At 39.2% G+C, this 288,358-nt stretch overlaps 1 protein-coding gene across 1 annotated transcript; it reads right to left on the bottom strand.

The window, feature by feature from the left end:
- Positions 1 to 111,081: 111,081 nt before the first annotated feature.
- On the bottom strand, positions 111,082 to 229,041 carry LOC149144268 (aminopeptidase M1-like). The gene is given in 19 exon segments (XM_089448166.1): positions 111,082 to 112,195; positions 112,197 to 112,321; positions 112,821 to 112,888; positions 112,978 to 113,092; positions 113,197 to 113,374; positions 138,999 to 139,096; positions 139,184 to 139,305; positions 139,415 to 139,703; positions 157,088 to 157,270; positions 168,784 to 168,897; positions 188,018 to 188,134; positions 188,335 to 188,439; positions 189,627 to 189,780; positions 212,847 to 212,940; positions 213,080 to 213,266; positions 226,739 to 226,841; positions 227,086 to 227,231; positions 228,199 to 228,475; positions 228,608 to 229,041. Coding segments are annotated over 18 exon segments (2,454 nt in total). The 5' UTR covers positions 228,409 to 228,475; positions 228,608 to 229,041; the 3' UTR covers positions 111,082 to 112,149.
- Positions 229,042 to 288,358: the final 59,317 nt, after the last annotated feature.

Below are 288,358 nucleotides of genomic sequence, written 5' to 3'. Positions count from 1 at the left end.
GATTGTTAATTCATTAACCATCCAGTATGCATTAGAGAACAGATAAATCACAACACATAAACAATAAATACAGAACACCAAGATTTTAGGTGGAAACTCGATGTGGGAGAAAACCATCGTTGTCATTGTATCTTTTCTTATTATTTAAATAAAATATTTATTACTTTTGGTACTAGTGCAGACTCTTACCAGAATGTAGGCACCCACCTAAGAGAGGCTACAACCTCTACTTTTTCTCCATCACCCTCTGGAAGGGAGCTACAACCCCTTGATCTCACTTACCAGCTCCTATCAAAATTGAGCTCCCACCCCCTCACTAAAGGTTGCAATCCTCATCACCTTGTGGACCTCATTTCAGAATTTGTTACACTAGATCCACCTATCAACCAATCATCAAAACATGTATGCCACCTTTCATCAAATTTTCACACTGGACCCATACCAACAATAAGCCCAAAAAAAATATGCCAAACTAAAATACTAAGTCACAAAAATTGAACCACTGAATCACTGTAAACGAATTGAATCTCTGAAGCTACTAAATAAAAAATCCAACCAGAACAAATGAACTTCATAATATATACATGATTTTTCTTAAGAGAACTTGTGTATATACATGCTTACTCTGCACAAAAACCTGATTACAGTTCCCAGATTACTTAATCATTTAGCTAACTGAATCATTGTTGTTGATTTTTGGTAGCATCATATGTGCTCTTAGCCTCAAAGTTTACTGGAAGGCTAAGACACATGTATTCCACAATACCCAAAAATTGTTTTGGGAAATTCCTCTCGAAGGCAATTTTATTAAAATAATTAATTATTTTTAATGGGTGTCTAAGTCTAAACTTAGAAAGTTAAAATAATTAAAGGGTATTAATCTAAATGTGGGTGAAACTTCTATAAGAAGATGGAGATCGATTCCAAATGATCTAAGCCATTGATTAGAATATAATATGGGTTGTTGGTTCTCAATTGGACGATTATAAAAGCTTCAATGGGAATTTCAAAGGCACATCGAGTGGGAGATTAGAGATCGAATTTTTGAAAAGAGCAACGTCGCAATTTCCAAAGAGAGATTTGAATCGATTTCTTATAGTGAGGGGTGGGGATAGTTATAGTTGGAGATTTCTCTTGATCCAGGAATACTAAGTAGAGGAGGCAGAGAGAGATCTGGGAGAGGCAGAATAGAGGCTACGTTGGGTAGCATAGGTTGACGCAGAGGCAGTGTAGAGCCTTGAGGAGATCTGTATTTTTGTTGGAGAGGTTGATTTCTAAAGCTGGAAGTCAGGGTGTGAGATCAGGAGGATAGAAGCGAAGTCTCAAATTAAAATCAATCAGCAGAAGGGGTGACATTGTCCCTAGAAGTTGTGACACTAAGCCTACGTAGAGGCAGTGCAGAGGCAGCAAGGGACTAGCCATTATGTGGCTGGATCATTTAGGATCGCCAGTGATAGTGTGAGGTATTTCTCACTAATATTATGTCAGTCATATTCTTTGTACTGGATAGCCAGCAAGGCATCCAGAGATTGTATTCAGAAAACTACTTCTTAATAATACAAATCCTCAGTTGTTACACTAGCTTTTCCCCACTGAGTTTTTCCGGGGACACTTGTCCAAAAATAACGGTGTAATGTGTTGTGTATTTCTTTCTTACTCAGTTTCTTATTTCTGCATATAATTTTAAGTAGTGAAGTTTGCAATTGTATTTACTTCGATATTTACAGTAGAACATATTAAATAACTTGCATGGATTAACAAGTAGAAGAAGTAATATCAGTTTTTGTAGTAGCGATTCGGGGGTTCTTGAATTTTCACATGGTATCAGAGCTATAGATGAAATAGGAAGAGAAGAACTAGAAGAGCCCAGTGTTGAAGAGAAGGAGGGTCAAAGTGCTACATAGGCAGCAAATTTAATCCCTAGAGGGATTGCACAGTCCAGGCCAGGAGCGCAAATATTTTCGAGGAAGGTCTCTCTTTGAGTGAGTCGACAGAGAAGTAAGACTTCCATATCAAAGTTTTCTAGTGTCAAAGGGAGCAATGTAGAAGCTTCAGCGAAGAGGAGGTTTCTGGTGTGGTGCAAATTTCTGCAACAATTGTTGGGGCAGAAAAATGTCAGAAGGAAGAAGAGAGACATTGTTGAGGGAATTCTTCCTCAGAGGACTTCCAGCCAAGAAGTATTATTTCTCTATTGTTGAGAAGCGATGGAGAGGATTTGCTCTACTAACTCCAACACTGAGTGTTTAAGCCAACCTAGTGCTACGCAGAGGAGTGAGGAGGCAGTTCGACTTTTTTTTTTTGGAAGAGATGGCAGCTAGTGGGTTACGAGATTAGGATCGGTTGGATGGTACATCCAACTATGTGATCTGGAAGGCAAGGATCACATGCCTTTTCGATGAGCAAGATATCAAGACCTACGTCGACAATATGGTAGTTATGCCTGTGGATCCATATCTTCTCAAGGAGTACAAGGCTGAGATGGAAAATCCCAAACGATTGATCCCCGATGGAGTGAGAGGTCACATTGAGTGTCATATTTCTGGCAAGGATACTGCCCAGCAGATGTGGGAAGCATTGGCCATGATGTACGAAGGATCTTCTAAGAAGGGAAAGATGTGCTTGGAGCAAAATATGAGATCCACGCAGATGCAGAAGGAAGAGCACATTGATCTATTCCTAAATAGGCTTCAGGAAACTCGAGATTCATTAGCACCCATGTGGTCAACACCTTAGTCTTCCGCGATGGTAAGACTCGCCCTGAATTCAATTTCAAAGCAATGGCATGTATTTTTCTAAAGCATCCTGGGCAGAGAGATATTGCCATACTAGGAAGGGATGTGGGCCACTCTTCAGCAAGAAGAGATGAGGAGAGACTTGGTCAAGTGCAAACTTGATGGCAGCAGCAACAGTGGGACAAAGCCCAAGGAGGAGGAACAAAATGCAGCCCTTGCATCCAAGGGGCAGTAGGAGCAGCAAAGGTGGAAGAAGGACGTCTTGAAGATCAGGTGCTTCCAGTGTTGTGAATTTGGTCACTATGCTACATAGTTACCTCTCAAGAAGAAGGATAAGGACAAGAAGCATGATATGAAAGCTGCATCCGTAAAGATAAAGGAGGAGTTTTCCATGATAGCCCAAATACCTCCATGAGGGAGGTGGGGTGATCTAGAACTGTCGTTCGAAAGGACTACATATGGGTAGGATCCTTGAGGAGTCCACCTCTTGGATCAATAACTTGCTATGGGAGCCCATATCAGAAGTAGTAGGATGGACCAGTGTCAGTTGGTGTAGAGGAGTGTCAAAGACACAGTTGCAGTGACTAGGAGTGCCAAAGACTGAGCAACGTAGAGTAGAGTTGGAAGAAATGCAGTTGGCACAGAGAAGAAGTCAGCATCAGCGTAGAAGCTTCAAAGGGTCAGCACAGAGACTAGCAGCAGTCAAAACTCTAGCAACAAATGCATCATATTGAACACTTGTTCAGTAATTTTGGATGCTTTTCCATTGTTGATGCATTAGCAACAACAGTTGGAGAAGGTTGCTGTGCAGATGCAGTATTGGCTGTGGCATGGCCAGCAACAGCACGGATTCAGAATTTGAGAGGGAGTTGCAGTACGGATGCATTGTTGACAATGGAAGGGTCAACAGCAGTACAAAGGCAACATTTGTGCAGTAGTTAGTGGGCAGTGATCTCAGACATCAGCAATGAAGAGGAAGATGTTACAAAACATGGTGATGCTTCATCAGGGTTCATTGTTGGAGCACATTCCTCGCTAAGAGGGAGTGTTGATTTTTGGTAGCATCGAATGTGATATTAACCTCAAAATTTGTAGGGAGGCTAGGACACATGTATTCCACAATACCTAGAAACCGTTTTGGGAAATTCCACCCAGAGATAGTTTTATTAAAATAATTAATTATTTTTAATGGGTTCCTAAGTCTAAACTTAGGAAAATAAAATAATTAAAGGGTATTAATCTAATTGTGGGTGAAACTTCTAGAAGAAGATGAAGATTGAGTCCAAATGACATAATCCATTGATTAGAATCTAATCTGGGTTGTTGGTTCTCAAATGGAGGATTATAAGAAGGACTTTGATGGACATTTGGAAGACAAATTGAGTACGAGATCAGAAATCAAATTTCTAAATAGAGAAACACAACAGTTGTCGGAGAGAGATTCGAAGAGATTTCTTGTAGTGAGGGATAGGGATAGTTCCGGTTGGAGATATTTCCTAATCTAGGAATACTCGGAAGAGGAGGTAGAGAGAGATCTGGGAGAGGCGATGCAGAGGCTACAATGGGCAGCGTAGGATGACGCAGAGGCAACGCAGAGCCTTGAGGAGATCTATATTTTTGCTGGAGAGGTTGATTTCTGGAACCAGAATCTGGGGTGTGAGACCGGGAGGACAAAATTGAAGTCTGAGACGTGAATTGATCAGCGGAAGGGACGATGTTTTCCTTAGAATTTGTGACATTGGGCCTACGCAGAGGCAGCAAGGGACTAGCTATTCTGTGGTTGGATCAGTTAGGATCACAAGTGATAGTGTGAGATATTTCTCACTAATAGTTTTTCGGTCATATTCTCTCTACCAGATAGCCAGCAAGGCATCTAGATATTGTATTCAGAAAACTATTGCTTAGTAACACAAACCCTTAGTTGTTGCACCGATTCTCCCACACTATGTTTTTCTAAGGACATTTGTCCAAAAATAATGGTGAAATGTGTTGTGTATTTCTTTCTTTCTCGGTTTCTTGTTTCCGCATATTATTTTAAGTAGTGAAGGTTGCAGTTGTATTTACTTTGGTATTTATAGTAGAACATAGTAGATAACTTGTATGGATTAACAAGTGGAAGAAGTGATATTAGTTTGTTGTAGTAGTGATTCGAGGGTTCTCGAATTTTCACAATTGTAACACTGAACCACCATTTCCATCAAGTATTGAACTAATCACATATCATTAAACCATACTCAGACACACTTTTGTAACATTATAATTGATCAATATTTCAATCCATAAATCAACCCACATAACACTTCCAGATATAGATCATTCTTATCACGACATCATTGATAGGCAGTAGAAAATAGAACAGACATTATCAACTGTCATCATTAAGCAGCACTGCAAAGACTGACTAGATCTAACTTGGAATATATACACAATTTTTATTAAGCAAACCAATGTATATACGCACTTATAATGTGAAACACCCACGTACAGATCTCAACATACTGAAAAAACATATCTCATAATTTATACGCGACTCAACAAAAATAGATTCGCATATGTACGTGACTATTCATAAGAAAACTAGTGTACATATCTTAAATCATTGAAACATACCTTTGTTGTAACCACAACTCATATGTCACAACCTTCAATCTCACACATTTGTATCATAGCATCATTTTAACCACAGATCTATCATTGTTAGCTACAAGCATAAACAGATCAAGCAAGTGCATTCATTAGTCTTTCAGATCTATCATATCTGAGCCATATCCTTACTCCCTGGTGCACACCTATTTCAGATCAAATCACATACGAATAACTCATTTATTTTCACACATAACACCTTGATATCCATCTCCTTTTATATTTTTTGCCTGAGCCAATATCTTAGGTAAATCCTTCAGTAAAGTCGTTAGTATTAGTTGACGAGATCAAATAAATGTTGTTGCTCCAATTCCTATGGGATAATATCATGGTAATGACCCCTAGTATCTAGTTTTCCATGGCTTAGATCATGTATGCGACTTTTCCTCACAGTACCTACGTATGTACGCTACCCTTCTTCACAAGAATCATGTATACTTTCTCAACCTTCACTTTTGTCATCCATATGGAACTGAAATGTCATTTCTTTATCCATGTCCTTTGTATTATCTGTACCAATATGCATGAGTTCCACAATCATCATGGACGGATCCGCGATCGATTCCGGAGATGGCCTCGACTGTTCGCGTCTACTGTTCCTTGGGCTCTCTAGAGGGTTTAGCGCATGGAGGATCCAGATCCATAGTCGATCGTCCGCCTCTACAATCCCTGGCTCAAACGAACCCAGATCTAAACGAACCCCCTGTCCGCCAAGATCTGACAGATACGGTTAACACCCAGAAGACGAAGATCGCCGACAATCTTTGGGTTGAAACAAGCGGTTCGAACGGCCATTCAGGATACCACCAGGACTCAGCTGACGAGAACAAGCTCGGTGGAGAAGCGGTCTTCTGCAATAATGGAACTCGCAGGATGGAAAATCGTAGATTTTGTTCAAGGTATGGAAGAAAAACCCCTTTCATTGAATTTCAGAACGCTGCTCTGTCCTTTATTGGCGTAGATCTGGGTTCCCTCCTACCATGGAGCTCGAATTTGGAGCTTTTCCCACCGATCCGTGGCATCCTGTACAGAGCATGCCCTGAACTAACAGATCTAGACCCTATTATGGCATATCGACCCTATTTTGTCCCGATCCAGGGGAATATGCGCAGATCGAGACCTGGGTTCGTCGAACCAGATACCAACATGGCAGATCGGACCCATATGATAAATCGGACTCAAACCATATCAGATCTGGTCGCCCATCCATTGATATGGGACATGAAAAAGCCACAGAACAAAATCTCTGCATCAGATCCATCAATTACAAGAGTTGGAACTCCGGCAAGAGGATTCCAAGTATTTATAAAACTACCTGAAGGAAAATCGAAATTTATCTGGGTACAAAAATCGGATACTGTTAAGCAAGTGCAGGAAATGATCATGAAACAATTAGGATTCCCCATCAGATCACAAAATCTGATATATGAGGGCAGAGCCCTTCAAGATACTAAATATCTCTGGGAATATCAGATTGAACCCCTGTCAACAATCATACTCAATCTGAGATTGAGAGGGGGAGCATCTGTTAATGGCAGAAATAATAATAGAGCTGAAGGGAGTGGCACAGGAGCAGGGAAAAAACCAAGTAACACCTCCTTCAAAGACATCCTGCAAGGGAAAAACAAAGAAGGAACAACGCCAAATCAAACAGGGATGGTCGCCAGGCCATATATTGTGGAACAGCTGGATCATACCCCAGTATATAACATAGACACACCAGAAACAGAGGAGTACTGTAATATATATGAAAGGCAAGCAGTTATATGCAGATTTAACAGCTTTTGGCCCAAACCAGTTGATTTATTCCACTGGATCTTCACGAACTGGACCATGCAATGCGAAATACACCTCTGCTCCAAAGGATTCTTTATAGTAAATTTCTTATCAGCATCTGACAGGGACACAGTAATGCAGGAAGGACCTTGGTTCTGGGGATCCACAGGACTTTTCATCACACCTTGGTTTCCAGAATTTGACGCAAATACAATGGTTGTTACAAAAATGCCAGTTTGGGTGCGTCTACACAACCTCCCAATACATCTCTGGACTGATCAAGTACTAGCTGGAATTGGAAATACCATCGGACGCTACATCAAATGGGACACACAGCGATTGGAGGAAAGAATTTACACATATGCTCGGATATGTGTGGAAGTAGACCTCAGCAAAGGCCTGCCAGACCAGATTCAGCTGAAGCATGGACAGAGGAGCTGGACTCAAGGTTTAGACTTCGAAAATACTGCCTTCAGATGTCGAATATGTAGACAAACAGGACACCTACAAAGCACATGTCCAGCAGCCAAAAAAGACAATCGAAGAAAGAAGAAAACAGAAAAACAAGTGAAGGGATGGCAATTCTCCTCACCTGATTCAGATGACGAGGAGGAAGAAGAGATGGAGACCACAAATCCCAAACAGCCCAGCCAGACGAACGAAGTACCAACAGCGGAAGACAAAAGACCACAGGAACAATCAGAAATAACACAGGCAAATACAATAGATACTATGGACATGAGCAGAAACAAACGACATCACATATCAGATTCTTCAGACTCTGATAAAGAAAATCCACAACCTGTGGCTGAAACTGCACTGGCATTGATAAGTCCAACAGAACCACAGGGGGTTTGGAAAAAAGTTGAGAAGAAAAAGGGGCGAAAACTATGATTTTCCCCCACATGTACATAATCATATATGCATAACATGATATTTTCTTGCACTCGTACACCCTGCGCGGTGTTGACGGATCACTGCTTTCTTTTAAAAAAAGCACCATTTTTGACGGATCACTGTTTACAGCATATGCCGATGGCATCTACAACATGTAATTTTTCAATATTAATGAAAGATTACAATTTTTCCAGTGGAAAAAAAAAGAGTTCCACAATCATCATATTATCACAATTTTAACATCAAGTACATTTTTTTATCAAGCAGGTTGTCACCAAGGACAACACATTAGCCATAATACCAACAATATCCCCCTTTGGACTTGATGGCAACCATGTGGTGTTTGGAAACCATCTGCAAAACACCTACAAACACCAAGTCTTCCCTCCAAATACCAAGTCTCCTCTTCCCCTTTGACATCAAGGGAAAATGGCTAAACCAAGTTGAATGAAGTATCTCCCTTGTAGTGTTGATCATTGTAGGTTTGATATGCTGAATATGAACTGACCATGCTCCCCCTGAGCATATGTTGAACCTTTTGAAGATATTCAATAGAGTACAAGACTTTATGACTCGACCAAATATGACCTTTCCTATCACCAATGACTTATGATTACATCAGTTAACCAAAATATCAGGTTGATATATTAGACTCAAATTTTACATCAATTTCCAAAAATAATGGGTTTACATACATAGCATGACTTGATCAATAGCCCATACATGACTGAATTTTACAATTATTTGCAACATGGGTCTTTTCATGACCTTTACATCAAGAGGCATATATCACACTTATAACCAAAAACAGGAACCTCAAAAATGAGGTAGAAATACCATGATAGTCAGTAACCACCATACACCGTATAGGAGTTTGTAACATAAAAATTTGATAACAGCAACATAGATAGCAGCATGATCATCCTCAACATGTAAGACAAGACAGTGTAGGAATCAGTCTCTCCTCACCAAGTGTATCAGTAATCAATAATATAACTGCATCATAAGCAACCCAAGCCTTCTGACATAATGACAATAGCATATATATAGATCTCATCAAACAGTGAGAAAATCATGAACTCATTATAAACACAATCATGAAAAAATAAGTTCTTAAGAAACCATAATGCCAACACTGGACCATTAGAAGCATAATTGATGCTCGCCCTAAACCTGTGACAATTCTTATCAAATTTGATCATATCCATCTCATCAATAAAAAAATGCACCAAAGAACCATTTCATCAGTATCAAGATATTACCTTATCATGAATCTCATCATTCTAAGCAATATATGGGCATAATTAATAGCCTGCAATAGATCAATATAAAAACCAGAAAGATAACAATAACTGATGGAAGCATATGAGAATCTCTCCTTAAATTTGTGCCACTTATTTTCCACTATTGAGAGGCATGTGTGACTATCTAGATCAAAAATCGCATACATGCTACTTTCTTTCATAAAATCCACGTACATAAAGTAAATTGTTGTTGTTTACAGCTACAACTCCCCATGCCTATTAGAATAATTAGCAAATAGAAGAGGAAGGAGGCATTCCTAATTTCTATCTGATATATTCAAAGGAATCACGTGGAAGAGGCTTGGTAAATAAATATGCAACTTTTTCCTTTGAAATAACATATTCCAACTTGAACTTTTGTTCAAGCACTTGTTCTCTAAGAAAATGGTACTTGATTGGCATGTGCTTAGTTTTGAGTGCATTACAGGATTTTTAGATATTATTATGGCACTAGTGTTGTCACATAGAATAGGTATAGGTTGAGTACAAGTGACTTTAATGTCATGTAATGTTTGGATCATCCATAGAAGTTGAGTACAGCAAGAGCCAGCAACAACGTATTCAGCTTCAGCAGTTTATAAAGAAATAGAAATTTGTTTCTTACTGAGCCAATAAACTAACTGAGGTCCAAAATATAATTCTCCTCCACTAGTACTTTTGTGATCATTAACATTACTTACCCAATCTACATCTTTGTAAGCATGAAGAGTAAAATCTGCATTTTTCAGATACCATAGACCAAAATCTTGAGTGCCTTGTAGATACTTGACTATCCTCTTGAATACTTTGAGATGAGTTTCCTTAGGATTTGCTTGAACTCGTCCAACTATATCAACTGCATCCATAATGTCTGGTCTTGTACCAGTAAGATAGATCAAGTTTTCAATCGTATATTTGTATTCGGTTTGATTAACTATAGGAAATTCATCATTTTGGTTGAGATTGCACCTTGTTATCATTAGCGTGCATACAAGTTTGTAGTCTTACATTCCATATTTCTTCATAATCTGCGTGAGATACTTGGTTTAAGACAAAAAGATACCATCTTTAGTTTGATGAACTTGAAGACCAAGAAAGTATGTTAGCTCACCTAGTAAATACATCTCAAATTCATGTTGCATAACTGAAGCAAATCCTTTACTCATAGATTCAACATTGCTTCCAAATGATATCATCTACATAAACCACTACTATCAAAAGTTTTTCTTTGTCAAATTTTGATATATAAATTGTTATCTACAATTCCCTTTTAGAATCCTTGTTGCTAAATATACCTTTCAAAATGATAATACCATGCACAAGGAACTCATTTTAACCCATATAATGCCTTATTAAGTTTGCAAACAAGATTTTTATTATTGTAAGTATGAATCCTTGAGGTTCTTCAGTACAAACTTCTTCTTCTAGGTCCCCATTTAAAAATTCATATTTAACATCCATTTGATATACCTTAAAGTTATGAAATCTAGAAAATGCAAGAAACATTCTTATGGCTTCAAGTCTAGCTACAGGCACAAATGTCCCTTCAAAGTCTATCCCTTCCTGTTGAGCATAACCTTTGCATACAAGTCTTACATTGTTTTGAATTTCTTCTCCATTTTCATTTAATTGTTCTTAAACACCCACTTTGTCCCAATTACATTTTTATTATGAGGCCTTGGTACAAGTTCCCATGTATGGTTCTTTAATATTTGGTCAATTTCTTCATGCATTTCCTTAACCCAACATTCATCTTTGCTTGCTTGATTCACATTTTGAGGTTCAATTGTGGATAGTAAGGCCAAGTGACTAGATGATCCAGCAAAAGTTCTTCTAGTTTGTATTCTTACTTCCTTATCACCTAGAATTTGAGATTTGGGATGTTTTTTCTAAACATACCTTGATGGAGTATTTTATGTCTTACTTGTATTTTCCTTTCCTTCTTCTGATGCTTCTCTTTCTTCTTCTCCTACAACTTCTTGGATTTTAGTTGGGAGAGGTTCATCATCTACTTGTGCTTCCTTTTGTGTACCTTTGGATGCTTCATCAATCACAACATCTATACTTTCAACAATATTTTGAAGCCTTTTGTTATAACATTAATATCCTTTGCTTTTGGAAGAGTATCCAAGAAGGATTCCTTCATCAACTCTATATTCAAATTTCCGAATCTTATCATCATTTTTCTTTATGAAACATTCACTTCCAAATAGTCTAAAGTGTTTGATAGTTGCAGGTTTACCATACCTGAGTTCATATGGTGTTTTATCATTGTTTACTCAAACATGGGCCTTGTTAAGTATATCCACGGTTGTATGTATTGCTTCTCCCCAAAAAGTGTGAGGTGTTCCTGACTCGTCAAACATGGCACGTGCCATTTGTTGAACGGTTATTTTCATTGTTTCTACCACTCCATTTTGTTGAGGATTCTTAGCTATGGGAAATTGTATTTTTATGCCATGTTGCTCACAAAAATTTAAAAATTCATCTGATATAAAATTTCCTCTTCTATCATATCTAAGACATTTGATTTTTAGATCCAATTCATTTTCCACCAAACCCTTAAATATTTTAAACTTTTCAAATGCCTCAACTTTATACTTTAGTAAACCAACCCAAGACATTCTTGTAAATTCATCAATCAATAGCATGAATTATTGTTCACCTCAAGAATACTTCTTTCCAATAGTTCCACATAAATAAGTGTGAACAAGTTCAAGGGGTTTACTTGAAGTGCATTCTTTAGCTTTAAATTGAACTCTAGATTGCGTACTAAATTAACATTATTTGAAAATGTTATTTTCATGTGGAGAAATGTTGTGAAAGTCACGAATTGCTCCCATCTTGCTTGATTTGTATAGTTGAGAAAAGCTAAGGTGTCCCAATCTCTTGTGCCAAAGACAACTTTCTTCATATTTTCTCAAAAAATAGTGCTCTTTGCCACCTTCTAGGATATAAACATTTCTTGGAGTTATGGTTCCCTCTATTATGATCTTACCTATATCCAATTTTTTACCATGCAATTATTTGATTCGAAAATAACTGCATGCCCTTGATTACACATTTTACTGACACTTAACAAGTTGTGTATTAGCCCATCAACAAATAATACATTATCAGCCTTGACCTTTTCTTTTAAAAACACAGATCATTTTCCTTTAATGGTAGCAGGTGATTTATTGCCAAAATTCACATTCTTTTCTTTCCTAATTTCATTAAAAGAAACGAACTTATCTTTGTCACCTATCATATGCTTCGAATGCCTGTTGTCAATGTACCATAGATTCTCTTGATCTCTTGTATACAATTCTAGACCACGATTTTCAGAGGAAGTAATTTTATTTTTCCATATCATGCATGGTATTGTCTTGTTTTTATATTGATAAGATAAATTCATCCTTCTTTAGCATTCAGTTTCTTCAGGACCAAATTTATCTCAAATAGAACATTCAACTTCATTCTAAAGAGGTGAAAAAACATTATAAGAAGGTGTCTTTATCCTATTGGAATTATGTTGTTTTCTTTCTTCTCTAGTAAAAATTGTTTTATAAGAAACATAATGAACTACTTTGCGACTAAATTTGTGACAAGTGAAGCATTGACCATTGAAGAAAGAATACTTGGGATTATAATACTTTTTTTAAGTAGCTTTCCCTTTGTTCATGGAAAGATTATTTTGCATGAGAAAGGTATGATCCTTCATTATTTAACTGAGCTCTATAATTCTAATGATTTCTTCCTTTTACTGCATTGGCGTAGGTTTTTGGACATGTTTCAGAAGATTTCATGGGTTCTGATGTTTCACCATTTTGATTTGGATACTATCCAAGTCTTGTCTTAATTAGTGGAGAATTTTGCACCTTAATGATTTCTTCTAAGGTTTTACATCCTTTATCAAATCTAAGATTTAGAGCCTTTGTTTTCTCAAGTTCCTTTCTTAGACCCACAATTTCAAGTTCGAAGTTTTCACAGTGCCTTTCCCTTTCTTGGACTTGTTTCTTCAAAGCTTCTTCAACTAATTTAGTTTCTTCTAGATATATCTTTAGCTGAGTTATTTCTTCAACAAGGGTGTTTTCTTTATACATACGGATTTAATTTTCTTGGTTTTTGTTTATGACCCTGAGTTTATCAATTTCTTCTAGAGCATCCATAAAAAAATCATCATATTCATATACACATTGTTCTTCAAATGCCATAAGTAACTGAAAATCTTGGGTTGATTCATCATCCTCATTATTGGAAGAAAATTCACTATCTTCATGAGTATAAAAATTGTATTTGCTATCAAAACTTCTTTAACATTCTTATTTGGAACATTCTTCCATTTTTCATGATTTTATTTATAAGGAAACTTAGAGGCATAGTGACCTACTCTTCCACAGGAAAAACATTTAAAAGGAAGCTTACCTTTGAACCTGTCAGTTCCTACTTTGAGCCTCTTCACAAAATTTGCTTCTTCTTCATCTAAAATATAACTTGTTTCTTTAGGCTCTTCTTTTTCTTTCCCTTTTTTTGTGGCTTTGAATGTTGCTTATCTAGTACCTGATGTAACCCCTTTTCTCATCTCATAAGCTGTCAAAATCCCATGGAGTTGTTCAATAGTAAGATTCTTCAAATCCTGCATTTCTTCAATGGAAAATAATTTGGAATCAAACTTTGAGGTTAGAGATCTTAAAATATTTTCAACAACAGTAGAATCATTTATTTCATCACTAATATTTTTCAGTGAGTTAACAATCTTGTCCACTCTACGAAAAAGTTTGGCAATAGTTTCATCATCATGCATTCTGAGATTCTCATACTGAATTCTATATGTTTGAATTTTAGTATTGTTTACCTTAGTGTCACCTTCATAGCTTTGGAATATATTATCCCATGTTTCCTTTGTGCTATTCAATTGCATGACTTGCACAAACTCAGATTCAGCCAAACTTCCCAATATAGCATTCATAGCCTTTGCATTTATCTCATATTGTTTCTTCCATGCATCATTTGTGGGAATGCAGGTTGGGTATTGATATCCACCTTCAACAATTGTCCATACATTAGCTCCTAGTGCCTGCAAATATGCTCTCATTCTGACTTTCCAAAAGATAAAATTAGTTCCATTAAACAAAGGTGGCTTAATAAAATATGCTCCCTCTTGACTGCTCATATTGATGGATCTCCCTTTAAACGATCAAGCTTCTTATGAGGGACTTGCTTTGATACCAATTCTAAGGAAAAACACTGGGGGGGGTATGAATCAGTGATTTTAATTCACTTTAAACTTTCAATTCCATATTCAGAATTTTGTACGCTATTGTTCTTCATGCAACCTGCATATGTATGTGACTCTAGTGAATGCAAAACACCTATATCTAGATACATAAATTCTATTAGTGAGTTAAATTAATCATTGCATTGCTAATTCATTAACCATCTAATATTCAATAGAGAACAAATAAATCACATCACATAAAAAATACACATAGAACACCAGGATTTTAGGTGGAAACCCAATGTGGGAGAAAACCATTGTTGTCTATGTCTTCTTTCTTATTATTTAAATAAAATATTTATTACATTTTGTACTAGTGCAAACTCTTACCAACACGTAGGCACCCACCTACAGGAGGCTACAAGCTCCACTCATTCTCCAGCACCCATTGGAAGGGAGATACAGCCCCCTGATCTCGTTTACTAGCTCCTACTCGAAGGGAGCTCCTACCCCCTCACTAAAGGTTGCAAACCTTAGCACCTTGTGGACCTCATTCTAGAATGTTTCACACTAGATCCGCCTGTCATCCAATCATCAAAACCTGCAGGCCACCTTTCATCAAATTTTCACATTGGATCCACACCAACAATGAGCCCAAATCAAATATCCCAAACTAAAATACTATGTCACAAAAACAGAACCACTGAATCATTGTAAACCAACTAAATCTCTGAATCTATGAAATATAGAAGTCAACTAGAAAAAATGAACTTCGGAATATATATTTATTTTTTCTTTGTTGGGTTGTGTTATATTCTTTCTGCATAGTTAATAGGGGGTTTGAAGGGCACCCATAACCCCACTTTATGGGGTCCAAGGCAGAGCCCCAAAAAATTTTGGTTTTGGACCCTATGTTAGGTTGTGCGGACCCACCTATGGTTTTGTGCATGACTTTCGCACATGTTTTTTGGACGCGATGGTTTTCGGTCCATGGTATTGGATACTTCGGCATGTATAAATATGTATTGTAACATTGAATGGAACATAATGGAAAAATCAAGCTGGTAGTCCCGGTTTTTGGATCCAGGGGAAAATCTCTGTGTATATGTGTTTTATGTGTTATTCTCTCGCACTCTTTATTTTCTGCATTTTAGAATTCATATGCAGGTAATTTCTATACGGGGTTAAAACCTACATTTGGTATCAGAGCAGTTTTGGCTTCAAGGGGATGCCTTTGTTGCTGAGGGGTTTCGCTCGGACCTGTGTTAAACCCTGTTCAATGGGAGATCTGCAAGATCGATTCTAGTGGTGAAAGAAGATGGTGAGCAGTGGAAAGATAGAGATCGAGAAATTTAATGGTCAGAGTTTTGAGTTGTGGAAACTCAAGATGGAGGATCTGTTGGTGGATAAAGATCAGTGGATCGTGGTAGATCTGGGTAATAAACCTGTTAACACCCAAGTTGTTCCCTTTGACTCCCAAGGGAATACGGCCGGGGTAACCACTAACCAAGCTTTGGATTATAGGTTCTAGCCCACCTATAATCAGAGAGGGCTCTCTCTTTAAGATTTATCTCTGTTTTGTCAAGATTTTAGGCTAGTTATGATGTTCAGTTTTGTTCAAGGTTTTGGTTGAATGATGTCTTTCAGTACCTAAGGTGGAAATCTTCATAGAGTATTAGTCCATTGGGCGATGGAGTCTGGGGCTATAGGTTGTTTGGAGTGTTGAGTGAGATTGTTGAAACAACAGGGCCATTTAAACATTTCATGAAACAAACTTGAAATTGTGATGGTGAAATATGTTTAACCAGTGAAAAGCAATTAAGAATTTTCCACTAAGCTATGAGTGCAAGAAACAGATATACTGGACAGGAGCAGACTTGAATTCCTGAGCAATAACCACTATGAAAGATATAGTGTGGAGGTGTAGCAATTAAGAATTACACCCTTATAACTATAGCTGAAGAAAACATTTATAACAGCATAGATTGAGGCCAGGGTATTCTATGAATAAATCCTGGAACTATTCTTTTTCTCTGCCATTAAACTATGAAACATAGAACATGAATGGGTTATGAAGAAATAATAAAAACACATAACGAAGAGTTCAAAGGAAACTTATTGTGCCATGAAATACGCAGGAATCCTGTAGCATTCAGCAAACACACTACAACGCCTCAGACAACGCAGAACTTTAGAAATTCCATCAGCTTTTGTATTAATACTCTGAAAATTTACAGCATAAGATCTCTAGGAGAGAAAATCAACAACCCCTGCATGCTTATGCGAGGGGGAATATATACAATCGGTTTCACAAAATATCTCAACCGCTGAGTCACTTTGAAAAGTAAATATGTTTACCAACTTTACAGAATAGTAGATAAGGAAGTTATTGCTGCTCTAAATACAAAATGAATGCTCTTTAATGTTGTCAGAAGTCTTTTTGACCTTTGGAGGCCACTGAGTCGGTTGAGCGTTCTGAATAAATGTTGAATGATGTGTCTTTATGCTCTGTCATCCTGTAGCTTTCTCGGCCCTGTCATTTGCCGCTGTCAGTGTTGCCTTAGTGGCCGAATCTTCCTGCTGAGTTGGCTCAGTCCACTCTTCTTCATTCATATTGCATGCATCAAATTTTCCTGTATATGATAACTTATGTTTTTTGATGAAAAAACTTAATGAGAGCCTCTTGTTCACAGTATCATCTGTATCATTTTGGTCCACCATTCCTGTGTGGGCAGTTGATGTCTCAGAATTGCATCTAAGGTCTCATCTGCCTCTGTATATTTATAGAAGTTTGGAGGCACTTCAAACAAATGTTTGATCTCATTCATAATAAAAAATAAATTTTCTACTCTATCATAGAGACTTTGCCCAGATGTCGGCCCTGTTTCTTCTGAGGTACTTGGTCTTACAGTGATCTGATTGGTAGCAAATGTGTTGACCCTCTTTGCATAGTTCTCATGTGAAAGAAGTTTCCCTGCGCTGTTCAGTAAGCCAGGAAGACCTCTGCTTTGTAATGCTGCAAACTTGTCCATAAATCTGTTTACTTCTGTCTGCATGTCCTGGCTTCTTCTTTCCAGTGTTTGTACCAGGCTTCTTAATGTAAGGACCCTCTTTATCAGCAAGATAGTTTCAGTTCTGTTGGGAATTCCCATTGCTGCTAGCTGAGGACCTGCATGGTTATTGAGCACATTAATCATTCTATTGGCTGCCTCAGGCATGTTGCCTAGAGATGCCCTTGATCTCTGGACTTCTCTGTGTGCTTTTCCTATGAGCTCTATTTGCTCATGAATAGTTTCAATGTACTGCCACTGATCCGTAATTGATTGGCCAATGTTGGCCCATAAAACTGTCTTAAGCTCAGCCACCACTTTGTCAAGGGTGAGCTCCTTCTCCAGCTCCTTTATCTTCTCCTTAAGGGCCTTTATTTCCCTCCCTTTTTCTGCTACATTCTGCTTGGATTTGTCATATTTTTCATTGAGCTTGGCCAAATTCTCCCTGGCTTCATTTAGCTCTGCCATTTGGGCTTCTAAGGCCTGAATTTCGTTCTTCAGATTCTGCATGTCAAGGCTTGGAGCCTGGTCTGTTGTTGGTGCTGGTGCTGATGTAGATGGTGTTGTCTGAGCTGTCTGTTCTGTAGGAGGAGCAGTAGTTTGAGGGGGTTCCTCAAGGTTGATTATTTGTGGAGGGGGTTGTGATGTTTGGCCTACTTCCCTCTGTTGTAGGGCTGCCTGTAGGGCTGCCTGCAGTGCTGCCTCTGATTCTCCCAATTTCTCCTGTGTCTGGATCAGCTGTTTGTATAAAGATACCAGCATAGCTGCTGCATCTTGGTCATGTCTCAGCTGAGCAACCTCTTCCGTTTGTGGGTGAATAGTTGCTGGGACCTTAACCATTTTTCTTAGTGCTGCCATATCTGCATCTCTTAGCTTCAGCAGCGCTTGTACAGCCTTGATGTCCTTGGGATCATGCCCAAGTTCTATGATTATATCCTCTAAAGCTTTGATTCGGTTGTCCTTTGCTTGAGAGGATGCTTTCTCCAACTCAAGTTGGGCAGCTGTATTGTTTAGGCTATTTTCCAGCCTAAGATTTACCAAAGTTTTGTCTGCCAGAGTAGCATATACCATCTCACCCGTTTGCTTGTGCAATTCAATATGATCCATAGGGTGGATGTCTTTTGCAAGGACCTCAAGGTTGGTCCTTATGTAGTCTGCAGCTGACTGTGACTGCAACATGGTTGGCATAAAATGACTCATTACCATTTTGCCCTCATGTACATCATATGCAGACATCAACCTCTGTTGGTTTGTAGGGGCCATTTTCAACAAGTGAGTATAGAGCTGTATCTTGAGTGGCTCATTCCTCTTTTTGATATCTATAAACTGTTGTTTGATGCCTGCTTCAGCTCCCCTTTGGTGGCTTGAGGAGATGACTTCTCCTCCAATTGTCCTTTCATGTTCCTGCTGAAAGGAACTTGCAGATGCTTCCATGCTTGTTGGGCCCATGCCCAAAGATTGCCCAATAGGCATTTCTTCCTCAGAGAGGGGATTCATTCTGTGCCTTTTCTCCCCATGACTTATAGATGTGGTGAGGGGAGTCTCCTGCTCTCTATCCCTCTTTTTTCCCTTTTCTTCTTGTTGTGGAGTTTGTAGCACTGAGGCCTCCACTGTCTTTTCTTGCCTAGGAGGCAGAGTTTCTTGTGCCTGCTGCCCAGTGGATATTGGAGCTTCAGATGTTTGCTCTTGCTGCCCTGGTTGCTCTTGTTCTTGCTGTTTTTTCTGCTGTACCTCTTGCTGTTGTACTTCCTGCTGTTGTTCTGTAGGAGCTAGCTGTTCTGGCTCCATCTGTTTCTCTTTGCCTTTGCTGGAAGTTTGATGAGTAGTTCTGGCTGCTTGCTGATGTGTTGTGGAAGATGAGGCAGCTACTCCTAGTTGCCTTTGATATGAAGAGGAAACCTGTCCACAAGTTTCCAAGTCAGCCTCTTTTTCAATATTCTTTGCATTTCTTTGTATCATTTTCTCTCTAGTAGTTGCCTCTTCTAAGGTGCCCTCTTTCCAACTCAACAAGTTGGCATACTTCTCAATGTGAGGCAATCTGACATGAGCATAAACACCCAATTTATGTTTTACCCTCCTGAGAGAAATGAAATGATTAGGGTCATAAGGTACCCAGCGAAAACTGGTTTCCAATCGGAGGGCCTCTAACATGCCATCTGCTTCCTTCCATCCCTCCTCCCTTATGTTGTAAAGAAAAGGGCCTAGCTGGTTTCTGACCTTTAGTTGCACTTTCTTGTTCTTACTATGGAAATGGATCTGGTCTGCATTTCCAAACTGCCTGAAGTATTCCAGGGCAAATAGTCTCATAGGGACATATCTTGGCAGCCTATAAGGGTCCAACTCACAGCCATATATTCTTATCACTGTATGGTGCTGGTAAAAGTACCAATCACCAATGCTGTAAGTCTTAGAGAGATGGAGAATTCTTTGCATTTCATCAGTCAATCTTGGAGGAGGAACACCATATAACAAGGTCAAAGCTGGATGAATGAAAAGGTCTATGAATTCACAGTATGTGTATGGTGAGCAAGAGGTGTGATGAAAAACTGAAGTCCAAAACACAACTGACCTTGGATTTCCCTGGGCATCAAGTTTCTTGAGAGGAATAGGGAAACTGTCAGGCTGATAAAATAAGAATAGATGATATATGTATCTGGTGTATCTAAACACCTTCTCCCTTTCTAGGTTAATCAGTTGCTCATGAATCTTGTTTGCAATATATGTAGCATAATCATAATGCACAGCAGGAGGCTTTCCAGGAGAAAATATGGACAGCATAGCCATAATGGTGTCATCAACATCCTCAGTTCCCTTGTAGCCCAAGACATAGCTGATCAAATCTACAAGCATTTTGCCCAAGTCATTGAGGTATGGATTTCCAATAGGAGGCGTTCTCACAGTTTCAGAGCTTGGCTGTATGAATAACTGATTGATTTTGATGATCTGGGCACTGGACAGGTTGCCCCCCTTCTTTAATAAGTCTAACATGGAGAGAGGAGTCAAGGGTCTTGCAGTGTGAAAGTGCAGCATCTCATTTATGGCCTCAGGGGTAATATGAAACAAGACTGAGCCTGTGGGACTGAGAACAGCTCTCTGACATGGATCATAGCATTCACAGCATCTATGGATCAAGTCTGGTAGGGAATTGACTTGAGGAAGGTTAAAAATGGGCAAATTGGAGTCCCAAATCCCTAATATATCAGCTCCACTGAGGTGTTGGGCCTTTAACTCATTCAATAGATGAATGTTAAATTTGGAATTCATTGAAAATGAGTCTATCATCTGATAATCCTTATCCCCCAGGGCCTTCCATTCTAATTCTCTTTGTGGGGCATTCAGAGGTTGAATATTCATGGCTACTGGTGTTTCCATGGCTAATAAGGCCTCTGATTTGTATGTGAACTGGTTTGAGTGAGCAGAACAACGCAGGGGGGGTACTTTTGCAACAGAGAGGTAAAATGCAAAGGAACAGAGGGTAAATGGCAGTAGCAGCAATTGAAATACTGCGCAGAGGACTGATAAAGCCAATACCATGACTGATAAGAGTGTCTCCACGGTGAATCAGTGCAGCTCGGGTTCTTAGTTCACGAATGCGCGAACTAACTGTGAATTTAGGTAAATTTTGCTAAATGCAGGCTCTGCAGAGGAATTGCGACCCACCAGTTGGAAATAGATACAGGTTACTGGAGGTTTGCTGGTAAATTCAGTGTTTTTCACTCTTTTAAGCTAGCATCTGGACAAATATGGATAAAACCAGGCGCAGGGGAAGTGATTTTGATAAATACCTCTTTAATTGCAGGCAATGGCTGCGAATGCAGGTGGAATGGAAGCGCCCACGGTCTCTGTGTTGATTTCAGCAGGTTGGCGGATGAGGTCGTGATATGCATGCAGAGCAGAACAGTTCTTTGTTTTTTGCAAAAAGTGAGAAAAACCGCGTTTTTCGACAAAAATATGGACTTTTGGGTCATTGGCGCTTTTTTTGGATGACGTCAGCATGACGTCATCAGGTGGGGTCAGGGTCGGATGACGTCAGCATGACGTCATCGAGTGACGTGGCGGCCTGTGGGTGGTCCACGGGGATGGTGAGGTGGCGGACAGGTCGGAGCAGTGGCGGACAGGGGCGCTGACGCGGCGGCGATGTGGCATGACGTAGGCATGACTAGTGGTGACGAGGACGTGACGTGAGCAGCGGAAAACCATAAGCGGTAAGCGGATTTTCTCGGACCGCCTTAGATACGGTCGCGGTTTTGTCAGAGGGCGACCCGAGAGGATATGGGGGTGACGCGTGGCAGAGGCCTGACGTCACCCTCTGACAGTTTCTCGGGCGATAAATTATGGTCATTGGGGCCGACCCGATATGGATGTGGGCCGTCGGATGGGAAAGCCCAGATCCGACGGTCGACGGGTCATCAAGTTGTCCGGACGATACGGTCAGCGGGCGGGAATATTTTAATATTTCCTTTGAAATGCGTGCCCAGCGGGGACTTAGGACTTTGGTGAATTATATGGTTTTTTCAATGTATTTTTTAATGAAAATGCGCATTGCGCCAAACTTTGGATAAAGCGGAATAATGGGTTTTTGGTGCATTTTTGCAAATAAAGCAGGTTAGAAGTAATAGTGGATTTTTTACAAGGTCTTTTTGCAAATGAAGTGGGTAAATGGTTTCAATGATTTCTGAAGGGAAAAAAGGGGGGTAGGGCTTTAGGTTATTAAACTGACCAGAGGTCAATTTAATCCCTGACTTTGGACATATGGCTATAATGCCAGGGGGAAGGGAATATTTATACATTGCTTGGGGTTTATACACCATAGTGTTTATAATAGTAGGGAAAAAGGGGAACATAGGGGATTTAGATAATAAGAAGTTTAGGAGTTAGTATGAGTGGAGGAAGGGGGTGAGGGGGTAAAACATTAAGTTTTATATGAAATCAACTTAGTTTAGGAAGTAGATCAAAATGAAAAGAATTTTAGACAAGAAATGTGGCTTTTAAAGAAATAAGAACCAACATAAAACCTTGAATTCTTTCATGAACACAACTGGTGAAGGGATGTTAGTAATGAATGTGAGGGGGGGGAAAAACAGGAAGTTAGACATGCTCCTTTGTTTTGCTGCACAATGATAGGGAAGAGGAGCTTCTCTTATCCATTGATGCTTCCTTTATGTTAGACCAGCAAAATTCAGTTGAAAGGAATGACATTTCTGCAACCCCATCTACTTGCCTAGCATTTTTTGTTTCTTCATGGAGGGTGCACTTAGACTTGCAGACCCTCATGTGCCTTTTCTTTTCCTTTGGCTTTTTCTTTTGATTTTCTATCTAGAACTACCCTTATTGCTTCCAAGGTCCCAGATTAAGCAGTTGGGAACCTTAATTCTCTACCTAACTACTGGTCTGCCAAGATTAAATAGTTTGGACAAACTTCTTTCTCTATTCTTCAACAGAAAATTGAAACATGGCATGATCCAGATTAGGCTGTTGGACCATCCATCCAAAATTGAGTCAACATCAAGCTATGTACACATATTACCTTCTCTTGAAAATATGGGATCTTTGCATCACCAAAGCAGAGCATATTTGGAACTTCTTTTGCCAATCATGAAATATGAAACCTATTGGTATAGGTAGCTAACAGTGGCTCCACATGGGGATGGTTTTTCCATTTGAAAGACCAAGAACAGCAGGTCAGAATGCCTTGGTCCATGATTCCTCTTACCAAAACTTGGAGTTTTCCTCCTTGAAATCTCAAAATTGTGCTCTGTCATACTTGTGGACCTCGCTGACCTAAAGCCTTTTCCTGATTCTGCAAGACCTTTCAAACTGAGCTATTCACATGCTGAAAGAAAACACTATATACAGCAAATTATGTACAAGGGAACAGTCATGCTATATACATGGAAAGTGGTCAAAATAGTGCTTCAACATCCTGCCATTCACAGGAACTTCATCCAAATCAGTTTCATCAAGACTTTTAAGAAAGTAAGTATTATTTCCTTGCACTGCTTGAACAGCAAATGGTCCTCTCCAAAGGGAATCAAATTTTCCATGTTTTCCTTTATCTTACCTTCTTGAATCCCACTTTAGGACTTTGTCACCAATGTTGAAATCTTCAGCCTTAGTCCTTCTATCAAAAGCTTTCTTTAACTTTTCTTGTAAAACTTGAACTCTGCTATAAACTTGGACTCTAGTTTGCTGCAAACATATTATTTGATTGATCCTTCTTTGCATGTCATTGGGCTCAGCTTGACTTTCTTGCAGTAGTTTCATAACGGGAACCCCTAGTGATGAAGGAAATTTGGCTTCTAATCCATAGACTAACTCATATGGGCTGACCCCAATAGATCTCTTGGTTGTTAGTCTATCTGCCCATAAGGCATTGACCAGCTTCTTGTGCCAATTCTTCTTATTTTCTTCCAACACCTTCTTTATGATGTTTACAAGGCTTTTATTTGATGATTCAGCAAGGCCATTTCCTTGGGGATAGTATGCTGTAGAATGGCCCAAGGTAATGTGGAATTTGTGGCAGAAATTCACCATCTTCTTAGATCTGAAAGCAGCAGCATTGTCTGTTATTATCTTATCAGGACAACCAAATCTAGAAAGGATATTGGTCTCAAGGAACTGAATGATAGTAGTATCATTTGCTTGTCTACATGGAACAGCTTCAATCCATTTAGTAAAGTAGTCTGTAGCTATTAGAATCCATCTATGTTGGCCTGAAGATGAGGGATGAATTTCCCCAATGAAATCCAAGCCCCATTGTTGAAAAGGTCTTTCTGTTGCAATAGGCCTCAAAGGGAGTGGCAGTAACTTTCTCTTTCCCTCAAATATTTGACACTTATGGCATGAGGTAGTGAAATTTTTAACATCAGAGAACAAGGTGGGCCAATAGTAACCAGCCCTCAGTATTTTATCCACAGTGGACTTCCAATACAAGTGTCCACCACAATTACCTGCATGAAATTCTTCCATGATTTTGTTAGTCTCATTCTCAATTAAGCAGTTTAACAATATACCCTCATGGTTTTTCCAAAGCAAATTGCCATCCATGACACAAAACCTTGAAGCTTTCATTTTTAGGAACCTACATTTAGTTCTGGACAATCCTGGGGGAGCACACAGGTTTTGCAATACATAACAGATATCAGAGTACCAAGAGGATTGTTCAAAGGCTACATTGATCTTTGGAGTCGCCAGCTCTGGTTCATTGTCCAGCTGGTTTATGTCTAAGGCTTGGAAGTTTGCCTCTGTCATTAATTTGGCCAAACCTTGCCCTTTTATCAGTTTTGTGGGTTTTATTTCAATGTCAAATTCTAATATGTTGGCAATCCATTTTCCTCTTCTGCCCTCTAAGTTCTCTTGAGTAAGTATGTCTTTTACAATGGGACTTGGCACATAAGCTATAACATGGGAGTATAGGATGTAAATCCTAAAGTCTTTAATGGCCTTGATCAAAGCATAAGCTTGCTTCTCCATGATCTGATATTTCAGGGGTGCATCTCTAAGAGCTCTACTAAAGAAAGCAATGGGTTTTTCATTTCCTTGGTCATCTTTCTGTAATAAGACAGCAGCAATGGTATGCTGGGAGGCAAAGGAGAAAATGATAAATTCTCTGTCAAATTGAGGATTTGTTAGGACTGGTGTTTGGGTAAGGGCCAACTTTATGCCTTCAAAAGCTTGATTTGCTTCTACTGTCCATTTTACTTTTGAATCCTTTTTAAGCATGTTGTTGAGTAATCTGCTCAATTCTGCTAGGTTTGGGATAAACCTCCTTAAGAAGTTAATTTTTCCCAAGAAAGCTTGTAATTCTTTGATGTTTCTTGGGTGGGGCATTTGTAAGATAGCTTGTATCCTGTCTGGGTCAATTCTAATGCCATCCTTTGAAATGATATGACCTAATAGCTTACCTTCTTCTAAACCAAAAAGAGACTTCTTAGGATTCAAGGAAATGCCATATTTCCTACATGTTAAGAATATTTGTCTCAAATGTTTCAAGTGTTCTTGGTCAGATTTTGAGAAAGGTGTGAGGTCATCTAAATAAATGACAAGGAAGTCATGAATCTCTTTGGCAAAAGCAATATCCATTGCTCTTTGAAAGGTAGCTCCTGCATTTTTCAAACCAAAAGGCATTTTGACATATTTGAAGGTTCCCCATGGGGTTGTGAACGTTGTTTTGTCCTGATCATCAGGGTGAACTAAGATCTTATTAAAGCCTGAGAATCCATTGAGTAATGAGATCCTTGAGGCCCCTACCACTCTTTGGAGAATGTGATCCATCTTAGGTAAGGGATAGTTATCCTTGAGGGATACTTGGTTTAAATTCCTTAGATCAACACAAAGTCTGATTTCACCAGTTTTCTTTCTTGTGGGCACCAGGTTTGAAATCCAGTCTGAGAACATGATTGGGGCTATGATACCAGCTTTAAACATTTTTTGTAGCTATTTTTCAATTGAAGGGAGAAGCATAGGATTGATTCTCCTCAATTTCTGTCTAAAGGGTTTTTGATTGGGCTTGAGAGGGATTGTGTGTTGGATAACAGAGGTGTCATAGGATTTTAAATCCTCATAACTCCATGCAAAGACATCTTGAAACTCTTTGAAGAGGTCAATGTATTTAGGCTTCTGATCAGGCGGTAAAGATGCAGACAATTTTATTATCTTGGGCTTTTCAACAGTTCCAATGTTGCATTCTTCAATGGCAGCATTCAGGGGCTGCATTTTTGGTTTTCTAGGGAGATCATTTGAGTCAAAAATGTCCTCCAATGGAGTTAGGCTTGTTGGTAAAAAGTTATCCTTCAGCTCTATGATTTCAACCTCTGTACCAGCTACTTCTTCACAACTGATTTGTTGAATTTCTTGTATGTTATCTATGTTAAAAATTGTTGGATGTAACATTTGGTTAGCTGTTTTGGGTGATATTTCCTTGTGGTTTTGTTCATTCAGTGCTTGTAACTCACTTGCAGCCTCAGTATCAATGTTTAGTCCTGAAAATTCTTGCTGCAAAGTTAAGAAATTATTTATTTGTGTATCATCCTCAAACACTTGCCAATCTTTAACATTATTTGGGACAGAAGGTCTGTGTTTTATCTCGGCTGTAAAGCAATGCTTAGGTTCGAAAGGCAATTTGCAGGTACTTGCAAATGTGGCCAAACTGTGAGCATGGAGATTATGGGTTCTAGAAATTTTGGTAATTTGAAATTCAGTGAAGGAACTTAGTAATTCAACGGCAGCAGACCTATAAGATCTCAGTCTTTTGTCATTAGTAACAAAATTTCCCTTCACTTGTTGGATAATTAGGTCTGAATCCCCCATGACTGAAAGTTTTGTGGCTTGTAAGGATTTTACTAGTTTGAGGCCTAGTAAAAGAGCTTCATATTATGCCATATTGTTGGTGCACCTGAAGTTTAGCCTATAAGCTCGGCCTTCTGCATGACTGTTTTGTTTTTTATGTATCCAAACTCCTGCTCCTGCCCCTAATTTGTTGACTGACCCATCAAATTCAATGAACCATAGGATTTCTTGGTCAAGGGAAGAATTGTCAACCACCATGGGGCTAGGCATCAACAACTTGAGATCTTGGCTTATACTTGGTTTTTCCTCTTGAACACTTTCATTTGTTGACCTTTCAACCATTATTTCCTGAATAGCAGCTTGTTCATTTATATCCTGATCTTGTTTGAATGTCTTAGTTTCATCATCATTTGTAGAACCTGTATTATCATTGAAGAGAATATAGGAGTCAATGTCAGAATGGACAGCATATATGGGGAAGTTTTGAGGTTTTTCTTCACTGCTTACCATGTATTTCATCAGTGTTTCTCTGTATAGTCTTTTTGGTTGCCCAAAGACAGATATGGTGGCATAGGACATGTCTAATTGAAGAGAACCTTGAAGTTTAGCCCCCCATGATCTTGACAACAACATTCCATACTTGGGTGGGATATCAGCCACTACAACATCCATCAAGATTGTCTTATTGGGGTATTGGACAAGTGATACACAGAGATCTTTTATCAAGCCTAAACACTTAACTTGGCTGGAGTCAAATGAGAATAGGTCCTTATACGGTCTTGTAATGTCTAAGTTGAGTCTCTCCATCACTGATTTAGGCATAAGGTTATGAGATGCACCTGAGTCAAACATGGCATTGTGTAATATTTTATCATGAACATGCAAGCTGACATAAAAAGGTAAGATCCCTGTAACTGTTGTCTTTCCATCAACTTCTGGGCCGAAAATTAGTTCAGGAGTATCATCCAACACATTAACATCATCTTTGTTATTAGTAAGTTGAAGGGATCTCTTGATTTGTTGTTTGTAGATGTTATGTTTGGCCAACTCTGAGAGAGGAATGGCTATTTTCAGTTTTCCAATTTCAGCTTCCAAGTCAAAAGGTTTTTCAGATTGGGTTTTGGTGTTTTGGTTAACAGCCTTTTCCTTTTCAATGGAATCCTTAATGCCTTCCTCCTGATTCTCTTTTTGATCTTGAGGCTTGTCCTTTTTACTTGTCTTTTGAGAAATGTCGCTTGGCTTATGTTGGAAGGGTGTTGTATCCACTGGTTGTTGTTTTGAGGGAGATGTTTCAGTTATTTCTTCAACTGTTACCTCATTTGTAATTGGGCCAGTTTTGTCACTTGGCTCTGTGACAATAGTTTTCTTAGGCTGTGGGCTTTCCTTTGTTTTGTCAGGTTGTGTCACATTTATTGTCCTACTCCTCAATCTGTATTGCTTATGAACTTCAAAAACAGCTGTATCATAGCCTTGTTTAAAATCATATGACTCACCTGATTTGGTTTGGAATTGCTTGATGTCATCATCCTCATGATATTCCTGTGTTAAAAAGACTTGATTTTCACCATCCAAACCCATTAGATTAATGTGAGGATCTTCATTGGGTTCACTAGATGCAGAAGCCTCAGCATAATTCTCTTGGAAAGGGGGTCTGACATGTTGGTCAGGATCAGTTCTTCCAACATTGGGATTTTGATTCTTTCTAAAGTTTTGGTTTCTTACATTGCTTGTTTGCCCTTCCCATGATGACTTTCTTTCTATGGTTTCCACTTTGTCCCCAAGTCTATCCATACCTTTGATGATTGCATATAACTTCTGCTCAAATGCTGAGGGTTCTTCCTTAAAGGTAGTTCTTCTTTCAGTTCTTGCCCTATTTCTCTTGGCAATCAAGTTTGCCTCCACACTTACTGCTATGTCTTGCATGTCTGCCAAAGTTGCAGGCGCTCTTTCTCTTAATTGATATGCCATATCAGCATCAAATCCATCAGGGAACTTGATTAATGCTAAATCAGGTGGTGGTCTGAGGTTTTGAGGAATGGCACTATAGACAGAATTGAATCTAGTGCAATAGTCCGAGACAGTCTCTTGCGGACCTCTCTTTATGGTGTCATATTCAGATAAAATGTGTAGAGGGTCCTTTTTCTTTTCCCATCTGTTTAGGAAGGACTGATAAAGGGCACCCGAATTAGCTATAGAATTTGCAGCCAGTGCCCTGAACCATGTTCTTACCTCACCTGTCAGACTTTGTACAAAAATTTTCATTCTCACATCATCATCATCTATCTCATAATTTTCGAAGTAGTCTTGCATTTTCTTAGTATGCTGTAAGGCAGTGTATGTACTGGTTCCATCAAAATAAGTTATTTTTCCTTGGTAATCCTGAGGCATGGCCCCAGGATTGTTAGGCAGCTGGAGGGGAGCATAACGATTTTCCATGTTTGGTGGGACAACTGGAACAACAGGAACAACAATAGCAGTTTGTGTGTTAGGTGTTGACAATATGTTATGTGAAGTGGATGATGAAGAGGGGGAGGAATGAGTTGTATGGAGGTGAATAGTAGGTTTAGAAGGGGTGGGGATAAAACTATGTTGAACTGCCTCAGGGCTAGATTCAGGAGATTGCTCCCATTCCTTTTGGCTTTTATGAGTTTTATGGATCAAATTGGGGTTATTGAAAACAGGAGGAGGATTTGGGTCAGGATTTGACCTGGTGTGCCTAGTTTTCCTTTTAGGAGCCAGCTTCTGAACTTCTTTTTATGAGAATTTCTGAGGAGGTAGTGATCTTTTGACAAGGACTGGTCAGTTATAGCACAACTATATGAAAATTAATACTGAATAAAGATTGACTGAGGCAGCTTTTATATACTCCTGCAAATACAAAGCAGAGGCAGTTTCTAAGGCTATCTGGCTGTCACTCAGGCTTTATCTACAGCATTAAGAATCTCATAGGAGGTTGCAAAGTTTATCCAGCTCCCCAGTGGAGTCGCCAATTATGTTAACACCCAGGTTGTTCCCTTTGACTCCCAAGGGAATACGGCCGGGGTAACCACTAACCAAGCTTTGGATTATAGGTTCTAGCCCACCTATAATCAGAGAGGGCTCTCTCTTTAAGATTTATCTCTGTTTTGTCAAGATTTTAGGCTAGTTATGATGTTCAGTTTTGTTCAAGGTTTTGGTTGAATGATGTCTTTCAGTACCTAAGGTGGAAATCTTCATAGAGTATTAGTCCATTGGGCGATGGAGTCTGGGGCTATAGGTTGTTTGGAGTGTTGAGTGAGATTGTTAAAACAACAGGGCCATTTAAACATTTCATGAAACAAACTTGAAATTGTGATGGTGAAATATGTTTAACCAGTGAAAAGCAATTAAGAATTTTCCACTAAGCTATGAGTGCAAGAAAGAGATATACTGTACAGGAGCAGACTTGAATTCCTGAGCAATAACCACTGTGAAAGATATAGTGTGGAGGTGCAGCAATTAAGAATTACACCCTTATAACTATAGCTGAAGAAAACATTTATAACAGCATAGATTGAGGCCAGGGTATTCTATGAATAAATCCTGGAACTATTCTTTTTCTCTGCCATTAAACTATGAAACATAGAACATGAATGGGTTATGAAGAAATAATAAAAACACATAACGAAGAGTTCAAAGGAAACTTATTGTGCCATGAAATACGCAGGAATCCTGTAGCATTCAGCAAACACACTACAACGCCTCAGACAACGCAGAACTTTAGAAATTCCATCAGCTTTTGTATTAATACTCTGAAAATTTACAGCATAAGATCTCTAGGAGAGAAAATCAACAACCCCTGCATGCTTATGCGAGGGGGAATATATACAATCGGTTTCACAAAATATCTCAACCACTGAGTCACTTTGAAAAGTAAATATGTTTACCAACTTTACAGAATAGTAGATAAGGAAGTTATTTCTGCTCTAAATACAAAATGAATGCTCTTTAATGTTGTCAGAAGTCTTTTTGACCTTTGGAGGCCACTGAGTCGGTTGAGCGTTCTGAATAAATGTTGAATGATGTGTCTTTATGCTCTGTCATCCTGTAGCTTTCTCGGCCCTGTCATTTGCAGCTGTCAGTGTTGCCTTAGTGGCCGAATCTTCCTGCTGAGTTGGCTCAGTCCACTCTTCTTCATTCATATTGCATGCATCAAATTTTCCTGTATATGATAACTTATGTTTTTTGATGAAAAAACTTAATGAGAGCCTCTTGTTCACAGTATCATCTGTATCATTTTGGTCCACCATTCCTGTGTGGGAAGTTGATGTCTCAGAATTGCATCTAAGGTCTCATCTGCCTCTGTATATTTATAGAAGTTTGGAGGCACTTCAAACAAATGTTTGATCTCTTTCATAATAAAAAATAAATTTTCTACTCTATCATAGAGACTTTGCCCAGATGCCGGCCCTGTTTCTTCTGAGGTACTTGGTCTTACAGTGATCTGATTGGTAGCAAATGTGTTGACCCTCTTTGCATAGTTCTCATGTGAAAGAAGTTTCCCTGCGCTGTTCAGTAAGCCAGGAAGACCTCTGCTTTGTAATGCTGCAAACTTGTCCATAAATCTGTTTACTCCTGTCTGCATGTCCTGGCTTCTTCTTTCCAGTGTTTGTACCAGGCTTCTTAATGTAAGGACCCTCTTTATCAGCAGGATAGTTTTAGTTCTGTTGGGAATTCCCATTGCTGCTAGCTGAGGACCTGTACGGTTATTGAGCACATTAATCATTCTATTGGCTACCTCAGGCATGTTGCCTAGAGATGCCCTTGATCTCTGGACTTCTCTGTGTGCTTTTCCTATGAGCTCTATTTGCTCATGAATAGTTTCAATGTACTGCCACTGATCCGTAATTGATTGGCCAATGTTGGCCCATAAAACTGTCTTAAGCTCAACCACCACTTTGTCAAGGGTGAGCTCCTTCTCCAGCTCCTTTATCTTCTCCTTAAGGGCCTTTATTTCCCTCCCTTTTTCTGCTACATTCTGCTTGGATTTGTCATATTTTTCATTGAGCTTGGCCAAATTCTCCCTGGCTTCATTTAGCTCTGCCATTTGGGCTTCTAAGGCCTGAATTTCGTTCTTCAGCTTCTACATGTCAAGGCTTGGAGCCTGGTCTGTTGTTGGTGCTGGTGCTGATGTAGATGGCGCTGTCTAAGCTGTCTGTTCTGTAGGAGGAGCAGTAGTTTGAGGGGGTTCCTCAAGGTTGATTATTTGTGGAGGGGGCTGTGATGTTTGGCCTACTTCCCTCTGTTGTAGGGCTGCCTGCAGTGCTGCCTCTGATTCTCCCAATTTCTCCTGTGTCTGGATCAGCTGTTTGTATAACGATACCAGCATAGCTGCTGCATCTTGGTCATGTCTCAGCTGAGCAACCTCTTCCGTTTGTGGGTGAATAGTTGCTGGGACCTTAACCATTTTTCTTAGTGCTGCCATATCTGCATCTCTTAGCTTCAGCAGCGCTTGTACAGCCTTGATGTCCTTGGGATCATGCCCAAGTTCTATGATTATATCCTCTAAAGCTTTGATTCGGTTGTCCTTTGCTTGAGAGGATGCTTTCTCCAACTCAAGTTGGGCAGCTGTATTGTTTAGGCTATTTTCCAGCCTAAGATTTACCAAAGTTTTGTCTGCCAGAGTAGCATATACCATCTCACCCGTTTTCTTGTGCAATTCAATCTGATCCATAGGGTGGATGTCTTTTGCAAGGACCTCAAGGTTGGTCCTTATGTAGTCTGCAGCTGACTGTGGCTGCAACATGGTTGGTATAAAATGACTCATTACCATTTTGCCCTCATGTACATCATATGCAGACATCAACCTCTGTTGGTTTGTAGGGGCCATTTTCAACAAGTGATTATAGAGCTGTATCTTGAGTGGCTCATTCCTCTTTTTGATATCTATAAACTGTTGTTTGATGCCTGCTTCAGCTCCCCTTTGGTGGCTTGAGGAGCTGACTTCTCCTCCAACTGTCCTTTCATGTTCCTGCTGAAAGGAACTTGCAGATGCTTCCATGCTTGGTGGGCCCATGCCCAAAGATTGCCCAATAGGCATTTCTTCCTCAGAGAGGGGATTCATTCTGTGCCTTTTCTCCCCATGACTTATAGATGTGGTGAGGGGAGTCTCCTGCTCTCTATCCCTCTTTTTTCCCTTTTCTTCTTGTTGTGGAGTTTGTAGCACTGAGGCCTCCACTGTCTTTTCTTGCCTAGGAGGCAGAGTTTCTTGTGCCTGCTGCCCAGTGGATATTGGAGCTTCAGATGTTTGCTCTTGCTGCCCTAGTTGCCCTTGTTCTTGTTGTTTTTTCTGCTGTACCTCTTGCTGTTGTACTTCCTGCTGCTGTTCTGTAGGAGCTAGCTGTTCTGGCTCCATCTGTTTCTCTTTGCCTTTGCTGGAAGTTTGATGAGTAGTTCTGGCTGCTTGCTGATGTGCTGTGGAAGATGAGGCAGCTGCTCCTAGTTGCCTTTGATATGAAGAGGAAACCTGTCCACAAGTTTCCAAGTCAGCCTCTTTTTCAATATTCTTTGCATTTCTTTGTATCATTTTCTCTCTAGTAGTTGCCTCTTCTAAGGTGCCCTCTTTCCAACTCAACAAGTTGGCATACTTCTTAATGTGAGGCAATCTGACATGAGCATAAACACCCAATTTATGTTTTACCCTCCTGAGAGAAATGAAATGATTAGGGTCATAAGGTACCCAGCGAAAACTGGTTTCCAATCGGAGGGCCTCTAACATGCCATCTGCTTCCTTCCATCCCTCCTCCCTTGTGTTGTAAAGAAAAGGGCCTAGCTGGTTTCTGACCTTTAGTTGCACTTTCTTGTTCTTACTATGGAAATGGATCTGGTCTGCATTTCCAAACTGCCTGAAGTATTCCAGGGCAAATAGTCTCATAGGGACATATCTTGGCAGCCTATAAGGGTCCAACTCACAGCCATATATTCTTATCACTGTATGGTGCTGGTAAAAGTACCAATCACCAATGTTGTAAGTCTTAGAGAGATGGAGAATTCTTTGCATTTCATCAGTCAATCTTGGAGGAGGAACACCATATAACAAGGTCAAAGCTTGATGAATGAAAAGGTCTATGAATTCACAGTATGTGTATGGTGAGCAAGAGGTGTGATGAAAAACTGAAGTCCAAAACACAACTGACCTTGGATTTCCCTGGGCATCAAGTTTCTTGAGAGGAATAGGGAAACTGTCAGGCTGATAAAATAAGAACAGATGATATATGTATCTGGTGTATCTAAACACCTTCTCCCTTTCTAGGTTCATCAGTTGCTCATGAATCTTGTTTGCAATATATGTAGCATAATCATAATGCACAGCAGGAGGCTTTCCAGGAGAAAATATGGACAGCATAGCCATAATGGTGTCATCAACATCCTCAGTTCCCTTGTAGCCCAAGACATAGCTGATCAAATCTACAAGCATTTTGCCCAAGTCATTGAGGTATGGATTTCCAATAGGAGGCGTTCTCACAGTTTCAGAGCTTGGCTGTATGAATAACTGATTGATTTTGATGATCTGGGCACTAGACAGGTTGCCCCCCTTCTTTAATAAGTCTAACATGGAGAGAGGAGTCAAGGGTCTTGCAGTGTGAAAGTGCAGCATCTCATTTATGGCCTCAGGGGTAATATGAAACAAGACTGAGCCTGTGGGACTGAGAACAGCTCTCTGACATGGATCATAGCATTCACAGCATCTATGGATCAAGTCTGGTAGGGAATTGACTTGAGGAAGGTTAAAAATGGGCAAATTGGAGTCCCAAATCCCTAATATATCAGCTCCACTGAGGTGCTGGGCCTTTAACTCATTCAGCAGATGAATGTTAAATTTGGAATTCATTGAAAATGAGTCTATCATCTGATAATCCTTATCCCCCAGGGCCTTCCATTCTAATTCTCTTTGTGGGGCATTCAGAGGTTGAATATTTAGGGCTACTGGTGTTTCCATGGCTAATAAGGCCTCTGATTTGTATGTGAACTGGTTTGAGTGAGCAGAACAACGCAGGGGGGGTACTTTTGCAACAGAGAGGTAAAATGCAAAGGAACAGAGGGTAAATGGAAGTAGCAGCAATTGAAATACTGCGCAGAGGACTGATAAAGCCAATACCAGGACTGATAAGAGTGTCTCCACGGTGAATCAGTGCAGCTCAGGTTCTTAGTTCACGAATGCGCGAACTAACTGTGAATTTAGGTAAATTTTGCTAAATGCAGGCTCTGCAGAGGAATTGCGACCCACTAGTTGGAAATAGATACAGGTTACTGGAGGTTTGCTGGTAAATTCAGTGTTTTTCACTCTTTTAAGCTAGCATCTGGACAAATATGGATAAAACCAGGCGCGGGGGAAGTGATTTTGATAAATACCTCTTTAATTGCAGGCAATGGCTGCGAATGCAGGAGGAATGGAAGCTGCCACGGTCTCTGTGTTGATTTCAGCAGGTTGGCGGATGAGGTCGTGATATGCATGCAGAGCAGAACAGTTCTTTGTTTTTTTGCAAAAAGTGAGAAAAACCACGTTTTTCGACAAAAATATGGACTTTTGGGTCATTGGCGCTTTTTTTGGATGACGTCAGCATGACGTCATCAGGTGGGGTCAGGGTTGGATGACGTCAGCATGACGTCATCGAGTGACGTGGCGGCCTGTGGGTGGTCCACGGGGATGGTGAGGTGGCAGACAGGTCGGAGCAGTGGCGGACAGGGGCGCTGACACGACGGCGATGTGGCATGACGTAGGCATGACTAGTGGTGACGAGGACGTGACGTGAGCAGCGGAAAACCATAAGCAGTAAGCGGATTTTCTCGGACCGCCTTAGATATGGTCGCGGTTTTGTCAGAGGGCGACCCGAGAGGATATGGGGGTGACGCGTGGTAGAGGCCTGACGTCACCCTCTGACAGTTTCTCGGGCGATAAATTACGGTCATCGGGGCCGACCCGATATGGATGTGAGCCGTCGGATGGGAAAGCCCAGATCCGACGGTCGACGGGTCATCAAGTTGTCCGGACGATACGGTCAGCGGGCGGGAATATTTTAATATTTCCTTTGAAATGCGTGCCCAGCGGGGACTTAGGACTTTGGTGAATTATATGGGTTTTTCAATGTATTTTTTAATGAAAATGCGCATTGCGCCAAACTTTGGATAGAGCGGAATAATGGGTTTTTGGTGCATTTTTGCAAATAAAGCGGGTTAGAAGTAATAGTGGGTTTTTTACAAGGTCTTTTTGCAAATGAAGTGGGTAAATGGTTTTAATGATTTCTGAAGGGAAAAAAGGGGGGTAGGGCTTTAGGTTATTAAACTGACCAGAGGTCAATTTAATCCCTGACTTTGGACATATGGCTATAATGCCAAGGGGAAGGGAATATTTATACATTGCTTGGGGTTTATACACCATAGTGTTTATAATAGTAGGGAAAAAGGGGAACATAGGGGATTTAGATAATAAGAAGTTTAGGAGTTTGTATGAGTGGAGGAAGGGGGTGAGGGGGTAAAACATTAAGTTTTATATGAAATCAACTTAGTTTAGGAAGTAGATCAAAATGAAAAGAATTTTAGACAAGAAATGTGGCTTTTAAAGAAATAAGAACCAACATAAAACCTTGAATTCTTTCATGAACACAACTGGTGAAGGGATGTTAGTAATGAATGTGAAGGGGGGAAAAAACAGGAAGTTAGACATGCTCCTTTGTTTTGCTGCACAATGATAGGGAAGAGGAGCTTCTCTTATCCATTGATGCTTCCTTTATGTTAGACCAACAAAATTCAGTTGAAAGGAATGACATTTCTGCAACCCCATCTACCTACCCATCTACTTGCCTAGCATTTTTTGTTTCTTCATGGAGGGTGCACTTAGACTTGCAGACCCTCATGTGCCTTTTCTTTTCCTTTGGCTTTTTCTTTTGATTTTCTATCTAGAACTACCCTTATTGCTTCCAAGGTCCCAGATTAAGCAGTTGGGAACCTTAATTCTCTACCTAACTACTGGTCTGCCAAGATTAAACAGTTTGGACAGACTTCTTTCTCTATTCTTCAACAGAAAATTGAAACATGGCATGATCCAGATTAGGTTGTTGGACCATCCATCCAAAATTGAGTCAACATCAAGCTATGTACACATATTACCTTCTCTTGAAAATATGGGATCTTTGCATCACCAAATCAGAGCATATTTGGAACTTCCTTTGCCAATCATGAAATATGAAACCTATTGGTATAGGTAGCTAACAAAACCAACGGGATTGTCTGATGAAGAATGGAAGAATTTGGATCGGAAGGCAAAGAGCACAATACGACTGTGTGTCTCAGAAGCAGTATTTCTGAATGTATCTGGGGAAGCTACAGTGAAGGCTTTATGGGACAAGTTAGGGACTTTGTACCAATCTCAGTCTCTGGTGAATAAACTATTCCTACGAAAAAAAGCTGTATAACCTGAGGATGAAAGATGGAGACTCAGTGACAGAGCATATGAATGCATTTAATATTGTGGTAAGTGTTACACAAAAATATTGTCACCATGATTATTTGCAATCAGTATGGGTCTATCATCACTTGTACTGTCCTCCTAAGCAAGTCCAAGACCTCAGCTCTTCAAATCAAGCTTTAGAAGTGGGAGAAAGACATTAAATATCAATGTAACTCTGGTTCCGCACTTTCTCTCATGGTCACCTATGGTCCCGCACCTTCTGTGTACAAAAGTTGCGTACCTACCCGCTCTGTTCCTAACGGTGTAGGTGCGGACCCCTGTGAAAGTCAAAAGGCGCAAGTTTTATCTTAAAAAACTCACTTTGGGTTAATTCTAGAGTTTTCTAGAAGGAATTTTGACGTGGATTGTTCGCTCTGAGGTGGTTCATGCATCCCAAAAGAGAAGGAGCTAATCCCTTGACTAAAGGAGCTATCCCTTTGAAGGAGGGCTTTATCCCTTTGAAGGAGGACCTAGTAACTTCCCTCCATTGCACTATAAATACAGGCATTGGGGTGAGGTCTAGGGAGGTTAGAAGTTGAACATTTTGAGGGTAAATGCTGGTGAAATTAAGACTCTTTGGTTGAGCTTGAGAGGAGAGATCACATACCTCTTGGTTCCATTGGAGAGTGAGTGAAACTTGTCAAAGTAGAGGAGACATCTTGTTGGACCCTGGGAGGAGCTTGTACATCGTCAAGGCAAAGGTTGTAAAGTTCTTCTTCTTTTGAATTAATACAATCAAACTCATTTTTCTCAACAAGTATCTTATGTTATTTGTTTCATGGACTCCTTGACTTTCATGTTAAATATGTTTTATGCAATTGGTTTTTCAGGTGCTATTTAATTTGTTTGCCTTGTTTGTGTTTGCAGATTCGCGAAAAGGAACTCATTTGGATCAAAGGAGCGAGGGCATCCACAAGCTTGCGTTGGACCAAAGGTAGGCCCTAAAAACACTTGTTTGCTAATTGTTTATTGAAACATATTTAGAGAAAGATAGTGTCTGGTTGGTTTGCTTGTCGTTAGGTCTTCTTTAGATTCTAGGAAGGTCTATCTTGTCCGCAAGATCGGCACATTCCACGCGACAAAATGGCGACTCCGCTGGGGACTTGATTGTTTTCTTTGTCTATACTTTGACCTGAGAAACTGTATTTTATGTTTCTGCTTTTGACTTGATGATTGTGGGATTGGGTGAATTTAGTTAATTTTGAGTTAGTTTTCATTTTTCATACTTTTGGGAGAGGTACGCACCCTCTGAGTTAGGCACAGTGCGTACCTGTATGCACTTTTGCTTTGTGCACAGAGCGTAGACGCACCTGTGTAAACGGGTTGCATGCGTACCCTGTCAAAAATTTTAAATTTTTCTCTTTTTTATCAGTTTAGAATTTGTTTATAGGTTTTAGCCATTGCCCAGACCTGCTTGTTCCCTGTCAAAAACTTTCCTTGGTTTAATTTCATTAGCATTAGGGTTTTAGGTGGAATTCCTAGGAATTTTGCTTGTTGTGTTTGTTTTTCGTTTTTGGTTGTGTAGTGGCTCTGAGCTTAGAAGTCGTAGGGACCTCAGATTACCTTGGTGTCTACCAGTCTTCTTATGAGTCTGACCATTTATGAAATCTCCCCTTGTTGAGGAATCCGCTTTGAGTTTTCTCATTTCAAAATTTCGAAAAACTTGTATTTAAAAGTTTGGATTTTCATTTTTAAAAAGAAAACGAAAGATCTGGTTGTTTTTTGACTAATTGTGATTCTGCATAAATTAGTCCTTAGCTCACATTTAGCTAAGTAAAACATCCTCAAAAAGACTTTTAGTAGGCTTTGACTTCAAGTAGTTTTTTATAGTTTGTAGCTCTCAAAGTTAGTCATTTTCATTAGTTTTGAGTGTTTTATTTACAAAATATAAAAAAAAATATCTCTTTTGGAAAAGTTTGTTTTTGTAGTGATTGAGTGCTTTGAAAAGAAAAGGGAAATTTGTGTGAAATGGCTAGTTGTCTCGTTTTTTAGTGCTTTGGAAAGGAAAAGCTCTTCTTTTAATTTGTTTAATTGAGAAAGATTTGTGTTTACAAAGTATTTGCATTCTCAAACTCTTTCTTAGTTTAGAAGTTCATCGAAGAGAAAAGATTGTTTAAATCATCTTAGGTGCAGCTTTTTAGTGATTTCGAGTCGAGTCTTTACACCAAGAGTTTCATCTCCGCCACCTCTTGACTTAAACAACAACCACTAAAATTAACGCTTAAAGTAAAATTCACCTAGTAACATTTTATTTCTAGGGCTCTGATACACCAACTTAGCTTAGGCTAGTGTCTTGGAGTAGGAGAGTAATTAACTCTCCAAGACAGTAAAAACAAACAAGTAGCTGTATCTTGTGGTAGGAAGAAATCCAATTGTTGCATTTATGCTCTAGGAAAGCTCCTCTTAAAGGAGAAGCACGAGATCGTGTCTGAACCAGTGTGGGAATCAATCCTTCCTCATTGGGAACGACGCTAGATATTCACGTATTAAAAACGGTAAACCTCGGATTAACCATTGTCGAGGAGCCTGGGGTCACTTGTTGGTAAATCTTGGATTATGTCAAGGAGCCTTCAAGGGGATTGAGCTTGCTACTCTGCCCTTGCGTGCGTATCGGATCGTAGACTATTCCCCCAGGTGTATTTGTCTCAGTTGGCAGCCTTAGTGACCATATTCTTTAGGATTCTTCCTAAGGTGACAGTGGTGGGAAGATCCCACTGTACCTGGAGCAGACGTCGGCTAGACTCACTTGGATTTTCTAGGGGGTTCACTTCACTCGAGACGGTTAAGTGGAGAAATTTGGTCCAGTCTATTCATTAAGCAGGTTGCCGAGGTAACTGTTCCAACCGCCATTTCTGTATTGAATTCTGTGACGTTGGATTTCATCACCAACTAGTCTTTTCGGTCTGGAAAGTTACTGTTTGTGTGTGTTTGATCTCTAGATTCTTTAGGCGTGTGATTCAAATTTGTTTGGTTCTTTAGAGGCTTTAGGTGGTTTTCATTGAGATTTTACTTTGTTTGCGTGTGAAGTAGTTAAAAGCTTTTAAATGTGGCTGAATTACCAAGACAGTCCCGTAGACTTCGGGGCTAGTCTCCTGAGTTTGTAACCGTGGCTGATTTACTAAGGAAGTCCCGTAGACTTCGGGGCCAACCTCCTGAAGAAGTCCCGAGCCAGCTTGAAGGCTTGAAAGTCCTCGTAACTCCTAATGGTAGTAAAGTTGGGTCACCTGAAGAAGGAGAGTCTTCGTTAGTTGTACATCCTGATTACCAAACTCTAGTAACAAGCTATAATCCTGAATCGATTTCGGTTTCCGAACTTGCTGGTAGCTTTTCATCTACTAGTGATATAGGTGAAGAACCTGAGATATCTGAACCTGTTACTCCGACATCGGGGTTTGTCTCTCCAACTTCTAGTGCTCCTAATTCACCTAGGGTAGAAAGAGTAATCACCGAAAATCTTCCTTCTGGTTTGATAGCTATTGAAGAACTTGCTCCAGAAGAAGAAGTAGGCATCCCTATCCCTGAAAATCAACCTGTTATTGATCTAAGGGAGCGTGAATCAATTTTTTACAGTCCACCTAGAAGTACTACTTGGTATCTTTCTTTGACTAATTATTTAGAAAACCCAGCGTTAAGTTTTTCACCACCTCGTGCTCCTTATCATCCTAGAGGTTTTTATACTCCTGTAAATATGTCAGGTCAGTCGTCCATGTTTACTCAATCGCCTGAATCTTTTTTGTACGGCGGTCCTTCTGTTCCCTCTGGGTATCAGTCACTTTCTGGTACTTTCTCGAGAGCATCTCCTCAACCCATTGAACAAGGGTTATTCACTGGAAGCAATGGTACAAAGCCGTTGAGCGTAGAAGACATTCTTATGATGTCAGGTTCTATTCCCAATTCTCAACCTCAAGGTGGCCAGTTACCGCCTGGGGGGCAGCCTCAATTAACGCCTGGGGGGCAACCTCAAGGTACACAATTTGCATCCGGGGGGCAACCTCAAGGACAGTACGTACCTACGGTACAATACGTTCCTCAAGGTCAACCCCAAACTCCATATGTACCCCAAGGTCAACCCCAGTATCAATTTATACCTCAAGGTCAACCCCAGTATCAGTACGTGCCTCAGGGGTATCTACCCCAAGGTCAGTACTCGAATCAAGGTTTCCAACCACCCCAAGGTCAATCTTATGTGCAAGGAACGGGAAATGTACCTTTCAATTATCAATCCTACCCCCAACCTAGTTATGGTCCTCAATATTCTCAACCTGTTATGGGTCAGTACCCCGGAATGAACATAGTGTGGGATCCATCGCAAACTCAACAGGTGTTGCAGCCAAATGTACAGTTGTCATCTCAAACTGGACAACCTTAGTTTCTGGTTCACCCCAGCAACCAGTCCAGCCTAATATTCAAACTTCTATACCTTCGGTAGTTTCTCAGTCTGGGCCTACTGCGCCTCGTACTCCATCTCAAACGACTGCTGCAACTGCCGCGACATCTGTTCAATCTACCCCACCTACTTCTGGAGTATCGACAGCTCCAGTTTCTACTGTTCCTGTATCTACTCCTCAGACATCTTTACCACCGTCTGGATCTACGATTCAAACTACGGTTCAGATGCCTGTAGGAAAACCTGGTTTAAGTACGGTTGTCACAAGTCAACCACAATTCACCTATCAACCATACCAGGGACAGTACCAATTCGGTCCTGCTGTCCAGCAGCCAGTTTATCAGTATCAACCGTATCGTGGGTACACTTATCAACAACCTCAACAACCCCAGTACGGTCCGGTTAATCCTGGTTTTCCAGGAGGATACAATATCCCGAACGCGATTCCTATTCCTAGTTATCCTGGATATCCTCCTCCTGGGGCTGGTCTCATGACCCAGAGTTTTAGGGATCCTAATCGGCAGTTATCGTTTATCGCAACTTTGGACTTACCTGATTTGTCACGCCTAACGAACGATCCGATTAATTATCTTCCGTTTTGGCCGCCAATGTCGAATAAGTTGCCCAGTGACATTCCCAAGTTCGAAGGTAAATCTGGAGAGGACCCGTCGAACCATGTGATGACTTACCACCTCTGGTGTGCGTCTAACTCCATCACAGATGATTCGATCCGTCTTAGACTTTTCCAACGCACTCTAATTGGTCTCGCAGCCAAGTGGTACATTGAGTTACCGCGAGGCACTTTTTATAATTTTAGTCAGTTAACTACCTCGTTTTTAACTCATTTCCAGTTGCCAGTCTGATATGACAATGGCACGGAATTGTTAACTTCGCTAAAACAATCGACATCCACGTATATTTCAGATCATATTCATGAGTGGAGACGTCGACGACATTTAGTGAAGGTATTTATTTCGGATCAAATCTTGGCTGAGTGGTTTGTAAAATATTTGTTGCCAAGGATCACTGAAGATGTTGCTAAAGTCGGAGTTGTTACTGAGGAGCAAGTGATTGCTCAAGCACAGTACCTTGACTTGGTCTATACTCCGTCAGGTACGTTACACGAAAAGATCCCCGATCTTCCCAAGTCAAATCAAATCACTGCAGCTCCTTCGGGATCTCATGCCACTGACGGTATGATTGGTACGGTTAACACTAAAAGTAAGAAGAAGTCTTCCAAGAATTCTTCTCCTATCATAACCTTGCCTGATTCCCTGACAGGAGATTCTTCTGCAGAGGTTTCCGCCGATATTCACGTTGTAGAGTCATCTACGGCTAAATCAAAATCCGGTGGGAAGAAGAAAGGAAAGAAGAAGAATAAAACGGACAAAAGTTCAAAGGAGAAACCTGAAAAGGCGAAATCCAATGATGAAAAGCGCAAACCTCGTTATCCTTGTCTCATTTGTGACGAAGAACATTTTACAAGACACTGCCCTCATCGAGCAGAGGTTGCGAAGATCGTCAAAGGTTCCCAAACTCCTGTTGTTTTGAAGGATCCATTTCCAAGTCAAGACAGTAAGATGATAGGTTCTTCCTCGAGTGCCAATGAAGAACCCATATTGATGATGTCCCACGTAAGGATTGCGACTCGGTCGCAAGATTATGGTAGTAAGAGTCTTGTTGATGGTAAAGAAGCAGAATCTTCTCATTCTAACCCATCAACCTCAGCTCCCAGTTCCGATCCACTACAGATCGAGAAACCTAACCCGGACTTAGTAATCAAACCGCCCGCCAAGGGTATACTTCGAAAGCCTGCTTTCAATCCACATGCGAGAGCGGCCCAGAATTATAACATTGTTGAGGATTTAGTTGTTTCACCCTCGGCAATGTCGGCTTTGGAAGTGCTGCAATCATGCCCAGCACAGCGTAAATTACTTTTGTCGGCTATAGGAGCTGTTGATGTCCAGGACCCGAACCTAATAATTTTCGATCTAGAAAATAGTACACCACGGTTGCCTCATCAAATGGCTTTCCAGATCCTAGTGATAGTCAAAAACAGGCCTATTCATCGGACTGTAATTGATGAGGGAGCCTCAACGTGTATTATGTCGATACAGTGTTGGAGATCGCTTGGTTCTCCTTCACTAAATCAATCCCCGACAATTCTTAAGGCCTTTGATGGCCGTGGGTTTCATCCTTTTCGCATTCTACAGGATTTGCCTATAGGGGTTGAAGGAAAAATCGTTAATCTAGATGTGGAGGTGGTTGATGCCCCTCTAGATTACAACCTTCTATTGGGTCGAAGTTGGTCTTACGCTATGTCAGTGGTCGTTTCATCGGTCTTCCGAGTAATAAATTTTCCACATAATGGAAAGATCGTAACAATAGATAAGCTGGCTTACTTTTCATCCGACCCAGCCTCTTCGGAGAGTATTCAGCATGTCGGTAAAACGACTATCCCATATAAGGATGTTGGAGTAGGATTAGTTAAAGATGTCGGTTTACTGGGAACTTTTCCTTTTCCTCCAATCAACGCATCATCTTCATTTGCAACCATTCATATGATTACATCAGATACTATTTTTTATGACGATCCTTGGATCGTTCCTTCTGAATCTCAAATAGACTCATTTGGTAATTCCATGCCTTTGAGTCCATATGAAATTGCCTATGAAGCCGTGCAGTCTTTTGCCGACCCGTGTTCAACCGAAAATGACTTAATGAATGTGGTCCGTGAGGAATCACTTTTCACATCAACCTCGGATTTAACTACGTTTTCTGAACTTGTTCACTCTGATGAGAAAATTCGTGAAATCCTATGTGTAGATGATTTACCATGGGAAGATCTCCATCACAGATCTTCGTTTTTACCTGAGGATGATCGTTTTGAAAATGATTTCTCATCAATCTTTACGACTGAATATGTCAAGGAACCTCAAAATCCAATGAAACATCCCGATTCAGAGTTAAATTTGGGAAACATCTCTCGAACTATTCCCATTGACATTTCGGTTAAGCCCGGAATTGTTGAGAACATTCATATAGGTGCCTCGTGTACAGATGACGAAATTCAATTATATAAGGCCCTATTTCAAGAATTCCGCGACGTGTTTGCCTGGTCCTATGAGGAAATGCCAGGAATTGATCCCGCGATTGTTGTTCATGAGATCAAGACTTATCCGGACGCTAAACCCGTCCGGCAACGTTTGCGTCAGATTCACCCACGAAAAGCTGTTGCAATTAAAGCAGAAGTTGAGAAATTGTTGAAATCAGGTTTCATTTATCCGATCCCGTTAACGGATTGGGTATCGAATATTGTTCCGGTTAACAAAAAACAGGGAACAATAAGAATATGCATCGATTATAGGGACATTAATCGAGCCTGTCCAAAGGACAATTACCCAACTCCCTATATCGATCAAATCATTGATGATTGTGCCGGCAGCGAAATATTTTCCTTTATGGATGGTTTTTCCGGATACAATCAAATATATATTCTACCTGCAGATCAACCAAAAACGGCTTTCATTTGTCCATGGGGGACATTTTCTTATTGCAAATTACCTTTTGGGCTTAAGAATGCCGGAGCAACTTTTCAGAGGGCGATGTCTTATGCGTTTCATGACATCAAGCACATTGTGCAACCCTATCTCGATGACTTGCCTGCTCATTCATTACATCGAGTTGATCACCTCGTCCATTTACGAGCAATCTTTATGAGGTGTAGGCATTATCGTATTCGGTTGAACCCACACAAATGTGTCTTCTGTATAGAAACGGGTAGATTGCTGGGATTTGTAGTTTCAAAAGCCGGCATTCGCGTTGATCCCTCGAAGGTCGAAGCTATCATCAATTTGCCTCCTCCTTCGAGTCTTCGCCAACTCCAAAGTTTGCAGGGGAAAGCAAACTTTTTACGACGATTCATTCCTAACTACACCGAGGTTACAAAGGGTTTTACACGGTTGTTGAAACAGAATACTCAATTCTCTTGGGATGAAATAGCTCAGAAATCTTTTGATGCACTCAAACACGCGTTGACCCATGCACCGTTGTTGCATCCTCCCAACTACAACCAGGATTACTTTTTGTATCTCGCCGCCTCCCATTCCACCATTGGAATGGTCTTAGTTCAGGAAGATGAATTCGGAATGGAACATGTGATATATTACCTTAGTTCGTTAAATCCAACTGAGCTAAAATACTCACGGCATTGGCAGGTTCAAGCTGTCCAACGTTTTCGTCACTACATTTTACTACGTAAAACTACGGTAATTTCGGATTGCAACCCTATGATCTACATTTTGACCAAACAATTGCTCAAGTACTCTAAATGGATTGTTATCCTGCAGGAGTTCGACTTGGAGTTTGAGAAATCTAAGTCTAAGAAATCTTTAGTTTTTGCAGAGTTAATGTGTGACTTCCCGCGTGCTGACACAGAAACTGTGGCAGAGGAGCCCATTGCGGACGAATCTTTGTTTCTAATCAGCACTTTAGATCCGTGGTATGGGGATCTATCTCCAGAAAATGCCACAACTGCCAGGTAAGATGCTCCAACCCTATAAGCAAAGAATTACATGTAACCCTCACTGCATGCGTATATCAGTTTGAGTTCTCAGCTCAGTATGGAAGCTAGCAAAAGGGGCCTATGAGTTGGTAGACTTTGATGGGGACTCTTTGGGTAAACCCAAAAATGGCCTTTACTTGAAGAGGTACTATGCTTAAAGGAATGGGGTATGGAGATTTTTAGTTAGGATAGTTTTTCTTTCTAGCTGGTGTGTTTTAGTTTACAAAGTGTGCTTAGCTTAGAGAGTGTTTTTCCGTCATTATTCCTGCTTATCTTGGTTTTACTCTTGATATTGCAGATGTCGATGCCTCTCCAAACATACATTGGATTTGCTGATGGTGCTTGTCGTAATACATGGAACATCTCTTCCGCAGATTGGGTTATCTATTCGCCCTCTGACGAGTTAGTTTCCATGCATGGGGTAAGCCTCGGTCAAACAACAAACAACATTGCAAAGTATAGTGCAGTGATTGAGTTACTATCTGAATCTATTTCATTTGGGATTCGGAGTTTGATAGTGAGGTTAGATTCTGAACTCGTTGTATTACAGCTTAATAGAGTGTATGCCATTAGAAATCCAGTGTTATTAAGATTATTTTTGAGAGTGCGTCTCTTGGAACGTGAGTTTGATTATATTGAATATCAGCATATTCCAAGGTCTTTAAATACATTAGCAGATGCGATTGCTTCTCGAATGTTAAATGGACATTTGCAATAATCATACATGTAAATTTAAAACCATTTCATAACATGATTTACAAGATAAGCCGGGAATAGTGATATATATATATATATAGGAGTGTGTCAAAAAATACATCGTCTTCGATCATAGGTTGAAAAACACCTTATGATCGGCAAAAATGATAAGTACAAAAAACAAAAACGTCACATGTGCCCACAAAAGGCGATCATCCTATCACTGGTGATGATCTCTATAAGAAACCACTGCCCGGGCCACCTTGCAAAGGAACCTCCTAAAAGGTCCCGGGACTCCAATCACATAGCGCTGAAGTCGACGAGGAATGTCGTCTATAGTGGTCTCAGGAATATCCCCTATCAAGCGCTCAAGATGACCCTCCAACTCGGCCAAAACCTCTGCTGATTCGTCCTGTAGGGTTGGCGCGGGTGCAACTGGTTGCCTCCTCTCGAAAGGCCGGAGAGCGGCTGGTCGCTGTGGACACACATCTGCATTTGAAATTTTTACTATCAGTTTTGAGGTGATGAAAAATATAAAAAAAAAAAAATAATTAAAACAGGAAAAGTTGAAAAGGATTTTACCTGACTCGTCCCACTGCTCTCCTGGTGGAAGAGCCATGTCTGGGTCACCACGGAAATCTATCCCAGCGTAAGGGAAATCCTGAATGGCAAAGACCTAGTTTTCCAACCATTGGAAATACTCAGGTTTGAACCGAGCAACCTCTGTCCTCTCGTCCGAGTGACGGGCCATGACTGCGACCCATCGCATCAGTTTGGGCTCTCGAGGAAGCCCAGCTCCAACAGTAAGATGTTGTGGGATCAGCATAGGAACCCTCTCCAGGCCAAAACTCACGACCAAAGCCCCATAACCAAAGGTCTTTAGTCATCCGCTCTTGGCCCTGGTCAGTTGGCCTTTCACATTGGCCAGCACAGCATTGCACCAGTTGAAGATGGTGCCTTGAAAGCAATCAACTGCCATACGCATCTGGGATCCGGTGGCAACATGTAATGCGGCAGCTCCGCAAAGTCTGGTGACAGTAAACGCAATCACCATGAGCTCAGGACGGGATATTGTTTTTATGTCTATCCCTTTGTCTTTAGCCTGGCTGTTGCAGTACTCTAGCCGGAGGCTATCGACAGACTGGCCACCTGGCCTAGTCCCGTATAGAGTCAAGTCTTCGCCTCTCTTAGGCAAACCAGTCAAGAAATAAATGTCCTCCGGCTCGATTTCGAGCCGGTGCCCTCCAATGGAAAAACATTGGTCCTGTATGCTCCATCTGTCAACCAGCCACTGTAAGAAATCCACCTGAGCCCTCATGCCAGGAATGGTCCAGAATTTGTATAGTCCGCACGCCCTCAAAGCATGAAGTGAAGGCTGATGATTCCATGCGGCAGTATCCACGTCCTCATGCTCTCGTTCACGCCAATCTAGCATGATATACTCTCTGCATCAAGTATAAAGATTAATTAGATTGCTAGAAAACATTTTGATTGGTCCATTTTTGAGGAATTTTGGGTTCAAAACCCTTGCTGCGGGGTACGCACCCTCCACGTTAGACACAGTGCGTGGGTCCGCACTTTGTCTACATGGAAGGTGCGGACCCCGAGCTTTTTCCCAATGGAGAAAAAGTCGGGGTCCGCGGGTCCGTAATGGTAAACCTGCGGACCCCCGCGCGCGGGTTTTGCGACTAAAAACCCTCCCAAAAAATGAAATGAGGGACTAAATCAAAAAACTAAATGGTTGAAAATGAAGAGTAGGATGATGTGGATTACCTGGAGAAGGCGGCGCTCGATTCCGACGGTTGGATTTTCCACAATCTTCACGGGAAGTTTTCTAAGCAAAAGCACTATTTTCTCACCCAAACTCGAACGGTAAAAATGAATTGACAAAGGCCCTTTTTATAAGTTTTTTGAGTAAATAAATCACAAATTTGTTAATGTTTCACTTTGAAAAGGTATTTTGCAACGCTTTTATCCATTTTAAACAGGTATGAGTAATGTTTGTGTTTTTGTGCAGAATAAAGGATTATTCAGGCGAAATCTATCATTTTCAACGAAAAAACTAGTAAAGTCATCTTTAAGCCCTTTTCTGACTCCTAAAATATGAAAATATTGCCGATCGTTTCTTTTACACTCGTTAAAATGGAATTAAAAGACGGTCCACTTACAGCTCTTTTCCGACCATAAAAACATGAAAAGATTGCCGGATTTTTGTCGTTTCGAATTCGATATTGGTTATAAAACGACGTGTCGTTGATCGCTTTTTTACTTTTTCGGATGAGTGACACTAATAACGAAAAGTACTCCTTGGTCGTAAAAGATCAAGCGGTTCTCTCAAGTATTATTTTATACTTTTTCGGGCTTGGGAGACACAAATTTACGAAAAAGGTCAACCCTGGAGTCTTCTTAAGTTTTTTCAGACTCTCTAAAATTGAAAAACGCCAAGTTTCTCCTATACTGGACTCGTTAAAATTTCACAGTAAAGGACTTGTTCAATTACAAACAGGAACGAACCACTCCTTCTTAGGGTTCGAATCTAAACTAATTTGGACTCATCCGAGGGATGAGCTTATAATCAAGCAAATGTTATCCTCCTCAAGCTTGTCAAAAATAAAGAGGTACTTGCCAGAAATGGTGGGGGAAAAGAGAGAAAATGAGTCTGTTTGTCATACTTTGTAACCACTCTTGAACACGACACTTTTATTCACCTGGGTTGGGAAATCCTTTGCCTAACAGTTGGTCAAACCATTGAAAGTCTTCAGCCAGTTTCTGGGTATTAACTTTGGGTCAATTGTTACCAAGCCATCTGTCGTGTCGTTATGTGTTCAAGAGGTCACTGCCAATAAGCCATTCATCTGCAAAATATCTGTCATCCATCTTGACCATCCCTGGGTCAGTCCTTGCAACTAAATTTCTTCAACTTGATCTATGATTTCGTGTTGTGGGATTGCCTACGACGGATCGCTTTCTATCGACATCAACACATTATCTAGAAAGATGATCTAGGAATCGTCAGTACCTTGAGATCTGCATGCCTCAATGGCAGGTTTCTCGCCTTTGACGACAGTTTACATCATTGACTTTCGATCGAAGGATTCCGTGACATGTTCGACATCAACACATTTATTCACATCTCATGGATTGTACTGGGTACTTTGAGAGCCATTGACATCACTGGTGGTTTCTCTCACACTTGTTAACAGTTTACATCATTGACTGGTAATCAAGTGGTTTCTACCATGTTCGACTTCAACACATTTATTCGCATGGATAGAATCGTACTATTTCGGGATATAGAAATGAAGACCCTGGATCTAGTTTCCACCATCTAGGCTGCGAGGAATTTTGTATTCATTATGTTGTGGACTATTCATAAACAGATGGCTGCGTCCATACTGTGTTCACACGAGTCTATACTTATGATGTTTTACAAGATGATTCATGTATCAGAGCAGTAGATAGTTTTCTAGTTAGTTTTGATCTGAGTATGGGAATGCCTACCTCAGCGATGATATGATCTCATATATATATCTTGCATTGAATGTTTTTTACAGGTTCCGACCGGGCTCTCCACAAGATGATCCTCGAAATGATAAAGTACTTCACTCTTCCTATATGATAAATGAAATCCTCATCTACTACAGACTTCACACTTTAGGGGGCAATCTGTTACACAAAAATATTGTCACCATGATTATTTGCAGTCAGTATGGGTCTATCATCACTTGTACTGTCCTCCTAAGCAAGTCCAAGACCTCAGCTCTTCAAATCAAGCTTTAGAAGTGGGAGAAAGACATTAAATATCAATGTAACTCTAGTTCTTCACTTTCTCTCATGGTCACCTGCAGTCCCGCACCTTCTGTGTACAAAAGCTGTGTACCTACCCGCTCTGTTCCTAACGGTGTAGGTGTGGACCCCTGTGAAAGTCAAAAGGCACAAGTTTTATCTTAAAAAACTCACTTTGGGTTAATTCTAGAGTTTTCTAGAAGGAATTTTGACGTGGATTGTTCGCTCTGAGGTGGTTCATGCATCCCAAAAGAGAAGGAGCTAATCCCTTGACTAAAGGAGCTATCCCTTTGAAGGAGGGCTTTATCCCTCTGAAGGAGGACCTAGTAACTTCCCTCCATTGCACTATAAATACAGGCATTGGGGTGAGGTCTAGGGAGGTTAGAAGCTGAACATTTTGAGGGTAAATGCTAGTGAAATTAAGACTCTTTGGTTGAGCTTGAGAGGAGAGATCACACACCTCTTGGTTCCATTGGAGAGTGAGTGAAACTTGTCAAAGTAGAGGAGACATCTTGTTGGACCCTGGAAGGAGCTTGTACAGCGTCAAGGCAAAGGTTGTAAAGTTCTTCTTCTTTTGAATTAATACAATCAAACTCATTTTTCTCAACAAGTATCTTATGTTATTTGTTTCATGGACTCCTTGACTTTCATGTTAAATATGTTTTATGCAATTGGTTTTTCAGGCGCTATTTAATTTGTTTGTCTTGTTTGTGTTTGCAGATTCGCGAAAAGGAACTCATTTGGATCAAAGGAGCGAGGGCATCCACAAGCTTGCGTTGGACCAAAGGTAGGCCCTAAAAACACTTGTTTGCTAATTGTTTATTGAAACATATTTAGAGAAAGATAGTGTCTGGTTGGTTTGCTTGTCGTTAGGTCTTCTTTAGATTCTAGGAAGGTCTATCTTGTCCGCAAGATCGACACATTCCGCGCGACAGTAAGTCAGTTAGCATTTGTTGATATTAAAATTTCAGATGAAGATAAGTGCATCAGTTTGTTGTGTTCTCTACCAGATTCGTGGGATAGTTTGGTTATTGCAATAGGTAGCAATGCAACTTACTTGAATTTTGATGAAATAGTCTCATCCTTGCTGACAAAGGAGATGAGACAGAAAAATACAGAGAGCCAGAATGGTGATGCCTTGTCTGTATGACGACGTTCCCAGAACAGAAACAAAAATAATTCATCGAGTGGGAAATCTAAATCTAGAGGGAGATCTAAATCTCCAGGAAAACCTGTAAAGGTGGTGTGCCGGAAATGCGGAAAGGAAGGGCACTAAAAAAGGGACTGTAAATCTAAAGCTCCTAACAAAGGAAAGGGATCTTATGATGCTCCTTCTACAGTGGCGAAAACCACTTCAGATGAAGGTGGGGATGTGTACTTGGCTTCTTCAAGTACACATGTAGATCATGAGGCATGGTTGATTGACTCGGGTGCATCCTTTCACATCACTCCCCATAGCAAGTGGTTCTGCGAGTATGAGAAATATGATGGTGGTGATGTCTTCTTGGGGGATGACAGGAAGGCTAGAATCATTGGTCGCGGAAAAGTAAAGTTCAAGTTGCAAGGTGGAAGAGTTAGAACGCTTCCAGGTGTTCTACATATTCCTGCATTAGCCAGAAATATGATTTATGTTAGCAAGCTGGATGATACAGGTGTAAAAGCAGTGTTCGAGAAGGATACCTGCAAGATGGTTCGGGGAGCACTGGTATTGATGCGGGGAGTTCGGATTGGAACTCTGTACAAGCTGCAAGGTAGCACTATTATTGATGGGTGCAATATTTCTGTGGTTCCTAAAAGTGGAGCAGAAAATCTAGTGGTCTCTGGAGAGAAGACCATGTTGTGGCACCAAAGGCTTGGACATATTGGAGAAAAGGGCCTTCGGATACTTCATGGTAAGGTATGGTAGAAGGTATGAGTAATAGCTCTCTGGATTTTGATTTCTGTGAAAATTGTGTATATGGGAAGCAGAATAGGGTGAGTTTCCCCTCTGGTAGTAAGAGGGTGAAACAGATATTAGAACTTGTGCACAGTGATGTGTTTGGACCTGTGAAGGTTCCATCACTAGGTAAGTCTGTGTACTATGTATCATTTATAGATGACTTCTCAAGGAATACATGGATATATTTCCTTAAGAAGAATTTTGAAGTCTTTGACAGGTTTAAAGAATTTAAGGCTCTTGTGGAAAACCAGACAGAGAAGAAGATAAAGGTGGTTAGGATAGATAACGGTGGAGAGTTTTGCAGTAAGGAATTTAAAGAATTCTGTAAGAAGCATGGTATAACACGGCAGAAGACTACTCCATATACAACTCAGCAAAATGGAGTTGCAGAAAGAATGAATATGATGTTGATGGAAAGGGCAAGAAGCATGCTCAGTGGTGTCGGGTTAGGACAAGAATTCTGGGCAGAGGTAGTGGATACTGCATGTTACTTGGTCAATAGGTCACCTTCATCAATGTTGGAGGATAAGAATCCACAAGAGGTATGGACTGGTAAGAAACCCTCTCTTTCACATCTGAGGGTATTTGGATGTGATGCATATGTACATGTTCCAAAGGAGAAACAAACCAAGTTGGATAGTAAATCTAAAAAGTGCATCTTTATTGGGTATAAGGATAGTTTAAAGGGTTATAAGCTTTCGAACCCAGTCACACTGAAGGTTGTGTACAGCCGAGATGTGGTGTTCAGAGAGGTGAAAGATGTTATTAAACATGAAGTCCAATGAAAAGAACCTGAGAAGATAGAGTTTGAGCTAAAGGAGGAAGAATTAGACTCTACAGCAGAGGAGGAATCAGAAGATGAAGAGCCACAAAATCTGGCTATGAGAAGATCAATTCAAGAAAGAAGGCAGCTAGAAAGGTATAGTCCATCTGCTTTCTGTTCAAATTTTGCTTTTTCTATTACTGATGATGATCCTAGAACTGTGAAGGAATCAGTGGATTCAGAGGATGGAAAACTCTGGAAAGACGCCATGGTTGATGAAATGGCATCTTTGCACAAAAATGAGGCTTGGAATCTGGTGGAGTTTCCGGCTGGAAGGACCCATTGGCAGCAAATGGGTCTTCAAGAAGAAGACAAATGCAGAAGGAAAGGTGGAGAAATACAAAGCTCGGTTGGTAGCAAAAGGTTATTCCCAGGTGTCGGGAATTGATTTTGGTGATATTTTTTCTCTTGTTGCCAAGGTAACTTCAATTAGATTACTTTTATTTGTTGTTGCTGCTTTTGATTTTGAGGTAGAATAGATGGATGTGAATACAGCAGTTCTTCACGGGGATCTGGAAGAGGAGATCTACATGAAGCAACCTGAAGGCTCTGCGGTGAAGGGTAAGAAAGAACTGGTATGCAAGTTAAAGAAGTCTCTGTATGGGTTAAAACAGTCACCAAGGATGTGGTATCAGAAATTTGATACATTTATACGAGGACTTGGCTTCACCAGAAGCAAAGAAGATCATTGTGCGTATTTTAAATTAATTGGTGACCGTGTTATTTATCTGGTCTTGTATGTGGATGATATGTTGCTGGTTGGAAATGATAAAGAAATTATATAGGATTTGAAGACCCAATTGTCCTCCAAATTCGACATGAAAGATCTTGGTGCTGCAAACTCTATTTTGGGCATGGAAATTAAAAGAGATCTGGAAAACAAGAAGCTCAGGTTAAACCAGAGGAAGTATGTCGAGACAATACTACAGAGGTTTAATATGCAGGATAGTAAACCAGTGAAGGTTCCTATCCCTGTAGGTGTGAGGCTATCTGCTGAACAATGTCCCAAGACACAAGAAGAGGAAGATGACATTTCCCGTGTTCCATATGCAAGTGCAGTCGATAGCTTGATGTATGCAATGGTCTGTACTAGACCAGACATTGCACATACAGTGGGAGTATTGAGCAGGTTTATGTCAAAACCAAGAAAGGAGCATTGGACAGCAGTGAAGCGGGTTTTCAGGTATTTGCGTAGCACTAGTGATTATCGTTTGTGCTACCAAGGAAGACCAGGATTGGACAGAGTGTTGGATATTTGTGGCTTTTTTTATGCAGACTAGGTTGGAGATCTGGATCATAGAAGATCTACAAGTGGGTATGTGTTTAACCTATTTGTAGGTGCAGTTAGTTGGATGAGTAAGAAACAATCTGTAGTGGCACTATCAACTATAGAGGCAGAATACATGGCAGCCACTCATGCAAGAAAGGAAGCAGTTTGGTTGCAGAGATTATGTTCAAGTATGGGGTTAGTACAGGAAGCTATAAGGATAGGCTGTGACAGCCAAAGTGCAATTTTCTTGGAAAAGAACCCTGCATATCATTCAAAGACAAAGCACATTGATGTTCAGTATCACTTTGTGAGGGATATGATAGAAGACAAAAAGGTGTTGTTGGTAAAGATGGACACTTTGAAGAATACTGCAGATGCATTGACAAAATCTGTGAGCTCTGAGAAGTTCTCTTGGTGTAGAGAGACAATGGGAATTTCAGGGCTAGGAAAATGACTAAGCTCTCTTGTGGCCCCTTGTGGAAAGAAAACAACAAGTGGGATAATGGTGGGTTGTGTTATATTCTTTCCATGTAGCTAATAGGGGGTTTGAAGGGCACTCGTAACCCCACTTTATGGGGTCCGGGGCAGTGCCCCGAAAAATTTTGGTTTTGGACCCTTTGTTAGGTTGGGTGGACCCACCTATGGTTTTGTGCATGATTTTCGCACATGTTTCTTGGACGTGATGGTTTTCGGTCCATGGTATTGGATGCTTCACATGTATAAATATGTATTGTAACATTGAAAGGAACATAATGAAAAAATCAAGCTGGTAGTCCCGGTTTTGGGATCGAGGGGAAAATCTCTATGTATATGTGTTTTATGTGTTATTCTCTCGCACTATTTATTCTCTGCATTTTAGAATTCGTATGCAGGTAATTTCTGTACGGGTTAAAACTTACATTCTTAAGATAACCTGTGTATATACACACATACTCTGCATAAAAACCCATGTATAGTTTTGTTGTGGCCAGCAACAACCCCCCTTTTATTTAGTTTTAGTATTAAGCTAAATAAATGGGGAAGCTAAAAAAACTAGCACTTATGTTTCCCTTTGAATAAAAAATGCTATCATAAACTTAGGAAAACACCCACTAAACCGAAAAATTTTAAGTTTTATGATAAGTTCCGAATAAAATCATTCTCTTAACAATAAAACATCGCATCGCAAAGGATAATGGAGGACATCATATAACCAAACTTTCGAAATTAAGAAAACGCAATGCGAGATCACGCACCTTAAAAACCCATCGCACATCGCAGCTTTCATACGCCGCAAATATCATCTAATGTAAAATATCCCTATCTGGCAATATGTGATAAGACATCTCGCAAATCGCATCTCACAGACGCACAAGGTGATAAATGCTTGTTGATGAAACGGATTAGCAATATTGCGATCTGCGATATTGCGAAGCAAATCGCAAAATCGCTTTATCGCAGATCTGCAGGGCTCATCGTTCAATAAAGTTTTTCTCATAATTCGATACCAAGTTATGGGCATTAATTTCAATTTAATGGTTAGTTGATGGTCATTTATGAGATAAGATTTAAAGATGATCGAAAGGTTATTTCACGTAGGGTGGTATATTTGATATGATTTCAGACTTAAAGAGCTTTCCCGTCACTTTATCTCTTTCCTTACTTTTAAATTCGCAGGAGCGGCAAGCAGAGCAATATACACAGCAGTGTGCAGAACATAATGGGAAAGAAGGGAAACGCTCCGATTACAGTGGACAAAGAGATGACGCCCTTATACACAGATACCACCTGTAACAAAGATGTCGGCATAACTACTGGGGAAGGCATGTACAGTCTGCTCGAAGAAGAAAAGCCGAGAGTTATGGAGGTGAAAGCAACAGCAGACTCGCACAGATCGTTTGAAGCATCAATCACTGAATTTTCATGTTCGTTCTTGCATCGAATAGCGGCAACGCCGAAGATTCTTCCATACACAGACATGGTCAAGTGGGTACTAGATAGTGTCGATATAACAGATAGACAATTCAAGACTCGAGGCCAAGACCTCATTGGGTCATTCACTGCACAAGATTTAAGGCTTATGTATCATCTACCAGAACCGCGGGCAACCTACAACAAGAAGTTCGTAGAAAAGTTTTCCAAGGAAAACGAATATTTGGAGGAGTGTACCAAGAACTATTCAGTAAGGAAAGAACCATTAAAAAAAAGAGGCAAAGCGCGCTAACTAAAGCCCATCAAGACCGTGCAACAGGCGAAAATAGCACCTGGGAAGCCCGGATCAGAAAAAGGAAGCAGTTTCTCTGGGCAAAACCCCTCAAAAAGAAAAGCCCCTGAGCGTTCGGTCGCATGTAAGCCGATAAACCACAGGGAAAAGAGCTAAATGCTAAAGGCGAGACCCACGCCCCAAAACCAACGGTATTTATCAGGTGCACCCTTAGGCGGTAAGCGGATTTGGTTGAAATCTAACGATTCCATTCAGTGCCTGACGCGTGGCAGTAGAAGAAGCAGCTACAGCGGCAAACAACGTCATTGACTGTGTCAATGAAAACCTGCACAGAGCAAATCTCATTTCAGAGACCACACCAGGATTTCTCCCAAAGGCACAGCAACTGCAAACAAGCTGGAGACAGAAAGCTGAGGAAAGGGCAGAGTCCATCAAGAAGTTAACCAAGTTAAATTGGGAAACTTACTGGCAATGTTTGGTTAAACCGCACAGTCAATGCATGACTCTCAAATGCCTTACGAACTCTACCGAGAAGATAGTGCCAGCACTTGCAAATTTTGTTTTCACATGGAAACTAAAATCGAAGGTCAGCCAACCAACGCTTTTCAAGCCGATGCTGAATGCTTGCGACCACAGAGAACAGAAACATAGATAGTTAAATTCTAGATTCAGTTTTAGTTTTAGTTTTGATTTATTTTTTCCTTAAATGAGGATGGTCATTTAAACCTCCTCCTATATTTTTGTAATAAACTATTTTTAGTATTTAGGAAGTAGTATTTTAACCCCTCTCATGCATTTAGAGAGGGGTCCTGAAATTTGTTAAAAAAATTTCCTCAAAACATGCACTTTTGCACCCTTAGAGGAGGTTTTGATGAATGAATGGAACAAGATTTATTGATATCTGTGTTTAATGTCTGCTACTGAAATGCACTTTTGTACTCTTAGTAGATGTTTAATTAGGAAGAGATAATCCATATTGCTGAAGCTCATGAGTAGGACTTGTTATCAATGGTACTTTTATCTCTTAATGATTTCTGCTTATGTGTCTAAGTACTATTTTATGCTCGGTTATTTATATATGAAAGCTTGAATGTTTGAGTTATCATTTGGCACTTTTGTATGGTGATGACTATTCTGTTTATGCTCAATATATGAATGACTTATTATGCGATATGCTTCTCACAATTGTTTTGGCTAACTTTTTATACGAAACAATTCATTTTTATCAAATTCTTTTCTTGTAGCGATTGAATGATCTTTATTACCAATTGCTGTTCGAAATTATTTTAGATCGCATAAGCAAAAAATTGAATCCCGGGTTAGTTTTGGACTTAAATATTTATGTTCATTATAATACAATTGCATTTTTAAACTAGACTTAGACTAAAAGCATTTTACTTAGAAATCTTTAGAAAATAGAAATATTAATCAACACACACAAATTGGGAAACTGGTCCCATTATCCCTAGTCGAACCCACCATCCCAAACGGAAAAGGAGTTGCTTTCAAGGTCCGGACCGAGTGGGTATCCCCCCTTGTTGTAGACATGATTTTCGGGGCTTCAACAAGTTCTCAGAATTATGAATAATTTAGCTAACTGAACCATTGTAACATTGAACCACCCACTGAATCAAGTACTGAACCAATCATAGATCATTGAAACATACCCAGTCATAATTTTGCAACATTATAACTAATCAATGTTTCAATCCACAACTTAAATCAACCAACACAACATTTCCAAATACATATCATGCTTATCACGACATCATTGACAGACAACAACAAATAGAACAGACATTATCAATCGTCATCATCAAGCAGCGCTACAAGCCCTGATGAGATCTAACTCAAAATATATATGTGACTGTTATTAAGCATACCAGCATATATACGTTATTATCATGTGCAACATGTTGAGAATTCAATAGGGAAATGTATATGTTAATTCTCTTAACTTGATAACTCCTTATGTTTTATTTTTACTTATTAGCTTTGATCTTTCTTATTCCAATCTACAATACGTCAAACAACTACCAAAACAGTAAGAACAATGACACAGTAATGTAGACTGCAGGCCAAGGCCAAAACCCCTCCTCGAGAGTAAAACCCGTAAAATATCTTCTTATCTTTCATATCTTTCAATTGACGAAAACCATGACCTAGACTCAGTCAAATACCCTCTAAGATCAAGTCTTCCTCGGCCTCCTACTGAAACATCTTCGACCTCCCGGTAGATCTGAAATTTTTCTCCCCAGTCGTATTTTGCAATTGTTGGTGCTTCCCTAGGAGACTTTGATCTCCCTTTCTCTTCCCTTGACATCACTTGCCTTGATTTGAGTCTTAGGGCTAGTAGGAAACCCTAAGAGACATTCACTTTCCTTCTTTCTCTTCTTTCTTCCAAAATCGAACATTATACTTTCCCAATGTAGAAACCCTAACTTCGCACTTCCAAAAGAAAGTAGAGAAACCCAAACACTTTGACTTTTCTTTTCCTTCCTCTTCGCGCTTCCTTCTTCATCCTTATGTTGCTTCCTTCTTCGTATGAGATATGATTGAGTGAATCATCCAAGTGGATGATGAGTTTCTCTTATATATAGGCTTCCTTCAAGGGTGGGCATGGCTCTTCATGTAGGCCGACATGAAAACTTATGTAGGCTGACTTGATCTTGGAGGTATTTTGACATTTTCAAGACAAAATAAATTTTCTTCTACAATTTACAATGTGCCCACAGGGTCTTTCATATATGACAATGACTCTTATATCTAGGACAAACCATAGAAACACTCTGTTGGGTCCCTATAATACTAGTGATTACCCCATTACTATTGTAGTTATACCCCTTATTTATATTGTTGTGCCCCTGTTACCCCCATATTGTTATTTCTGTGCCCCATAGAATCCCTCTATTGTTATTTTTGTGGCTTTATATTATTATTTTTAGGTCGGCTAGATTATATTGTGACTCCTTAGACTCTTATATATAGAAAGGAGGTTTTGTCATTTGTATCATCCAAGAATTTTTCATTTATGTAATTTAAAGGAGGTTTCCCCCTCGAAGAGGCTGAATTCTAAGGCGTTGATCTATCTTTTCTATCTTTTCTTGAGCTGGTTTCATAACATTTGGTATCAGAGCTTTGGATTCTAGGGTTTCGCTGCTCCAAACAGGTCATCGTGGCATTTTCGCTATAAAAAATTTTCTGTGATGTTTCAGAAGTCGAAAAAAAAACCCATTTGAGAAGAAATCACGCTGAACCTTGGGTCCGAATTTCAGAGCTTTTTGCACGATATTTGCGGAGATATGATCTGAGGAAGTTGGTCTTTTTGTAGACTCCTGAATTACATTCAAAACAGGTGACCTGGGGAAAATCGTCATAACTTTCTCTCTGGGGATCGGATTGAAATTTCGTAAGAAGGTACAGAAAGAGGACGGACTGTAGTTTATTGTATGTGTGTTTCAGATTCAAAGGTTGAAACAGTGACTCGTGGCACGTCGTACAAGTTCGCTCTACTGAACCAGTCTAAAAGCAAGTCACTGTGGGAGATTTCACATAATTCTTCCTTGGAGAATCCAATTTGGCTCAGACTTGTGGCATTGGAAAGAGGACGCAGAAGGCTACTACAGGTAGCAATTTCAAAACTGGATGATCCGAAATTACAGAGATACATCAGATTCAATATCAGGCTTCTATAAAGTGAAAAAAGGTGTGTAGTTTTTTTTTAAATTTTTGTGTAAGCTTGGTTTAACGGAATTCAAAGGGCATAGTAAAGCATTATTATCGGTAACTGATGTCCCGAGGAAAGAAAATGCAAACACCTAGTAAGGAACCTGAAAGCTCTAGCATGACTCATGAAGAAGAGGAAGAAATGCTACATGATATATCAAAATTACAAGAACAAGTGCAACAAATGTCACGCTCACAAAAGCTAACAGAAGCTAAGATAAGTGGCGTGGAATCTAAGATAAATGGCGTGGAATCTAAGATAAAGGGAATGGAAGCTAATATGGAGGATTCGATGGCAAATTTGAAGATAGATTTGAAGACAGACATGGAAGAATTGAAGAAGTTGCTACAAGAAAGGGTCACTAATGGTGAAAAGGTAGTAAAGGAAACTCATGATGAGAACAAAAGAAATGTTAATCATGATTCCATAGACGCTAATGTTGGATCGAAGAATCACCATATTCCAAAAATCGATATGAGGAAGTTTGATGGCAAGGATCCCGCCACATGGATATTACAGATAGAGCAATTCTTCGATCTCAATAATGTGCAAAACGCACAAAAGGTACGTATGGCAACTGTATATTTGGAACCAAATAAGTTTGTATGGTATCAATGGCTTTGCTCTCGTAAACAATTTATCACTTGGGCAATTTTTACGGAAGAATTGATAGCACATTATGAAGATACAAAAAGCAACACTTTTTTTAGCCAATTGATAAGTCTCAAACAAAAGGGTTCAGTAATGGAGCACATTGAGGAGTTCCAAAAATTGAACATAAGGGTAAAAGATATTCCAGAGGAGCATAGGATTGATGTGTTCATAGGGTCTTTAAAGGATAATATCCAACATGATGTTCGCCTTTGGGAACCTGATTCATTAGAGAAGGCATTCAGGTTAGCAAGAAAAATGGAAAGCAAAATTATGGCAACCAGGAAGCATACCACTCACAACTATAAAGACGGAAGTGTTGTTGCCCCTAGTCTTCCACAACCTATAAGGTTGACACCACAACAATTGGAAGAAAAAAGAGCAAAAGGGCTTTGTTACAGTTGTGATAGCAAATACACTAAAGGTCATAAGTGTGCTGAGAAGAAATTATTCTACATAGATTGTGAAGAGGAAGAAGAAAAGGAGCAAGAAAGGTCAAAAGAAGAAGATATACTCTAGGAACAAAGCCTAGATGAAGAACAAATAAATCCGACCATATCTTGTAATGCATTGGCGGGAATTACCACTCCTCAAACCATCAAGATAGAAGGACAAATCAAGAAGAAAAAGGTAATAGTGTTGATTGATTCAGGAAGCACCCACAATTTTATTCATTGTAGGGTAGCAAAAGAATTGAATTGCTTCCTATATCCAGCACCAGAGTGTCAAGTGATGATTGCAAATGGAGGAACAATAAATTGCTCTGGAAAGTGCCATAATATCAAGCTATCCATGAGAGAATATGTATTGACTAGCCCAATGCTTTCCATTCCAATGGGAGGTGTTGATGTTGTACTAGGAGTCCAATGGCTACAATCCTTGGGTACAATAGCTTTTAATTTTCAAGAACTTTTCATCAAATTTTCTACGGAAGGAAAGGAAGTTGAATTAAGGGGTATTGCAGGGAAACCAGGAAAGATAATCAGCTCTAATGGCGTGACTAAGCTTCTTAAAAAGGAGCAAAGAGGTGTAATTGCACAATTATGTTCGCTAGATGTTTCCACATTGGAATCATCTATTTCTCCAGATCTCCAAAATGTCCTGGACAATCATTCCAAGGTATTTGAGACTCCCAAAGGTCTCCCACCTATGCGTGATCATGATCATGCTATTCATCTGATTCCAGGAAGTGTTCCTCCAAACATCAGGCCGTACAGATATCCCTATGCCCAAAAAAGTGAAATTGAACGTATGGTTGCAGAAATGCTAGAGGCTGGTATAATTCAACCAAGTCAAAGTTCTTTCTCAGCTCCAGTAGTATTGGTGCACAAGAAGGATGGATCATGGCGCATGTGTCCGGATTATAGGGAGCTCAACAAGCTCACTATTAAAGATAAGTTCCCCATTCCTGTTATTGATGAATTATTGGATGAATTGCATGGATCAATTTACTTCACCAAGTTGGATCTTCGTTCGGGATATCATCAAATCAGAATGAAGATTGAAGACATTCCGAAAACGGCATTTAGAACTCATGAGGGTCATTATGAATTTTTGGTCATGCCTTTTGGCCTTACCAATGCACCTTCAACATTTCAAGGTTTGATGAATTCAATTTTCAAACCATTCCTTAGAAAATTTGTGTTAGTATTTTTTGATGATATACTAATCTACAGCAAGTCTTGGAAGGATCATGTTGAACATGTTGACAGGGTGCTACAACTATTGGAGGAGAAACAATTATATGCAAAAAGATCCAAATGTTTCTTTGGAGTCCAGGAGGTGGAATATTTGGGTCATATTGTATCTCATGAAGGAGTTAAGGTAGACCCTAGCAAAATTAAAGCCATTAAGGAATGGAAAATCCCCACATCCATAAAGCATCTGCGAGGATTTCTTGGGTTGACAGGGTATTATCGCAAGTTTGTTAAGAATTATGGGAGAATAGCAGCACCTCTAACAACATTATTGAAGAAAGATTCATTTTCATGGACTCCGGAAGCAACAAAGGCCTTTGAACATCTTAAAGAGGCAATGTGCCAAGCACCAGTCTTAGCTACGCCGGACTTCACAAAAACCTTTATTGTGGAATGTGATGCTTCAGGAAATGGAATTGGTGTTGTTCTAATGCAAGATGAAAGACCCATTGCTTTTGAAAGTCGTCCAATCAAGGGAAAGTTTTTAAGCAAAGCTATTTATGAGAAGGAAATGTTGGCAATACTCCATGCACTTAAGAAATGGCGACCCTACCTAATGGGAAGACACTTCAAGGTAAAAATGGATCATGATAGCCTTAAATACTTTTTAGAACAAAGATTATCCTCTGAAGAGCAACAAAAGTGGGTCACAAAGATGTTGGGTTATGACTTTGAAATCATCTACAAAAAAGGGAAGCAAAATGTGGTGGCAGATGCACTCTCAAGAAAGGATGAGGATGTGGAAGCATTGTTGTGTGCCATTTCTATTATCCAACCAGATTGGATAAACGAAGCAAGGGAGGAATGGAAGAATGACGAAGAAGTGTGGGCACTTATTCAAAAGCTACAACAAGATTCCAGTACTTCTGATACATTTAGCTGGCAAAATGATTCGTTATGGTACAAAGATCGCTTATACCTCTGTAAGAATTCCCAGCTAAAACAAAAGATTCTTATGGAATTGCACACTTCTCCCTTAGGAGGGCACTCAGGATTTTTAAAAACTTACCACAGGGTTAAGAAGGAATTTTTTTGGGATGGCCTTAAATTAGATATTCAAAAGTTTGTGGCGGAATGTTTGGTTTGCCAGCAAAATAAAGTTGAAACAATTAAGACATCGGGTCTATTACAACCTTTATCCATTCCAAGCCAATGTTTGGAGGAGGTTTCAATGGATTTTATCACAGGTTTACCCAAGTCTGAGGGAAAGAGTGTCATCATGGTGGTAGTTGACAGACTTACCAAGTATGCACACTTTTGTGCATTATCACATCCATTTAAAGCCAGTATAGTTTCTACTGCATTTATGGAAACAGTTCAAAAGCTACATGGAAACCCAAAGATTATTGTAAGTGACAGAGATCCCATTTTCACTGGAAATTTTTGGACAGAATTATTTTCTTGTCTTGGTACTCAGTTAGCTCATAGCTCATCTTATCATCCTCAATCTGATGGGCAAAGTGAGATAGTAAACAAATGTTTGGAAGGATATCTTCGTTGCTTTGTATCTGATAAATAGACACAATGGGTCAAATGGTTGCCTCTGGCTGAATGGTGGTATAACACTTCCTTCCATACAGCAACAAAAATGACCCCATTTATGGCACTTTATGGGTATCAACCACCATCCATCACATCATATTTAAGAGAAAATTCTAAGGTTCAGGCAGTGGAACATCACATCGAACATCAACAACAAGTCCTCCAACTCTTAAAGGATAACCTCGTGTTGGCACAAAATAGAATGAAACAACAGGCAGATCAACATCGCAATGAATTAAGTTTTGATGTAGGTGATTGGGTATTCCTACAGCTACAACCATATAAGCAAATGTCCCTAAAGCAAGCTAAGAAGGATAATAAATTATCACCAAAGTATTATGGTCCGTACAAGGTGTTGCAAAAGATTGGTACTATGGCATACAAATTGGAGCTTCCTGCAGCTTCTCGATTGCACCCAGTTTTCCATGTTTCATGTTTAAAGAAGGTTATAGGTGACAAGCTCCCAATTCAAACAATATTTCCAGAACTTGACGAGGAAGGAAAAATTATATTGGAACCGGAAGAAGTCACAAAAACAAGAACTCGACAGCTACGAAATCGATCAATTTCAGAGTATCTTATCAAGTGGAAGAACTTATCCGCTGAAGATTCCACATGGGAGGATGAGAATTTTATGCAGAAGTATCCAGAACTACTCAAGTGTTGAGGACAACACTTTTTTGAAGGAGAGGGGCATGTTGGGTCCCTATAATACTAGTGATTACCCCATTACTATTGTAGTTATACCCCTTATTTATATTGTTGTGCCCCTATTACCCCCATATTGTTATTTCTGTGCCCCATAGAATCCCTCTATTGTTATTTTTGTGGCTTTATATTATTATTGTTAGGTCGGCTGGATTATGTTGTGACTCCTTAGACTCCTATATATAGAAAGGAGGTTGTGTCATTTGTATCATCCAAGAATTGTTCATTTATGTAATGTAAAGGAGGTTGCCCCTTCGAAGAGGCTGAATTCTAAGGCGTTGATCTATCTTTTCTATCTTCTCTTGAGTTGGTTTCATAACACACTCAATGGGTGTTTGACCTATAAAATAAAATAACTTGAGCATGAAATTCATGCTCCAATAATAATAATAATTTCTTTTTCATTTTATATATACAATAATACATTTAATACTAATGAAGACCGAACCTAATTACACATTTTTCAAATCTCCCTCTTAACTAGGGAGGTATTCATAGGATGTACATGGTCATTCTCAATATGAAGATATCTCATAAGAAGAGTTGGTTTGGTAACCCATCTGTCTAGCATCATAATAACCAGCGTTTTCATATAGCAAGGCTTTGACTAATAGCTCTATCTCTCCACAAGATTAGAGCACAATGTTGGCGAAACCAATGATGTGTAGACACCATCATCATTGTCTCTCCAAGGTACATACCCCACCTAGGTGTTCACAGAGTATGACCTCTCGTTGGACTATTCTTATCTTGGGTAGCTAATCCTCAAATAATATCAGTCCACGACTGCTCTTTTCTTGAATTCCCTACCACATTCTCAAAGAGTATCGAATGCTAGATGGTTACCCAATCCTCCATTCTTTCTTCCCAAGTGAAGACAATAATGGTGTTTTTATCCCTCGCTCTCATTCGGGAGGACAAATCCATCAAACCAAGATTTTACCTTAAGTATACAAGCTTCTTGTTTGGAAGTGATTTTGTCAATATGTTAGCTACCTTCTCAACATTGGGGATATATTGTAGCCGCACCACACCATTTTTCACTAGCTTCGTATATAGTGATACTTGTTGTTGATATGCTTTGACTTCCCATGAAACACTGGGTCTTAATACAAACAAATACAACTGGTGTTATCATAATGTATCATTGTATGGTTCATCGGTCCTTCAAATAAGTTAGACAGCAGCTTCCTTAACCAAACTACTTCCCAGCTAACTTCACATGTTGCAACATATTCTACTTCAGCACTACTCAAAGCAATGGTGTTTTGTTTTCTGCTCATCCATGAGACCATAGTGATCCCAAACTAAAATAGCCTCCTATAGTGCTTATTCCATCTTTTTCACTGCCTCCACAATCAGAATCTGTATAACCATTCAATTGAACATCATTCCTTCTATCATATTTCAGGCAGTAGTTGATTGTTCCCCGCATATATCTCAGGATATGTTTTTTTTCTATCCAATGATCATGCTTCGGCTCCACTTAGAATTGACTAGGTACATTTACTACAAAACATATGTCTAGTCGAGTATTCACCAAGTACATTAATGAGCCAATTGATTGTCTATATCTGGACGGATCCATAGGGCTTGATTCAGAACTCCTTAGTCTTTTCAAGTTTGTGATCAACGGAGTGGTCATCTCTTTATAGTCCATCAGGGTGAACATCTTCAGAATCTCGATCACGTACTTTACTTGACCTAAATAGACTTCATTAGGTTCCTTCCAGACTTCTAGTCCCATATAGTAATGCATCAGCCCAAAATCCTTCATGTCAAATTTTGTTGCCAATTGCTTCTTACATTCTTCAATTCGATCTTCTACACCTATCAAAAGAAGATAATCTACATACAGAATAATAATTATAGGTTCATTGTTTACAACCTTAATATAGAGGTTTGAGTTAGCAGAGCTTTTTTTTAAGTCTAGTCTCTGTAGGTACACATCCATTCTAGCATACCATTCCCTTGGTGCTTGCTTGAGGCCATATAGCGCTTTCTTTAATCTGCAAACATATTCCTTCCTATCTTTGATGTTGAATCCCAAGGGTTGTTCTATGTAGACTTATTCATCTATTGTGCCATTTAGAAATGCAGTCTTGACATCCATTTGGTGTATGTTCCATCCCATCGATGCTGCCAAAGAGACTAATGATCGAATTGTTGTATATCTTGTTGTTGGAGAAAAAAATTCTTCATAGCTAATGCCTTCAAGTTGATAGATCCCTCTTGCCACAAATCTTGCTTTATACTTATCTATACTTCCATCAATTGCATGCTTGATCTTATAGATCCACTTGAAAATAACTACAAATTTGTCTTCAGGCCTAGGTACGATCTCTGAGACTCCATTCTTCATTATAGATTGATATTCTTCATTCATGGCACCTTTCCATTCTCGATGTTCTATAGCCTCTTCAAAATTGGATGGTTTTGCTTCTATAAATTTTTTCATGTATGCAGCATACTCAAAATATCTCTTGGGTCTTTTACTTTCTCTAAATGATCCTTGAGTTTCCCCATGAACTTTTACATGAAGTAGTGTAGATTTCAACCAGTTAGGTCTTTTCATTTTTTCTTCAATGACCACGGGTTGAACAGGTTCACTAGGTCCTTCTCCATCATGGAGAGATCATTCGGGCTTTATCAACTTCTTCCTCAAACATAAGAAGTTCTTCGTCATCAGAATCTATAGAAATTTCTTTTGATTTCTTGAATTTTATGCTCTCATCAAATATGACATCACAAATAACTTCAATGTGATGTCCATATTTCATATAGATCCTATAATCTTTTGATGAGTTACTATACCCAATAAATATGCCTTTCACACTGGAAGGATCCAGCTTCTTTCTTTTTTCCTTTGGTATATGAATATACACATGATAGCCAAAGATTCGAAGATGATCGACATATGGCTTCTTCCCATTGATTTTTGGTAGCATCGGATGTGCTCTAAGTCTCAAATTTTGCAGAGACACTTGGGCACAGGAATTCCAAAGAACCCAGAAGGATTTTTGTGAGTTCCACCCGGAGACAGTTTTATTAAAATAATTAATTATTTCTAATGGGACCTTAAGTCTAAACTTAGGAAATTAAAATAATTAATGGGTATTAATCTAACTGTGGGTGTAACTTCTAGAAGAAGATGAGGATAAAGCATAAATGATCTAAGCCATTGATTAGCTTCTTATCTAGGTCATTATTTAAGGAGGCTTGAGGGTGATTTGGAAGGTACACAAGGAGTTGATCAGCCAGATCAAATTGCTAAAGCTAGAGGCAACACGATAATTTTGTAGTGATCACGCCGAGAGGGTTAGAGAGAGTTTTGGTTGGAGTATCTTCTCCAGATCCAAGAATACTCAGCCGAGAGGTGGAGAGACACACAGAGGAGGCATCCCAATGCCTAGAGAGGGTGACGCAGATCCATGAAGGGCTCACGCAGAGCAGCATAGAACCTTCCACACAGAGGCCTAAAATTTGTTGGAGGGCTTAACGTTTTGAGCTAGGAGGTTTGGAGTCAACTCCTCAGAGAAAATTGATTCAACAAAATAGGTGACATGGTGCCTTAGAGGATATGACACTGGCCCACGCAGTGACTGGGTAGTGGCAACGCAAAAGTAGTCGGGGACTCGTTGGTTCAGTTGTTAGATCATCCGGGACCTGCAGTGTAGAGTGAGGTAATCTCACTAATTTATTTTGCCGAGTAATATTCTCTATACCAGATTGCCAGCAAGGAATCCAAAGGTTGTATTCAAAAATAACTTCTTCTTAATAATAAAAACCCTCAAATCTGTTGCATTAGTTTTCCCACATGGGTTTTTCCGGGGACATTTGTCCAAAAACAACTGTGTCATTTGTGTTATATCTCTCTATTATTCAGTTTCTTGTTTCGGAATATCATTTTAAATGGTGTAGGCTGCAGTGTATGTATTTCAATGTTTGTGGTAGGAAACAGCAAATAAATTGTTCATTTAAATCTAACAAGAAGGATAAATATCATCAGTTGCTGCAGTAGGGATTTCGGTTTGGGAATTTTCACATGGAACCAGAGCAGTGTAGGTGAGACAAGAAGAGCAGTGCCAGAGAATCCAACATTGAGCAGAGAAGGGGGTCAAATAGTTGTAGGAGGAAGCAATTCGTATCCCGAGAGGGATTGCACAGTCTAAGCCAGGAAGGCTGAATTTTCAAGGAAAGTCTCTCTATGAGTGAGTCGACAGAGAGGAAGGGATTCTGGATCGAAATCTTGTTGTTCCAGCGGGAGCAGCGCAGACCCTTACCGTGAGGAAGAACTGGTGGGACACGGTTCCTTTCAGAGGCAAATTGTTGGGCTGAAAGATGTCATAAGATAGAGGAGAAGCAAAGTGAGGGAATTTCTCCCCAATAGACTTCCCGCAAAGAAGTTTGTTTTCTTATTGCTTGAGCAGCAGTAGTAAGAAACAGAGAGGAGCAGTTTGACATTTTCGTGGCAGAGATGGAAACAAGTGGGTTGAGAGATCGGGATAGGTTGGATGGGGCATCCAACTATGTCCTCTCGAAGGCAAGGATGTCATTCCTTCTAGATGAGGATTCTCTCAAGATCTATGTCGACGGCGTGGTGGTTGAGCCTACAAATCCATATCCGCTAAATAAGTACAAGGCAGAAATTGTAGATTTTAACCCCGTAAAGAAATTACCTGCATATAAATTCTAAAAACACGGAAAATAAACAATGAGAGAGCATAACACATAAAACACATATACACAGATATTTTCCCCTAGATCCCAAAACCAGGACTACCAGCTTGATTTTTCATTATGTTCCTTTCAATGTTACAATACATATTTATACATGCTGAAGTATACAATACCATGGACCGAAAACCATCGTGTCCAAAACCATGTGCGAAAAACATGCACAAAACCATAAGTAGGTCCGCCCAACTTAATATAGGGTCCAAAAAACAAAATTTTATGGGGCACTGCCCCGAACCCCATAGAGGGGGGTTACCTGAACCCCTCAAACCCCTTGTGAACCCCCCGCTATGCAATCGGCGCAACGAAGGGGGGGCTCCACGCCCCCCCCCACTCTAACCCCCAGGTTAACTACGTGGGCTAGTCATGGAAATAATATAACACAACCCAACATTCTCCCACTTGTTGTTTTCTTTCCATAGGGGGCCACAAGAGAGCTTAGTGATTTATCCAGCCCTGAAACACCCATTGTTTCTCTACACCAAGAGAACTTCTCAGAGCTCACAGATTTTGTCAATGCATCTGCAGTATTCTTCAAACTGTCCACCTTTACCAGCAACACCATTTTGTCTTCTATCATATCCCTCATAAAGTGATATTGAACATCAATGTGATTTGTCTTTGAATGATATGCAGGGTTCTTTGCCAAGAAAATTGCACTTTGGCTCTCACAGTCTATCCTTATAGCTCCCTGTACTAACCCCATACTTGAACACAATCTCTGCAACCAAACTGCTTCCTTGCTTGCATGAGTGGTTGCCATGTATTCTGCCTCTATAGTTGATAGTACCACTACAAATTGTTTCTTACTCATCCAACTGACTGCACCTCCAAATAGGTTAAACACATACCCACTTGTAGATCTTCTCTGATCCAGATCTCTAGCCCAGTCTGCATCAACAAAGCCACGAATATAAAACACTCTTTCCAATCCTGGTCTTCCTTGGTAGCACACACCATAATCACTAGTGCCACGCAAATACCTAAAAACCTGCTTCACTGTTTTCTAGTGCTCCTTCCTTGGTTTTGACATAAACTTGCTCAATACTCCCACTGCATGTGCAATGTCTGGTCTAGTACATACCATTGCATACATCAGGCTACCAACTACACTTGCATATGGAACACGGGACATGTCCTCTTCCTCTTCTTGTGTCTTGGGACATTGTTCAGCAGATAACGTCACACCTACATGAATAGGAACCTTCACCGGTTTACTATCCTGCATATTAAACCTCTACAGTATTTTATAAACATAATTCCTCTGGTTTAACCAGAGCTTCCTCTTTTCCCAGTCTCTTTTAATTTTCATGCCCAAAATATAGTTTGCAGCACCAAGATCTTTCATGTTGAATTTGGAGGACAATTGGGTCTTCAAATCCTAGATAATTTCTTTGTCATTTCCAACCAGCAACATATCATCCACATACAAGGCTAGATAAATAACACGGTCACCAATTAATTTAAAACACACATAGTGATATGATTTGCTTCTAGTGAAGCCAAGTCCCCGTATAAATGTATCAAATTTCAGATACCACATTGTTGGTGACTGTTTTAACCCATACAGAGACATCTTTAACTTTCATACCATTTCTTTCTTACCCTTCACTGTAAATCCTTCATGTTGCTGCATGTATATTTCCTCTTCTAGATCCCCGTGAAGAAATATTGTCCTCACATCCATCTGTTCTACCTCAAAATCAAAAGTAGCAGCAACAGATAAAAGTAATCTAATAGAAGCTACCTGGCAATAGGAGAAAAAATATCACCAAAATCAATTCCTAGCACCTGGGAATAACATTTTGCTACCAACTGAGCTTTGTATTTCTCCACCTTTCCTTCTGCATTTGTCTTCTTCTTGAACACCCATTTGCAACCAATGGTTTTCCTTCCAGCCGGCAACTCCACCAAATCCCAAGCCTCATTTTTGTGCAAAGATGCCATTTCATCAACCATGGCCTCTTTCCAGAGTTCTCCATCCTTTCAATCTATTGCTTCCTTCACAATTCTTAGATCATCATCAGTAACAAATAAAGAAAAATTTGAACAAAAATCAGATGGACTATACCTTTCCGGTTGCCTTCTTTCTCAAACTGATCTTCTCACACCCGAAGTTCGTGGCTCTTCATCTTCTAATTCATCCTCTGTTGTAGAGTTTGATTCTTCCTCCTTAAGCTCAAACTCTATCTTCTTAGGTTCCTTTGGTTGGACTTCATGTTTAATAACATCTTTCACCTCTCTGAACACCACATCTCGGTTGTACACAACCTTCCTTGTTACTAGGTTCCAAAGCTTATAACCCTTTAAACCATCCTTATACCCAATAAAGATGCACTTTTCAGATTTATTATCCAACTTGGTTCTTTTCTCCTTTGGAATATGTACATATGCATCACATCCAAATACCTTCAGATGTGAAAGAGAGGGTTTCTTACCAGTCCATACCTCTTGTGGAGTCTTATCCTCCAACGATGATGCAGGTGATCTGTTGACCAGGTAACATGTTGTTTCCACCACCTCTGCCCAAAATTCTTGTCCTAACCCGGCACCATTGAGCATGCTTCTTTCCCTTTCCATCAATGTCTTGTTCATTCTTTCTACAGCTCCATTTTTCTTAGGTGTGTATGGAGTAGTATTCTTCCGTGTTATACCACACTTCTTACAGAATTCTTCAAATTCCTTGCTGCAAAACTCTCCAACGTTATCTGTCCTCAACACCTTTATCTTCTTCTTTGTCTGGTTTTCTGTTATGAAACCAGCTCACAAAAAGATAGAAAAGAGAGATCAACGTCTTAGAATTCAGCCTCTTCAAGGGGGCAATCTCCTTTACATTACACAAATGAACAATTCTTGGATGATACAAATGAAAAGACCTCCTTTCTATATATAGGAGTCTAAGGAGTCATAACATAATCAGAGCCGACATAACAATAATAATGTAAGGGCACAATAATAACAATAGTGGGCTTCTATGGGGCACAATAGTAACAATATGGGCACTACATGGGTACATCAATATAATAAGTGGGTTGTACTAATAAAAATAAGGGGTTACACTAGTAGTATAGGGGCCTAACATGCCCCTCTCCTTCAAAAAGTGTTGTCCTCAACGCTTGAGTACTTCTTGATGCTTCTGTATAGTCCTCCCATGTGGAATATTTAGCGGGTAAGTTCTTCCACTTGATGAGATACTCTAAAATTGATCGATTTTGTAGCTGTCGAGTTCTTTTTTCTGTGACTGCTCCAGGTTCCAATATGATTTTTCCTTCCTCTTCAATTTCTGGAAATATTGTTTGAATTGGGATATTATGCAGCTTTTGAATAAGTAGCCATACTTCTTCGTCCTTCTTCCATTCATTCCTTGCTTCGTTTGTCCAATCTGGTTGGATAATAGAAATAGCACAAAACAATGCTTCCACATCCTCATCCTTAAAGAGTCTTCCCATTCGGTAAGGTCGCCATTTTTAAGTGCATGTAGTATTGCCAACATTTCCTTCTCATAAATAGCTTGCTTGAGATGTAGCAGTAAAAATACCCAATCACCTACATTAAAACATTTTTTGTTGGAAATAATACTAAGAGGGGGGGTGAATCAGTATTATCAAGACAAATATTTCCTTTTTCAACTTCAGATAATATACGCTACTTCAGTTAATAAAAACCACGTATATACGCAACTTCAGATAGGAAAAACCGCATATATAAAGCAGACTTATAATTTGATTTATCTTTTAGATGTCAGTTATTAATCTGTGAATCAGAAGCAAAATAACAGTACTAGAACCAGTGAAACAGAGCAAAATACAGTCACACACATGAACACAAGATATAAGGAGGAAACCCAATGTGGGTGAAAACCCCCTGCTACAAATCGTCTCTATCTTCTTTTTAATTAGAAACTTCTCTTTACAATGTTTTGCACTGGTGCAGTCTTTACCAGTACGCAGGCTGCAACCTGCAGAGAGCTACAACTCTCTCTCGTTCTCCAGCTTTCTGGAAGGGAGCTCCAACCCCCTTAGTTCTTGTACTAGCTTGAGATACTAGTACGCAGGCTCCTACCTGCAGAAGGCTGCAACCTTCTCTCTGCTTTCAGGGACCTCGTTTCATTAATTTTCAGACTGGATCCACAAGAATATCAATCAAACATCAAGTACTTCTACATCAACCAAACCCTTTTCACCAATCAAAAACTGAATCAGATAAACACTTCTCCGTCAGCTATACCCAGAACACAGTAACTGTAATCAAACACCAATTCTGAACCTAGAACACTGCAGCAATAAAACAGAAGCAACTAGAACATAAATCAAGATATGTACGCTACTTCACTATTCATCAATCTGCGTGTATATGCTTTTGTACCACAACCAACCTACGTATACGCTTCTTTCATTCACAGAAAAAGCGTGTATACGCACCTGCACTTTACTGAACCTGCGTACAGATCTATAAAGGATAATTTATTCTTTTAAACATTCAGTCATTAGATAACCCAAATTTATAGATCAAGAGTGTGCCACATATAACAGATCAAAATCATACAGAGATACCAATGTTCAAGCCTTGAGATTTTGATCCATCAATAGTCCTTATCCTTCTCGCGCTCAGGTTCCTCCTTGATTCAGATCTAGATCTGCACCATAACCCAATCACTAGTATTCCAAATCTAGCACGATATCAGATATTCAATAAATCATATGATCCTTTGCCACATGATCTCCTTCCTCTTTTATAGTTTTAGCCCTTCCACAATACCACGGTCCAAAACCATAATAAACCAATACCAAGGGCCCAAAACTTGGGGTCAACACTTCTGACGAGATACCATGGTCCAAAACCATAGGTTCAAATTCCAAGGACTAACAACCATGGACCAAAAATAAGTTTCCCACCATGTATGCGCTTTTCTGTGCATAAAAGCGCGTGTATACGCATAAGCCACTTTTGAACGTATAACCCGCGTGTATACGCGTCTTAGGCAAGGTGAACTTGCGTATACAATATTTCCTTCATTCTGAACACCTGAACTGAGATCTGTCACCAAAGTGAGTTGCTATCAAGGACAACACCTATACCATAGCGCCACACCGGTGCCAAAATGCCAACAATCTCCCCATTTGGACTTGATGGCAATCCCAAGATCCTCAAAGTCATTCTCCCCCTTTGTCATCAAGGGCAAAGGGCTGTGCTCCCCATGAGTGCATGCTGATATCTCTGCTCTGCTGTGCTGAACATGCTCCCCCTGACTGTAGGCAATATCTGCAAAAAGGTGTTCTTTAAGAAGAACCATGATGTATACATCATAAAAGACCTTCCTATCACCAAAAGACTCAATACATACAACCATCACCCAACCAAGTGGGGATCATCCACCCAACCAAGTGGGGATACATCAAAATTTACATATGACAACCAATTGCATCAATCATCCCAGGCATAGTGGGGAAACCAAAATATACCGTTACATGACCTTGATAAAAAAAAGATATACATGACATAGAGACGAAATATCAAGACTATGCAAATCACCAATAACTACTATCAGCAGCATCTGACAATCACTGTATACATCAGCAACCATGTTCCCCTTATGTTCTTCTTTCTGCAGCTGATCCACCTGAACCAAAAACAGCTAGAACCAAGAGCTTCTAAGGTAATGCCAACAATGCATTATTAGAAGATTATCTGCTCCCCCTGAACCTGTGCCTGATGGTCTCTGATAGACCCATATCAGACTCTCTTCAACCAGAGTCTGTCCTTGCTGATTTTCTTCATACCTCCATATACACGACTGCACCTGCATAAATCGGCGTATGTACGCGGATTCCCCTCATCCAACTTGCGTACACCAACTTTTCTTTGAAATAGACAAGCTTCAACAGCAGGATGAAGCATCAACTACTCCCAGCTTTTGTCTGAGATATTCAAAAGTTTCCCTGGGCAGTGGTTTGGTGAGGATATCAGCAATTTGTTCCTTAGAAGGAACATACTCCAACTTGACTTTTTGCTCAAGCACTTGTTCCCGAAGAAAGTGATATTTGATAGGTATGTGCTTGGTCTTTGAATGCATGACAGGATTCTTTGAAATGCTTATTGCACTTGTATTATCACATAAGATAGAGACAGGTGGAGTACAAGTGATTTGAAAATCCTGCAAGGTTTGCATCATCCAAAGAAGTTGAGTGCAACAAGATGCAGCAGCCACATATTCCGCTTCAGCTGTAGATAAAGAAATCGAACTCTGTTTCTTGCTGAACCAAGATACTAATCTGGAACCCATAAAGAATGCACCACCACTTGTGCTCTTCCTGTCATCCACGCTTCCGGCCCAATCTGCATCTGTGTAAGCATGAAGTGTGAGATCTGTATCTCTAGGGTACCATAAGCCATAGTTTTTAGTTCCTTGAAGGTACTTGAAGATTCTCTTGACTGCCTGAAGATGAGTTTCCTTTGGATTTGCCTGAAATCTTCCAACTATTCCCACTGCATGCATGATGTCTGGTCGGGTACCTGTCAAATAAAGTAGACTTCCAATCATAGATCTATATGTTGGTTGATGCACTGCTGCCGATTCATCATTTGCACTGAGGCTGCATCCTGTAACCATGGGGGTACATACTGGTTTTGAATCTTCCATGCCATACTTCTTCAGAATCTGCTTGAGGTACTTGGTTTGAGACAAGAAGATACCGTCTTCATTTTGTTGGATTTGCAATCCAAGAAAGTATGTCAGTTCTCCAAGCAAGGACATTTCGAATTCTTTCTGCATCACCAAGGCAAAGCTTTGACTCATAGCTTCTTCATTGCTTCCAAAGATAATATCATCTACATACACAACAAGTATTAGCAATTTGTTATTTTCAATTTTTATATAGAGATTGCTATCTGCTGATCCTTTTGAAAAACCTTGTTGATGAAGGTATTTATCCAAACGATAGTACCAAGCCCTTGGAGCTTGTTTAAGCCCATAGAGAGCCTTTTTAAGTCTGCATACAAGATTTGGATCATTCCCAAGGATGAACCCATCTGGTTGCTCGATGTATACTTCTTCTTCTAAGTCTCCATTCAGAAAGGTTGACTTCACGTCCATTTAAAATACTTTGAACTTCTGAAAGCTTGAGAGAGCAAGGAACATTCGAATGGCTTCAAGTCTAGCAACGGGAGCAAAAGTTTCTTCAAAGTCTATTCCTTCTTGTTGAGCATACCCTTTACAAACAAGCCTGGCCTTGTTTCTAATAACTTCCCCATTTTCATTCAACTTGTTCTTGAAGATCCATTTTGTTCCTATGACATTCTTATCTTTTGGTCTAGGAACCAACTCCCAAGTGTTGTTTTTTCCGATCTGCTCAAGTTCTTCATCCATTGCCTTGACCCATCATTCATCTTTGCATGCCTCTTTTACATTTTGTGGTTTAGTGGAGGAGAGTAATGCCAAATAGCTTGAGGCTTCTGCAATTGTTCTTCTAGTTTGTACACCTGCTTCTTTCTGCCCCAAAATCTGAGATTCTAGATGATTCTTTTGAACGTACCTGGATGGAGTCTTCTCTTCTATCCTTGTCTGTCCCTCTAGTGCCTCTTGAGGTTCTTCTTCATCATTTGTCTGATTTGGAGAGTAGTCTTCATCCTCATTGATATCTTCATGATTTACTTGCCTAGGGATGTATCCTTTTTCATCAACCACTACATCAATGCTGTCAACAATTCTTCCAAGTCTTTTATTGTAACACTTATATGCTTTGCTGTGAGGAGAATAACCAAGGAGAATGCCTTCATCTGCTCTAGGTTCAAGTTTGCCAAGCTGCTCATCAGTATTCCTAATATAGCATTTGCTCCCAAAAATTTTGAAATGCTTTACCGAAGGAGTCTCACCATACCAGAGCTCATGATGAGTTTGAGTGTTGTTCACTCAGACATTTGTTTTGTTGAGAATAACAACCACAGCATATGCAGCTTCACCCCAGAAGGTTGCGGGAGTTCCAGACTCATCAAGCATAGCATGAGCCATTTGTTGGATTGTTCTGTTCATCCTTTCCACCACTCCATTTTGCTGAGGAGTCCTAGCCATAGAGAATTCCCTTTTTATTCCATGTTCTTCACAGAAATCGAAAAATTCATTTGAGGTAAACTCCCCACCTCTGTCGGATCTGAGGCACTTAATTTTGTAATCTGATTCATTTTCAGCCAAGGCTTTGAATGATTTGAATTTTTCGAATGCTTCGTCTTTGTGCTTCATAAGTCCTAACCAAACAAACCTGGAGAAGTCGTCAATTAATAATATCAAGTATTCTTCTCCTCGAGGTGACCTTGTCCTAAATGGACCACATACATCTGTATGGACTAGCTCAAGAGGACTGCTAGCTGATCCTTCCTTCTCAGGAAATTTAGTTCTGGTTTGCTTACCAAACTGACATGATTTGCATATGGTGTTGTCTGGTATTTTGATATCTGGAAGACCACGAACTGCCTGATATTTGCATGCTTTCCTTATTTGTGAAAAGCTTAGATGCCCCAACCTCCGGTGCCATAACCAGTTTTCATCATCCTTGCTCAAATAGCATTGTTGTTGTCCTTCTTCAAATATGTATAGATTATTTGGAGTTCTTTTGCCTTTGATCATTGTTTTTCCTGTATCAAGATCACAAACACTACATCCATTTGATCGAAATATTACCTCGGTTCCTTGATCGCACATCTGACTAACACTTAGTAAATTATGCTTCAAGCCATCAACATACAAAACATTTCCAGCTTTGACCTGTTCTTTCAACTGAGCAGTGCCTTTTCCTTTTATGGCTGCAGGGGTATCATTTCCAAAAGACACCTTCTTTCCCTTTTCTAATGCAGTATATGATTCAAGTTTTTCTTTATCCCCTGTCATATGCTTCGAACATCCACTGTCGATATACCATATATTTTCCTGTCCTTCTGCATAGAAGGTTATCCCACATCTTTCTGGTTGTGGTTCCTTCATTCTCCATGTTCTGGCACTTGAGGTATGTTCCTTCTGAGTTGTCTTCCAAAACCTGCTCCTGCATTCAGAATCTTCATGACCAAATTTATTACAAATAGAACATTCAACTTCATTTTCAAGGGCCGAAAAGTTGTTATAAGTCCTTTTCGTGATTCCAGTCATATTCCTTTGTTTTTGAGCTTCTCTAGTCATGATTGTCTTATAGGCAACACATTGAGCTGCTTTGTGACCAAAATTATGGCAAGAGAAACATTGGCCATTGAAGAAACTCCTGCGATTATCAAATCTATCATCCAACCGATTGTAGTTTCTACTGACATCCATTCTTGAGGCAAATTGGGAAGATTTTACCTGTGGCTGATTGTAGCTTCTGTTTGTCCTTAAGGTAGCTTGTCCCCGATTTTCTTGATAGTCTTTATTTGTTCTTGAGGTAAATTGTCCCTGATTTACCTGATGATTTCTATTAGGCCTTTGCTCGCTCTTCTTTGTTGCATCAAGATAACTTTTGGAGGTAGAAGCTTGAGATGTTTCTCCATTATATCCCAGACCTGTCTTGATTAGTGGAGAACGCTGCACATTGATAATCTCATCAAGAGTTTCAGATCCTTTAACAAATTTAAGATTAATAGCTTTTTTTTTCTCAGTCTCCTTTCTAAGACAAACAATTTCACATTCCAATTTTTCAAGATTTTTTTCCCTTTCAGCCAGTTGACATTGTAGAGAATCAATAATTGCACTTTTCTCTTCTAAGCAGATTTTGAGATTAGTCATCTCTTCACAAAAACCTTCTACATCTATAGCATCCATGTAGTCATCATCTTCAAAAGCCATTAAAAGTTTATATTCATTACCTCGTTCATCTTCGTCACTATTTGAAAGACCATCACTATCTTCATGAGTGTAATAGATTTTCTTATTTGCATTATGTTTCTTGTTCCATCTAACAGGTTCCTTTCCCTTGTCAATCTTATCCTTATGAGGACATTTGGCCGCATAGTGACCTACTCTTCCACAAGCAAAGCACTTTAAAGGTAACTTACCTCGGAATCGTCCAGCACCCCTTTGAATATTTTTGACAAAATTTGATTCTTCTTCTTCTTCTGACACGTGTCCTGATTCATAGTATTCTCCTTTTCCTGAAGCCTTGAAGGCAGCTTCTCTCCTGTCTGATGGACCTCCTTTCCTCATTTCATAAGTAGTAAGAATTTCGTGCAGTTGTGACATTTTAAGACTTTGTAGATTCTCCTTTTCTTCTATTGCAGAAACTTTAGATTCAAACCTAGGTGACAAGGATCTTAAAACTTTTTCAACCACAACAGCCTCTTTTATTTCTTCTCCCAAGTTTTTCATACAATTAACAATCTCATCTACACGAAGAAAATAGTTAGCCACACTTTCATCATTATACATCTTGATATTTTCATACTGAATCCTGAGGGTTTGAAGTTTTGCTCGTTTTACCAGATCATCTCCTTCATAGCTTAGGACAATCTTGTCCCATATTTCTTTTGCTGATTTTAACTGCATAACTTTCACGAATTCTGATTGAGATAGACATCCTAGAAGAGTATTGACCGCCTTTGCATTTGTTTCATATTTCTTCTTCTCAGCTGGATCTGTAGGGGTAGCTGATGGAAAAGTATACCCTGTTTCTATGATGTCCCAGACTTCTGTACTCAGAGATTGAAGATAGGCAGTAACTCTTACCTTCCAATATACGAAGTTTGTCCCGTCAAAAACCGGTGGCCTGATTGATGCTTCCCTCTCATAGTTGCTCATGATGAAAGATCTTCCTTCAAGCGATCAAGCTTCTTCAGAAGGACCGGCTCTGATACCAATTGTTGGAAATAATACTGAGAGGGGGGGTGAATCAGTATTATCAAGACAAATATTTCCTTTTTCAACTTTAGATAATATACGCTACTTCAGTTAATAAAAATCGCGTATATACGCAACTTCAGATAGGAAAAACCGCGTATATAAAGCAGACTTATAATTTGATTTATCTTTCAGATGTCAGTTATTAATCTGTGAATCAGAAGCAAATAAACAGTACTAGAACCAGTGAAACAGAGCAAAAGACAGTCACACACATGAACACAAGATATAAGGAGGAAACCCAATGTGGGTGAAAACCCCCTGCTGCAAATCGTCTCTATCTTCTTTTTAATTAGAAACTTCTCTTTACAATGTTTTGCACTGGTGCAATCTTTACCAGTACGCAGGCTGCAACCTGCAGAGAGCTACAACTCTCTCTCGTTCTCCAGCTTTCTGGAAGGGAGCTCCAACCCCCTTAGTTCTTGTACTAGCTTGAGATACTAGTACGCAGGCTCCTACCTGCAGAAGGCTGCAACCTTCTCTCTACTTTCAGGGACCTCGTTTCATTAATTTTCAGACTGGATCCACAAGAATATCAATCAAACATCAAGTTCTTCTGCATCAACCAAACCCTTTTCACCAATCAAAAACTGAATCAGATAAACACTTCTTTGTCAGCTATACCCAGAACACAGTAAATGTAATCAAACACCAATTATGAACCCAGAACACTGCAGCAATAAAACAGAAGCAGCTAGAACATAAATCAAGATATGTACGCTACTTCACTATTCATCAATCTGTGTGTATACGCTTCTGTACCACAACCAACCTGCGTATACGCTTCTTTCATTCACAGAAAAAGCGTGTATATGCACCTGCACTTTACTGAACCTGCGTACAGATCTATAAAGGATAATTTATTCTTTTAAAAATTCAGTCATTAGATAACCCAAATTTATAGATCAAGAATGCGCCACATATAACAGATCAAAATCATACAGAGATACCAATGTTCAAGCCTTGAAATTTTGATCCATCAATAGTCCTTATCCTTCTCACGCTCAGGTTCCTCCTTGATTCAGATCTAGATCTGCACCATAACCCAATCACTAGTATTCCAGATCTAGCACGATATCAGATATTCAATAAATCATATGATCCTTTGCCACATGATCTCCTTCCTCTTTTATAGTTTTAGCCCTTCCACAATACCACGGTCCAAAACCATAATAAACCAATACCAAGGGCCCAAAACCTGGGGTCAACACTTCTGACGAGATACCATGGTCCAAAACCATAGGTTCAAATTCCAAGAACTAACAACCACGGACCAAAAATAAGTTTCCCGCCATGTACGCGCTTTTCTGTGCATAAAAGTGCGTGTATACGCATACGTGACTTTTGAACGTATAACCCGCGTGTATACCCGTCTTAGGCAAGGTGAACCTGCGTATACAAGATTTCCTTCATTCTGAGCGCCTGAACTGAGATCTGTCACTAAAGTGAGTTGCCATCAAGGACAACACATGTACCATAGTGCCACACCGGTGCCAAAATGCCCACATTTTTCACTACGATGTTGATCTACCTGTTGTTTCGTTTGATTTTGCACCGAAGTGGCGTTATCCTTTAAAAGTTGGAGAACTTGTTGTTGATGCTTGATGTGATCTTTCACTACTTGAACCTTTTTCTTCTTGATATGTCCTTCTATCTCTAGAGTTTGAGGAGTGGTAATTTCTTCCAATCCTTTACAAGATATGGTCGGATTCATTTCTTGATGCTCGATGTGATCTTTCACTTCTTGAACATTTTTCTTCTTGATATGTCCTTCTATCTTGATAGTTTGAGGAGTGGTAATTTCGACCAATGAATTACAAGATATGGTTGGATTCATTTCTTCTTTCTAGATGTGATCTTTCACTTCTTGCACCTTTTTCTTCTCATCACATTTATGAACTTTAGTGCATTTGCTATCATAATTGTAACAAAGCCATTTTTCTCTTTTTTTCCAATTGTTGTGGTGTAACCCTTGTAGGTTGTGGAAGGCTAGGAGAAACAACACTTCCATCTTTATAGTTGTGAGGGGTATGCTTCCTGGTTTCCATAATTTTGCTTTCCACTATGTCACACAGCCCTTTTACTCTTTCCAATTGTTGTGGTGTTGCTCTAAAGAAGGTGTTTCTCTTTGTATCCTCATAATGTGCTATCATTTCCTCCGTGAACATTGACCACGTAACAAGTTGTTTACGAGAACAAAGCCCTTCATACCATAAAAATTGATCCAATTCTAAATATGAGGATGCAATACATACCTTTTTTAACAGTGGTACACCATGTAGATCAAAATATTGCTCCATCTGAAGTATCCAATTTACCGGATCCTTGCCATCAAACTTTGTCATCTTGCCTTTTCTTGATTTTAGGAGCTCGATCTTGAAACGACTGTAACTCTGTACTTTCGGATCTTTAAGTTATGAAATTGTGATCTGTAGTAGCCCTCTGCGTCCTCTTTCTAATGCCACAAGTTTGATCCAAATTGGATTCTCTAATAAAGAGTTATGCACAATCTCCCAAGATGACCTGATTATAGACCTTTCAAGAAGAGCGAACTTGTATGAAGTGCCACGTGTCATTGTTTCAACCTTTGGCACTGAAAAATATATACAAGAAACTACAGTCCATCCTCTTTATGTACCTTTTTACAAAATTTCAATTCGATTCTTAGAGAGAAAGTTATGACGATTTTCCCCAGGTCACTTGTTTGGAATTTAATTCAGGAGTCTTCAAAAAGGCCAACTTCCTCAGATCATATCTCCGCAAATATAGTGCGAAAAGCACTAAAATTCGGACCCAAGATTCAGTGCGATGTCTTCTAAAAAAAAAATTTTTTTTTAGCTTCTGAAACGTCGCAGAAAAAAAGTTATAGCGAAAATGCCACGATGACATGTTTGGAGCAGCAAAACCCTAGAATCCAAAGCTCTGATACCAAATGTTATGAAACCAGCTCACAAAAAGATAGAAAAGAGAGATCAACGCCTTAGAATTCAGCCTCTTCAAGGGGGAAACCTCCTTTACATTACACAAATGAACAATTCTTGGATGATACAAATGAAAATACCTCCTTTCTATATATAGGAGTCTAAGGAGTCATAACATAATCAAAGCCGACATAACAATAATAATGTAAGGGCACAATAATAACAATATTGGGCTTCTATGGGGCACAATAGTAATAATATGGGCACTACATGGGTACATAAATATAATAAGTGGGTTGTACTAATAATAATAAGGGGTTACACTAGTAGTATAGGGGCCTAACGTTTTCCACCAGAGCCTTAAATTCTTTAAACCTGTCAAAGACTTTAGATTTATTCTTGAGGAAATATATCCATGTATTCCTTAAGAAGTCATCTATAAATGATACATAGTACACAGACTTACCCAGTGATGGAACCTTCATAGGTCCAAACACATCACTGTGCACAAGTTCTAATATATGTTTCGCCCTCTTACCACCAAAGGGGAAACTCACCCGATTCTACTTCCCATATACACAATTTTCACAAAAATCAAAATCCAGAGAGCTATTACTCATACTTTATACCATACCTTTACCATGAAATATTCGAAGGCCCTTCTCTCCAATATGTCCAAGCCTTTGATGCCACAGCATGGTATTCTCTCCAGAGACCACTAGATTTTCTGCTCCACTTTCAGGAACCACAGAACTGTTGCACCCATCAACAACAGTGCTACCTTGCTGCTTATACAGAGTTTAAATTTGAACTCCCTGCATCAATACCAATGCCCCCAAAACCATCTTGTAGGTATCCTTCTCAAACATTGTTTTTACACCTGCATCGTCCAACTTGCTTACAGAAATCAGATTTCTGGCTAATGCAGGAATATGCAGAACACCCGGAAGTGTTCTAACCCTTCCACCTTGCAACTTCAACTTTACTTTTCCACGAGCAACGATTCTAACGTTCCTGTCATCCCCCAAGAAGACATCACCACCATCATATTTCTCATAATCGCAGAACCACTCTCTATGGGGAGTGAAGTGAAAGGATGCACTTGAGTCAATCAACCATGCCTCATGATCTACATGTGTACTTGAAGAAGCCAAGTACACATCCCCACCTTCATCTGAGGTGGTTTTCACCTCTGTAGAAGGAGCATCATCAGATCTTTTTCCTTTATTAGGAGCTTTAGATTTACAGTCCCTTTTGTAGTGTCCTTCCTTTCTGCATTTCCAGCACACCACCTTTACAGGTTTTCCTAGAGATTTAGATCTCCCTCTAGATTTAGACCTCCCACTCGATGACTTATTTTTGTTTATGTTCTGGGACCGTCCTCGTACAGACAAGGCATCACCATTCTGGCTCTCGATATTTTTCTGTCTCATCTCCTTCGTCAGCAAGGATGAGACTTTTTCATCAAACTGCAAGGCAGTTGCATTGCTACCTATTGCAATAACCAGACTATCCCATGAGTCTAGTAGAGAACACAACAAACTGATGCACTTATCTTCATCTGAAATTTTAATATCAACAAATAATAACTGACTTACCACAGTATTAAATGCGTTCATATGCTCTGTCACCGAGTCTCCATCTTTCATCCTTAGGTTATATAGCTTTTTCTGTAGGAACAGTTTATTCACCGGAGACTTAGATTGGTACAAAGTCCCTAGCTTCCCCTGATACATTCAAAAAGACTGAATCTGAGACACACAATCCTATTGTGCTCTTTGCCTTCCGATCCAACTTCTTCCATTCTTCATCGGACACTCCCGTTGGTTTAGTACCCGGATCTACTGCGATCCACTGATCTTTTCCACCAACAGATCCTCCATCTTGAGTTTCCACAACTCAAAACTCTGACCATTAAATTTCTCGATTTCTTTCTTTCCACTGCTCGCCATCTTCTTTCACCACCAGAATCAATCTCATGGATCTCCCACTGAATAGGTCTACCACAGGCCCGAGCGAAACCCCTCAGCAACAAAGGCAACCCATTGAATCCAAAACAGCTCTAATACCAAATGTAGGTTTTAACCCTGTACAGAAATTACCTGCATAAGAATTCTAAAAACACAGAAAATAAACAATGCAAGAGCATAACACATAAAACACATATACACAGAGATTTTCCCCTGGATCCCAAAACCGGGATTACTATCTTGATTTTTCATTATGTTCCTTTCAATGTTACAATACATATTTATACATGCCGAAGCATCCAATACCATGGACTGAAAATCGCGTCCAAAACCATGTGCAAAAAACATGCACAAAACCATAGGTAGGTCCACCCAACCTCATATAGCGTCCAAAAAACAAAACTTTCCAGGGTAGCGCCCCTCAAACCCCCTGTGACCCCCCCGCTATGCAATCGGTGCAACGAAGGAGGGGCTTCGCCCCCCCTCCAACCGCTCGGTTAACTACGTGGGCTAGTCGTGTAAAGAATATAACACAACCCAACAAAAATGGTGAAGGCCAAGAGGATGATCCTTGATGGAGTAAAGGATCACGTGGTTTTTCATGTGGCTAGTAGAGGGACCACTAAGGAGATGAGGGATGCCTTGGAAATGATATATCAAGGATCTTCCAAGTAGCAGAAGATGTACTTCGAGCAGAAACTAAGATCTACACAGATGCAGAAGGGGGAATACATAGATCTGTTCCTCACAAAGCTTCAGGAAACCTGGGATGAGTTAGAAGTTGTGGGGCCTACACCTCAAGGTTCCAAGATGGTGAGACTAGCCCTAAACTCAGTCTCAGAAGACTACTAAGTCTTTGTCCAAAGCATCCTAGGTAGGGTAGCTTTGCCAGACCGGGATAGTATGTGGGCAACTCTTAAGTAGGAAGAGCTGATGAGAGATCTTGTCAAGTGTAACCTTGATGGAAGTAGCAGTAGTGGATCGAAGCCCAAGGAGGAGGAAGAGAATGCAGCCCTTTGCATCAAAGGGGCAGCAGGAGCAGTTGAGGCGGAAGAAGGATGTCTTGAAGGTCAAATGCTTCAGGTGTAGCAAATGGGTCACTATGCAACACAGTGTCCTCTCAGGAAGTAGGAAAAATATGACAAGCAAAATATGAAGGTTGCACCTGCGAAGATCGAGGAGGAGTTTTCCATGATAGTCGAGATACCTCCAGGAGGGAGGTGGGTTGATTTGGAGTTGTAGTTCGAAAAAGCTACAGATGGGAAGGATCCTTGAGGAGTCCACCTCTCGGATCAATACCTTGCTACGGGAACCCAGATCAGTAGTAACAGGATGGACTAAGTGTCAGATGGTGCAGAGGAGTGTTGGAGTGACAGATGTAGTGGCTAGAACGCCAAGTCTAAGCAGCGTAGTGCAGGGAGGCACAGTGCAGTAGCAGCAGCAACGTCGTGGCTTCAAAGGCATAGTGTAGGACTAGTAGCAGTCAGATCTTCAACATTGATATGCACCTATGATGAACACTTGTTCAGTAATTTGGGATATTTTTCCATTGATGTTGCAGGAGCAGTATCAGTTTTCACTGCAGGAGCAGTTGGCGGTGGCAGTACTAACAGTAGCACATATGCAACACTTGAGAGGGAGTTGTAGTATGGATGCAGTGTTGAAAGTGGCGGGTTCAGCAACAGTACAGTTGCAGCAGCAGCGCAGTAGTTTTTGGACATCATGTTAAACATCAACAACGCAGAGGACGATGATATGAAGTCAGGGTGATGCTTCAGTGGGAGGCATTGTTAGAGTGCATTCCTCGCTAAGAGGGAGTGTTGATTTCTGGTAACATCGGATGTTCTCTAAGTCTCAAATTTTGTAGGGATGCTTGGGCACAAGTATTTTAAATAACCCAGAAATAGTTTTGGGAAATTCCACCCATAAACAGTATTATTAAAATATCTAATTATTTTTAATGGGACCCTAAGTCTAAACTTAGGAAATTAAAATAATTAATGGGTAGTAATCTAACTATGGGTGTAACTTCTAAAAGAAGACTAGGGTCAAGTAGAAATGATCTTAGCCATTGATTAGCTTATAATTTGGGTCATTATTTAAAGAGGCTTGAGGGTCATTTGGAAGACATGCAGAGAGTTGATCAGTTAGATCGAATTACTGAAGCTAGAGGCAGCACAGTAATTTCATAGTGATCATGCAAAGGGGCAGAGAGATTTTTGGCTGGAGTACCTTCTCTAGAGCCAAGAATACTCAAAAAAGAGGCTGAGAGATACATAGAGGAGGCATCATAGTGCCCAGAGAGGGTGACACAGAGCCAGGAAGGGCTCACATAGAGAAGCGCAGAGCCTTCCACACAGAGGTCTGAAATTTGTTGGAGGGCTTGACGTTCTGAGATGGGAGGGTTGGATTCAACTCTTGAGAGAAAATCGATTCAACAAAATAGGTGACGCGGTGCCTTATAGGGTGTGACACAGGCCCACATAGCGACTATTTAGGGGCAGCGCAGAAGTAGTTAGAGACTCGTTGGTTCAGTGGTCAGATCAGTGGTGACTTACAGTGTAGAGTGTGGTAATCTCACTAATTTCTTCTGTCGAGTGATATTCTCTATACTAGATTGCCAGCAAGGCATCTAGAGGTGGTATTCAGAAATAACTTTTTCTTAATAATAAAAACCCTCAAATCTGTTCAATCGGTTTTCCCACATTATTTTTTTCCAGGGACATTTGTCCAAAAAAAACTGTCATTTGTGGCGTATCTCTCTATTGTTCAGTTTCTTGTTTCTGAATATTATTTTAAATGGTGTAGGTTGCAGTGTATGTATTTCAATGTTTGTCATAGGAAACTTCAAATAACTTGTTTATTTAAATCTAACAAGTAGGAGAGATATCATCAGTTGTTCTAGTAGGGATTCTAGTAGGGATTCCGAATTGGGAATTTTCACAGTGAACACTTCTTCTGAAGTTTTTTTGTATAGATATATGTGAGGACATCAATTTTGTATGTATATTGTTGTCTTAGTTGCCTCACCCCACATAAACTTTGGTAGATCTTGATGTGTATCATTGAATTTACACTTTCTTCAATGTACATGTTCTTTCTTTTTGCAACTCCATTTTGTTCATGATTTTATGGAATTATCATCTCCCTCTTAATCCCAGGTTCCTTACAGAATGTTATGATCTCCTTAGATGTATATTCTCCTCCATTATCAGACCTTAGTATCTTGATCCTTCTTTCTGTAAGGCTCTCCACTTTGGATTTGAATTTGAAATTTAGTAAACACTTCATCCTTGGTTTTCATTAAGTAAACACGGGTATTTCTTGAGTGATCATCTACGAATTTGACATAATAAAGATGTCCTCCAAGTGATTTTGGAGTCATGGGGCCACATACATCAAAGTGAATCAGATCTAAGATTTAGTTTGACCATGAAGCACTGCTTCCAAGGTATCTTGGTATTTTTTCCTAATGCACATCCTTTGCAGACACCTTCATGATCCTCTTTTAGATTTGGTATTCCATCTACTATGGAATTTAGGGTTGGAATAATTTTGAAATGTAAATGACCAAACCTTCTATGCCAAAGTTCACATGGACTAATCTCAGTGTGAACTAGGGCATGATTTACGGGAGATATTAATCTGTAGAGCCTTCCTTCTCAGATACCAATCACTTTTGTTTGTTCTATGCTTAAGTCTTTTTCCCATACAATTATTTTTCCATCAATTAAGGATACTTTATCTCCTTTATATTATAAGCTTGAATTAGAAATTAGATTTTTGTGCAAACCTGGAACAAACAGAATGTTGTTGAGGTGGATGTTGCTTCCATCTTCTAGCTTTATGGAAGATGATCCAATGCCTTTCACAAGGTAACTCTTGTTGTCTCCAAGTTCCACAGAGTATGTGGATTTTCCTTTCGATAAGGTCTTCAATTGGTGAGAGTGACCAGTCATGTGCCTTGATGCGCAGCTATCAATTACCCAGATGTCTTCATCTTGGAATATCCCAAAGAGAGTAGAGAAAAGTCCTTCATCCTTTTCTATGATTGATTCCTTATTTGAAGAGAATATGAGACTCCATACCTCTAAGATGCCTTTCTTTAGATGGCTTGCAATCCTTTTGATGATTTCTTCATTTTAGAGGAGATCTTCATGATGTCCTTAAAGAACCAAAGCTCTGATTCCATGTTGAGAATTCAACAGGGAAATTTATATGTTAATTCTCTTAACTTGATAATTGCTTGTGTTTTCTTTTTACTTATTAGCTTTGATCTTTCTTATTCCAATGTGCAATACATCAAACATCTACCAAAACAGTAAGAACAATGACACAGTTTGTAGGTTGCAAGACAGAGCCAAAACCCCTCCTCTTGAGGGGAAAACCTGTAAAATCTCCTCTTATCTTTCAGATCTTTCAATTGACAAATACCATGACCTAGACTTAGACAAATACCCTCCAAGATCTAGTATTCCTCGACCTCCTGCTGAAATATCTTTGACCTCCCAGTAGATCAAAAATTATGCTCCCCAGCAATTGCTGCAACTATTGTTGCTTCCCTATGAGACTTTGATCTCCCTCTAACTACTCTTCCCTTGACCTCGCTTGCCTTGATTTGAGTCTTAGGGCTAGTAGGAAACCCTAAGATGCCTTTTCCTTCCTTCTTGCTCTTCTTACTTCCAAAATTGAACCTTAGACTTTCCTAGCACAAAAATATTAACTTTGCACTTCCAGAAGAAAGTAGAGAGATCCAAATACTTCGGCATTTCTTGTCCTTATTCTTCACACTTCCTTCTTCATCCTTTTGTTGCTTCCTTCTTCGTATGGGAGATGAGTAAGTGAATCATCCAAGTGGAGGATGAGTTCCTCTTATATATAGGCTTCCTTCAAGGGTGGGCGTGGCTCTTCATGTAGGCTGACTTGATCTTGGAGGTATTTTGACATTTTCAAGAAAAAATAAATTTTCTTTTAAAAATTACAATGTACCCATAGGGTCTTTCATATATGACAATGACTCTTATATCTAGGACAAACCTTAGAACCACTCAATGGGTGCTTTACCTATAAAATAAAAGAACTTGAGCATGAAACCCATGCTCCAATAATAATAATAATTTCTTTTTCATTTTATATATACAAGAATACAGTTCATACTAATGAAGACTGAACCTAGTTACACATTTTTCAACACTTTTTCAATTTTAAATGTTTGAAGTTTAGCACTTTTTACCTTAGCGTCACTTTCATAGCTTTGGACAAGCTTATCCCATATTTCTTTTGCAGTATTCAGGTACATGACTTGCACAAACTCAGATTCAGCCAAAAGATAAAGTTAGTTCCATTAAACAAAGGTGGCTTAATAGAAGATACTCCCTCTTGACTACTCATATTGATGGATCTCCCTTTAAACGATCAAGCTTCTTATGAGGGACCTTCTCTGATACCAATTGTTAGAAAAAATACTCGGGGGGGTGAATCAGTACTTTTAATTCACTTTAAACTTTCAATTCCATATTCAGAATTTTGTACGCTATTGTTCTTCATGCAACCTTCATATGTACGTGACTCTAGTGAATGCAAAACGTCTATATACAGACACATAAATTCTATCAGTGAGTTAACTTAATCATTGCATTGTTAATTCATTAACCATTTAGTATGCAAAAGAGAACAGATAAATCACAACACATAAACAATACACATAGAACAACAGGATTTTAGGTGGAAACCCAATGTGGGAGAAAACCATTGTTGTCTCTACCTTCTTTCTTATTATTTAAATAAAATATTTATTACATTTTGTACTAGTGCAAACTCTTACCAGCACATAGGCACCCACCTACAAGAGGCTACAACCTCCACTAATTCTCCAACACCCATTGGAAGGGAGCTACAACCCCCTAATCTCGTTTACGAGATCCTACCGGAAAGGATCTCCTACCCCCTCACTAAATGTTGCAACCCTCGACACCTTTTGGACCTCGTTACAGAATGTTTCACACTAGATCCACCTGTCAGCCAATCATCAAAACCTGCAAACCACCTTTCATTAAATTTTCACACTAGACCCACACCAACAATGAGCCCAAATAAAATATGCCAAACTAAAATTCTAAGTCACAAAAATTGAACAAATGAATCATTATAAACCAACTAAATCTCTGAAGCTACTAAATACATAAGCCAATTAGAACAAATGAACTTCAGAATATATACATATTTTTTCTTAAGAGAACCTGTGTATATACGTGCATACTCTGCATAAAAACTCAGGTACAATTCTCAGATTACTGAATCATTTAGCTAATTGAATCAATGTAACATTGAACCACCCATTGAATCAAATATTAAACCAATCATAGATCATTGAACCATACCTAGTCACAATTTTGCAGCATTATAATTGATCAATGTTTCAATCCACAATTTAAATCAACCCACACAACATTGCCAAATACAAATCATGCTTATCATGACATCATTGACAAACAACAGCAAATAGAATAGACATTGTTAGTTGTCATCATCAAGTAGCACTGCAAACCCTAACTAGAACTAACTCAGAATATACATGCGATTGTTATTAAGCATACCAACATATATACGTGCTTATCATGTGCAACATGTTGATAATTTAACAGGGAAATGTATATTCTAATTCTCTTAACTTGATAACTTCTTGCATTTTCTTTTTAATTTTTAGCTTTGATCTTTCTTATTCCAATGTACAATACATCAAACAACTACCAAAACAGTAAGAACAATGACATATTATATAGGTTGCAAGCCAGGCCAAAACCCCTCCTCTTGAGGGTAAAACCCGTAAAATATATTCTTATCTTTCAGATCTTTCAATTGATGAATAACATGACCTATAATCAAACAAATACCCTCCACGATCAAGTCTTCCTCGGCCTCTTGCTGAAATATCTTCGACCTCCCAGTAGATCTAAAAATTTTCTCCCCCACAACTACTACAATTGTTGCTACTTCCCTAAGAGACATTGATCTCCCTCTAACTACTCTTCTCTTGACCTCGCTTGCCTTGATTTGAGTCTTAGCGCTAGTAGGAAACCCTAAGAGACCTTCACTTGCCCTCTTGCTCTTCTTGCATCTAAAATCGAACCTTAGACTTGCCTAGTGTAGAAACCCTAACTTCGCACTTCCAGAAGAAAGTAGAGAGACCCAAACACTTCGACTTTTTTTGTCCTTCTTCTTCGCACTTCCTTCTTTGTCATTTTGTTGCTTCCTTCTTCATATGAGATATGAGTGAGTGAATCATCCAAGTGGAGGACGATTTCCTCTTATATATAGGCTTCCTTCAAGGGTGGGCATAGCTCTTCATGTAGGTCGACTTGACAGCTTATGTAGGCCGACTTGATCTTGGAAGTATTTTGACATTTTCAAGACAAAATAAATTTTCTTTTACAATGTGCCCATAAGGTCTTTCGTAAATGACAATGACTCTTATATCTAGGACAAGCCCTAGAAGCACTCAATGGGTGCTTGACCTATAAAATAAAAGAACTTGAGCATGAAACCCATGCTCCAATAATAATAATAATTTCTTTTTCATTTTATATATACAAGAATACATTTCATACTAATGAAGATTGAACCTAGTTACACATTTTTCAACACTTTTTCTATTCTAAATGTTTCAAGTTTAGCACTTTTTACCTTAGTGTCTCCTTCATAGCTTTGGACAAGATTATCCCATATTGCCTTTGCGATATTCAACTACATGACTTGCACAAACTCAGATTCAGCCAAACTTCCCAAGATAGCATTGACATCCTTTGCATTGATCTCATTGTTTCTTCCCTACATCATTTGTGGGAATGTAGGTTGGGTATTGATATCCACCTTCAACAATTGTCTATACATCAGCTCCTAGTTCCTGCAATTATGCTCTCATTCTAACTTTCCAAAAGATAAAGTTAGTTCCATTAAACAAAGGTGGCTTAATAGAAGATGCTCCCTCTTGACCGCTCTATTGATGGATCTCCCTTTAAACGATCAAATGAGGGACCTTCTTTGACACCAATTGTTAGGAAAAATATTGAGGGGCAGAGGGGGGGAAAGGGGCGTGGAGGGGTGAATCAGTATTGTTAATTCACTTTAAACTTTCAATTCCATATTCATAATTTTGTACGTTATTTTTCTTCATGCAATTTGCATATGTATGTGACTCTAGTGAATGAAAACACCTATATCCGGATACATAAATTCTATCAGTAAGTTAACTTAATCATTGCATTGTTAATTCATTAACCATCTAATATGCAGTAGAGAACAAATAAATCACGGCACATAAAAAATAACACATAGAACACAAGGATTTTAGGTGGAAATCAAATGTGGGAGAAAACCATTGTTGTCTCTATATTCCTTGTTATTATTTAAATAAAATATTTATTACATTTTGTACTAGTGCATACTCTTACCAACACATAGGCACCCACCTATAGGAGGCTACAACACCCTGATCTCATTTACCAGCTCCTATTGGAAAGGAGCTCCTACCCCCTCACTAAAGGTTGCAACCCTTGGCACCTTGTGGACATCATTGCAGAATGTTTCACACTAGATCCACCTGTCAACCAATCATCAAAAACTCCAGGCCACCTTTCATCAAAATTTCACACTGGAACCACACCAACAATGAGCCCAAATCAAATATGCCAAACTAAAATACTAAGTCACAAAAATTGAACCATTTGATCATTGTAAACCAACTGAATCTCTGAAGCTACTAAATAAATAAGCCAATTAGAACAAATGAACTTCAGAATATATACATAATTGTTCTTAAGAGAACCTGTGTATATACGTGCATACTCTGCATAAAAACCTGCGTACAATTCTCATCTTATTGAATCATTTAACTAACCAAATCACTATAACACTGAACTGCCCATTGAATCAAGTACGGAACCAATCATAGATCATTGAACCATACCCAGTCACAATTTTGCAGCATTATCACTGATCAATGTTTCAATCCACAACTTAAATCAATGCACACAACATTGCCATATACATATCATGCTTATCACGACATCATTGACAGACAACAACAAATAGAACAGACATTGTCAATTGTCATCATCAAGCAATGATTGCAAACCCTAACTAGATCTAACTCAGAATATATATGTGATTGTTATTAAGCATACCAGTGTATATACATGCTTATCATGTGCAAAACCTACGTACATATTTCAACATACTGAAAAACATATGTCAAAATATATATGTGACTCAATAGAAATAGATTTGTGTATGTACGCAACTATTCATAAGCAAACCAATGTACAGATTTTAAATCATTGAAACATACCTTTGTTGTAACCATAAAGCATATGCCACAACATTCACACATTCATATCATAGCATCATTTGAACCACAGATATATCATTATTAGCTACAAGCATAAATAGATCAAGCAAGTGTATTCATTAGTCTTTACTACACTTTCCAATCTATCATATATGATCCATCTCCTTGCTCCCTGGTGCACACCTGTTTTAAATCAAATCACATATGAATAACTCATTTACTTGCACACATAGCAACTTGATCTCCATCTCCTTATATTTTTCCTTAGCCAATACCTTAGGTAAATCCTTTGGTAAAGTCGTTAGTATTAGCTGACGGGATCGAATAAACATTGTCCCTCCAATTACTATGGGCTAATACCATGGTAATGAACCTTGGTATCTAGATTTCCATGGTTCGGATTATGTACGCAACTTTCGCTCACATTACTTGTGTATGTATGCGACCCTTCTTCACAGGAACAATGTATACTTTATCAACCTTCATTTTTGTCATCCATCTATAGCTAAATTGTCATTTCTCTTTCCATATCCTCTGTAGCTAGTGTTAACACACTCTGTGCAGGTTTTCCAAGGTGTGTTACTATGGAAAATAGGCCTGCAATAAGGGTTTATTCCAGTCAAAAAGTGTTCTTCTCCTCTAAGCTGATGAGGATATATTTTCCACTATAACAGGAGCAGTAAGAAGATCTAGTTTGCATCCAAGGAGGGCTCAATCAAAAGATTATATCCACTTGTTCAGTAATCCTCGTTTGGATCATTACCTTTTCTATGGGATCCCAAGACTTAAAGTAGCAAGCGGATTTAAAAGTGAACAAGGCACAGTCAAATACTCGAGAGACAATTGTAAAGCCAAGCACGGTCAGATGCTCGAGAGATAATTGCAGTGCCAGATCCAGTTAGATGCTCAAGAGATAGTTGCAGAGCTAGTTGTAGTGACTTAGTAGATTGGTCTAGATTAGTGCACACAGTTGTAGTGATAACAGCAGGGCATAGAATAAGAAGTGTGAGATCAGAGTAGCACAAATTGATGTGGCTACAGTATGTAGAAGGAGAACCAGATATTGTGTGCAAGTTGGATCAATTCGGCTATAGCATGTTCCCACATATCAGCACATTGTAAATATACTCGTGAAACCCTTGGGTAGGGAAACGTTTTTCTACTTCAGGGAATGGTTAGGAGTAGTGGAGAATACCTTCCTCACTAAGAGGGAGATTTAGTTTTTTGGGTAGTAGCGGATAGGTGTGCTAGTCTCTATCATGTCTAAAAGGCTAAGGAACACAAGATCTCCAAAACCCAGAAAAGGTTTCATGAGAAAAACCTTAGAAACAACTCAATTAGATTAATTAGCCAATAATTTATATTTCCTAGGCCTAACTTAGGAAAAGTGGTTAATTAAATCATATTAATTGGGAGAGGTCAATTTTTCTCTAAAGACTTCCAGAAAAGTTAATTAATAGAGTCAAGATGATCATAGCCATCGTTAGAGATCTGATCATGGTCGTTGGTTGCCTAACAAAGGATTGTAAGAGAAATATTGATGGGTTTCTAGATGATACAAATTGTGATTTGAGCAGTATAACTACCCAGTTAGAGTGACTTCGTAAAGACATATTTGAAGCTAGGGACACACAGAGTAGTGGGGTTTCAACAGTGAGAATTTCCGGAGAAATTCTCAAGATGTTTTCCGACATTCTAGTGATAGGAAAGGAGGCTAAAATTTCCAGAAGAGGAGCCCGAGTTGAGGTAGTGCAAGCTTGCCGGTTGAGCTAGTGCGTGTTTTAGGGTCAGCAATGTGTGTGTCAATGTCGAGAGAGGTTTCAGAAGTTGAAAAATCTAGGGAATCTTAGTTAGGGTTATCATTAATTCAATTTCTCTTCCTTTCACACTTTCTTGTGATGATTATTAATTCTTCTTTGCAATTCAATAGATTCTTATCATCAAGACAAATGCCAAACCATGAATATCACAACAGAAAACACAAGATGTAGGCACACAGCCAAAGAAAAACCCCTAGGAATGGGAAAAACTAGTCAAAGTCTTCCTTTAGTAGAATCAGATCAAGTTGAGACAAACCAAGACCTATTTGACCATGACATATATTTTCCTCCATCAAGTCAACCTCCCATGAAGACAAATCAGATTTCCAAAAATTCCATTTTGGTCTCCTTATTTTTCTTCTTGCAAACATCAGTCTCCTTTACTTCTGCAATACTTGGCCCTCTATACTTCTGTAACTCTCATCCTCCTTTGTTCCTGCAACCCTCGGCCTTCCTTTGTTCCTGGAACTCTCATATTTCCTTACTCTTGCAACTCTCGACCTTCTTTGCTATTGAAACTCTTCTAACGGTTGACTTCATTGTTTCATGCTTTATCACTTTTCATTAGTATCGATTGGATGGATGGTATCTTCAATAAGTCAAATGTTCCTTTATATATAATCCATAAAAGGTGGACGTGACCTTTCATGAAGCCAACTAGACAATTGGAAAAGAATCAACTTGATAGATGAAGAGGTTGACTTGATAGTAGGCAAATTTTGCTTGATGGAGGAGAGACAAGATACAAAATATTTTTCTTTCTTGACACAAAAGGGCCCAAGAAGGGTCTTTTATATAGTACTTTTGACTTTGACTCAATACAAAAATCCTAGAGAACACAATGGGTGCTTTGACCTGCTGACCATTGACCCAAGCATGAAACCCATGCTTTAATAAGTCAATAAAAATTATTTTATAAATAATTTTCCTTTTCATGACTCAAATACAATTATGAAGGCTAACACTAGTTACATTCTTCAACACCAAAGGTAGAGCGAGTTTCCAAGGAGAGAAGTAGCATGTAGTGCAGGTTCTGGGAATGGTTTCTGAAGGCAGTGAAATTCTCCAAAGTCACCAGTGTGCATTTCTAGGTAGAAGTGCAAGTGCCAAGCAGAAGTGTGAGTGGCTAGGAGAAGGCCGAAGTGATTTGCTGGATGGAAAAATAATTTCCCGGATTATTTTTCCAGTGGCTAAATTTGTATGACAGGGGTTTTCCATTCTACGACAACCAATTGGAATTCTCTATTTTTTTGAAGAATAATACAAACCCTCATCTATTGCACATGTTTTCCCTTCGGGTCTTTTCCAGGGAAGATTTTCCAAAATTAATGGTTTCAAATTATTGTTGTATGTGCATATTTCACAGTTCTAGTGTTTTTATCTTCTGCAACATATTTTATTTGTGAAGTTGAATGTATCTTTAATTGTCGTAATTAAATACAAAAGGAAAATAAATTGAATAAGTTAGGAGATAAATATCCAGTTATTGTAATCATGGAAATTTCACAGGTGGAGGAAGTTATGAGCAAGATGTTAGCAAATGCAAAAAGAAAGGGGGGTTTAAAAGGTGCTTGGGTGGAAAAATATCTAACCATTATGCATTTATTATTTGTTGATGACATTTTATTATTCAGTGGTGATTGTAGAAATGACATTACTGCAATTGAAAATGCATTGACTCTATTTAGAAGGCTACTGGAATGCCAATAAACATCCACAAATCATCAGTCTCTCCTCTCATCCTATCTAGGGATGAATCTATCAATGCATAGAAATTATTTCCCTTCCACTCATACAACTTCAATGACAAATTAAAATGTTTGGGATACCATTTGAGGCCTAATTATTATAAGAAAGCATACTACCACTAGGTCATTGCAAAGATTGAGGGTAGATTGAAGGTATGGAACTACAGGTGGCTATCTAGAGTGGGCATATTTGTTCTAGTTAAATTTGTTCTTGAGGCAATCCCTTTTTTTTGGATGTCATTATCTTGGATACCTAAATGAGCCTTGAAATTAATTCGAAAAATATGTTATCAATTTCTATGGATTGGCTCCAAACAATGACGAATATTCTCATGGGTTAAAAGGGATAAGATTCCTTTGCCCAAGATTTGGGGTGGATGGGGACCAAAAAATCTTCCATCATTGTGCAAGCCATTGGCGGCAAAGGTTTGATAGAGGTTGATCTCAATGGATAGCTTGTGGAAGGTAGTAGTATACAGGAAATATATTTTCCCTCTCATGTTAGAAGATTGGATTTGTCAGGTAGACAAGAAGAGGCCTAAAATATCAGTGGTCTGGAGAATTGTTCTATCTTCCTTTCATGTAATTCAGAGGGGGCTGGCATGGAAATTTGGTAATGGATCAAAGGTAAAGATAAGCACAAACCCCTGGGTTGGATGTGGGGAGCATTATCGGCTACCTCAAGAGTTAATTGTTTTGATTAATGACAAAGGCATAAATACTTTAAACCAAATAATTGACTTCACTCACACCACTAATTGGGCTCAAGGGTGGAGGACATCTCTACAGTTGAATCTACATGGAAACTTTGAAAATATTTGGTAGAATTATATTGTAGATTTAAACACTTCTCATGTTCCCAACAGAGACAAAGAAGATGCTCTTGAAAGGGTTCACACTTTATCAGACGAATACACACCCAAATCAGGTTATTTACATATTATTGAAAATTGGAAACCTATGGTTTTAGATTGGTGGTGGAAGAAACTCTGAAAACTCTATTGTCTGGCCAAAGCACATATTTGTTAGTGGTCTATTTTGAATAACAAGATCCCTATGAGAGACAATCTAAAAAAGAGGAATTTGATTAGTCCTTGTTGGTGTGTGTTATTCAAGAATGATTAGGAAATAGTGAATCATCTCTTTCTTCTCTACCATTTTGTTAAAAAGGTATGGGATTCAATCAAAAGTCCTTTGGGGTTTGCTCTTAGGTGGCAAGGAGACTCTTTAAATGAAGTTTGGAAGAATTGGTGCGAGGAGATCTCCCCTAAGGAATTGAGAAGGATCCCTCCTCTTATTAACTGGGGCATTTCTCTCTCTCAGAATAAGGAGATTTTTCAAGACAAGTCATCATCTCCAGATATTTTGGTTGCCCAAGTTTAGGCTATTTTGTCACTTTCCATAGGGATGATAACATAACATCCTCCATGTAACATCTTCCCTAAAGAGATTGGTCGATCCTTCCCATGGGCTTACTTTGATGGGGCCTCCTCTCAAGAAGGTTATTGTGAGGGAGGGGTTGTTCTTTATGTGAAAGAAAACCAATATTTCACTTTACAGAGTGGATTGGGCAGAGGACTGAATAACTATGTTGAAATTCTTAGCATTAAGTTATTTCTTCTATTTCCAATTGAGAAAAATATATGGCATATTCAGGTCTTTGGATATTCCATGACTATCATTAATTGGTTCAACAATATTCAAAGATGTCATGTGCACACATTGGCTCTTGTCTTAGAAGAATTTTCTCAACTTAAACACGAATTTGACCAAATTCCTTATCGTCATATCTACAGGGAGATAAATGCAACCGCTGACACCCTTTCTAAAGCAGGCACTCGACAGGCTATGGGTACTTGGAAGATCACATAACGGATATGGGACACATCTTCTGAGTACTATCACAGGCCCTTTATAGATGGTTTGCAGTAGGAGAAAAACATGATCAGAACTCACACTTTCATTTATTTTGTTTTTTGTTTTCTACCAATGTATAGGATTGATGATGAACTATGTATATTGAGATGTATCTATGAAGGGATCTTGCAGATCCTTTATGCATGCACAGATGAATAGAGAGTTTACTATTTTTTACTTTTTGAGGGGACCTATATGGTCTTCTAAATGCACAATAGTGCATCTATAGAATGTACTTTCCATTTTTGTTAATGAAAATTATGATTTTTTCCTCTAGGGAAATTTTTATTTATGAAGTGACTCACTTTTAAGAAACAAATGAAAATCATCGTTACAATAAAGTTCCTTTCTAAATTAAAGATGCATGCAAAAAATAAATTAAAAATAATAATAAAATTACATTATAATGATTCACAACTGCATTTTATGAGAAAACTATATGATAACTTTTCTTTTTTTTTGTAGGCTAAGGTGTTGCTCTCTTTTTTTCTATTACTTCAAATCAAAATATACATCAAAAGTAAGGTTGCCTTCAACTCGCCCTCTTGGGGAAACCGAGTATTTAAGCCACCTAAAGTTCTTAATAGCCGACCAAAAATAAAAGATCCATAGTCTGATTATCCAAGCTAAATACACTAAACAGTGTTTCAGGTTTCTAATCCTACTTGCTTGCATATAACAATTTTCTACTTCTAATATTTGAAACAAACTGAAATTATCTATACTATGCAGTTTCATCAACAGTAATACATATCTATAATTAATCAGCTTCTGCCTCTGGACGTTGGGTAGCCTCCTTGTTTGCATTCTGATTTCCTTCCTTTATCAGTTGCTGGATCTCCTCCAGCTTCTTTTCCTGCATCTCCAAGGTAATCTGAATAATTCTGAGCTCCCTCCTCAGGTTGGGAACTCCTTGCGCAAGTTCAGCCATCTCTGTTGCAGCTTGCTCCAGAGCTTTAGCCAACAATATTTTCATCACCCAGTATATATGTAAGGACTGTTTAAATAAGGACATTCTACCCCTAGTGTTACCAGGGTCGTGGAGAAGGAACTCCCAATCCTCCATCTCAGAGTCGGACTGAGCTTGAATGGCGTCTTCCTCCATATTCTGGATAATTCTTCTAATTCTTGGGTTCGTGTTCTGGTTATATGCCTTCTCTGCTTGCTGAATTTTCCTATCCAGCGACCGGCTTGTCTTTTTGCCCAGTCTCCCCCTCTGCCCTCGTCGTCCTCCCCTTTCTCCTTGGTATCTGCTCGTTCCTCTGCCTCTCGTGCTGCTCGGTTCCATCCCGCTTCCCGCACGTCTTCTTCCCCTCTGTCTGCCGCTCTGCCTTACCCTTCCTCCCTGTTGTCCTAGCTGCTCGTCGCTGGTTTGCTGGTTCTCCCAGCCTTCTACCGTTCGAAAACTATATGATAACTTGAAATCGCTTAAACATTTCCAAAAAGTAACTTAACTAAAAGAAAAAAATGAACTCAATACCTCTTATTAAATAAAATCTCAACCAAGTGAGCTAATACAAAATATATATTAAATGTTATGGAGGGTATAGACTTGTATTTTTAATTCTTTTCCTTGAAATACATGCACATATCTCTCTCTCTCTCTCTCTCTCTCTCTCTCTCTCTCTCTCTCTCTCTCGCTAACACCATTCTACTTTCTCTCGTATTGGAAGCATTGGAGTTTCTTGGAGCTTTTAGTATATCCTAAATATTAAGGTTAGGGTTTCATCCCTTGGAGACATTGAAGCTAGTGATTTGTGATCAAAGCCTAGATTGTACCCATTGAGAGGCAAATAAAAGGAGACATCTTTCCTTGAGAAACTTGTTAATGTAATGTTTGCATATTGGAAAGACTTGTTAATGGCTAGGGTTTCCTTTTCTATATAGTTAGGGATTTAGAGAGTGGAGGATTACCATCCTTGGGATGACTAAGATATGTACATTAGCTTCATATTTATATTCATATGCAAGATGTTTGTTGAAAAACATGGTCTTAAAGTAGATTTGATTTCCAACTATCTTTTATGGTTTGATACTTCCTAAACCTAGTATGTCTTGGTTATTTGACATAATGCTAGAATTGTTAAGGGTATTAACATCGATATTGAAGATATTATGATAGATTTACCACTTTAATTGATATTATTCTAAAGTGAATTTTTATAAATGTATTATGCATGGTAGGCTTCTCCTAGAGCACTAAAACTTTTTGGCATACATTTGGTATCTTTTCTCATGGATTTCCATCTTGATTAGCATTGAAAATAATTGAAATATTATTTGTTATTTGTTGTTAAAAAATATCTTTCAAAAGAGTCGTAAGGTTACTTATTAACACAGACTATATCTGAGAAACTTGTAGGAAAGAGGTGAAATTTTTGAATTTGTAGTCCCCCGAAACTTTTATGTCAATAAACAAACCCTAGTGAATAGATGTCCAAAAAATACAACTACCTATGCCGACCATTATGCTATTTTAGAACCAAATGTTACTCAAAATCCTCAATACCCAACTTCGCACACAAGGTATGGAAGGTATGGGTGTACTTAAATTTTGCCTATGTTTCTCATAATGCAAAGTTCTAAGTCTTTTTTTTTGTTCACAATTTCCTACAGTGTAGAATTCCTCCCCAAAGGCATCAACAAGTGATGCTCAAGTGGGTTTTGTCCCCAGTGCTTCAAATTCATCTTCAACACGCGCACAAAATAAGTGTTCCAAGACTCATTGATTGGGAAAGAGACATGGGGAGAGAAAAAGTGAACTTTGTACTTGTAAAAAATTTGAACAAAATAATAACCATCTAACAAACTTAACCATTTTTTGAAAACACTTGTTAATATCTATCTTTAATTCAAGCAAGGGAATGTGAACATTAACTTATACATTGAAGGGTTCCAAACATCAAATGTGACTACTTGTCAAAGGCATCTTCATTATCATCGAAAGTCATTCAAGGATGTACTCTAGCCTCATCTTGGACATGTGTGAAAAAACAACAAAATAGATTGCTCTAATAACACTAATAAATATTATTTTGAGAATGAAATAAAGATAACAATAACAAACAAAATAACACAAGGATAATACAAAGAGGGAATGATAGACTAAATCCTAACATATATTACTCAAGAAGAAGAAGAAAAGAATGGATTTTAATGATGTCCACGAAACCAAACGGTCTAAGGGACCTAGGACACCAAACACTTTTACAACTTCGAACGTTTCCCTAAGTATACTCTCGTGTCATGAATCTTGACCAAGACTCTCACAGTTTTGATAAGCCTTGCTTCCTCAAACAGCTTTTTCAAACAATCCACCTTCAGAATACTTTCAAACTAATTATGAGTATCCACATAAGTTGGACAATCCATGATGTAGCGCCATTTTGTTTCAACCTCTCCTTTCCTACAAAAGATGCATATTCTTTCTTCCCACTCTTCCTTTGGATTTTTTCATCTACCCATTTCACATTTGAGATGATGAGACCTGGTCCTCAACTGTGTCATTTTGGCACCCAAATATATCTTCTCATCATGATACCATGCCGAGTTGAAATCTCTAACATATACAGATTTTTTTTAACCAATCTTCTTTTCCACATGGTAGCCCTGAATTTTTCAAGCACCCATTTTTTTATCTCCTCTTTAGGGTTAGGAAAATCCTGCCACTTAATGCCCCACTTAGCCAACCACATTTTGCTTCCACCAAATTTTCTTCCTCCTCTTTAACTCCTCTACAATAATTGTTTTAGGTCAGAGATGCCCATCCATGCCCTCAACCTTTTATAAGTAACTTAACAAGTGAAAGACCATCAAAGCCTCCATCAGAAACAAACTAGCGTCAGCTAGCCATTGATTTGACTTTGAAATTATTAGTGATTAAGTTTTTTTGAATTCTTACTAATTGTTTCCATTTGTGGTTTGACATGCTTTCCTGCATCTTTTATGTAGAAGTTAAAAGCTCTTCATCCCCAATTGAGCTTGTTGTGAAAAACAATTCCTAGATACTTGTATTCTTCCACTATTTCCAAGGGTTTCCCCTCAAAAGAAATTAACCTGTTGTTTTTCATCTTTAAGGAGAATAACATGATCTTGGTTTTGCTAATGTTTACTTGCATCTCAACCTCTTGACAAAAGAGCTCTAAGGCCTTCAAATGCTCTCTCAAACCCTGAGTCGATTTTGCAATTAGGATAAGGTCATCAGCTTACAAAAGAAGCCTCACCACATAACCTACTAACTGAATACCCTCTCCATTGTTACTACTTAACCATTCTTCCATCTTATCAATATATAAGCCAAACAACATGGGGGAAAGACAACACCCCTACTTGACCCCAATGTCACTACCAAAGCATTTAGAAAAACCTTAGTTCTGATTTTAGCTCTAACTTTCTCATAGAGCTTATGAATAGTTACTCTATATTCGCTTGGAATTTTGATCTCTTCCATTCTTCTCCAAAGTTTGTCTCTAGGAATAGTGTCAAAAACTTTCTTGAAATCAACAAAACAACAAAAGTCCTCTTCACCCTGTATGTCCCAGACTTTTTCTATGAAATTCTTAAGAGAGATACAATGATCAATGGTAGAATGTCGCGGCCTAAAACTAACCTACCCTTTTTTCTCTTTTACCTTCCTTTTCTACCCAACAGTTGATTCTGTGTTCCACCATGCTTTCAAATAGCTTTCCAAAAAGAGGATTAACCATAAGAATCTAAGGCAATTAGGTATAGTAGGATTCTTCTTGACTTGATAACAATTTGTGAAGCTCTTTTACAATTCGTCTTGGTAGCTTAATCTGCTTCTTATTATTAATGCATGTGTGTTTACTTCATCAAACTACAACCAAAAACATAAGAACAAGAACACAAGATGTTGGCTCTCTGCCAAAGCCAAAACCTCTCTCTCTTAGAGAGGAAAACCCTTTCGTAAATTTCTCTTATTGAAACTTCTTATTGATAAATGCCAAACCCTAGACCCTTGACAAAAACATCTTCCAAGCGCAAGTCTAGTCCTTCCTTCTTCCTGCACTTTGTCTCTCGACACTTAGTCCTCTTCCTTCCGGCACTTCGTTCCCCGACACTTCGTCCTCCTACTTCCTCCGGCAAATGGTGATAGACTGTGTTATGTGAGCTCTAGAAGAGAGACTTATATTTGATCCTTAGTGAGAACCTTCACCTATGAACATACTTTCCTTCTCTTGTCCAACCGAGCTTCTTCTTGATGTGTAGTTGCAAACTTGATGTGACAGCACTGCAGCCCTAGTTTCTCGCATGCGTGGGAGGTTTCCCTTATACTTTTGGCTCATTTCTCCTTCGCTTGAGAGACCCTCTTCTTCGCTTGAGTAGGAGGCCTTACATACCTAATTTACTAGCCCAAACGATATGATATGTATGACTATGATCTTCTTCTTGTTATGACCGCACACTGCCCTTCTTTTCTCGCACTTGCGATTGTTTTTCAACCTAAAAATAGTCCCTTCAACTTCGGTTAGAGTTCTCCTTCGCTGCACTACAGGCTCCTTAAACTCGCTTTCCCTTCACCCTTAACTCGTCTTTCTTCTCGCTGATTTCAAAGGTATTGTAGGCTTGTCGTTGGAGGAGTGGACAGCCTCTACATATAGAGGTTTGTCCCCCCTTTAGGCCGAATTGACTTTTCCACTTCGGATTTGCTTCTTTGGTGATGTCGTTGCTAGGAGAGGACTTGTGACTTTGCTTGGAGGAATATCTTTGACTCTAATACATAAATATACATGGTGTAACATGCCCTTAATGTCTCCAACCTTTTCTTTTGACTCGTTGACTCACCTACAGCACTTTAACATGTGTTAGACCTATTTCAATGAGCATAAAACTCATTGATAAATATAACAAAAATAATATTTCTTTTCTTGAATAAATACAAATATCAAATGTACATTTATGAAGACCAAATATAGTTACATTTTCTTCAACAATAGGGAGGTAATTGGAGGGAATAGTCTCCATTTTTGTAAAGAGGGATAGCAATAATAGTTGTCCATTCAGTGGGAAATTGCTTTGAGTGGGGTTGTTGAAGATCCTTTTGATAACCGGAGCCAAGATTGCAACCCCCCACGTCAAAAAAATTATTTCGAATCCATCAATGTCTTGAGCTTTACCATTTGCCAACTTTTTTATACCACGATTGACATCTTCTAATGAAAATAACTCAATTGAAGTGTTGATTATGGGAGGGCTACTTTTCTCTTGTTCTCTCGTATAAAAACTTTGCATAATTTAACCATTGAGTAGCCGAGATATTATTATCTGTTTGCTTTTTCTTTTGTTGTAATTCCCTCCAAAATATTTTGGGATTTAGCTTTCCCAAAGAAATTAATTCCTTCCTTGAAGTCACATACATTTCCTTTTTTATTTTTATCATATTTTTGTACATTTTCGTGTTGTCACTATGTGACTCCTCTTTAAGTGATATTTTTGGAGCCTTACACTACTCATCAAACCAGGAATTGTTTGGAAAAGTGTTTGAAATTCTCTTCATTGGCTGAGATCTTTTGCACACCTTTAAGGCCTGGTGGATTAAAGGGATCACCATATTCTTACCAATGTTCTCTATCACTGCATTGTCCTCTTCACTTTTTGAGTTGTCCTTTGTCAACTAAAATTGATGTTTCAAAGCAGCAGCAAAGAGCTCTTGATTTCCCTTATTGATGATGACCCTTCCATTTGCATGAACTTTCTTATGTAAATGTTGGTTCCTCTACCTACATCCCACTTGTATGCATACAAAACTTAATAAAGAGAGGCGTATGATTCAACTTCATCTCAATAGGACAAGCTCCAATATTGAACTATGACAAATTAGAAATAAAACTTTGAGAAAAAATCATATAATCCACCACACTTTGACCATTGCAATTTTTACACATAATGTCACCAAATCTAGGCCAGGCTTTCATGCCATTGCAAATTACCATGTCATAGAGGCTACATAAGACTAGCAATTCAGCACCAAAGTGTGAAACACTCCCTTTTCCATCATGAGAATACATTTTCCATGTGTGATCCTCACTCTTATTTAACAAAAGAGGATTGTTGTCCATATTATCATCACCACCTAATTGCATAAACTGATTCTTTGTTGTCCTTGCATTAAATCACCAATCAAAACTATATCTCTTAAAGTCTTGAAGGAAGAAAAAGTAAAAAACTTGAAAATATGCAAAGCAGTACAAACTCACTAGAACGATGGTAGCATATCTCTATAAAAAATGTGTCAACTACACTCATTTTCCAGAAAAACATTATAATGGGTTGAAATCACTTATTAACATGACATGCAACCCTAAAAAGCACAAACCTTAAGATCCAAAACCCTCACCCTAGGAGATGAGGTGGCATAGGGAATGTGGCCCTTAAGGGGCCTAGTTGATGCATAAAATTCCTAGAGCCACAACTTTCACATATGAAATTTGTTTTGACTGTTCCTTAGATTGGTACAAAATTTATTCTTAGCTGTGTGTTTGGCCAACCTAGCAATCAAAGATTGTCCAACCATGTCAATTGTTAAAATGCTTGGGAAATTTGTTGGAGAAATTAATTATTATTGATGTCAAAGGTTGATCAGTTAAAGAAAAGAATAGCATAGGCTTAAATAGCACTTTTAAGCCCTTTCCAATGCGCTATTCCATGCCCTCTAATATTATCCATTAAGGAGAAACTAATTTTCCAAGTCAACCCTGCATGAACTCTACCCCACTCCAATAGACATGTTGGTTAGTTTGGATGATTGGACTAGTGTAAATAAGAAGCTTTCCTCCAAGTTGGTCACCAACTCGTCAAGCAAGAAAGCAGCAAAACTCGGTGGTCTAAAGAAGAAGGAGAAGGTTCGTATCTCATGAACCTTGTGGAAAATTGGAGTTCTCTTTGAAGATTATTTTTAATCTGCCTTAAAGGTTTTGGAGGACTTCTTGGTTACAGTTTTGAAGCTATCTTGTATTGGGAATTCAACCCCCTTTGTGGCATCTTGCAAAGCATAATTGGGACTACTCTTAGAGCCATTTTCGGCCTCAATTCAACTTGTGGAGGACAGAACTAGGCTTGTAATTCAGCCCCTTCTATAGAACTTCAACCCTGCAATAGGAGCAAATTTTGGCCCTGTAATAAGGCACAGAGCTCAACCCTCTGATAAATTTTGACCCCTACCATCGGTACAAAACTCGACCTAAGAGGGGTGAAGACTCGGACTATGGAAGAATCTATTTTTGGCCCTGCAATTCAGTGTTTTTGTGGACAGACCTAGAGCATCTTTTGACCTCTATTTTCGGCCTTTTGTTGGAAAATATGGTAGCCTCGGTCGGTATTTTCATCTTGAAAAATAAATGGAAATTTGAATTTTATGTTTGCCTCCAAAATTTATTAGGTCAGTTGGGCCCCTAAAAGGCACCCATTCAACCACACATGAAGGCTTTATAAAGAAAATCATTTCTCCTTATTTGGACACATCAATTTTGGTCTGTGTCATTGTTTATCCAACGAAATTACAGGAGAGCCGAAATTTAAGGAGGCTGAAATTCTAGGGACGGCCGAACTTTAAAGAGGCTGAAATTCTAGGGAGGGCCAAAATTTCACGGATTTGGTTTTTGACATGACACTTGATCGTGACTATGGTTACTGACTTGGTTATTCTTCTGCTATGGTTATTTCTGATGTATTGATGAATCTAGATCCCCTCTCTCTTATTTCTGGGTTTTCCCCTTGTGGGTTTTGCCTTGGTTGTGTGCCTACTTTTTGTGTCTCTTATCTCTTTGTTTCATGGTTACTTTACTGTTCTTTCATGTTTAATCAGTTGATGTTTTTCTTATATATAACTGCCTAAATGATATTGAATTTAATGTTATATGAAACTAATGCTTAATTGATCATTGAAGTAGTTATTAGAACAAGAAAAGCCTAATTCTAGCTGGTGCCCTAAAATTCAACATTTTTTTTAAGTCATTTTGAAGCTGAGATGAAGTAATTTTTGTAGACCTACTTGTGCTATCTTAGAAGTGTCTTGAAGTAGTATTTTCTTTATTGAAGTAGACAGACCTTGGTGATCTTTGTCGCAGACTTGGGGACATAGTTGTGCAAACTTGAAGGCATCTCTGGATAGAACTTGGTGACCTTGTTGAGCAAACTAGATCTTGAAGAATTGTTTGAAGGAATTGGTGCAAACTTGGAGGCATCTTGAAGCAGTCCTTGACCAAGTTTTGAAGGCCTCTTGAAACAAAGTTTGGAGCAGATCATGAAGTTGTCTTGGAGACACATTGCTAAAGTTTTGCAGTTTATTGGAAGTATTTGTATAGGTTGGAGCCTAAGAGGATTGGTGTCCTCATAAAGACCTAGTTGGTGCCAAGGTTTGTCTTGGAGGATTGGTATCCTCATTCAAAGTTGGAGCCTTGTGAGAATTGAAGTTTTTTGTAATGGTTGGAGCCAAAATTTGAGGATTGTTGTCCTCATCATTTTAATTGTTCAGTATATACTATTTTTATTTTGTTTCTTGTGTTTTGGTATATCTTGTGCTTCCTATTGTGAAAAAATATTGACTGACATAATATAACAATTGAAAGAACTACTGTCAACCTAACTCAAATAAAATGGCCTCCACATTACAAGCAGGAACATTTAGATTTTCTACCAGATCTCAAATTACTGTCCAAAACCATATTTAATTAATTAAGAGGTTAAATTATGCTGACATTGCATGTCAATTTGTAAGTAATAATACCAGTAAGGGTCTTCACTTCACAACTTCTGTTATAACCCATGCATTACAAGCAGTACAAGGGAATATAAGCTTCAAAACATCAGTTACCATTCATGCATGTCAAGGCACATGCCCTGATAATCATGGTCCATCTACATGGCGTCACAACATATTTGCAATGAATATAATTCCATGATGCCTATCTTTACTAATAGTACCCCAAATAAGACTTGATTTCATTTTAAGTAAACAACTTTATAAATTTGCGTAAAGACTCAAATCCAGAATCAAATATGCCTTATTTAAATCATTAAATGGCTAACATTCATGTTCTGATGACCAAGGAAATTGCGATGAAAATCATGATATAAACCAGTCCTAGCATGGAAGTGGTAAGCTAGATACTTTCAGACTGCTAGTTCCTGCAGTAGTTCCACTAAGCCTTCCTGCTGCTGAACATGCTTCACCCATTGGGCGCTGATCCGAACTCGTTCAATGCTCTGATTAACTGTGCGTTCAATAGATGGTTGCATTCGGGTTGAAAAGAATTCCTTTATTTCATCTGCCTTTTCCTCACTTGAAAACTGAAAAGCAAAGAAAAGAAATCTCAGTAGAACTTTAAATTTTCTTAAATAACTCCTACCGAGAATTGGACAAAATCAACATGAATACATAAATTTGCATCAAGGATAGAATTCAGGAACAGACCGTAGATACAATAGAATTGATGAAACGAGTTACCAAAAATCCTGAACCCCAATTTTTCCAGATAAAGTCCCACTTTTCCTGTATGAAAGAAGCAGAAACCAGATTAGCTGAAAATATAGCAACTGCAATGCTTACATTTTCACAACTTTCCCAAATCCTAAATTTTCAAAAATATATACCCTCGAGTATCTTAGAGGTTAGTCTTAATCTTGGTGAAGTTATAGCAAACAAGGGAACAAGTAACAGAGTCATACATAAGCGACTATTCTAGTTTGAAAAGTCATACATATATAATGTGGGCGAATATCCACTAAAAATCCTGTAATTTTAAAATTAGTAATTTTTTGGCGAATATTATTTTTTTATCTCTTATATGTAAAAAAATGAGCAAATTTTTAACCAAGGGTGCGAATATTTTTTTCATAAAATGTCTAAAAAATAGCTAATTAGCGAAATTTTACCCCTCAAATTTTCCCTATTTCCCTCTCTCATACATGCACACATGAGAAAAATAACAAGTTTAAAGACAGATTTACTATTATCAAAGTTATTATGTCATAAAAGATAAAACTCAGCAACCCAACTATACATGAAACACCACATAATCTTGATATGGGCAGTGAGGAGCAGTGAAACAAGTCACCATTTTATCCATCACAACCTGCTTCATAAATTTCCAAACATTTTGAGATTACTAGAAAGGCTGATTTGAATGACTCGGATTCATGGTAACAGCAAGGAATGCCAGGAATGTGCAAATTATAATTTTCATCAGACAATTCCTGGATGCCAGGAATGTGCAAATAGAATAGCAACTGTTGTATTACAGTACAAATAGACTTTTGAAATAAACGGAAAACTTTTATCTTTGGCTCTCTTCTCTTCCAGTTTGGTATCTCATAAAGAAGTATGGATCCATAATTTTACAGAACATGAACCCCTTAGCATGCTTTCAAATCCAATGCTGTATTTATTTCCTGTCAAGTGTTTTAACAATATGCACCATCCTCTTCACCCAAATGGTCCTACTGCAGTTAAATTCAATCAAGTGATTTAACTATATGTTTGGTTCACACATTTCATTTGTCTAAAGCCTTGATACGAGAATGAGAACTACACAAGTTCCAACTGTCCCAAAGTCGAAAAATAAATGAAAACTATACAACACATCACCTTTAACCACAGCCAGGCAGTCTCACGTCCCTCTTTGTTAATTCCAGAAAGTACAAAGACCGCATCTTGGCTCCGCACCTGCGAGATTATCAAAAATATTTATGGTAGGTTCAAAAAGATGGGTTCAGGTCTCTCTTCAAATGCACTGAGATCATAAAAGATAGTACAACTATGGTGATCTCTTTAACAAACCGTAATCCAGCAAGAAGAAGTCATGTAAATGTGACAGCACTTAACATAGATCACAAAAAAATGTTCACATACCATGATTTTATCAATATAATTTAACCATAACCAAAAAACAGCCACCACAGGTACAGAGAAATAGTATAGGTGCCCTTAGGTTAAAAAAGGGATGAAATAATACAAATGAGAGTGTATTTGTGTGTATATAGTATATACAACTCAAGTGAGGGTTATAGGCCCACAAAACAATAAGTAGGTCTAACTGCCCAAAGGTCCGGCCATTGAGGGCCTCAACTACCCACAAAGTGTGCTGCCATGTTGCCACAAGTGAAGAATACATATTCTAAACAAAAGGCAGCTTATGAATTGGCAAGAATTATAAGAGACATACCTCAGAAGACAAACTGAAGTCTAGCGCTTCACGGACAACAGAAGGATCTGGAGATGATGCAATTGAACCTGCAGGTCATGACACGGTTTCCTCTTTTCAGAAATTTTACCTTAAAATATTACTGCTAATAAAATGAACCAAAGAATCAGTCCCTTACCTAAAATGCGAACTTTTTCTTGACTTAGATCTGTCTCCCTGAAAATTCTCAACAGAGATTCATAGCCAGATTTATCTGAGGTTGTGACATTCTGCATGACAGCTATGTATGCAGCCTATAGAAAACAACCCAGCCATTTAGATTAATAAACATGTAATGGCATAAAAAACAGTCCCTTTAATTTCATATGAAAGCTAGAATCAGCAAGAACAGTGCAACCTTTCTGATGTCTGCAGGTAGAATTGTTGTACTTCTGTCATTCAAGAAAATATTGAATCGTCTTCTCGCTTCTACTTTAGTTTCTTCATGCCCAAACTCAGCTAAGACTACCAATATCTGCCCTCTTAACATTGCGTTCAAGTGACTCTCACCTGGAATAGGCTCCCAGCCCAGTTTCCTGTACATGAAAATCACAATACAATGGAATGAAATTAAGTGATGGCATTGGCCTCAAGGCCAGTAAACTATGCAATTTGCGGAGGAGTTTTCACAAAACATCACAAACATGATTGTGTTATTTTATTTAATAACTAATGTCGTGCATTCTACAACCAAAGATCATATTTGAGTAAGACCTCACATGCATGTATGTATGTACCCCGAGTTTTGAGGATAGGAAGGACAAAGTTCCAGTATGCTTATGGCAGGGCTGTTGAGAGTGAAAGCTGGAAGGAGGTAGTGCTAATTTTCAAAAGCTTCTGGAATAGAGTGTTCCAGGAACATTTCTTATATAAAGTATTATTATTATATTTTGATGCATGCATATTAAAAACAACACGCAGAATACCAAATTAGTTGCAGAAAACATGAAAATATAGATTTAATTACTGAATTAATGATCATAATCAAAGCATCAACCATTCAGTACACGTAACATCAATCGTCTAGCAGTTATAACTTGTAACATTGTCATCAAATCATCATTGTCATTAACAAACTGTAACTGATAACATCAACCATGAAATGAAATAGAGCATCATTATCATTACCAAAGAGTTGTAATAATGCAGTCAACAGTACAGATTTTACTTCAAATTTCAAAGTTCAAACTTTAACTGTCATAAAATGTTTACAAAACAGGTCATAATTGTTAACACCAAATTTACTCTCAGGTCATAAGTGTTGAATCCATTATTGTTTGTGAGCAAATTTGGGATAAGGGCAGACTTCTCCTTAGTCCATCTTGATTGTTCAGAAAATACAGTTCATTGATGTGTTCTGTGGGTTTTATGGCCACGATCCCTTACAGCAGAGTTGCTAGAATTCATTTTACAGGGTCATAGTTACATTATAGAGTTTGAGTTTCAGAGATCAGTGTTTCTAGGGGGGTAGTATAGGATTGTGGTATATTTAGCAGGTTTCCGGTTCATGTTTCCAGAGGTTGTATGCAGTGTTTGAAAATGTTTCTATGTTCCTTATTGCCTCATGAGTCAATTGAGACCATTTTAGATGACATGCAGTAAGTTTCTAGAGATTGAATATTTTGCAGGCAGAGTTAGGGACCTCAGATGGGAAAATAATCAACAGGTAGAGTTAGGGACCTCAGATGCGAAAATAATCAGCACAAGTCAGATAAGCCTGTTTTCAAGAACATGCAAGGTGGTGGTATTTTTAGCAGTGATAAATTTTTGATGTGCTATTTATAGTTAATCTTTTAGTGCAATTTGTTGGAGTCTTCAAGGCTGCTAAATTTGTTGAATTTTGGAAAGGATGTGAAAATCTATTGTCTTTAGATGAGATCTAATGAGGTTGGAATCCCTCTCAAACATCCAAAAACAATTAATGATAACATAAAAAATTTAAATAAAATGATAGAACAGGAAATATAAACAAAATGGAAAGTTTCACAGGAAAATAAAAAGAACATATTTTTTTTGTTACTTTAAGACCTTTATATTATAATTCCAAGATAGCTTGCATGTCAAGCAATCCTCTATTAGGAGCTTAGGAAAGTGTGCCCTACTTGGACAATAATCAATTCGACCATCTTATCCTTATTTAAGGCTTAGGGAGTGCTTCCCAAAAGGGCAAGCAGTGACTCAAAACCCTGGGCGCGTGCTCATTCCCAGGAGCACTCCTGAAGCATACTTCAAAGGGCACTTCTGAATCACTCCCTCCCTAAGTGCACTTTGGCCACAAAGAAAGGGGATACAAGGTATAAGCAACCCCCCCTGTTACTGACCCATGTGGATGACCCCTTGGAGAAAACAAATCTCCTGATGTTTCAACCACCAGCCCTACCATGATGAAGGTATAACTAGCCTCAACTGCGTCTCACCAATGCACTGGTCAGTGCTTTCTTCATCTAGCTTACTCATTCGATGAAGGTGGGCCATCAAACATGTGGTACATTAACCATTTTTGTATTCATGTGCCTTCATGTAATGTCTAAGGGCATTCTAGTATGGATCATATAGATTGAATTGGATGATAGACCACTTTTGACTATACACTTGTTCTCTTGCTTCACCTTGGTGGTTACCACTTGCCCCTAGTCCAATGTGACCTTCCTTGAGGGCTTCTTTCACTGTATCCATGGTAATCCATACTTACGCCTACCATCTTCCCTATATTTCCATATCCCATCTTCAGGTTGATTGCTATCTGTCACCAATATTGGTTCCCTATTTTTCTCATCCTTGAGTAGGGGCCTGAAAAACCTTACCCTAAGAGGTTGATGCAACAGAAAGAAAAGAAAAAGCATGAACCATAATGTTGAACTGCAGAAGATTGGCAAGGATAAATGAGAGCATGTGGACAAAAGCCTATCCTGAGCTCTATGCCCCCTCATTAACCCTCAACTAGCTCCTGGCTAATGCGTGAGCTATCTAAATGAAAGGAACACTTTGCATATTCCACCCCGATGAGCAATGAAATGCTTCATCTTTAAGGGGTCAATGATGAATAAACAAAAGCTTGCAAGTTTGTAACCCAAGCTATTTATGTAAAAAGAAAATAAATGATGAAAAAGGCACACATGAGGGGTGGTAAAAATAGGTCGAGGAAAGGGGGTAGCTCACATCCCACAACTGCTCCTTCTTTACATCATAATGCTCAAGGTAAATTGTGACATCCTCCATGAAGTAAGCTACATACCACGTCATTGATCATGTGCACCTGTTGATTGATGGGTCGGCATAGGAAGTGTTCCTCCTCTTAGGTTTGGAAGCACCAAATAGGGCCTTATGATGACCCTCCCAAACCTAAGTAAAGTAGATTGAACACAGATATTAAGCTAGAAAGACATTTGAAGATGAGTGAAGTACTTTGATGCTCTTTTTCATTAAATAAGGCCCACGCTAATACTCTTATGGTTTGTGCACCTATGATGTTGATCTCACTTCATCCTGTGAGTATATGTTAGACCTTTGCTCCCAAGTACAGCTACCATCCCTTAATGGATTGCATAATGCTTCTCCAGCACTTACAAAAAGAACGTCCAACACCACTTAATGACTCCATTAAGCACTTTAACATAGGTTATTGACCACTTATTGAGAAGCATTGACCTTGGGATACCTTCAGCACAATTTATGTCACTCTTCTCTCCCTCCAAGACATAAAATGCTACACTTTGGAACCAAGACGTTGCCTTGAGAGATGTACCCCAAAGATGACAGGATGCCCCCAAGCTAGCATTCCACTTTCTTGATGGACGTTGTGTTTCTTTTTAAAAGATTTAATGATGATGATAACTTGAGACCTCTTTGAAGATGATGGTACATTGCTCAGCATGATGACATCATACCATACTTTCATGACGTCCCCTTACTATAGCTCGGATTGATGATATGTGCTTAGTTGAGGATGATGTTTTGGATGGAGCCTTGCTTAATGATTGGACACCATTTGATGAGGAGATCTGACTTGTGGGATGAGATGCACCCCCTTGAGTCATCTATGCAACATTTTGAAGAGAGAGGCACCTTCTGGAGGATTATGTCACCCCTTGGAAGCATTTTACCTCACACATGTGGATTAAAAGAAGCTTGTTTTTATGCGTTATCACTGTTTAGCTATCTTTGGAGGTCATCTTGCGACCTATCCAACTTGTAATCATATTTAATATTGTTGTTAAGTTTCTAGTCTAATTCTAGATAATATTGACTCAGTTGCCCTCAATTAAGTACAAGGAAGTCGATTTATCCTTAGATCATTGTCACACACACTTGGAGACTAATGTGCTATGGTTAGTTGCTTCTCTCTTGGTTGATATGGAGCATTCATGAGCAAACTCGTCTTGAGGATATTTCGATTAGATGGTTCTCTCTTAGATGATGAATGGTGATTCTATGATGATTTGGTGCTAATTTATAGTATCGTTTTCCATCTTGTACTTGTTGAATAATTAGGGTTTTAATCTATGTTGCATGGGCACGCATCCCCTCCCTCCCCCCTCCACCCTATGCACTCAAAAAGAAAAGAGAAAAACCCTAGGTTCTGGTGTTCTACGAACCTTAACAACACCTAGAGAACATTCCATATTTTGTGTGGACATCATTAGGGATTTAGGGGCATCCAAGTCATTTTCATCCCATACTTGGTTGATATCAAGGTTGTTTCAAGTACAATTTTGTCATCTCCAAAAAAAGGGGGACGATTGACTATCCCTCAAGTACATTTGGAAGTGGGTTAAGAAAAATTAAAAAACCCTATGATCCACCTAATTTCGAACCCCAAGTGCCTTATTTTCCCCTAACCCTAACATGACAACCTCAAGTTTCCAGTGTTCAAGTTGTTCACCATACACTCCAACCTCCAGCAAACTAACACAACATAGAAATCATCTAACAGGGGACCAATTCACTGCACACAACCATCATTCATCAAACACATCCACCAACAGTCCAACTCTGTGCATTCATAGCTTTGTTTGTGCATTCAAGGTTTTGTACCTCAGGTCTGGTCTTTGCTCTTAGCTAGAAAACATAAACACACTAGCATTGCCTAACTTTAAACAATTTTGCATAGTGGAAATATAACAGCAATCAGATCAATGTATAGAACACAAAATTTATGGCCCAAAACTTATTTCTTATTAGTCCTTTAATAAGAAAAAATTGGCGCTCATGTACTAGGGATAGTGGCCCTTTACAATCCATGTACAATGCCAATATTAGGTGTATCATTTGACCAATACACCTAGGGTTGAGACCAAGTCCCTTAGGCTCTCATATGCCCATCAACCAACACCTACAATTCAAATATTATTGTTGTAGCAAACTAGGTTAATCAGAAAACCAATTCACTTACCTGGGCATGTTCCTTTAGCCCACAATTCTCCATAAGTTGTTGTTCAGCCAGCTACATATCCTGCCTCTTCTAGGCCTCGACTGCCCTGTGTAGCCCTCAAGCTAGCCCCTTTCCTCAGCATATTACTACAGCAGCCCTTGGCCTTGCTTATCCTCATCTTGGTTGGTCTACTTTAGACCTCCGACCTATCCTTTGGCTCCAGTCTACTAACCAGTCCTTTTTCCCCTTTACTTTGTTGTTGCAATTATTCTAGAGCATGGGAAGTCCATGATACTCAACCTTCAAAACAAAAAAGACTTTGATGCTTAACTCCCTCTGACTGCAAATCGCAGGCCTTCTTGACCCTCAAAGTCTCAGTTTGACCTTCACTCCAAGTTTCTCACCTAGATCTCCAATGGCTATGACCATCTCAGTCCCATCTTCTCGACCCAACTTAGCCAACTCTCTTAGACATAGTTTTAAAAACCGATCAGTCTGAAACGAAAACTGGTCAATTCGATCGGTTCATTAGCTAATCCAGTCGGACCAAGCAAAAAACTCAGTCAACAGGGGTGACCTCGCCGATTTGTCACAAAAATCAGGCCTAACTGGCCAGTTTCGTCATACACTAGCCGGTTCATTGTCATGCCAGGACACACCGGGAGGCCTTTTGTTGCTTCTAAGGTTGTTTGGAGGGAAACTAAGGGTTGTTTCCCTCAAAAACACCCCCTCCAAGCCAATAAAATGAGGTCTCTCCTCTCATTTGGAGTTATTGTGAGTTTCATAGAGAGCTTGGATTTTTTCCATTGATGAGTATTTGGCTGAGTATACGTAGTCATGGCTCAAAACAGGTTGTTCAATCATGTCAAATGGATGGACCGATGGAAATAACCGCACTATCATTGATTTCCATGCTTCCTACCCTCAAGGAACCATGTGTTTGAGATCAGTTGATGCATCTAATAAAGTGAAGGATGCAACCCTTCTATTTGAGCCTTTGGATGACTTTATTAAGGAAGCAAGGGAGAAGAATTGTCAGGCCAGGAGTAACTCCAGACTTGGCAGAAAAACTGATTCGTTTATTTCATTAGGTAGCTATTGTTATATACATGAATGTGACTGATCAGTTCATCTTCTTGATGACTGTTCACATTCCAAATTCACCCAATCGCAGAGGATTAGGTGTCAACATTCCCCCCCTTAATCTGAAGGGATGTTGGTGAGTCCAAGCATCGTTCTGAATCTTTCAAGCTTTTCTCTTCCAAGCGCTTTGGTGAAGATGTCTGCAATTTGCTCATTTGTGGAACAATGACGGAGATGGATTGTTTTGGCCTCAACATGATGTCGCATCAGATGATATTTAGTATTGATGTGCTTTGTACGATCATGGAACTTTGGGTTCTTGGCCAACTTTATTGCAGAGGTGTTGTCAATCATGAGTGGAGTTGATTGTACTTGTTTTACCTGCAAATCTTCAAGAATTTTCCTAAGCCACACAATTTCTTTCGTTGCTTCAGCTGCTGCCACGTATTCTGCTTCTGTTGTGGAATCTGCTGGAACTGATTGTTTGCGTGATCTCCAAGAGACAGCTCCTGATCCAAGACTCATAGCATATCCTGAAGTAGATACTCCAGTTTCTTTGTCTCCATCGAAGTCTGAATCAGAGTATCCAATCAAGTTGAAGTCGTCCACCTGTGTATACTTGATTCCAGGTCTTGAGTTCCCTTCAAGTACCTTAGAACTCTTTTTGCAGCAAACCAATGTCCCTCACAAGGCTTTTGCATGAACCTGGAGAGGATTCCAACAGTAAATGAAATGTTTGGTCTGGTAGTAGTGAGGTAGATGAGACTTCCTACAAGCTGTCTATACTTTGTTGCATCCTCAAATTCCTTTCCTTCAATAGATGTGAGCTTTAAGTTTTGTTCCATTGGAGTAGAAAGAGGATTGCACTCTGTCATGCCAAATCTGTTTAACAAATCTCCAATGTATTTCTTTTGAGAAAGAAATATGGATTTTGGATGTTGGGTTACTTCAATGCCAAGATAGTAATGAACATAGCCCAAATCAGTCATTTCAAAACTTTTTCCTAATTCTTTCTTTATGGATGCAATATAGCTTTCATTGTTCCCTGTCATTAAAAGATCATCTACATATACCACAAGATATACAACGGTTTTGCCAACTTTCTTGACAAATAAAGTTGCATCATCAAGATCAAAATGATTGAAGTTGAGTTTCAGAAGATGCTCAGTTAGTTTTTCATACCAGGCTCGTGGTGCTTGTTTGAGGCCATACAAGGACTTCACAAGTTTGCATACTTTATGTTCATATCCTTTCACAGCAAATCCTTCAGGCTGGGACATAAAAACATTTTCTTTTAGATCTCCATTCAAGAAGGCAGTTTTTACATCCATTTGATGGACTTTCCAACCGTTCTGAGCTGCTAGTGCAAAGAGTGTCCGGATGGTGGCCCATTTTGCTGTGGGGGCAAAAGTTTCCTCATAATCGACCCCTTCCTTTTGTGCAAAACCTTTTGCCACAAGCCTAGTTTTGTGCTTGTCAAGTGAGCCATCAGCTTTGTACTTGTTCTTGTAGACCCACTTGCAGCCAATTGGTTTGGTTCCAAATGGAGGATCAACCAGCTTCCAAGTGTCGTTCTTTATGAGGGCATCATACTCCTTTTGCATTGCTTCTTTCCATTCATCATGAGAAGCAGCTTCTTTAAAGGAAGTTGGTTCAAAATCTGTAGACAAGTTCAATTCACAATCATAAGAAACATCCATATCAACAGGTGAATTAGAGTCATCTACATCACCTCCATTTTGTCGGTTTGAATTTCTGGTTCCTGTTTTTCCAATTTCATCAGGATGAACACTTTCAAGTGTCTTTGTCAGCCACTTTGGGGGACCTTTCTGAGATGGTCCAGGCTGCTCTGTTGATTGAGTTGGGACTGAATCAAGATTGAGTCTCCCAATTCTATCAATTACATCACTTAAAGCATCATCCGTTGTTGGAGTTTCATGCAGGGGAGATTGTTCTTCAGAAGAAGATTCTACATGTTGATCTAGTATAGGAATCCCCCCTTCAAGATGTGGAATCTGATTATCAAATTCTTGAAATGATTTTGTTTTTGCGAATCTATCCAAGCGATCAAGTTGCCGCTCAACAACATTGTCAGATTTGGATGATTCCAGAAAAATGACATCTCTAGATACAACAAACTTTTTATTTACTTCATCATAGAGGCGGTATGCTTTAGAGGTGTTTGAATACCCCAGGAAGATACATTTAAGACTTCTAGCACCAAGTTTGTTTCTATGTACCTTTGGTATCAAAGCATAACAGGTGGAACCAAAAATCCTGAGATGTTTTACCGAAGGAACATGTCCATACCACAATTCATAAGGAGTCTTGTTTCTTATAGCACTAGATGGACATCTATTCTTTATATATGCAGCACATAGAACAGCATCAGCCCAAAACATTATCTTTACATTTTTGAAGAAAAGCATGGATCGTACCATATTCAAAATTGTTCTATTCATTCTTTCTGCTACACCATTCTGTTGGGGATTATAAGGTACAGTTGTTTGATGTTTGATCCCATGTTGGCGAAGATAGTTTTCAAATTCATTTGATGTATATTCTTTTCCATTATCAGTGCGAATAGACCCAATATGAGATTGTGCATCATTTTCAATCCATTTATGAAAATTCTTGAATGCTTGAAAAGCATCAGATTTGTTCTTCAATAAATAAACCCAACACATTCTGGTGTAATCATCAATAAATGTCATGATATATTTATTTCCATTTGCAGAAGGAACAGGCATTGGACCACATAAATCTGAATGAATGAGTTCAAGCTTCCTATGTGCTCTTGAATGTGAATCATGAAAACACTGTTTGCTATGCTTTCCTAAAATGCAAGCATCACATTGCTTATGTTTCCTAGGAATTGTAGGCAAACCAGCAACACCATTTTTCTTCAATAAGCGGAGACTATCATAGTTTAAATGTCCAAATCTAGCATGCCATAATAAACTTGATGGAAGTGTACCTTCTTCATGATGAGAAATATATGAGAAATGTTGTGCATGAGCAGAGGTTCCTTGCAGTTTGAGAAGCCTTTCTTCTTTTATTCCCCTCATGACAAGTGAGTGGTCAGATGCTTTTCTTACCTCAAGCTTGCCATCAAACATATGAATGGAGTGACCTTGCTGGCGGATGTGGACCAAGGACAGCAAGTTTCTCTTGCGCTGTGGGAGATATAGAACATGATCCAGAAGAAAGTCTGGAAGACCAGGCAGTTTAAGCCTGATTGTGCCAAGCCCTGATGGCTTGATTTTTGACTGATCTGCAAAGTATACTGCTCCATCAACATTGTCAGTGAAATCTTCAAAAAAATCTTTCCTATGAGTCATATGACAGGTTGCTCCTGAATCAAGCAACCAATCATTTTTCGAAGAAGCAAGTGAAGCATTAAACAAATCTTCATTTACTCCAATGTTACATTGTGCCTCAATATAGTGAGCGGATTCAGGGGTTTTACCTTTGTCTGTATCATCAGTTTTACCTTTCTGCTGGTTTCTTTTCTGTTCAATTTTGTCGCATGGTAGCTTGCATGTAGAAGCATCATGTGATCCATTTCGTTTGCAGCGAATGCAATGCAGATCTGCTTTTTCTCCTTGAGAATGTCTGCCCCCCTGCCTCTGAAGTATCTTCCTCTTCCTCTTGTAGAATCTTGAGCAGGATGCTTTTCTTTATGAGCAAGACACACAGTCTCTTCAGAAAATTCAGGGACTGTCTTCTTTCCAAAGGCTTTCTCTCTTTCAACAAACTTTTTCACAAGAGAGTCAAAGGTTATATCTTTAAGATTTCCATTTGCTTGTAAAGACTCAAGATAATTGGAGTAGGTAGGATAGAGTGCCTTGAGAAAAGCAATAAGAGGGATATCCAGCTCAACCTTAGTGGATTTGATATCATGCATTATGGATTTTACTTCAGATGCAAGAGCAAGAGGATCATTATTTTTCAGTTCAAGAGTGAAGAGTTTAATCATGAGCTGAACAACTTCAAGTGCAGAATGTGAGTCATAGAGTTCCTTGAGCTTTTGTAAAGCTTCAAAGGCAGTTGAATATGATGAAATATGGCGACTTACTTCTTCATTTACAGATGCTGCGATTAATGCATATGATTTGTTGTTCTTGTTATCCCAAATGACGAGCTCTTTGTCTGATGTAGGCTGTACTGGGTCATTGTCTCCTTCTCCGACACACACTCCCTTCCACAACTCATTGAAGATGAGGGTGCGTTTTATCATCCGGGACCATTCAGGATAGTTCTCCTTGCCAGTGAGAACTATCCCTACCATAGAGATGATTGAATGCATTCTGTAAAAAAAAAAACTTCTGCTGATAGACAAAATACTTCTGCTGATAAACAGTGAAATTGTACTCAAAAGGGCAAAAAGATTTCAAATACTTTTATGTACCGTTTCTTCAAATCCCTCCAAAGATCCTCACCATATTACATATGTACAGACTATTCAAACAGCGTCCAAAACGCATTCAAAACTCAAACGTTGGTCAATTATTATATATGTTGTTCAATATATATAGTTTAATGGGACAGCGCATTCAAAACATATGCTGGTCAATATACATATACTGAGAGCAGAGAGGAACGATACTTTTGAAACACCATGCTGGGCACTTTAATTTCTGCTGATTTTTCGATTTTGCCAGAAAATAAGCCATTTTAATTTTTCAACAAATTTTACCCTAATTGCGAACTAATTTGTTGAACGCTTGCTGCCTTCAAAGCAAAGGGAAATTACAATCTAGAACTCATTTTCTTAGTAGATCCAAGACATTTCAAAACGCATTCAAAGTTCAAAACGATAATACCACTGCGCTTTCACCATTCAAATCTCCGTTCTGGAACTCATTCTCGGTGGAACCTCCATGTTTGAGAGAAGTCGACCTCGGCCACAACGATTGACCTCGGCTGTCTGGCGTAGCGGAACCGGTTCGTTGTTGATGCCTATTACCGTGGTGCTGTTGGGGCTTTGCTTGTTTATGATATTACTAAAGCATCTACGAGGCGTATCAACAGAAGACGCTCAGAGTTTTGCTGAGTAAGAGGGTCACAGCTCACTCCATGGATTTCATAAGGAAGCAGTTGGAAAAGGAAATAGACAAGTTGCTCGATATCTCAGGCGATGCCAGAGAGTTTCGTGTGGTCTCGGGACTTCCAACGAAGAGCAGCCACACCATTACATGCAGCAGAGGTTTATGCGAGAGGCACGGGGTTTTACACGCAACAGAGGCTTCAAAATGGATATGGAAAGCTGCAGAAACGAAAAGAAGTGGTGCATAGATGATATCAATAGCAGGATACAAGGTTTCAAAAATTTTAACGCACAGGTTGCATCACAATGACCACGTTCACGCAGCCTCATCAAACGTTCAGGCGTTAACCAACGGATGCACAATAGCAAGCAGATGCGTTATGGCAGAGTATGGGACAAAGGAGTTACAAGGCACGCCAAAAAAGGAACCTGGAACCTGGCTCTGATACCATGTCAGGCCAGGAGTAACTCCAGACTTGGCAGAAAAACTGATTCGTTTATTTCATTAGGTAGCTATTGTTATATACATGAATGTGACTAATCAGTTCATCTTCTTGATGACTGTTCACATTCCAAATTCACCCAATCGTAGAGGATTAGGTGTCAACAAGAATGTTGTGCAGATCATCACAGATAATGCCTCAAACTATGTTCTTGTTGGAAAGATGCTTGAGTCCAAATATAAGAGCATATTTTGGACTCCATGTGTTGCACATTTCATAGACCTCATGCTCGAGGACATAGGCAAAGAGGAGTGGGTAAAAAAAATTTAGAGCATGCCAAGAGCATTACAAAATACATCTAAAACCACTCATGGGTATTGAGCCTAATGAGAAAAAACAATGGGGGCAAAGACCTTGTTAGGCTTACAACTACGACATTTGCAACTCAGTTCCTCACATTGCAATGTCTCAATTCTCAAAAAAAACCTTGCAGAAAATGTTTTCTTCTAATGATTGGACTTCAGCTCGGTGGGCTCGTAGACAAGATAGCAAAGACACCAAAAGGAAAGTTTTTGATAATTATTTTTGAATAGATCTGCAGAGCTTGTGAAAATTATCGATCCCCTTGTTAACGTGCTAGGGATGGTGAATTTGGAAAAATTGGCCATGGGATATGTTATCAACCGGATTGTACAAGCACCACGACAACTACTCAGGGGGGGAGGGGGGGGGTGAGGGTTGTCACTCTGATCCCCACCCACTCCGTTCTAGCTATCTCCCAAGAGCAGGCTATGGGGGGTAGTCCCTATGGAAATGAGGTGAGAGACAAGTTGGGGACCACCTTATTTGGGAGACACATTTGAGTGGCCTAGCTAATTGGTTAATTTAAGCAAGATATAAGATTGGATTCACTATTGAGACCACTGCCTTATGGAGTCAAAGTCTTGCTTATTTACAAATTAGATGCCAAGTAACTCGATGGACAATTGCTACTTAGGTGCTTATGTAAAGGATGTGAGTAATTCTTAGGCTAAGATTACTTGTGTTAAGTACTCGTGTTATGGTTTAGCCCCAAGTTATATCAACAAGCACTACTTTAATAAAATGCAATCTTTCCCACAAGAGAGGTGCCAAGTTACCAAGTGTCAAAAAATGACAAGAGATCCCTTTCAGGATTTCCTCAACTATGCCAATATTGCAACTATACCACTGCTATAATTATATTCTCAATTAACCAAGGCTTCTTGACACATCAGAGATATTCAAAACACAATTGGAGCCAGTCACTTAAATGCCCAAAATGATTAGATCTCCTAAAGACAAGTGATAAATTAAACCATTCAATGTAATGTAACTTGAGACTAGAGTGCTTTTGAGAGTGAGCTCGTCTGAGTGAACTCAATTAGGATTAAGACAACAAATGTTAGTGCCTGAGAAACAATGTGACAATTTGTCTTAACAACAAGCTCTTTCAACAATACAACATATATAACTGACAATCCCTATGCTAGTAGTAAGTCACTTATGCCAAAAGGATATTCAGTGAGCGTCAAATAAACTTATGACAGCAGTCAAGCTACTTGAAAAATGTGCTTAGAGAGCAAACATTGAAAAATGTGCTTATGCTACTTATATATTTCAGATCTTATGTGCAATGTGACAGTAATCAACAAATCATGAAGTAGGCCAAAAGAGAGTTACCCAATTGATGCTATGAATTGTTCAATATGCTAAGCAACTTATATGTAATTTTAGGGTGTTTAAAATTAAATATTTGGCACTGCCTAGCTGTAGTAAACAGCGAGGAGAAAAGGTTAGAAAGCAAACCATTGAGACCTAGGCCTTGATTTTCATGATCACACTTGTTCACAATTATATCAAATTTTTGTACCACCTGCAAGCATGGAACTTCATCTTCAAACTTCTGCAACTCACTCAAAGGTTAGCATCATAAAACGAAAACTGACCCTCTGTGACAAAGATGAAGGAAAGGGAGGTCAAGGACGAAGGGTCACAAATGCAAAAGAGCTAGCGGCAACCAAGGGAGAAGCCAAAGGCTTGACGACAGAGGGCAGAAAGCCTTGTTAGGGCCACGGTGAGGGAGGAGCAGTCAAGGAAGGGCCAACGCTCAGGAGGAAGGAGATCACGAAGGGCTAGGAAGAGGCTACAGCGAGCAAGAGAGAAAGAGTTAGGGGAAATAAGGGATGAAAACGGGGAGGAAAAGATTGCGGCAGCCCAGAAGGAGGAGGTGAAACCCACAGAGGGCAGTGGAGGAGGCTGTGGCCTAAGGCAGGGCTGCGGCTAGGGCTGCGTTGGAGTGGTAAGGAGAGAAAATGGCAAGGGAGAGGGTTGTGAGGACAAGTGAGGGATGTCGTGAGGAGATGGAGGGAGGAAAGGAGCCAAGGGCAAAAAGGGCAGAGGAGAAGGCTGCAAAGGATAGGGATAAGGCGTCTAGGCCTGCGGCAGAGTGAGGGGCAACAGGCCCCGGTAAGGGAAAAAGGATGAGCGGAGGGAAGAAGAGGACAGTGAAGGTTGAGCAGAAGGGAAAGGAGGCTACAGCCAGCCAAGGGAGGGTTATCGTGAGGATTATGAGGGCAATAATGCCCACAGAAAAGAGAAGGAGGGCTACGACAACCATTAGAAGGCCCAATAGCAACGGCCAAGTTTGGAGGGCCAACAAAGAGTAAAAAATTGTCAAACTTCTGCAAATTCTCCAGATCTACCCCAGATATTGAAATTCCACCTCAAATCACCATAACAAAATTCTTTGAGTTTGGAGGAGGAAAAGGTGGTGGATCTTGCCTTCCTAGGCCTAGATCCACCACTAGAAATCTCTGAGAAAATATTCCAAGGACAGAATCCCTTGAAACCCTCAAAATTCTTCAGATCTAGCTTGGAGTTAACCCGCACAAATAAAACTTCAAATACCCAAAACCCCAATATATACAAAATATCAAAATAACTTCAAAACCCAAACCCCAGTTAGAAAAAATAATATGCAAAATTACTTTACAAATCTATTTTACAAAATTTACAAATATATAGGGGTTTTGAAGTAAATTTAGAGAAATAATTTTTATGGAACTTTTTCTCTGATAAATGGCTAAAAATAATTTAGAATCCCAATGCACACTATAGCCTTAGTGAAGATTAAATATTCAAAGGATCCAAGTAAAGTTGATCTCTACCCACAGTTTGTAAACTTGGAGACCAAGGACTGAAGTATCTACAAACACTATGTATTTATCTCAAGAAAATCTGTTAATCATATGGCGAATAAAATCACCTAAGATTAGCCCAAAACTATCAATATATGAATTTATCTCCATCTAATGAAAAAAAAATCTTATCATTACCAGCGCAACATAGGAAAGCTCGTAGTTAGTACATAATACCACAAAACAACGAACATGGAACACCTCAAGACAATAATGTTACATCAATGCTTCAGCAGCAATTTCTTAGCCAGAAATCAAATGGCTAGAGACTCCAATGACTCTCTAATTTATACATAAATCCTCCAAGTGAAAAATAACGGCTAGTTTGTTTGATCCTCGTCCAAATAATCTTGGTTGTCGAAAAATACTTGATCATCATTTAATTTTAACCATTGAATTTTTATTTTTGAGGAATTTTTGAATTTATCATTTAATTCCATTTTTATTAGCTCAAAATTAATTATTTTGAGCTAATTTCATCAAAAATTTGACTTTGACTTAACCACCAAGATCCAAAGGTCTATTTTTTCTTGAAATATCCAATACTCCCTTCGTGGAGGACTTCTAAAAATTAATTCTTTTGATACCCACGAATTTTACACTTGGAGAATTTGATTTTCCTAAGATAGTTTAATTTGACTCTAATTAATTAAATTTTTGGCTTAGGATTTTAATTTTTAATCTATTTTTGCCAGAAAATTTAATTAATTGACACTTGAGGGGATTTAATAATTTTTTCCACTCTCTAATATTCTAACCATGGTGTCTAAGTATGAGGGACCATGCATTAAAATACTTTTTACATAAGACTTTTTTACAATTCAACCCTCAAAGGGGGAAAACCCTTTTGGCTTAGACCCTCAAATTACATACCCAATCTGTGACACAACATGATTTAGTAGACCAAATGATTTGTAATAAAATAATTTAGCTAATTATCTTAAATTATTCTCAAACCACTTTTACATAAGACTCGACTAGAACACTACGACTTACCCAAGACTTTGACGACAAATTCCACCCTAGCTTTGGGGGGAAAAACTCTACCGACCATCTACGTTTAGAAACACAGATGAGTCAATGAGACGAAAAACTTCCTAAAATAAATTGTTGCCAAAATAATAGGCTTACCTAGGTTGTTACATACATTCTAGTCTCACTAGCATCATTTACATTACATAACTTGCAATGGGTTTACAATGACGCATAAATTGCTGATAGATGATCTGATCCTGTTGAAAAAATTGGTAGTTCCGCTTCCTTGGAACTTTGACAAAAATTGTGCAACATCTGGCTCCATATGGGGACACGTGTTAATTTTAGATAACAATGGTATGTTCTATGCTTAAGACAATTTACTTCAATGTTTCTTTAGTAGCCCAATGACAAATTACAATTATATCAAGTAGCAATCACATTAACTTATAAACATAGATGGTAAATGTAGATAGAACATAAAATCATATGCATAAGACAAGGCAAGACAAGAGGACACAAGATGTGGCGGATGCCAGGAACAAACCCCAATGTGGGGAAACCCTTTGATCAAATCTTGATATTATTCTTCAATAGTTCAGCAGAGAGAGAGAGTACATATATAAGCCCAAAATAGACGTGCCAAATCAGCAGTCAAATCAGCCCTAAACAGAAAGTCAACGGTGGTCAAAGCTGCCCCAAAACATCCTCCAATCAGCAGTCCAATTCAGCCTTCAAATCAGCTCAAATTCTTCGGTCCAACCCAGTCAAAGGAGAAAAAGTTTGCTGTAATTTTCTGCAGTCAAACCTGAAGTCAACACTGGTCAAACCACCCCAAACACCTTGATTATTGTGCCAATAACTGCCGCCTATAAAAATCAAAATTTTGGGCCAAAAATCAAGGTCAAGATGGTCAAATCACTGCTGGTCAACGCCCTAGAATTTGCAATCTGTTCTGCCCAGAAAAACTCAGACTCCTGCCACACGTGCGAAGTAGAGAGAGAGGAGTTGATACACGTGCAAAGAAGGGAGAAGCCTCCAAATGTTGTACGACCCAATCAAGAGAGAGAAGAAGATGAGATGAGATGATGTCCAAATGAGGAAAAGGTCTCTCCTATTTATACACAACGTTGAGGGTTAAAAGACACATCTGTTGGGCTTCATGAGCCTTTGACTGGAGCCGACCTTCACAATTTGTCCATGGGAGAAATAAATTCATAATTCCATTTCTATCAATTCTTTAATCCCATATTCCTTTTTTGGATGGTAATGCAGGTCACTTTGAATGTTAGTAAATCGACAAGGGGCGAACAATTCTTTCATGATGACTCGCTTAAGGGGAACGAGAAGCTAATGGATGTCAGAGAGAGATATCCCTGTTCAAGACAATCAAGAAACCTACAAGAGGCGAGCCTCTAGCAGGAATTCTTGTAAAACATGAAAGAAGTGGAGTCGCCACTTGAACATGAATCCATCTCCAAAATCCAGAAGGCAAAAAACCGAAAAGTTAGTTAGGGAAAAGCAGGTGGATATCAAGGAGGGTTTCCTGTTTGAGAAAAATTGAATGCTCACATGGATGTAATTTGTTTAACCAAGCCCAGAGAGCAAGGCTAACCAAGTTTCCAGTAAGTTTTTATTAATGGATGAATCAGAGGAGTCCCCACCCAAACAGGAAACTAACCCAAAATAAGGTGCAAATAGAGAAGTGAACAAGGTGATAATAAGATTAGTGAGATATCAAAGCACCCGCAAAAGTGGTGCTTAACGGCTTAAGACGATGAAAATGGATTAGAAGATTATGAGGATTAATGATAATTGTCGTAAACCCCGGGAACGGAAAAATCTATCCCCGGCAATGGCGCCAAAAAATGTTGTCGCCCAAATTGTACAGGCAACACAACAACCGTTCAAGGCGGACGTTGTCACTCTGATCCCAGCGCACTCCATTCTAGTTGTCTCCCAACAGCAGGCTATGGGGGGTAGTCCCTATGGAAATGAGGTGAAAGACAAGTTGGGGAGCAACTTATCTATGAGACAAAGTTGAGTGGCCCAACTACAAGGTTAATTTAAGCAAGATATAAGATTGGATTCACTATTGAGACCACTGCCTTATGGAGTCAAACTCTCGCTTATTTACAAATTAGATGCCAAGTAACTGGATGGACAATTGTTGCTTAGGTGCCTATGTAAAGGATGTGAGTGATTCTTAGGCTAAGTTGCGTGTGTTAAGTACTTGGGTTATAGTTTAGTCCCAAGTTATTTTAATAAAACGCACTCTTTGCCACAAGAGAGGTGCCAAGTTACCAAGTGTCAAAAAATGACAAGAGATCCCTTACAACCTTTCCTCAACTATGCCAATATTGCAATTATACCACTGCTATAATTAGATTCTCAATTAACCAAGGCTTTTTGACACATGAGAGATATTCAAAACACAATTGGAGCAAGTCACTTAAATGCCCAGAATGATTAGATCTCCTAAAGACAAGTGATAAATTAAACCATTCAATGTAATGTAACTTGAGACTAGAGTGCTTTAGAGAGTGTGCTTGTGTGAGTGAAACAATTAAGATTAAGACAACAAACATGCCATAGCCCTCCTAGGATGAAATTATCGTCAAAATAATAGGTTTACCTAAGTTGTTACATACATTCATGGTATTACTAGCATCATTTACATTACATAACTTACAGAATGGGTTTACAATGACACATAAATTGTTAATAGATGATCTAATCTTGTTGAAAAAATTGGCACTTTGGTTTCCTTGGAACTTTGAAATTGTGCAACAGTGTACAATTATGAGGCTATGCATCAGGCAAAGGAGCAGATACGAGCAGCGTACAAGGTTAAGTTAGCTAAATTTGGGCATATACGGGAGATCACTGATAACAGATGGAACAATCAACTCCATTGTCCTATACATGTAGCTGGGAATTTTTTGAACCCAAAGTATCATTATAAAGCTCGGCTAGGAGATCTGCAGGTTGGGGAGGTCAAAGATGGATTGTATGATTGCTTGGAGTGCATGGTCCCTAACCATGCCAACCAATTGGAAATACATAGACAACATACTCTTTTCAGTATGGCAGCAGGTACCTTTGGCAAAAACTTGGCAAAGATCGCAAGAGATGTGGATCAACCAAGCAAGCAATTCCAACTTGTTTTTCTTTTAAAGCTCAATTGTTTACAAATTTACAATTCAAATTGCCTGTAAATACTTCTAAATAAGTAATGAAATGAACTAAGTTACTAATTAATGTCTTTTTCTTTACAGCACATTGGTGGGAGTCATTTGGCAACCAATGTCTTCAATTGCAAAACTTTGCAGTTAGAGTCCCCAGCCAAACTTTTAGTGCTTCAGGTTGTGAGCGCAATTGGTTTGTTTTTTAGCGCATACACACGAATAAGAGAAACTATTCGGAACAAAAACATTTAAATGATCTTGTCTTCGTGCAATACAACCTTCGACTAAGGTGCAACCAAATGATGAGCAGAAGCCCTGATCTAGATCCCATTGTGTAAGACAATATTTATCCAACATTAAAATGGGTGAAGATTGAAGATCCTAAGTTTGATGCCAAAATTGATATTGACATGACGTTGGGAGGGGATGAAGCAGATTTGGTAGTGGCAGCGCCATCGGAACCAGAATTAGTAGTCGCATCAAGCAAAGGCAAACAACCAATGGAAGTCACTAGTCATGCAGCTCAACCAACTGGTGTTTCCATTAGGTCCACTTCTATTGTTATTGGTGGCAATGATACTACTGAGCCTGCAGATGAGGCCGAGGCATCCTTGGACTCTAATCCAGATGATGTTTATGTAGCTCTTGTTGATGATCCTGTGTCTAGTGGGGGTGATGAATTTGATCATGATGAGGAATGATCATGTTGATCACTGATATGTACCAATAGACTTGTAGTCTTGTAGTAGGTCAATGGCCCCATAGCTTGTAGCACTGATTTTAGACTTTATAGGCCATTTACAACCTCATTGCTTATGTATTTTGTCGATGATATGTATTGCACTCCTGCGATTTTGAGGTATTCACCTTTACATGGTATATAGATGAGGAAACTTTGCAGAATTTGTCTCTATTGGTTTGGAATCATGGTTTTAAACCTTAAATAGTTTTTTCATTAAAAATTAATTATTTCATGTATATTTTTAAAAATCGATTCATTGAGATCTGACCAGTCCCAGTTTGATCGGTTCCAGTTTGAAACCTGGTTTATTAGGTGGACCGGTCCGGTCACCAATTCCGGTTTTTAAAACTATGCTCTTAGCATGGTTCTTCAAAACACTGTTGCTTCCTACAACAATTCCATAGCGCCTCTCAGAGTTGACACCTATGCACATTCAAATCCAACTACTCTTCGAAGATGCTCTGATACGATGTTAGATTATGGCACTAGACTCAGTTATGTTTTCTAGCTAAAAGCATAAACCAAACCTGGGATGGATGGAATTCTAACATGTGCAATAGTGCAACTACATCCATTACTTGACCCTATGCACATATTGCACACCACAACCATCCATTATTCCTTGTGCCAACTACTAGAATTCTATGATCTAGCAGCTCTATTCCAAGTCTCTAGTTGCTTGTTCCATCCTCCAACACAAGTATTTAATATCTATTAAAATTATATTTATGATTTTTAAGTTTTTTTTTTTTAAATTTAAATTTCAAATTAAAAATTTATAATATAATGTTACAATTTTATTTTTTTTAACTTGTTTTTCACTTATTATTAATAACTATTTTCTTTAAATTTAATTTCAAGTCCCAATAAAAAAAATCTCAACATTTTGCTCATTGAATCATTCTTTAAATCTCCCGAAATTTTCAAATGGGCAACTCTTCTCCATCTCTTTATTCTTATATCTCAGTTTCCAATACATTCAATGTGAAGAAATCCTTACTGCAATTTGTCAATGATCACTCAAAACAAGAAGAAAAATAGTGGTGGTTCAAAGCAGTGGTTATGCAGCCTTTGCTATCATGTACTTAAGGGAAACTACACTAGAGTTTACCATCATTTATTGCCTATTCCAAGGGCTGGAGTAGAAGTATGTTGTTGCACATTAGAAAAAGAGTGAAATGATTGAACTTCACATGGCTACCACATGAGGTGCAATTTTTGCTGGGGCAAAAGAGGGCAATTTTTGCATTTTTAAAAAACCAAGAGTTTGTATCTCAATGAAGTCCTCTCAAGAAGCAACCAATGACCATGATGAAGTTGATTCAATTGGGAGTTCTAGTAACACTAGTTCAAGCAAGAAAGCTAATGTCACAGAAATGTTCAATATGCAACGTAAGGCCAAAGAGGATGTAGTGGCTAAATTTTTCTTTGCTAACAAAATGTCATTTAATGCAACCCATTCTCCTCTCTACAAAGAGATGGTGAGGAAAGTCATCGCTACTGGCCATCTTTTCAGCGACCTGGTTACAATAAAATGAGAACAACCTTATTACATAAAGGGGTCTCAAAGACACAAGGGTTAATGGAAGGCCTTAGAAATTCATGGGTTTCAACTTTCAACTTTCTTATGTGTGTTCAACCATCATAGATGGTTAGTCAAATATTCAACAAAATCCTTTGTTGAACATTGGAATCTCTCCAAGCAACCCCTATTTCTTAAAGGCAATTGATTGTACTGGAAATATGAAGGATGCAAGTATCAAGTTTGACCTATTGAAGGATGCAATTGAAGAGATTGGTTCTACAAATGTAGTTTAGGTTATCAAAATTGTTGCACCAGTTTGTTTGTCTATGGTTTGTTGCACATCGTAGAAATTTTGAAGGTTTTGTTGTAACTCAGTTTTGTTGTAGTTTCCTTACTGCAAGTGTTGTGGAATCTCTCCACAACCCTTTGTGGGGTTTTGCGCTGGTCTATCACCTAAAAATTGGTGTCTTTTGGTATTGTTCATTGTCATCTCTTGTTTCTCTTCACTATTACTCGTTGAATTTCTGAAGTATAATTATTTCATGAAGAATAATAAATTGTAAAAAGCTCACAAACAATTATCAATAGATCAAAAATATTGTTGTACATCTTGTACTTGGTTTTTCAACATGTTGCATGACCATATGTGCATAGAGGCATACAGACTGAGAGGATATACATCATATGAGTGCATGTCAAGTAAATGGCATAAATAAATACTTAACCCCACACGCGCGCGCGCGCGCACACACACACACATATCCTTGGAATAATTTTCAGATCTGAATAGCAACCTACAAATCCACAGGGTTCAAGGTTTTTCATCCCACAAGTATCATCACCAGTGATGATAATATTGGCGAGATCGCTGATAATCGAAAATATCGCGATATTTTCGGCGAGCCAAAATATCACGATATTTCCGAGATATCGCCAATATCTTGGCAAAATATCGCGCGACGATAAAAAAATATTGCGAGGCAGGCTAGGCCGCGGCTAGAAAAAGGGAAATTTTTCTTTTTTCTTCATTTCTGTTTCTGAGTGTTGGAGTAGGGGAAGAGTTTTGTGGTGTCAAGGAGGGATTGAGGTTAAAACAGCAATTATCACCACCAAGATTTTTTTGTGGATCAAAGATTGAAGAACAGTGAGACAATCTTCATTTCTTCCATTAACAGGTATGCTCTTAAAAACCCCTATGTTAATGATTTTTTCATAGATTTAGGGTTATGCTTGCTTGCCTCTTTGCCTACCAACATTTTGTTTCTTTGTTTTTTTTTCCATTTGCTATGATTTTCATGCCCATGAGCCAATGCAAGGGTTTTCTCCATATTTGGACAGCAAGCTTCATTTTTTCTTTCAACTTTCTTATGCACCCTCTTATTGCCATTTTTCATTCACATTGCAAAACGCAAATAATGTAGTAATTTTTTTTAAATGAGGTGATTATTACTTATTATTTTTCGTGTTGGGGGATTTAATGCCAATTTTTTGGTTTTTTTTTGTGCCCTAGATTGAATTAGTTCACTACAAATGTCAAATATGCCAAAAGCCTTGGACCCATTTTGGGAGTATGGGGAGCCTGTTGGTGGGGCAAATCGGGCATATATATCATGCAAATTGTGTGGGACCAAAATGTCAGGAGGGGTTACGCGATTAAAATACCATCTGGCTAGACTCCCTACACATGATGCAGATGTAATGCCTTCTATGTTTTCTAGTGCGGAGGTTATACAAAAATCTCTTGAAGCAATCGTTGAACAAGACAGAAAGATAGCTGCTAGGGAGAGGGCACTGGTCTTAGATAGATAGCCGTTAGTTTTATTTGTTTTGCTACATATAAGTTTATAACTCATGATGACGAGATACTTTATATATGTGATGTTATTTTGTTTGAGTCCTTGATTGGACAATTATCATGGATCAGCGGGATTTGGTATCTTCTTTGAAGTTTGATGTATCATTTCTATTTGACATCATATATATCAGTGCTTTCTTCATATTTATGTGCCAATGTGTTTAGTTCATGTTCTTATTGCTTTATATGTTTAAAAATCTGAAAAAAATGAATATATTATGCATTTTTTATGCTTGCCGATATTTTGCCAATATTTTCACTGATATTGCCGATAAGATTTTTTCTGGACCCTCGCCGATATTTTGCCGATACCGATATTATCAACATTGATCATCACTGCCCCATAGGAGACTTAGACAGATAGATGAAGATATAGAACAGTATGAAATCGGGTCAAGTAATTGACACACTATCTGAGCATTTGACAATGGAAAAAAATGAATATATTATGCATTTTTTATGCTTGCCGATATTTTGCCAATATTTTCACTGATATTGCCGATAAGATTTTTTCTGGACCCTCGCCGATATTTTGCCGATACCGATATTATCAACATTGATCATCACTGCCCCATAGGAGACTTAGACAGATAGATGAAGATATAGAACAGTATGAAATCGGGTCAAGTAATTGACACACTATCTGAGCATTTGACAATGGAAAATTTTCTTTGATATTCATTTTACAAATTCTAGACCCCTAAATCACGAGCTGCCTTTTATGATGCAAAATTTTACTTTTATCCCTAGATAGAGTTATTCATGGAAACTAATCCACTCAACTGAGTTCTTTAACATATTGAGGGTGGAAATTCTTAATTCCAAGTAGTTTGAATAGAAGGTAATTTTTATGTTGAATTCTGAGTATTTCCCTGAAAAATCCATTATTTTGGACCAAATATATACAACATTGTGGATGTGGAAGTTCTTAATTCTAATTTGTTGGCATAAAAGATAAACATTTTTTTTATATTGCATTCTTAGATTTTTCACAAAAAATTCAAATTTTTGGAAAAAATATTTAGAGGCAATAATTTCTTCTTATACCATTTTGCAGAGATTCACAAGCTGCACAGTTTATACAGGTAGTACTTACTTTGTTGATAAGCATTAACATTTTTAAAATTTATTCCCAGTCAATTCCTTAGCAGTTGAGTGTGGGGACAAGATAACAATAGATAGTTGTAACGATAGACATATAGAGCAGTGTTATCAGAACCAGACCGGAACCAGCCGGTCCGACTGGTTTGGTCCCCAAATCAGTCCTGTTCAAGGTTCAGAACTGGAAATGGCCAGTTCGGTGCTCAAACATTCAGTCCTGTAATGGAACCGCTCAGTTCCGCAACAGACAAGCTTTTTTGCACCAAACCAGCAGATTTTGTACCAAACCGGCCGGTTCTGTAGAAGCTGATCAAAGATGTTTGAAACCAAATTTTTTTAAGAAAAAACAGGAATTCTTTAGTGGAGCAGCCTGATATTCAAGCCCATGGTTCTGGTATTGCTATGCAATTCATGGTAATGTTAAGTTCTTAAAGTAAAATTCATTTTACTTAAATTTTTAATATTACCATGAAATGACCCAGGATGTTTGAGAGTGTTGCATCCTTATTGGATTTCATATGAAGAAAGCAAAATTTTAGATCTCACTCAAAATCCAGCAGACTTAACAGTCAGGATTTCACAATTGGGGGGATTGCAATGTTTCCATCAAATTTTGTCATGTACAAGGGTATGGAACTAGTATTTAATCAAAAGCACCAAACCCTCTATATACCTTGATGTTAGTGGCATTGGTTGTCGAACTTCTCTATCACAGCCCTACTAAAAATGTACCCATCACTCAAACAAAACTTGACTCAACATGTTATGTTTTTTTCCATCTTATTTTAATGCTTAGAGGGTGATATTGATGACGAAAATCCCTATATAGGTAATGTTTTTGATGATAGGTAGGCAATTGTTGTAGCATGAATTTTTGGGATGCTAGAGGCCATCTAGAGCCTGTTTGTTGATGTATTTTCATTTCATAGACGGATTGCACTCGATGCTATTTTGGTCATGTGCATCCCTACATGCTTACATAAATGAGAACTTTTTCTTATTTGTGCATAAATGATTTGGATTCATATGGATGCATATGGATATATATGTTTTTCTTTAAAGTTTGAATATTTTGTGTTTTTGGTTAACCAGTTTTTTGGTCTGGCTTTTTTACCAATTCCTGATTCAAAGGGATTTCGGGTTCGGTCACCAGTTCGGCTCTGATAACATTGAATAGAGAGCACCATATAATTAACAAGGGAGCACATTGACTGAGAAATACAAATATCCAAAATATTAGGAAGTATCGTCTAATAAGCCTCAGCACCATCTTGAAGTTTGACATGGAAAGCTTTGCAGCTGAGGCACAAAATATATAGAATATGCTTCTGTTTTAAAAGAGCATTTTAAGACCTCAGTCATATCGATGTGAATCGAGAGCCATGTTATCCTAATACTGGAGCTAAATCATATATAAATTCTTCTAGAGTACTTATTTTTAATCACTTAAGAGAGCCAATACAAAACCATGTTCCCCTACAACAAGAATACTTACAGATTTCCAGCAAATATTCTGTCGAGTTCTGTAATTAAGGAAACGGATTGTTTGGACTTAAATTTGGCAATCAATGCATTGAAGATAAACAAGACGAATATCAATCAAACTTACTCAGCTGCAAACTGAAGAAGATTGATAGTGAACGATTTAAAATCAGCAGCTGACTGAGGGATAGCATTACCAACCACGCTAGAAACTTTATAAGCGATCTGCAAAACAGAGTATCTATAAAACATACTGCAAGATCTACTTTGAATAATTCTGCTCAAGAGAAATCTAAGATAAAAAATACTGACATTAATTAAGCACGATAACACGGAATAGTCCAGCTCATTTCTGTAAGCATCCATCAGAGAAAGTAAAGCTGATAATGGCTGCTTGCAGGCAGAGCATAATGCATATGTGTCATCCAAAATGCCTGAAAAAAAAATCAAATGCCAGTTATTACAGAATGATAAATGCTGTCAAAATTAACTTGATAAGAAGTATACATTTTTAATTACATACATAATAGGTTGACTACTTACCAAACCTATCTGTAGCATCCAAAGATCCTGCTCCTATCGCAGACCTTAGTCTTTTTGCAAGCTCATCATCATATTGTACACGATAAAAGGCAGTCTGTCCAACATTTAGTTTTATCCAGCTTGGCTGGGAACCTGCATCCTCTTGGGAATCCGCTATCCCTGACAGGCTGATGCTTCCAAGTTTTTCACGTAAAAGTGCATTTTTACGGGCATTGTATGAACCATAGCATAATGTGATAGGGATAACCCAATGCCCATTACCAAGTTTTCCACTTGACAAATACTGGGACTGAGGCATAAAAATCACAGGTTAGACTCCTATTCATAACAAGTCTAACACTCTTTAAACACTGATTCCTTCTGGAATCAATAAGATGTTAATTTATATAACTTGCATACATAGGAAACCACATCAAACATGTCATGCACAGACTGACATCTCCAACATCCTTTCTTTCTCAAGAATTTCTTATTAGAAGAATCATAACAGGGAGTCCATATCAATAAAATTTCTATTGCTCATTCACCTAGCTAAAACAGTAAAAATCAAATATCTGTACACAGTTAAGATATATCCATAAAAAACAAGCATAGATAAATCTCACCTAAATAAACAAGGACACTCTGTCCACATCAATACAATTTCTATTGCTCATTCATTTAAATAAAACAGTAAAAAACAAATATCAGTACAGTTAAGATTTGTGCATAAACAACAAGCATAAATAAATTCACCTAAATAAACAAGGACATTTGCAAATGAGTGTGAGCAGAGTATCAAAAATCATAAATCTCCTAAAATGGAAAAGAAAAAAATGTTGAAATGTCACTGTAAACATTAGCTTCAACCCAGCCAAACGTATCTCAATAGACCCCAGGACAATCGACCTAAAAAAAGAATGAAAGAAATAGCGAATATCCAAGACCAGATTTTTCCCTTCAGACTCGCATGTTAAGAGAGCTTGGGAGGATTGTAACCAGGCACCCCCAGATTCACCCAGCCTGGAACTCTCTTCCATGAGGAATCTCAAGAGGACATCATCAGGCTTTGCATTGGTATTTTCAAAATGATTGATGATTAAGGAAATAGATCTGCCTCAAACTCTACATGTACCACCAGTACAAATTAATGGATTCCCTCTATCATCAAATCCCTTCTGCATAACGATGTTCGCATCTTTAGTTTTTGGATGGGGTTATCCCTTTCTATTTACTTCTTTTATATGGTCTTATATATCTTTCTTCTATCACTTAGGGGTAGCCTTGGCACATCTACAACGCTATTATGGCTCATTGTACTCTCTAGTCCCATTCACCTACTTCAGTCACTTGTAGACATTATCAACATTATATTATCTTATCTGGGCACTGCCAGGCTTCTAATAAAGATCCGTATTCTTCTTTTCAAGTTTTTCTGTAACCTTGACAAAATATTAATTTAACAAGAATGTTCAGCAAGACCAATGATGACAAGTCAGTTTTGACATACTGTATTCATTATCTTTTCATATTTTTCAATTCCACACTTTTGTTTCGAAGCTCCAACTGTGTGTATGTCCTATGGCTTTTCATTGCATCTCTCAGACCAACTGACCTAAAAGTGTCGGCCTACCTGAACTTTTTAGACTGGTTACATAGTTCACCCATTGCTTTCAATCAGTCACTTAACAGTTTTCCCCCAAGTACCCAGGGTGCACACATCCTGCACCTGATGCACATGTGGCTGTATCTGTTCCACACCAGGGTCTGAAATGATGCATCCCAACCATTTAGGGGATGTAACCCATGTATCTTGTCAGAATTTCAGGTGCATCCCATATGATGCAGCATCCCCCGTTTGTTATGTGGGTGCTTACCCCCCTCATAATATACAGATAACTAAACATGGTTGTCTATATCCGCATAGCGCTAATACCACATATTGCTTCAATGAATATGTGAGAAGATTGAAACCATCACAGAAAAGGCATCTCATACAATATCCATAATTAGAACAATTTATACATGGGTGATTAAGCAAGCGAAACAGACCTCTTCATATGTCATCTTATGCCTTAAATTCAAAAATGTATGACATTGAACAAATAATGAAGAGGCTTCTTTCCACTGATAGAAGTGATGAAAGGATTCATAACAAAAGCAAAGAGGATTTATGGACTAGATTCTAAGTAAGCATCACTTGTGCAAACTCAGTTAAAGTTTGCCCAATCTTCACATGGGTGGGATGAGTTTCATACAACTGAAGAGGCGTATTTGTGAGGTATTGGAGAGTGGTGATGATGAGAAGACCACTGGAATCTCAATTTTCCTTAAGGTATCAAAGAGAGAAGATATAAGACATTGCACAAAAAATGCATGGTAAAAAAACAAAAGATTCAATCTGACACATCATATGGATTTGGAGACACCACATCTGCATCATGTCAGGCTAGTGGAACTGTAAGTCATGTAGGAGGAACTGCAAATTTCCTTGATGTTGGTGGTAGGGAAGAGGGTCAATGCAAAGTGGCACAATTTCTCCATGCATGTGTTATACAATGGAATGTTCTCCACCTAAGTCACATGGCTCAGGTTCCAGTTCGGATTCGGCCATGATTAGGTTCCGTTCGAGTTTGAATTTTTTGATGAGGTTCGGATGAAATTTTCCATTAGATTCATCCATATACATTCTCTATATATATACATATATTGAATTTAAAATGAAATATAGGATAGAATAGTAAGAAATCAACATCAATAAACACAAAAAATGCTATTACGGACATAGAAATTGCATGGATAGATTACAAGCTTGAGTTGTGACCTGAGGTTATGAGTTTTGATCTATGGACTTGGTCAATGGCTATGAAGTTCGCCAAACCTCAAAAAAAAATTAAGGCTCGCCAAAATTTGAACCTCAAGTTTGAAATTCGACGAACCTTGTGACATAGTTCTCCTTTCCCCCTATTGGCATGATATGGTTCAGGCCATTAAACAAAGCCCCCATGGATACAAGATCCCTGGCTATGAGATAATTAAAAAAATACATGAAATAATTAGTTTTTAATAAATAAATAAAACTATGATTCCATGATTCCAAATCAATAGAGACAAAATACACAAGGTTTGCTCATCTATATACCATGTAAAGGTGAATGTATCAAAATGGCATCGAGTGCAATACATATCAGCAACAAAATACATAATCAATGAGGCTTTAAATGGCCTCTAGAGTCTGAAAACAATGCCCTAAGCCATGGGGCCACTGACCTACTACAAGTCTACATATCAGTGATCAACAACATGATCACTCCTCATACAGTGATGTGTTGTTTGACAGTTGGGTTTGTTGGGTGAAACCCATGAGGCCAGTGTTCAAATCTCATTGAGTATAGTGTCTTGCTATGGTGTGCGCTCAAGGAGTAGACTCCCCTCCCCACGTGAGTCTCGGCTCTTGCCAAAATCACAAGAATTTAGTATATCTGGCTTGCAAGTTGTTGGATGTACTCTTGGTGTTATAGTGGCAGCTACGAGGATTGATCCTGGGTCTCCCTTAGAATAGGCCTGCCAATTACCGATTCACCACGTGGTTTAAAAAAACAACATGATCACTCATCATCATGATCAAACTCATCACCACTACTAGACAAGAGATCATCAACATGAGCTACCAGAGCTTCAAGACTCCTAAAACTCTTCTATGACTTTAGTAATAGCAGTAGTAGTAGTAGTAGCAAAAATAGACATCAAAACTACAAATCACTGATCAACATGGTCACTCATGAAAGTCATCATTGATTCAGCTACTAGAAAGGGGATCATCAACAAGAGATACATAAACATCATCTAGCTCAAAGTCTTCAGACTTGGATTGCTCAACCTTATAACATGATGGAAATTGGAAAGGTTTAACATGCCTAACCAATGATTTTGGTTTGATTGAAGGGTTCATCTCCTCAACCTTATAATGTGGTAGAAAAAGATTAGCATGCCTAACCAGTTTTTTTCCTTTGAGTGAAGGGTACATTCTTGTTAAGGCCATTGTAGAGGAGTTCAACAATCAATACCGCCAACATCAACAAAGTTCAACAATAAATGCCACAAACATCAAGGTTCTTAAAGGGCTTCATGCTCTTGATCAAATGTCAATCCCATACCCTCACGCATGATCGAATCAAATGGAAACATTGCAAACCCCCAAACCACGAAAGCTTGAAAACCATTAAGTCTGCTGAATTTTGACTAAAATCTAAAATTCTAGTTCCTCCATATGAAATCCAATGAGGTCGAAACCACTCTCAAACATCCTGAGTGATTTCATGATTAATTGCCAACATTGCTAGGGTTGACATGTGTCATGCAAATGAGAGGGTAGGCATGTTTTTCTTGAAGGGACTATTTTTGGAGGAAAACAACACCAAATTTCCCTCAAAACTCACAAAACTGCATCGTGTGGGGTCTATAGCTACCCTGGCAATAAACTAGTCGGTTTGACCATAAATTGGCTAGTTCCATCATAAATAGGTCGGTTAGGTTCAGTTTTTGTGAAATTTAGGCGAAATGGACCCTTCAACAGGATTTTTTTGACGGTTTGACCTGGTCTCCCAATGAACCGATCGGTTTGACTACTTTCTGGTTCAAGTTGAACAGTTTTTAAAGCTATGGTTGTAGCATGGTTCGAAGGACGAAATCATGGTTGTGGCTACATTGTTTGGATGTCGGAGGTTCAGAAGGATGCGAACGATGGTCGAGCGGTGCAAGAAGAAGGCTCGAAGGCGGTTTCAATTTGGCGGTGGCGGCAAACTGCTTGTAGCAGAGGCGGAAAACCTGCATGCAACGACATGGAACGAGGTTGCGATTGGCTCGAGGACTAAAGGCGGCTTGAGGAGTGGAAAACAACTTGAGGCTGGTGACAGAGACAAATGGTCTCAAACGTACGATGGTGTGTGGTTTGCACAGGTGACAACCGATGACAACAACAGTGAGATTGAGGCCATCAACAATGTGTCGGGATGCGAACAACGCATGCATGTACTATGACAATTTTTATTTTTTATTTTTATTTTTTTTATACATATGTATTTTTGTTATATAGTTTTTATTTTTTTATTTTAGTACTTCTTTCTCTTTTATTTCGTTTCTTTTCTCTCTATGTATATTCTTTTTTTAGTAAATAAATTTTTTTAGTAATCTTTTTTATATGATGTTTTTTTAAATCTTTTTTTTGTTTGTTCCAGTCTACAGCGCTATTGAAAATCTCCTCCATCGACGCTTCCATAGCCTCCCCGATAACAACAACTGCACAACCGCCATTCATTTGACGTCACAGTGATTGTCTGCTGTCGCTAACCAACTACACCGCTTCCTCCAACCCTGTTACCACCTCGACCTTGTTGTTTATCTGTAGCCACCATTGTAGTGTTGTCACTATTGCCTGGTCCACCAACCTATTACTACCATATTTCGAGTCAAAATAGTAGGGCAAGAACATTTTTTTTATTATTACCAAGTACTGTGGTGGAAGAGTCACAACCCATTAGCCCTATTTCTATCAAATAGTGACGGTAGAATTATCCAAAGTTGTGACTCAAATAAAAGATTTATGGTATGAATAAAAATTGATTACAAAGAAGTGATCAAATATTTAAGAAGAAAATAAAAAGAAGAAGGATTATTAAAGCGTGCCCATCTTTTACAAGTTATTTATTCAAGGTATAAATTGTTAAAGGTGAATTAGAAACAAAAGGTATTAAAAAAAAGGTATATATATATATATATACCATCAAGATTTTAATATTCCACATAAACAAGGAGTAACAATATTAAGGGAAATTTAAAAAGAACAAAAAAAAAAAATTTGAAAGTTCTTTTATGAAGGGTACCTTTAAAACCCTCAGGTTGACGAAAATGGATTATAATCCAGAGTTGAAGGAAGGAATTTTTTCTATAATGGTCTTTCAATTGCAAATTGTAGATCACTTATATTAAAAGGGAATACCCAAGGGAAGGAGATTATTATTGCTATCAGCACAAGTGTCGAGGAAAATTACATCAATGTTATTTTGGAAAACCAACTATTAATTCCAAAATCAAGCATAGGTTAAAGAAAATTAAAAAAAAAATGGCGAAAAAGAATACGAAATTAATGATTTACAAGTGACAATTGATCATTATGAGTACATAATCTCAATTTTGTGTTGTAACTACGCTTGACAAAGAGGTTGACATAATTCTCTGTTGACCTTGGTTCAAGAATTAGGTACGTTCATTCTAAACACAGAAAACAAATTCTTGATGTTCCCTTACAAGAAGAAGATGGCATGACAACAAAATCAAAACTGATAATGCCTTTAGCAAAAGACCTTAAGGATATTTCGAAACTAATGTTTCAAGAGAATCCAGAAACAAAAAGATCTTGAAGAAGTCATATCCAACAAAAATAAGGAAAAATCATGTTTGAATAAACCATAATTGTAGTCTACTCACTCAAACTAAGAAACTTAAGGATGATAGGAAATCATTGGAAAAGTTAGAAGAACTTATCATGAAAGAAGCGTCGAAGTCCTCAGTCCAAGTTGAAGATAAAGGAATAAATACCGACCCAGTTATTATCACAACTTAAGAGGATGAGAAACCAAAAGAAGTTAAAACATATTCAGAAATTGCAGTTCAAACAATGGACATTCCAAACAATGATTCGGCAACCAACTCAACAACAACAATGCCTGAAGGAAATCAGGAAATAACCACTACCATGATAAGGGAAAGTCCAACCAAAAGAACTATTTATTGACATCTGAATCACAAGAGCAGACTTTCCAATCAATCTGTGTACCAGTATCACTTGAAATATAAACGACAAACTTATGTCAGTGTTCAAAACAGGTTATTAGCCATAGAAGAACAACATGCTAAGGAACTGAAAATCATAGAAATTAATCATTATAATCAAATGACCATCATGCAAGACCACTTGATCACTATGGAGGAAAATCATGTCAAAGTAATAAATGATATGGAAGTTGGTCAGATATGTCTTCAGCATAAGTTGTTGACCATGTGAGAAAACCATGCCAAGGAAATCAGTGCTATGAAAATTGAGCATTCTAATCAAATGAATGCCATGAAAATTGAACAGATCACTCTTCAGAGTAAGATACAAAAGATGGAAAGGTCACAGGAGCAGGACTATCAGCATAGATCAGATGATGAAAGAAACAAAGAACTTTTGACAGATCATAAGCCTCCCAGTCCACCAAAGCGATTCTCATCTCATTGCGAGGAGGTCACTTGCCCCATTGAAGACAGGTTAACTAGAAGTGCCATGGTTGAAAAAGAAATTGAGAAAGATCAAGCTTATGTGTCACCTTTGACAAAGTATAGTCAGAATAAGATTGGGCATACCTCAAACTCTTCATCCAAGCATTCTCAGAATCAAGACAAAAAATCTACATTGGTCCTATTATTAGCAGCACAGCCTGTCAAAAACAAAAGTAAGACAAAAAAGAACAATGTTACACCAAGTCTCCGGGACGGGGAGACGCGGGTGCGGGGAGACGCACAAAGGGGACTTGTGGGAGTACCCTCAAATTTTAGGGAAATTTAGGGGAGACGGGGGGACGTCGAGGTATATATAATATAATTTTTAATTATATATATTATATATATGTATATAATTTTGAAATTTTCATGTTCATATTCATTGTTCAATAATGAAAGCATATTAAATAGACTAATTAGTAATAGTAATACCAATACATTGAAATTTCAAATTTGATCCATACATAAAATTTAAATTCATAATTGAATCAAATAATAACATATTATAGCAGCAATGTTGTTGGCCACGTGGAGGGTTTGGTGGAACCGTGAAATAAACACCCACCTAGCAAGCAGAGGTTGAACCCATGTTTTAAAGAGACAAACAGCACAGGGAAATCCGAAAAACAGTTTAATAATAATAATGCATGGCCTGAATCGGATTAAAATTTAGAAGGTAGATAAAATGTTAAGAGACTGGCATAGTAGATTGCAAAACAAAAATTACCAGCACAACAAATAGAACATAACAAATCGTTGTTTCAGCTGCTGGGTGCGTTTGGTGGAACCATGGAGCAGCAATGCTACCGGCTGCGTGGAGCAGCAAGGTAACCAGTAACCACTGCAATGTAACTACTAACAGCAAGTCGCTGCATGGAGAAGAGGGAGGATAAGGCGTGAGCTGAAGCTCTGAGGCTCTCGTGGGCGCAGTGGGAGCAGATTCACACTGAAACGATGGAAGAAAAAAATGCGCTCAGTTGTTTTAACTTTTAACAGAGGTAAGAGCATAATGAATGGCGACAGAATGAAAAGTAGAGTTAAACCTAACTTTTCATGTAATTTTTTATTTGTAATTGTTAGTTTAGTTTATTTTTATTTTTATTTTTTTTTAATAAATTAATTTTCATTTTTATTTTTTTATATATAAAGGGTAATTAGACAAAAATGAAGGGGGGACGCCCAGAAGAACCCCAATTTTGGGGGGGGACGCCCAGAAGTACCCCATTTTTGGGGGGGACGCCCAAAAGTACCCCTTTCGGCGAGTCGAGTCTCCCACCCTGGGGAAACGCACCCCCTTGCGTCTCCCCGAGTCTCCCCAAAAGGGGGACGTGGGTAACGCACCCCCGAGAGTCTCCCCATCCCGGGTGCGTGGGGTGCGAGGGGTGCGCGCACCCCACCCTGGGGGACGCGTCCCTGTGGAACACTGAAAAAGAAGGAACAGCTTTGATGCATCTAATGGTCGAGAGCAGCTCAATATATGGATAAGTCAAAGTACCATGATCTTCAAAATTCAGCATGGCACGTCTGAGAAGCAACCCACAGACCTGCTTGAAAGTCAGCAGATGCTCAGTATAGTATCTCTAACTGACTCCCTTTCATTTATGTCATTAGTTAGTTTCCTTTTCAATTTGTTAGAGTAGATTTTTCTATCCCAGTAGATATTCTATATACGCATGATGATTTTGATTATGAACAAATATCTATTTGATGGACTTGTGTTTTCTCGGATACAGGATTTTGGATTCTCGCGTCACTTCATTGAAGCAACGTGTCCCCATATGGAGCCAAATGTTGCAACTATTTTGTCACAAGTCCAAGGAAGCATTGTACAAAGATTATCAACAATCTGAATCATCAACGAGCTACCTGTCATGTCACTGTAAACCCAATTTCTGCAAATTGTAATGTAAATGATGCTCGTACGATTGTTTAATTATGTAACAACCTAGACAAGCCTCTGATTTTGGCGAGGAATTTCATCCTAGGAGGTTTTTTAACCTCACCGAATTAGGTGTGTTTCTAAACACGGATAATCGACAAAGTTTTTCATCAAGCTTGAACCCCAAAGCTAGGGTGGAATTTATTGACAAAGTCTTAAGTGAATCCTATTGTTATATCGAGTCTTTGTAAAAGTGGTCTGGGAATAATTTAAGCTATTTGGCTAAATTATTTTATTACAGATCACTTGGTCTACAAGGTCATATCATGCCGCAAAATTGGGTAATTACTTTGAGGGTCTATAACAAATGGGTGTTCCCCCGTTGAAGGTTGAATTATTGTAATATCTAATGTAAAAAATAGTTTAGTGCATGGTCCCTCATACTTATATTAGAATATTTCTATTTAGTATTTAATGCTCATTCTTTTAGCTGTTGCTATTTTTATTCTTTTAGCAGTTTCTTAAGATGAAACTGATTGTTTCCATATTCTACATAGAAACCTGATGTTTCTATTATTGTAAATATCTTTGTATTATCATTGAGTTGTTTGCTCATTCCAAATTAATTCATTCAATATTCTTTTATGGTATCAGAGCACAGGGATTTTTTTTTCGAAATAATTTTTCATAGTTTGAAAAATTCAGTAGTTCATTTCGAAACTGCTCTCAGGGTCTGTAGATTTCTTGATCAGCTATCCTCTTCGTATCCTAATCTCTTGAGTTCCTTCATTCCTTTCTAAGGTCGAGCCCTCTGTAAGCCAGGTAGCCTTCACTGAGTCTTAGCCTCGGCTTTGCTCACTGTGATAAAAGCTTACAGTCGTCAATCTCGATACAGAAAGGGATTCTTCTCCTGCATTGTCATTTTATGAGGAATTAACTTTGTGGCGGAATCGTGAAATTGCCTTGAAATTAAAATCCGGCATTTCGAATCCGGGGGCAGCAGTCTATTTGTCGGCGAGTTGAACAGTTTATTTGTTTGAAGATCTGTTGTCTCATCGTGGCACTTGAAGCCTAGCCACTCTCGAAATTTGCCACCGGAACCCTTCCCTTTTCACTGAGAATATCAGTGTTCGCTGCTCAGCTGAGGATTTGCTTTGCCACACGGGAACGTGGCAACACAGTCTACACGCCCGACGCCCACACAGTCTTCGCTACACGGGAATCGCACGCCCGAATCATATCAAAGTTACAGTAATATCATTCCATTGGCTGCCCCCGTGGTATCAATCTATTGACTGTCTCCTCCACCAGATCGAGGGCCTGAATCAGAACCGGAAGCGGTAGCGGAAACCGAAGTTGAAGCGTTTGCGTCCAAAGCCGAAGCTACAGTTAAACCGTTTTTTTTTCCCTCACGTATTTTGGCTCACGTATTCAACAGATCGAGATCCTCCAGAGATTTAAGCCCCGCTTGCATCACGTGACGGCATTTTCCAGATCATAGTGACGGCATTAAAAATATCACGCATTTTCCAGGCATTTTCCAGTGACGGTATTTTCAAGTGACGGCATTTTCCAGATTCACGTGTTTGCTTAGCGATTTGATTAAAGTTTATTGTGATTTTCTTTGAAGCGGTGGGACCAGAACAGCATATATATAATCGTGGACAGCTTCAGTCTACGTATTTTTTTCTCTCTCTTCAAATCAGCTTTAATTTTATGAAGATACAGATCTGAGTTATTTTTGTGCAAGACTATTTCTTTCAAAGCAGAATTTGTTAAGGTTTGGTACAGTCATCTTGAAAGAGGAATTTTAAGCAGGCAGCTACATTTTTTTGTGTGTCAAACTTCTGTATTGTCTTTGGGAAAATGGCCACGCTCACCAATCTGATGTTAGAAGGAAATCAACGCTTTAATGGCAGCAACTATAACATTTGGAAACAAAGAATGCTGACCATTTTTGAATACAGGCGTCTTGATCAGCTCATTTTGGGCAAAGAGCCTCGTCCCGGTACAGCTGGTACCGATCAAGATAAATTTGATGATCGAAATCGAGAGGTTGTTATGCTTCTCAAGCTCTCTGTCGCTGATGATCAGTTACCACAGATTCCTTCTGGCAAGACCGCTGCCGAAATCTGGCAACAGTTGAAAGAACTGCACGAGACATCTGACAAAAGCAGAGCATTTTTTCTCAAAAATCAGTTGTTCTCCATCATGATGGATGAACATATGTCTTTACAGGAACATCTCAACAAAATTAAAGACATTCGAGATCAGCTCGAAGCCATTGGTCGGACCATGGAGGAAGAAGATATGGTAGTCATTACTCTGAAAAGTCTACCGAAATCTTATGAACACTTCATAGAAACACTCAACATTACAACCACAAATGTTGATCTGAAGTTTCCAGATTTATGTACCAAACTTCTGCAGCAGGATCGGTGGAAACAGCAGTTTGGTAGTGGTGCGTCATCAGTGTCCTCCGAAAATGCATTTGTTGCAAAATACCAGTCCTCTCAGTTCTTTCAGCAGAAAGGCTCTTCTCAGCCTTTTGATCCTGCTAGGAAGAAAAGTGTGCAGTGTAATTACTGTCACAGGTTCGGTCACATGAAGAAAGATTGCCGACAGAGGATTGCTTCTGAACAGAAGAAACAGGGAGGGCCACATCAGACAGCAAATGTTGCAGAACATTCCGAGCAGACAGAGTCTGCCTTTTACGCCTTTATGGCTAAAAGGTCTTCAGAACATGTTCCTTCCTCTGCATGGTACATTGATTCTGGTGCATCACGCCACTTCTCTCACAGGCGTGACTGGTTTATTGACTTCTCACCTTTCAGTGATTCCGTGGTATTTGGTGGAGGTGAAAAGTACACTGTAGCTGGCAGGGGTACAGTTCAAATTCAGTCTGGTGGACGCACGCTCATATTTCTGAATGTATACTATGTTCCTGGTATGGAGATTAATCTGCTATCTGTCAGCCAGATTATGAGGAATTCTCCTCAGCTCGATGTTGTGTTCAGTGCACACAAGTGCTCCATCATTGACAGGGAGACCAGTCTAACAGTTGTTGTTGGCCTAGAGGACCATGGTCTATACAGGCTACTTGACACCAGTGACTCTCCAGAAGTGGCTCTAGCAGCACGTGTCTCTCCCATCAGCACTCTATGGCATCGGCGATATGGGCATCTAAATATGCAGTATCTCTCTCAGCTCTCTCGGGAGGGACTTGTGTCAAGATTACCTGATATTCAGACTCAGCAGTTGGGGGTATGCAGCGCCTGTCAAGCGGGAAAGCAACACCGGTCTTCATTCAAAAGTGGAGAATCTTGGCGCGCATATAAGGTACTTCAGTTACTTCATGCTGACATTTGTGGTCCTATGAATACAGCTTCTATCACTGCTTGCAAATATTTTTTACTTATTGTAGATGACTTCAGTAGAAAGATGTGGGTGTATTTTTTTAAAAATAAATCTGACACTCTTAGTACCTTTCAAAAGTTTAAAACCTTAGTTGAAAAAGAATCTGGGTGTAATATCATGACCCTTAGAACCGACAATGGGGGGGAATTTTGTTCCTCAGCTTTTGCCAACTTCTGTGATATTCATGGCATCAAACGTCAATTAACCACACCTTACACTCCCCAGCAGAACAGTGTTGTCGAGCGTCGCAACCGCACGGTTGTTGAAATGGCTCGTTCCATGTTACAACACAGGAGTGTTCCAAACAAATTCTGGGCTGAAGCAGTATTTACTGTTGTTTACCTTCTTAACCGATCACCTACTCAGGCTGTTAAAGGGAAGACTCCTGAAGAAGTTTGGTCTGGTCGTAAGCCTAAGATCAGTCACCTCAAAGTTTTTGGCTCAGTTGCATATGTTTGGATTCCACCTGCTAAGCGCTCTAAGTTGGATTCCAAAAGCCAGAAACTCATGATGACAGGTTACAGTGATCATCACAAGGCCTATAGGCTGATAGATATAGCCACTGGTCGTCTTAGCTTCAGTCGAGATGTAGTATTTGATGAAGACAGAGGATTCTTTCAGTCTTCTTCTTCTGAGCAGCGTTCTGAGGATCAGCCTCACAGTGTTCTTCTTCCGGTCGGTCCACCTGATGGGAGGGATGATGCAGCATCAGTATTTGATAATACTCTATCTGAGCTTCCTCCAGAAAATAACCCTCCCCTTGCTACCCCTATTGCTCTTGAGTCTTCTCCACCTCCTCCTGATATTGGTTCTTCTACTCTTCGGCCTAAATGGTGGGCTAAAACCATTGGTGATCTCCGGGATGATGAGCTGCTTGAAGGTAGAACTTCTAGACATAAGAACAGACAACAGTCTACAGTCAATTTCGCTCTTATGGCTAACTTACACAGTATTTTTGAGCCTCAAACCTATTCAGAGGCTAAGGGTACATCTGAGTGGGAACAGGCTATGGAAGCCGAATTCCAGAGTCTTCAGAAGAATCACACCTGGACACTTTCTGATCTTCCTGCCGAAAAAAAGCCCATAGGCTGCAAATGGGTGTATAAAGTGAAATACAAAGCTGATGGAACCATAGACAAGTATAAAGCTCGCCTTGTGGCTCGAGGGTTCTCACAGAAGGAAGGCATCGACTATGAGGAGACTTTTGCTCCTACAGCCAAGATGAGTACCATAAGGCTTGTCCTTGCTCTAGCAGCTCAGTTCAATTGGAAAGTTCATCAGATGGATGTAAAGAGTGCTTTCCTAAATGGTGATCTCCAAGAAGAAGTCTACATGACGCAGCCTCCAGGATTCAAGGTTGCTGGTCAAGAACAGAAAGTGTGTCGGTTAGCTAAAGCAATCTATGGATTGAAACAAGCTCCTCGGGCTTGGTACATGAAAATTGATCAGTACCTGACAGATCAGGGTTTTCAGCGCAGTCCATCTGATGCAAACCTGTATATCAAGCATACTGGTGGTGATATCTTGTTTGTGGTTGTCTATGTGGATGACCTTATCATTACTGGCAGCTCTGCACATTTGATCCATGGGATCAAACAAGATCTATGCAGAACTTTTGAGATGACAGACTTGGGACTTCTTCATCACTGCCTGGGGGTTGAAGTTTGGCAGACTGAAAATCAGATCTTTCTCTCTCAGTCCAAGTATGCCAAAAATCTTGTGGAAAGGTTCAGAATGCAGGATTGCAAACCGGCCACGACTCCTATGGATCCAGGGCTCAAACTTTCAGCACAGTCACCCTCTCCCCTTGTGGATGAAACTTTATTCAGGCAATTAGTGGGCAGTCTCATCTATCTTACTGCTACCAGACCTGACATCAGTTTTGCAGTAAGCTACATTTCCCGCTTCATGTCAGCTCCTAAAGCTGATCATTGGATAGCAGCAAAGTGGGTGATACGATATGTGCGTGGTACTTCTGATTATGGCCTCTTATATACTCGCAGTTCAAATCCTATTCTCAGTGGCTACACTGACTCTGACTGGGCCGGTTCGGTTGATGACCGTAAATCTACAGCTGGGTATGTGTTTAGTCTAGGATCTGGTGCTGTTACTTGGACTAGTAAGAAGCAACAGGGAGTGGCTCTCTCCTCAACAGAAGCTGAGTATCGGGGAGCAGTTAAGGCATCCTGTGAGGCAGTTTGGCTTCGACGTATGCTTGCAGATATGCATGTTTTCCAGACAGGGCCTACTCCTTTGTTTTGTGATAATCAGGGAGTGCTCAAACTTGCCAAGAATCCAGTCTTTCATGAACGAACAAAGCATGTGGAAACTCATTGCCACTACATTCGCCAGCTGGTTGAAGACGGCTCAGTTCAATTGCAATATGTTCCCACAACAGAGCAGCCCGCCGACATTTTCACCAAGCCTCTTGGTCCTGATAGACACCATGGCTAAAATATTTGAGGATGGAAAAATAATTAATCCCCTCTAGTGTCAATTGATCCCCTTTAGTGCCTTATTATAGAGCATGTGATGAGCTTCATGAAGAAGCCACTTGTCCTATTATCAAGAGAATCATGCATCATGAGATGCTTGGGACAAGAAAACAGATAAATGTGGTTGGTAAAGAATATCGTTTGTCGAAGGAAAATTGGGAAGAGGTCAAGGGAAATAGTCAATCCGTTAGACCTTTCACATCTTCATATAGTAGCAATAATTTTGGTCAAGAAACTGATGTCTTAGTTAAACTCTTTGGTGAGAAACCTCCGCTTGAGCGAGTCCTTGAAATCGCTAAAGACAAGGGGTTAACTTATCAAAGGAGAAATCAAAATGATAATCTGGTTAATTCTCGAAGTCTTAAATTTGGATCAGCTTCAGCGTCTGGAATGAATATTGATTTAGGAGGTTGGTTTAATAACTCTAAAGTTTTGGTCCCTGTCACAGAAATAGTAAAGATCCCCTCCCAAAGGACTAAGTTATTAAATGTTATTAGTAACACCCAGGTAAATGCAACTCAAGATGAACCTCCTGAGGCTTTCCATCAGGATGCTCCCATATACTTGTAGAGTATGGATTCTAATAATAAAGAACACTCTTTGTTCTTCATTACTTTGCTTTTGAACAATTATTGCTTATATAACTGCATGCTTGACTCTGGTGCTTCCACTTGTGTGCTTCAGTTGGTGCTTCAGCGGTATTATAACATATGTGCCATGGATTTGAAGATAATTGAAATTCATGGATTGGTTAAGGACTTACAAGTCCATCTCTTTGTCTACCCTGATATCATGATTGTCATGGACATAGTTGTGGTTGATGTGCCTGATGCTTGGGGTATGTTGTTGTCTAGGAAATGGGCCTCTGATTTAGGAGGAAGCATACAAATGAACTAGTCATATGCTATGATTCCTTCCCCTAATGGTCAAAGATATCTTAAGTTAAACAAAGAGCCTAAAAGGATAATCCATGTGGAAGATCCTAAAAGTCCCCACAATGAAATCATAAGTGAACAACCTAGCCTAGGGAATCATGCTATCCTGTCTAATTCTATCATTCCCTTGGAGGCCAAGGTTGGAGAAAAAGTGGGTAATTTAAAAGATAAGGTTTGGTATTTATATTTTATGGTGCATCATCTAAGCATGGTAAAGGTGCAAGGATTGTCTTAAAATCTCCCCTTGGTCATATTTTCAAATTTGCCTATCGGTTAGAATTGAAGCGAACAACAATGTGGCTGAATATGAAGCCTTGTTGTTGGGTATTGAATTGGCAAAAGCTTTAAAAGTTAAATTGCTAGTATCAAGGGTGATTCAGATTTAGTTATCATGCAAATTAAACATAAATTCACATGTAAAAATTAGAGATTAAAAAATTATAGGAATGTTGTGTAGGATACCATGGAGTATTTTGATGCCATTAACCTTGAAGCTATCCCGAGGGAGCAAAATAGTTTGGTCGATGAATTAGCTGTTGTTGCTTCCACCATGCAATTATCTGATATTTAATCGAAGATAAAATTAAGACGGCAATTCTTTTTAGACCTTCTGTCCCAGATAATTCTGAACATTGGCAGGTCTTTGATGATGAAAGACAGATTATTCGCTTCTTAGACAATTTGGATGAGTTTCGGGGTTTTCAAGTAAATTATGAAGATGGACCTGATATCGATGAAGATATTTTAAATCCTACTCCTCAGAATGTTGTTGATCTTGAGCAACACTTTGATCGGCATGATGCTGTTAAGAAGAAAGAGGAAAATAAAATTGATCCTAGAGAGTTTGTTGAAGCAAACATTGGTACATCTAAAGATCCTAGAATTATTAAAATTGGTAAAGGTACTAATGAAGATGAATGAAAGAAATTAATACATTTACTTCACGAGCATAGGGATGTTTTAGCTTTTTCTTACGATGAATTAAAAGGCTATAGGGAAGATGTTATGGAACATACTATTCCCTTAAAGGATGAAAATGCTAAGCCATTTCATCAGGAACTTAGACAAATAAATCCTAAATTACCTCATTCTAGTGCAAACGCCTCACTATTGTCAAGTAAATTATGAAGATGGACCTGATATCGATGAAGATATTTTAAATCCTACTCCTCAGAATGTTGTTGATCTTGAGCAACACTTTGATCGGCATGATGCTGTTAAGAAGAAAGAGGAAAATAAAATTGATCCTAGAGAGTTTGTTGAAGCAAACATTGGTACATCTAAAGATCCTAGAATTATTAAAATTGGTAAAGGTACTAATGAAGATGAAAGAAAGAAATTAATAAATTTACTTCACGAGTATAGGGATGTTTTAGCTTTTTCTTACGATCAATTAAAAGGCTATGGGAAAGATGTTATGGAACATGCTATTCCCTTAAAGGATGAAAATGCTAAGCCATTTCATCAGAAACTTAGACAAATAAATCCTAAATTACCATATTCTAGTGCAAACGCCTCACTATTGTCACTTTGTTCAGATGGTATCTGGAAAATGATTAACACCCCACAAACAAACAGAAAGGCATATGCATTTGATATAGAGATGGTGACCAAAATCTTCAAAACTCTAAAACTCAATAAAACCAACCTGGTCTAACTCCAATTTGTCCCCCTTGAGCTTAGCAGAAACCACTGGATATCCCTTTTGCTTTGTCCAGGAGTCCATTAGCTCATTCACAGACTCTCCTGACACTTCTGAAAGGACGGCCCATAAATCTTCAGTCCTTGCATTTTTCCAAGCATATCTTTTCACGTAAGCAATGAGACCTTTCTGAAAAGGGAGCAAAACTATTAGTTTCAGAAGGCATACTTGAACTAAACTGTAACAGAGACTATCATAATGAATGAACTAGAGGAAAAAACAGATGCAGTAGAGACAACACTATAAGAACAATACAAGGGTGTATTAGACTTGCAAATAGAATTAAGAGGTCTTTCCATAACAAATGAAAATCGACGTTAATTTAAATTCTTTTCAACTCCATATCAACTGGTATATTTGAATGCATGCATGCATGCATTAGCTCCTCAATATTGATGCTGCTTGGTCTATCACTGTACAGCCAAATCAAATTTATTTTCCACCAATGTTGATAACATTTGTTACAGGTAATTCTCATTCTCGAGAGCCAGTTATCACATGGAAATCCATCTTATCTCTGGATCTATCATGCACCAAGATGGATCAAATCATTTAAGGTGCACCTTGAGGGATTTGATCCCTCTCAGCCCATGATAGATCTGGAAAAAACAAATGCAGTAGAGACAAACTTCAAGGATATATATGTCATGTATCATCTTCATGTTCATAATAAAAGAACTACGGAAAAAGGCAAATGCAGTAGAGACAACAATATAAGAACAATACACGGACATTTTAGACATGAATAGAAATTAAAAGGTCTTTGCATAACAAATGAAAATCAGCGTAAATTTCAATTCTTTTCAACTCAATATCAACTGGTATATTTGAAATCTTACATGCCTTGGCTCCTCAATATTGATGGTGCTTGATCTATCACCATCCAGCTGAATTAAAATTTTCCATCAATATTTGATTTAATTTGTTACACTCAAGAGTAATTCCTTTCTCAAGAGCCAACTATCACATAAACTACCAAGTAGTGATATATTCACTCTATTACTCTAACTAATGGAGACAGGGTCAATGTTTCATTACGGTCAATTTTCTTCTCTATCTTTTCATTCAATCTACTATCATAAAGTGAATTTAATTGATGCGACCAACCATTGTAACTATAACAATGCGTCAATTTTTCTTCTTAAGCGTTATTATTTTGTTTCCTTGACTTGTTCTTTCGGACAGGCGGTAAACCATATACCTAATTTACAAGTTAATCAACCCTATACTTGGTGTTTTCCTTATCTCAAAATACTTTGCACCATAATTTATTACGCAGCACATAAACTATTCAGATTGCTGCAGCATCAAGAGTGCGTTCATGAAATGGCTTTCATTTTGTTTTTGGGTGTGACCACTACTGTTTATATTGTTTTTCTTCTGCACTTTGATGTAGGACAATCCTTACCTTGTGGTAATGATGCATCACAGGAAGTGAAAACAAATCCAAAATTACGCAACTGATGACTCGCAGGAACTTAAGCAGAAAATGGTCTTGACAACATTGCACCTTTTTGCATAATCACTCAGCAAGCTGGCCAAAAACGACAGCAACATTCACCTCAACAATATTGATTATGGGCGCACATGGAGTAGAACAGCAATAGAGTGTACTGTTAGGGCACTCCTTGTGTGACAGTTGACAGTTCAAAGCCCCAGTTGAATTTTTCTATCTTGTCTTTATCCCATTTCCATTTCCATCCTATTTCATATCCTCCTACGACCATACATTTTGTTAAGGATTACTCTTCCTACATCACCAAATACCCCCACTCCCTAGCCCTAACAATATTATTTAGGGAAAACCATAAAATATGAAGATAAGGCAAGGTAGAGGCTATTACACGCACTTGAGCAGGTGTGTGAGTGAGAAAGAGAGAGAGAGAGAGAGCAGGCAGTCAAGGAAAAGACATTATCCGGCAACACACAATGCGAGACAGTGATCTGTACAGTTTGAGAGTCGTACAGACAAACCATACAAGCTGTCCTGCAGGTCCTACAGCAGTTTTCTGCTGTTTCTGAGTTTTTCAGCAGACTGTACAAGCTCAGTTAGAGAATTTTTTGGTATTTGTGCATTCTCTTTTGGGCAGCAAGTGGAGGTTTCCTAAGTTTTTTCGATCGACTGAAAAGCTTATTTGAAGGAGTAATCACCTGTGTGAGAAATTAATATTTATGCTTTTGTTGTATTTTCCAACAATCTGTGTGGTTGACGCATTCTCAGAATCTTTTTATTTATGTTATTGAGTAAATTCAAGATCTAATTTATTTAATAAAAAAGCATAGGTCAACAGTTACCTAGGTTTTGGAAAATTTACCTGGTATCAAAGCCACTCTGATTAGAAATCGAAGAGCAGCAGTTTGTGTGCAGATCAGAGAAGACATCAGGTTTGAGGACATATTGGATGGTTGTTAAATTTGGACAACTAGGTCCAAACTCCATGTTCTGATGCTCAGATTAAGAGGCTAATATTTTTGTTGGATTCCTCTTTCTGAGAGGTGTAAAATCCATATAAAAATAGTCTTAATCCGATGAGCAGAACTTATATTTTGAATTTATTATTCTTAATAAATTATATGTGCAAAGGTCAGCCAGTTTTGTAATGTAGGCTCACATGCCCAACAGATGTGTCACACACCCTCATTGATGGATATATATATATATACAGGAAAAGTTGGAGAGAATTTGAACACAACACAACTCACATCTTCCTCTCTCATCCTAAAAAGTACGAGCTACCTGGAGGACGAATTTCAGCCACACGTGGGAAGGACGAAGAGGGTTTCTGCTGCTAGGGTTTCGCAGAAGTTTGACCAGCGTTGACTTTGGTCAACGCTTGGTCCAAACAAGCTGAAAACTTGTGGGAGGTTCGATTTTTGAAGGCCATACTACCTGGCACAAAAATCGAGGTCAAAGGGTTGACCGTTTTGCTGCTGCGTTGACTTTCAGCTTGCTGCCCCTGCGTTGACTTTTCAGGACAGCATTGACTTTTGTAGAACTGACTTGGGCTGACTCATCTACTGGTTGGAGGGTTGTTGTGACACATGCTGGGCTGGCTGACCAAAGGAGACTTTGCTGGTTGAAGCATCCTGTTGACCGCCGAAACTATCACATACATTTTTCTTGTTTCTGATTTGTCTTCTGTAAGATCTGCTTATATGTTCTATCTGCATTTTGCTTATCTACTTGTATGATTGCTGTGAGAAAAGTGAAATTGCTCTTAGCATAGAACATCTACAAAACTTAACATGGTATCGGAGCTGAGGTGAAGACAAACTCTATCTATAGCAATCATCATCGAAGGAAATGGATTCCTCTAAGCTTGAATTCAGGGAGAATGACAAGCTGACTGGAAGTGATGACTTCCATGCCTGGAAGATGTTATTAGATCTCAAATTAGAAGATCATGATCTCCTAGATCATGTGACAGGGAAGATTCAAGAACCTCCATCAAATGCCTCTGCTGCTGTTAAACACATTCTTGAGTAGTCTCCTCCTCTCCACGTCTGGGATTTTGGTGAAGGTGAGAGATATCATGAATGATAGGCTGGTCACTAAAGTAATGCCCTCGCTGCTGTACGTTGCCCCAGCTGTAGATACCTAGCCACAGGTGATACCCTAGATGCAGTGATGCCCTAGCCGCAGTAAGCAACAGGCTTATGAAGAAATATAAACGCAGTCAATGGGTCAATAAAACGTAGTCAACGAGACCTGTTCACGCAACAGAACTTTGCATTCCTCTCTGCCATTCTACGTGAACTTGGGATACATATATACGCTATACAGGTATGGCCATTCTACGTGAAGTTTGGATACATATACATGATATATATATATATATATATATATATATATATATATACGCCATACAAGTGTGACAATTATAGCCGCAGTTGAGGAATAATGAATCCGCAAGAAATGAAGGAGTCGCAGTAGGGTTTGACTGCACTTTGTTTCGGTTTTAGATACAGTTATGATCTCGGCTGTATGGAGCAGTAATGACTTCGATGAGGACACAACAGTGAGGCAAGTTCTGGGCTAAATACATTCTCAAATTGCAGGTGCAAATCTCGGATAGATGGACCAGAGAAGATCTCAGATGAGGATGCAGTTTTGGCATGAAGTCTGGGCTAATCATATTCACGGCCTAATAGAGATCACAGTGATCCTGAAGATACTGTCTCAGTCTCGGCATATAATCTCGTTGAAGAGAATTTCAATGATGACTGTGTCTACTGCAATCTAAGCAGTGACAATCAAATCAAGAGCTACAGTCTCGGTATACTCAAACGGAGCAGTGACGGATCAACTCTCTCGGATCAACGAAGGTCATCTTGAATATTATCTCTATTTCATATATATTACTGTCTCAGCATAACCAGATTAATGAAGTATGTTTAGGTGATGACATTGATTCTCGGCATCCCTGAAAAAGGAGATATATCATATCAATAGTCTCCATTGTATTCGGATCTAGTGATCTCGACATGAATATGATCTCAGAAGCAGTCACAATGACAAGGGTCACAAGAAGTAGTAACATGATTATTACAGTTTAAGTATAATGAAAGAAGCAGTACAGTGAAGTGTTGTCGTGGTCTTTATGGTGCAGAGATCCTAAGGGCAACCATTCTCAACAATAATACCATCCCTAACTTTGATGAGCTTCTGTCTAGATGTATGCAAGAAGAAACAAGGATGAAGGAATTTGATAATGAAAGAAATGCTGCCTATGTTGCTCATTCCCGAAAGAAGAACTCTGGTGGTTCCAAGGACAAAGGAAGGACTAAGACTCAAAAGAAGAAGGGTAAATGTTTCACCTGCCATAGGACTGGACACTATGCTAGAGAATGCCCCTTCCAGAAGAATTCTCCCGATAGTGACGACAACAACAACAACCGAAGGAATGGGAATCAAAGAAATGACAAATCCAAAGGAAAGAGGAAGGCTCACTTTGAAGGAAACCATCCACCTTCTAAAAGGACCAGAAATACCAGGTATGAGGAGTCTAATGTTGTTGATAAAAGAAATGAGTATATTCTAATATCTGCTCTCTCAGCTGCATCTCCGCCCGACACTATGGATGTCTGGCTAATCGATAGTGGTGCCTCAAGACACATCACCGAATTCAAGGAAGCACTTTCTGACATGGTTGAAAGGGATACTAATCTAGAAATTATCCTTGGGGATAATGCCACTTATCCTGTGAAAGGGACCGGGACTGTGACCCTCCACTTGTCTCAAGGACAAGTCCTCCATCTACAAGATGTACTCTATGTACCCAAATTGAAGAAGAACCTTGTGTCTGTATCTGCCATGGAAGACAAAGGATTCAATGTAACTTTCTCTGATGGAAAGGTACTCATGTGGAAGAAGAGCTTCAAGGAAGCTATCTCAATTGGTTTTAGAGTTGGTACACTCTACCAGGTTGGAGGGAGTCTGTTGGGAGCTATGACTTGTGATACTATCTGTCAAACCGAACTATGGCACCGAAGATTTGGACACCTTCATTACAAGGCTCTTCCCGAAGCAAGGAAGGTGGTGACAGAGATGCCTGATTTTGGAAATAATTATAAAGGTGTATGTAAGGGCTGTGTTGAAGGAAAACATTCAAGGGGACCTTTCCCCTCAAGTGTCTCAAAGACATCTGAGATATTGCAACTGGTCCATTCTGATCTTTCCGGTATGTTGCCTGTAACATCCCTGGGGGGATGTTCTTACTATATGACATTTACTGATGACTTCTCTCGTAAAACCTGGATATACTTCTTGAAGAAGAAGGATGAGGCTTTCATGTGGTTCCGTACCTTCAAAGCCTTGGTGGAAAATATGACCGGAAAGAAGATCAAGATTTTGAGGACTGACAATGACACTGAATATGAGTCAAATGAGTTCAAAGACTTTTGCAGAGAAGCTGGCATTAAGAGGGAGACTACCATTGCATATACTCCTGAGCAGAATGGTGTTGCTGAACGCAAGAATAGGACTATTGTGGAAGCTGCCCGTGCCATGCTATGTGACCAGGGTCTTCCAAAGTTTCTGTGGGGAGAAGCTGCAAATACTGCTGTGTACATTCAAAACCGATGCCCTCATTCCGCTTTGGACTCCAAAACTCCCGAAGAGGTTTTCTCTGGTAAGAAACCTGATGTCTCACATTTTAGAATTTTTGGATGTCCTGTCTATTTTCATGTGCTGAAAGAAAAGAGAAGTAAGCTGGATGCTACTGGGAAGAAAGGAATGTTTGTGGGCTACAGTGAGACTTCTAAGGCATATAGAGTCTATGTACCTGGTCAAAGGGAAGTAGAGATAAGCCATGATGTCACTTTTGACGAAGATGCTTCCCTGAAGAAAGTAGTAGATCTTCCTAGATCTGAAGGAAAGCCTCTCATTCTAGTGCTGTATGTGGACGACCTCTTCCTGACAGGTGATGACCCTCTCATTCATCAATGTAAGAGGGAGCTTGCTGCTGAGTTCGAGATGAAAGACCTAGGACTGATGCACTATTTCCTAGGCCTGGAGGTCTGGCAGAGACCTGGAGAGATTTTCCTTTCTCAAGGAAAGTATATTGTGAAGCTTCTGGAAAGATTTGGGATGGTGGACTGTAAGTCCGTGTCGACACCAATGGAACTCAACTTTAAGAAGTTGAGTGGCAGCGCTGCAGGGCCTATCTTGGCCAATCCTACTGAGTATCGTCAACTCATAGGAGCTTTGATGTTCTTAGTGAACACCCGTCCGGACATATGTTTTGCAGTGAATACTTTGAGTCAACAGATGGTTGAGCCTCATCATTTTCACTGGGTTGGTGCCAAGAATCTTTTGAGATATCTTCGGGGCACGATAAACCATGGGCTGAGATACACTGCCGGGAGTGTGATACTCCGGGGATATACTGATGCCGATTGAGCTGGTAGTGTGGTGGATCGTAAGAGCACATCTGGATGCTGTTTCAATCTTGGTTCTGCTTCGATCTCATGGATGAGCAGGAAGCAGAAGTCGGTGGCTTTGAGCACCGCGGAGGCCGAATACATTGCTGCTAGTATGACCTGTTGTGAAGCAGTTTGGTTGAGGAAGCTCTTTAGTGAGCTGTTCCAACATGTGCTAGATACCACTGTAATACTCTGTGATAATCAGAGTGGGATTCGTATGACTGAGAATCCTGTGTTCCACGACCGATCCAAGCATATTGATATCAGGTACCACTTTATCCGGGATATGGTACAGCGAGGCGCCGTAAGGCTCGATCATATAGGAACTGATGAGCAGGTCGCGGATATTCTCACTAAGCCCCTGGGTAAGGTCAAGTTCCTAACCTTCCGTGAGAGTCTTGGTGTCGTGGAAAGACCCTATGATGTGGGTCCTGTTGGACGATGAGCTCTGGGAGCTCTGGGGGGCTTTGGGGATAGCTTCTCGGAGCCATAAGCACTCATAATGCTTCTGCCCCACCCTTGTGATTATTGAGCTGGTTCGCCACTCATTTAATCTGTGCCCCGTATGCATCCTACCCATTGAGTTCAGGGCTCATGGGAAGTACCTCTCATTTGGCCAATGAGGTGTGGAAAAGCTAGAGACTATTAGCAAAGACTGGTGGACGCATCAGAGATTGCCGTACTCTCTATCTAGGATGGCATGGTCCAACCACTTGATCTGGGATCAAGATTTGTGAGGTCTGGGACCTCTGGACTGATTATGTCAGTCGGGGAATGATGTCTTTGTGACTGACCCACTTCTGTTCTGAAATAAAGAAGCCAGCAAAGCAAGTTTCGGCGGGATGACTCACGATGTTAATTGCACTAATAGATGGAGTTCTCCCTAGTTGAGAGGGAGTGTTAAATTTGGACAACTAGGTCCAAACTCCATGTTCTGATGCTCAGATTAAGAGGCTAATATTTTTGTTGGATTCCTCTTTCTGAGAGGTGTAAAATCCATATAAAAATAGTCTTAATCCGATGAGCAGAACTTATATTTTGAATTTATTATTCTTAATAAATTATATGTGCAAAAGTCAGCCAGTTTTGTAATGTAGGCTCACATGCCCAACAGATATGTCACACACCCTCATTGATGGATATATATATACAGGAAAAGTTGGAGAGAATTTGAACACAACACAACTCACATCTTCCTCTCTCATCCTAAAAAGTACGAGCTACCTGGAGGACGAATTTCAGCCACACGTGGGAAGGACGAAGAGGGTTTCTGCTGCTAGGGTTTCGCAGAAGTTTGACCAGCGTTGACTTTGGTCAACGCTTGGTCCAAACAAGCTGAAAACTTGTGGGAGGTTCGATTTTTGAAGGCCATACTACCTGGCACAAAAATCGAGGTCAAAGGGTTGACCGTTTTGCTGCTGCGTTGATTTTCAGCTTGCTGCCCCTGCGTTGACTTTTCAGGACAGCGTTGACTTTTGTAGAACTGACTTGGGTTGACTCATCTACTGGTTGGAGGGTTGTTGTGACACATGCTGGGCTGGCTGACCAAAGGAGACTTTGCTGGTTGAAGCATCCTGTTGACCACCGAAACAATCACATACATTTTTCTTGTTTCTGATTTGTTTTCTGTAAGATCTGCTTATATGTTCTATCTGCATTTTGCTTATCTACTTGTATGATTGCTGTGAGAAAAGTGAAATTGCTCTTAGCATAGAACATCTACAAAACTTAACAATGGTGCCTCTAATTTTCTATCTTCAAAGGTCAAGGGTCTCTCTTGTTGGAAGAGAATGATATCTGGGACATCGTGAAAGATGCAGTGACACAACCAACAAATCTGTAGCAATTGGCAACCCACAACAAGGAGGAAGTAAAAGCCAAATAGATGATCATGGATGTCTTTAAAGATCACTTGATCCCTCACATATCCTAGAAGAACTCTGCTGAGGAGATGTTTGATGCACCAATAAGCCTCTACTAGAATGAGAATAATAACAGAAAGATGTTCTTGCAAAACAAACTCAGGTCCATAGAGATAACCAAATTTGATATCGTTACCAATTACCTAATGAAGATCACACGGATTCATGATCAACTTGCAGAAGTTGGGAATAAGGTGGAAGACACTGACTTGGTGAACAAGGCACTGAATGGATTCCCAGTTTTGTGGGAACCGTTTCTCTGAGGTGTTTGTGCTAGCAAGAAACTTCCAAAAATCCAAAGATTGTGGGGTAACTATATGTAGGAGAATACTCAAATGGAGTCAGAGACCAGAAGGAAAAATGGTGACGAAAACCTGGCCCTATTCAGTCAGACAAAGAAGGGGAAAGGAAAAGGTTTCAGTAAGTGTAAGCGAAAGACCAAGAAGTCAGCCTCACAGCCAGGAAAGAAGGACTTGAGTAAAATCAAGTGATTTATTTGTCATAGGTTTCGACATTATACATCACACTGTCCAGAAAATAAGGGCAAAAGAAAGCACCAACGGCAGCAGGTAGCAGGCTTAGCAAAAACTCAGATGAATGAGTTTGATGCCAAGTTTGAGAAAAAATTCTACCAACACTGACAGAGGAATGTATGCTATATGTACAGTAGGGCATCTCACTATATTACATCAGCCCGACAGTTGTTTTCCAGTCTAAGAGAACAGGACTCGGGAGTACAAGTTGAGCTTGGTGATGATGCCAAGTATTCAATTGCAGGAGTTGATACTATTTCCCTCCATCTCAAGTCGGGTAACTCTTTAGACTTTAATGATGTGTTATATGTTCCAGGTCTAAAGAAAAATTGCTTTCAGTTTCTGTTATGAAAGAGAAGGGCTTTGTAATAGAGTTCAGGTGTCTTTATCAAGTAGGCAGAATCTACCGCAAAAGCAACACAAGTAATTGGGGTTAGAGAAGGAAATTTGTACAGGTTACAGTGCGAATCTGTTCAAGCCCTGGTTCATAGCAGTAATAGCCTGTGTGATTCATGGCACAAGATGATGGGGCACCTGCATTATAAAGTGTTGCCTGTTTCGCGGGACATTGACATGCATTAAAGTGAACACTGGGCACTCAGTTATGCATGCACTTTTCATTAGATGGTTATTTTATTATGTAGGTTGGTCAAAATTTAAACTTTATTATATGGTACCATGGAAATTGGACTGGATACAGTACCTTTATGGAGCCATAATTATTGGAGCTTCTTCATGCACAACTTCAGGTTGTCAAGGGATTAACCACCTTGAGGAGGTGATTAAATTCTTATGCTATTTTGGTGAATTAAGTGAAGAGGTTGTTAGCTCATTGTTTTTTTATCGTTGCAATTAATCTTCAAATAGGGTCCACCCATTTGATTGCCTTGTGAATCTGCCACAGACCCTCTCCATCATTTCACTTGTAAATCAAGCTGCCAGTTGCGGGTAAACTTTAAAGTAATGCACATTTATTGATTCTTACTATCCCCTAATCATTTTAGAATCAATTCAATATGCTCATATGGCACACCAATTGGTTGTTTAGCCCTCGATTTGCCCTCTTGAATTTCTATGACTCTGTTGCCCAAACAAGGCACTAGTCTCTCCTTTGTCCATCATTCCCCAACCTCAATTTGGTTCCATTTTTGTCCTAAGTTGCTACGTTCTCTTATACTCCCACTACATCCTACATACATATTAAGTTTAGTAACTCATAGGGAAACCCCCATCAGTTAGGATTCCATTTACCATGGCCTAACGTAAAGAGTAGAGTTGGTGAGGTGACAATGGCCAACCTCCTAGTTCCACAAAGCTAGCACCCTATCTATGGAACTTTGAACTGAAGATTCTAGTTTTGTGTGGTAACAAACAGCATAACCCTACCTTCCACAATTTTAGAGCACATGCATCTTGTTATTTCCAAATTGGATTATTTGTCAAAGATACTCAAGTGGTGGATGGATACTATCACACACCCGCCCCACAATGTGCAGACTCAAGAATTCATGTTTTATCCACATGCCTATTTTGTTGAGTGCTATAGCATCTATTTGGTGGCTCTTCATGTTTGCAATCTTGTTACAATTGTGTTTTCAAGAACTGGTTACTTTTTCCTTGTGGCATATCCCAATGCCATTTATGGCTTTGACAAAACCATTGATATTTTTGTATTCATGCCCCAGATAATTAAATGAACAATGGCTGCAAGCCAGCAGAAATGGTTAAACCTTGGGTTTCCAAACTGACTACAAAAAAAAATGGGCAGAAATTGAGATTATATTAGCTCTGAAAAAGATAGTGTGACCAAAGACCAAAATCAGAGACATCGTGGCGCCAAACAGGTTCTTCCACAGAATATTCAAAATAAATAGGATAATATAAAGGAATAAAAATAAGGTATCGATTATATAATGTGAGAGATTATTACAATAACAATATAAGCATACATTGAATGGTCACATACTTGAACAGATATACATTTTAGATATGTGACCCCAGTTATTTAATGTTTCTTATAATGATTATTATCATTATTTTATGTATGTTACAAACAGATCTCAGAAGCAAAACTCTGAGAGAGACAAATAGCATGTACGGGAAAGATGCAACATAAGATAAAATCAAAGCCCTACATTATAGTTCATGTACATCAATTTAATAAACTGGAATTTTGGACCATTCGTTTCAGGCAACTATTAATTTTTTGTAACTTGAGAATCATTCTTTATTTCCAAAATGACAAAGAGTTTTGTACCCTCACCTGGAAAACAGAAGCTCCAATGTAGCTTTCGAGCATACGGATAATAGATGCTCCCTTTTTGTAGCTTATAGCATCAAAAATCTCATCAATTTCACGAGCATGACCCACCTCCACCTAATTTAGTCGATGAAAGATAAGAATAAGAAGAATCAAAATTATTTCGCTACGCCTATTTTATAAAAAGATTTCCTATATCTAGCTTGAAACTTTATATAGTAAGGATTAACTTTAACATATACTAAGAACTTTGTGAAAACAAATGCAATGGACATAGATCGAAAGAAAAATAAATAATGTGTCTGAGTACATCTGAATTCCACGATTATGAAAGTTGTAAATATGAACCAATATAAACTATTAAAGGGACTCAATATGTTACAACCACCACATGTTGGATAGTCACGTGTTTCACATAACTTATCCACTGAATGCCAAAAAGAAGAAATCGTGCATACACAAAACAAACTCGCACGGAGAAAGAGATGTGTATATTATTCAATATGTCAAGCCTCAAAGTATGATAGCAAACTCACACGTCTCATGAGAGAGACAATCACCCATACCACCAATTAGCATTAGCCTAAGACATATCTAAAGCCTAATTAGCACTTTACATGCCTAAAATTTGTTAATTAATGTGACATCATATCCTAAGTGACTTTCTCATCTAATTCCAAAACGTAGCAAATACAACAAAATTACCATTAGAATATACTAACTTCACCCTCCCTTCATCGTCATATCATAAACAAAAACTTGTGCCAATAAATTACATTGAATTCATATCTTTCAACCAACCATCAAATATGATGGTGCTGAAAATCATTGTTGAAAATTTGGCAGCTCAGGGATGAAATTCTAAAAATAGAATTTCTAAAAATAAAATGTCAAAAAATAGAAAGCCTCAAGTATGACTTTCTAAAAATAGTAAATCACCTTGCTTCAATTGGTAATCAAGTATAGATGAGGGAAAATCACTTAACTTATTCTTAATCAATCTTAATTGTTCAATTTTTACTTAGTCATCAATATTATCATTAATATTATTATTATTACTATTATCCTAAGTTATCAGGATTCGGATATGGATACGGATTCGGGTACGGAACCAGATCTGCTTGATTTTTGAAAAGCTAGGATTCGGATACGGCAAGGAAACGACAAGTACGATTAATATAAATATATTTTTATAATAAAAATTTTGATATTAATGTCCAAATTTATTGTGATCACTACCCATCAACAACAATAGAGTTTATTATATTATTATTATTATTATTATTATCCAATTTCAAAGTCACGGCCAAGCCAAACACCAAATTGTTGTATGAGACGCCCTTGTTTGTGGGACAAGGGACCCATCTCCGTGTAGCGATTTGCCTGCTAAGTCTATGAAGGCATACATAGTCTACCCCCTCTAGTTTTGAACCTGTGACCTCATAGGAGGAAACACATACTCTTAACCATCAAGCCCACTCAAGCTGAATTGTGTAGATGAATTTCATGAAAAAACATACAATACTTCATAATTAAAGTAGCATTAATTATTTTATAAAAGATAAATTATAAATTATAATATATTACAAAACTATTTAAATGATAAATAATAATAATATACTACACATATTACGTTATATGAATTAAATAATAAGCTTATAATATATAACAGTTTAATATAAAATATAATCTACAAATTTTAAAACTTGTACATAACAAATTTGATATATTTTAAATCATTTTAATTTATAATATATATGGACAATAAAATAACAATTTTTTTATATTTTGAATAGTTAATTTATAATATCTATATATATATACACAAGAAAATTACTTTATAAATTTATAACATTTCTAAACTAATATAAATAAAGCATAACATATTTAAAAAGTTTTAATTAAATTAATGTGAATAAAATATAGCATAGCTATAAAAGTATAATTAAATTAATATAAATAAAATATAACATAGTTATAATTAAATTATAATATTATAACATATCTAAAATATAAACACCATGTAACTATACATGTTCTTTTATAACATTTCTAAACTAATGTCAATAACATATAACGGATTTATAACTATACGTCTTCTTTTATAACATTTCTAAATTAATGTCAATAACATATAACAGATTTATAAAGTTATAATTAAATTAATGTAAATAAAATATAACATATTTATAATTAAATTAATATTATAACATATCTAAAATATAGTATGAGTTCAAATGTGCGAAATTGCATATGACCCGCTGATAAATATAAAACCCAGTAGCTGCGTCATACTACCAAGTCCGTAGATACCAAAACCAATGATATTAATACCAATGGCATCATTCTGGCCGTCTTATTCGCCGCACGTTCACATATTATCTGAGCTTCCAGCGAGCAACTATCCGGGTTAGAGTGCAATGCATTACCAAGATATTTTTACTCGTTAACACTGTTTTCTAGCGTATCCAAGTGAATCCGGATCCGGATCCGTTTCTGGTCCGCAAATCCATTTCCCAGGGTGGACGGATCCGGTAACATAGCTATTATCCTTTATGATACTATTATATTATTATTAAAAGTAAATGCATGTCTCTCAATCATGGCACTCAACCATGTCATATGACTTAACTTATTCTTAATCAATCTTAATTGTTCAATTTTTACTTAATCATCAATATTATCATTAATATTATTATTATTACTATTATCCTTTATGATACTATTATATTATTATTAAAAGGAAATGCATGTCTCTCAATCATGGCACTCAACCATGTCATATGTAACTGTTAAAATTGGCAACTAGGGCCAAACTCCATATGGCTCATCTCATTTATGGCAGCTGATATTTTTCTTGGATCCCTCTCATCGAGAGGTGTAGGATTGATCTAAAGTTCATCTGATTCCGATAAGTATTCATGGAGTTATGAATTTATTTGTGTTATAAGACAATTCGTCAAGGTTGGCCAGCAACCAAATAAACCCCTCATGTGCTCAACGTTTTAGTATAAAAGGAGATGACTTGAGAGCCATTTCACACACAACTTCTCTTTTGATTTCTCTCCACTTGTCTTGGGTGTTACTGTGAGAGAAATCTAAGATGAAGTAGCCCTAACGCAGTCCTAAGGAGGATGCCCTGATGCAGTCCTAAGGAGGATGATCTAGCTCTCAATGCAGTTATGGAAGAAAGATCTAAATGTTGTCCTAAAGGGATCATGACACCTAGCTGCAGTCAAGTAAGTCTATCTACGCTGCTGTCTAAGGAAGACCCACACACACAATCCCTAACCGCAGTCAAGGAGGGTTAGGTGCCCTAGATAATGAGTCATGAGTCATCCATCCCATACGCTGTCCTAACTAGGCTGTCTAAAGCCTACCACAGTCAGATTAAGAAAGCTGAGGAGATTCTGGACAGTGTGATATTAAGGAGGTCGAGCAATGGACGTATTTGAGGATTGTTCTCTCGTGTAACAGGCCGAGTAAATGGATGACTAGGCCGCAGCTACGGCAGCATTCTAGCGAGGCTTTGAAGGACTGTCTCAAGGCCATTTCAAGTAACCGTATTATTGGAAGGATGGCCGTCAAGCTTTGCTAGAGGGTCGAGGCTAGAAGAGACTGTTTAGAGGTGGGCAAACCCTTAACCAGGTTGCTGCAAATCTATGGAAGCTTGCTGTGAGGGCAGGCCATGGACCTTATAAGGACTAGAACCGGCCAGGGTTATTGTGAAGGGTCACATCCACACAAGGAAGGGCAGCCACATCACCTTCGAGCAAATCTGGGCAGAAAAGAAGGCTGGCAAAGGGACTGTGATATGCCCTAACCAGGCCTAGTTTGCAGCAAACTAATCAGACCTCAAATCAGTGAGTTAAGGTATGTTGTCTATGACGCTTCTTGTAGGCGTTGGATCCTAGGTGAGGATCAGTTTAGACCAGATTGTTGGGCAGTCAATGGAGGCCAAATTGGTGGTTGTTCATAATGGTATGATACATGGGACAACAACAACAGCAAGGGTGCCTGTTGGAGCAAGGTAAATGGGATAGCTAGGTAATGAACTTGGTGCAGGAAGCTATCTTAGGAGCAACTATCACTAACAGTGGGACAACAATGCTAGCAGCCATGACAGCATGATAGCAGCAATGTCACAATGATGGCTTGGTTCAGCAGTGCTAAACATTGGAACAGCATGTGTGACAGCAAGGTACAACAGTGCTAAACATTGGGATAAGCAGTGTGACAGCATGGTGCGGCAATGGCACATGAGACAGCAAGCACACGATGCAGTACAGTGATGGGTACAATCATGATAAGTGAAGCATGATGAGATGCAACATAGGGATGATGGGTGCAACATGGTGAGGTGCAGCATGATGACGAGGTGCAGCACAACGATAGGTGAAGGAGTCACCTTGGAGAATCAGTTGAAGCAACATGTCTTCAATTGATCTCCTGTATCATCTTCTTAGAGATGATCTATGCTCTTCTCTTAATAAGTCAAAGTGTTGACTTATGTTGTAAATGTACTATCTCTCTCTCCCTCTCTCTGCTGAACTATTGAAGAACATATAAGAAGAATTGATAAAGGGTTTCCCCACATTGGGGTTTGTCCCTGGCTAGAGCCACATCTTGTTTCCTCTTGTCTTGGCTTGTCTTATGCGATTTATGTTTATGTTCTATCTACAATTTACTTTAATGCTGATGTGATTGCTAATCTGGAAAAGATATTGAGCTAACTGTGAAAATTGAAATAAACTGCTCTAAGCATAGAACATACCTAAAATTTACAATAACTCCCCTCAATTAATGCATATGTTACTTGGATACATTACACTCTCTCTTACGCACTCATTAAATCTTGTCATAAAAGATTCCTCTTACGCACTCTTCAATGCATATGTTACATTCTCTCCTTTATGGCATAAGTTACTAAGCCATGCATTTATCTCCTTAATGGCAAGAGTTACGCTCCCTAATTGGTATATGTAACTCTCCCTCAAGGCATGTGAGTTACTCCTCTTTTATGATTCAAACTCCTTGCTCCTCTTATATATATATGCCTCTCATCCTCTCTTCTTACTACATGTGCATTGTCAAAGAAGAATTTGAACTTAAGAGAGAGTTGGAGAGAGTTGAAGAAGATTGTGAGAGAGAGACTTGAAGAGTAAGATCAAAACTTGGTGACCCAAGGTTGATTGAGTGATTTAGTGTTTCAATGTTGATTCAGTTGAAGGGAAGGTTGACTCAGTGTGTCCATTTGTTACTGCTATCAGTGATCTTCATGCTACAGCTTATTCAGATTTGGGTGAACTTACTCATTTTCTTGATCTCTCATTGTACTCTGTATCTTTGTTGAACAATTGATTTCCAATAGAAGAAGAATTTGGCTGGGTTTTGGCTGGGTAGCACCTGAACGACGTGTCCGTGCCAGCCTACAGTCATCAGCAGCTTGATCAGTTTAATTGTAAACCCAGTCTGCATGTATGAAATGTAAATAATCTTAGCAGATCAGAGTCATGTATGTAAAATTGCCTAGGTGGACCTAACTTTCTAATGATAATCTACGTCCCGGAAGGTTTTTCGTCTCACCGATCTACGATCGACAGAGTTTTCCTTCAGCCTAACCCCAAAGCCGGGATGCATTTTGTTATTAGAACTTTAGGAGAATCCTAGTGTGTTAATCTGCTAGATTATAGTTGTGTCGCAGAACTGGGTGGTTTATGAGGGTCTATGTTAAGTGGGTTTGTCCCCTTAAGATGTAAATTGTAAAAGTCATGATGTAATGTGTCTTGAGGGTTGAAAAATGTTTTAAATCCCCTCATGAGTCCTAAGTCCTAGGTCCTAGGTGATGTTTCCGAAGGCTTAGTTCGATGATCCATTTGAGAAAATAAATAAAAACAATTAAAAAAAAAAAATTTAAAAAAAAAAAAAAAAAAAAAAAAAAAAAAAAAAAAAAAATTGGGAAATATTTTTGCCAGTTTCAGTCTTGGCTCGGGAAATACCTATGTTTCATCTTTTATGCTGAGGTTGAAAATTTTAACGTGGGAATTAGTGTTTAATTTGATTCAATTTTCATCGGATGATTAATTGCATGAATGTGGCCTCTTGTTGTTATTTTACATCATTGTTCAAAGCACTTTATCTTTCGAAATCTTAATTTGTTGGAGTATCACTAAGTCGTTAAGCATTTTTCTCATTTGATAAAAATTAATTTTCGCTCAGGCTTTGATGATAAATGATTGCTCCTAATGAGATCGTATTTCTGCAGCATCTGGTAATTAAACGATTTAACATTTACTCCACAAGGCACTGGTCTTTTTAACTTCTAAATCCATCTAGTGCTTATCGTATCGTGTCTCCCAACCAACTGGTCGACAGTTGGTTTTCATCATATCATAGGGTCTACCCCCCTTAGCCGCGGGAGACAGGCTTAAACGGAGGGATCAGGGATCAGAGTGACAGCCCCCGGTCTGAGCGTTGTCGTGTCAATCCGCGCGACAACAGTTCTTGGTTGTCTTCTATTGTGCATTTGATTTATGTTCTATCTACAACTCCTTATCTAATATTGCAACAACAAAAAAGTTTTGGAATAAGTGATTGTTACAGCATAGAACATCAAAATTTCAACAATCATTATGCTGCAAATATCCATGTACTTAGCCACAACCTCACATCCAAATGTTTTCTAGAAACTCACGATTCTATATGGTTCTGAGGTTCGCAGACCTGGTTTAGTAGAGTCTTTTTAGCCTTCAATAAAGAGTACAAATCACCCTCCATCACATCATTCAATGCAAGCAGACAGTTCCTCAACTCATTGTTCTTGTAGAATTTTGAGTTTACCCCTTCCAACTAAAAACGGTGCGGTCTCATCTCTCTTCTACATTGTACACAGAGCTTTGTTGATAAACTCACGATTCTATATGGTTTTGAGGTTTGCAGACCTGGTTTAGCAGAGTCTTTTTAGCCTTCAATAAAAAGTACAAATCACCCTCCATCACATCATTCAATGCAAGCAGACAGTTCCTCAACTCGATGTTCTTGTAGAATTTTGAGTTTACCCCTTCCAACTAAAAACAGTGTGGTCTCATCTCTCTTCTACATTGTACACAGAGCTTTGTTGATACAGTGAAGGGGCATGAACAGTATCCATACTTGGCCTATTGTTTATCAAAGTCCAATGCAACAGTTAGTCTTTCGACTTGTTAAACACACACATGGAGAAGACAACAGATAAGATAAACACGAATTACATTTCTATTAACAAAGATATACATTTATAATACATTCTTATGACCCTTGGTCTTCGTATACCAACCCTTAGCGGATTTGGTGTCCAACATTCCCCCTTTAATCTGAAGGGGTATATACGAGTAGAAGAACAGAGCTCTAATACAAAAATTAAACGATGCATGACAACAATAAGATGAATGTGCTCTCTAAGATGATGGCATAAGGTGGGAGAACTCGAAGTCTTAACAGGCAGTTGTTTAAGGATGACCACCAACACTGGAACACTTAGTGCAATTCTCGGAGCTCTTCCAAATCTGGAAAAAAGTTGAAATCTTCTGCTAGAGGAAGTGCTCCTTAATGCTTTGAAGAGGGAGACCTTCAACCTAGAAGAAGGGAGGTCTACAACCTGCGGTGATTTAAGGAAGGCCACCAACCAAAGGAACGCTTAGTGCGATTCCTGGAACTCTTCTAAATCTGGCAAGAAGCTAAAGTTTTCTGCTAATGGAAATGTTCCCTAATACTTTGAAGAGGGAGACCTTCAACCTGGAAGAAAAAAGGTCTACAACTGGCAGTGGTTTAAGGAAGGTATGGTTGGCTCTAGGCTCAGGCAGCAAGTTCAGGTTGTGGCTCAAGCTTGCTTGATTTATCTTTGAAGCTTGTATATGACCATCAATTCCCCCCTATCAGATACAAGGTGAGAATATGAAGAAAACTCAATTGATGATGATGATGATGATGGTGGTTAACGTCCACTGAGACCAAATTGGTCTATCGGACCTACAATTTTCTTAATTTTTACTTGTCTGGCTCCTCGTCTTTCTTGGCGAGATTGGTGTTGTAGCTTTCTTTCTTTTCTCTACGGTCTTCCAACTTCCTTTGTCTTGCATCTCCTTCATCTCTTCTGGTTCTTGGGACATTGGTGTCTTAGCTTCGCGATCTATAGACGGAGAAGTTTGGTTTAGGAGATCTGCTATGCTGTTAAATGGAGATTTATTTTCTACGGTATTCAAATCTTCATAACTGTTGATTTGTTGGGGCGGGCTTTCTCCTTGCTTGCTTTGCGAGTTGTTTCCTTCTTCCTTGATTTCTTGTGACTCAGAGTTTTCTCTAGAATAGTCTTCTTTGATGACAGTGTAGTGTTCTTTTTGTGCTCCTTCCCACCATGTAGATCTGTGGTGGTTTTTTCTAGCAAAATTTTTCTCAGAGGCTTTTGGGCAATTTTTGGCTAGATGCCCCGTCTGAAAGCACGATCGACATCTAAAGAGGACACTTTCATAATCAAGCTTCTGGTTCCACACATAGTCTTTACTTGTTAGGTTTATTTCAGCTGGGAATCCGGCGCTGAAATCCATTTCCACACAGATGCGTGCATAGGTGGTTTTGGCATATTCCTCTGTTTCTGGGCACCTGCAGTAAAATTTCCCAATTGCATTTCCGATGGCTTTTAGCGATGAGAGATTCCAGAGATGCAAGGGTAGGCTTGGCAATCTCACCCAAACTGGTGCTGAGGTTATCACTGCTGTAGAGGGATCGAATGATGGGTTCCATGGCTTCATGAATAGGCCTGATTTTTCCCAAAACCAAGGGCCGGAATCTAAAATACATTGTCTGCTTTCAGGATTTTCAAAATCTACTATAAAGAAACCTCTAGCACAGGGGTAGATATTAATTTCATCAGAAATGATAGGCTTCCATACCTCCGAGATCCAATTGTGGAGTGCTATCAGCCGAGGCCAAAAACCATTGAACCGGCAAATTAGGGCACTTTCGGAGAACTTCAAAGCTTCATCGAGTGAGTCCTGGACCACTTGGATAGTGGGAGCTGGGGCTTCACTCACGATATGGGCAGGAGATTGCCCTCCAGAGGCGGATGAGCCACCAGTTATTTTTGCGAAGCTCGGAGCCATATTTTACCAGATCTGCACCAGATCGAGCCGAGATCTATATATTGCAGAAAGCCGAGATCTATACCACCGGAAGCCGCAGATCTATACGCAGATCTATAGATCAAAAGCTGAGATCTATATATTGCAAAAAGCCGAGATCTATATATTGCAGAAAGCCGAGATCTATACCACCGGAAGCCGCAGATCTATACGCAGATCTATACGCAGATCAAAGCTGAGATCTATACCACCGGAAGCCGCAGAAAGCCGAGATTTATTCGCAGCTCAAGCCGCAGCTCAGGGAGATCTATAGAAAGCCGAGATCTATTCGCAGCTCAGGCCGCAGCTCAGGCCGAGATCCAAGCTGAGATCTATACCACCGGAAGCCGCAGAAAGCCGAGATCTATTCGCAGCTGCAAGGAATGACGGAAGAATATGGCAGGGTTAAAGAACAAGAACAGTTTGGAGACGGTTCGATGAGCGAAATATGTATGTAAACAAATTCTATGATATGAGCGAAATATCTTCTTGGTTGTTGAAGCCCATTGCCAAGAAGCAATCCATCCAAGGTGAATATTTTTTCTTGCAGGGGGCTTGTTTCTGAAGCATCTATTTTAAGAATGAATATGCTGACCACAAAGCTTGTACAAGTGAAGATCAAAACAGTGATCTTTCACATGGCCAACTCGGTCACAATGTTGGAACCTGCAAATTTTTTGTTGTGGAGGAGCATGAACAAATGAATATGAACTATCATGCAAAAACCCAACACTAAGAAACTGCATGGGCTTGGAGTAGTGTGGAGCGTGAAGAGAAACCTTATTATCATATCCAAGACATGTTTTATGCTTGTGTCAACAAGCTCTTCCCAAGGTTTGATGATTGGTTTGGGAAGTGTTGGGTGAATTTTGGCGTCTACATGCAAATATGCTCTTGAATAAACCTCAACTTTACTGATTTGACCACTTTCAGGGAGTTGATGGAAGTTTGTCTCAATCTGGAACAGAGGATTGTTCTGAACATATAACAATTCAGAATGACAACTCTTCTGTTGAAGCTCATCTCGTTGTAGTTGTCACTCAAGCTGCAAAAAATCAATTTTGTCTTATGCATTTTGCAAACAAGTTTGAATATTAGACAGTGTACTCATTGATTTTAACCATGCTTTCAGCAGTAGACTCAATTAGAGTTCTCAATGGCTCGTAAATTGTCAATTTTGGCCATTTTTTTAACAGCACAAACTCAAGAATTAAGGGTTTCGACTTCCCAAAGGTGCATATGTTGAACACAATTCATTACATGTGATAGTGCTATTGTTGATAAAAGCGTTGCAAATTTGTCTTTGTTAGCTTTAGTAGCATCGAATGTGTTCTAGTCACGAAACTTGGTGGAGAGGCTAGAATACATGAGATCTCCATAACCCATAAATTGTTTCTAGAAATTCCACCTAGAGATGGTTTAATTTATTAACCTATTTTTTAATGTTTCCTTGTCTAAACTTAGGAAACCTGGTTAACCCATGCTACAAAAATAACAATAATATTTTTAATATTTTTCCCTTCTTTTTACAATGTACAAGAATCAAGAGTAAATTTCACATTTATGAAGACCGAACCTAGTCTCACATTTCAACAAGACATAGGGACACCACACAAGTTGGATTGGCCCATACATTAATGATCGACCCTACAAAAGCAAGTTCCTCTAAAACCATGAGTCCCCAAATAAGCCCATCTGAGGCCCTCCAATCCTATCCAAGATGAAAAGAGTCAGAGATGAACCTAAAGGATCAATTGGGGTCCAATGAAACACAAGGTCTAGGACACCTAATACAAGACTTCACATGGTTGTTATAAGGCTTTAACTTGTGACCTCGACTTACAATGGTGTGAAATGTGTTGTGAAAATATATGTATACCCTGTGAAAAATACACTACTGAAATCTTATTGCAACAAGTAGTATTATTTCTTCTAATTGTTAATTAAATTAGCAGTTTATTGATATGGCAACAACAAAATAAACACACTGCAATCTTCACAAAATTACTGCAGAAAATAAAAGCACTGGAAACTGAGAAATATGCTAGCGCACACATAAAAATTGACATAATTAATTTTGGACAAATGTCACTAGAAAAAACCAACTTGGGAATACCGGTGCAACAACTAAGGGTTTTTATTATTATGCAGTAATGAAATAATCTGAGTACAATCTGGATGTCAAAAACTTGCAATCCTGCAAAGAAAATACTGGCAAAAATTATTTGACGAAAATTAACCTCACTCCGAGCAATCCCTGCACTCGATTTTGCTTCTGAAAAGCAAGTCATCTACCATGCCCTGTGCAGCTTCTATGTCACCCTTGTGTAGTCCACTATACATTCAGCCCAGAACAACTGCAAATCAAGCCTTCCTGCCTGCTGCTGACTGGGAAATTAACCTCCCGCAATCTAGAAATACTTTCTGGCCTCTAGAGCTAAAAACCAGCTTCACCTTAGCAAAATCAAACTGCCCTTTAAGGCTTTTGCGCAACCTCTAGGAGAAAATCTCGGCCACTGCACAAAGTACTCACCAGATCTGGAAAAGCTTCCTCCAGCTTAACTGTCCTTGTCCCTCTTTGTCCCTGCTTCCTTCTCTAGCTCAAACTCTTCCAGCAACTACTGCTACTCTCTGGAAAATCGAACTCTCCAAGGAAATCGATCTCAAGTGTGTGTTCTCCATCCTATCGACTTCTTTTATAATCTTCTATTGGACCTCCAACGGCCAAGATTAAATCTTAATCGATGGCTAAGATCATATCAGAGTCGATCTATGTGAGTTTCTAGATGAATCACACCTTATCTCAATTAATTCTAATTAATTAACCACTTCTCCTAAGTTTAAACTTGGGAAATATTTAAAAATAGGCTAATAATCTAATTGAGACACTTCTAAGTGGAATTTCCATAAATGATTTCTAGGTTATGGAGAACGCTTCTTTTTTAGCCTCTCCACAAAGTTTCAAGACTAGAACACCTACAATGCTACCAAAACTAGCACTCCCTCTTAGCGAGGAACGTGTTCTAGTGCTGCACTGCTACTACAACACCTTGTCTCTTTATCACCCTTTGTCACGTTGTTGATGTCTAGCCACTGTGATTGCATGCCACTGCCCACCAATCACTACGCAACTCTGATGTTGCATTCGTGTTGTTGTCGACACTGCTATATTGTTGCCAACTCTACATCTGCACTGCAACTCCCTCTCATCTGTTGTTGTTGGTGCTCCACGGGGACACGTCCCCCACCTTCCTCGCCCCCCCACGCTCTCGGGACAGGGAAACTCATGGGGAAGCATTTCCCCATGTCCCCTTTTTGGGGAAACTCGGGGGGACTTTTTTCTGGTGACATAAAGCGTCCCTCCACGTCCCCCCAAATTTTGTTGCTAATAACAATTAAAAACATTAAAAAAAATACAAATTTTAACATAATTAAAAATGAATAAAAATTTAAGGATAAATTAAATTTTTAAAATATAATCATTCACACCTCTCATTTATTTCTTATTAACCCTACGATTTTACCCTGTCGCCTGACATTTTCCTTTTGTTGTCGCTCAACATTTTACCTTGTCGAACGAGATTTTCCCGCTGCCACTGTTTAACATTTTCCATTTACAATTTGTTGTGATTCGGATTTAATGTCAACCAGGGCCCCGAGACATTTGGAGTTGCGATTTTGATTTTGTGACTTGTAGTTGTCAGATTGGAGCTGTGATTTATTATTTAGTACTTTTTGAGAAATTTACTAGTATTTCACTACTTTCAAAGTTTACTTTTAGTTTAGTATTCTATGGCTATTTTAGACTTCAGCATAATGTCATTGTCATATGATGAATTTACTTTTCGATGTGCATTGTGTAATTTCAATTGTCAAATATTTAATTTAATCTAGATGTACCTTGCATAATATTAATGCCCATTGCCAAATGATGAATTTAGATGGAACATTGCATAATGTCAAATGATGGATTCAATTTAGTAATTTACTTTTAGATTTACAATTTTACATTGATGATTGCAGAAATGTCAAATGATAATTCTGATTCATAATAGTCTAATACGAAATGATAATCATATTTAGATTTACATTTCATAATTATTAAGATTTACTATTTACTAACTTGGTTATTAACATATTGGTGGGATTTTATTTTTTATTTTTATATATTAAATTTTTTATAATTTTATAGCTTTTATGACTCTGACGTCCCCCGTTTCCAATAAATTTCCCTAAATTTTGGGGTTGCTTATATACGTCCCCTTTATGCTATTAATGTTTGCAACTGCAATCAAATTCCACCTTGAACAGCTCAAATGACCGAGATGATGATTGCATTAGATTTCTCTTTTCAAAAGGACCAAAATCGACCTAAAGATCACCCAATTTGGTCAAGCGGAAGTTGAGTTATGAATTACTTTATTCATACATGTATCAAGGAATGGGTCGACCCTAACCACATGAGTAACTGCTTGGGTCAGCCTTAACCCTAGGTGAACCCTTAGGAAAGCCTATAAATGGAAGACACCTCAAGCTCATTTGGACACATTCGATCAAGCTATCTTCTCTTCTCTTTTGTCTTGGTTCGCACAGGTTCGACAGAAGGAGTTCACGCAAGGGTCTAAAATCACAGGCGTGAGGTTCGCTTTGAGTTAGGGTTTTCTGGTTTCTAGACACTAGCACAAAAAAAGGCATTTTAGTCCCTGGATGTTGGCACACAATGGTCATGAGAGCGTCAAGAGAGCCTTGGACGTTAGCACCAAAGACTTATGGGAGCGTCCGGGGCTTCAGAGGCAGAACTAGAGGTGTCGATCCCCAGACGCTTACATAAAATGGCCTTAAGAACGTCCAAGTTGTCCCGGACGCACACACGATAACTTCAAGGGAGCGACCAACAGTTTTTGAGTAGATCTGATGAGTTGTTCCCCGGACACATGCACAGAATGGTATGGGAGCATCTGGGCTGCCATAGTACACACAGTTCTCATAGAGCATCCAGGGCTACTATAGTCTCTCACACAGCTTCTCCCTGCATCTGAGACTCAAAGATGAGATTTCAGTATTCCGAAGTTTTCGCTCAGTGACAGCAATTGACATCAGTTTGTGACAGCACATTACAGCCATCAATATGAGGGTTTTGATTAGATTTGTTTCATGGATATCATTATTGTTTTGTTGCATAGATAAAGTTATGGATCATTTTACTCTCTATTGCTATATTATTTGATGACTATCTAAGAAGAAGAATATTTGTAAGGGTTTTCCCCATAGTGGGTTTTTCCCTAGTTCTGGGCCAATCCTGGTGTCTCTATGTGTGTGAATGCTTTTCTTCTATTGTTCCTTTTATGTTCTGTTGCATAGATGATGATGATGATGTTGTTCTTTCTATATAATTGCATATGCTAGTGTATAATGATGTAGATCTGAATAATGTAATGATGATATGGGGTGAACTTAATATGTTAAATGAAGAAATGCAATTATCAAAGCAAAGAACAATATAGCGCTATGAAAAATTAACAAGGTAACAGAGTTGGGCTAAAGAAAAGTCATGAAGATCACCCCAATAATGACACCTTTGATGGAAGCAAGAAAAGGATGGTTGAGACCTAAAAGAATTCTAGAGTTTGAGGAAAACCCTAGGCATCTTGATGTTTAGAGTTTGATGGATTCTATGAGGTTAGGGTTGGAGAGAAAACCATGGTTTATGGCAATGACTTGAGATTTGATGTATGAAACTCTAGCATGGTCTATGTGAAGATGCTCGAGCACTTGACGAAGATTCGATGAAGCCCTAAATGGGATAATCCCTGTCAAACCCAGTTGGATACTTTAAGGCAACATTAATATATGGACCATGGATATTGATGCCTCTTGAAGATTGGTTCAAGAGGAAGATGATCACCTCTCATTGAAGACAAGTATTTCTTGACTTGTGATGCTTCTTACTTGTTAGACTTATAGATCTGATGATTATGTTTATTGCTTATACTTCCTACATATGTATTTAAGTATATGGATGTTGCTAACCTCTTTGATGAGATGCAGTGAGTATATCCTTGTTGAGGATCATTTGAGATGAGGAAAGGAAAGCTAGATCTGGAAAGAGGTAAAGAGGTACTTGATGAAAAGATGACAAAGTACTTCAAGTGGCCTATGTCTAATGAAAAGGCGCACAAGTAATACCACAAGGTATGCATGGTATGTTATTGGCTCGGTAAGCCCTAAGATTTGATAGGAATGTCTCCTTCTTTAATGGCTCATACATGCACATGAAAGTGACTTGGATCTATGTTTCTTATGATGAAAAGATGCACTTGGTGTTGAACATTTTTTATCTTCTTGAATTTTATGAGGTTATCTAATGTTGATACATTGATACACTTGATGTTTGGCTAACATCTATGATCTATCTATTGGATATCTTGATCCTATAAAGAAGGCTAGCAACTTGACTCTAATAAATGATAGCTCATTGACTCTTATACATGACTCTGATGGTAATACTTGCGATAAGCATGATGAAAGCATATGGAAAGAGTGATTGACACTCTTGTTGTTTTGATAAAGCTTTATTGAATGACCTAATTTGATCTAATTGATCATGAAGAGCATGGTAACCTTGATGTGAAAAGTATAAGTGGAAGCTTGATCACTAGATTTCTTACTAATTATGATCATGTCTTGATGGGATGAGTAACTATGGCATAATTGAATGTCATGACTTGATAGAAAGAGCTATTGTTTTCATAATCTTTGAGATATGATACTACATCTACCTACTACTTTGAGTCTAACCTTTGATGAAAGATTGATGTCATGATGTTGATAGCCATGTTAGATATATGTTTATGTTCTAACAGATCTATTGTTGCTTGGCTCTAGTAGAGACAGGTTGATGACATGAATGAAGATGAATGAAGTAGATCCCCAGTCAAAGGGAGAATCTCTTCTTAAGACTCTTACTCATATTACTATTTGCATTCTGTGTTGCTAAAGTATGATTTATGTAACAGTATTGATCTGCAGCAGAGTCTCAAATTTGAAGGCCATTTAGAAATTAGGGTTTCTTCTCTGGACGCAATCACAGATCTAGGAGATCTCATCCCTAGACGCATGCATGCTAACGCCTAAACAACATCCAGGCAACTAAATACACTCCCATGCTAACCTGAAGGGAGCGTCCAAAGGTTTGACTAGAGTTGACCATCATTTGAAGCTTTTTGAAGTTGTTTGAACTCTGAATCAAGTTGTTTCTGACATATTCAGCCACTGTAATCTGACTTTTGAAGTTGTTGGGTTAAATTGTTGATCACATAAAAATGAAGTATTGTGCATAAAATCAAATGGTCACTTGGAAAATGTCAGTCCCACATGTGTTGCAGATAGCAAGAAAAGCTTGAATGTTTGCCATCACATAAACATGAGGTTGAACTTGTGATTGCAGGTGACCGAGACATACATATAGATATGTCAATATCTTTGTGCTACAAGAATTTGGCATAATTTGGTTGATTGATATAGACGAACAGTGTTTTGTCATGATACTTAACAATAACTTTGAATTGATGATTGAGATATGCCTTGACTAATCTCTACGATAGCTAATTTGGACTTGACCTGATGTCTAATGATCTGATTTGACAATTGTTGATTTGCCTTGATGTCTATGCTATGTGGGCACAATGATGTATATTCGGAAAAATGATTTTGCTTTGGCTTCCTTGTTCCTAGCACAATGGTTGAGATAATGATAGTTGTGATTCATCATACCTGCATGACTCATCCTTGGTGTATGCATTTACACCTAGTGAAAGAAATGACTTGTATTATGATTATAAGAAAACTTGATCAAGTTCGGATTCAGCATACCTGCATGACTCATCCTTGGTGTATGCATTTACAACTAGTGACAAAAACGACTTGTAATATGATTATAAGAATAACTTGATCAATTTCGAATTCATAATGCAGGATTGATGACAACTTGTTGGCATGATGAAATCATATGAGCTCCACCTATCTCCTAGTTGAGAGAATTGATACAGCTTGGATGGGCCTAATGGTTAAGAGCATGTGTTTCCTCCTAAGAGGTCACAGGTTCAAAACCAGAGGGGGGTAGAGTATGTATGCCTTCGTAGACTTAGCAGTCAAATCGCTGCGCGGAGGCAGGTCCCTTGTCCCACAAACAAGGGGGTCTCATACACCAATTTGGTGTCTGGCTTGGCTGTGACCTTAAAAATGGATATTATTATTATTATTATTATGACTTTGATAATGGTCGTGATCTAGCTTCTATACTCGAATGATTTGACTTTGTTGTTGTGATGGTACAACATTGATTTATGTAAGGTTGATTACGCTGACTTAGCAAGGCATTATGCTTAGAGCATTGCAATCTAGATATGTCTATATTTGACAGTTATCTGATGAAGTCAGCATGATGAGTTCCAAGGTATGGCTTTGATATTGATTATGGTTTTGGTTTTATATCATGATGATCTACTTGTGACAGGTGATGAGCCTTTGATTATCTAAATCAAAGGGAGATGGCTTCTGAAGCCCGAAATGATGTATCATGGCATGATAAATCGATTTCTGGAATTTGGGAAAGAAATTCCATATTGCAAAGCTATTAAAAAATGTTTTTGTATAATGAAAATGAAAATCCTTGGATACTCCGATTTGATTTTCAAAGATATTGTTGAACATGACATGGCATCAGGCAGTCATTTGAAGCATTGATGTTATGTTTTGAACATCCATCTGTATATATATGATGTGCATGGAACCTGAATGAATTCATGAGTGAGTTGCTTCACTCACATAGAGTTGTCTCCAAGCATCCTTTGATATATCTGCATGAGGTGTTTTATTTTTGAGAATGAGATATCTCTCCTATGATATGCGTCTGCATAGATGTATTGTTGATATTTGAGATTATTGTTGATAAGCACATTTGGATGTTGCTTTAGTATGAGATTTGCCATGATATCTTGGACGAGAGGTCCATAGTACGATTAAGGTTGAGTATGATGTTGCTAGCATGGCCAGCTGTGAAGCGGGATGAAGAAACTCCTTAGAGAGTTGTCTGAGTATGATCTGGATATGGCATGGATACATTGAGGTCCGATTAGCAGAAAGTCCCATATTTATAGTTGGGACCAAGATACTCTCATATATGAAGACAGTGCAGCCATTCGAATCAAACTCATGCTTGTGGTTGGCACCTCCTTGAGAGGGAGGATGATTATGGTATCCTTTTGTGATTTATATGATTATATATGATCTGACATGATATTTGATTTGATGTTCTGTATGAATAGGAAACAGCTGCTATTGAGACAAGCTGATCCCAGATTCAAGTATGATGAAAGCAGCGCTGATCGAGGACACTGAGCCAACTCGTCCTCCTTGTTTGAGCTCCCAGGGTGAGGAATTGAGATGGAGAGCTCCTAGGGTTGAAGGAACTTTGGACAATAGGGTGTTACCCCTATCTGTTACCCATAGGGTTGGAGAATGTTGCTCCCCTATCTTCATGGGGTCAGAGAATGTTGCTCTCATGTTTGGTCTTTGCAGAGTATACAAAAATTGGCATCATACCCACAAGCAGGCCAACTTGTCGAGAATACCACTCCTCATTTGGCCAACCTAAGTTGATTATGATGCAAGTGTTCTACCACATGACTATTCTGGATGGGAAGATCAATAGGCAATAGGACGGGTTGAGGGTAAGCTCACCTATCAGACATCTTTCTAAAGCACCACATTGGGCATTCCAGTGAAAAAGCAATCAAAACTTCACTGGTTCACTAAAAGTTGCACCTAAGCCCAAGAAATCATCCCTGTTTTGGGTTCCTCTATTCTACACAAACCAAATATGTTTTCAACTATAGCATGAACCTGTTCCATTTTAATCCACAACTCAGAAAATTTGCAAATTGAAACTAGTATCAAGGTGTTCAGAGAAAAAATTTCATCATGAAGTCAAATAAAAGAAAATTATTAAGAAATGATGTTCCTTATGCACACTCTACGTAAACACATTAATAAAGATACCACCAAACAAAAAGACACTTTACCTCAATAGGATGTGACTCAACTAGCCCATCCAACCTATAAGCCTCCACTGTTTCATCAATAAATTGAGTCCATATTTTCCACTCAGGAAATAGGTAATCCACTGCCAAATAGCTAACCTGCAATTTCAGAAGTTGCATAATCCATGTAAGAACATAGTACTAGTATAACTGCCTCTGAAAAAGACCTATAGGATCAGTTAATCTTGCTAGTAACGCAACATCTCTGAGACATGCTACAGATCCAGCTGTTACACTAAGAGGATCAGCAAAATTATGTGATATAAATTGAACCAAAAGGAAAGATTTGGAAAATTTACCCAAGTCGCAAACCCCTCATTCAGCCATAGGTGAGTCCACCATTCCATTGTAACCAAATTTCCAAACCACTGATGCGCTAATTCATGTGCCACAACAACTGCAACCTAGAAAACCAGTAAAAGATGAACTTTAGTGAACACTTCACAAATATTTTCAAGAATCTGAGCATAGACAGCAAGAATTAATGGTAAACATAATTGGGTTATCAGGTCACTATGTAGCATGTAGTATGTACAATGGTGAAAAGTTCCCAACAACAACCAACCAGTCAACAAAAGTTACACCACTAATGCAATGAACAATGCCAAAAGAGAATCTAGGAAATTGCACAATTGCCAAAGACCACAGTGCATTGATGCTATTGTACATAGCAGTCCCATTAACCAATTTGTTGTTACCTGTTAGACGTTAATAAAATTATCTTATCCTATTTACCTGTAAATGTCTCAGCATATTATATGGAACAACTTCTTAAAACACTAGATTTAAGCACTAAGAATTCAAATATATTTACTCTAAACACAGTCCTGTAAATATTTATAATATATATTTAGAGTGCTTTCATGTGAGACCAATCTAGTACATTTAACATTTCATCCTGATAAATATTAGCATCTTTTGACCTTTCATAGAGCCAACTAAAGATATAATCCAACAAATGCCATCAGAACCAGAATGAGAAAGTATAAATTCATTTCCATACACCATTTTAGAATAATCAAAAAGCCCAATGTTGCTGATAGTGTAATTCCAAAATGATTGCCATCATTGCCTTCAAATATAACTATATTCCATGAATTCTTAATTTCCATTAAGCACATATGGCGCCACAGCATGCAACTTTGCAAACTTTATTGCTTTGCCCATCTAATATTTTTCAACTCTTATTATCAATCTTTGATTTTGTGATTTTCCCATAATCCTTGACCATTTTTGTGATCCCAGTATTTTCTTTTATCTAAAGAAAGATATCTATACTGTTTCCAGGAAACTATTTAGTGGCATGTTTGCTCCAGTTCACCAATAAGGATTTGCATGTATTTCAGGATTGTTTGTCTTTGCTGCACAATTCTAAAATTTCTTAAATGCATGTCTAAAAACGTCTCTAATATAGCACATCATGGCACTTATCTATTCTCTTGCAGAAATGAATGTTCAATAATGATACCTTATATGGAAGTATTTCCCAAAATTACGTTTAATATAATTCCTTTCACTGGACTAAACAAGTTACCTTATTTGTTTATCCCGTCTTAGAAATCATTTAATAGAAGATGAGAAAAACATGTACCCTTTGCTTATTTGCGGCCGCAGAATGCTTCTCATCATATAGCAAAGCAGTTTCCCGATATGTAACCAGACCATAGTTCTCCATTGCCCCAGCAGAAAAATCAGGTATAGCAACCATATCCAGCTTTGGCAGGGGGTAAGGAGTCCCAAAATATCTGTTAAGAATTCAGGGAAAATAATGAGGAAGCATAAAATACTGCAGAAAACTGTTGCAAAAGAGTTTATCCTTATCTGGGGAAACTTTCTACACACTGATTCAAAAATGATTAAATTGAAACAGTAATCAAGTGGAAAAAAAACTTGATTAAATAAAAATTGTTAACAAAGAAAATTTAAATCTGAATTGACATTCACTGCATTGTTAACAGGCTAACAAATCATTATCAAGCCAAAAGAAAGCATCCACTTTATTCATGAAAACAAATACTACCAGAAAGCATCATTTTGTTACAAGAAAGTGATTCCCCCACCCTCTCATATTGTGCCCAAGCCCTTTTAAAGAACCTTACTAGGATATGCCTCGAATACAAGTGTGACAGTAGCCAACTACCAATTACAGACTTCTTTAAAGAGGGTGCCTTTCATTCACTGATTCCAAAGGAAAACAATCTGTCACTAGCTATGTAAGCACAGAATTATGAGAAGACAACCAATGGAATTGAGATATTGTACACTACCACTTATAATAAATATTGAACAATAGCCATAAACCTTAAAGCACACAAGATTTCATATTTCCCGGTCTGGATGTCAAACCAGTGAGAAAAAAAAAATCTTGGAGAATCAGTACCACATGGGCACAGGTTTCAATAGGGTGTGTCCAAAATCCTGTGAAACCATCATGTGATATATCCCAATCCTCCCCATTTTTGAAAGGAAATGTCTGGGGGACATGGGTGAACTCTCCCACATCCATGGGGGCATCCCCTTCCAAACAAGGACGCCCCCTGGAATCCCCATGTTCAGAGATGCATCCTCTAAGCTGGCAATGGTTTCCTATGCAACTCTGGGAAAAACACTGATGTCCACAAGTGACACAATAATAGAGTTCCCATATACATCAAGTGTATAGTACATAAGAAAATACCACAAGGCATCCACAAGATAAATAGAAAATATACAGAAAGTAAAAAATTAAAAATCACACAAATACTAAACAAAATCTCACCAAGTGATATTCAATTCACATAGGATTCCAATGACATCTTTATAACCCCTTGTTTCTTGACTCACAAGTGTTACACAGTATTTTGTCACATTCCCAACTCCGTACCCGAAGTGTCGTCCTTTGTGCCACTGCTGTCACAAATGTCGTAAAGCGACAAAAGCTGCATAAACTCATTCACCATGAATTATATGCTCAACACATCCCTGAACAGATGGAGAACTAATGTCTTGAAGTAATTCTGGAAAAACTTGTGAAAAACCCTAATTTGCAAGACCAACGCTACTTTTAGTAGGCAAATCTGTGTTGATTACCTTTTGTCTAAATAGTGACTAGCGCTTGCAACGCAACATTTCATAGGAAAATCCGCACTGATCCTCTTCCAGCAGTTTCTCCAAAAATGGAGCAAAAGATTCTCTTACTAGAAGCCTCGAGAACGGCAAGTTGGTAGTTGTTGGATGAAGATATGGTCGAGTACTCCCATATAGAGCCTTTGATCCTACCTTTAGGAATCTTACCTTTGGGATAAGGATATTCTTCCCTTTGGTGGACCCCTAACCTTCTCTCCATCACTATAAATCCCTTCTTCACTTTCCTATTGAAATTTGGTACCAGAGGACAGGTGGTTCCCTAAGGCTTTGATCTTTGGCCTAGAGAAAAGTGTCCAAAAGAATTTAATTTTTCTCCTAAAGTGACTTTATAATTTTTATAAAGTTAAATCTAATTTAAAAGTGACTTTAAGTGATAAAGTTACTAAGTCTAATTTTAAAGTGACTTTTATAAAGTCAATGAAAAATTAGAAAGGAAAAGTGACTTTGGAAATAAATGACTAAGTGGGTCTTTATTAAAGTGGGGTGAATTAAAAAATAAAAAGTGAGATTTAAATGAGCATTTAATCTCAGCCTTAGATCTCAATCTATTTCAGCCATTGGATTTAGGGATCACCCAAAAGTCACTTGGGGTTAGATTAAAGGAGGAAAAGGTCATTCATTCTTTCATGAGCAAATTGGGAGAAGGAGAGCAAGAGAGCAAGGGAGATTTCTGAGCAGGGAGGAGAAGGAGACAGCAGCTTGGCACACATTCCAAGGCAACAGTTGAGCAGATTTGTACCGCTGGTTCAGCACACAGTGAAAGGCAGATTTTGGCACAATTTTCGAGGAGTGGTTTGCACAAAAATCTAGGAGCAGTTTGCTGATTTTTCTGCATGCAAAACAAGGGCCGTACAATGCATTTATTACAGTCCGTACAGCACATTTAATGCTGGTCGTACAGCAGCATTTAATGCTGAAAGTGGGCACGAAAATCGATGAGGCCGTACAGCATTTATTGCTGTCCTGTTTGCTGTAATTTCCAGTTTGCTGTGAGGCATGGGAAAAGAGATAAGTTGTAAATTTGCTTACTGATTTTTTACTGAATATTTCTCACTGTGAAAAAGACATTTTCAGAAATAAAGAAGAGCTCTCAAACTAGTTTTCCCCAAGAGTTGTAGGGGGTTTTTCCAGGGTCAAGTTGACCAAAAATCTCAGTGTTTAAATGTGTTTTAATGGCTGTTTATTACTGCTGATTTTTATTTCTACAATTTCCAGCATTCTGTAAAATTTACAGAATTTGTGTTTTCGGCAATATTTATTTTTTCAGCTTGTTAAACGTATGGTTATGGGAAAGGGCATTTAACTACATGGGAGAAATAAGGTGAAATTGAAAACCGGGGTGCGAAAACAGAAATTTGTACATGGTATCAGAGCTTAAGTGCTGAAGTGCAGTTTGGGACAGCAAAAGGAAAAATTACAGCTGCTGATTTTTCATAAACAGCAGTTTTATCTTTACTACAGCAGTGCTATTTTTCAGTTTTAGGACCGCAGGATGTCATTGGGATTGAGGGTGGAGGATAGGTTGGATGGACATACAAATTACAACGTTTGGAAGGAGAGAATGCAGAGTATCTTTGAGGAGGCAGAAGTCTGGGATATCATGGGGCATACCACACAGAACCCTGTTGTTGTGCCTACTGATGCTACTCAGTTGACAGCTTATAATAAAAAAAACAACAAGGGTAAGAGGTTGATTCTAGACGAAATCAAAGACCATTGCATTCCTCATGTGAGAGGAAAGAGCAATGCCCATGAGATGTGGACAGCATTGTCCAATCTCTACCAGAGTACCAATGAGAACCGGAAGATGGTCCTGAAGGAGAAGCTGAAGAACATTAAGATGGGTAATGATAGTGCGGCTGGATATCTCACAAAGATTACTAATGTGAGAGATGAGTTGGCAACGATTGGAGAGGCCATTCCACCCACTGAGTTGGTGCGGATTGCAGTGAATGGCCTCCCCCGTTCATGGTTGAACTTTGCTGATGGGGTTTGTGCACGTGAGACCCTTCCCACATGGGAGAGGTTTTGGGATGATTGCATTCAGACAGAGATCAGGAAAGGTCAGCTTGGGGCAGCCAAGCTAGTTGAGCAGGATGAGGATGTAGCACTGGTGGCAGGAGGCAAGAAAGGCAAAGGGAAGAAGCAGGCTTCCACAAGCAGTGGTGGGGGCAAAGGCAAAGGTAAAGGTAAACAGGGGAACACACAGAATGACTATTCCAAGGTGAAGTGTTGGAATTGTCAAAAGATGGGACACTATGCAGTTGTGTGTCCAGAGAAGAAGAAGAAGAAGGGGAAGAACCAGGACGTGGCAGCTTCAACAGAGATTGAGGACTTTGCAGGTCGTTTTGACCAGGAGTTTGCGTTTACTACGTGTGAGTCCTCTAGTGCAGGATCACCTGCCACACAAGTTCAGAGGGAGCATGCTTTTCCTTTGATTAGCGGAGCATCTTCAGGTATCTGGTATGTGGACAATGGGGCTTCACGTCACATGACAGGAGTCCGTGAGTACTTCTCAGAGCTTTTAGAGAGTGGCACTGATATAGAGGTAGTACTCGGTGATGACAGAGTTGTTAGAGCAGTCGGGGTGGGGACACTGACATTTCAGAGGGAGTCCAAACCTCCCTTGAAAGTGTCAGATGTTCTTTATGTGCCAGGGATGAGGAAGAACCTCATATCCGTCTCAGCTTTGGAGGACAGAGGATATGAGGTACTGTTCTGGGAAGGACAGGTGTTGATGTATCCCAGGGGCACTCCAGCTGATTCAGCGAGAGTGATAGGTGTACGCCATGCAAAGGTGTACAAGTTTGCATTCCAGCCCCTTTTGGCATTAAGCAGTAGTACCGACAGCAGAGCTAGCAGTTCTTGGCTGTGTGAGATTTGGCACCACAGGATGGGACATATGTATCATGGAGCCTTGAGGACATTGCGGGAGATCACTACAGGTGTGCCAGATTTCAGTATTGATCACTTTGATACTTGCAGAGGTTGTGCGATGGGCAAGTTTTCCAAATCCCCTTTTCCCAGCAGTGACAGCAGAGCGACTGGGATACTTGATTTGATTCATTCTGATGTGAGCGGTCGGATGTCTCATGTTTCCTTGAGTGGATATGAGTACTATGTTTTATTCATTGATGATCACTCCAAGAGGACCTGGATTTATTTCTTGAAGACCAAGAGTGAGGTCTTCAAGCGGTTTCAGGAGTTCAGAGCTCTTGTGGAGACACAGACAAGTCGAAAGATCAAGTCCCTGAGGTCGGACAATGGAGGAGAGTACACCCTTGGAGAGTTTGTTGACTATTGTGCGGAGGCAGGCATTAGGAGGGAGTTCACTGTTCCTTACAACCCCCAATAGAACGGGGTTGCAGAGAGGAAGAACAGATCCATCATAGGGGCTGCCAAAGCCATGTTACATGATCAGGGGTTGCCATTGTTCTTGTGGGCAGAGGCTTGCAACACAGCTGTTTACTTGCAGAACAGGAGTCTGCATCGTGCCTTGGGGCACATGACTACGGAGGAGGATTTCTCTGGGAAGAAGCCTGATATTGGTCATCTTCATATCTTTGGATGCATTACATACTCCTATATACCCAAGGAGAAGAGGACCAAACTAGAGCCCACCGCAGAGAAGGGTATCTTTGTGGGCTACAGTGAGACCTCAAAGGCCTTTCGGATTTACATTTCTGCATAGAGGAGAGTTGTTGTCAGACAGGATGTGAAGTTCGAGGAGGACAGGGCCTTTAGGAGGTCACGGGAGTTAGAGTATCTGGATCAGCCAGACCCTCAGCAACAGTTGAGTCAGTCGCAGGGATCCAGTGGGTAGGGATCAGGGGATCCGGAGGTACATCTATGAGGATGTCAGGTCCGCCAGTGAGGAGTGGCTCGCCGAGCCAGAGGGGTGGTGCTCCGGGCAGCATGCAGAGCAGTTCACAAAGCAGTTCACTAGGGAGTCCACTGATGGACAGTTCACACGGTACCTCAGCTTCTACAGATTCAGGTGCAGGCAGGAGGACAGCAGACAAATAGTCAGGAGTTCAGGCTCCTGATGATGAGGAGGAGGAGGAGTTTCATTCTCCGGTGGGAGAAGTGCACTCAGGGAATAGGAAGCCCAAGTGGCTTCAGGGCACCTTGAGAGATGCCTCATCTGTTGCTGAGCCGAAGAGGTCGGTCAGAGAGAGTAGACCACCTGAGAGGTTTTGTAGCTATATGGCGATGGTTACCAGCATCCTTGACTCTGAGCCTTCTAGCTATGAGGAGGCAGCTAGCCAGCAGGTCTGGAGAGAGGCCATGCAGGAGGAGTATTCTTCTATCATGAAGAATGATGTTTGGGAGGTGGTGCCGAAGCCTGAGGGCAAATCCGTGGTTACTTCCAGATGGCTTTACAAGGTAAAGCATGCTGCAGATGGCAGCATTGAGAAATTCAAAGCAAGGTTTATGGCTAGAGGGTTCTCCCAGGTAGAGGGAGTTGATTATGAGGAGACCTTCGCTCCCGTGGCTCGATATACTTCGATCCGCTCCATTATATCGATAGCAGCAGAGATGGGTTGGAAGATCCACCAGATGGATGTGAAGGCCGCATTTCTCAATGGCTTCATACAGGAGGAGGTGTACATTGAGCAGCCACAGGGCTTTGAGGTGCATGGGAAGGAGTCCCATGTGTGCAAACTGAAGAAGGCCCTTTATGGCCTGAAGCAAGCTCCCAGAGCTTGGTACTCCAGGATAGATACATATTTGCAGGGGATGGGTTTCACAAAGAGTGAGGCAGATCCGAACCTTTACTTTATTGTGATTGGTGAGGAGCCTCTCATTCTGGTGCTGTATGTGGATGACTTGGTCATTACAGGTGCAGAGAGACTCATAGAGCACTGCAAAAGAGATCTTGCGACGGAGTTTGAGATGAAGGACATCGGCTTGATGCATTACTTTTTCGGTTTGGAGGTGTGGCAGGAGGGGCATTTCTTCCTGGGGCAGGGGAAGTATATTGTGGACTTCCTTAGTAGATTCCACATGGAGGATTGTAGACCCATGTCGACACCGATGATCACCAACTGGAAGAAGCTTCATGCTTCGAATTCCGAGTTGGTGGATCCCACATTGTACAAGCAACTGATTGGTTCCTTGATGTATTTGGTCAACACTAGACCAGATATCTGTTTTGCAGTCAACACGATGAGCCAGTTTATGTGTGAGCCTAGGAAGGTTCACTGGGTGGCTGCAAAACACATTTTGCGGTACTTGCAGGGGACAGTGGATTATGGTCTAGACTACAGGCAGGGAGATGGAGTGAGATTGGCAGGATACATTGATTCTGATTGGGCAGGTTGTGCTTCTAACAGGAGGAGCACTTCAGGGTGTTGTTTTGGGTTGGGTTCAGCAGTAGTGTCATGGTTCAACAAGAAGCAGCAGTCAGTAGCACTGAGTTCAGCGGAAGCAGAGTATATGGCAGCCAGTCTAGCTAGTTGTGAGGCTATCTGGCTTCGCAAGATGTTGTTTGGCTTATTTGGTCAGCCGTTGAGACCTTCAGTGATTTACTGTGATAATCAGAGTTGCATTAAACTCACGGAGAATGCAGTATTTCATGACAGGTCAAAGCATATCTGGATCAGATATCATTTCATCAGAGACTATGTTCAGAAGGGAGCTGTGAAGCTTGAGTATATTTCCACTGATGAGCAGGATGCAGATATTCTTACCAAAGCCTTACCACGGGCCAAGCATGTCTACTTCAGAGACAAGATGGGTGTGGTGAGGAACACCTTCCTCGGTAAGAGGGAGTGTTGAAATTTGGTACCAGAGGACAGGTGGTTCCCTAAGGCTTTGATCTTTGGCCTAGGGAAAAGTGTCCAAAAGAATTTAATTTTTCTCCTAAAGTGACTTTATAATTTTTATAAAGTTAAATCTAATTTAAAAGTGACTTTAAGTGATAAAGTTACTAAGTCTAATTTTAAAGTGACTTTTATAAAGTCAATGAAAAATTAGAAAGAAAAAGTGACTTTGGAAATAAATGACTAAGTGGGTCTTTATTAAAGTGGGGTGAATTAAAAAATAAAAAGTGAGATTTAAATGAGCATTTAATCTCAGCCTTAGATCTCAATCTATTTCAGCCATTGTATTTATGGATCACCCAAAAGTCACTTGGGGTTAGATTAAAGGAGGAAAAGGTCATTCATTCTTTCATGAGCAGAGTGGGAGAAGGAGAGCAAGAGAGCAAGGGAGATTTTTGAGCAGGGAGGAGAAAGAGACAGCAGCTTGGCACACATTCCAAGGCAACAGTTGAGCAGATTTGTACAGCTGGTTCAGCACATAGTGAAAGGCAGATTTTGGCACGATTTTCGAGGAGTGGTTTGCACAAAAATCGAGAAGCAGTTTGCTTATTTTTCTGCACGCAAAACGAGGGTCGTACAACGCATTTATTGCAGTCTGTACAGCGCATTTAATGTTGGTCGTACAGTAGAATTTAATGATGAAAGTGGGCACGAAAATCGAGGAGGCCGTACAGCATTTATTGCTGTCTTGTTTGCTGTAATTTCCAGTTTGCTGTGAGGCATGGAAAAAGAGATAAGTTGTAAATTTGCTTGCTGATTTTTTGCTGAATATTTCTCACTATGAAAAATACATTTTCAGAAATAAAGAAGAGCTCTCAAACTGGTTTTCCCCAAGAGTTGTAGGGGGTTTTTCCAGGGTCAAGTTGACCAAAAATCTCAGTGTTTAAATGTGTTTTAATGGTTGTTTATTACTACTGATTTTTATTTCTGCAATTTCCAGCATTCTGTAAAATTTCCAGAATTTGTGTTTTCAGCAATATTTATTTTTTCAGCTTGTTAAATGTATGGTTATGGGAAAGGGCATTTAACTACATGGGAGAAATAAGGTGAAACTGAAAACCGGGGTGGGAAAACATAAATTTCTACATTTCCTCAATGGATTGGTCATTGATTGCCTGCATTCTTATTCTGAAACTATGCCCAAATGTTGCCCATCTAAGTAAGGAGAAGGAGTGCTTGAATAGTCTTGGCTTGGACTTGGAAATCCATTACAAAGGAGGTCTCCAACATCAAGGCAATGCCACTGCCGTCACAAATGTCGTAAAACGACAAAAGTAGTGTAAACTCATTCACCATGAATTATATGCTCAACACATCCCTTAAGAGATGGAGAACTAATGTCTTGAAGTAATTTTGGAAAAACTTGTGAAAAACCCTAATTTGCAAGACCAACGCTACTTTGACTAGCGCTTGCAACACGACTTTTGATAGGAAAATCCATGTTGATCCTCTTCAGGCAGTTTCTCCAAAAATCGAGCAAAAGATTCTATTACTAGAAGCCTCGAGAACGGCAAGCTGGTAGTTGTTGGATGAAGATATAGTCGAGTACTCCCATTTAGAGCCTTTGATCCTACCCTTAGGGATCTTACCTTTGGGATAAGGATCTTCTTCCCTCTTTGGTGGATCTCTAACCTCCTCTCCATCACTATAAATCCTTTCTTCACTTTCCTCAATGGATTGGTCATTGATTCCCTGCATTCTTATTCTGAAACTATGCCCAAATGCTGCCCATCTAAGTAAGGAGAAGGAGTGCTTGAATAGTCTTGGCTTGGACTTGGAAATCCACTAGAAAGGAGGTCTCCAACATCGAGGCAATGGTTGTATGCTTCCCTTTTTATTCATTAATATATACATCTAGTTTACATTTCATAAATGTCTAAATATTTATTCATTTAGCATGATGCTCCTTGATCTGTCTTGTAGTTTACGTTTGAATTATACGATGTATGCTCGTGTATTTATTGTTGTCTTTTGATCTCTCTTGCAGGTATTCAAACGCAACGAACAGCGAGGAGCGAGCCAGGAAGCTAAGGGATAGACATCATCATCAAAGGTTTAGCGCTTAGCATCAGAGTGAGGTAGGTTTCTCTCTCTCACTTTGCATTTTCAACATAAACTAGGAAAGCTTGCACTAGTTTGTCTGGTTTGTTGCTATCCTCTCATAGGACTAGAGAGATCGCTTTTGTCAGTAGAAGGGATTTATCTAGATAACAAATTGGCGACTTCGTTGGGGAAGCTACACTCTTTCATCCTCCTTTTGTTTTTTGCCTTCTCGTTAACTTTGGCTAACCGTCGAAAGACCCTGTCTTTGGATTGATTTTCAGTTTGTACTTTGAATTGTTGGTGTCTTAGGGTATTGGGTCTAGAATTTCTTGCTGAGTCTTTCTTTTTTTCCCTGAAATTTCCTCACTCAGCGTGTGTTTATCAATGACATTCACGCTGACAACGCTTGTTTTTCCTGTACAATCACGCTGAAAACCTTGTCTTCCACTATTTACCCGCACTGAAGACCAGCACGGGTTTTGCTATGAAAAGTAATGCTACCAGCACAGGTTTTGCTATGAAAAGTAGTGTTGCCAGCACAGGTTTTGCTATGAAAGGTAGCGTTGATGACCCTGTCAACACGAGTTTGGCTATATAAAGTAGTGTTGGTCTTTGAATGTGAGAATTTTTAAGGTCTCTACTGAAAACTCTAGTGTGTCCTGGTCTCTAAGGTCTCTTCATTGCTTTATCTGCATCAATCTCTGTCTGTATGCTTCTAATTTCTTTGTGGAATGCAAAAGATTATCTCTTGCTTGAAGTGGTAAAAAAATCGGATTTTGATTTTGTCAAGTTTTGAGTCGATTGAGATCTTTGTTTACTACTTGTGTGCTTGAGAATTATTGATTGTTCTGTTAATTAAACAGTGATTGCTCTTTTACATTGATTAAAGGAATCGATTTTGCATTGAATTAGTGTTCATTTCAAAAAAATTACTTTTCGTAAAAGTGAATTAGATTAGTTTGGTTGAAGAGTTATTTTTTGGAATTAAATATTGGAAATAGATAACATTTTTCAATAATTGAAAACTAAATGGTGCATTAGTTGCATTAAATCATTTAAAGCAAAAAGAAAAAGCATAATTCATGTAAGTGCATCATAGGAAAAGAGAAAATCCTTTTTATTTTTTGGCATTGCATTCGAAAAGAAAAAGTGAAAGTTAGTAGAGGACATTTTGTTTGATGCATTATTGATTGAAGCTTCTTCTCTTGATTAGTCTAGCCTTCATCGAAATGAAAAGTTTATTTTTCTTTTCTCATATAGTTGCATAAGTGTTCAGGTGACATCGTTTTGTGCCCCAAAACTGAAACATAATTCAAGATAAACATTAAAAATTATTCAATTAACCTAAGGAGCATTTGGAACTTAACGAAAACATTTAGAGGCTAGAGACGCGTTCTGGCATATCTATAAACCTAACAATTGTCATTATCTGCCAGCATTGTTTCCCGGGGTTGATATCCTGTTCCACGTACGGAAGTATATAGGATCATTCTCCAGTACTTTCGGGTATATTAGAGGCGCTCCCTCGTCGAACGGTTACGCATTAGACAGCGCTAACACGGACTTGTGCTACCCGTACCATCACGTATATATTGGGAAACCCCACTAGGTTGCTTTAGCCACAGGTAACCATGTCAGCCACCTTGTAGACGTGATACACTGAACACAACATTCGGGGAGATTGGCCGTCGTACATTAAGTCCTTGGTTCCGCCAACATGTGTTCACGAATACTCGGTAAACCTTTTTGCCTAGCTTACCCCTTTTTGATTTATTTGTTGTTAATTTCTAAAATTAATTGACCACAGAATAGTATCCTTCCTGTGGAAATAGTCCTTAGTAGATATTAGGTATAGACTAATGGCAATAGTTCTTGAGTCTACCAACCATGGAAACCCCTCTGACGGGAATCCTAGTCCTTTTTCTTCAAGCTTATGTAAAAATGAAACCATTCCCAATTTAACTTTCATGATTGTCGTTTTCATCAGCCTGTTTTTGCCAGATGAGCCTTGGTTTGTCCATTCCATCGCCACCATCTCTTTGGCCGATCATACGCTTTCACTTGGTTGTTGTACCCTTGCCTGAGGAATATATGCGATGAGTGGTCTTATTAGCCAGCCTCTTGAAAAGATTGTCGAGCACTTGTCTTTTCAAACTAGTAAAAGTAAATAAAAAGACGTCTACTCAGTATAAGTTTAACCCTTTTGCAGACTGAGATAGCCTAGCTACAAAAAAGGAATACCTTAGTTAAACATGGCTAAGAGGTTCTCTTGAGTATTGTTTTCTACCTTTTCGAACTTAAGAGACTATCTATGAAAAGCGATATCTGGAGTTTTCTTTTCCGCCTCTTTTTCAAACTCTCTAGACATGAAAAAGATGTTGAGTTACCCCTCCGTCTGACTCATAAAACTTAAATGACGCGGGACTTGTCACCATGACGAGACCGAGCTACTCCTTCCCAGGGCTCGTTAAACTTACTAGGATGGATTCATCCGAAGAGTGAACTTATACAACAAGCATATGTTATCCTCTTCAAGCTTTTTAATAAAAATAAAGAGGTACTCGCTAGCAATAGCAAGGGAAAATGGAAGTAAAGTGTGTTTTGTACCTTGTATAAAAGGCAGCATGTCGCTCTTGAACATGACACTCATCTGTATCTTGTGTCGAGTTTGAGATATCCTCTCTTTTCCACTCGCCTTCCTGGGTTTGGGAAATCCGTTTGCCTCTGATTCGATCACCCCTATTGTCACCATGACCTCTGATCCCATTTTGAGTCAAACGCTGCCAAACTCCAGAGTCGTGTCGCTGATATGTTCAAGAGAAGTCCTATCTGCAAAGTCAAATTTTGTATACTTATTTGACCCTCTCTACAACAATCCTGAATCACTCCTATCATTTTGCGATATCCTATGTTTCATGTCGAAGATGTGGGAAACTTTATGGCCCTCCTTCGACGGATCGCTCCCTGTTGACTTCAACTCATTATCCAGGAAGATGATTTAGAAATGCCCTTTCAGTACCTTGGAGCTTACATGCCTCAATGGCAAGTTCTTCGTGTTCGACAACAAGCTTACATCATTGGCCTTCGATTGAATGATTTTGCAAGTGTTCGACTTCAACCCACCTATTCGCACTTGAAGATTGTACTGGTGTACCTTGAGGGCCATCGTCATTATTGGTGGTTTCTCTCGTGCCTGTTAACAGTTTACATTATTGACCAGTAATCAGGTGGTTTCTACCATGTTCGACGTCAACATATCTATTCACATGGTTAGATTCAGTCCTTGGTCAGGATAAAGATGAAGATCTTGGATCTCAACTGTTAAAATCAAGGCTATGTTGAGTTATTGTGTATTCATGATTGTATACATGATCCTTTTCATACAGATGGCTACATCCATGCTATGGATCCTTAGACATGATCCTTTTCATACGGATGGATGCGTCCATGTCGTGGATCCATAGACATGATCCTTTTCAGACGAATGGTTGTATCCATGCTATGGATTCATCTATTATATTTTGATGCCTATTCAGATGTATTATCCAGCATATGTATATATCAGAGATGTCATATATTGTATCATGTTTAATTTGAAGGTGTCTTGATGGTGGCCTTCCAAGCTCCTTGCCTTAACTGATAAAGCACTTCAACTATCACTTCTTGTTCTGCTTTCATGCTTTAGGGGGCATTTGTTACATAGTATTTTCTCGCATTCCCAACTTTGTGCCCGAAGTGTCGTCCTTTGTGCCACTGTCGTCACAAATGTTATAAAGCAACACAAGCTGTGTAAACTCATTCACCATGAATTATATGCTCAACACATCCTTGAAGAGATGGAGAACTAATGTTTTGAAGTAATTCTACAAAAAATTGTGAAAACCCCTAATTTGCAAAACCAACCTTACTTTTAATAGGCAAATCTGTGATGATAACCTTTTGTCTAACTAGTGACTAATGTTGGCAGCGCGACTTTAGATAGGAAAATACACGTTGGTCCTCTTTAGGCAATTTCTCCAAAAATGGAGCAGAAGCTTCTCTTACTAGAAGCCTCAAGATAAGGATCTTCTTCCCTCTTTGGTGGACCTCTAGCCTCCTCTCAATCACTATAAATTCGTTCTTCACTTTCCTCAATGGGTTGATCATTGATTGCATGCATTCTTATGCTGAAACTATGCCCAAATGTTGCCCATCTAAGTAAGGAGGAGTGCTTGAATAGTCTTGGCTTGAACTTGGAAATCCACTACAAAGGAGGTCTCCAACATCAAGGCAATGGTTGTATGCTTCCCTTTTTTATGTAGAATTTCTTGTAGATTCACAAGCTCATGTAATCTACTAAAACGAAAAACAAGAATCTACTTCTACTTTCAACCAGCGGAAGCCACTAGATCGATGAAAACAATAATCAGCAAGAGGAAGAACATCAATGGCACAAAACACAATATTTATCCAAGGAAAGCCACAGCTCAAAACCCCAACTATCCATATTGCATTAATCAGAAATCCAAGATGAGAATACAATGCTTGTTCTCACAAGAACAATCCCTGCACAAGTATAATCAACTCTCAGCTCACAAGCTAGCTCAAGCCAAATCATTAAGCCTATTCTGCAGCTCTCCAAGCCCCTATTTCCCTGCCCATTTCCTAGGATCAATAGCCCATATTTAAAGGGAATTCATGCTTCCAAAACTGCGTAATCCAAACATACGTCCTTCTCTGATTGCATGTATGATATTTACAACTCAGTAAATCATACAACTAACAGTACATTGTCCCTGCACTCTAGTCTCAACTGAGTCTTTCTCAGGAATGACATGCATGAGTTTCCGATGAGAGAATCTTCAGTTAACTGGAGTAGCACTTCTGGATGCACCAGTGCACCAAATCACTATTAATCCTCTACTAGTTCAACAAACAGTTAGAACTAGTTTAATTGTCTATAACTCATACTGGACCCCTAAAATTTAGGGAGAACACTTACATGACTTCCAAAAGACTTCCAACTCGAAATTCCTAACTTAACTAAGTCAACTTAACTTAGTTAACTATTACTAGTTGCTACGAGAAAATAATTACAATTTTAATTCACAATTTAATTCAATGACAAATTAAATTGGAATTTATGGATTCTATTTTTAACATTTCTTGTTGCTATTTTCAAAACTCCCTCTCAACAAAAATGGAATTCAACTCGATTCCGATCTTGAACCTTCGGAATGTTTTGCATGCAACACTCCTCTCTAGTGTTGTTGCTACAACAACTCCAAAAACAAAAACAAAAAATCCAACCTGAATCAGTATGATGCATCTGTCATCAAGGTCTTTGACTGTTATTGCCTATGTCGATTGAAAACTCTACGCTTCTGTTGACTCTGCCTTTCTGCACTATTGTCAACCCTACTTTGCGCTCTTTAGTATCTAACTGCTCTAGCCTCTGTCACTCTGATCTCTGACTGCATCAATCACCACTGATTCATCCTACTACTATGTACTTTGGGCTCCCGTAGCAGGGTACAATCCATGAGATAAAACCTCTCAATGGACCCTGACCAATTTCAGCCCTCTTGGGACTATCACTTCACATCGCCCCACCTCACACCTAAAGGTACGACTGCATGTGCTCCCTCTGCCCACTTGGCTTGAAATTTCCCCCTACTGAAGGTCTCTGCATGAGTGGATGCCTCCACTCGGTCTCCTCTCTACTTCTCCAATTGTGGCTGCTCCACAATTGTCTGAGATTGCTTCTTCTCTGCTTGAGTGGATCTCTCCACTCGCTCTCCTCTCAACTTCTCCAATTGTGGTTGCTCCACAATTTCTTGAAGCTGCTTCTAAGGCTTCTTCTGGGGCTGCATGTTGAAAGGTAATTTACTCTCCCTCTCAACCACCAATTCTCTAACCTTTGCCTTGCACTTCAAGGCTTTGTATGCATCTTGTACCTCAAGAGCATACAAGTTCTTGACCCGTGCACCGATCTATTTCACTTGTCCCGTGGGTATGTGTATAAGGAAAACCTTTCCCTTACTAAAAATCACATCATAGCCACGGTCTTCCAATATCGCGACTGAAACAAGATTCTTCTTTAGTCCTGGAACATACATCACATCTATGATCCTGAGAGGGGAGCCAAACTCCCTCTGAAAGGTAACCGTATCGATCCCAGTAGCTATATGCCTCCCGCCATCTCCAAACTCTATGCTCTGCTTGAGGTCTTTCTCCTCAAAATCACTAACGGGATCTATGTTCTCTGTCATATGGAACGAGGCACCACTGTCAAGATTCCACACGCCTCCCCATTACAGTGTTGGCCATGCATGCAATGAGAGTGAAATCAAGTTTGAATTGTGAAGCTAGAGCTTCACCTGCTGTAGCTACCGTAACCTCCTTCTTGCTTGCTTTTTTCTATGGGCAATTCGTGGCATAGTGCCCATGCTCGTGACAATGAAAACACTTGACTTTCAACAAGTCCATCTTCTTCTTGCCCGCCTCGCCTTGGGACTTCTTTCCCTTGGCCTTCTTTGCCTTACTCGCTAAGGAAAAATCCCTTCCACTTCCTTGGAAGAGGTCCCATCTCTAGTGTTCAGTCGAAACTCCTCTTATACGAAATCCGACCACAGTCATTCCCAATTTGGCGGTTTCTCCCTGCCATTAACAGAGTCCTGATAACTAACTATGCCAACTCTTGGGAAGTCCTAGAATAGCTAGGCTTACCATATCATCCTCGGCAACAGTGATCCCAACACTTCCAAGCTCATCCCGACAATGGGTGAACTTAGTCAAGTAATTTGGAATTAAGTCGCCCGCCTCCATCTTGGTTTCTCTAAGTTTGTCCATCTATGCCAATCTTCCTATGGTCACTGTTGTTCTGAAACGCATTCGTCAATGCTTTCCACATAGCATGCGGAGTTTCCTTGCCATGGAGACTCGAGACAATGTGGTGTCGAACTCCCTCAAGGATAATTCACCTCGCCCTTGCCACACACTTTTCCATTAAGCCAGATCTTTTGCATCCGATGCTGGTGGCTTAGGAATGTCTTGATCAATGAATTCCTTCAAGCCATTATCCACCAACACGGCCTCCATCTTGTCCTTCCAGGCTATATAATTCGAGCTACATCCAAGGCATACCCGAGCCGCAAACCATAAAACGCCATCTGCCGATCCTAAAGTATGTAATGCAAATTCGAATTTCATCTGTAACCCTGAATTCAAAAACTTCGAAATCTCCTCTACTGTACTGTAATCAGCTCTGATACCATGTAGATTTTTCTACATATGTAGCTTTGATACCATATAGATTTTCCTACAAATCTAGCTCTGATACCATGTAGATTTTTCTACATATGTAGCTCTAATACCATGTGGAATTTCCTGTAGATTCACAAGCTCATGTAATCTATTAAAACAAGAGACAAGAATCTCCTACTTTCAACTAGCGAAAGCCAATAGATTGATGAAAACAATAATCAGCAAGAGGAAGAACATCAATGGCACATAACACAATATTTATAAGAGGAAAGCCACAGCTCAAAACCCCTATTATCTATATTGCATTAATCAGAAATCCAAGATGAAAATACAATGTTTGTTCTCACAAGAACAATCCCTGCACAAGTATAATCAACTTCCAGCTCACAAGCTAGCTCAAGCCAAATCCTTAGCCTATTTTGTAGCTCTCCAAGCCCCTATTTCCTTGCCCAATTCCTAGGATGAATAGCCCATATTTAAAGGGAATTCATGCTTCCAAAACTGCATAATCCGAACATAGGTCCTTCTCTGATTGCATGCATGATATTTACAACTCAGTAAATCATACAACTAATAGTACATTGTCCCTGCACTCTAGTCTCAGCTGGGTCTTTCTCGGAATTGACATGCATGAGTTTCTGATGAGAGAACCTTAAATTAACTAGAGCAGCACCTATGGATGCACCAGTGCACCAACTCACTACTAATCCTCTACTAGTTCAACAAACAATTAGAACTAGTTTAACTGTCTATAATAACTCAATAAACTGAGTTATCTAATTACAACTCAATCTAAACTCATATTGGACCCCTAAAATTTAGGGAGAACACTTACATGACTTCCAAAAGACTTCCCACTCGAAATTCCCAAGTTAACTAAGTTAACTTAACTGAGTTACAAGTTGCTATGAGAAAATAATTACAAATTTAATTCACAATTTTATTCAAGGACAAATTAAATTGGAATTTCTGGATTCTATTTTTAACATTTCTTGTTGCTATTTTCAACATTGGATTCATTAATATATACATTTGGTGTTTACTTTCCATAAATGTCTAAATATTTATTCATTTAGCATGATGCTCCTTGATCTGTCATGTAGTTTATGTTTGAATTATATTATGTATGCTCTTGTATTTCTTGTTGTCTTTTGATCTCTCTTGCAGGCATTCGGACACAAGGAATGGCGAGGAGGGGGCCTGGAAGCGAAGGGATTGAGATCATCATCAAAGGTTGAGCACTTAGCATCAGAGTGAGGTAGGTTTCTCTCTCTCACTTTGCATTTTCAACATAAACTGGGAAAGCTTACACTACTTAGTCTGGTTTGTAGCTAGATCGTCTCATAGGACTAGAGAGATTGCTTCTGTCCACAAAAAGGATTTATCTTCACAACAACAAGCAATTGCATAAATGAAGCACAAGACCAGATTATAATAAGACTTGAAGACAAAGTTTCACTTAATGACAAACTCGGCAGCCTCAATGTTCACATCCATGTAGAAGAAATAACCAACCAATGCAAAAATATTTGTCAATTTAATCAATAATTGTCAACTTGTAGGTCTCAAATAACTTTGAAAGGTAACCACAGTTCATGTGTGCAGGTACAACAAACACGCCAGTTCCATGGGACACCTGCTAAAATTATATAGCCCAAAGTGCTCCTGGCCGAACTCATGCGAACATTCATGACTCTGAACCAATCCAAAGAAATGTTGGCCAAGCCTTGGACAATGAACTATGGTACTAACGTGTATGCTCACTTACATACACAATATGCTCGATCTTTAACACAAGGATTTCATGAGGCAAATCCAGTGTTAATAGTGTGCACTAAAAATCTGCGTCCAAACAACCAAAGATAATATCTAGGGGACATTGTTCTACTTCCCAACATGCAATAAGTGTCCTTGTACCTACCATCCAATTGCATGACAAACATTTGTATCCCACATTTGTATGAATGCATCACAGGTCACGTGTGGAGGAAGGGAAACAAGACTTTGTGAAGTGTTAGTGCCCCTTGTAGCAAAGGATACAGTCACTTGTAAGACTAGTTTGTTTACTTCAATATTTTGAAGTTAGATATAAGCATGTCCCTTCCTTTTGTAATCATAAATGAAGGTCATCAATTACAACTTGTAAATTGACAATTGAAGACTTCTATGTAAGATAATCCATGAACCATTTTTAGTTGTATAGCTACAGACTTTAATAATTTAGATTTCCACACCTCATTTACCATAATTTGCTTTTCCCAACTATTGGTAACCTCATTCATTCACCACCAATATTTACATCATATTGCTATAGGTTCTCCTCATCGCCATCGTTATTATCTCATTATTCCTCTTATTGCCTTTGATGAGGCATCTCCCATTATATTTAATTTCACCTTCAAATTGAGTTTCACCATTTGACATACAACAAGATGTCCTTTCTTCTATTCAAGGACCTACAATAATTCTTAGCATCCCTTACTTCTACATTACTAAGAAAAACATGAATGTTTTTCTCCTTAGATCTCCAAGGTTCTATTGTCTCCAAATTTGATATATCCAAGTGCTATGTGTTCAAACCAATGTAAATGAAACCAAAAACCCTTTTAACTAGAAACGGACTGGAACCGGTAAAAAAAAACTAGACCAAAAACACAAAAAAATCAAATTTTAAAGAAAAGCATATATATCCATGTGCATCCAAATCAATCCAAACCATTTATACACAAATAAGCAAAAGTTCTCATTTATATAGCATGTAATCATGCACATAACCAAAATAGCACCGAGTGCAATCCATCTCCAAAATGAAAATACAACAAACAGGCTCTAGATGGCCTCTAGCATCCAAAAAAAATCATGCTACAACAAATACCTACATACAACAAGATGTCCTTTCTTCTATTCAAGGACCTACAATAATTCTTAGCATCCCTTTCCTCTACATTACTAAGAAAAACTTGATTGTTTTTTCTCCTTAGATCTCCAAGGTTCTATTGTCTCCAAATTCGATATATCCAAGTGCTATGTGTTCAAACCAATGTAAATGAAACCAAAAAACCCTCTTAACTGGAAACAGACCGAAATCGGTAAAAAAAATTCGACCAAAAAAACAGTCAACCAAAAACACAAAGTATTCAAATTTTAAAGAAAAGCATATATATTCATGTGCATCCAAATGAATCCAAACCATTTATACACAAAGAAGCAAAAGTTCTCATTTATATAGCATGTAATCATGCACATAACCAAAATAGCACCGAGTGCAATCCATCTCCAAACTGAAAATACAACAAACAGGCTCTAGATGGCCTCTAGCATCCAAAAAAAATCATGCTACAACAAATACCTACATATCATCGAAATCATTGCCTATATTGGGATCTTCGTCATGAATATCACTCTCTAAGCATTAAAATAAGGTAGAAGAAACGTAGCATGTCAAGTCAAGATTTTATTTGAGTGATAGGTACATTTTTAGTAAGGTCATGATAGAGGAGTTCAATGACCAATGCCTCTAACGTCAAGGTTCATAGAGGGTTTGGTACTCTTGATTAAATACTAGTTCCATACCTTTGTACATGACAAAATCCAATGGAAACGTTGCAATCCCCCCCAATCCTGAAAAACTGTTAATTCTGTTTGATTTTGAGCAATATCTAAAATTCTACTTTCTCCGTATGAAATCCAATGAGGTCAGAACCAATCTCAAACATCCTAAATCAATTCATGTTAATGTTAAAAAATAAGTAAAAGGATATCATTTTACTTTAAGAATTTAAAATTACCATGACTTGGATAGATATTGTAGGAGGGCCATAGGCTTGAATATTAGGTTGTCCCGCTCAAAAAATCTTGTTTTTTTAAAAGCATTGCATTTAGAACATCTTTGGTCACATTGAATGGAAACTGACCTGTTCCGTTGCAAAATCGGCCAATTTGGTACCAAACCAGCCATTTCAGGTTCCAAACCTTGAACCGAACCCGTCAAACCAATCAATTCCTTTGGTTCTGATAACAGTGGTTCAAACTTGTCAAACCAAAACTCTCCTACCACTTATGTGTTGTACAGTGATAAGGCATTAACCTTCCACAGATTTTCTTGCCACAAGTGAGGTCAGCAATCAACTCTTTTCACTATATAATTTCACTTGTCAAGATCCTTTTTCCATGGAAAATATCCTTAGTGTTTCTTCCCTTTTCCATGGGACTACTCATTCCTGTACTTAAGCCACACAAATAGCAACCTTTCTTGCCACAATAATAACTAGTGATCTCCTTGACACTCTTCTAGATGTACAATTTATTGCTTGGAATTACAAACTCTCTTCTTAGATTTTGCAATATAGATTGCTCAAATATTTTCTATGTTGTTCTTCTAACAAACCACCAGGCTCATCCAATGCCATGCCCATAATGTTTTCTATGAATTTTAGGCTTATTGCAAAAATGATAAAAATATTGTCAACTCATTAAAATAAGTGGTCTCGGATCTTTCACCTACAATATATTACCATGTTACACGTTGGTCACACACATCCAGAATACACGCTACAACCAATGTTTTAAAACTCCGACTCGGCCGAGGGTCGACTCCGACTCCGACTCCGACTCGGTATCGACTCAGCCAGCTCGATTTCAATGACTCGGTCATTGTAAAAAATACACTAAATATTTATTTTTTATAAAAACACATAATTTTAAAGATTTTCATTCATGTTTCCAAACACACAGCATTAGAATATAGATAGAAGGCAACATATGATCAAAGTAGGCTCATGAATATATCCATTCTATTAAAATGGCACCCAGTGCACTGTCCAATACACACACGATGATGATATAGAGATCAAAACAAAAACACATAACCAAGGAGGCTAGAAATGGCCTCTACAACAAAAGTTTGTGACCAGTACCACTGGCTACTGCTAGAGTTGCCAACATCATCTGCCTTAGTGTTACTTGGGAGCGGGAGCGGGAGCAAAAATGGGAGCGAGAGCAACATTTTCAGAAGCTCTCGGTTTAGGAGCGAATCCTGGAGGAGTTCGACAACCAATGTCATTAACATCGAGGTACATAGAGGGATTCGTGCTCTTGATTAATTACGAGTTCCATACCCTAATACATGACAAAATTCAATGGAAACATTACAATCCCCCAATCTTGAAATCCTGAAAAACCGATAAGTCTGCAGGATTTTGAATGAAATCTAAAATTCTACTTTCTCCATATGAAATCCAATGAGGCCGGAACCACTCTCAAACATCCTAAGTCATTTCATGGTAATGTTAAAAATTTAAGTAAAGGAAGGAGAATGTCACTTTTACTTTAAGAATATAACATTACCATGAATAGCATAGCCTTAGTAGGGCAATATGATCAAATACTAGGGTTTGGGAGAGAGGAATGAACCCCAAAGATCAGCAAACTAATTCATAAACCCCTTTGGAGTCCCCCACACTAAGAAAAATTAAAAAAAATAAAAATAAAAAAAGAAGTGTTTTTATGGTTCACTGGCCACTGTCAGCTACCCGGCCGAGTAGTTACGGATCCGGCCGAGTCGGCCGAGTTATCACTGACTCGGACGAGTCATGCTATGACTCGGCCGGGTCAGTGATTACTTGGCCAACCGAACCGAATTTTCTGCTGGGTTGAAATTTTTTTTTCCCGGCTCGAACTAACTCAGCCGAGTCGGTTCCGAGCCGGCCAGATCTTAAAACAATGGCTACAACACTCATTATTATTCATCTTCAGTGCATAGAACTAGTTGCATAGAGTGCTATTAACCTATTTGAGGAAACATGCAAGTTGCTGCAACATTGACCAAATTCAATTGTGTAGTTATATGATTGTTGTTGCATAGCTATATGGTGGGGCTAAAGTCATAGATAACCTAATCTTCCAGATTTTGGGGCCACTGATAACAGTATGGCATCAACCACTGAAAATTTGAGGTGAACACAAAGCTTTCCCTGCAAGCAAGACTGTCTTCACTATGCAAACAAAATCAAAATCAATATCCTGTACTAGATTAAGAAGGCATGCATTGCACATTAATCACCATCATTACTTTCTTCTCTGCACTTCCAGTTGAGGACTGGAGAACCAGGGCACTAGCAATTTTGGTTTTATTTATTCAAGATAGCAAGAAAAACCATTATGTTAAATTCAACCTTACTGACATCAAAATTTGATCTGAAAAAGCAAGGATCACATTAATAACCTTCTGGAACAAAAAAACATGCATGACAGCAGTTTTAAGAGTGCATAGTATGGCACATGTAGGAAGTTCAAAACCTTTCAGAAATATTCTCCAATGAAAGAAAGCAGCATAATGTCACCTATAGCCTCTAGCTAGTAAGCTTGGCCAGTAATGGATATGTAGCTTTGCTATTAAAATTCAGACTACTTACCACATATATTTCCACAGGTCATACTAACAAGAGAACGCAAAAAATTGCATTGAATAAGATAATAACATTTTGACAAGAAATGTGGGAGACCAGGCTGCAGTTCTCAGGGCAAAAGTCAACTACAAAAAGAGCACCAAATAAATTCAGAATTCTACTTACTTGGCATAATATGGAAGTGTTCTTACTGCAACATCCAGAGCAAACATCCCTTGGTTGGTTTTACCAACCTCACAATACACGCGAACTTTATTTCCTGCATTTAGACATGACATGGAATACTTAAGCGTACGATTGGCAAATGCATGCATTCATCTATTCTCATGGAAGCCTGAATTGGCCATACACAGACCTGCCATAGTTGTTCCATCTATATAACATGTATGTACACACACCTGCTGTAGTTGTTTGTTCTATATATTCAAATTCTCCCACAACAACTGCCACCAAATATGTTGACATAACAGGTGATTCCTGGAAACTGACTGTTTTCAAATGTCCATCAGACTTTTCTTCAATAGCTGGCATATTTGATAAAACTACTCTGTCAAAAGGTGCTTGAATCGTTATTTTAAATGTTGCCTGTGAGAAATGTACAGAATCACATTATTATAGTTGCTGTGAAACAGAAAGCCTATACATTTCCAGTTAAACAAATAAAAAATTAATAAGGAAAAACATTAAAGAAAAGAAAGAAAGGAAAAAAAAAAATTATAATAATAAAAAAAAAAAAAAAAATATTAATGAGGCAAAATAGTATCACCCTTTCAGGTTTCCAACATTATTTCTTAAACCTACTTTGTTTATATCTTCTCTCATTCTAAGTTGCAGATAAACCTTTTATAATTACTCAAATAAAGATGCAAATCATGGAAGAAAGAGCATAGTTCTGATTTAGTGATTAAACAGTATCAAACCAAAATTGCAAATCAATTAGCTATCTTAACATGGTTAGCAATAGTCTATTCTTAACCAGAACAGAATGAACATTTTAAGAAGTAATCTGCACAATTCTGTAATGAGAAAAGCTAAAATTTCGAAATATAATTCCGAGGCATGCATTTCTGACTAGTTTGAACCAATATTCGAACAATAACAACAGGGGAAATATGTGTATTAACATGGACAATGATAAAGATGCACCTCTTCTTTGCATGAGAATGACAATTCGATGTGCATACATTGCAGGGCAGACAACAGCATATGAGACATAAGCACCTAAAACAACCTCTTAAGAGAAAATACGATAAGTGTATTTTAATAATGCCAAATAAATTACCGAAATGTAGGTCAATGGGACTATGAAGTACAATCGCTGATGATAGTATGTGAGTGAACTAGGCTGCTCCAAAAGGAAAATAAAATAGATAAAGGAGAAAATTTGTAAAAGGGTCTTGCATTAAAGAAGCATGTAGAAAGAAAGAAAGCTCCACAGAATGTTATGTCAGGTAGAGGAAGGAAGTAGATAATGGGAACAGACTCTTTGTTATCATGTTAACTACCAGGAAGATGCCAATAGATTGTCTGTTGATGTCATCAGCAGAAAGTCGTGTGCTAGGAGGACCTGGATGAGTGAACCTAGAGGGATTCCGAGTGTAGTGTACTAGGGTAGATTTGCCCTAGGTTTCCTTGCACATTCATGGTGTTATTCACAATTTTCTTTCCAATTTTCAAAGCAACAGTTCCAGTATAGAATTTAAACTTCAGTATCCACATTAGCAATATGACAGAGCATTACAGGTCAACCAAACAAATAGTATTAATTGCATTTACTGTTCAAACAAGCTAACCAGTCCAACACAACTTTTAGTTCCCAAGTTCTAGAATTCAACAGGAGAAACTACAAATCCATCAATACGGCAATACTTCAAAAACAGTTTAATATCACTAAGCTAATTGCCCTAGCTTGCCTGGGTTCTGAGCCCTCCACTTTATCCAACTCACTGCCAGTTTAAGGTATGTGACAATTAAAGATCCACACAATCAGCACACCTCAAACAGGGGTTATGTTGCCTCAAGCCCAGATTTTGGGCCCCTGTGGCTCTGCTAAGATTCGTTCAGGATTACATTCACTGTACTACTTTGGCAAGGGTTTTGATGGCTTGTTCAGCTCCCAAGTAGGTCTCAGCCCACATTCAGCGTCAAAAAACTTTGCTCCCAGCTACAGCGAGGGTATTTGGCTTCTTTGTTCCACTTCTGCCCACAGTAAGAGCCTAGGATCAGCTTCGCTCCTCTTAGAAAACCTCAGAACAGACGCTCCCAAAACCCTAGGTATGATCCACTCCTTCAAAAAGATAATTCCTGCCTACAGAAGGCCCATGCAAGGGCATGTAATTGTTCAGGCTTCCAAAAAGTCATCTCCCACTACAGGATGCCTTGCAAGGATGTCCTTGAGAGCACAGAACTTCGCTTGATCAAAAGAAAAATTCACTGAAGCCCTGTCTTGTCTCAGAAGCATAAAACGACTGACAGAGAGCTGTTACAAAATTCTGCTGCCTGTAAGAGAAGAGTTTCTGTGGCCAGAACAAGAGAATAAACAAGACAAACTTTGCTGCCTTTTCAAATAGTTGTTCTGTGCCAGATCGAAGGATCAGTGAGGGTTTCTTTCCCCTTCTTATTGAAATTGGCAGCTTTGGTCAGAATTTCATTAACAAAATCATGGAGAAAATTCATATTTATAAGTTTGACCAAGTCAGCCTCATGACCATCAAGTTGGCCACACGTGTGGAAAGCCACATCCTAAATCACATATAAATGTGGCATTGTTGAAGCTCATTTGGTCACCAACACATCACACAACAAATCGGTTTGAAATTGCAGAAGTATCTCACACATGCAAAGGAGTCAAAGGAGCATCTTTTCTCTAATTTTTAGGGACTTTCGTTGACTTATTGTGCATTACAGTTTACTGTTCTCTCTATAATTGCTAAACTGTTTTGGGGCGAATGTAATTGAATGAAGTAAGAAATTATTACAGCAGAGAACTTGAGAAAAATTAACATGGTATCAGAGGTGAGGTGAAGATCAGCCATTGGAGAACAGAGAACACCCCTTTGAGACACCTCTCTTGCTGATTGGTGATCAACTCTCTTGGACAAGATGACTTCCTCCTACTTCAAGATTGAATAAAAGTTGAATGATGCCTCCAACTTTGAAGCGTGGAGGGCTATACTGGATCTTACCCTTGAAGAGAATGATGTGGAGTATGTGGAGGGCAGGATAGCTGCAACTCCTGAGAATGCCAATCCCAATGCCAAATCCAAGTACAAGAAGGGTGAGATCAAGGCTAAGAAGATCATCATTGATTCTCTCAGAGATCATCTCATCACTTCTGTGTCCAAGCTGAAGAAGTCAAAGGAGATGTATGTCAAGTTGATTGGGATGTAAGAGGTCAACCATCTCAGCAACCATCTCAGCCACATCATTTCCTTGAAGAGTTAACTCCGTGACATCTGGACAACCAAGTCAGAATCTATAATAGGCTACTTCACGAGAATCTCTCAAATAAGAGATCAGCATCTTTCCATTGAAGAAATCATCCCTGATAGACAGCTTGTACAGATGACCCTTGGTGGACTAGTAGCAGAAAAGAGGGATTTGCAGCCAATGACAAGAGAGGAAAAGGGAAAGGAAGACCTTCAAAATCGAAGTCAAAGAATCCAGCACCAGCATTCAACAATAATAGAAGGGACTTGTCCAAAGTAGCTTCCAATGCTACAAACGTGACAACTATGGGCACATATCCCAAGATTGTCCTAAAAGAAGTGCTCTGAGGCCCAACACCAACAACAAAGATACAACAACAACTCCAACAATAGAAGGAGAGGAAGAGGTCCTGTTGCCCATGCAAGTGTTGAGGAGACTCAGCGCCCTCAAAAGAAGTACAAAGACACAATGTATGTTGATAATGTTGTAATACTCAATCTGAATATTTTCTTTTTTCTGCTATTTCAATATCATCTTTAGATAGCACTGATAGTGGGGCATCTAGACACTTGACTGCATATCATAAAATCCTCTCAAATTTCATTGAGAGGGAGACTAGTTTGAATATTATACTTGGGGATATTTCTACTCTTCATTTCAAAGGGACTGGCTCTGTTTCTTATCATTTGGATTCTGGTCAAACCATTCATCTACAAGATGTGTTATATGTGCCAAGTTTGAATAAGAATCTTGTCTCCATTTCTGCCGTGGAAGACAAAAGGTTTAGAGTTGCATTCATTAATGTAAAAATTCTTGTTTGGTCAAGAAAATCTAGCTTAAGGTCAGCCTTCACACTTGGTGTCGGAAATGAAGGCCTATACAGAGTTTGTGGATGACCAATTCAAGCATTGGTCCATAATAGTGTAGAAAATCCATGAAATTTTGATCTGCTATAACGAATAATCTGAAAACTAGTTTCTTTTCACTAAAACAGATCATTTCTCTACTAAATTTTGCAGCGGAATAGGCATATTCATTATAAGGCCCTACCTGATGTGAAATAGATGGTGACAGGTATGCCCGAGTTCAAAGTAGAGCATGAATGTGTATGTCCGGGATGTGCCGAAGGACAACTTACAAGGGACCATTCCCCTCACATAATAGCAAGACCACAAACATATTGCAATTGATCCACTCTCATATCTGGTATATGCACGTAAACTCCTTGGGAGGATACTTATATTATCTCACCTTTGTGGATGATTATTCTCGCAAGACCTGGATCTACTTCTTGAAGAAAAAAAATTAAGTGTTCACCTGGGTTCCGACATTTCAAAGCCCTGATCGAAAACAAATCCGGGAAGAAAATCAAGATATTGAGGACTGATAATGGGACCGAGTATGAATCCAATGAATTCCAACATTATTGCACAGAAGTTCGCATTAAGAGGGAGACTACAACGCCATACACTCCCGAGCATAATAGTGTGGCTGAAAGGAAGAATCGCTCTATTGTAGAAGTTGTCTGTGCCATGCTTCATGATCAAGACCTCCCAAAGTTTCTATGGGGTGAAGCTGCAAATACCGCTGTGTATGTTCAAAACCGATGCCCTCATCAAGCATTGGACTCCAAGGCTCTCGAAGAAATGCTCACTGGTAAGAAACCCAATGTCTCTCATTTTAGAATTTTTGGAAGCCCCATATATTTTCATGTGCCGAAAGAGAAAAGAAGCAAATTGCGTGCATCTGGGAAGAAAGGAATCTTTGTGGGCTATAGTGAAAATTCTAAGGGATATAGAATCTATGTGGCTGGATAAAAGGAAGTTGAGATAAGTCATGATGTCACCTTCAACAAAGATATGGCCCTCATGAAGATCAACAACCTTCCTATCCTAAGGAAGGACAAAGAAGCTAACACCGGGAATCAGGGTGAAAAAGAGGACGAAACGATGCCTGATGTTGATGAACATGTGGATCATATTGATCCACTCCCTCATGAGCCTTCCTCCTCCAAGAGGAGACCCTCATGGCTTAGGGAGACTCTCAAAGATGTTGAGAGGCAAATTGCACCAAGGGGGACTTTCTGTGAAAGCAAGAAGCCGAACAGGTACCAAGAATATTTGACGGCCATGAGCACTATCATTCAAAATGAGCCTTCATCATTCGAAGAAGTCGTAAAGCAACAAGTATGGAAGGATGTTATGAACATTGTTTTAAAAAACGACTAAGTCGACTCCGACTCGACCGAGTCAGACCAAGCCAATGCCTGGCCGGGTCGGCTCGGTGGCCGAAACGGAACGGCTGGTCGGGTTGTTACCGAGCCAGTCATTGACTCGGTCGACTCAGTAACAACTCGGCCAACTCGGTAATGACTCAGTCGGCTCGGTAACAACTCGATCCGCTGGGCTCTTTGACAAAAATCTTGAAGCACATTTGTCAAAAGTTGTTCCGCCTCCTACATATCAATGGTTGGGTTGTTGTTTATTGCATATTTATAGCCCTAAAGTAATCTATCATTGTTAGAAAGTTTTGAAAATTGCAAGGCTGGAGTATGGTTATCCTCGTGGCATGAATTAGAAAACTGAAAAAATGCGTTGAGCCATACAATTTTTTTAAAAAGGAAAACGTTCTGGCAATGGACTAATAAATACATATTTACCTCCGATTGTTCTGGAGCTTGACCATAATTAAATCAAGGGTTTTGAGACTTCATTAAGAGCAGAGACTTGGTATTATTGTTGTTGGTAGTCTAGTGATTGTCCTTAGGCTGAGGCAGAAAAGAATCCTAGCATTGGTGTCTAAGTATGAACTTTGTATTGGATAGTGCACTAGGTGCCATTTTGATATAATGGATGTATTCATGAGCCTACTTTGATCATATGTTGTTTTCTCTCTATATTCTAAAGCTTTGTGTTTGGAAACATGAATGAAAATCTTTAAAATTATGTTTTCATAAATAAAAAAATTAATGTATTTTTTACAACGACTAAGTCATTGAAATCAAATCAACGAAGTCAATACCGAGTCAGAGTCAGACTCAGAGTCAACCCTCGGTCGTTTCCGAGTCGAAGTCGGAGTTTTAAAGCATGGTTATGAATAAAGAATGAGTCAATTATGAAGAATGATGTCTGGGATGTGGTCCCTAGACCCCAAGACAAATCGGTTATCACTTCTAAGTGGCTCTACAAAATCAAGCATGGAGCTTATGGAAGTGCAGAAATGTTCAAGGCTCACTTTGTTGCTCAAGGCTTCTCTCAAAAGGAAGGTGCAGATTACGATGAGATATTTGCACCTGTTGCCCAATACACCACCATCCGCTCAATCATAGCCCTTGCTGCCTCGCAAAGTTGGAACCTACATCAGATGGATGTCAAGACCGCCTTCTTGCATGGTTAAATCAAAGAGAAAGTCTATGTGGAACAACCCGAGGGGTTTGAAGTTCATGATCAGGAATCTCATGTATGCAGGTTGAAGAAAGCTCTCTATGGATTGAAGCAAACACCTCAGGCTTGGTATGAGAGGATCGATAGCTATCTGATGAAGTTGGGATTCACTAGAAGTGAAGCCGATCCGAATCTTTACTTTAAGGTTGAAAATGAAAAACCTCTCATTTTGGTACTTTATGTGGACAACCTCCTTCTGACAGGTGCAAACCCTCTCATTCACAAATGTAAGAGGGATTTGGCTTCTGAATTTGAGATGAAGGACCTAGGGCCAATGCACTACTTCCTAGGGTTGGAGGTCTGGCAAAAGCCAAGTGAAATTTTCCTCTCTCAAGGAAAATATGTTGTGAAGATATTGGAAAGATTTGCGATGGTGGACTACAAGCCTGTGACTACTCTGATGGAACTTAACTTTAAGAAGTTATCTGGTAGTGTTGTTGGATCTGAATTGGGAAATGCTTATGAGTATCGTCAACTCATAGGAGCACTGATGTTCTTGGTGAACTCCCGTCTAGACATATGTTTTGCAGTTAACACATTGAGCCAATATATGGTTGAGCCTCATCATATACATTGGATTGCCGCCAAGAATCTTCTGAGGTATCTTCGGGGCACAATCACTCATGGACTAAGATACACTGCCGGAAATGTGAGGCTGCATGGTTATTCTGATGCTAAATGGGTTGGCAGTGTGGTGGATCGCAAAAGCACTTCTGGAAGTTGTTTTTCTTTGGGTTCTGCTTTGATATCCTGGATGAGCAAGAAGCAGAAATCGGTTGCCTTGAGCACCGCCGAGGCCAAATACATAGCTACTAGTATGGCCTCCTGTGAAGCTGCCTGATTGAGGATCCGATTATCAGAGAATCCTGTGTTTCATGATCGCTCCAAGCATATAGATATCAAGTACCACTTTATCTGGGATATGATACAACGAGGAGCAATGAGGCTCCATCACATTGGGACTGATGAGCAAGTCGTCGATATTCTGACAAAGCCCCTGGGGCAGGTCAAATTCTTGGCCTTTCGAGAAGGACGACTTGGAGTCGTGGAGAGACCTTCTTATGAGGGTCCTGTGTGAGATGGACATTGAGCTCTGGGAGCTCCGGGGAGCTTGGGGTACTTCCTGGAGCGGTGAGCAACCATAGGGTGAGTGGTTCACCCTTCTCCTAATCGTTTGTTGAGTACAAGGTGAGTGGTTCATCCTTCCCCTGTGATACCGCTTGGCGACATGTGAGCAGGACGAGTGGTTCATCCTTCTCCCACCGAGACATCCTACCCATGTAGTCTGGGACTCATGGGAAGTACCTCTCATCTGGTCCATGAGTAGGGCAATGAGGATAAGGACCATAGTACTACTAATGGACGCATCGTGTACTACCATACTCCATATGCTAGGATTTTGGATATTGATCTGGGATCGATGGGAACTGACATCGGGTCAGTAAGAGTGGTATGAGACACTCTCTTTTGATTGGGACCGACTTTGAGTCAATAGAGAATGGTATGATACATTCTCGATCACTTCTTCTTCTTCATAGTTTAACAGAGCAGTGCATGCATGTCAGAGATGGTACAAATTGGCAAATGGATTAACAAGTAGAGTTCTCCCTAGTTGAAAGAGAATGTTTTATCAGCGGTCTTAAAGAGGCCATACAAGCCCACGTCCGACTACACGACCCTCCCACATGGTCGGAGGCTTGCAAGGTAGCTCGTAACGCAGAACGTGCGTTAGCAGCCCAGTCCATTCGCCCAAATTTCACCGCCAAGGGTTGCCCCCCACAGGCTCACAGCACGACTCAAACACTTAAGGTCCAAAAGGTGTCACCTGCAAAAACGGCCGAAAGAAGAAAGGAGGGATTATGTTACTACTATGATGAAAAATACTCCCCAAGTCATAAACGCAAGGAGCCTAAATTTTTTCAAACTGATGCCACTGATTACAGCTCATTGGAGGAAGCCCCACCCTTTGAGGAACCGGAGGAGGTAGAAGAGGACAACCAGAAGGACAATGTCCCTGACGAACCAGTGATTTTGCTGCATGCTTTGGCAGGGATTTCTTCACCTCAAACTCTCAAAATCAAAGGTTTTATTAAACATCGCCCAGTAGTAGTCTTGATAGATAGTGGAAGTACACATAATTTCATCCATCAAAAAGTCAGGGAAGCAGTGCATTGTTTTGTACGAGCAGTTTCTAACATCCAAGTCCAAATTGCGGATGGGGGAACAATGAAATGTGAAGGCCGCTGTGAAAATGTCAAACTTCAAATGGGGGATTATCAGTTGAAGACCCACATGTTTGCCATACACATGGGAGGGTGCGACATTGTCCTCAGTGCTGAATGGCTTTGCACTCTTGGGCCAATCACAATGGATTTCCAGGAGTTATATATGAGCTTTAAGCAGAACAACTCCACACATACCCTCCGTGGACTCCAGGCAGGAGCTCCCCCTATCATCAGCTCACATAGGATGGAAAAATTGCTAAAAAAGGGCCATCATGGAGTTATAGCTCAATTTAATGACATCCAGGCCGTCGAACCCAATTCTCTGCCGATTCATCCTGAGATGCAACAGATTTTAAATAACCATCTGCCAGTCTTTGACAAGCCTCATGAGCTTCCACCCTCGCAAGGGGAACATGATCATAGCATCACCTTGGTTCCAAGGGCCCAACCACCAAATGTGCACCCATACAGATATCCGTTCACCCAAAAGAATGAAATAGAAAAAATAATCAAGGAACTTTTGGAAGCAGGTGTCATTTGTCCCAGCATTAGTCCTTATTCATCACCGGTGGTCATGGTGCTCAAGAAAGATGGGGAATGGCGGATGTGTCCAAACTTTAGGGCCCTCAATAAGTTGACAGTCAAAGATAAATTTCCCATCCCGGTTGTTGATGATTTGCTGGATGAACTCAATGGGGCTCAATTCTTCACTAAGTTGGATCTTCGCTCAAGCTACCACCAAATTCGCATGAAGGAAGTCGACATTCCAAAGACTGCTTCCAGAACTCATGAAGGCCATTATGAGTTCCTGGTCATGCCATTCGGTCTTTGTAATGCCCCATCTACTTTTCAGAGCCTTATGAACCACCTTCTCAAACCATATCTCAGGAAATTTGTCCTTGTCTTCTTCGATGACATCCTCATCTATAGTTGCACTTGGGCTGCACATCTTCAGCATGTAGATCTGCTCTTGCAACTACTCCGCAAGCATAAATTATTTGTTAAGATGTCCAAATGTTCTTTTGGCATGGAAGAAGTTGAGTATTTGGGCCATTGTGGGGCGTGAAGGTGTCAAGGTGGACCCCAAAAAGATCCAGGCAATGCAAGATTGGCCTCAACCTAAGACCTTGAAGAGCCTGAGAGGATTTTTGGGTCTCACAGGCTATTATCGCAAATTTGTCCGCAATTATGGTCGCATTGCGAAGCCCCTCACTCAACTCCTCAATAAAAATTCATTCTTTTGGAATGATGATGCACAATAGGCATTTACAGCTCTCAAAAATGCCATGTGTTCCACTCCAATCTTAGCACTACCTGATTTCACCAAATCTTTTGTCATTGAATGTGATGCTTCGGGTACGGGTATTGGGGCAGTCTTAATGCAGGAAGGTCAACCCTTGGCCTTCACAAGCCAACAACTAAGTGGGTGAAATCTGAGACAATCTACCTATGAGAAGGAAATGATGGCCATCTTACATGCAGTAGATACCTGGCGACCTTACTTACTAGGGCGACGTTTCCAAATCCGCACAGACCATCACAGTCTTAAATATTTTTTGGAGCAACGCCTATCCTCCCCACAACAAAATAAATGGCTCGCCAAAATGCTGGGATATGATTATGAGATCATTTATAAGAAAGGGCACGAAAATAGTGTAGCAGATGCATTATCTCGCCAATTTGAGGAGGAAAGTACCATGCTCGCAATTTCCCTTCCCATTCCAGAATGGATTGAAGAGGCTCGCAAGGAATGGTTTTCACATCCCTGGCTCTCCCAACTCATTACTCAATTGCAGGCCGATCCAAATTCCACCAAGGGCTACTCGTGGCAGGATGAGATTCTTCGCTACAAGGACAGAGTCGTAATATCACCAACATCCACCCTGAAAAGCTGCATTTTGGCAGAATTGCACTCATCCCCCATTGCAAGACATTCAGGCTTTCAGAAGACATATGCTCGCACTAGAAGATCAATTTTTTGGACAGGCATGAAAAAGGACATCCTTACTTTTGTAGCGGAATGCGATGTCTGTCAACACCACAAAGGGGAGACAGTCAAAGCACCGGGCACATTACAACCGTTGCCCATCCCGGCATCTATATGGACGGAGGTTTCTATGGATTTCATTACAGGTCTTCCAAAGTCAAGAAACAAGTCAGTCATCATGGTGGTTGTGGACCGACTTTCTAAGTATGCTCATTTCTGCGCCCTACCCCACCTGTTTACACCGACTTTGGTCGCTCAATCTTTCATGGATCAGATCTTCAAATTGCATGGCATGCCCACTTCTATTATGTCTGATCGTGACCCGATCTTCACCAATAATTTTTGGCAGGAACTCTTCAGGCTACAAGGCACCCAACTAAAACTCAGTACTTCCTATCATCCACAAACGGATGGTCAAACTGAAGCCGTCAACAAATGTCTGGAAACCTACCTTAGGTGTTTCACTTCAGAAAAGCAACATCTATGGGTACAGTGGTTGCCTCTAGCTGAATGGTGGTATAACACCAACTATCATGCCACCACCAAAGTGACTCCCTATGAAGCAGTTTATGGTCAACTCCCTCCTTCCCCTACTTCTTATATCAAGGGGTGCTCAAAGGTACAAGCAGTGGATCAACTCCTACAAAACCGCACAACCATGCTCGCCCATCTTAGAGAGAATCTTCATCAAGCCCAAAACCACATGAAGCAATAGGTAGATTAGCATCGCTCAGAGAGCCAATTTCAAGAAGGGGATCAGGTATTTTTGAGGCTGCAACCATATAAGCAAACATCACTCAAAGACAACGGTTGTCATAAACTATCTCCAAAATTCTAGGGACCATATCAAGTACTTCAGCGCATTGGAGAAGTGGCCTACAAGCTAGCTTTGCAACCCACTGCAAAAACCCATCTAGTTTTCCATGTCTCATGCCTCAAGAAAGTGATTGGGAACAATTGCAGAATTCAAACCAGTCTACCTGAATTGGATGAAGAAGGGTCAATCTGGCTCCAACCTGAACAGGTCCTAGACACACGAGAACAGCACCTGCGTGGCCGCATGATCAGGGAAGTCCTCGTCAAGTGGAAAGACACCTCTCCGAAAGATGCAACCTGGGAACCAGCCACTATTTTTCAGCAGTTTCCGCAGCTTCAGCCTTGAGGACAAGGCTATTCTTAAGGGGGAGAGCATGTTAGGGTCCCACCCTAACCCCCTTATTTATGTAGTAGGATCGAGTCATAGTTATAGTTAAGTAAGGAGTCAATAAAGCCCATACTAATAATTGTAAGTGGTTAACCCGCAATTAATGACGGGACCACAGTTAGTTGCAAATGGGCCATGGTATTAGATAGATGGTATTAATAAGAACCATGGTATTGATCCATGGTATTGCATGTATGAGTCATATATAAAGGATAGAGACTCCCTACGAGGAGCATCATGACTTATTTTGTAATCGAGCTTTGCTCTATTGGAAGTTGTCCCCTCGAAGAGGCAAGTGAACATTGCTTTCTAAATAATAAAATACTTGCTCTTGTTTCTCACTATTCTATGTTCTGGGTATATTTCTTCGCATATTTGGTATTCTGGTAATTGTCTTGCAGGTTAAGAGCATAACAGCCACTAGGGCCAAACTCCACATGGGTCGTATTATTTATGACAACTGGTATTTTTATTAGATTCCTCCCTCAAAGAGGTGTAGGATTGATCTAAAGATCATCTGATTCTGACATGTACAAATGAAGATATGAATTTATTTATATTATGGACAAATTGTCAAGGTCGGCCAGCAAGCAAAACAGGGACACAACCCCCAATTCATCCTCAACGTTGCGTATAAAAAGGAGACCTCAAGTCATTTACACCATCATCTCATCACACATGTCTCTCCTCTTGTGATTGGGCACACTATCCAAGGCAATCTTCTCTCTCCACACGTGTGAACTAGGGTTTCTGTTTGCTACATTGACCAAAGTTGACCGAGCTGCTGGGAGGTTGTTTGACTGCATTGACTTGATGCGTTGACCTGTTTTGACTTCGGTTTGGGTGAGGAATCTCTATCTAAGCAGGCCGCAATTCTGGGCACAAAGATATAAAAGAAAAATCTCTAGTATGATCAAAAGATTTGTCCCAACCCTAAACACAACACTATATAGCAAGGGTCTTGTAAGCGAAGGTTAGATGCCTCCATGTACCTCATAAATTTGGAAACTAAGGGGGGGATACCAACTTCCTATTCTTGGTGCCTTTATCTAAAAGCATCAAGTAGAAGAAGGTGGTCATCATTGTAATGCCCAGTGGTGGGGGAACATGAACGAAGACGACTTGAGTCCAAGAGCCTCCCTCACGTATAAGGCCCTTCTCCAACACCATATCTTCCCCTCGATTCAAAGTTGAAGACAAAGCAGACATTAAGCCCTACAAAGTTGAAGTTAATGTTGTTGGCTTAATTCATTGGTTGTAACAACTAGTAACATATTTTAGTGTGGACAAAGTAGGAGAAGAGCGAAAGATAGCATTTGCCCAACTATGGCTAAAGCATCATGCCAAGACTTGTCGAGAACCATTGCAACCATTATAACCATAGACACTAACACCAAAGAAAAAACTTGGAAGCACATCCTACATTGAATACAAGGAATTGTAAAGGGATCCTAAGAAGAAGATCATGCTAGGTATGGATTCAAGAAACCAAAAGAGAGGAAATCAAATGTAGACAAAAAGATTAAGGAGATCAAACGTAGACGAAAAGATAACTTATAAAACAATGCAAAGCAAGGTGAACATGAGTAGCCTCCACCAGAGAAAAGAGAAGGAGATGACCAACTCTTTCATATCAAGATACAGGTCAGGAGGACAAAGGTGGATGCTCCCTTCAACTTCAATTTACAAGCCAACCTCATATTTACTATGTAACACTTACAAAAACTACTACTTCAACATCAAAAGCATGGGTATTTTTAATATTGTACCTTGTAAGAAGGTTCATCCCAGCAAGGAAAACACCTTCGAGCATCTGCTGGCTCAAACTGAGTAACTGCCATATTCCTTTTCTCACCATTGATCACATATGCACTGAAGCATGCAAGTCAACAAGTCAATTCAGCTACTTTTGGTTAGAAGTTTGTAGCATCCATAGCCTAACGTGAAAGTATAATCCATTGCCATAGGAGCTTGTGTCTAAAATTTAAATAAATTTACATTAAATTTTCTAAACAATAAAAATCTCTGAGCATTGGACTTTACCCTTCCAAAAAACTAAATTTTGGAAAAAAAGAAAAAACTAAAAATATGAAGAAAAATGAAACAACACATGTACCTTCGATAAAATCCCTTCATCTGATCATTCAGAGTACCCTGAAATTCAATGTCCAAAATTGTCTCATCATGTGGCAAGGTTTCATCGAACTCCAACACCAAAATCTCATCTTCTGCATCAATACTGACATTGGACGGATTTATCACCTGCATAGAGAAAACACAGCAGCAAGGGTCACTGAATACCATGTTCGTAGCATTCCGACATAATTATAAAGACCCTAACATCACCCTAATTACCCACAATAATATAGACAACGGTTTTTTTTCTTCCCTTTCAGACCAAAACAGTTAAATGGCAATTCGAGATCATGAAAGATACCATATAAAATTAAACTATAGGCGGAAGTATCTGCCTCTTTAAAGGTGGCTAAGGTGGCTACTGCTCAACACTTACTCAAAAGATGCTTGATCAAGTTTCAAAACTACAAGAGATATTGGGCACAATTCTGCCCTGTAAACAATAATTCAAACTTCAAAGTGAAAGCAATAAAGGCTGGCAACAGTTGGGATAATTTTCTTCATTTCAAGTCAAATGAAGATTGATCAAATCTGAAAACTAAAAGAGAGATTTGGCACAATTCCATCGGCATTTGGAATATGATATGATTTTCATACTTCTGTACGGGAATGGTATAATCAGAAGTATGCCTTTTGTCTCATAGACCTATTGGTGTTGGTATCATGGAGGCTAAAAAAATTTTATATTTATTCTATTATATTTTTCCTTTCCTATTTAAGGTTACTTCTACAAATACAAACACAGAGACTTAAATGCCAAATCTGAGGAGTGATTATTATGTCAAAATCGTCCGGGACTTACACCGAGGCTCATCAGTTCTTAACATGCTATAAGAACTTGTTATCCGGTGACAGACCAAACAAAGATAAAACCACAGCTCAGAACTTGATACTCCACCCAACACACCAGTGAATCAAGAAACCTTGCAAACTATGTCCATCTTAACATAACAGTATGTCAAATAAGATAAGCAGAAAGCTTTGTAATGAGCATAATAAAAATACCCCATTGTAATCTTTTTGTCGAATTAACCCCATTTACGAACTGTCACATAATAAATCGACAAAGCTTTAATTAGATGTTATTATTTACCTTCGACGAGGCAGAGCTCCGTAAATGGACGGAGTTGTTTGCAATCACCAAATCCGCAGCATTGAGGACGAGATATTTAGTATCTTGGATGACATTCAACGTGACGGCCAATTTGCCGTCAAATTTACAGGCATTCAAATCAGGCCTAAGCTCCAGATCATAACGCCGCGGAACCGCAAACTTAGGCAATCTCGGTAAGCCTTTAAACATCTTGTTAGCTTGGGTTTTAAACCAGCGTTTCCGTAGAACGCCCTGATCACCAACAACACCGCTGCAGCTGCACTCCAAACCAACATTTTTACACATTCATACAAACAAAACAAAAATATCCAAAATTATAGATCTTCAAATCAAACAATACACGCTTGTAAAACCTATGTGGATGAAGGCCTGTAGAGGTTTGACAAACCTATAAAAGCAAAGTTCACCAGAGGCGTTGCGAACTCAGTTAACTGGTCTTTATTTTCTGCCCCAGACAGGGGTTTTCCAGGTGATCAGAAGTTCTTCGTGCGAATTTAGTTTAGTGATCTTTATTCTTTGCCCCAGACAGGGTTCTCAAGGCTCAGAAAACAAATGACGTGACGAAATAAAAATTTCAAGGCTCAGAAAACAAATGACGTGACGAAATAAAAAACCGATTGACGTGACGAAATAAATGAAAGCCCGACCGACAAAGAATATGTTTCAGAAGTTCTCCGAGTTTTAGAAGACCAGAGTGTTGAGTAGGTTAAACGGAATCCTTAAAGGTGAAACCTTGATCTATATATAGCTGGCTCAGCCGGACACTATGACGTGCAGTCTCCGATCCAGTATTCAAAAATGTGAAGGAACCCATGATCGGACTACCTAAAAGGGTTTGAACACGGGTTCGGGTTCAAGTAATTTTATAATTTTTTATTATTATTAATTTTAGTGTTATTTTTAAGTTACACATCAAATTGATGCATGATAAAAAAAAATTTATCAGGTAAGAGATTTATCTCTTATTTTAGGGGAGTAATTTGACTATTAAATTTATTAATGGATATATTTTTTATTTTTTTTATTTTGAAAATAAAAATAAATAAATAAAAATTAGATAATTAAAAATGAAAATAAATAAAAGTTAGATAATTAGAAATGAAAATAAATAAAAGTTAGATAATTAGAAATAAAATAACTAATAAAATATTGTAATATTAAATGAAATCAATAAAATTAAAAATTAAGAAATATGATTAATTAATATAGTTTATATATATAATTGTTTATTAATATATATATTATTTTATAATTAAATTTATTAAAATATGTTTTTAATATAATAATAAGTGATTTTAAATTGAAAATCTAGAGGAAAAAAATATGATTTATAAAAATGGAAATAAAATTAAAAAAAGCTAAATAAAAAGGAAATAAAATTAAAAACAAAAAATTAGTAACTAATATAAATAGAAGTTACTAAACATCTTATAATAAGACCTCAACGAATTACCATACAAATAAATAAATTTAATAACAATAAAAATTAACAAAAATTGAATTCCCAATGTTAAACTATGGATAGGCGGCACAATTTTTTTGTCAAAGACAAAGTAATACATAGTCAAAGCAAATTTGAATGCCTAATACCATGGTATAATAATAAATAGTTTTTTGGCTTTTTAAACTCTATGATTTTAAAGTAATGCATGGTGGGACGTAAATTTGGAAAAACATTGAGAAATTTGCTCTCCTTCGTTTGTTGCATCGCACTAGGGTTCCTGTGAAACCCTGAATTCTTATGTTGCATCCCCATGCCTCTTCTGTTAGTGTTGCCTCCACATAGCGTGCTAAGTTTATTGCCCCATGGATGGGGCCGCCAAGGGGAGGGGGATCAGCCCCCTCCTTCTAATCAATCCTCACGGGAGCTATGAACCCGGCTTCGATACTATCGCCCTCAAATTCGGGAAGGAGCGTGCAGGCAGAATTGCCAATCCTAGGGGCACAACGGCAAGCAAGGATGAAAGGTCGTTGCCTGCAGGAAGCTAATAAGAATCCAAAGTTGGTTATCCCCCACAATCGTCTGGAACAATCTCGTCAATTTATGCAAGATCATGCAATTATATACAATTTTATGGGCATTTGGCCGCGGGAAACGGACATCCTTCGCTAGATCCAACTAAAATGGCAACCCAAACCTCCTTTTGACCTACGCCTTAGGGCCAAGGGATTCTTCACAGTAATATTCGAGGAGCTTGAAGACAGGAAACGAATTCTGGATAATGGCCCTTATTTCATGAACAACGTTGGCCTATTCATGAGGCACTAGGAACCCTATTACAACCCTGTCAAGGAACTGTTCCTTACTGCCACGATTTGGGTTCATCTCTACTCCCTCCCAGAGGACTTCTAGGAGTTGGACATCCTGGAACTCATAGATAATTATATTGGTAACTTTGTTCAAATCTTTGAAATTACACAGTATAAACGATTCTCGTCATACGCCCGCATTTGTGTATACATGAATATCTCTCAGCCCCTCCCTGAGTTTGTCGAAATTGAATACCAAGACAAGTTATGGTCCGAGCCCTTGGACTATGAACATGTGTCGTTCAAATGTCATTTATGCCACGAACACGGTCATCTCTTCCGGGACTGTCCGCAACAAAACCAATCAGTTGCCCTGATTCGTAGTCTGGATGGATTCCAAGAATTCTAGCGTCGACGCCCCCCTCCAACCAAAGTTCTCCCCTCTGCGAGGTCATCAAAGCCCCTGCATGCTTCCACCAGTCGTCCAGTTGAACCCCAGCCTATGCCTGCAGGGCGCTCAGCCTCGACTTCATAGCCCCCCTCTATCCAACACTCATAGCAATCGCTTTGCCATCCTCACGGAGTTGTCAGGATCAGAGGAGAACGTACAACCTGAAGCCCTAGGAACAACCCCACAGGCTCGCTCAGTTATGGAAGTAGAACAAAATCTAGAAGCGGCAAAAAGTAAACAGTCAAGCAAAAGGAAATCCCTGAAAGCCCAATCGAATACGAAGGAAATCCTCCAAGTCCTAGCCCAGGTCCACCAAGTGCTAGAACAAGATGTGAAACTGGAACAACTTCACTCAGATGAGAAAGTTTTGGTTGCTTTCCTTCGAAGCTGGTTGAAGGATGGCATAGCGGACATACCCCAGGATTAGGTGGACCAGTTCCATAAAATATTCAAAGAATGGGAGAAATGCATTGCTATGGTAGAACCTCATAATCAACTTGCATTACTACCACGGGACGGAGATCAACCCTCGCAGCGGCTAGATCTCACCTCGAGCTCTAGGAAAAGAGGTCGGTGACCAACGTGGGAAGTGATCCGAGAAGCAGGAGCAATCTTGGTGAACTTGGGACAAACCAATGTCCTGACATAATATTACCAACGATCTCTCCCTCCCCCTTCCCAATGAAGCTGATCTCGTGGAATATTAGAGGCCTCAACTCCAAAGGGAAGTTGAGGTACCTCAGAAACATAATTCAAAAAGAAAAGTCAGATATAATTGTTCTACAGGAAACTAAGGTGACTATGGATAGACTACAAGAAATTGCCAGCAGGAGTTGGCCTTTGATAGAATGCATGGCATTGGATGCACGAGGTAGTGCGGGAGGACTGGGTATCCTCTGGGACCTCATATTTGTTTCCTACAACAAATGGGTAGCAAGTCCCCACACTCTCTCAGGTCAATTTGAATGTGTGGGCTCAATGGAGAAGGTTTGGCTAACTAGGGTATACGGACCCACGGTGCCTGGTTAAAAAGATTGCTTCCTACAGAGCTTGAGAAACCTAAAGGATTTAGTGGAGGATCCAAACTGGATAGTGGTCGGGGATTTCAATCTCATCAAAGAGCTCAGTGAGAAAAAGGGAGGCCTAAGAAGACTGGATCAGATGTCAGTGGCCTTCAAGGAAACCATCCAAGATATGGGGTTGGAGGACTTGGAATTCATAAACGGTTGTTTCACTTGGAATAATCGAAGAGGCGGCCCCACCCAAATTACCTCAAAACTCGACTGTTTCCTTCTCTCGAAGAATATTCTACTTTAGGATTTGTTTTTCTAGGCTGAAATCCTTTCGTGCATGGGTTCGGACCATTGGCCGATCTGCTTGGATATAGATCTGCGCATGGACCCCCAGAATTAACCGTTCAGATTCGAATCCTTTTGGCTAGAGAACCCTGATCTCATGCCCAAAATGGAAGAATGGTGGCAAACTTCTAAGGTCACAGGTCGAAACATGATGGAAACCTTACAGCTTAAGCTCAAAGAGCTTAAAGGGAGACTAAAGAATTGGAACAAAAATGAGTTTGGCAACATCCATTGGAATAAGCGTCGCCTTCAGGAGGAAATGAGCACCCTTCAGTAGCAAATTATTCTAGATGGACACTCTGAGGACCGCATCGCCCAAGACGGGCAACTCCTGATAGAGTTAGAAAGGAGAAGGAAGTAGGAGGAAATTCTATGGAAACAAAAGTCATGGGTCCAATGGTTCAAGGAAGGAGAGTGAAACACTAAATTCTTTCATCGAACGTTGGTGCAACATCGTCACCATAATCACATCTTTTCCATCAATAGCCTTGATGGTCAATGGCTGGTGCAGCATGAGGAAATCTCAGAGACCCTGAATGAACATTTTAAGTCCCTACTCACGGAGCCAAATGTGGACAGAAGGGAATCCATCTCCCAAATCCAACAGCATATTCCACACATAATCACAGATGAGAAAAATGAAGTCCTCATGCGCGAAGTCTCCTTAGTCAAAGTCGGAGAGGTGGTGTGGTCGCTTTTGTCCAACAAGGCCCCCGACCCTAACAACTTTACCTCCGAGTTATTCAAAGCTAGATGGAAATTTCTCAGGGAGGAGATCTGGGAGCTTGTGGAATATTCCCGGCGATCTCAATGGATTTGGGTAGGGCTGAATGCAACTTTCCTCGCGCTCATCCCAAAAAATGGTGCCACCTTGGAACCTAGTGGGTTCAGACCCATAGCTCTTTGTAATGTAATTTATAAAATCATCTTAGGTATCTTGGTTCGTCGGCTCAAACCCCTACTCCACGGTATTATTGGCCTGGAGAAAACTGGTTTTGTGGGAGGAAGATAGATTATGGATGGAATCTTGGTTATGCACGAAATGGTGCACTCCGTCACACCCTTCCGAGTGCCAGGTATGATCATCAAACTAGATCTTTCTAAAGCTTATAATCATTTAAATTTGGATTTTTTGTTGTCTATTTTGGATGCATTTGGGTTTTCCCCAACTTGGATCGGATGGATCAAATCCTTGATATCTACTCCATTCTACCCAATCCTTGTAAATGGAGCCCCATCTCGCCCCTTCAGGGGTTCCCGAGGCATTAGACAGGGTGACCCCATCTCCCCCTTCTTATTCATTATTGTCGCTGAAGGGTTGGGTCAACTCATAAAGGTTGCTTCAAATTCTCGGGCCCTCTTGGGCATCCGCATCTCATAGGCAACCCCTCCGGTGACCCACCAGCAGTTCGTAGATGACAATATGCTATTCGAGAATCCAACACTGAAAGAAACTAAGTAGTTTGGAAAAAATTTAGATACCTTTCAGTTGGCCTCTGGCACCTTGATAAATGGTGAAAATTCGAACGTCTTCTTCTTCACCACACATCTATAAGTTCAAGCTCATCTGGCTAAAAAAATGGGATTTAGAATTAGGAAGCTCCTCGGCACCTATCTCAGTGTTCCTATGGTACCTAACTCTCTGAAGAATAGCACCTGGAAGGAAGTTCTCTCTCGTATTGACAAGAAACTGTCTAGCTGGGCCTTCCATGCTTTGGACTCAACCAACAGGTTAGTGTTGTTAAAGGCAGTCCTTCAGGTTATCCCATTGTACCAGCTATCGGCTCTCCAGGCCCTAGCAGCACTTACGGATAATTGCCAGCCAAGTTCCACCGTTTTCTATGGTCATGGACCCAGGTTGGCCGTAAATGGGATTTGGTGGCCTGGGAGAAATTATGCAAACCCAAGATCCAGGGTAAACTGGGGCTCAAAGATTCGAAGATTCTATCCTAGCTCCTCAATGCAAAAGTGTGGTGGCAATGGATTCAAGGAGGAAAGAGTTATGGAAAAAGATATGGGTAGCTAAATATGGAGTCGAGGGCTGGAAAAACCCTCTCCACCTTCATCCTGACCTCCCACCAGGTTCATCGATTTGGAACAAAGACAAGGCTCAACAAGATTTTATCCGGCAACATGGCTTCTAGGAAGTCCGGAATGGAAACACAGCTAAATTCTGGGCTGGCAGGTGGATGCAGTTCCCCAGACTTGATCAAAATCCAAAGTTTGCAGGTCTTCAAGCATTCACCTCTTGGCTCGGTGTGACCAAGGTGCGGGACTTTTGGAGTAACCCTATGTAGGATTCAAAATGGCGTGAGTGGAAACCCCCTGAAAATTGGCCTCCTCATGACCCTCCTTTGAACTGGAAGGCCCTTCTTTTGATTCTTTGCCAGAGACCGATCCTGAATAATGGGGAGCCTGACAAATTAAGATGGGGGTATCAGCAACAAGGTGGATTTACTCTTAAGGAGGTGTATTCACTAAAATATGTGGGCGACCTAGAGCCAGACCCTCTCTGGAAAAGGATTTGGTATTCGCGCCTATGGCCAAAAGTTTCCTTCTTCTTATGGTTGATAGGGCATGGTAAGCTACTCACGTGGGACAAAATATAGAAGAAGGGCTTTTTCGGCCCATCTTGTTATCCTTTATGCCGCACAGAGGAGGAAATGGTTGATCGTATGTTGAACTTCTGCCCAAAGACTATGGAAGTCTGGCAATTCCATGCAGAGGTTTTCGGTCTCTCTGATAGATCTATAGCAAGTTTGCGGGGTTCTTTAGACACATGGAGATGAACCCGATTTAAAAACCCAATAGTCAATCGTTCCTGGTGCATGTCGCAAGGATTTGTCTTGTGGAATATTTGGAAAGGAAGGAACATGGCATTCTTCCACTCAGAAGAGTTTCGCCCAGCCAAGGCTTAGCACACCGCCCTCCGGAACCTTAAGGAAATGATTTCGATCTCCCCATGGTCGGAGGAGGACTTGATGGCAGAAGGAAGGAAGCATGCTATTTTGTTAGCTCTCGGCATCACAAGGGACTCCACATCCACCCCCACTCATCAGTCATTACCTTCCTATGTCTCTTCAGAAAAGTTCACCTGTCCGCTGTTGGGATTTTCCAAACTCAACTTTGAATGGGCTTCAAAGGGGATCCTCCATGATGACAAGGGGCAGGCAAGGAGATTATATGTTGCCTCTTATGGCCACACCACTAACGACGTGACTGAGTATTTAGCTTTGGACCGTGGCTTGCAGCAGACATGGGCACCACGAAGCTCCAGGTCACTGCTGATTCCTAGATTGCTATATCCATGCTGCAATGCCTCATCAATGGTCCCCCCCTGTCAAAGGTCATCAAGATTTGGCGTCTGGAGCTTATAGGGGAACCCATACTCTCAAGACTTTCCTCCTTCGATTACTTAATAACAGAGCAAGTTGACCGGGAAGGGAATAAAGCAACAAACAAATTAGAAAATTGGGGATGCAAGCTTCAGGGCTAGGACATCTCCCAAGCGTGGCCTCCCTCCATCCAAAACAAGTTTCTGGAGGACCTGCGAGGAATTTTGGCAAAGGATAATTCTTCCCCGATGGGGGTGAGATCAGGACAACACGTGAAGTTTGCCTCCCACGTGTGAAAACAAGTGGATACAATGGGAGTGGCGGGCCTCCCGGTCCCTTGACTTCTTTGCATGCACCGGGAGAGGTACCGTCTTAATGTCAGTCGTTCGTGTGAGCAATTATTCAGCATCTGTGTGTGGGGGTGGCAGAGTGTTAAGGCAATGCGCGATGAATGCACCAAGCATTTGTCTCTGCATTCAGATATGGTGTTGGGAGTTATGGTGGCTACCGGGAAGGAGGAGGAAGTGCCGAAGGTTGACGTTCATTAAAAATTGAATGTGGTTGCTTGTTGTGGAAATATACAGGGGTAGTGGGCTCGTTTGGTCCTTGCAGCTAGGAATCCTGGTTATTGTTGGCGGAAGGAAAGAATGAGTGCGGAAGAAAAACTCTGGCAGTCTAGAGGTAACCTATTCTGCCTCATTCTTACAGGGTGGTGGAGCTCGTCGGTAAGGAAACCATGTTTCTGGAGGAGGAAGCCCAAGTGCCCCTACTCTAATAATGATTTCTGGTGTGACAGGGCCTGGTGGGTTCACCTATGGTTTTTGGCTGTCGAATTTGGTAGGTGGTGGCCGATTTTGTGCTCGTCTCAGGACGGAAACAACTCCCCTATCCTTGGGTGGCGCTCCATCATTGGTGGTATTCTGGAAGGTGGAGGTGTCAGGATTATCTAGTGGGGGTGGTCCTTCGTGGGTAGAAGGAGCCATCTTGGTGAATTCGTGTTATTTTGGGTGGTGTTGCTTGGGTCTTCTGTCTGCAGGGAGTGTTCTTTCGGGTGGAAAGTCTGGTGTTTGGTGCATGTTCAAAGCGTGCCTCCATTGTGGGAAGCTATGAAACCGTTGATGCAAAGGGGTTGTTCTTCCTCCCTTGCCTCCCTTGCTTCTGAAGGGGTGACAGACTAGGCTCTGGTCACAGTGACGCCCCGTCGGGGTGGCAAAACGAATAGGCGTGCGTGGAAAGGCAATGTAGGTGTAAGAAGAAGCCGCAAAGGTGGCAAGCGAGGGTGAGCAGAGGTGAAGGGCCGCACAGCCGTGGGCAGAGTCACAGGGGCATGCAACACCCGTGGCAGTGGCGCAAAGCGTGGGTTGGCAACACCCGAGGCTCAGGAGGGGCAGGGTCTCCAACACTACTGCCTGGAGAACTGTCGTGCTCTCATTGCTAGTTTGATGGATAGGGTGGATGTTGCAGAATGATTTTGGCGCAGGGATCATGCGGTGCAAATGACCTCTCTAGAGCGGCTGCATTACTTTCAAAGTCAACTTCGGGAAAGATTGGTTGTGGTCTGGCGGGGGCAAAACCAACTCACGGAGAAAGTAGAAAAGTTGGAGACATGAATAGCGCACTATGAAGGACGTGTTCAGTGTGACTTTCGCCCTCCTTTGCCTCCTGGAATGGCCCCGGACAACCCTGCATCCATTACGTCAGACCACTAGTATGATTTATGGTGTTTTTTACATTTTAGCTGTGTTTTGGTGCCTCTAGCCCAATCGTTTATGGACATTGTCCTTAGCTGTGTTTTGGTGCCTCTGGCCCAATCGTTTATGGATGTTGTCCTTAGCTAATTTTTTGTATTTTTGTCATCTGGTGAACTTTTTGGTCAACAAACCCGGCTGGGTTGAGACCACCTGTTTTGGGACGGACTCTAAGTACTCATTTTTCCGACATTAATAGAAATATTGACTTACAAAAAAAAAGTAATGCATGGTGGGGACAACTAGATTTATTATTGTTTTTAAAGGAAAACTATGTCACTTGAAATGATCTATGAAGAGTATATTTTTGGGATTTGGGCCATTAATGGTTTATTTAGGTATTAACAAAAAATGTTCTAACCTATAAAATAGTTTTAAATTATACTTCAAAATCTTCATAATTAAATAAAAATATTAACATCGTTTTTTGTATTTTTATACTTTTAAATTAAGATTTAGCTTCGTATTAATTGTTGGGTGTGGAGCCTGATTATCTTATGTATTCAAAGGTTTCAGCCAGATGTATACCCCAGGAAGATTGTACACCCCTCCACATGGGGGGTGCAAGGGGAACTTGTCCCCCTGGGGGTTTCGGGGGCAGCACCCCCGAAGCTAAAAATAGATGTAAAATTGCCTTGTAAAAGTCTAGTAATTTCTTGTCAATCTGGGTCGTTTATTAGGCAGATGATTTGACGGTAGAAGTTATACTTAATTTAGGGTTTTTTGCCCTAGAAGGCAACCCCTCACTATATATGAGGGAATTGTATTGTGTCTATGCATCTCTGTATTCGGAGTGAGGAAAAGAGAGGAGATTGAGAGCAAAGAGGGAGTTACAGCGGATCTGCTGTAGGTTGTATCTCTTCAGTTTGCTGGATAATATAATAAAAGAAGGACTGGCTGTTTCTCCGTGGACGTAGCCCAAACTAGGTGAACCACGTATATCTGTGTCTCTCTTGTTTTATGCATTTCTATGTTTATATTTCTGCAATATTTTATGTGTTCCATTGCTATGTAATATATAATTTTATAACATTAATATTTTTTATTTTTTTTAGTGTGAACCATTCAAATCATGGAGGTCTTTATTTTTAGGGAATAATTTACACTCCACACCACACGTAGATTTTAGGAAGGTGATATTGTGGTTAGTTTATGTGAAACAAAGGTTAATTTAGGTAGTTGATTTGAAGGATTTTGTCACATGATTAGACTTTTTGTTCCACTTAAGCATCTCAGACCACCCAAGAATCCTAGTCATCACATAGCATTGACATGACCTTGTTAGTAGGCGTGGGCATCAACTACAAGTATCACTTAAATTACAATTAACCAACACATTTGACCAAACCTAAATCAGGCACCTTAAATTATGCAAAATGTTGAAGTGTGTCTTTCGCCATAGGTGATACTACACCATCACCACCCAACCATGGGCTTCCTTCTATTTCCTACCTTGAGCCTTTTCACTTAAACAACTAACTATTGAATATAGGGTCGTGCTATCATCCATCTAGGTCAATTCCTAATAGTCCTCTAAATGTCATTAGCCTTGTGGCAACAAGCATTCACATACCTTTGGTATACTCATCAACGATGTTACCTTGCCATGAATAACAGAACATCCACTATGTTGCCAAATCATGCCATCTTCCACCAGACTTACATTGCAATGCCTCATCCATCTTTCCACCCTCTCTAGGCTATACATATTTGGTTCTTCTAGTCTTCAACAAACTAGTACAATATCCTAGATATCTCATGGATCACCATGAGTGAATCACCAAAGTTACCAAACTTATAGACTCACCACACACCCTTAACAAAGTTTTCCACGCATGCCCTCCCTCATCCCACCAAAAATGGCATCTAAAGTAGGGTCCTTGCATTCTCTGATCAGGTGATCAAATTTTAGCTCAAAAATGAAAGTGCCTAGAAAGTATTGAAACCAGCGTCAAGTCGAAGTGCTCATCGTTTTGAATCCAACGACATTTGTTTCACCTCAATCTGACACTGTATGCTCCAATTATCGCGTGCTAATTGTTTGGCCCAACAGTTAAAAAATGAGCAAGTCTGTTCACTGGGCCGCTGATTGGGTGACCGTATAATTGAGTCAGGAGGGTGACCATTTAGGTATGGACCAACCGCGTGTTGACACTTGGCAGGTTCTGATTCATCGATTTTTGGTTGTTTGTGATTGGCTTGTTTTGGTGGACCAATGGTTGGGTGCCACGTGGCCCAATCATGCGCTTCCACATGGCACCCCGGTGGCAAATAAAATTTTGATAAGGTCAAACAAGCCTCAATGGGGATCGAACTTCCTACCTCATGGGAAACACTACAATGTTCTACCGTCTCTACTACTATGGGACTTAACAACTATGGGCCCCATGTTTTATTTAAAATTTCGATGTAGGATGTTTGGGGGAAGCGGTTGGGGCTAAGTCCCTGGCCCCCAGTTACTACATGCCCACAGAACCGAAGGTGGTGTAACCAAGGGCTCAAGGCTTAGCCCTAGCCCGAGGCTACATGGCACGCAACGGGATGAAACTTGTCGGAACCGGAGATAATGCGAAGAGGGCTAAGGTTTAGCCCTAGCCCAAGGCATATGTTTAACCACAGGACCTCGGGCGAGCAGTAAGGTGCCAAAGCCACAAGTGCGTGGTTTTGTGGGCCATCCTTGGGTTTTATGTATCGTTGGAACTATGGCTCGACGGATGGGGGGCTAAGCCGACAGGGGTGGACAGTTCGTCCCAGCCCCAAACGCATGGGTCATTGGACAAATTAATTGTCCAACAAATTGCACCGACGGAGGGCAAATTTGTCACCTGATTAGTTAAAAATAGGGTGGAATTATAGGACGGTTAGTTTGTTGGTCCAATTTGTAGGACAGTTAACAACAAACTCAATCGAGAGCTTAAGGAGCCATATCTTTTGGAGTTTTCAGTGTTTTGGAGCTCAAGAAGAGTCCACATAGGGGATTTTGGATATTATGGATCCAACAATAACCTCTAATTGCTGATTTGAGCACGTCTAAGGAGTATTTTTGTAGGTTGAAGACCAAGGGTGTATGGATCAATCAGGTTTTCGAAGTAGTTCTTGAAGGTGTTTGAGCATGGAGAAGGCCTTGTAGGGGTTTTCTTACCTTCAGAAATCTATTGTAACAATTGTTACTTGCAAAGTTAAACTCAGGTTTACTTTTCTCATTATGTTATGTTGAGAAAGGCTTTGTTTTTTCTCTTCATTGTGGAATTGAAGTGCTCATATGCTCATGTAAGCTCATTTCAGTTGGAGTATAGGGTCTTTGTAGGAGATGCCTTTCTTTGTTGTTTGATGTGAGAGTTCTTTGGAGGAGAACATTTCCTTCTAGGGGAAATAACCACATGTTTTCATCAACAAACTTTTATGTACTCCTTTTTACACTGAATATATGGAGCGGTCTAGCTATGTTGGCAGGCTGAGAGATGTAGCCTAGGAGGAGTGAACTTACAAACCCTTTGTTCTGCTCTTCATGGTGCATGTATGATTTATGTGATATTATGTTGCTTATGTTAAAATTACATGTGAAGACTAACTCATGAGTTCAAGAGAACTTTTGGAAAAACATGTTTTGTTTCAAGACCCATTTTTCCTTGCAAAGCATCAGAATAATCCTTGTTTGTTTTTGGAGAAGAGGAAATTGACTACCTCCTCCATTTTCAGATCATTCTCCCTCGTTGAATTGTTGACTAGAGCAAACTTAGTAGTATCCTTCATCGAAATATCATAAATACACAAATAACTTCAATAAAAGAAAATAAGAGGACAATTATTAAGAAAATCATTAATGTGTAATAATGATAAGTCGTACCATTTTCCAAGGACACAACATATCACACACTACGTGTATCTATATATATATATATAGCTCAATCAATCAATCAATATATATAATTGAGCTATATATATACAATCAATCAATCAATATATATAATTGAGCTATATATATATATATATATATATATATATATAGCTCAATTATATATATCAATATATATAATTGAGCTATATATATATATATATATATATATATATATATAGCTCAATTATATATATTGATTGATTGATTGTATATATATAGCTCAATTATATATATTGATTGATTGATTGAGCTATAGCTCAATTATATATATTGATTGATTGATTGAGTATATATATATATATATATATATATATAGCTCAATTATATATATTGATTGATTGATTGAGCTATATATATATATATATATATATACACGTAGTGTGTGATATGTTGTGTCCTTGGCAAATGGTACGACTTATCATTATTAAACATTAATGATTTTCTTAATAATTGTCCTCTTATTTAATACACAATGATTACTTTAGCGTAACCTAGTTGTAATATACCCTAGATATATTACAAGTTCCCCCCTTAAAAATGCTTTGTCCTCACGTATGGGAAAGGAAAACAACTTACAAAAAAAATGAACCATCTTCATGTAACAATCACATATTTGATAAGGTCGAGGACATGCAGTGATATGATGTTTAAAGCCTTGAATTGGCACATCGAAAAAGTATCGATCCATCCAAGGTGGTTTCTTCCATGATGATAAAATTCTAAATTGGATCTTCTTTGGTGTTGACTTCAAGGCACAAGATCATTGGATGCTTTGTTATATGATTACACCATTGATTATGGTTAGGTACCGTGAGGCACTAGTATATTGATTCCTGCACACTACAAATTTGATGATTTGAGTGTCGATACAATACCTTGATAAGTTGATCCTTATTAATACTTGGCTTAATCTTGTCATGATTTACTTGAATCATAATGATGACATCTGGTATTTTTGTGTTTATTGGAATGCAAACATCCTTTGGCTAAAATATAACTCTATTTGTTGTGATCAATGTTATGTCAAACATTACTAAATTTGTGGATGTCACTTTATCATGTAATTATGTCCTGAGCTCAAATTATGGAAGCTCTACTTCATCGGTAATGTAATTATGATTTCTAGTTTCAATTCATTATATTGTAGTTGCTTTATATTTAATATCAACTTTTGGAAGCTTGTCAATTAATATGGTTTCACTAATAACAACATTAGGTTTTTCCATGACGATTAAGTCAATATTAGCACTCATAACCACGATTTGAGTTTCTTACTGTGATTTCCTCTTATTCCTCAATTTCTTCATCTCTATAAGTATAGTTTTATCATGATTTCTCGAAGGAGAAATAACTTCATCTTTGGATGAAATTTTTTTATTGGTATTTTGAGACTCTTTTTATGAGTTCTTTTTGTTTACTTATTTGTTATTGCAACTCTTTAATTTGTTGTTAATGTTAATAAAATTATGTATCTTAAGTCTCCAATTCCATTCAATTTTACATAATTTCTTCTTCTTTGATGAAAAGGGTTTTGTTCAAATCTCTATTTTTTTCTTCTCAACCATCATAAGCACGTTGAAGTGTTTCTTTGTTCCCTTGGAATCTAGTGTTTTTTGTATAGTCTGTATCTCTTAATGAGGGAACTTCTTCATCTTTTCTCATGATAGTCTCTTTTCAAGATCTTGGAATTCCTACTAATTATATTGTTTTCTATCATTTAATTCCTTGATTCATGTGAGGGGTGGTAGGAGGGGGATGGATTATAATAAGTCCCGAAGGAGAGACATAAACCAAGTTTTCTTAGGTCCTAGGGTAGAGATCGAACCTTGCCAAAATGTATGGTCTCCTTCTTTTCCTTCAGCTAGCCGAAGAGTAAGGTATATTTTCTATTGTGGTTATGGGGTACTCTCTTTTAATCATTTAGTACCTTTGCTCAACTTCTCTCCCTTCGAATAGTGTGTTTTCTCTCCTCCTCCGCAAAATTTCTAACGTCTTGGAATATTTCTCTCATAATTTATTTCATCATATTATCTACAATGAAAATCAAGAAGTTGATGAACAAGCCAATATAGATTGCCAACTAGCAGAAGGGCAACTTAAGATCAATGGTAATCTCATTTGGAAACATATCCCATGATTAAGGCAATTTTTTTACTTTATCTCTCCATCAATAAGTGGAATTCATAAAGGAAGAATGCACAAAGCTTAGTCATAGGCAAGTTCCTTTTTAAACATCTATGAAATTGGAAGACCCTGCTTATGGTTAGCAAAGCCAATAACATCGCTCCTATTACTCATGCTCTTTATATTCGTGTGAAACCAAATGGTGATCATCGTGTATGAGATCCTTCATAAGGACAATCACCTCATTCGAAGACATGGAATGTATGCACAAAAGAGTTGGTTCAAAATTAAATTCAAATTCCTAGCAATATGTCTCACATTCCAATGTACTCTGCAGAATTTATGCTAATAATCACCTCCTCTAGTTTTTGTCATTAATTTCTACATGGAAAGCATGAGAAATCTTGAATTCTATGTAGTTGTTCATGCATGTTGAGCTCATGTTAAGGCTGCAAAATTTGTTCAACGTGGTTAAATCTAAGGGTCAGTCAGATGGAAAAGATATATTTGGTCAACTTTCGTGGGTTGGCTTTGTTTCTCTCTCATTTGGGAGTCAACCTTCCCCTGGTCTATTTTTGCTCCATGCAAATATGGTTAGTGCTCTTCCTATAAATTATGTTTCGAGTGCAATAATCGTTATTTGGGGGAAAAGAAACATGTTGGAGCTCAACATTCCTTCAAAGTAAGTGCTTCCACATGCATCGACAGTCTCATAAGCAACTCTTCGGCTACATTAGCTTCGATCTCTGTATTCGAGCAAGTATAGTGGGTCAAAATCAACTCAAAATCCAACATTAAGCACCAAAGGTTGGGATGGCCATTATACTTTGCCCCTCTGTGGTTTTCGGGTCAATGTATTGAAGAAAATGGCACCTCACGGAACACAACTAATCAAAGGGCATGTGTAAGAACTCCAATGGCTCGCCACTGCTACCTGTGTTCGCACCCACCTCTAGATTGGTACATGAAAGTCTTAGATTTGCGTCAACAAATTATGGTCCTCACAAAAACTGTGCAAAGTCAACAGGTCAAGATTCAACACATTGAGGACGAGATGGATGGGATGTGCCTTCAACTAGTTTACCTCCAAGCTCAAATGAACAATGAGGACTCAAGAAGCACAACAAGTAGTGCTCCTATAGACCAAGTGTCAATTGATCCACCTCAATAATATATGACAAGTCCATGTAAATGTATTTTGGTAAATGGCCAATTTTGTAGAGTCTAAAGTAGCAGAAGTATAAATTTTGGCACCGGGAAGGAATGTAGCGAAAATTTGTTAGATCATTTAGAGATAACTCTTCCTTCTTAGAACCTCTAGCCATTCTGAGCAATATGTAAATTTCCTGTGTATCTTGTTGTGACAGAGCATTGACTTAATAATAAAGCTTTTCTTACTTGTGTCAAAAAAAAAATCCTTGATTCATGTGGTTAGGACGAGATGGATGGGATGTGCCTTCAACTAGTTTACCTCCTAGCTCAAATGAATAATGAGGACTCAAGAAGCACAACAAGTAGTGCTCCTATAGACCAAGTGTCAATTGATCCACCTCAATAATATATGACAAGTCCATGTAAATGTATTTTGGTAAATGGCCAATTTTGTAGAGTCTAAAGTAGCAGAAGTATAAATTTTGGCACCGGGAAGGAATGTAGCGAAAATTTGCTAGATCATTTAGAGATAACTCTTCCTTCTTAGAACCTCTAGTCATTCCGAGCAATATGTAAATTTCCTGTGTATCTTGTTGTGACAAAGCATTGACTTAATAGTAAAGCTTTTCTTATTTGTGTCAAAAAAAAAATCCTTGATTCATGTGGTTATTTCTTGAATACACTATTTTGGGTAAGAATTATCCTTTTAATTCTTTGTAATATTTGTGCATATCAATCCCACTTTGTAAGTGACATTATTTTTTTCCATGGGACATGTCTGGCCTGTTGTGATAAGGATCGAAGAGTAGGTGCCCAAATTCTAGTGTTTTGTATAGTCTAGGGATTTCTTCATCATATCTTGGACTTCCTACTATTTTTTATTTTTATTGTTTTTAGAGAGAGAGAGAGAGAGATCGTTTAATTCCTCAATTCATGTGGCTAACTCTTGAATATACTCTTTTAGGAAAGAATTATCTCTCCCTTTTATTTTTTTGTAATATTTGAGCATATCAATTCCACATTGTAGTTGTGTATTACTCTCTTCTATTTGTGAAGCAATTTCGTGCATGTCCACTATTTTTTTTAATTGAGGTCTAATGACATATTTTTTCAAAGGGACATGTTTGGCCCATTGTGAAAAGGATCTAAGAGTGGGTGACCCCACCCACATGATGTCTCGACGCTTTCTAAGTCATAAGTTATTGGTATATATGGCTTACAGGCTATTGGATATAATATTGGTGTTATACTGGCACCTAGAAGATTTAATCATGGGCTTCGACAAGGTTATTCCAACGTGCTATTAATTCACTATAGTAAAAAGAAATGGTTAGTAATTTTTTTGGTAAGGTGCTTGAATGTTATGTACTTTTTATCAACATTCATGGTGTTATAATCTAACATAAAGTAAGCATTGGTTACGAGTAGGAGAACATCAAGATACTACATAAACATATGTAACACACGGAAGATAAAGAGACACAAAGTAGTGGAGAACCAACAAAGCAACACCTTAAACTATATCTTCTTAATAGCCAATTAGAACCATATATTGAGACATATGCATTCTTATATATAGTATATTAAGATAGTTATAGTAATTTAATTGTCATAACCGACTTCAACTTACCGACTTAGACAGTCGACTCGACTAGAAGGTTAACTAACTTTAAAGTATAATATTCTTGTATAACATCTCCCCCACCCTCAATGCCTTCTTCGTCCCGAATAGGGGGAGATTTTGAGACTTACAAAATTTGACAAAATTTATTACAATAGAAAGAGAAAAAGAAGAATGATTATATGGTGGACAATGTCACTATGTTACCGAAGGAGAAGGTTGTGGTCGTGCTTGTTCCTGAACTAGTTGATGAAAGGATCCTATTGGTTGATTGATTGATACTTCTTGCACTCAGTCTAACTAATTTAAAATTTGGATCCCCCTTCTCTGTTTTTCCACAAACGACTAATTAGATCCTTCTAATTCATTTTATCGTGTGTTTGAATATTGTTCAGGGGTTGGATCACATGTTGACATGATTGACTCGAAGAATTGGAACTTGGGTTGTGGTGGAGTCGGTTCAAATGACCATGCTGGTGCTAAAGCCTTTAGAAAAGTTTTCAGATGAATAACAAGTGCAAGCAACTAAAGATGTTGGTCGAACATCAACCATTCATTTCCAGCTAGTTGTGCTTGTGCTTGTAATGTCTTTAACTTTGATCAATATTATACTTTGTCGAATACAATTGTCTGTTGTGTTAGTTGTTGATCAATTCATCCTTGTTGTTTAAGTTGCTACACTCAACTATGGATTCCTTGTAAATATTCAGTGCTATTAGATGATTCAGTCTATGCCTTTTTCCCTTTCTCATTCACTGTCTTTCCTCTCGAATCAACTTCATTTGTACCTTTTTTCTCTTGCGTGATTCGATTTTCTAGCACATATCTTTCTCATAGTTCAAGGACTTGTCATGAACACAAATAACGGATCAAAATTTCTCAAGTCCTTGGTTGACTGCATGTAAATGATAGGTAAGTCAGCCAGTGATTGAGGATTATGCCAAGGGTAGCACACTTGTTCAATGTTTGTTCCAACTCATATATGGCTTGAGTGGATTATCTTTATGCTTCTTGAATGATAGTCAGGAATTCCTGATTCCCTTGTGTAGTTGCTTGTTGTTGAAGATCAATTATTTGAGCACTTAGTTACTCATTGTGGTCTATCAATTAATGTACTAATTGTTGAATTGCAACAAGTGGATCATGAGTTGAGGTCGAAATGTCAATATTAGGTCTTGTTGCCTGGTGCTTACAATATGAAAAACCTCCCTTTCTTACCGCCTCCTATGCTTAAGCTAATTAATTGATCTCATTTTCCATATTGCTTTGCCTTCCTTGATTGAATGTTCTAAATAGGAAAATACTTGTGTATCATTGGCATACTTGAAATCATATAGCTTACCTAGTGCATTCTTTGGTAGTCCTTTTTTAGTCGATGGGGTGTAAGTGCCTAGTGTGGTTGGCTATAGAGGTGGATCATGTTGATAAGTTGTTAGTGTACTCAATATATCTGTTATGTTAGGCTACATTTTAACCGACGTGCCTTTAAGAATATCAACCAGCTTAGTATGTTCCGAAGAAACTTCTTAAGTATCAACCTGTTGAGTAGTTGTTTTATCTTATCCATCATTCACTCCTACAACTAGTGTTGGAGTGTTGAGAGGTGAAAGGGAAGTCAATTCAATATCTGGGACTTGTTCCTTTTACTTTTGGACCCCACTCGACTGACCTTGAGTTTGCTTTTGAGTTGAAGTTTTATTTGGTGTTCTTAGCTTGACTGGACTCGATTGTTGATGCACTTGTTGTTGTTACTCATCCATCATATTTTGCTTGCCTATTTCAATGAATATGCCCTTGGCGTGTCCTAAGGACTATAAAATATCTGCCCTAATAAATGACGCTAAGAAATCTTGTGATCTCCTCGTATTCTTAATTGTTTTTCCTTTTGCTTGAGTATGCTCTAAGACTTGATTTGCAATTGTGTCTAGTCTAAGTTGCAATTGTGGGTCATCAAATCTAATGTATGTCAAGACTTCTTGATAGTAGCTGTGAGGTTCATTAATTGTGGAATTTTTCGGAGATTCTGACAAAGGTGCTGATAAATCAACTTTAAATGGTATTGTGTACAACTCTACCTCTCTTTCTTCTTCTTGCTCTCCGTTTGTAAGTGGTAAAAATAGATTTGTCTAGGGTTCATGAGCCACTTGTGGAATTAGAAACATTTTATTCATATATCAACTTAATTGTGCAAATATTTTGTTAATAGAGGGTTGGTATGGGAATTCCTAAAGGTCAACGTCATTTATGTCAACATACCATACCTTTGTTGTGATCTAGGTTTATGAAGGAACAAAATGAAATACAGATATAAAAATAAACACAGAGATAAACAAAACATAAAGGTACAACGGAAATTGAACTTCAATTCATTAATAACAAAGTACTGAAAACTATTTACATGTGGAATGGAAATAAATGAGCTCATGTGATGGTAGCTTATCTCTGAGAAGAGATGTGGCAACTACATGCCTTATGAATTGTGTTACAATGAGGCTCGAAGGCTTATCTATTATTGAGAGACAATGGAAAACCCTAAACATCCAAAAACCTAACCCTAGGAGATGAAACACCAAAATTGTGGACCCCGTTGAGGTAAATTGGTACATCAACTTCTCGGGGTCGTAACTTTGGCATACGATCTTCATTTGATGCGTAAGATTCCTCGTTATAAATATTTATCTGAGTATTACAAATTTCGACTGTAAAAGTGAGTCAAATCAATAGCTCATGTTTGCCTGTTTTCAAAAAAAAATGTTGTTTAGGGCCTCAAAATGGCTCCATTAATTCAGGACCCAAAAAATTGCCAAAAATAATAAATTGTAATACAATTAAGGAAACTAAAAGAAACAATGGGGGTCCAAGTGGAATAGGCCGATAGCCACCAATATACACCTATATCAGTCCTTGCCCCTTAGGAATCAATGGTTCTAATTATGTTGAGTGCCTCTGTGAGATGGGGAAACTTCTGTTGAACTTGGTCCCTGGTGAGCCACTTTCCTTGGTGCATAAGCTGGCCAGCTTTGACAAACCGATACAGTTGGATCTTCTGTTGGTGGGTGTTCTTGATCTGCGTGTCCATGATCCAATTAATTGTGGCATGTTCCATGCAGTCTGGGTTTATCTCTATTGGTGTGAGTCATTCTGCAATGTCTAATGTGTCCATTAATGGTGGAAAGTATGGTTGAAGGCAGTCCACATTGAACATTGGTTGTAGAACAAGGAATGGGGGAATGTTGATCTCATAAGCATTGTCTCCCATAGCCTTGGTAATGGTGTAAGGCCCATATCAAAGTGGTATGAGCTTTCGATGGCCTTTGGTAAGGCGTTTTTTCTATGCAACCAAACTTTATCGCCCACTTCAAACTTGTGTGGCACCTAATGTTGATCATGTCGTTACTTGTACTTGGCTCCCTTGAGTTGGTCCAGAAGGTCATCAATCAGTGGGATTGGATACCTCTTCCTAAGATTTTTTTTGTTTAGTTCCCGATAATCAATAAAGAGCCTCCAAGTCCCATCCTTCTTTTGTACAAGTACAATCATGCTCCCACATGGTGAGGAACTTGGTCAAATGTGCCCTTTTTGTAGTAGTTTCTGGATTTGCTGCTTGACCTCTTCATTTTCCAGAATGGAGTAGTGGTATATCGTCTTGTTGGGTAGAGGTGCGTTGGGAGCCAGATCGATTGAATGATTGACCTAACAGTGCAAGGGTACCCTTGTGGGTGAGGAGAAGATGTCCCTGTATTCTTCCATGACCTTATCCACCTCCTGCTGCTGCATGGAGGAACCCTTCCCAAGGGCCATGGAAGTGGCCACAGTCTTCCCCTTATTTTGAGAGTGAATCAGAAATAAAACAAATTTCTCGGTTTGGGAGATGATTTTACTACATTTCTCAGTAGAGATCAAAGAGATGGCAATAGGCGGGGCTACCTCCGGTATCCTATATAACTTATTGCCCAAAGAAATAATAATAGTGCGAGGCCTTGACTCATACACAAAATGACGCTTCCACAAGTATGGTTGGCCTAAAAATACAACACAAACTTCAAGAAGAGAAATATCGCATAGTACCTCATTTGTGAAGGGATTAATGTTGTAGGGGAGGCAACACTATTGGCTGACGTGAAGATCTCGTCCTTGGTGAAGCCACCCGATAGTGTACGACTGTAGGTTTGGTGTGGTCAGTAGGCCCAACCCCTTCACAACCTATACTGAGGTGAGGTTCTTTTGGCTCCCATTGTCCACAATTAAATGCAACAAAGACCTCTTCACCCACATCTATGAGTGGAAGAGATACTCCCCTTCCTCTGGATATTTTGGCTCAATCTTTTGGGTCTTGGTGGTGGCAACAGTGGTGTTGGGATCCACATCAATAATTTGCTTCCCTTTGTCGATCCCCTTATCGAGTTATGACCTAGAGTTAGAACATACATATGAATTTGAAGCCTTCATCTCGACCATGAGTGGCTGCTTGGCTTGACACTCACTTGTGTTGTGAGTGGGGCTCTTATGGAATTCACACCACTTTCATGTGTCCTTCTTTGTTTTCGTGGTGTTATTATTTGCTTGCGGCTTTGGCAGGTTGTCATGCGTCACCCCACCTTGGCTTTGTCCTTTGTTCTGTGGTTTGGGGGAACCTTTCCCTTGCTTCGGATTCACAGATCCAAAGTCTCGCTTCTTCTTTTTAAATTTCTTCTCGATCTCGACAACATATCAATAGGCGACTCCAAGCGAGGAGATGTCTAGGAACTCCATCTCGTCCTGGATTTATCTATGTAGACAACCACAGTTCTTGAGTACCAAATGTCGCTCAGAATCCCTTATATCTAACTTCATGCGAAGGGTATGAAAAATATTTGTGAACTTTGGCATGTCTTGGCCCGTTACCTACCACAGTATGGTCCATTTTATGTAGTTATCTTCATAGCTCCTAATAGGGTAATATTGTTCCTTAATGGCGTCTCAGAAAGAATTTCACGTCAATCTCGCTAAAAATAGTGAGGGTTCCCTCTCATCGTTCTTCTCAGAGTAGGCTTCGCACCAATCCTTGATGTGAGGGGTGACTTTGAGGAGTGCAATAGTAATATTTCCCCTATTGGAAAAATCATGGACCGAAAAATATCCTTCCAACAGATTTAACCATTTATCTATGACATTTGCATCTATCTAGACTTTAAATATGGGAATTTCAAAGTTGACTTAGACCTTAAAGGGAATGGCGGCTCTAAGGTGGCTGCTAGATGAAGATGCATCTCCTATGGGCATCCGTCGAAGGATCTGGGAAAAGTTGTCCATGATCGCGTTCCTTTATCACTCGAGGGCTTATTCAAGAAATATTTTGAAAGGATATCCTACTCCCTCGTATTTCTTTTCTTCCACTATCGGAGACCATCGAGGTTGGTGAGGCTAGTCTTGAAAAGGTTCAACCAGTTCAAGCCCAAACTCCTTATACCCAGACCTTGTTGGGGACATGCAAAGAAAAACAAAGAAAGAGTTGACAACTCTGATAGGGATGATGTATATTTATGATGGAACGAAATGAAATATAAATATAAATAGAAACAAAGAGATAAACATAAACACAAAGGTACAATGAAAAAAAACTTCAATTCATTAATAACAAAGTACTGAAAATTATTTACATGCAAAATGGAAATAAACTAGCTTAGGCAATGGTAGCTTATCTCTAAGAATAAATGTGGCGGCTACATCTTTTGAATTGTGTTACAATGAGGCTCAAAGGCCTATTTATTATTGAAAAATAAAGGAAAACCATAAACATCCAAGAACCTAACCCTAGGAGATGAAACACCGAAACTGTAGTACATCAACTTTCCGGGGTCGCAACTTTGACATACAATCTCTATTTGACGTGCATGATACCTCGTTAGAAAGATCTATCCAAGGAATACAGATTTTGACTGCAAATGTGAATTAAAGACTCACGTTTGCCCATTTTCCAAAATATTTCGTTTAGGCCTCAAAACAGATCTGGATGTTCAGGACCCGAAAAACTGCCAAAAATAGTAAACTATGCTACAATTAACGAAACTAAAAGAAACAATGGGGGTCCAGGTGGAATACGTTGGTGGCTACCAATATCCACCTAGACCAGTCCTCCCTCCTTAGGAAGCAATGGTCCCCAGTGTGTTGAGTGCCTCCATGAGATGGGAAACTTCTGCTGAACTTGGTCCCTAGTGAACCACTTGCCTTGGTGTAGGAGCTGGTCAACTTTGACAACTTGATACAGTTGGATCTTCTACTGGTGAGAGTTCTTGTTCTGCATGTCCATGATCAAATCAGTTGTGGCGTGTTCCATGCAATCTAGGTTTAGATTTGTTGTTGTGAGTTGTTCTGCAATGTTTGATGTGTCCAGTAATGGTGGAAAGTATGGCTGAAGGTGGTCCACATTGAAAACTGGGTGTAGGCCAAGGAATGGGGGAATGTTGAGCTTAAAATCATTGTCTCCTATAACCTTGGTAATGGTGTAAGGCCCATATCAGAGTGGTCTAAGCTTCCAAAATGATCCGGTAAGACGTTCTTTCTGCAAATGCAACTAAACTTTGTAGCCCACTTGAAATTTGTGTAGCACTTGATGTTGATCATGTCGCTACTTGTACTTGGCTCCCTTGAGTTGGTCCAGAAGGTCATCAATCTATGGGATTGGATACCTGTTATTGATAGTTATTTTTGTTTAGTGCCTTATAATCAATGTAGATCTTCCAAGTCCCATCCTTCTTCTATACAGGTACAATCGGGCTCCCACAGGGTGAGGAACTTGGTCAGATGTGCCCTTTTTGCAGCAACACCTAGATTCGTCGCTTGATCTCTTCATTTTCAAGAATGGAGCGATGGTATATTGGCCCATTGGGTAGAGATGCTCTAGGAGTCAAATTGATCAAATGCTTGACTTGATAGTGCAAGGGTACCCTATGTGTGAGGAGAAGATGTCCCTGTATTCTTCCATGACCTTATCCACTTATTGTTGCTACGTCGAGTAACCTTCTTGGGGGCCATGGATGTGGCCACGTCTTCCCCTTACTTTGAGAGTGAATAAAAAAGAAAAGAAATTTCCCAGTCTTGGAGACAATCTTACTACATTTCTTAGCAGAGTTCAAGGAGATAGCAGTAAGCAAGGCTACCTCCAGTATCCTATATAACTCATTGCCTAAAGAAATAATAACAGTGTGAGGCCTTGACTCATACACAAAATGACACTTCCACAAGTATGGTTGGCCTAATAATACAACACAAACTTCAAGAGGAGAAACATCACACAATACCTCATCCGTGAAGGGCTTGATGTTGTAGGGGAGGTGACACTATGGCTAACGTGAAGATCTCGTCCTTGGTGAATCCACTTGATGGTGTATGGTTGCGGGAGTGGTGTGGTCGGTAGGCCCAACCATTTCATGACCATTGCCGAGATGAGGTTATTTTGGCTCTTTTTGTCAACAATGAACTGCAGCGGAGAGCCCTTCACCGACATCTACGAGTGAAAGAGATGCTCCCCTTCCTTAAGATATTCGGGTTCAATCTTCTAGATCTTGGTGGTGGCAGCGGTGGAGTTGGGTTCCACATCAATAATCTGCCTCCCTTTGTCATTACCCTTGCTAGGTTCTGACTCGGAGTCATAACATGCATCTGAATTCGAATCCTTCAGCTCAACCTCGAGTGACTGCTTGGCTTGACAATCACTTGTGTTGAGAGTGGGGCTCTTATGGAACTCACACCACTTTCCTATGTTCTTCTTCGTCTTCATGGTGTTGTCATTTGCTTGCGACTTTGGTGGGTTGTTTTTGGTCATTTCGCCTTCGCTTCGTCCTTTCTTTTGTGATTTGTGGGTGCCTTTCTGTTGCTTTGGGTTCACAGATCCAAAGTCTCGCTTATTTTGTTTTAATTATTTCTCGATCTTGACAGCATATTGATAGGCGATGCTAAGAGAGGAGATTTCCAAGAACTCCATGTTTTCCTGGATGTATTTGAGTAGACAATCGCAGTACTTGAGTACCAGATATCGCTCAGAATCCTTGATACCCAACTTCATGCGAAGGGTATGAAAAATATTTTTGAACTCTGGAACGTCTTGGTCTCTTCCTTGTTACAGTGTGGTCCATTTTATGTACTTATCTTCATCGCTCTCAACAGGGTAATACGGTTCCTTAATGACATCTCGAAAAGAATTCCAAGTGGGTGTGGCTGAAAATAGCGAGGGTTCCCTCTCATCCTTCTTCTCACAATAGGTTTCCCACAAGTCTTTGAATTGGTGGGTGGCTTTGAGGAGTGAAAAAGTAATATTTTCCCTATTGGAAAAATCATGGACCGAAAAATATCCTTCCAATAGATTTAACCATCTATCTATGACATCTACATCTACCTGGCCTTCAAATATGGGAATGTCAAAGTTAACTTGTACCTTAAAGAGAGTGGCACCTCCAAGGTGGTTGTTAAATGAATATGGATAGATTTTGGGCATTTGCCGAAGGATCTGGGCTAAGTTGTCCATCATCGCGTTCCTTCGTCGCTTGAGGGCTTCTTCGAGCAATATTTTGAAAGGATCTCCTGCTCCCTCATCTTTCTTCCCTTCCTCCTTAGGAGGCCATCGGGGTTGGCATGGCTGGTCTTGTAAAGGTTCAACCAGTTTGAGCCCTAACTCCTTATACCCCGACCTCATTGGGGGCATGCAAAAAAACAAGGAAAGAGTAGACCACTCTAATACCACTGATTTAGATTTATGAAGGAACACAATGAAATACAGATATAAATAGAAACACAAAGATAAACATAAACAGAGAGGTACAATGAAAACAAAAGTTCAATTCATTAATAACAAAGTACTAAAAACTATTTACATGTAGAATGGAAATATACTAGCTCAGACGATGGTTGCTTATCTCTGAGAAGAGATGCAATGACTACATGCCTTACGAATTGTGTTATAATGAGGCTCAAAGGTCTATTTATTATTGAGAAACAATGGAAAACCCTAAACATCCAAAAACCTAACCCGAGGAGATAAAACACCAAAATTGTGGGCCCCGTTGGGGTAAATTGTTACATCAACTTCTTGGGGTCATAACATTGGCATATAATATATGTTTGACATGCATGATACCTCATTAGAAAGATCTATCCGAAGACTACAACTTTCTGTTTTCCAAAAAAATGTCATTTAGGGACTCAATACGGATCCGGAAGTTCAAGACTTGAAAAACTGCCAAAAATAGTAAATTGTGCTACAATTAAGGAAACTAAAAGAAACAATGGGGTCCCAAGTGGAATAGGCTAGTGGCCACCAATATCCACCTGGATCAATCCTCCCCCCTAAGGAAGCAATGGTCCCCATTGTATTGAGTGCCTCCATGAGATGGGGAAACTTCCACTGAACTTGGTCCCTAGTGAGCCACTTGCCCTGGTGCAAAAGCTCGCTAGCTTTGACAACCCAATAAAGTTGGGTCTTTTGCTGGCGAGTGTTCTTGATATTCATGTCCATGATCCGATCAGTTATGTCTTGTTCCATGCAGTCTAGGTTTAGCTTTGTTGGTGTGAGTTGTTCTGCAATGTCTGATGTGTCCAGTAATGGTGGAAAGTATGGTCGAAGGGGGTCCACATTGAGCAATGGGTGCAAACCAAGGAATGGTGGAATGATGAGCTCAAAAGAATTGGCTCCCATAGCCTTGGTAATGGTGTAAGGACCATATAAGAGTGGTCTGAGCTTCCGATGGGATCTGGTAAGGCGTTCCTTATACAAATGCACCCGATGTTGATCATGTCGCTGCTTGTACTTCGCTCCCTTGAGTTGGTTCAGAAGGTCATGAATCCATGGGATTGGATACTTGTTCCTGATAATGATTTTGTTTAGTGCCCGATAATCAATGCAAAGACTCTAGGTCCCATCTTTCTTTTGTACAAGTACAATCGGGCTCCCATAGGGTGAGGAACTGGGTTAGATGTGCCCTTTTTGCAACAAATCTTAGACTTGTTGTTTGATCTTTTCATTTTCCAGAATGGATTAGCGGTATATCAACCCATTAGGTAGAGGTGATTCGAGAGTTAGATCAATCGAATGCTTGACCTGACAATGCAAGGGTAACCCTATGGGTGAGGAAAATATGTCCCTATATTCTTCCATGACCTTATCTACTTGTTGTTGTTGTGTGGAGGAACCCTTCCCAGGGGTCGTGGATGTAGCCATGATCTTCCCCTTAATTTGAGAGTGAATTAGAAAGAAAACAAATGTCCTAGTTTGGGAGATGATCTTACTGCATTATTTAGTAGAGGTAGAAGAGGTGGCGATAGGTAAGGCTACCTTTGGTATCCTATACAACTTATTTCCTAAAGATAATAATAGTGCGAGACCTTGATTCATACACAAAATCACACTTCCACAAGTATGTTTGGCCTAATAATACATCACAAACTTCAAGAGGAGCAACCTCACATAATACCTCATCTGTGAAGGGCTTTATGTTGTAGGGGAGGTGACATTGTTGGCTAACGTGGAGATCTTGTCCTTGGTGAATCCACTTGATGGTGTATGACTGTGGGTGTGGTGTGGTCTGTAGGCCAAACTGCTTCATGACCTTTGCAGAGAAGCTCCCCTTATGGATATTTGGGATCAATCTTCTAGATCTTAGTGGTGGCAACGCTAGTGTTGGGCTCCACATCAATAATTTGCTTCCCTTTGTCATTCCACTTTCCAGGTTCTGAATTAGAGTCAGAACATGCATCTAAATATGAAGCCTTCATCTCGGCCACCGGTGACTGCTTGGCTCAACACTCACTTGTGTTGTGAGTGCGGCTCTTATGGAACTCACACCACTTTCCCGTGTCCTTCTTTGCCTTCGTGGTTTTTTTATTTGCTTGCGAATTCAGTGGGTTGTCTTGGGTCACCCTGCTTTCACTTTATCCTTTGTTCTATGGTTTGGGGGCGCCTTTCCCTTGCTTCAAATTCGTAGAACCAAAGTATCACTTCTTTTGTTTAAATTTATGCTCTATCTTGGCAGCATATTGATAGGCAATGCTAAGCGAGGAGATGTCTAAGAACTCCATCTTGTCCTAAATGCATTTTTGTAGAAACCCACAGTACTTAAGTACCAAATGCTGCTCAGAATCCTTGATACCCAATTTTGTGCAAAGGGTATGAAAAATATTTGTGAACTACGACACGTCTTGGTCCCTTCCCTGCCACATTGTGGTATATTTTATGTACTTATCTTCATAGCTCCTGACGGGGTAATACTATTCCTTAATGGCATCTTGGAAAGAATTCCAAGTGGGTGCAGCTGAAATAGTGAGGGTTCCCTCTCATCCTTATTTTCATAGTAGGTTTCCCACTAGTCCTTGACATGGGGGACGACTTTGAGGAGTACAAAAGTAATCTTTTCCCTATTGGAAAAATCATGGATTAAAAAATATCCTTCCAACAGAGCTAACCAATTATTTATGTCATCAACATCTATCTCGCCTTCAAATATGGGAATAACAAGTTTACTTGTACCTTAAAGGGAGTGGCGCCTCCAAGGTGGCTGCCAGAAGAAGATGTGTCGCTTGTGGGCATCTGCCAAAGGATCTAGGCAAAGTTGTCCATCATCGCATTCCTTTGTCGCTCGAGTGTTTCTTCGAGCAATATTTTGAAAGGATATCTTGATCCCTCGCCTTTCTTTTCTTCTACCATGGGAGACCATTGGGGGTTCGCGAGGCTAGTCTTGAAAAGGTTCAACTAGTTCGAGCCCTAAATCCTTATACCTCGACCTCGTTGGGGACATGCAAAGAAAAAAGAAAGAAAGAGTAGATCGCTCTGATACAATTCACCCAAAATTATGAAGGAATGAAATGAATATAGATATAAACATAAACATAGAGTACAATGAAAACAAGACTTCAATTCATTAATAACAAAATACTAAAAATTGTTTACATGTAGAATGGAAATAAACTAGCTCAAGTGATGGTAACTTATCTTTGAGAAGAGATGTGGCAGCTACATGGCTTCTGAACTGTATTACAATGAGGCTCGAAGGCCTATTTACTATTGAGAAACAATGGAAAACCATAAACATCCAAAAACCTAGCCCCAGGAGATGAAACGCCAAAATTGTGGGCCCCGTTGGGTTAAATTGGTACATTAACTTCTCGGGGTTGTAAACTTGGCATACAATCTTTGTTTGATGCGCACGATACCTAGTTAGAAAGATCTATCCAAGGACTACAACATTCAATTGAAAACTAGAGTGAAAGACTTATGTTTGCCCAATTTCCAAACAAAATGTCGTTTAGGACCTCAAAATGGCTCCAAAAGTTCATGAAATGAAAAACTACCAAAAATAGTAAATTGTGCTACAATTAAGGAAATTGAAAGAAACAATGGGGGTCCAAGTGGAATAGGTCAGTGGCCACCAATATCCACCTGGATCAGTCCCCCCCTTATGAAGTAATGGTCCCCATTGCGTTGAGTGCCCCCATGAGAAGGGGAAACTATGTTGAACTTGGTCCTTGGTGAGCCACTTGCCTTGATGTAGGAGATGGCCAGCTTTGACAACCCGATACAATTGGATCTTCTATTGGTGAGTGTTCTTGATCTGCATGTCCATGATCTGATCAGTTGTGGCTTGTTCCATGTAATATGGGTTTAACTATGTTTGTGTGAGTTGTTCTGTGATGTCTGACGTGTCCAATAATGGTGCAAAGTATGGCCGAAGGCGGTCCACATTGAACACTGGGTGCAGGCCAAGGAATGGGGGAATGTTGAGCGCAAAATCATTGTCTCCCATAACCTTGGTAATGGTATAAGGCACATGCTCGAGTGGGGTAAGCTTTTGATTGGGTCTCGTAAGGTGTTCTTTCGGAAAGTGCAACCAAACTTTGTCACCCACCTGAAACTTGTGTGGCACCCGATGTTGATGCTTGTACTTTGCTCCCTTGAGTTGGTCCAGAAGGTCATAAATCTATGGGATTCGATGCTTATTCTTGACATTGATTTTTTTTAGTGCCTGATAATCAATGTAGAGCTTCCAGGTCCCATCCTTCTTTTGTACAAGTATAATCGGGCTCCCACAAGGTGAGGAAATTGGTTGGATGTGCCATTTTTACACCAACTCCTAGATTTACCACTTGATCTCTTAATTTTCCAGAATGGAGCGTTGGTATATCAGCTTGTTGGGTAGAGGTGCTCTAGGAGTCAAATCGATCAAATGCTTGACCTGATAGTGTCAAGGTACCCCTATGGGTGAGGAGAAGATGTCCTTGTATTATTCCACGAACTTATCCACATGTTGCTGCTACATGGAGGAACGCTTCCCGGGGTCCATGAATGTGGCCATGATATTCCCCTTACTTTGAGAGTAAATCAGAAAGGAAACAAATTTCCTAGTTTGGGAGATGATCTTACAACATTGCTGAGAAGAGATCAAAGATATGACAGTAGGTGCGACTACCTTCGGTATCCTATATAACTTATTACCCAAAGAAATAATAACATTGTGAGGTCTTGACTCATACACAAAGTGATGCTTCCACAAGTATGGCTTGCCTAATAATACATCGCAAACTTCAACAAGAGCAACATCACACAATACCTCATCCTTGAAGGGCTTGTTTGTGTGGGGGGGCCGATACTGCTAGCTGACGTAGAGATATTATCCTTGGTGAAGCCACCTAATGGTGTGCGACTGTTGGTGTGGTCTGGTCGGTAGGCCTAAACACTTCATGACCTCTACTGAGATGAGGTTCTTTTGGCTCCTGCTGTCGAAAATGAGCTTTAGTGTAGACCCTTCACCCACATCTGCGATTTGAAGAGATGTTCCCCTTCCTATAGATCTCTAGGCTTAATATTATGGATCTTGGTGGTGGCAACGATGGTGTTGGGCTCCGCATTAATAATTTGTTTCCCTTTTTCATTCCCTTGTCGGGTTTTGACTTAGATTGGGAACATGCATCTGATTCTGAAGCCTTCTACTCAGCCACCAATGACAGCTTGGCTCGACACTCGTGTTGTGAGTGGAGATCTTATGGAACTCACACTACTTTCTTGTGTCCTTCTTTGTCTTTGTGGTGTTTTTATTTGCTTGCAACTTCGGTGGGTTTCCCTGGGTCACCCCCTCTTTGATTTTCCCTTTGTTTTGCAGTTTGAGGGTGCCTTTCCCTTGCTTTGGATTCATAAATCCAAAGTCTCGCTTCTTCTGTTTAAGTTTCTGCTCGATCTTGATAGCATATCGATAGGCGAAGCCAAGTGAGGAGATGTCCATGAACTCGATCTCGTCCTGGACCTATTTGTGTAGACAACTGAGATACTTGAGTACCAGATGCCGCTCAGAATCCTTGACACCTAACTTCGTGCGAAGGGTATGAAAAATATTTGTGAACTCTTGCAAGTCTTGGTCCCTTTCCTGCCACAGTGTGGTCCATTTTATGTACTTATCTTCATAGCTCCCGGCAGGGTAATATTGTTCCTTAATGGCATCTCAGAAAGAATTCCATGTGGTTGCGGATGAAAATAGTGAGGTTTCCCTCTCGTCCTTCTTCTCACAGTAGTTTTCCCACCAGTCCTTGACGTGGGGGGTGAATTTGAGGAGTCATAAAGTAATGTTTTCCTTATTGGAAGTATCATGGACCAAAAAATATCCTTCCAACAGATTTAACCATTTATCTACGACATCTGCATCAATCTGGCCTTCAAATATGGGAATTTTAAAGTTGACTTGTACCTTAAAGGGAGTGGCACCTCCAAGGTGGCTGCTAGATGAAGATGCGTCGTCTGTGGGCATCCACAGAAGGATTTGGGCAAAGTTGTCCATTATCACGTTCCTTTGTCGCTCGAGCACTTCTTCGAGCAATATTTTGAAAGGATCTCTTGCTCCCTCATATTTCTTTTCTTCTACCATGGGAGGTCATTGGGGTCGGTGAGGCTAGTCATACAAAGGTTCAACTAGGTCAAGCCCTAACTCCTTATACCCTGACCTCGTTGGGGACATGCAAAGAAAAACAGAGAAAGCGCAAACCGCTCTAATACCATTGATCCATATTAATGAAGGAACAAATGAAAAACAAATATAAACATAAACACAAAGATAAACATAAACACATAGGTACAACTAAAACAAAACTTCAATTCATTAATAAGAAAGTACTGAAAATTGTTTACATGGAGAATGGAAATAGACTAGCTCAAGCGATGGTAGCTTATCTCTGAGAAGAGATGTGGTGGCTACATGCCTTCTTAATTGTGTTACAATGAGTCTCAAAGGTCTATTTATTATTTAGAAATAATGGAAAACCCTAAACATCCAAAAACCTAACTGTAGGAGATGAAACACCAAAACTGTGGGCCCCGTTGGGGTAAATTGGTACATCAACTTCCCACAGTTGTAACTTTGGCATATCATCTATGTTTGAGGCGCACGATACCTCATTAGATATATTTATCCAAGGACTACAATTTTCAACTACAAACGTCGTTTAGGGCCTCAAAACATCTCCAAAAGTTTTGGACCCGAAAAAACTGCCAAAAATAGTAAATTGTGTTACAATTAAGGAAACTGAAAGAAACAATGGGGGTCCAAGTGGAATAGGATGGTGGCCACCAATATCCACCTAGACAATTCATCCCTCCTTAGGAAGTAATGATCCCCATTGCGTTGAGTGCCTCCATGACATGGGAAAACTTTTGTTGAACTTGGTCGCTTGTGAGCCACTTGCCTTGGTGCAGGAGCTGGCCAACTTTGACAACCTGATACAATTCGATCTTTTTCTTGTGAGTGTTTGTGATCTGCTTATCCATAATCCAATCAGTTGTGTCCTATTCCATGTAGTCTGGGTTTAGCTCTGTTGGTGTTAATTGTTCTACAATGTCTGATGTGCCCAGTAATGGTGGAAAGTATCGTCGAAGGCAATGCACATTAAACATTGGGTGCAAGCTAAGGATAGGGGAATGTTGAGCTCAAAAGCATTGTCTCCCACAACATTGGTAATGGTGTAAGGTCCATATCGGAGTGATATGAGCTTCCGATGGGATATGGTAAGGTGTTCTTTCTGCAAATGCAACCAAACATTATCGCCCACCTAAAGCTTTTGTGGCACCCAATGTTGATCATGTCGCTGCTTGTACTTGACTCACTTGAGTTGGTCCACAAGGTCATCAATCTATGGGATTGGATACTTGTTCTTGACAATGATTTTGTTTATTTCTCGATAATTACTACAGAGCCTCCATGTCCCATCCTTCTTCTGTACAAGTACAATCAGGCTCCCATAGGGTGAGGAACTTGGGCGGATGTGCCATTTTTACAGCAATTCCTGGATTTTCTGCTTGATCTCTTCATTTTCTAGAATGGAGTGGTGGTATATCGGCCTGTTGGGTAGAGGTGATCCAGGATTTAGATCGATCAAATGCTTGACCTCATAGTGCAAGGGTACGCTTGTGGGTGAGCAGAAGATGTTCCTGTATTCTTCCAAGACCTTATCCACTTGCTATTGATGCGTGGAGGAACCCTTCCTGAGAGCCATGGATGTGGCGATGATCTTCCCCTTAATTTTAGAGTGAATCAGAAAGAAAACAGGTTTCATGGTTTGGGAGATGATCTTACTGCATTTCTTAGTAAAGATCAAAGAGATGGCAATAGGCAGGGTTACCTCCAGTATCCTGTATAACTTATTGCCCAAAGAAATAATAACAACATGAGTCCTTGACTCATACACAGAATGACGCTTTCACAAGTATGGTTGGCCTAATAATACATCACAAACTTCAAGAGGAGCAACATCACACAATACCTCATCCATGAAGGGCTTGATGCTGTAGGGGAGGTCACACTGCACCATGGAGCTTTGTAGATCATGCAACATATTTCTACAACACTTCTGAAGGGTGCACTAGAGCAGAGAGATACGTGCAAAGGGTGTACACTAGGGAATTAGACTAAATCCACCTTTCATGGTGAGGATAGTTGAGCGTAAGCGATCCTTGAAAGAGTTCACTTAGATGTCTATGGATCATTCTCGACAGCCTCCACGGCCAAACATAGGTATTATGTGATATTTGTAGATGATTTCTCATGTAAGTGTTGGATTTTCTTCATGCAGAAGAACGATCAAATGTTCACTAAATTTTCTGAATTTAAATTACTTATTGAGAAATACACTAGGAGGAAAGTGAAGGCTCTCAGGAGTGATAATGGTGGAGAATATGTGTCGAATGAATTCAAGAACTTCTGTGCATCAGAAGGCATTCGATGGGAGTTAATAGCGCCTCATAACCCATAAAAAAATGGGGTGTCTAAAAGGAAGAACAAAAGTATTTTGGGAGTTGCACGAGTGATGTTACATGATTAGGGCCTACTGTTGCAGTTGTGGGCTGAAGTATGAAGCACAATTGTATATGTACAAAACATGAGTCCTCATCGGATTCTCTGGATGAGTACACCAGAAGAATCTTTTTTTTTAGGTAAGAGACTAGACGTGGCACACTTCATGATCTTTTGTTCACTAGTTTACTGCCATGTAACCAAGGATGAAAGGAAAAAGCTAGATTCGATAACTGAGTTGGGCATATTTGTGAGATACATTGATACACCTCACAACTATCGGGTGTACCTTCCATCTCACAGGATGAAAATTGTTCGTAGAGTTGTGAAGTTTGATGAAGAGAAGGCCATGAGATGTTCCCTTGAAAGGGAGATTCAATTGCATGCAGATGAGGAGCTTTTAGCTCTAAAGGAAGAACCTAAGGATGATGTGGAGCAACCACATGTAGAGGAGCAAAGAGTGGAAGCACCCACTGATGTAGATACATCTAGAGATGGAAGGAAACACGCTAGAGAAGTTGCCAGATTGATGGATGATGCTAGATAGAATGTGGGAGTAGCCACATCACAGCGCAGGCAGAGGAGGTCACCAGATCGGTACACTAGCTACAGGAGCGAGAGTGTAGAGACTGAGCCATCGTCATTCGAGGAAGCAGTGCAACAACCAATATGGGTTGATGCCATGGTAGAGGAGTATGACTCCATTATCAGAAACAGTGTTAGGGAAGTGGTCCCAAGACCAACATACAAGTCAATGGTGAGTTCCAAATGGCTTTACAAGGTAAAACAAGTAGTAGATGGGAGTGTTGAGAAACATAAGGACAAATTTGTGGCTAGAGGGTTCTCTCAGGTGGAGAGAATTGATTACAAGGAGACCTTTTCTCTAATAGAATAACACTCTTCAATCATATCTATTCTAGTACTTCCAACACAGATGGGATGGAAGATACATCAGATGGATGTGAAGACAACATTCCTCGAAAAAGTGATTGAGGAAGAGGTGTACATTGATAAGCTGGGAGGATTTGAGACCTTCAATAGAGATTCGCATGTGTGCAGACTTAGGTGAGCATTGTATGGATTGAAACAAGCACCTCGTGCTTGGTACACTAGGATCAACAACTATTTCACCAAGTTGGGTTTCACCAAAAGTGAAGAAGATGCAAACCTTTACCATATTGTGGTTGAAGGTAAATTATTGATTATAGTATTATATGTCGATGATTTAATTCTATCAGTTGATGAGAAGCTAGTCAAATCTTGCAAAGAGGATCTTGCAAAAGAATTCAAGATGAAGGACTTGGGGCTCATGCATTATTTCGTTGGTATGGAAGTATGTCAAGGAGATGAGGAACTGTTTGTCTCTCAAGGAAAGTATGCCAACGAGAAACTGAAGAAGTTCCACATGGAGAGGAACAAACCCATGGAGACTCCTCTAGCAGGAAATTAGAGGAAGGAAGATACTATTGAATTTCCACGATCTTGGGTCTAGGTTAGAATCTTAAAATATCTGATGCTATCAAACTAAGAATCTAAAAAAGAACTACTTTGCACAATAGAAAATATAAAGCAGTAAATCACATATGCACAAGTATAGACAATTTTTAACAAAATATTGTACAACCTAATCTTCGTTATATTAAACCATTTGAATAATACAACAACCTATGGTATACAAGATACAATAAAAATCTTCACTGCAGCTTCTATGTTGTATCTTGTCCCGTCGGTCCTGCTCTTTCGTACTTCTTTCTAGGTGGCCCTTAGTCCTTCAAAGTACAACACATATAGACTCTAGGAGGGATGCTACCTAACACTGCTGCAAAGTCACTTTTGTTACATGTACACGGGTTGATCCAATCTGCTCTTTTAGGTTGACCAATCCTTGAGCTCCAATTTGTCAATCTAGCAATCACTTTTGTCCTCAAAGTATTGCACATTAGGCACCAAACTTCACCCAACCTTCATCTCTCTTCGTCACTTAAAGATTGCTTGTCTAGGGCTACTTTGGGTAGCCATGTGCTCTTCTAGGTTGGCCAATCCTTGAGCTCCAATCCGCCAATCTAGAAGTCACTTCTGTACATCAAAGTGTTGCACTTTAGGCACCAAACTTCACCCAACATTCAACTCTCTTCGTCGCTTCAACATTGCTTGTCTAGGGCTACTTTGGGTAGCCAACACACTGCCCTCCACCAGACCAATGGCACCCAACACTTCACTATATAATATTCTCCTATTAAGGCTCCCGATCACCAAATCAAGCCTTCAACTCGGCTCCCACAGGCTGCAATAGAAATTGATGCAATATTGGTCAACATCATGACCCAACACAAGGCAAAATGCTACTCCAAGTCTATTATATTGTTGTTGTTATGACTGTGATTGGTTAGGGAATCATATCCTGTTGCACAATCCCTTAACCAAGCACCAAAATAGTCCTCAATCATTGCGGCATCATCGAGGAAGGGTCCTCCAATTGTGTGATGTTGTTCTAGGCACTTTTCAACATCAAAACAACCCCACACCACCTGTGCTTTGAGGTGGTAAGGCTTGCAACCTACCATAGTTCCTGGCTAGCACCTACAATCCACCCAAAACAAGTCTCCCTTACCTTGTTACTACCCCAACACACTCGGCCTTCAAGCTCGACTCCTCAGCCCCCCTAACAACAACTTGGTCACCTTCAAATGGACCTAAAACAACCCTTCAATCCCTCGTTGTCCTTACCTTCTTGCTGCAGCTAAATCAAAGGTATCTCTCCTATCAACGAGCTCCTTGTGTTGCACAAATGGATGCTCTAAATGTCCTCCATCACCTTCTATATATACACAATAGAAGGGCTCCTCAAAACATCCTTTATGGGATTGTCTAGTTGTTAAGAGGCTTATTTAACTCAAGCCGACCTTGACTCATTTGGTGCAAACCCACTCCATAACTTCAAAAATTCATATCTCCATTTCTGCAACTCAGAATCGAGTGATCTTTGTTGTGTTGGATTCGTCTCGACGAGAGCTATCATCCTCATCCATCACATGTCGAAATATGCTCATGGTTTTGGCCCAAATCATGATGGGTGCAAAACCACAACCTTAGGTTCCAAGCCCACAAGTGACTCTTGTGGCGCTTTACCCTCCAAACCCCGAACCCTAGGGCTTGGAGTACCTCATGTCTAGTCAATTTAATGTCTTAAATTGCTCTACATAAATTATCAATCCGGGTATCGTAAACTGATTAAGTGTGGTGCACCATATATGCTTAGTTAACCTTTTTCTTACTTCGTTGTTTTATAGATTTTATTTTGTTTTGGGGTTTTGTTTTTGTTGGTTTCCTAAAGTGTCTAATGCAAATGGAAATCCTATTCTAAGGTCTTAAGAATACTTTTAAAGGACAAGTATGGATAGAGATTTCAAGACAAGGCCTAAGGCCTAAGTCCCTAATGGTAACTTCCAAAACTTTAGCACTTCAAAAGATCTCAAAACATGTTATTGGTGGAATTAGTACTTGAACAAAAGTGTAAATAAGTAGCTACTTCAATCAAAATGGAATGCAACAACCAATCAATGAGCTAGTGACTATGAAACCCAGTATCCTTTCTGCTGTATGAAAAAGAAAGTAAAAACTGAACTTAAAGCAACTCAAAGACTGAAAGCAAAGCAACTAATTCATCACACTACTTCAACTCTTTTGATCCTTTACCCCTGAGCTCAATCTACCTTATGGGAAGCAATCATGAACAAGTTAAGCAATATGATATCTAAATTGCAAGAAATTAAATTGCATAAAGGAAACTAATCACACTACTTCAACTCTTCTGATCCTTTACCCTTCAGCTCAATCTACCTCATGGGAAGCAATCATGAACAAGTTAAGCAATATGATATCTAAATTGCAAGAAATTAAATTGCATAAAGGAAACTAATCACACTACTTCAACTCTTCTGATCCTTTACCCTTCAGCTCAATCTACCTTATGGGAAGCAATCATGAACAAGTTAAGCAATATGATATCTAAATTGCAGGAAAGTAAATGAGCAAAACAAAACTGATTGAAATAACAATGCTGGAATTAGAACTCAAAAAAAATAAATCAGCAGAAGGACAAGATGATTCCGTCATGTCATTAGTCATTAAAAAGCTATGTACATTATTAACCTACAATCAACCGGTTGAACACACTTGCATGAATTAAAATTGCATGAATGAAAAATCTAATCTATCAACTTGAAAGCAATCAAATGACATAATGAAATCAAAGCAAAATTACAAAATGAAATCTACTCTACCTTACATTCTAATGTGCTCCATGACATCTACTTCACATCTCCTTCCATGTTGAGAACATCAAAGCTTTATTCAAATTCTTCAAAATTACAAAGTACAACAAAGTTCTCCAAAGCTTTCAAAAGCCATCAAGGAAGAACTACAAACTCCAAGCTAAAGAACTCACAAGCTAAAAAGACTAATAAGCTCCAAACTCTAAGCTAAAAAGAGACTAACTAATGAAGGAGAGAGATCTCCTATTTATACAAAAAGATGAGAAGCCATCTCATTAATGAGAGTCCATGAATTTCTCCCTCTACCTCTAGAGTCCTAATCAAAATAGGAACTGATTAGACACATGTCTTCTTAGAGTTACAATACAATTAGGAGATGTGACACATATCCTCATGATCCCATGATTCTTTCCACTCAAATTCGAATTTGGCCTTAGAGTGCCACATAAGGGTCTTCTAGAAGCCTCCTTTCAACCTACACATGTCAACAATCTCAACCCATTTGTTAGGTATAAGCATATGAACATTATTTTCTAATTTTTAACCACAAATTCACTTAAAAGGCTTAGAATTAATAAAGATTGGAAAAACATAAATGTGGCCCAATGATAATGAAAGTGGGATGAATGTGGTGAGATAGTAGTGAAATGGAGGTGATATAATGGACATAATAGTGAAAGTGTAATGGAAATGAATGACATTTTCAAGACTCAACACCTCCCAAGCTACTAAAAAATCAACAAATGCTACTTCATGTGAAGTAGTGGAGGCTACTATTTACAAACAACTTGTGGGTTCACTTATGTACTTGGTGAACACATGACTAGACATATGTTTTGCAGTTAACCAACTTAGTCAAGCAATGGTTAAGCCAAGCAAACTCTATTGGAAGGCAACTAAACATGTGTTGAGATACATTAGCAGCACCACTCAGTTTGGTCTTTGGTACAAATGGATAGAGGGAGTGAAGCTTCAAGGCTTCACAGATGCAGATTGGGCAGGGAGTCCATGAGACATGAAGAGCACATCAGGGGGAGTCTTCAGTATTGGGTCAACAATAATTACTTGGTACAACAAGAAGTAAAGATTAGTTGCACTCAATTCGGCAAAAGCAAAGTACATGGCTGCTACTTAAGCAACGTGTGAGGCTATCTAGATGAGGAAGATTCTTGTTGGGTTATTTGGTCAACAGATGGATCCTACAGTGGTTTGTTGTGACAATTAGATTTGTATCAAACTCTCTGAGAATATAGTTTTTCATGATTGGTCCAAGCATATCGACATCTGGTATCACCATCTTAGATATTGTGTGCAGAGGAGAATCATGTTGTTGGAGTACATTCCTGCAAAGGAACAAGATGCAGACATCTTGACTAAGGCACTGTCAAGAGGCAAATTCTAGTTCCATAGAGGCAGGATTGGGCATCTGATAATCCCTTTTTTGTTGAGAGGGAGTGTTGAAAATGCAACAAGAAAATTTTAATTTTCCCTTGAATTAAATTAGGAATAAAATTGTAATTCCACTTCACAAGACAACTTGTATGAGTTAACTAAGTTAATTTGACTTAGTTGGCTCAATTAATTCAAGTTGAGGGTCTAACTTGAGTCATGTAGAGTGTCTCCTACTTTATAGGAGCCATGGTTGACTTTTTTTGGGTTGTGATTCATTAATTCAGTTTAACTGAGTTAAAGTCAGTTAAACTAGTTCCAACTAATGGAGGAACTAGTAGGAGGTCAGGCAATGGGGTGTTGCTTCATGTGTTCAACCAGCTAACTGATGTTTCACTCCTAAATAACTCTTGCATGTCAAATCTTAGAGTTACCGAGTTGATATTAGAGTTCAAGGGCAATGTACTATCAATTGTATAATCATCCAAATTGTACAGGTGATGCATGCAGTCAAAGGAAGGCCTATGAGGATTGCGCAATTCCAATTGAGAAATTTTCTTAATTAATAGGGGGATAATTCCCAAGGAAACACCACAAGGAAATAGGGACTTGGGCAAGCATAAAATTGGTTAAGTATTTGCCTAGGATTGTCTAGGAAGATGTGATACAGATAAAGATAGTGCAGAGGTTGCTTAGGATTGAGCAAATCATTGTAACCTTCTCATGTTTTCAGTCTAATGCAATATACATATAGGAGGTTTTTTTAGCTATGGCTTTCCCTAGGAAATCATTGTGTAATGTGTTGATTGAATTCTTTTTCTTGTATGCTTCGTGATTTCTCGATCGATTAATTGTTTCCATTGATGAGTATAGTAGATTCAAGTCTTTTGTTTTAGAAAATTACATAAGCAATTTGAATCTACAAGAAATTTCTACAAACTAAACTGGAAAGTGAAGTTTGGATTGAAGATGATGATGAATACTTTGAAAATATTCAACCAATATTTACTATTTCACAAATTGATGAAGAAAACCAACTATTAAATTTGATGAATAATAATGACTCTTCATATTGTGAACAAGATCAAAGTTTTCAAGAGCAATTTTGTTAGAAAATTATATATTACAGAGCAATGGAACACATAAAATATATTGCAGAAATATAAACATATAAAACACATAAAACAAGAGAGACACAGATATACGTGGTTCACCCAATTTGGGCTATGTCCACGGAGAAACAACTAGTCCTTCCTTTTATATTATCCAACAAACTGAAGATATACAACCTACAACAAATCCGTTGTAATTCCCTCTTCGCTCTCACGCAATCTCCTCTCTCTTTCTCGCTCAGAATACACATCTACATAGACGCAATACAATTCCCTCATATATAGCGAGGGGTTTCCTTCTAGGGCAAAAAACCCTAAATTAAACATAATTTCTATCGTCAGATTTCTGCCAGGGGTCCATTACGAACTGGGATCCAATGCGGAAATACCTTTAAATAAAGAAGATAATCAGGCTCCACATGGAACAAATTTAAAATTGAATATTTTTCATCTAGACAATCTAAGGTAGCTTTACATTTTATGGAAAAGTTTGGTAATTCGTTGGTAGAATTTTTTCTAGGCAAAACATAAAATACTAACAATAACTTGGAAGGATTTTGAAAGAAGCAATTGGTAAAGATTCTACAAAAACACTATTCAACATATGCATGGGAATACACTGATATGAAGGGGATTGATCCAAATACATGTATGCATCATATTTACATTCAATAAAATGTCAAACCAGTAAGACAAACTTAGAGAAGGACGAATCCTAATCTCAGGGAAACTATTAAGGAAGAATTACAAAAATTACTTAATGTGAATTTCGTTTATCCAGTATCAGATAGCCAATGGGTTTCACCTTTAGTGATTGTTCCAAAGAAGCATGGAAAGTGGAGAGTATGCATTGACTATAAAGAACTAAACAAAACTACTTTAAAAGATCATTTTCCACTACCTTTTATTGATCAAGTATTAGATACTTTAGCAGGGAATAAATATTTTTCATTTCTTGATGGTTTCAGTGGATATAACCAAATTCAACTGACACTAGAAGATCAATATAAAACAAATTTTACATGTCCATGGGGTACGCATGCTTACAGGGTACTTCATTTTGGTTTATGTAATGCACCTGCTGCATTCCAAAGAGCAATTTTAGGTATCTTTTCTGACTTGATCCATGATTGTGTAGAAGTTTACATGGATGATTTTACTGTTTATGGAAACACTTTTGAAGAAGCTATGGATAAATTAGAAAAAGTTCTCATTATATGTAAAGAATCAAATCTTTCATTGATTCATGAAAAATGTTTTATGATGTTTAACGAAGGAATTGTTTTGTGACATAATATTTTAGGTGCTAGATTAAAGTGGACATAACAAAGATTGAAGTCATTTCCAAGATTTCGGTACCAACATGTGAATGAGATGTTTGACGTTTTCTTCGTTTTTATAGGAGACTATAAAATATTCATGGAAAATTTCACGAAAATAACTTCACCAATTTTTAAACTTCTTACAAAAGATTGTGATTTTGTTTGGAATTCTAACTGCCAAAAGGCATTTGAATCATTGAAACAAAAAATTACTGAAGCACCAATTTTAATAGGACCAAATTAGTCTCTCCCATTTCATATTTTAATTGATGCTTCAGATACTGCTTTAGGAGCTATATTGGGACAAAAAGGCTTGACTCCTTATGTTATTTATTATACAAGTAAAAATTTGACTCTTGCAAAGTTAAATTATACAGTTACAGAAAATGAGTTTTTAGCTATTTTTCATCCCATTAATAAGTTTCGTCATTACATTATTGGTTATGAAACTTTTTTTCATACAGATAAACCAATTACTAATGGTAGGATCACTAGACAACTGCTATTGTTGCATGAATTCAATATTACAATCCTAGATAGGCCAGGAAAACAAAACAGAGTTGCTAGTTTCCTTTCTGGGATTGCAAAATGATAATATTAATACTCATGTAAAGGAAAATTTTCCTAAAGAATATCTTTTTGTAGTATCTACTAAAACTCCTTAGTTTGCATATATTGCTAAGTATTTGACTATAGGAAAATTTCCTCCACAATTGTCAGCGAGAGAAAAGCAAATAGTCATCAAATCCAATGCACCCTACTCATGGATAGAGGGAGAATTGTATCAAACAGGACCTGTTCTGAATATCCGAAGATGTGTTCGAGAGAATGAAGTACCAGAAATATTAAAAGCTTGTCATGGTGAACTGTGTGGAGGAAACTTTGTTGATAAAAGAATTGCATGTAAAGTGCTTCTTATGGAATATTATTGGCATTCTCTTTTTAAAGATGCCAAGGAATATGTAAAAAGATGTGATAGCCACCAAAGAATGGGAAGGCCCATTCAATCATATGAGATGCCTCTACAACCTAAGGTACTCATAGAGCCTTTTGAAAAATGGGCTCTAGATTTTGTTGTTCCAATCAATCCTCCATCCAAACAAAAGAGGCACATTCTTGTTTGTATAGATTATGTTACGAAATGGGTAGTAGCTAAGCCACTTCCCATTTCTTTTTGAGGATATTTTCACTTGTTTTGGTGTCGCAAGGAAAATTGTGAGAGATCAAGGTGCTTAATTCACATCTAAGTTGGTGCAGAAAATTATGGAGCAATATAGGATCAAACATAAAAAATCGACTCCATATTATCCACAAACCAATGGGAAAGTGGAATCTACCAACAAGGTACTTGAAGCTATACTAAAGAAGACTATACACTTGCATAGAAGAAACCGGGCATAAAGACTTCCAGAGGCACTTTTGGCATACCACACCACATGGAGAAACACTACTGGGCATACTCCCTATGAGATTTTCAATGGGAAATAAGTCTTTCTTTCAATTGACTCCGAAGTGGAGACCTTTAGAATGGAAACAAAGTTGGGGCTTGATCTATCTGATGCTCAAAAACAAAGGTTGGCACAATTTAATGAGCTATATGAGATCCGACAAGATGCCATACAAAGAACACACATAATCTAGCAATAAAGAACCAGATGGCATGACAAATTCATCAAAGTTCAGAACTTCAAGCCAGGTGATTGGGCTCTTCTTTTTTACTCTAAGTTTAAGAATTTCCGAGAAAAAAATTAACACATTGGCTTGGTCCTTATGAAATAGACACTATTTTTTATTATGGGGCAGTTAGAATCGAGACAATTGATGAAGAAAAGATTACCTTCCTTGTTAATGGGTATAAGATGAAATTATATCATAAGCCCTTGACAAGAGAAGATTTTGTTAAAAATTTGCAAGAGAATTCTGATATGAAATTGATAAGGAAGGGAGATTCTCCTTCCCTACCACCAAAAGAATTATAATTTCTCTTTCTAAATAAATAAATAATAAAAACAAAAATAAAAATAAAAATAAAATAAAATAAAAGAATAATAAAGGCATAGGTAGGAAAACCAAAAATATTGACATTCCTATGCAGAAAATCTCAGTTGAAAACCAAGGGATCCTTGGAAATTTAGGTTTTCAAATTTCCAATTTTTCTTTTGTTTCCACTTCCTTCTTTGAAGTTCTAATAAAGCCTTTGGAAGAATTTGTTTCTCTTTTAAAAGAGGCAATTTGGGGGCACGACTTCTCTTCCACAATGGGTCTTAACAAGGGTATTAGACAAAAAGTTAAAGGGTTACAAGGAAATATTTTAATGAGAAAGCCCCAATGGTCACTAAATGTACAAAGCAAAGGGACATCAACAACCTTGGATGTTTTGATCCAAGCATCAAAGGTGGTTCAGTTACAAGGCAGCTCTTGAGTTTTAAAATTTTGTGCATAAGGACATGCAACATCTTCAACTTAGGGGAATGTTGAATCCCTGAATTGTCCTCATTTTGACACCTTTTTTCCCTTTATTTTCACCTATTCCATATGTGTTTTTGCTACATTTACAAGTTATAAGGTCATCCAGGTCATCCTCAACTATAATATAAGGTATCATTCATTCATAACTCGTAATCTGTAATTTCTTTGTGAAATTGATTGAAATATTGCTATGGCTACTAAAATGTGCATTTTTTGTAGCTAATCAGAATTTTTGCAGCCAAGTCCAAGGTTGAACAAATTCTTGAGAGTTTGAGGATGAAAAATATACATGGATAAGCGCCAAATGTCAAGATCAATGATATGCACCTATAACACCTACCTGTAAGATCATAGAATTCGATAATCTAGCTGGTCAAAGGAAAAGTCAAAGTTGGTTACAAAAGTCTGTGTTTACGCAAAAATTCAAGTGAAACAATGTCATCATCAGGTTAGCATGGATTCAAGCGAGCGAGATTCGAGATCTGAAGATGATGATGTGTTGAACGAGAACTTTCATGATTTTATCTTCTCGTAGCAAACAATGAAGAATAAACTTTCTATTTTAATTAGGAAACCTAATTGTTGATTGAAGAACGTGCCTCTTGGCATTAATTTCTTAAGAAGTTGTTTATTAAAATAATATAAATTGCTTCGATCCGAAGCAAAGGCAATCAAGTTTATAGCTATGTAATTATTGTTACTCCTTGATACATTATTTCCAGTGAATACAAATACTCTATTCCTATACAAATGTGTTGGTGATCTTATTTGTTGATTTGAGTTTTCTTGCCTCGCGCGCTCATGAGGAGAGCCCCTTGATGAGTTGTGAGATAATATAGTATTTTTTTATTTCATTCTTTCTTTAGTAGTTCTTTCAATTTGGTTTTCAATTAGTTAGATGACTTTTACTTTAGATGATGCTTTGTTTTCATGCACACATTACTCATTGAAGTTTTGATTGCAATAGGTTGGGTGCTCAACATTAAAAATATTTCTTTTATTAGATTGCATATTTGAATCTTCGACTTAGTCTCAAATTTATTGTTAATCTTTGGATTCATTCTAATTAATATTGTGCACATTAGTAATTTGTAAAGATTTTCAATCATTGCTTTCCAAGTTAATTTCAGTCTTGCTTTGAAGAGTTAAGTTCCTTACGCACTTCTAGAATAGAGCTCAATTCAACTTGTTTAGAATAAAAGTATAATAAATCTTTTCCCTTTCAATCTAGTTAGAATAAAGTTTTTTCAAATGTTTGATAGTTTAGGTTTTCAATTCTGTAAAAGAGTATAAACTTTCAATTCTGCCAAGTACAATAGACTTTTAATTGTAGTTGCATATTTCAATTCAGTCCTTAGAATAGTATGCTTTAATTCCTTGCACTTTGGCATAGTTTTGATTTGAAGTTGATCTTAGATTAAGATAAGTCTTACAGAAATAATATGTGCGTACTTGATAAGAATTAGTATGGAATAGTTAAAGTTTATATTTTTTCCTTTAGATTTAAAACTTAAGTCAAAAGTAAATATCCTAGCATATATAGTGCACATACACTTCACAAGTTAACAAGCCCTCGTTGATGATTTAATGAAGTAGTTTAATCAACAATTAAATTATCCAACACTAACAATTGTAGTCCTTTTCAAGAGAGAAACCTTTGTTTATCATTAATACAATGTACACGAAATGATTTGTTGATCCTAATACTAGGTCTCCTTAGTGTATATAGAGTACTCAAATGGTACAATTATAATAAAATGGGACCATGAAAGGTTCTAGCCTACATAACACTAGAGCAACATAGCTATAATATATCAATATATAGGGCTCAATGAGGGGTTTGAAGGTTAACATGGGGCTAATATAGGGCTTAACAAGATTATCTGAGAATGAGCAACTGAGGGGGTAAGTTATGAATTAAAAATACTTATGAAATTCATCCATTATTAAATGGTTTTGGATTCAAAGCAAATCAACAGTAAGGACTATAATATGGAAGGTACTAGTAAAGTATTTCTCGCGAATTGGAAATTCAGTAGTGTGCAAAGTCATAATTGGAGGAAATATCCAAATTGGGGAAGATCCTTGGTTGGGAGCAAACAAACACTGCAAGTTGTAAGATGAGCTTGGAGATTTCTTGAACGAGGCAGACATTTTTTCATGGCAGATGCAAAGCCACCATCTCCATAGCTTGTTGACTGAGATGGTTGGAAAATCATGAGGTTGATGAGGCTTGAAGGATGGTTAGCCAAGGAATGAATGACATATACATATTGTCTATTTTCGTGCTTCATCACATTGCACAAGGAAGTGGAGTACTTGCTGATGAGCCTCAGTATTGCAGCAAGAATGTTGCAACTCCCAAGGCTACCAACTTTAATTATCAACCTGAGGTTCATACAAACTTAAGAGGTATCGACACTATATGTGCAGCATACAATGTGTCCATCCTTCGATGTCATGATGTAATGGAGTGAATGTAAGGAAATCAAATCCTAAACTAATTGCAGAAATGGAAAAGAAATTAATCCTAGGTAAGAAGAACAAAGGTAATTGAAATCCTAAGAGCATGAATTCAAATATATAGGTCTCATCTACATTGTAAAAAGGCATGTCCTAATTGGTGTTTATTCTTCCTTAACAATCGATTTAGAGCGTAGGGGTCATGATGCAAACCTAAGGGACCAAAACCAATCTTTTTGAGCAAATATGGGCAAGTATATACATGTTGGAAGAGTACTACAAGAAACTATAGGATGTTATAGATTTACTACAAGAAGATATAATTCATTGAATGACCAAGAAAATCAAATCCAAATTGGTTGTGACACATTTTTTTATTGACTAGGATGTATTAGGTCTCCATTCCAAGTGGAATCGCTCAAAAAGACCTTTACTAACCCATGCTAAAAAATAATAGAAAATTACTAGTCTAGAATCTAGAAATTCGAGAACTAGTGAGCTAGTAAATATGTCAAATGCCTAACCTAATTAAGTGTAAATGCAATGGGGTAAATTTTTCTATTAAATAGAATGTTTTTTGATTTAATGCAAGTGGAATCAACTCGATTGAAGCTCGTTAGCAAGTTCTAAAAAATAACAGAAATTTACTATTATTTGCCACAAGGGACTTCGAGAAATCTAGATTTGGGAATAAACAAATTAATCCAAGTAGCTCAATGATTAATATGACATTTCAAAGTTGTTTCAATGATGAAATGATGCTTTTGATCCTGCAAAACAAATTACTTCAACCATTTAGCTGAATTCTACAACAAGAAATCATTAATACTAAACGCAGAGATAGAAAAAAGACAAGAACAAGAGATGCATGTGCATAAGAAGTGAAAAGAATAAAAATAAATGATACAAAAGGGCTCTGAGGCTCTTGGGATGGCCAAGCCCAAGGAAACTTAGATTCCTATGAAGGAGACCAAGATTTATAAGTTGAACATGGCACCAATCTTCATTATTTCCATCAATATAATTACATCCCTGCAAGAAATGAAAATGGAGCTACAAAAATATGAGTTTTCTGCACAATAAGACTAAGAAAAGTCAACCCCTAGAGGCAAATTCGACTTGGTACTTATACAAAATGATTAGGAAGCATTCCCCATGAAAGGATGAATCTTTCCCCACCAAAATCCCTTAAATAGTGGATCTGGTGGTTCCCAATACTAGGAATTTGCATTAAATGAACACATTCCTAGATTCTCAATCATTAGAGCTCCAGAATTTGTGCAATAATTTCAGAATGTCTTCTTGATTTATTATTTAATATTTATCCTCTTTTAGTACGGAGAAAGTCCATAAATTATCTCATCCTTGAAATCTTCATAATCTGCCCAATATTTTCACAATATTCCACAAAAATAAATAATATTAGGCACAAATATGCAATTATCCATAAACCTTCCTAATGAACATATTAAAGTTAAAAATACATTATCTAATGCAAAAAGAGAGGTTTAATGTGTTGAAGGATGGTCAGATGGGCCTTAATTTATGTCTAATTTGGAGGCCCATCATACCCCCTGCTGAAAGTGTTGCTCATCCTCTGAGCAACTTAGTGACCTCATTGTGCCTCATTCATGGCCCTGGTGGCCTCCCTGATTTGTACATTCCTGCCTTTTTCCCCTTATGCAAGATGGGTTCTTTAAGATTTTTCGGTTTGGAAAGGTCTTCCACATCCTTTTCCAATCTCCTGCTACCTTTTTCCACCATTTGGACACCTCTGGAACCCTCAAAATGCCCTTAGATGAGATCTTGTAGTAAACTAGGACATCCTGTAGTAATTCCTGTAGTAACTACAGGAAACCCTGTAGCAGCATGTTTAAACCTGTTTTGAGCAGAAATGATAGTTTGAGCCTAGGGTAGGCCCTCAAATTGACTTCCATGCCCCTCAATGCCATTTTGGACCAGCTTTTCCATGTCTTTCGCCGATTTCTATAACATCTTTTAGGCCTTGGATAAAAGCTAGAAAGAGATTGGAGACCCCTTGGAAATCCTCTTTTCATCACTGCAGTTTGAGTTCTATTTTGATGGTGAATGCCTTCTTGCCTTTTGTTGCCTTCTTCTTCCTTTTTTTGGCCTAGATGATAGCCTAATGGGCTTTGGATTTCTTTGTTTTGATTAGGTCTCTCTTAGGAACTGCCATTTTGGTTTTTAGCATAATTTGTTCATTTCTTCCTTCTTGTGGCAACATTCTGCCTTACTCTAGCAGTGATTCCTTCTCTTTCAGGGTCTTCTAATCGTATGGGAGTGATGAGAAATGATGTAGAGGGTTTGGAGGATCATGCTAGGGCTTAGAGGGAGTAGTGTAGGTTTGTGAAAATGGAGAGGATGTGCTCTGTGTGTTTTTTTCAAAAAAATTCAGGGTGAGATATAGTGTAGGGTTTGTTCTTGAAAAATGTTATTTTTTTTCTTATGAAATGGGATGGATGAATGATGGATAGATAGTGGATGTGAAGTGGATGGAGGGCTTGGAGTGCTTTGGTGACTTGGACTTTGCATGAATTTCCTCTTTTAATTGTTGTCCCCACTCCTCAAAATCATCACCCTTCCTAATTTGGCTTTTTCACATTGCATGAGTAAGGGAATTAGTTGCAATTAACTAGTTGAGGGTGGCTAAGACTGGTTACCCATCCTTAGCTTTATAAAACCTCACCTCTCATGCATTGACAACAAATTTCTAACTATAATATGCTCAAGAGAAGAGGTCAAGAATATTTCATACATGTACCTACCTGATGGTTGTTTTTGGATTGCATGCATGTTGTTGCTAAGTTGATGATCGATCCATGCTTCCCAGGAGGTGCTAATTTTCTTTGCTATCTTCTACACAAGTCTTAATAGCTTGCTGATTCTTTGACTGATAAGATTGTTGTGTGTAATTTTATTTCCAGTGTTCAATCTTTTGCTGGTTGAGGGTATGGATTGCTTTCTAAGGAGGTGTTGACGGTGCTGGACCCACCAACATGTCAGGGGATCTCCCCAATAAGAAGTCCCAACTAGACCTAAGACCATTTGGTGTAGTAGTCCCAGTAGTGGGTAGTACATATCGCCTTGACCACGATTGCACGTAGAGGTAAGTAAGATGTCCTTATTGGTAGCAAGGGTGTGACTGTGCAGCAAGTCTAGGAAGGTGCATGAATGAGTCTAACACACGGAACAGGGGATGAGTGCGGCCCTTAGAAACCTGTGATAACACACAATTTGAAAGGGAACACACGAGCAGTAAGACGTCACGAAATGGAAAGCAGGATAGCCGAAAATCCAAAGGGATGGGATATATTAGCAACACATTTCAATAAGATTCATACAAATACATACAGAATAGTCCATACATACATGCGTAAATAACTACATATATCATTAAAGTAACCAAGATAGCCTAACTAGAATAACAACATATGCATGAAATGTGTTGGCTCTATTATATTAAGAAAGTGAAAGATCCAATCATACATATAACCAAGACTTCTACTGGCCCCAACAGCGGAACATTATAGTCACTGTCGCCTACTCCTCTAAAGAGATGTACTAGCTCTGCACTGTGGAGAAGCCAAGGCTCGTTACAATACACTCCAAGCTTTCTGTAAGTTATACCTATAGGAAGATTGGCTCCCCAAAAGCATGTACAATGAGTTATGAGGTTCTATAAATAGCAAAGGGTGGTCTGACCCTTGACATTCCCCATTTGTGACTCTTCACCTACCCTCATGACTCTTCAACTACTACATGACTATTAGATTCTACTATCGACACTTGGTCTTTCACTGTTACAACAAGTTTACATTACAATCTACACATGTACCCATGTGATACAAAAATAGGCTTGAGTGAGCCATGCAAGACATCACTAAGACTCAAATAGCTGTGGGAAGACTAACTCTTCGACATCCTCACGATGATCAATGGTGGTGAACTGCTGTCAAGCTTGGTAGTCTGTTATGGTGTTCGCACGCTTTATGGTGACATCCTTCTGAAAGAGAACTCTTGCGTCCTCTTGCGTCTGTTGCATCCGGGTACACTAATTTGGGACCTCTGTCCAAATCGTCTGATAACATGCGCATCATAGTCTTGAGTGCAGCCGGACCAACAACATATTGATGCATAGTGTCTACACTGATCTCCAAGTTTGCACTGGTGGCTATGCGCATCAACTCATCAAAGTACATGTCGAGCTCCAGCTGGACTTGTTTCTTAGACTTCGCCTTGGTGAGTGTGCCAATAGATGGGATCGCATGCGTGCACATAATGACATCCATGCTCTTGAACACACATGCATGTGAAACTTGCAAACTGGTGATGAACTTTGGGAGTTCCTCATAGTTCCATATCTGACTTCGGATGCGTGCCTTCAACTCTACCGCCTTTGCCTTCATTATCTTTGGCAAGTGAAATGGGGATCCTTTATACCTCATTGTCCATGTTTGCATGTGATCGACAACAACGTGCAGATCTAACAAAATGCATGCTCTTCTATCACAACGCTGCTGCCAACCGTTGAGATGGACAACTAACTTATGCACGGTGACGAATCTGGAATACAACTTCCGCATGACTGTCTCGAGAGACGATACTTCATCTAGTATCACTCTCCTCAACTCTTCTATGGCGAATGTTGTAACCTGTACTCCTCCCTACTTGGCCGCTTGTAACTCCTCAGCCATGCGCTCGTTCTCGGCTATCAAGAATCTAACACTCGAGTCGGTGGCTGCGACATATGCTTTGGAATCATCAGCCAATGTAGCTGTACACTTGCGCACTTTAGACACAATCACTCGTTCTTCAAATTTGGTAGGATATACATGGACATCCGTTGTAGGCACTCTACGCGACTGCACAACTCTGTGTTGTGACTAGTCGAAAGATATGTTGTGCATCTATGCTTCTGGATTGTCTTCAAGGATTTATGTGTCTCCTTGATTGCTTGGGACTTGCTCTGCTTCTGGATCTCGTGAAGCGGTGGGGTGACCTCTTGGTTCTGAGGCATGAGGTCAATATCTTGATCTGACTCTCGTTAAACCATATCCGTGTCCATCTGCTCAATCTCTTGAGCCAAGTCCTTCTCCTGCAACTTCGCACCCTGTGTGCTATGTGCTAGCTTCTTGGATGAGTCTATAACCTGTATGGGCGCAGTTTCATCAATCTATGCATGCTACGTCTCCTGCTGTACATGTTCATGTTGCGCTTCCTTCTCTCTTTTGCGCAGCTCTTGTTCTTCCCTGAGTTGCCACTTCAACTCCTACAACTCCTTCTCTGTCTCCTCCATCTTCTGTTGCTCTCTTTGCCTTTGCGTAAACCTCTTGTCGTGCTGTCGCCTCTTAGCCTCAATCTCCAAAGTTGCTTTCAACACAAGTGGATCTGCTTTGAACTTGCAACATTGCCTCTGCACTGTTAACAACCTTTCTCTTGCCTTTGTCACATGCAGGTTTGCTACCCTTTGCTGCTGCTGATGATGCTTCTCTCTGAGATGCTACTTCCTTCTGCTTCGCTAACCACTCTACAACTATGTTGACCGATTCATTGCGCCTTGAGAAGTGATAACAAAATCTCCATGGGTCTTCCTAAGGCGAATGACACGCCCCGTGGATCTAAGGATGTTGCACTCTTGCACAATGGTCCTTCACTAAGAAATGCGGGTCATACAGATTGAAACTTCTGGTACTGAAGGTGAACCTCTTGAACTCCTTCGTCTCAACCTCATCATGCTTGAGATTCCATATCTCATACAACCCAATCCACAAAGGAAGAGTGGGCCAAGATGCCTTCTTCTTCCTATGCAGTCTAGCTGACAACCCTGTCGAGATGTGATATGACACTTCTTGCATGACGAGCTTGTCCATGGAAAACTTCGATAAAACATGCAGAGCCTTCTCTGCATTGTACATCCGTATGAAGGTGCTAAGGGGTGAGGCATACCAATCTTCTATGTTGTTCAATGCCTCCATCATTGCCTGCGACATGCAAGGTGGATCCTTCTCAAAGATCATTCTGTACACCGGGGTGACAAAGTGGTCTGATAATTGTATGATAAATCCACAGAATCTTCATTAGGAGAACAACTTGCAATAAGTGTGCACAAAGGTTTCTGAAGGTGTCCATGCCCAACCCAAGCCTGGGAACTGCTGACGAGCACAAACTTCATCTAGTGTGTAAGCATACATGTATATTTTCACTTGCTGACCCTTGGGCAGATGCCTGGTTTATGTTACCTGTTCCTTCAACCCGAGAGCCAACATGTCGAACCAGTTGCAAGGTCTTCCTTCGCTAGCCAGTTGATCTAATACAATGACCCAACTTTGCTGGAAGGTCTCTGTGCTCTCTTGGTCGTATAAGCGACATGCAAAGATGACCAAGAGATAATATGCCTTCCACATTATCTTCGTCTTGTAAACCTAGCTGGGTGTTGTCTTGAACTTGGATGGATCTTTCACCCAGATCTTCAATATATCTCTTGAGTTTGCACTATTGCTAGGTCTGGTGAAGGGTGTATCCATTGTGATCACTGGTTGTGGCAAGTGATACATCTCCTGAAATTCCTTTGTCTTGAACGTAGCAAGTTGTGTTCCACTAACACTGCTCAATGCCATTATCTTGGGATAAATATGCGAGACAATCCAGTGGATCATGTCCGCGCATAGAAACATAGGATACGTGCGTGCAATCCAATACAATCCAGACTTGTGAATGTTGACATAGACCCTGCGGTCTTCTAGATTTTCCTCAAATGTGCCTGAGAAGGTGTCATTGATGTCCTGCCATTTCATCTTGATATCCTTGTCTATGAACAATTTAGTGTCTTCATAGATAGGCAATCTCATAGACACTTGCTCAACTGCATCTCCAGTTACACTCTCAACGGTGTCCTTTGACCCTGCTCTCTTGGAGGCCATTGCACTTGTACTTCTAAGAGATAGACGAACACTTGTGATACCTGGAGACAAAGCAAAACTCATGGAAAGAAATATGTCAATTGAAAACTAAAAGCAACTTGAGGATTGACATGCAACACACCTGGGTGACTCACTGGGAAGATTGCACAATTTTCATCGGGAGGCTAGGAGACTGACTACCAAAATTGTGCAAAGCACAGTTCGAACTGTCAGCAGGCTGACTGACTGTTGAAACTGCGCAATACACAGTCTAGCCTGGCCTGGTGAGGACTGGAACTGTGCAATGTGCAGTTTCAGTCGGTAATGACTGCAACTAGAAAATTGCATTTGCGTAATTTCTAGGGCTAGCAAGGAACAACTTCTTATAATTGTGTAGAGCAAGCTTGGAGGCCAGTGCTGGGCCAGATTTGCGCAATTTCTAGGAGGAAGGTAGAGCCTTCACTCACAGAAATGCGCATTGCAAGCCGGGCAAGGCAAGGTCCCCGCCAAGGCAGCTCAAACCCATCGACAGGTGATTAAAAACATGAAAAGTATGAATGCATGGCGAAGCTGAGTGAAAACAAGAGTGAATGATAATGCATGCAAACAGTGAGTGCAAGATTCAAAAAATGGGAAAAGAAGCATGTGTGTGAAGCGACTCGCCGCAACGATGACTGTTAGTGCAGAAACAATGTCATGCATGTGACAACAGTGTGATGTAATGGAAAACTTGAAATAGTGCTTCTACAAGCTAACATGCATTAAAACGACAACAAGCATTCATTGAAACCAAGCAAACAACACTCACACAAACCAAAATACAAAAAGCGATAGAAAAGCAGCAAAAGACATGAAAAGTAGACTTACCCAGAAAAAGCTGAGTTGAGTGTGCCGAATGCTCCTAGATACGATGAGGGCTGTTAGAGCTCCAAGATCGATGTGAGGAATGAGCTATGAAGCGTCGAATAAATAAGTTTGATAAGATCGAGGCTTATGACGCGCATGGCACAAATATAGGAAAAAGCGACACTTGGCGGGAGGTTTCTAAAACAACTTTTCCATGTAACCTCGAGCTGCTAAAAATGAATCCCTAAAATCAAGGGATGTTTTCTGCTTTTTTACTTTTTTCTTTTTCGAGAAAAAGCAACCCATGCATGCAAATAAATATTGCTCAGTCCTAGAGGGAACTGGTCAACCTGGGAGCACATGCAACAGTCTGCAAGCCTGGGAATGACATTTGCGTAGTTTCTGGGCTGAGCAAGTCTGACTGTCCCTCATGCATTACGCAATTTCTGGACTGAAGCCTTGACTGTTAGTCGAAATTGCGCAATTTTTGAGATGAAGCCCAGTGTTGGGCTTCATTGCGTAGTTTTTAGAGGGAAGGTTGCCTAGCTGTTTTGCGCATTTCTGGAGCACAATAGGCAACCCATATGGACTGTGCAATTTCCAGAGGGAAGGTTAGTTCCCCTCCAGAATTGCGCAATTTTCCAGGTGAACGTCACAACTAGAAACTGGCCAAGTTCCGAAATTTCAGCTTGCGGGTGGAAGACAAACAAGTTGACAAGCACAGGCTGGTAAGCCATTGAAATTTAATTGAAGCATTTGTACTTGGACAGTGCAAGACATGCTGCTAAGGATGGTTGGTAGGAGGCTCCAAAATGAAGCTAAGGCAAAATTTTGGAGGGTGTTTTTAACTGCTACAAAAGGAGGGTGTACCCCCTTTTCAATCTTCAGAAATGGCTTCATTATGCTCAAGTTGGCTATATCTTCTATTGTGTGAGTGAAAAATTAATTGATGTTGAGTTATGTTGTAACTGTGCAAGCTGCTTACAGGAGGAATCCTCTTCCTATAGCAATCATTTAATTCCTCTTTGAGACCTCATTAATGCACGTGGGACTGATGGAAAGTCATAGGAGGTATAAGGACAGGGTTAAAATCATCAAGAGGTGGTGGAAAAGTTGATGACAAAGTTGTCTCTGATTTTTTTCATGTAAGGTAGAGTGGAATTTGAAGATGGATTGTGGTTAGATGGAGTGGATGAGTGATGAAAGTGGTGTGGGGGGACCTATATCAACCTTCCATAAAGAATACATGACCTTTTGACCCTTTTATCCAATCAAATTTCCTCCTGTAGCTTCTTCTCGGCCATCCTGTAGTACTACAGGATCTTCCTGTAGTAATTCAGGACAACCTCCTGTAGCATACTTGTTTTGTCCATATCTCCCAAATGGTAGAATGGATTGACCTAAAATTTTCTGAGCATGTTTCCATCATCCTTATGCACCTCCCCATAAAAAAAATCTTGGCCAATGGATGCATGAATCTCGAGAAAAATTAAAAATGGTTGTAGGTGATGGAGGTTGATTTCTTGAAAACTGTGCACTGGAATTTGCTGAAATTGCTTGGGCATGTTACCATCATCCATATGCATCTCCCCATGAAACAACTTTGCAAATGGATGCACGAATATCAAGAAAATTCAAAAAATGGTTGTAGGTGATGGAGGTCAATTTCTCAAAAAGTGTGCACCAAAATTTGTTGAAATTGCTTGGGCATGTTATTATCATCCATATGCATCTCCCCCTGAAAAAACTTGGCAAACAGATGCATGGTTTTCAAGATATGACAAAAATAATTTTCTGCTCTATGTATTTTTGTTTCATGTAGTAACTACAAGATCTTCCTGTAGCATTTTAGGATAACAATGAAAATAAGTGGTAAAATCTTGGGAATGATGAGTGGATGGTAGAAATAGATGAGGGTGATGGATTGGCATGGTCTTGGTCCTTCTGGAGCATCTGAGCAAAGGAGGAGAAAATCCAAGTTTGACTTCCTTTGACTAGGCTTTTGATCAACTTTTCTTTTGGTGGCTAACTTGTTTTTGTTGCTTGCAGAGGTTGGAGAGCATCTGCATTCATGAGAGAAAGAGATACATGGAGCAAAGTTTTCTATTTTTACTTTTTATTTTTTTTTCTTCTAGGCCTACTAGCCGCCTCAATGAGGTTTTCAACTAGTAGGTTTGCCTAGGTGCCTCAAAGGAGGTTTTCATGTAGGATATTTTTTTATTCTTCTCTTTTTTCCCTTTTTTCCAACCCATTTACTGCCTCATGGATGTTTTCAATCAATGAGCCAATCTTAGGCGCCTGAAAGGAGGTTTTCACCTGATATTTTATTTTTTTCTCTTATTTTTCATTTATTTATTTATTTTCCTATCCTACTCTACTTGAAAAAAACAAAATCATTTTCAAGTGTAGGAATACTTCCAATGGATCCACTTGCATAATAGGATGATAGATGAACTCATGTGTAGGCTCGAAACATATGCTTTGGCATGTAGATGAATGTGAGATACCAACTGCTTTGACTGAGTGAGTGTGTTACTACAACTTAACAATTTTTTGGAACCATATTTCAATATAGTTGTGATGCCCCTGATCCACTCGTTGATTTGGATCATCTTGGATGTCTTCTTCTACCATGACCTTCAAATCTTCCTCTTTTTGTTGATTATTCTCTTGAATACATGGAGGATTTGATGGTAACCATGAGGGAGCTTTCTCAATCTCTGATTTCTATGTCTGCTCTTCATCAAGTGCAACTCGTGATTCTTTGGTCTTCTCTTTTGAATATTCTTTTTTCTGCATGTTGTCATTCAATGGTATCAAGAGAATCTCTTTTTTGTAATATTCTTCATGAGATGAGATAAATACCATTGAGATCAAGAGGATATATTTGGAAGTGTTGTACCTCAACATTGTAAGTGGGCTGAGCTACTTCATTGTGTGGGTTTCGACATGGTGGTACAAGTAGTTGAGTGGGAGTGGATATTTGAGATGGATGTGGTTGGGGTTGCGGTTGTGGTGGAGGTGGATGGTAGGGCTAACACAAAGTTGAATATGGAGGATATTGAGGATATTATGGATGGCTCCCATAAGTCCCTTGCCAACCTTGTTGCCAAGATTGGTTTGGGGTTGAGATGGCCAAGGTTGCCAAGGAAAGTGTGTGTCGAATTACTTTCAGATGGATGTGCATAAGCTTGAAATTGTCAATTAGTCTCTTTCCTCATATCATGTTTAATAGGCTGCCATGGTCCTCTTGGAGCTACATAACATAGTTGCATTGGCAATTGACTTGCTCCATTGTCCTCTTGGTAAACTTCCTTCAATCTTGGTAACGAGGGGCATTATTTAACATGTGATTCTACATGGACAACACAAATATCAACATCTCCCTTTTCCTCATCTTGCATTCTTAACATTTCTACTTGTTTGCTTAGATTTCTAAAAATTTATGTTTTAAAGTCATCAAACAAATTTCCAAGTTTAGCTTGACTTACCGATCTTGATGCTGATTTACTTACTTTTACCCTTCCTCTTGACATGTGTTTGCATGTTTCACAAATTTCTAAAAATGATAATTGGTATACATCACCTCTACTCATGAGATCAATCCATTCATCCCTAATTGTTCTAAGTAAGAGGGGTTTTAGTGTGTAGGATCCTAAATGATGTAGTTTTGCCCTCTTAACATTATACATGAACCTCTCTATTAGATCCTCAAGGATTTCATCTTCTTTTTGGTTCATTCTGGAGATTTCTTATTTAAGATCATGACCTTTATATTTTTCTAGAAATACCTTTTGCATATCATTCCATGATCTTATTGAATTAGTCCCTAAACTCATGAACCATTTAAGAGCTCTATCCTTCAATGTTGCCATAAACAATCTCAGGTTTTTAGTGTTTAATAAGCAACCATAATATCTACAAAGGATTTAAAATTCAAAGAGAAAGGTTTCCAGATCCTTTGACCTTAGACCATGAAATTTTGGAAGAAAACATGGAGGGATGTTCTTCATATGCACACTGACATCAATATCTTGAATGGGAAATCCAAGAGGATCTTCTTCATTGTCATCATTTCCATCATTTCTTCTTCCTTCTCTACCACCTCTT

Source organism: Pinus tabuliformis, chromosome X (genome assembly GCF_031772625.1).
Source record: "Pinus tabuliformis cultivar Carrire ecotype Pingquan chromosome X, CPIR1, whole genome shotgun sequence".
NCBI lineage: Eukaryota > Viridiplantae > Streptophyta > Pinopsida > Pinales > Pinaceae > Pinus > Pinus tabuliformis.
This window is presented reverse-complemented; position numbering and strand designations above follow the sequence as displayed.